The sequence below is a fragment of the Pelecanus crispus genome, chromosome 2 (genome assembly GCF_030463565.1).
Source record: "Pelecanus crispus isolate bPelCri1 chromosome 2, bPelCri1.pri, whole genome shotgun sequence".
Classification (NCBI taxonomy): domain Eukaryota; kingdom Metazoa; phylum Chordata; class Aves; order Pelecaniformes; family Pelecanidae; genus Pelecanus; species Pelecanus crispus.
Window position 1 is genome coordinate 117,414,951 of NC_134644.1, and position 235,361 is coordinate 117,650,311.

A 235,361-nucleotide genomic window follows, 5' to 3' on the forward strand; every position below is an offset into this window, starting at 1 on the left:
GCTAAAGACTGTACTCTGCTGTTCACGCCCTCCTGCCTCCCCCCTCCCCGAGACGGCTCACACTTCACATGAGCAATAATCATGTTAGAAAGGGTTTCCCATTTTTTCTGGAAAAATCCCTGCCCTTGTTCCGGCTCATACATTAGTAAGGCTTGGTTAAATATGTGTTGTTTAATATAGTGCTGGAAAAAGAAAAGTTTTTATGCAGAAGGGGTTGGTGAGAGGGTCACAAGAGAAGCTTGCCCTGGTGCCACAGGAAAGGGGTTATCAGATGGTTCTTCATGTATTAAATCGCTGCTTACAGGAAAAGACGTCTGCATTTCCCCCTTGTGCTCCTGCTTCTCCTCTTGATCCCCCTCACTGGCCAGTGGAGCACATCTGGATCAACTGGGTGGGGGAAGAAGCAGCTTTCAAAAGTCGCTCCCTGTAAGGAGCACCCATTTGCTAACACCCAGCAGGCAATGACCTGCTTTCCCACAGCAAGATATTTCAGAGTGAGTTCTTCTGCCAGGTAAGGCGCTGAGCAGAAGCTGCAGCTAGAGGACACCTCAGTTCTCACGCTGCTGACTTGCAGACTATGCATGGCAGCTCTCTGTTCCCAGCCCTCGGTGGCCCAGAGCAGCTCCTCATGCTCTACCTTGTTCTGCAGCTCTCAGAGAGAAGGTACTAACTCCTTACATGTCTCCTGCTCCTCGCACCCTCCCACGACACAGGTGGCAGCAGTAAAAGCCAAAGCCCAGAGCTGGCAAGTGTAGAAATACCATCCCTTCCAAAGGGAGGCAGAGCTGCTGTTGCTACACCGTGGTGAGAGAGGAGTGCTTATCAAGCCACCCAGCCTTCCTCCAGGCACCCTCTCACCCTGTCCTACCCCCTCGCCTCCCTCCAAAAGCTCTCGGTGATTTTAAAGAGGCCAGAGATGATGTGTCTCTTTTGCATCCTACTGGAGAAATAGCCCAGAACATCAGATGTTATTTAGTGGTTCACAGACTTAAAATAAAATACGTGAGATTTATTTCCATTTTTTTCCCGGTCTGGCAGGGGTAAGTATGAATATGAACAGCCGAATAACACCAGGATCAGTATACTTACCAAGTGATGAGCACCCTGGTTTCTCACTGACGGACACCACGTGCTGAGAAAAGGACCACTGAAAGCCACCATTCTGCAGCATCCTGGGTCGTAGCTGTCAGGCAGAGAAGAGCAAACACCTGTAGCCCTCCATTCACAACCCCTAATCACTGGGTCAGGGGACAGGGAAAGGCCAGTGTCACACTCTCCACAGCCATCTCCAAGCCCTGCATTTCACTGGCTCATAAGCAGTCTTCCTCACATTATTGATGCACTGAAAGCTAACCATTTATACCACTTGGACAACATCCATATCTTCAGATAAATGAGATTTTTGGATGAAGCACAGAGAGAAATGGATACTGGCAGCAACACTGTAGCCGAGCCCCTCTCCCTCCCTCCAGAGGTCTGCCCCTGCTCCACTCTGCAGCCTTGGCAGCTGAAGCCCACTGCTGCCAGGGGCCTTGCTCCTGCAAAGCCCCACCGTGCAGGATGGCACCTTCACCCTCAACTGGGGTGAAGCAGCCAGGTCAGTCCCTTGAAACATGGCACGAAGAGGTTTCTTGAACTCTAATGTTAAATCACACTCAAACGGTGAAAGCTAATCTCCATCTCACTTCTGTTTTGCCTGGTGTGCTTCCAGCTTTGCCCCTGCATCCCACCTCATCTTCCCCCCAGCTCCCAAATGCTACCTCCTAAAGCCTACTAAGAAAGTCAGGCATGGGATTTCATGCAGAATGCTACCACATGGACCCACTGTATGTAACCAGTTAAACTGGCTAGGTGGCTGCTGTAGTCCACAGCTGCTCCAGTTTACGCTCAGAAGCAAGTTGTTATTTGCTTCCTTTTGCACAACACAAGCCTTATCTCTCCGCAGGCATGCAGTAGCATGTCTGCACCCTTTGCACTACCACACTCACGCCTTAGACAGAGTGGGCCAGGTGAGTTCAGTCAAGCTGCAGAGGCTTTTAGCTATGCTGAAATATTGTCTAAGGTGGCAATAGCAGGGTGAATGGGACTGTGAAACTAGCATGGGAACACAGTAATTGTAAGTTTATCCTCACTGATCTCTTTCTTATAAAGCTTATACAAAATCTTCTAATGCTTTTAATTAGATTTTGCTCAGTGTGACTTCAGTACTTTACTCGTAATAATATTCTAACAAAGTTAACTAAGAGCTACAAAATTCAGAGCTGGATTTTTAAAAAATCTTTTTAAACAACAAATGTCTTGTACTGAATGTTGAACAACCTGCCTCGGGATCCAGAATCCAACCTTTCCTCCAACCTGGGTAACAAATACTCATACCCAGAGGGCCATGAACCACCCTTGCAATCCCTTGCTCCAGTGTGGATGTAATAACAGGACCCAACTCTGCCAACCCTCCCAGATGCAAATTTCCAGCATCGTTCTGGGAATTGCAGTGAGCCAAGGATGACCACAATAAGCAGTAGAGAGAGGACCAGGCTGCTTTGGTGAGAGAAGAGATGAGCTACATAGATGTTAACTGTGCTATGCCTGTTCCCCTCCATGCCAGGTGTCTGGCTGGGTGACCAAGCCTGGCTATTGCATTTACTTAGTACTGACAAAAGCAGTAAAGCAGAGCAAGAAGTTTCAGATCTCACCAGTCATTTATAATGCCACTTCTTCATCCGCCCAAGGGTATGTGGTTTCATCTACCAAATAAAACAATTTATTCATGAAAGGGGAGCTCTCTCAGAAAAATTAAATAGAAGTTGCTGTTTAAGGACACACACAAACAAAAGCTTAAGCATGTCACTAGGTGACTGAGACCTCAGCAGGAACTAGGCACCTGCCTGCTATATTTAAGAACCTTCCTGAGCAGAAAGTGATGTGCACATTGATTTTGATGCTTTCCTGGATGGGGATACAAATATCTGAAAGGAAGAAGACCACAAAAAACAGGAGAGGGGAAAAAAAGGTAAGAAAAATAAAAAGTCCAACACCTGTCAAACTAAACAAGTCTGGAATATTACCCAAAAAAATCCCAAAATCCACAACCCAAAACATTAGTACATATAAAGGAGAATCACACAAATTTCAAGACATAGCATCTAGCTGCAAAGGTCCTGTCACCTACTGAGTCAATACAAGATAATGAAAACTGTATTTTCCTGTGATATCTGTGAAGGCAACAGCCAAAGGAGGAAGCATCCAATGCAGCCAAAATCTAAAATTAACACCACTAGTTTAAAATCAAACTGCCACTTTATAGGGTTGCAATATAAAGAACATAGGGTGAGCGTAATTTGAGTGTGGCAGCTTAAAGCCGGAGAGCAAACAGCCCTGCTGCCCTCTGAGCCTGACAAAGGAGATCTGCAGAAATACCACTACAAAAGAAACACCATGACTGACTGTGGGCTTACGGAGGTGTGTGTTGCTATGAGATGGTCCTGGGCTAAAAAGCAGCAGCACCTGTACATAATTTGCAGCTGACAGAATGTTGGAGAACCATAGGTAATGTAAAGGAAATTATATCAAAATTCATAACTACTTTATCATCTCCAAACCTGTCGCTTCAACATGAAGTTACACAAAAGAATAGAACTGTGTTAATACTGGGAATGTAGGAATGTTCCAACTTTCTAGAGACCCAGCACTTCTAGCAACAAGAGGGATAGCAGTGTAGTCTGTCAGTTCTTCAAAGTTACCTGGAGATCAGTTTTAAGTCAAGAAATCTGCTATGGTATATATCTCATAGGCTGCATTCAGCAATAGCTATCTCACATGCACACAAAACTTTCCAATATATCAGCAAAGTTCCTCACTCAGAGAAGCAGCGGTGCATTTCCCAATACTTAACAAAATGCAAAGTAAGAAGAAATGCTAGCAGTAGGAGGCATAAATGGCAGACCATCATTTGTGACCCTGGTATTTTTAATCAGGGTTGTGGTAATATTGACAAAAAACACAGAGGAAGAAAACATTGGACATAAGGGTCAAAATCTGCCTAAAAATTTCTAATGTCATGTAATTGCCTATAGGCTCAGGCAAGGTTTCTGTTGCACGTTTGCTGCTTCTGCCATGGCCCCAGTTCAGAAAATGCACAGACACAAGCAGCACCTAGGCATATTCCACAAACACTGGCAAGTTGGAGAGAAATACAAAAGCAAATCCCCCAAATCCTCATTTTTCATCTGGATTCACTTTAGGGTCTTTCATATCCTGAGATCATCCTTCTCTGAGAATTACATGACTTGCCCTTTACCAGAGCAGTTCACAAATAGTAAATGTGTTTCATAACAGAAAGCTGGAATGGAAGGAAAATAATCACAGTTGGGTCTTGAATTTCTTTTTCATTTTTGATGAAAAATTCAGATTTATTTTTCCAACTCTTTTTTTCTAAATTATGAGGAAAAACACTTCATGTTTTATGATAATTCCACCTTTGGGTCATCAATGTGACATGAGGATAAATCACAACCAGGTAAGTAGGACGCACAAACACCTTATCTGGAACATCTCTAGCCCAAATTAGGAGGAGTAATTTTGCTGAGACAGAAGAGGAACTAATGCAAATTTTCACCAAGTCGCTCAGAAAAATGAGGATTTACACTTTTGTGATGATTTTGCCACTTTTTATTTTCTATGTTGAGCTCTCCTGATGGAGCATGTTCACCCAACTTCCCATCACACTTGGCAGGCCCAGGAGAGTCAAGTAGCCCACATGGGGTTGTGCTAAGAATGTGGGATTTTAGCTGTTTGCCCACTGCACTGTCACACATCAGACATTCTGAAGTGGGAATATCCGCGCTTGTTCATTAGGTAGAAAAAGAGTTTAGCGTGATCTGAGAAAGCATCTGCAATTTTGGATTCCCATCAAAAAAACTGTCATTGTCAACGACTTAGGTGCTTGTGCATTAATCCAGTTTTTATGCAGGTAGCCAGGTTTGCAATCCCAGAGCATGAAGCCTTCTCTCTATCCAAAACAGTGGCAGGGGCAATAGCGATGCCTAATCATAGCCTCCTAGTGATACAGGGACTATCCAAACAGCAAAATGCCCATGCCCATCCTAAACAGCACCAGCCATCAGGTCTGGCTCCAGCAGCTTGAAGAGTCCTGCAATTGGGCTTTAAGCTGTCTGGGGTCTCTCTGCTCACCCTGCCAAGAATGTGAGCATTTTAAGGTAGTGAGCATTTTAAGGTACTTGTGGTAATGCAGTTTTGGGGACGGGGAGCTTCTTGCAAGCCTACTGTCAGACTCACTTCACATGCACTGTTAAAGCCGTCTGAAATAAAATTGAGTGTAGCAGTGATCATAGATGATGAGGTATGTAGCAGAAAGAAAAGTATGACTCTAAGTGCCATATGTATGGGTTACAGTGTGGACAAGTGCATCTTACTTCAGCTGGCTGAAGAGTTTTATATTAAGCCTTTCAGAAAACTTGCAGCACTGTATGCGGGTAATGGTTCAAAATACTCAAGAGTTTATATGCTGTGATATACACTGTGGCATTTTGTGGTAAATATAAACTTTACTAAACACAAGCTGGCAAAACTTTCCATTGTAAATGCAACTTCACTTGTAGAGTTCATAATCACTAATGCTGCCATATTCATCATCAAATTATATGTATCATTCAGCTAAGGAAATGCTAAGGTCATCAACTTGCTGTAGTTAGAAAAGAGGGAAGGGTAAAGAATATCACAGAAAGGTTTCAGAAATCAGCCTTGCCACAGAGAAATGAAATCCTTTCCACCATTCATGTTGCCAGCCAAATGTTTGTGTTTATCTCTTTGTGCCATCCTGGATGCAGGGGACAACCACATCATTGCTGAAGTTGTCCAGGCAGCTCAGCCCAGCTTCATCAAGCAGCCTGACAGAGAGTTGCAGCATTTTCCGAGGAGTACAGGACCATTTCACAGCTCCCTGCAAACAGGCTCAATCGCAGCACTGTCTGCTTTGATCAGACCTCTCTCCCGAAGCATCTGGATGGAGCCTCAGACAAGAGATGCTCAGAAAAGGAGCTGGCTGCTTGCCCTGCTGCAGCTGAAGAATTTGAGTGGGGCGGAGGGGACGGGGGGGATGCGTTATTTCCAGCGGAGGGAGAGATGCAGCCAAAAGATATCCCAGATTTGAAGAAGCTTTATCGGCGTACAGAATCAACATGTTTACTTACAAGGGGAGGTAGGAGAGGCTGGGATAGATTGTCTGGGTTTTGAAAGGTCTTACTCCACCTCCAAATGTAGTGGCTAAATCTAGCCAAATCTAGGCCTAATTTCTTCTCTTGTGCTGTGATAATTCATGGAAATTATGGTAACAGAATCAAACCCAAATCAGGCCCAATTATCTACCAAGGCTGTTCACACTGTGCAGGGACAGAGGGTGCACAGATGGCATGCACAGGGTGCCTGTCAGCCTTTTAAATCCAGTCTGCACAGGTGCAAGCAACACAAGGTACAAAAGAGTTACGAACTGTTTCTAGTATCACAGGCCATTGAGTTATGATGTTATAATAAAACCTGGGGACACAGCAAGCACACGTCAGACTGACCACTGTGTTCCTACCTGAGGGATCAAGCACCAATCTACCTGGGAGACAGAGGTAGGGGGTCAATGTTTTAGGGAGGCTGTAACCCTTGTATTAGCACTCCGTGGAGCAGCCCATTCACTCCCACATCACATAACCTCGGTGCAGTCACATGCAGTTGCAATGGCATTTAGTATGTGCTGAGAGTGGACACTGCCCTGACTGGCATAGACAGGGACCCCTGCACTGCCCTTGGTCAGACCCCACGCTCACGAAGGGCATCTGTGCTGGACCACGTGTACAGGAACAGAAATCTATCCAGTCAGATGTTTTCCTCTCTCATGGAAGCAGTGAGTTGTAGCAACATGTCTCAGCTCTGAGCTAGATCACGTGGAGAAGCAGGATAACATACTCAGCTGCTCCCCCACCTCCTCTGCACAAAAGAGAGCAAATTGTCTATTGTTCTTTATTTCCTTGCACATCATTTTGAAGAAGACTTACAATCACTATGTTGCATGATTTCCAGAATTTAAGCACCCCTAACATTTAGAAATGGCACTGCAGTAATTAGCACAGCCACATCTGTTTGCACAGAAGGTGCAACAAGCTGCAATACTTGCATAAACATGGCCATTACACATACTAAAAGTTCTTCTGAGCTCTGAGAAACCCTAAAACTTGCTGCTTCAGTACTAGTTCACTGCTCAGTAATCACCCAGATTTGTGGTAGCTGAAAGAGCTCATCCCTTTGCTCTCTTTCACTGGTAGCTTCTGTGTTTGCTGCCAAACACTGAATCACCCTACTGCAAACTGCTAAGTCTTTGAGACCATGGGAGTAGAGCAGTCAAGGCCCTGGCTCTCAGTAACTACTCCAGTGCTGTGGAAGAGAAACAGAAATTCCTTCTGCAAAATGAACTACATGTAAGTAGAAAGAAAAATAAACTGACCCTTTGAGCTTTACAGAGCCCAGGAAGCTACCTGTGCAGCCATCCTCACCAAAGACCAAGAGTGAAAACATGTGGAGTCTTTCTGCATCACAGCCACATCCTTAACCAGAGACTTCAACCATGTTCAGTAACACGAACCACCGAACCCTGCCTGACCGGCACACCACAAGGAGCTGGCCGCTGCAGCAACGCTGGCTCTGAGCACCCGCGAGTGGTTATACATACACTCATTTTTCCTGTTGAGCAAAGCCTGGAACGATGAGCCCCAACAGGGGACATGTAGGAAGCAGGTTATGCGGGAAATGGGGTACTGCCTATGACGAAAGGAGGGTTTACCCCCACCCTTGAACCTGGTATTTGCCTAGAAGGAAAACAGGGGCCAGATACAAGAACCTCGGATATTCCCCTTCGTTGCTTTCACATGCACTGTCAGAGATAAACGAGCACAACCCTGCCAGTACCTCAGCCAGAGGTAGGAGCGCCAGCGCTCCAGGTGCCCTCTCCTCCCTGCCGTGCACGTACTGGAGGTAGGAAAGTTGTTCTTGGCAGAAAATCAGTGGGCATCTCTGCCTGCAAAGTTTTTCATTGCAGAAGAGGCGAGAGAGCTCCTGGGAGCCTTAAAGTCATTCAAGATTCTGGTAAACAGCAAACTTTTGCAACACGAGATTTAGTAGCACCTCAGAGAACTTAAAGCAACTCTATTTCTAAATATTTGCTCCACCAAACTCAGTGAAGCTGCTACAGTATTTGCATCCACTGAGAACGGGGCCGAGGTGGATCCAACCTAGGCTGACACAATCCTGCACTGGTATCCCAATCTGGCTGTGATTTGTACCAGTGCCACTTCAGTTGCAGGCAGCAATGGAAGAATTCCTGTCAGGGCATTTTATTGACACAGATGTCTTACATATTTTTATCTCCACTGCAGGAGACAGCACTGGGTTAGGCTCTGTAACCGCACACCAAGTACAGCTGGTCAGCAGAGCAGAGAAAAACCTACCTGTTAGAAAAAGCCAATCTTGCAAGTCCTGTAGTCATCACATGGTGCTCAGGGGGTCTGTGTAAACCTCCAAAACCCAGTCCTTTTTCATGAAGCCTTTGTCTGAGGAACTTGGAAAGGCAGCACAAAAGAGTGAGATAGTCCAGTACTGTTACAGGAAAAAACACATGAGACTAAATGATTTCCAAGACAGCAAAATCTAGAAGACAACCTTGGGTAGATAAATAAATATGTAAAATATTGCCCCAGTAGCTGAGCTTGGGACTCTCAGAAAACCCTCATTTTCTCAGTCTCCTTTTGCTCCTCCTTCCCCTTTGCACTGGCACTCAGCCCCTTGGCCACAGGCTGCCCTGGCTCGGTTAGGGGGCCAGCAGAGCAGGACTGGCCCTTCTGGCGGGGAACAGCAGGAGGGAGAGTTAGTTTTGCACTGGTTTTACTCCCTGATGTAGCTCAGGAGGAGGGAAGCAGTGCAAAGACCCTGTTGGGGGAACAGATGCGGTTAGCCATGAGGGCAGAGCCGCGGCAGCAGGCCTCCCCTTTAGAAACCAGAGAGAACATGTTTCTCTCTTTTGCGTCACTTGCACTTTAACATCACCAGTTCCTGGGTTTTGCTCCTCAGGTTTGCTCCTTATTCTCCTTAGCAGCCATGTCACAAACTCTGACAGGCTTTTAACAGGGCTTGGCTGCACAAGACACTCCTCAGACCTGCAGCTGACACAAGCTAGGCAGCTTTGGCAGGGTCCTGTCCTACCACATCGCCCTTTCCTCTGACATCAATTTTCTTCTCAGGAGCAGGCTGTGTTATAAATTCAAGGAACAGAAGCAGAGAAGGGTTTAGCTATACAAAGCATGGTAGATTGCATAAGGGTCTTGATGTTTTCCAGCCGACACGCCACATAGCAAGGGACTGTTCATGTGTTCACTAGCTGAACAGTGGATGGACATACCCCTCCATCCCTTCTCAGGGCTCTTAAGCTGTGTGAATGAACCACACAAATGCAGAATTCATGTAAATGCCATAAAAAATCAAAAGCTGAGCTGAATCCTCGCCAAGCAAACCAAGTCTGTGCGGCTTTGTTTTGGGGAGGGCATGGAAATGAAAATATAGAAGGGAAGTTTTTCAGAAAAGATTCTCCCAGAAAGTTTTTCACAATTTCCATTTTCGGTGGGGAAGTCACAGCTACTAAAAGGACCTCTATCACACAATCGCAGCATTTGTTTCAAAGCAAAATAGACAAATATTTCCCCCATCAGCATAAATTAATAGCATATATGTCCTGTAAGAAGAGGGTGTGTTTGAGCAGAACAGCATTTTTTTTCATTCATAATAAAGCAGTGGAACATTTTCAAACCTCATGAAAGAGTCTGTTCTGGGTGGGCTCAAGTATTGGACAAAGATTAAGATCCATCTTTGCTACAGCCAAACCTGCATTTGAGGATTTGCATTCTGTGTGTTTTAGTGCCATAATCCACCTCCATCCCTTCCCTCTACATTACAGTTTCCTCCCTTCCAGCTGCACGACATCCCGTCCTCCGCACAGCAGCCGGCAGTCCCTTAGTGCCCTCCAGCTCACTAGGCTTTTACTTGCATGCCTGTACCCAAAGAGGGACAGCTGCTGGCACGGCTGCAAAGTGAGGATTCATGGGCACTTTTTCTGCCCCAAGACTCTTTCTCAAGAAAGCCCTGATGCCAGCACGTTCATGGGGCACCCTGTGTTTGGTACCATGATGGGGCAACTTGCACGCGCCACAGAAGAACCCTGGCACTGCTGGCAGTGGAGGTAGATCAGAGCTTGTGCTGTTACAATGCACAAGCTGCTGACTGCAGCACTTCTGCTGATAAAAGAGCATTCAACCTGTACCCACACATGTGCCAGGATTTACCTTTCAGCAAACAGGTCAGCCCCCACAGCTTACCAAAGCTCAGCCACCTGGAAGACCTAGCAGGGCTGGGGTGGGCATGGACTATCTTCTACCCATCTTTTCTCTTTCCCCTTAACAGAGAAACTTTCTTGACCAAGGATCTTCCCAAACTTGTATATTTGTACAACTCTGATGTGTCGCCCACTTTGCAGGATGTTCAGAGGAAGGCGTTGGCACAGGTAACCTTGTACACCTCCTATGTTCGGGTGCACAAATTAGCCACCTCTACCTCTTTACTGCTTTAGACACTGCACATGAGACATCAATACACCTTTTGTATCACAACAAAACTTTGTGGCTTTCACCACCATGGAAGAGTAGGACGCTCAAGAGGAAGACTCTGGGTACGGTTCCTGATCTAAAGCCCAGTGAAGCAAACAGCCAGCCATCCCCCTTTGCAGGGCCCTTAGAAAGTATAAGACTTTGAAGTTCACTGGGAAGGTTATAAAACTCGGTGGGGAATATGACAAACCGCCAGAAGACTTCCTGTCTGTAGAAAAGGCACTCATTTGGTCATCTCTGCCAGTTCCCACAGCAGCAGCAGCACAGAGGGGAAAAAAGCAGTTACATGGCCAAGCCAAAACCTTGAATTTCATTTCCTACATTGATAAGGCACACCAAAACCTCAGTAACTGATGTCATGCAAAAATCCAGATAAGCAGACTGAAGCCACAGGTGCTGCTGAAGAAAAACAGTGCTCATCTTTAAGATCATATTCACTTTTGGGGGTTAGGGCAGGGGGGTGAAGGAAACAACTAAGCAACAATGAAGGTGGCCAATGCTTTTAAATAATATTTCTAAAAATATGCCAGGTTTTTCAGAGAAACAATACTTAGCAAACAGCTTCTTGGTGAGCTTTTACAACAGCAGCAGAAGGAGAGCCACTGGACTACATCCCACCACCCTCTGGGATGGTGCAGAATGAGAAGTATTGTTGCTCAAGGCAAGGGGTAAGGGAAGGCTTCATAATCTTTTCCTCCCATCTTAACTCACAGCATCAGAGAGCTCCTCACCCACTGCTGCTGATCCTGCACACTGCAAGAGCTCCGAGTCCAGCTGAGTGCTGGTAACTCCTGGATCCCTCCCCAGAAATCTCTTCCTCTAGAAAAACAAGTTATTCAGATTAAAGAGAAGTATTTAGAGAAGCAGCAGGACCCAAGAGATAAAAAGCCGGTCTGCTAACAGGAGACTAGGGGTCCTATTCACACATGCATTTCAGGTACCAGTGCAAAATAATTAGGTTTTCTGAGCAGTCAGTCACATTGGCAAGAACAAAAGCTAGCATAGAAAGTCAAAACTTCCTTGCTGAACTTGGGTAACTTCAGTTTACATTAATTTATAGTTTTTATTTAATTTATGTATGGGTACCTAAGATTTAAAAGCAGATAGAGAGTATTTGAAGGGGCTAAACTACTATGTTTAAGATATTCTTGCTTTCTTTTTGCATATCACAGCCAATCATTTCATTGTCATTAAAGAAAAAGAAACAACCAAGAGTCAGTATATGAAGTTTTTCAAGATGATATAAAAATATTAAAGCAGCAGCATTGTACTGGGTTTGCATAGCATGGTTCTGGTAGCAGGGGGGCCACAGGGGTGGCTTCTGTGAGAAGCTGCTAGGAGCTTCGCCTATGTCCAGTAGGGCCAATGCCAGCCAGCTCCAAGATGGACCCACCACTGGCCAAGGCTGAGAAATCAGTGACAGTGGTAGCGCCTCTGGGATAACATATTTAAGAAGAGGGGGAAAAAAAACAACTCAGCACAAATGGCATCTGGAGTCAGGAGTAAGAATATGTGAGAGGAACAACTCTGCAGACACCAAGGCCAGTGAAGGAGGAGGGGGAGGAGGTGCTCCAGGCACCGGAGCAGAGATTCCCCTGCAGCCCCTGGTGCAGCCCATGGTGAGGCAGCTGTGCCCCTGCAGCCCATGGAGGTCCACGGTGGAGCAGATATCCACCTGCAGCCCGGGGAGGGCCCCACGCTGGAGCAGGTGGATGTGCCCCAAGGAGGCTGTAACCCTGTGGGAAGCCCACGCTGGAGCAGGCTCCTGGCAGGCCCTGTGGAGCTGTGGAGAGAGAGGAGCCCAGGCTGGAGCAGGTTTGCTGGCAAGGCTTGTGACCCTGTGGGGGACCCACGCTGGAGCAGTCTGCTCCCGAAGGACTGCACCCCATGGAAGGACCCACGCTGGAGCAGTTTGTGAAGAACTGCAGCCTGTGGGAAGGACCCCTGTTGGAGAAGTTCGTGGAGGACTGTCTCCCGTGGGAGGGACCCCATGCTGGAGCAGGGGAAGATGGTGAGGAGTCCTCCTCTGAGGAGGAAGGAGCAGCAGAGGCAATGTGTGATGAACTGACTGCAACCCCCAGTCCCTGTCCCCCTGTGCTGCTCGGGGGGAGGAGGTAGAGAAAATCAGGAGTGAAGTTGAGCCCAGGAAGAAGGGAAGGGTGGGGGGAAGGTGTTTTAAGATTTGGTTTTATTTTCTCATTACCCTACTCTGATCTGACTGTTAATAAATTAAATTGATTTCCCCAAGTGGATTCTGTTTTGCCCATGACAGTAATTGCTGAGTGATCTCCCTGTCCTTATCTCAACCCACGAGCTTTTCACTATATTTTCTCTCCCCTGTCCAGTTGAGGAGAGTGATAGAGCGGCTTTGGTGGGCACCTGGCATCCAGCCAGGTTCAACCCACCACAAGTATAAAAGCATTTCTAAGGTTCTGTAGAATTCAAATCAAATCAACTTCAGCAGTTGACAGTGGGATGACATCACTCTGCCATGTTAGGATGCAAAGTGAATGCCATTCTCTGTACACATTACCCTTACAGGGCTGGGAGTCCAACAGCAAGATTTTCATACGTACAAATGCAGCCTCAACCAGCCCTTCCACCCAGCTCTTAACGTCAGGATTAGTTCCTGCTGTTCTTCAAGCAAGCCAACTGAAATACTGAACAGGCATGCTCTTTCAGGCTGTATTCAGTGCACAATAGCTCACACTTAAAAGAAAATTGGTGCCAACAGAAGTAAGTTGGAAGATCAGTGCTTCTGCGGCCCCAAAAAGACCCACCAGAGCTGTCAGCAGGTCAGTGATGCACTAAAGAGTCAAGAAGTAATATTGAGACTAATAATGAAATTAACTTTTGCAAGATTTTCAAAGCATAGAAAAGGTGTCTGGAGCAATCACCTGTGACAGGATGGAAGAGAAATAATCATAGGCCAAGGTCAATGCAAGGAAAAATGACCTTCACTGTGAAATGACACCTTAGCCCAGATAAATTTATTTTCTTGTATGCATGTGAGATATATTAAACAGCCATCCCAAGACCTTAATGGAAAACGTGGTTCCTTGCTTACTGAACCACTGTTGAAAATTAAGCATTCTGACATTTTGCAATTAAAAAATAATAATTTGGGGGGAAAAATTAAGCTAGCTGAAGGCATGGTTTAATTTGTTAGCAACTTCCCAGTGAAAAAACAAAATATATTCTGGCAAGGGGAACAAACAAACCTCTTAAAGGACGTTGTTTCTCAAGTTGTATATTCATGTGTTAAGAATACAGTATCACTACAGCAGGGAGCCGAAAGCAGAATTTCATTAATTTCATGAGTTTATGAAGCAGTTGGTGCCTCTAGAGCCACTCATTTTTCTTTGTGCCATTATCCTTTGTTGCTCAATCACTACTTTTTTTAACTACCTGCTAATAGAGTGTTTAAAAAAAAAAAACAAAACAAAACTCCTAGCGTATGAATAAATGGAAGAGTTTTCAGAAGATGTTAGCTCCCCCTCTGCCTCCTCCTGCAGAAATATTATGTTAAAGAAACCCAGAGCCAGGACTGATGGGAAGCCTCCAGTCCTGGGTAGCTTTGTGGTGGGCCCCCACTGGAGACATCATTCCTACATCTCAGGTCAGAGGAAGGTGGCATTCCCCCATCCCCATCCCTATCCCAGCATTACCCTCTCCAACCCACGGCCAAGCCAGGCAGGATCACCAGTCCACATGGCAGGCTGGCTGCTCAAAACATCCAACAGCCTCAAAAATCCCTTCTGGTAGAGGTCTTCCACTGAGCCAAAGAGTTTCACCACCCCAACGGGGGCCCAGCAGCCACCTCTGCCCTGCCCCACCTCTGTCCCAGTGTGGGTCCCATTGCAGACCCCCCCCACCAGCGCCTCCTCTCCCGCTCTCCTCGTGCAGGGAGGCAGCGAAACAGGAGGAGGCTTGAGCATGGAACAATTGTTTATATCTTTGTGCAGGGGAAATCTGGGATTATTTATGGAAATTCAGATGTTGCTAAATAACAGATGCTCTTCTGAGAAGGAAAACTTCTTTTGTTTTGCCGGGAGGGGGGGGGGGGGGGGGGCGGGTGGGGAAGGGGATTTTTTTTTTTTTTTTAATGCAGTTTAGAAAAGAGCGCTGAATGTTTGCTCCAGAACATAGAGGAACTACATTGAAATAAAACAAATGTTTCTTGGTGCATGCATTTCATATGGTACCTACCATTGCTGGACTTCATGGGCACCCCAGCAAAATATGAGAAAAACAAGATCTCCCTCTTAATTGCCAAAAAGTAAACAAAAATAAACTAGGACTTTATTACCAGTTTGGTCTGTGCCCTGTAGAGAAAACTTGCTCCCTTTTGTTCTATTGGTCTGCTAAGCATGGAAGAAGGGACACGTATATAATAAGCAAAGAATTACAACTACACTGAAATCAAAAACTTCACATTTAAAATTTAAACAATAAAAATGTGGAGTTCAGCAGAAGACGGAAACCCCAGCTAATTCCTGCAGTTCATCCATACTTACTTGACCTCTGCAGGATCAGCACAGCCCTTCTCTAAGTTTGCTGTATGAATACATATAGCACAGCTCTTACTTTGTCTTCTTGTTCATGGTGATGTTTTCAGACAAATGCCTTCCTGTTGGATACCATATTCTACCCTGGACAGCTAAAAAGACTTCCTATTTTACTGATTTTACTGTAAATGTCCTGGGTTTTATGATATTCCTAAAATCTGGCCCCCACAAAAAAACTTCGTGAAGAATGTGCAATTCTCTGATTTTTAACTTCAACCTTTAACTTAAAATTTTTCTTTTTCTTATAAATACAATATATTTGACTAAATTATCTCCTGCTGGAAAGAGTTCACTCAGTTTTTTCCAGGATTTAACAGGGCAGTGGCATGAGTTACCACTGTGACAAACAGCATGCCTAGAGTAAGCATTGTAATGCAATGAAGCTGACCTGTGACAAGTTTTAAGGAATATTTTAGATGCTCAAATCACAAGACTAACTTTTATCAAAAGGGATCCTTTTCTGTATTATTTTGAAAATAAATTTTACAACATGGCCACAAAAATCTATCTATATATCAGTAAGAACACACTGCAAATAAATAACGAAGAATATGAAGAATAAAGAAATGCCTTCATTGCTCTAGAAAGTGTCTGTCTACTAATTGCAAAGTGAAAAGATGTGCCCCTCATTTTGTGTGTAGCATGTTTACCAGAGATGATGACATATCACAGAAGGGTGATGGAGAGAGGGCCAGAGCGCACGTAGCCATGGCTTATGCACTAAGCACTGGGGTAAATATTTAATTCTGTACATTTAGAAAACAAAGAGAGCACACACACTGCGGTGCACAGACCACCATGAGTGCTCTCAGCTCAGCATTCCAGCACCAGGAGGCTGGACGGGGAGGCTGAGGTGGAGGCCCTCTCTCCATCACCCTCCTACCATCTCCTCACAGCAGCTGCAGAAACACTTCATGACAACACCCCACCATCCTCTGGCAGGGGATGCAGACGGCAGCGCTGGTTTAAGGAATGAGGGTAAACACGGACAGCGTGTGTTAAGTGCCCCACAGTCCACAGAAAATCTGGTAGCCACACAGGTCTTTATCATGGAGACTGAAGTTTCAGTCTGGAAAAACTAGATCACAGATTGTCATAGAGCCATTATTTCAGGGTCATCTCTACCCTTTTGAAAACAAAGGGTAGAGATTTCACTAAACAGTAGAGATATTACTAAGTCATTTATGCAAGACTTTTAAAACCTTTAATGAGTAGGCAAGCAATGAAAAAACACATTCATGCTAGCAACTGGACACACTCTTCACCACCATCTACCTTGAAGTACCCAGAAAGAAATAACCAAAGAAATATTTTTGCATGCGTTTTTCAAGATCTCCTTTCAAGGAAGTTTACTTTGGTTTATTTTTTCTATGATTTGAAATTCTACCCATTGCATCACTGCTAAACAAATGCAGAAGTGTACTGTAAAGCAAGAATTAGGTTGTCCCTAGCTCTTCCAGAACAGATAGTATGAGCATACATCAAACCCAAAGGCCAGGACCCACACTGAAACATCTCTTCATCGTATTTATAAGCTAGTAATGCCTGGATCCGATCAGGCTGAAGCAAACAACCAGTTTTAGTGATTCAATAGGTAGATTTTATTAACAGAAATTTCAGGCAACCTTTGAAATAACCCAAAGATTCTCCCTCCACAGCGCAAACGTTTGTGCAAAGCTAAGGATGTTTAAAAGGATGGTGCAGTGTGGATCAACACATGGATCTACTTTGAGGAAACTGTAGCTAATTCCCTCCAACACTTCCAAGTCATTCTTGAGGAGACATGCAGTGGCATCTTTTCTAAACATCTTTTTTGTTTTTAAAATATCTTTGTTGCCAAAATCAGCACTTTTAGTGGAGTATGCATTTAGTGGGTGTTGGTGATTTAGAAGTAGTCAACTAACGAAACCATCAGCCTAGAACTTGGGAGACTCCAGTCTAAACATTCAAGTCTGCTCTGTCACAGATTTCTAGAGTGACAAAATCACATTTAGGACATGTCTACTCTGGGAAATGTGTCCCCAAATCAGCACAGGCACAAATCAGCTCATCTGTACAGTAGGATGTATTCAAGGCTAGCCTATAGTGCCTCCAGACTGAGCCCATTCACTTGCAGCTCCCCTGCCTGCACCCTGAGACACTCACACACACAATCCCTGCCCAGAAGTGGGTGGAAAGCACAGACTGAGCCATAGTGGGGCATTTGGATACCTCCCACCCCACACCAGCATCTCTACTGATTGTCACCTTCTTTCCACACCGTTCTTCCCGCATGGCTGCAGCAGCCACCTCCAGAAGGCTGAGCCATATGACCCTCATTCATTATATCCTTCCCCTTGCCATAGGTCAGTCTGTGCTTAACAGCTTCTGTAGGCATGCCACAAGGTCTGTTTCCAGTCTGTAAATTCACAGCTACTGTGAGAGCAGATGTATTAATGAATGCAAAGCACCAGACCTTATGGCCTGCATAAGGAGCTGTGTAAGGAACAAAGGAGATTTGGGACCCCAGGTGCAATATCAAACCATACTACATGGAGATTACATCTTTTTTCCTATGGTGCTTTTTTCCTGTGAACTTTTTTCTCCAGTGTTGTCAATACAGCAATTTTCACTAGGTACACTTTTAGGGGAAAAAAAAGGCAGAAAAGCAAAAAAGTTCTCACTGAGATGGCTGAACATACAAAAAAAAAAGTTTGTTAGTGAAATTTTTGTAGAGAAAAAAGGAATTATTTTATTGAAAGCCAGGGAGGATGAAGTGCAGGGAAGCGTTTCACTAAGACATCTCTCTGTAGCTCCAGTTTGTAAAAACACCTGGGTCTCTACTAGCTCAGTACAACCACCCAAGCAGGTGGAAACTACCACCCACAGCAGAGCAGCAGTGAGCTGACATGGCAGGACAGGGCTGCAGGAGAGCGTCAGCTGGCACAGGCACCACCGTGCTCCCATCCCTCCCATCGTTCCAAGGGTACAAATCAGATGACAGTAGGAACCAAACAGTGTCAGATGCCGGATTCCCTACAAAGCTGCTCCACCAGGGAAGGAGCTTCAGGACTTGATGGTGGGATCTGCATGGGACCACACAGCAGAAGTAAAAATTGAAAGGAATTTTAAAAAAAGAAGAAAAGCCCACACAACCAATGCCTTTTTCAGACCAAATAAACCCCAACCAATAGGACTGCTATACAGATCTCCCAACACAACACATTAGCATCCTCCATCTAAGCCAGTCGTGCTTTCTCTCTTCATTTTTTTTTTTTTTATAAATCATTATGATCATCACACACCCCATTTAATCATGTACCACAATCATCGTGTCATCACCCCTCATTCTGGCAGTGCGGGACATACCCATGACAAGAGACTGAATTACTCAGACTTCGTTGCTGCGACTACAGAAGAAACACAATAGGGGAGAATTCTGCCCAACATCACCATCTGTAAAAGCTACAGGGCTGCTTTTAAAACAAAATATGAATTCAAGTGATTTCTCAGCTATGTTTCTCAATGTTTCTGCAGAGTGGGTGACATGTAAAGGTACAGGCCTTCATCTCGTAAAGGTGATGGCTTTACAAGGTAGACAATTGAGGAAATAGTATGCGGCTACATCTGTCAAAATAAAAATCAACACACAAAAACAATAGCACAGATTCCCCTCTTCATCCAAAAAAGGCTGAAGCATTAATGCCTCTAAATTTAAACTTTGTCAGAATCCAAAATACACCAGGTTGTTTCTCTGTTTAAGTCAGCAGTTAGCAAGTATTAGGCAAATAAGGACACACACCAAGATAATCAAACTACATCGAGATGGTCAAAGAACTGTTTTCAGGAACGGTTCACATTAAAGTGGGATAATAAAGTATAGTTCATGGGATACACACTTGTTCTGCCTCTTCATTTATGCATCTGAGGTACATCTGGTGCACTAGCTTGAGTTGAAACCTTCAGGATGGCAGGTGTTCTTGAAATATATGTTGGTTGCAGGAAAATAAATAGTACCAGCTCTTGCAGGCATATTTGTTTCTGCTAATATGGAGTGTCCTGGTCCCAGCAAATATGCGCTGATTGTAGTAAACATGTCTTGATTACTAAAAAAAAAAAAAATCTTAAATTAAAGTACAATAGGTACATTAAGAAATCTCTCTTAGTAGCAATGAATTAGGAACATCAAATCCTGCCAGCTCTTACATATGCGCTTCATTGTAAACTCATCAGTAATCCCAAATTAAGCACATGCAGAAGCGTTGAAAGGATTTGGGCCATCAGAGAGTCATCCTCCAAGTACTGACAACCTAAGTAATGTGCTAGCTTCAGCTAGGCTACTCAGAGTTGTAAAATGGACTGCAGGCACGAGGCAACTGCAGCATCAGAGCCCAGTTTAGGACTGGATACTGACACCCTTACAGCTAAGATGTAAGATTACCAAGTGGTGTCCTTGGCACTTACTCAGCAAGCATATAAGTGCATGCATAACTTTAAGACTTCAGATAGTCTTGATCCCATTAAAGCAAACCACAGACTTAATTTTTACACCAGACAAGGTTTCTAGTGAACAAGTACTGCATATCATCTATATACAGAGTAAAGTACTTCTCAACTCGTGAGTGGTAGGGCCTACCTTCAAAGTAAGTGTTTTCCATGTAAATACAAAGCATTATTACAGATCACCATTTTTAATACAGATCATTTTAATAAGCAGCAAGCAAAAAGGTATTGAGTTTAATAGCATGGTAGTACCTTAAACACAGAACAATGAATAGCTCCCATCTCTGCAAGGTTATGGTCTAGACAAGAGCAGAGGCAAGTAAAAACCAAGAATAACTTACAGTGGGAGGAGGAAACAGTTAAAGTAATTGAATTCAGAATTAGATATTATATTTAGATTAGGACATCTAATGAAAAACTGAATTGGATTAGTGGGAAAAATACTTGGATTTAAGATGACATATAATTGGCCTTTTGCTATAAACCTGCCAAATATACTGGCTTGGAAATGGGAATCTCTTAATTGTTCTGAGCTTAAAAACACTCATTAAAAAAATCAAAAGGAGACATTTTAAGAGGTTTTTACTTTTAAACTGTGCATGAGGCAATAGCAGACTACTTTCGTATTCTAGAAGGGTTTCATTTATTGGTTCCCTTCCCTTAAGTCCACTTAAATATTCAAGTATTTGTATGAAGGGTAATGTTTTTATTCAGTACACTGCCACGGGGCTGGTGACATGTGTATCTACTTAGGCCAAGATGACATTTTGTATTGTTACAGGATGAGAAAAACTAAACAGGCACCCTTTAGATCTTTGTCCCTTACTGTGCGAGAAAAATCCCATAAGAGCCATCAAAGCACAATGTGGACTTAAAATAGCAAATTAGTAATCAAAACTATCCAACACATTCATCTTCAAAATGATCGCTGAATGCATGCCCTGCCTCTCCCTGCAGAGGCAGAGGATCAGGGGGCTGATGACGATGGAAGGCTTAAGAACATGAATCGGGTGCAAATTTGTCAAGGAAGTGAGCAAGGGCAGATTACTCAGTCACAGAGACAAGCTCTTCTTTCTCTGCATAAGTTCTTGTATGAGACCATTTCTGAGGAAACCCTACCTGTAGAATTAGGATCATGAAAATAAACATTTGTGGCATTGCATAGCGAAAGGAGGGTTTGCTAGTTGATAGGAACGTAGCATTGCTTAAATGAGTCTTTATCCACAAAAGGTCCATCACATGGGAAACGCCATTTCACTTGTCTGCCACATTTTGCAAATATAGTCTCCAAACAGGATGAGATTTTCAAGAACATTAATGAGTCAGCTGCTCCCACTGTGACACTGGAAAATATATAAAAGTCTTGGTTCCCTATATATTGACAGTCTAGTTCCTGTCAGGGAGAGGGGAATATCAAACATCTTCACAATTGTGTCAGGAAATAAGAACAGGCAGATATCCAAGGATCACAACAGCAGACTCAAGTACCTGGTCCACCTTCTACTTGATTAATAGCAAATTTTCCTCTCTTTTTAACCAGTACTGCCTCAGTACCATTTTTGTACAAAAATGACATCTGTGTATCCCACTGAAGAACAAAATGAGCCGGGAAATGCATCTCCAACCACAGGATAAAAGTGTATTTCCCAGACTAAAGTGCTTATGATCCAGGTTTATAACAAGAAAACCAAAACACGGAATAAATGGAGTGGGAGATCAGAAGCATTTTTAAAGCACGAGACAGACAGATTTTTACTTTCCAATTACCTAGACCCTTCTAGATGATGCCACCTAGGATGTAACAGCTGGGCTTAACCTGCAAGGCAGGTGTGCTCCCTGAACCCTGCTGCCTGACATGTTAGACCAAGGCAGACCAGAGGAAAACATCACAGGTTCCACAGTGCCCTCCTGAGAACCGGCTGCTGGTGGAGAGCAGGCTTCACAGGGGAGAGCAGCAGCATATGAGCCAACAATGAAATGTGCTCAAAGCCAGTGAGTCTGTGATAGAGGTCTGCTTCAAGCACCATTCAGCCTTGCTCAGGATTATACATTCAAGGTAATGGAAGAGCTGCAGACTGACTGATCTGCTCCTCTTGCGAGGCATAATGGGCAAAGTATGCTTGAAGTGTAAGGAAATGCAGAAAATGGAGGCTGACCCTTTGGCAGAGCTAAGATGGGGTTTTAGTTATTTTTTGGGACTGTGGGAGAGCTAAACACATGGCAGTGACAGGCAGAGCACTGCTAAGTCACAAGGAGCCTTGAGCTAATGGGCAGGAACACATGCTTACTGTGTGGAGAAGCTCAGTGATTATCACAGGCAAGACGGTCAGCATGAGAGGCAGGGGTGCAGTAGCAGATTTCAAAAGAATAAAGTGAAAGCAACTTTTTTTTTCCTAAAAATGGTGCTGCATCAACAAGCAACCCACCCCTTTTATAGACAGGTAAGCACCGTTCACACAGATCTGTCAGACTCTGCCTTCTCTACCTCTCCAAGCCCATCATATGTCTAAAGCTTAAGCCAGCTTTAGGCTTCTGTTCACATCACAACTCAAACCCAAGATGTGACTTCTCTGAAAAAATAACAATCCCCACAGCAGGGAGCCACCCACCCCATGACCCATCATGGTTTCCCTAAGGCTCCAAAGCTACTTTCCATCTTACTAAAACCTAGTGGTGTGCACAAGCTCACCCCACCCTTTAGCCCAGGGACTCCCTCTCTAATCGCAGACATCTGGTTATAAAGTATTTGGGCTGCTGCTTTGTACTAAAGTTAACAGGTTTGGTAAAGTACTATTAAAAACACCCGTACCAGTTTGCATGCATTTCTCTCTAAAGCCATTAACTTGAGGCTTTGGTTTTGCTCATAACTTTGCTGTTTGTTTTATATGCTTTCATCTAGAAACCACTCTTCCTGCTCTCACCCAACCCTAAATCTCCACTCTGCTCCTACCTGCTTCCCTAAACCCCAGCTCAGGACATCACTAATCCTTTCCTTCTAATACCCACTTTTTAGGACCTTGCTAGGAAACTAGCCCACGGCACAGCCACTTCCATCCTGTACATAACTCAGCTAATTGAAAGTGGGTTTAAGATCTCTCCAGCCCATAGAGACAGAGAACAGAGAGCATCCCCGCCGAAGCCCGGGCAAGTCCTTGCCAAACATACCATAAGGCGATGTGTTACACTAAATGCATGTCGGACTTTCCTCCCACTGTGGAGCCCACCAGCCCAAGTCACCAGTGTTTCTCTGGAGTCCCACCTGATGGCTTTAGGCAGTTCATGGTATGTCCCTCCAGATGTGCCTACACCATGTGCGGACTGTTTTAGCCCTGTGCAAATAAAACTGCTGACTCCATTAGAAAAGGGGTTATGGTTTCTTTTACTAGGGGAAAAAGAGCCTTAGGAAGTCTTAATAGATACATCACTATAAAGGGAGGGTGAAAGGGGATCAAAGGATTTACTGAATGAATGTGTCATGAGATGTTAAGAAGAGAGCACAACAAGAAGCAAATAACTCACAGAGCTGCTGGCAGTGCCTGCAATGCCCCTCAGCACAGAAATAACCCAGAAAGTGTGAAACAAATCTACAAGGGGCTAGAAGAGAAATACTGCATATCAGTGCACGGGTGGGGAATGGGAAGATGGAAAGGACCATTCTCCTACTAGCCAGCTTTGTGAAATTGTTCTACCACAACCTGGCAACTCACTGTTGGGTCTGGCTGATTGCTACAGTCGAAGTTCCTCCAGAGTTTATGATGAGGCTGCTGTAAACAAATACTTTTCCACTAAAACCCATATAAACAAGCTATCCGCTAACACACTCTCCCTTCCAACAATTGTACACTGTCAAATGGCATGTGAGCTCTGAAAAGTTACTCATATTCAGAAGCAAGCAGCGTTGCTTTGCCTATCCCCTTTCAACTTCATTTTGTGAACTGAAATCAGTTTCACCTACCCCAGGGCAAGTCAGAGCTGACTCAAGCCCAGAGACTTTTGTTCACACACAGGACAATGGCAATTCTCACAACAGGAAGAAAATATCTACAGACACTGGGAATCTAACACAGCAAAAGCAGCACTTTTTACGTTACTAAAAGCTGATCTTTCTGCCATGTAGGAATAGTACTACTTTCATGTAGCTGTTCTACACTATTTACTGATTCTGTTAATAAATGTAGATTTGGAGCCACGTCGTCATCAGACAGAAGCAATATAAGCAATTATGCCTGATGACTCTTAAAATGAAGAAGGCAAATATAGCAGTGTTTCTCTAAACACAAACCTAATTGGGACAGAACAAAAATATATCAGAGAGAAACTTCATCTGGATCTCAAGGTCAAAGCTAGAGTCTGCTGGGTTTTTTCTTGTGCAATATCCCCATACCTGGAGAAGGAACAAAATATTTTCCTGAGCGTTGATACTAAATCTTGAGCAAGTCAGAAGTCCCTGAATAAAAGGCAAATGTTAGAGGACTCTTCTGTCAACTCTATTGTTTAACATATCAATCAGCAATCAAAGTATTGCTAGCCCCCAAACCCTGCTTGCTGTCTCAAGGGAACCAGGAGTGCTCTTCACCGGGGCTTTCTTCAGTTGCTCAAAAAGCTGAAAACAATGCCTTCATCTAACCAAATTGCAAATACTGTGTCATGTGCAGATCAGTCAGAAGATGCCACTTCTTATGTGTGCTTCAACATCAAAATGCATTTTGTACTCAGTCCATATCATGCTTTTCAAGACTATACACTTTCTCTGAGCTCCAACAACTTTTAAGCTAGAATTGATACATATTTAACTAAACCAGCTATGGTCTTAAAATACCTATTTAACTCCAGCAATAGATATCTCAGTGTGGTAATAGAGGTCTATGTTAAAAGCTTTTAATGATTTATAAGACAACAGAGCCGCAATGACTGAGCAAACAGTCCCAAAAGGGACCTTAGGCGATAATCAGGTTCACCTTCTGTCCCTAAGACCCTCTCTGTGCCATTCCTGACTGACGTTTGTCTGAGCTAGCCTTGGTCCAGACTTTATTCTAGTTCCCCAGGCAATTAATTCTAGTACTTCACTGTCCTTTCTGTTAGAAGGTTTTTCTAATATCTAGCCTGCACCTTTTTTGCTGCAGTTTTAAACCCTTTGTAGCTCGCCCCTATTCACCAGAGACCTGGAGAAAAAGTTATTCCTTTCTCTTTTGTACTAGTCACTTAAACATTTCAAAACTGTAATCCTGTCTCCTCTCAGTCTCCATTTCTTTAAGATAAGTAACCACAGTGGTTGAACATTTTTTGTAGTTCCTATATTATAGCAAATTTTTTTTAATTCAGCCATTTTTTTCCCCTTTTTTCTGAACCCCTGTCATTTTTGTTTAGGTGAAATGTCCAAAACCAGACACAGTACTCCAGCTGAATCCTAACCATTTTGGAACAGAGCACAAACTTTCTTCATACATCTTGCAGGCAAAAACTAGTTTACAAATCAAAGTACAAAGTCTGTCTTTTTTGAAAAAAACATGGCAATCACGACTTTCTGTTCAAATTATGACACAAAACAACCCTTAGATAGTTTTCTGCAAGAACTGATATCTAACCAGTTGTTCTTATCCTGTTTGTGTAGCTCTTACTTAACTATACTACCCCGGATTTATCATAGCAACTACTACTATACTACTGAATTAAAAGATAATGAATTCAATCCCATTCCCTCAGGCTATTTCTCTAAGCCCATTCTCCAAGCATCACCTTGGTTAACCCAATCACGCCTTTACATTCCTACCTCCAATCAGAAAAACAGTTCTACAGGCTTATTAATTCAAAAGTAATGGCAGAGATCTCCTAGCCACAAATCACAGTTGTTATGGAGTTTTTGACTACAATAAGGAGTAATTTAAGCCAAACACAAATGAAGAAAAATTAATGAGAAGGAAGATAAGAAACTTATGGGTAGCTGGCCTTTTTCACAGACCCACAATCATGCCAAATGTCTGATAACATAAAACGTGGCATGCTAGGTAAGGAAACAAGATACTAAATGCTCAAGAATAAGTGCCATAGGCACGGACAACAGGGGTGGAAAATCTATCCCTCTCCAGGAAGAATAAGAAGAGAAAAACCCCATCTCTGGATTACAACAAAGAAAAAGTTTTTTTTTTTTTCTAAATGTCTTGCATATTCTAATCATGAAGCAATAAAAATCAGACAATTTAACCCCATAACCTGCTGTCAATATGACCACTCAAGCATGGAGGAATAATCTGGCAACTGATAAAGACAAAGAGATGCGTAGTTTTGTTTATTCCTGAGACAACTGTTCTACCAAATAGCTGCGTGTGGAGGAACAGCAGAATTAAATTATCCAGATGAATGTTCCAGACAATGTCAAACCAAGACAGAGGAACCTAAGATCTGAAAGCCGTAAGAGGATCTTTTTTTAATCATAGCTCAGCTGCCATCTGGAAAACCTTCTGGTACTATCAGCCATGTCAGAAAACCTTGGGACACTTACTGGGCAAAAGCCTGCAATCCCATGACTCTGAATAGGGCCCTTCTCAAACATGGTCACTTGACAGGACATATCTGTGCAGCATAGGGAATGCCTGAAGCTAAAAGCAAAAGTCAGGTCCCATCAGCAGTTTTAAACTAGTTGTTTCACAGGCAGAAAGACTAGCGATACACGATCTTGTCTTTTGAGTCCTCATTGTCCAAATGCAGATGCAAGGTCCACTTGAAACTCTTCTCATCATTGGGGATTTCAAGACATCTTTACCTACAGTACCAGTGCTTATATTCTGGCCTCTGCCTAAGTGTCAATGCTAACATTTCTCTCTCCTCCATCTGTCCAAATTTCCAGAGATGTAAAAGCTTTCTGGTTATTACTGAGTTTTCAAGTTTGGTTGAAACTGGCCAATGGATGGAAAAGAGGGTGGGAATATTAGGGGAACATACAAGAGGATATACAGATCTCCAGACTATGCAGAGAACAATTACTCTGGTTTGATGAGTGCTTTCTGAGCTGTGGCAACCTCAACTGCATTAATATCAGGAAGAAGTTTGCTGAAGGATGTCATCTCCAAGGCTCCACAATCAATGTCTTCCTACTCAGTCCTTCGTTTTTATCATACGAGGTTTGCACAGATTTAGATAGGTGTTAGGCCTTAATTTAATAAATAAATATATGTGTGCATATTGATTATTATAGGAATATTTGATGATGTGGGCCTCTCTAAGTCCCCTCCTAAGACCAGAATGGGATTTTCTATTCCTGTTTCCTGGACTGGGGCATTATTCTGCTTTGTGATTCTGTGTTTATTTTGGTTTTTTATTTTATTTGCCATCTAATTCAAAATAAGACACACTAAGTCTACTTTTTTGGCAAATACCAGACAGAAAACCTTGTCTATAAGAAAAGAGGGAAAATGGTTTGGACAATTAAAGGCCTTTGAACTGCAAAACCTTACCCACTGTTTCAGCACACACTTTGAAGGAAAGAAAGAAATTAAAGACATGGAAGAAAGTGGGAAATTGGGGGTAAAAAGTAAGATGGGTTTACCAAAGGTTGAACTTTTCAGAGTAATAGACTTTCAAATGAGAGAAATGAACCAGTTTTTGTATATCTGGACTTCATTAAAGTTCTTTCTACAGTGTCATATGGGAAAAGACTATGCTGTGGAAAATAGGAATTGAATTCAACAATTGTAAGATGGTAAGAAACTAACTACAGGGAAGGATGTGCTGACAGCAAAACAATTGGTCTGGAGGGGACGTTGTCTTAGTTCTTCAAGAAACTATATATATTCATTCATGCCTCTGGCTTAAAAAGCAATGTCAGAAGGATGGACCTATTAATCAAGAGGACAGCCAGAGTGTCAAAGAGTGGGGTACCTAAAAAGTGTGTGTTGTGCACCACCTGCAATATGCATACTTCAGTAGATGTGTGGCTTTGCATGCCGCTAGAAGCTGCCAATGACTGTAAGGGTAGGTCCACTGGATAACCACCACTACTACTGAAGCTTCTGGCACTTTCTGGTGGCAGGGGACAGGGGGAAAGTAATTCCTAGTTTTTATGTCTGGACATTGAAAAGAACCAGATGACCTTGAGGCATGGAGCTCTGGAAAACAGTTAGCATTCAGCAATGAAAAGCATAAGGCCAGGCAGTTAGAAACCCCGAAGATTTCTTTGTCATAGGCTGGGATTTCATTAGTTTGACGAGGAGCAGAAAAAAGAATGAGTCAATCAGTAACAGAGGGAGCAAGAACCACACCTATGATGTCACTGTGAAAGAAAAATGTGGTCCTGATATATATGGAGGCAAATTTTTTTCCCTATCCAGCAGAAATACAGATTTCATTATACAACACTTCTGTAAAACCACCTCTGTAATATCATACAGTCCCAGTCATGCATGAAAACACATACTAGAACAGGTGTGGATTGCTAGGCTAAGACAATTTGACTTATACACCCTACAATAAGGAGGTTGAAAGCAGATGTAAACGCTATATGTAAAAAACAGCAGGGAATATCAAATGCAGATACTGATAAAAGTTACTTAAGCTGCAAGACAAAATCAGCATAAGAGCAAAAGTTATAAAATAATCATGAATGCATCTAAGCTGTAGATTAGAAGTATTTTTCTAAAAAATAGAGAAACAGTATTCTGACCCTAACCTCAAAACTATGATTATTCATTGCAAGATGCTCTCAGCAACTCAGAAAGTCCATTCTAGTCCAGTACTTTTGTATTCTTCCTAATAAATAGGCATCCTAGCCTCCTACATGCTGAGAAAAAGATAATTAAACCCAGTATGTTATAAAGTTGGCAAATTAGATCGAGTAAGCTGCCAAACAGAGGCCTACCTCTGTCCATTAATATGGACAGAATTGATTTTTTCTTACATGGTACAGTATGTGTAAGGGAGACATGTAATCTATAAAGCTGGTTTGCTGTGTTTCTTGCCAAGAATTTTTCTTGACTTAAGACTTTCAGGCTCAACTATATAATCACTAATCTTTCAAAGTGACTAACTTCAGTCAGTTAGATGCATGCTAGGTCAGCCACCTGAATTCATTTTAAAAAAAATCCACAACACATTGATTCAACATGATCAAGACTCTCTCTGTGAAGCCCCGGTGCTAGGCTGTGCTAGGAGGAATTTTCCACTTTTTAATTTCAGTTTGAATAAATAAATTTAAAATGCCTTTCTATAGTGTCCACATGGTAGTAAATAACAATTTGCAAAAAGAAAAAACATGAAACAACTGAATTCCACAGCACTTTAGATGAAGCCACATGAGTTCATGCTGTATTCTGAACTAAAATTTGTGTTAAAGGACAATTGTATCCAGAAGTTGAAATGTGGAAAAAGTTAAGTGTTTTGTAATAGGGGATTATTCCCGGAAACAATTATCCTACTTTGGTGTCCTATTCATTTAAACAACTTCACTCCTCTTTCAGCGGTCTCTATCTGTTTATTTATAGATCATTCATTTATTAATATTCTTTTCCACCAAGCCAAGAGACATCTTCCCTATAGAGTCAGAGCGGTGTACAGTGCAAGAATAGGACAGACTGAAGATGGCAAAGTATATGTTTTCCAAGAATAAAAGTTCATTTGTTGCAAATGTTTTCCTATCCAGCAAAGGCCAAAAGGAATTACTAGCAAGCTCCTTAGGAGGCCCCACTCCTACAAATAAACACATGGGCTGAAAATGAACCCATATACTAGGGTTCATTTGAGAACTTGGAAAGTGCTGTCATATTATGTGCATGTGCTGGCATCCAGCAAGAGATGACAACTAGTGGAGAGCAGTGTACCTTATTGCTTTTGTAGTGTTTATGGAGCACATGGCACCATACCTCGTTGCTTATATAGCATTTCTGACAGCAAAGTCTGCAGCAGGAAAAACAGCTACTACCACAGGGGAAAAGACTGTATACACCTGTGGGAAGTTCAGATATGACTCGAGAGGAACCAACTATTGCAGCCTTTCAATACTTAAAGGTGTTTATAAGAAAGACGGAGAAGGACTTTTTACCAGGGCCTTTAATGATAGGACAAGGGATAACGGTTTTAAAGTACAAGATGGTCAATTTAGGTTAGCTATTAGGAAGAAATTCTTTACTGAGGGTGGTGAGACCCTGGAACAGGTTGCCCAGAGAAGCTGCAGATACCCCATCCCTGGAAATGTTCAAGGACAGGTTGGATGGGGCTTTGAGCAACCTGATGTAGTGAAAGATGTTCCTGCCCATGGCAGGGGGGTTGGACTAGGTGGTCTTTAAACGTCCATTCTGACCCAAATCATTCTATGAGTTTATGATTCTGTAAGTGTTCAACTGAAACATTCAGGTTTCAAAACTAAGAAGTTGCATACACTTCCACAGATTATATCAGAAAATTGAATTTCTACTACTAAAAAGTAAAGGATGCTTAATAATTCTAAGAGCCTAAGAAGATTAATCCAGAAAGTGAATCTTACTGTAAGTTGTTCTCGTGTCTTTGTTTTTTACAGTTGGGGGGTGGTGTCACTTTTTTCCTAAATTTAAATGGAAAAAAAATATTTCAGCAGAATCCTACTAGTTTAACTGCTATTTCGTTCTCTAGATATTTCCTATTGAATAAAGAGTTCTAGTTTTGCCGTGTAAAAGGATACCAACATTATCCCAGTGAAACACCCCATCGGCAAATATGAAGATCTCGTACTCTCCACAAAGAGTTAATACAACGTATTAACCTTATGAATTAGGGAGGCAGGTGAGAACAATTCTCTAGAAAGAATTGCTTTCTGAGGTCTCTGCCAAGAAGCCCTGAGAAAAGGCATGCTGAAGTTTACCTTTACTTTTTCCCATGGGTGTTTTTGTTGTAAAGTAAAACCCAGTGCTTGCAGAAGTGGCATGTCTGAACTACATACAGATAAGTCACCCTCATTCACAGAAGGGAGCAAAATCTACTGGCTTAGAGACTGTTACAGAGAGCTAATCAAAGTCCCCCAGACCTATGCTCAAATCTGTACTTCAGATTCCCCTCAGTTTGAAGGGTTTCAGACACATTTTGCCAACTAAGGCTTAAACAAAGGACTCCAAGGTCAAAAGGCCCACAGCTTTAATCCTCTTTGAGCCTCTGACCCACCGCATGATTTTGGGCCCAACTTTTAACTTGCTTACACCTCAGTCAGCTCAGCCGGAAAACTAGGTAGGAAAACAGCTTCACTACAAACCAGATGCTCCATCTAAGCCAAATTCCGCTGAAAAATAAGGGAACATACGCTTTCCTTAAAGCAATCACTGCAGTCAATAAAATGTGCTGTGGGGGAATGCAAATATAGTCTCTAGCAGAATATAAATCATAGATTATGATTTGTTAAGAAAAAGAAACAACACAAACAGGACACATACAAAAATGTTAGGTTCCATAGAACAAAGTAAGCACTTAAGTCTGAACTCTGCAAATGTGCATATGTATATATAGCTGTACTCACATGAGGTATTTTGAATTCAGTGGGATTAGTTTTATGCATAAATAAAAGAAAAGCTTGATACATATATTTCCATAAAGTGCGAAAGCAGCGTGTTTTCTGGGCATTGTAAATTTAGATTGTAAATAAGATTTATTCTGTCTTTCCTAGCTGACAGATTCACCAAGCGATGAAGGACCACTAGCAGGAAAATAAATTACATCGCACCTATCTGTAATGTTCAGAGCACAAGTTGCTATATCAAATACAGTGCTAATGTTCCCAAGCACATCATTCTTTCTCACTAGTTTAAAGCACTCAGCCTACTTTTTTTTCTGCTTATTTCATCTCCACATAAGCTTGTGCATCCTTGGCACAGAGACCATTTTCACACACGTCAAGGAAGTCTCTGAGGTATCAAATAAACAGACTCTTCTTAGTGTAGTCTATATTTTACCCAGGTCCACAGAAAAAGCAAAGCCAAATAAAGATTGTGTTTTAAGGGAGTCCATAAGTCTGTGGAAATTCTATTTACTTTGGTGAAACTTTTTATTTTCCCAAAAAGATGGCAAATCAAGGCAAGATGCTACTTTTAATCATCACAAGGTATGGAAATAGTGAAACAAGAAACAGTAACCATTTTAAATTTTGTAGATTTTTTTTCTATCACTTTAGGAAGTCTCTGCAGGAAACAACCCAGTGAACATTAGAAATTGCAAGTTTGTTCTGTAAGACTTAAATCTCCCCTCAAGTCTTGCATTTCTCAGCTAATATTTCAGTGCTGGCCTCATTACCAGTCTTTACTTCCATTAAAGCATAAAGACTATTTACATGTTTCACAAAAAAAAAAAAAAAAAAAAAAGAAGAAGAAAGACTCGATGGGATGTATTCACAAGTAACACAGGACTCCAGTCTTCAGCGCTTTAGTTCTTAAATCCAACAAGGCTGCTGAAGAACCAGTACAACAAAAACAGGAATATCATAGTATTGTCCACCCATACCCCATCTAATATCTATGGTGAATGAAGACTAAAAAGTGGAAAAATGTGATTTGCTTTACACACATAGAAATACACCAGCTTCCTTTGTATAATAATGTGATTTCCCCTCTGTCATCCATAGAGCTTCCTGTTACCAGTGCTCGAAAGGAAAGTCACTAAATTTTAATGCTGTGGGACTTCCTTTGCACAGCTGCACATGCAAATTGGTAAAAATTATTCTAAATAATAGAATTAGGGGGCCACAGAAATAAACGCAATATGCTGGGAAGAGACCATGCAGCTTTTGTAGAAGGAAGTCACAGCACTATGCTGATGTATCTCCTGGAAGGACACAACAAGTGTGGACGAGGGGAGATCAAATAGATCTGTCATTTTGGATTTCCAAAAAGTCTGTCGCCAAAGGCTCTTAAAAAAAATTAGTATCTGAACTGGATAAATAATGTAAGAAAAGACATACTCCCATGGAGTAGTAACGGATTTGAAGGCAGGAAGCACAAGGTAGCAATAAACTACCAGTTTCTCAGTGTCCTTCCAGAGGCTCTGTCTATGCCATTCAGCATAACCACCAGCATTTCCATGCCCCTGTAAAAGGGGATGAGACTGCTGCAGTTTCAAAGATATTCAGAGCAAAGGTGAGGCTGACAGTGAGGAGCTGCACAAGGGTTTCATAAAACTGGCTGAGTGACAGAACAGCAAATGAAATTCAGTGTAAACAAATGCACATAGGCAAAACAAATCCTAATTTAGCCTTTACTATTGCCACTAGGGACAAGATTTTAGGATCGTACTAGATAATTCCATTCACCTAACTGCCCCACAGCCATCAAAAAAGCAAATCTAATGCCAGGATTTGTTAAGTTAGTAGTAGACATCAAAGCAAAACATTGTTATACAATTGCATGAGTCCACGTGCACCTACATGTTGAATACTGAATACAGTTTTCATCCCACCACCACAAAATGGATGTAACAAAGCTAGAAAAGGCCTACAAAAAGTAAATAAGGATGACAAAAAGCATGAAGCAATGTCCATACAAAAAATGATTTAAAAGACTGGGACTGTTCATCTCGGAAAACAGACAAATGATGAAATTACAAGTGGAAAGGATGATATGAGCAAAGACTTCATTATAGCCAATAATATAGGAAATAGAGGCATCCAAAGAAGTTACCAGGTGGTAGTTTCAAAGTAGAGAAAGGGAAGTTATCTTTTAAAGCATTATAAGCTTAACTGGGGAATCACTGTCAGACAGTATTGTGGATGCCAAAGTTTACATTGTTAAAAGACATAATTAGACCAACTTATGGAAGAAAAATCTTTCATGAGCTGTCAGATGTCAAGACACTGGCTCAGGAAACCCCTGAACTACATCTCACTGAAGCTTGAACAGTGTACCAGGGAAATATCATTACAAGCTGTCCGGTAGGTAGCAGCTAGCACTGAAGTCAGACCACTGAGCTATGTGTACACGAGGAATGGCTGTACAGCTCCTGCTCATGGTCTCCCATGGGTCTGCTTCAACACTCAGTCCAGATTAAAACATTCCCCAGTACAGGCAAATATGACATCAGGGCATAGGGAGGTTTGAGACCCTGTTCTGTCACCAGCCAGGCTGGAATTTGCAATGCCAATATCTTATTCAGTGGGAATGGCAAGGATTTTTTGCTCCTTTGGTTGGGCACAGCTCTCGCACCTTTGACTATTTGTTTTATTGCTCTGTGCATCTCTCCACAGCCTTTTTTCCACGGGACCGTGCTGACAGGAACAAAAATGCATTCATTTCGCTGACACCTCCCAAGGGAAAGAATGTCCTAAACAAAATCATTTTCAGCAGCTTTCTGTGTGAAGGGCTGATAAGATGGCTCCCTGGAGAATGCGTGCGTGTGTCCCCTCAGTAGCTGCCTTCCCTCCTGCAGAGCACAACTTGTTGGAATTGCACACACAACCCCAAGGATCGTTTTTGCTCCACCCACGCGCTGCCAGGAGGTTTTTCAGACTTTCAACATGCTGTTTCCAGGGTGACCATTGATCTCAGATTTCAAACATTGCCAGAGCTGCGTATCCTCTCGCTATTCTCTCTTCCTTTTGGAAGAAGACGTCTGTGAGCCCAATTTTGCCGTAAGGAGACTCCATACTACACACATCAGTGGGGCTCTAACAAGCCCATTACCTAACGCCTGGGGGTTCCTCTTGGTCTTGTATCTTATACAGTACATATGCACCAGGGAGCTATAAAACACTACCAGTCTGATGTGCCTTGAGGTAATTGAGTCCTTGATGTTTAATTTCTTCTTGTCCTCGAAAAACCTTACAAATAAGGGGTTAGGTCTCATTCAGGCGATCTAGGTTTTGTGGGGAGGGTCCTTCCAGTATAAGGAAATGTATACTGTTATTAAACCTCTTTCTGCTGCTTCCCAGACCATTACCATTCAGGAAAGCTAAAGAGACTGCAAAGAACAGCCTGCAAGGGAAAACCTAAATTCATTGCATATGCACTTGAAAGACAAGAGACAGGGACCCAGCAAGGTTTCCCGGGGCTCCAGAGGAGAGAAAGGAAGCAAGCAGGACAAACAGACGCAATCATACCACGTGCAGAGACGTCTGCACATGCTCCGCTGCCTCTCCAGATGAGGAGCCTACAGCCCAGGCACTGTATTCCCAGGAAGAGCAAGCCTGCAGTGAACCGGCGCTTTGACCTCCTGCCAGGCATCCCAGCTCCTGCTCCCCACTGAGAACAGGGCAGGATCAGCCATTCAAGAAATCTGTGCCTGGAAAGCAGGGGCAAAATCCAGCCCCAAATGGAGTTCTTCTATGAGGCCAGTAAACACGAATACCCATTGCTTGTCTAGCCCTAAAAGTCAGCATCCTCAAAAGATCCACCTCAAACACATAGTTAAGGACATAAACTCAGGAAGTTCTGCTCATGTATAATACCTTGCTGAAGCCCATCCTAAACACTCTGGAGAGAAGAGACAAAAAGCAGCCTTCTTTACGATTCCCTTTTGAACTAGCTGCGTTATTTCTGGGCTGTACATTAAAACAGATGTCTCACTGATTTCCCAGTCACAAAGAAGTCATTCTTTTCATGTCTTGTGACAGATGTTTCTTCAGATGAACAGCTTCGACTTCAAACAGGATCTTTACCTCATGGAATAACTTTTCCCAAAGTGATTTAAAAATATCTGTTAGCAAACCAAACCCAGCCTCATTGTGTTTCTTAAGCAAAGAGTGAGGAGAAATTGTCTCTTTTCAAAACTGTGCAAAATGTCACTGTCATTTGGCATTTTTGTCCCATACAGCCCTGATCACGATGGAACGTAACAGGTGCCCAATTAAGGAGCATTTACTTATCCTTTTTTTTTTTAATCTCATTATCAGCCCTGAAAGAGTAAGCCCCAGACACATCTATGTTTCATTTCAATCACCTCTCCTTCATTAACAAGAGGAAGTTTAGTGCACTTTCTCAAACAACTTTTGTAGGGTTTGCTTATTTTGTAATCCCTGGAAAAACTTTAGAAAAGGGCGGGGGGGGGGGGGGCGGGGGGGGGCGAATACAGAAGTATAGAAATAACATTTTCTACTTTGAAAGTAAAATGCTGTATGCTGAGGTAAAGGAAAACTGGGGAAATATCTTCATGACTTACCGAAGTGCAAGAAAGGAAGTATTTTATATACCATTTTGGTTTTCAGGTTAGAGAGGGACACAATTCTCAAAAGACTACCTTGGTCTTTTCCTCTTAATCCTTTGCCACACAAATCCTTTGTCCCACTTGAAGTCACTATACAAGGGGAATAAACCTCTCCCATGGGCTACTTAGTTAAACAGAGTCTGGGGTGGGGAGGGAAAGCTTGATTACAGCTTTAATATGGCTCTTGATTTAGCCAGGAGAATTTGTAGTGCCATTCCCTCCAGCAGATCTTTTTTGTCAAGAGATTATATCAAAGGTAAAGGAAAGAGCAGCTAATACTTATTACAATTAATATGGCATGAATAGCTACAAGCACCAATTAACTTCACAGGCTTCTTCTATCTGACCAGAGCACACCTGAGCATCTGCTTCTTCAGAATATGGTTGCAGTAGCTGCTGTTTGCCTGTCAAACAGTACTTTAAAAAGTCTTATACAGGGGACCAAAAATACACTCACAAAGTCACTTTGTTAAATCATCATCAAGCTTGTAAACACCTTTCTCATCAGAAATTTAATTTAGGAGAAGATCCAGGTTTATGATTTAAGGGTAAGGGCAAATATGAGAATTTGAAATGCCAAAGCTCAGTCTCCGGAAGGCGCTCTTGCATGGTTTGTTTACCTTCGTCACAGCTATATCTAATGCCATGCCTTCCTCTGTTTCTCAGATAATACAGCGTAATATAAAATGAAGAGCAGTCTTGGGGACTGGAATTTCACATTGTGAACTCAGGAGTTTCTGCTCATCTGTGCCATTCTGCGTGCGTACTGGTGACCGCTCTGTTTACATACCTGTGTGTATTGTACAAAATTAGGACGTTACTTAACAGAATAAAAGCGTAACTCAAAGGTCAGAACAGCAAGTTTCTCCGCCCCAGAAATCTGAAACACCACAACACATCCAAGAATTTCTCTAGTGAAAAAAATGAGTAATCATCTCAAGCATTTTTAAAAACTTACTCTTGGTTGCAAAAATTCTGTTCAAGCAGCAACCATTTTTAAAAGAAAATGTCAGTCACATAGAAAAAGAGGCATTTTATTCCGTGACCGATCCTTTATCAGCAAGGGTGGCACATATGTCCTTCTGTTTTGCTCTGTCTTATCAAAAGGCCTCATGGCTTCTAGCAGAGCAACATAGCCCTGTACCTGCTTTTTATACGCACAACTATGGCACTCCAGTTCACATACGGGTGTAGCTACAGGATGCTTGCAGCCACACCTCATGACAACAGGGCCACATATACATACGGTGTGTAACATGCGCATATGTCCATGACTGCTTACGTGCAAAGGCATGCATGCAAATACCAGCAGACTTGGAGCTCCAGCAACATGGGCTGCGTTGTCCCTCAATCCACCCCAGCAAACCAGCTATTTTAGGCACTGCAGGGGCACGGGTTATACACGCATACAAAAACAAACATGTGGGGTGACATCCTCTCCACATGAAAAGACGAGTCTGTAATCTCCGTGGGTGTCAATTTAGCATAATCCCCACAGAAAGTTTTAGCTAGCTTTAAAATACAGAGGTGTCATATTTAAGAAGGGCCCATTCATTTCAGGCCCAAATACATAAACATGCCTTGAGTAATAAAGCAAAAAAGGTACTTTTTGCTGATGTGTTGTGGTTTAGGATTTCTGAGGAGGTGAAGTACGGAGCTCAGTTGTTGTTTTCGTTTTCTGAGGGATTTTTATTATTATTAAGTTTTAATCTAGTTTGGCTCAATTGCTATTTTGTAGGTATGTAAATACAGGCAATCCAGTGCCAATAGCTAGAGCAATAATTCTGGTCAAAATGAAACACAGAGCTTTAGGCTATAAACCTAAGACAAAAATCAAAGGATTTAAATGAAATCTGACATGGCAACTCATTAAATTCAAGACTATCCATGATATTTTATTACACATCAGTTAAGTGCATCTTTAAACAAGATGAATGCAAGTTCAGGAAATGAAACAGTCATTGCCTAAATATTTAACATGCTAGAGACAAAGGAAACACACCACTGCTGAACCAGATCAGAGGAATCGTCCCAGCTAGTCCATGGCCTTATCTTCAAGACCTGTCCATATCAGCATCTCCAGAGGCATTTATCACCTTTCTAGAATAAACTCTAAAACCAGTCTTAAGATCGGATGGCTGAACTGAACACAGTATTTCTGAGGAGGCCACATCACCGTGAAGACACCAGAGCATTTAATTGTTTGACATCCTATCTCTTAGGCATTTGACCAATAAGTTTGATTCCAAGTTCTTTTTTTATATGCTGAATGCAAACCTTTCACAATGACACTCAAATACTGATTTTTCAGGATATAAAAACTGCCACACTGGGTAAGAGTCGAAGTCTCAGGCCACAGTCCTGTTTCCAACAACGTCTAGGTGATTCAGTGGAAGACACGCTTGCTGTAGCAAGTAACTGAGATGATCTTCCCTCCTCCCATGCTGGAGATCTTCCTTATCGCTGCTGGTTGGCTTTAGTTTAAGATCTTTTTCTGTGGTGATGGGGTTAATTCCGAGTTCAAAATGTTTCTTCCAAAAGCACGTTACTTTATAGCTTTCCTTGAATTTTATCTGTCATTCACTCAAGTCAGTTAAGTCCATCTGACGTTCTCCCGAGTCACATTCATTGAAATAATTCTGTGCTATTACATGGGGTTTTTTCATCTCCTTTTGCATACCATTAACAAAGAAGGTTAACTTCTATACCAGGATATGAATTCAGCTCCCTTTTTGTAAATATTTTGCTATAATAATATTGGGTTTGGCGGGGTAGTTAGAGGTGCTGACATTCCTGTCTTCTCAAAACACTGTGTTTCTCACACCATGACTGTCTAAACCTTTTGTGGAGGCTTTTTACCAAGATGAACAATTAAATTAAAAGTATCAACTGACTTTCCTTTATCTGTTATTTTATTATGACCCAATTTTAAGTTTATTAATAGACTGCAAAAGCTGTTCCAGTTACATTCAAGTATATCATGATAGTCTTAATCTTTTATTTCATTTTCAATGTTCTTTTTAAGCAAGAAGAATCACTTGATGCAGATGTTGCTGCTCTATAATTACTCATGTCATCTTTTGCCCTTTTAAAAGATACAGATCCAACATAGTAAATAAATTAAAGCAGGTAAATTAAAGCAATAAGAATTTTAAAGTAATGAGACCTTTAGATTCTTAGCTACTGCCTTAAGCATATAATGTTAAGAAACTTCTCTGTGCCTGCATGTGTGTAAATAATTAGGAAGTAGATGAGGGTATAGCAGAGGTTTTTCAAAAATAAGTAGTCTCGTTCCTGGCACTTTGAGAGCTAACATAATGCATGCTGATCTGCACTACAAACAGCCCTACTGTTCATCTCACTGCTTAGACATACATACATTGTATGGCAATTCAAAACAGATTTTCCCAGTCCACAAAATCAAGTCCTCAATCCCCAGAGCATTAAAAGTGGCTAAGAATAGGGAAACCTAAGTAGCTGCCAAAATACCTCTGTGTGGCCACTCTCCTCAACCTCTCCTGCTTTAACAGGCTACACGAAACATGGCTTGTTTCACCATACGTCTCAGGCCAGGGCCACACTTTCCTATCTTCAGAGCTCTGCAAGCTGTCTGTGATGGGTGTGCAGTCTCCTTCTCAGAGGACTCAAGACTGCTACAGAGATTATTTTATCAAAGTTTATCACAGGCAGTGTATTAAAATCATAAAGTTTTCTCAGCGATGCTTTAAAGAAGGGGGAAAAAAAGGACTTAACAAAGCTTACCAGCTGAGGGGAAGATCAAGTCACAAAATGCCTGTGTTAGGACCACAGATGTTTTCCTCTGCTGAATTTAAAGGACCAGTTTCCAGAAAGTACTCCTTGGGAGCAGTATGACAGCCATTATACATGATTGCCATATAGATGAAGCAATATTCCTCATTTCATGAGGAAAATCAGTTGTCACCATTTAACCAGAAAGAAAAAGACTGCTTTTGTGTGGCTCCTCTGCATTAATCTGCATCTGATTGTGAACCCTAAGTTGTCCATCCATACAGAGCAGCCACAGAGCTCCCATTTACCACTGGAAAGCCGATTTGCTGTTTGCTTATACTGTACTGGCCTTGGACCATCATGAGTATGTCTGAGCTGAGACTTGTCTGCCCCTCCGTGCAGCCCATTTTCCACATTTTTATGGCTTGATGCACCTGACACACAACCCAACATAACACATAACCCTGTATGCTCTGGACAGCTTTAAAAACATTGCAGCAGGTGCAAGTCTCCCATGTGTGATAACATCATGCCGTCACACCAAATCCCCTACACAAGAGGTGACTGCCTGGGCCATGGCATGGTCCAAAGAGAAAGCCTAAGCCCTCCACACTTTATCTAGAAGTATGAATGGCACCAGCATTTTCATAAAGCCTCCCAAAGCTGGTAGACCTAAGACAAGGCTACTGGTGAGCCATCTCAGCAGCATTACGCACAGATCAGCAGCCAGTTCTGTAAGACTAAAGCCAAGAAACACAGCCCCACTTTGGGGTGAAAGATTCCTTCAAGTTAGAGATGTTTCTGACAGTCCACCACTCACACTGTGACCCAACACCCTCTTCAGGGCAACAGGGGATCTCAGCACCATTCAAGAAAGGTAAAACCCCTGTTAATATAGAGAGGATGGTGTGAAAAGCCACAGCATGAGTGATGTGAAACATAACCCAGGGCACAGGAGAGGGAAATGGAGCAAAGGCAACTGCTGAGCCTGAGGACTTTTTCAGAGGGCAGTGGCAAAACAATCACATGACTGTAGGAGTTTCTTCCAAAGGACATGCCACCAATGGAATGAGTCCAATATCCATGAGCTCTTTGATCTGAGCTGTGAAAATAAATTATTTACGGGGTTAGACGGTATCTTTGGGAGTTCTAGTAGTATTGTCTTTAAATTTCCTTTAGCTATGCATAACAGATGGGCAACATGTTAGTTTTATTTACAGACAGTCCTTATTCACAGAACAACAGAGATGGAAGAGGAACAGCCTGTTTAGTTTTGATGTGAAGGACTTCTCTTGGAAAAAGTTCTGCTGAGAAGTTATGGGGGACATTTTTTTGAATTGTTTTGCATTATCAGTTTGGACTTAAACATCTATCCCACAGCTCTATTGTTCTCCCCTGGAAACTCTTAATCAAAGTTTAAACATTAATCAAAAAGGAAATAAAACAAAAATTACCTCTAAACTACAGTGAGTTATGTCTTGGCAACTCTACCCTTTTGACCCTCACTTTGATGAATCCAGCCTATTGTGTTGTGTAATGAAGTGCTGGCTTGCACAAGTTATAGCACAGGCTGCCAAGCACTATACTGACCGGTTTGTAGGTGCTTCTACTACCAAAGCCTCTGAGTGTGTATAGACAATGTCATAGATCGATTTAAACCAAACTACTGAATAAAACCAACATCCAGGCAACAATTCCCATTCATCAGACAGAAGTCTGGGAGTGACTTGAGCCTTGTACCATCTCATGAAGATCAATAGCCTCAAATTCTCCTAGATCAATGGGGATGAAAAGTTGCAGAGGTAGTAGTTTTCCTTAAGAATAATTTGTTGGGATCTATGATTAGTAGATCTACTGTTAGTTGATTGTAATCAATTAATACTAATAATCCACTGTTTATACTAACACTACACTCATCTCACTTGTCTTGGCAAGACAAGTAGCAGTTCAGAACGTCTTCCTCCAACCTGTGTAAGGAATCAAAAATCCTTGAGTCTGATTGCCTTTGTGTTAGGTTGTCACACAGAAATCTGTACCAATATCTTCAGCTGCACCCACAAGCAGGGAGAGAAGAACTGACATATTCTGTCTTTCTCTGGCAAACCACCAGACCTATACCTATAATCACAGTTTCATGTACAAAGGAGACCTCAGGTCCTGTGACTTAGGAAACCCAGAACAAACTCCCAGCTCTGCCATTGCTCTGTGGTGGGACTTTACCCATGCCATGTCAATGCTCTGCCATTCTCATCATCTCCGCTTTACCTTGATGTTTTGCACTACACCCACATTGGGTCATGTAGGCAGTAAGACTAATAAAATTCTGTCAAGATCTAGATCTAGCAGTAGGCTGCAATTACCATTGGAAAAGATGCTGTTCTGGTGACATCATTACAGTGTCATCAGAGCTGCCTGAAACAAATACTTCATTGTTTTATTGCATAAACATCCTTCTAGGTCATGTCTGCCTTGATGACTTTGTCTATGCCATCAGAGGATGGAAGATGGCAGAGGTAGCCAAAGTGCGTCAACTCGGCAAACCCACGGTTCCCTGGTTCAACAGCTAACCAAACTGTGTCCACACATCATTGTTGGGGAGCCGGCTCTTTCCCAGAAGGAAAACAGAAAACGTACTGTATCATTGTGGGGCAGCTCCAGCACGCTAAATAGAATCATATACTATCACTTCATAAGCAAAACCTGCTGCTGAGGGGAAAGAAAGGTTATGTTTGCTTTTGAGGTTTTAAAAGCATTTTTTTCTCTTTTTTTTTTTTCCTCTTAACCCAAAGGGATCCAAACCAGAAGTTCCTTCCTGTCTGAAAGAGTTAGGCCTAGGACATTTGTGGCCTGATTCTCCTCTCATCTATATTAAGTCAGACGTACCTCCAGTGAGCTGACAGAGCTACTTCAGCGTAAAACCAGGGTGAGGGAGACAAGAATCTGCACCACGCTAATGAAGTCATAATGGCAGCAGCCCTCCAGAGCAGCGTCAGCATTTTCAAACCAAAAATGATGTTGATCTTTCATCTGGAACACACAGGATTTTGAAGCTCATTCAAGTACTCTGCACCAAAATATTCAATTCCTTTCCAGCATCATTTTATTGCAGTTGATAATACGGGTCTGTAGCCTGTTGAGGCCAAGAAAAATGGCAATGACTTTACCCTCTTTTCTCTGCTTGCCAGCTTTTAACGCAGATTAAAGAGAAGACTAACTAGAATAAGCAACAGTAATGGGTATGGAGCCCTTGCGGGTGCCACAAGGTGTGACATTCTCCAAAGCATCCTGACACTTGGTGACAAGAGGGACTGTTGTGATCACAGCCTATGGCATGCAGACCACAGAAGTCATTCAGAAATTCCTGCTGTCACACCACAACCCTTGGGTGACTTGGAAGGTCTAGATTAGAAGGGTTTGGACACTGGAAATTATTTTGAATATTTGCCTCAAGCAAGGAGAAAGAACTATCATCATATGCCTCAGATCTTTTCCTTTTTAAAGCTAGTTATCTTCACAGAGTCTACAAAAAGAAGAATCTCAGAGGATTCTGTCTGTGATAAATAAATCTCCCTTCTTTGAAGAAAAACAAGTGCAGCCTCCAAGTTTGGTCCCTGTAAGAATTTGAGACCCGGCACAAAATCAGGGTTTCTGGTTCTAGTTAATCCAGTACAGGTAGACTCTGCCATGGGGGATATGTATGTTTTCAGTATACAGTGCTCCTTGTCTGCTCGGTCTTTGCTTTAGCCTTTGAACCTCACTTATAATTCCCAACTTAGCTCTTGACCCTTCTTCACAGACTTCTAATTTGACCTTTGCTAATTTTCTTCCTCCTAATCCTGACCTGCTTGTCTTACATTGCTTAAACCTTACCTCATCTGCTATCCCAGAATCTGCTCTGCAGTTTATAGTCCCTAATCTTGTGGTAAAGCCTCTGAGGACCTCCTCGACCAGACCTTCTGGCTAAGTGCAGCCTATTTTCCAGATTCTAATTGACAGCAGTACCTTCATCCCACCTCCAAACCTGATTCCAGTTTGACTCTTGTCAGGGGTCCTGATTACCCCTATCCTACTGTGTGCATTTTACCTCCCAGGGCAGAGGAACATGACAGAGCAGCTCCTGAGTCATCTGTGATGACTACTAATACCCAGCCTACATTCATTACTAAGCCACCCCATTTCTTCCACATCAGAAATTCTTCCCCTTCTGGAGAGATTTTTTGGGCTGAAATTGTTTGCATTTCTTTTTACATTCCTGTACTTAAGCATTTGAATCCAGCAGAGGCCATGAACTATCAGTAGATATCCTGGACCCACCTTGCACACTCCAAGTAAAAGATGTCTTTTTCTATGTTTTGTTATAAAAAGCATTTCTCACTCTGGCAATGGACATCATCAGCCCAAGGCCGACCACTCAAATGTCCAAGTCCCATGTTACCCTTCCAGTCTCATCATATCTTTTGTGATACTCCCCTGTGTTACCTTACCTCTCCTTCCCACTTCCATCCTGATCTTCATAGTCCAACAAGTGTCTTGACCAAGAGAGGATTCTTATGGGGTTATTGGTCCCATCTTGCACAGCATATGGTCCCCGTCACACAGCTGAATATTTGGCATATCACAATGTGGCTGGACATCAAGCAACCACAAGGGCATTGCCCTTCCTTTTGTCTGCCTCTCTTGAACTGAAGATGACCTGTTCTCCACCTGAACTACTCCTTCTTGAGCAAGAGAGGCCCAACCCCACTGACAAATGCAGCTCTCCTGTCCACACCCTGGCTGGATCTGCTGGCTCTTTCCAGTGGCACTGGGTGGAGAAGGTGGGATGCTTCCTGTCTGCATGCCCAAGATCTTTGGAAGTCTGGGTGCTACAACACACCTAAACAGCTTAAATTAGACAACACTGTAAACTGGGGATGGGACTGATGGAAAAGCGTTGTCCTCTTCCGTACCACCAAACTCAGAATCAGCTCAAAGTTACTCAAGCAAAATTAGCTTTAGCTGCTGTTGGTAAAGTCCTGACTATTCAGAATAAGTTTCCCATACACAGGATACTCAAAAATAGGTGTAAAATGATTCTGACTAATATTAGGAAACCCAATAAGAACAAGGCAGATACTATGCACAGATTCTTCACCAGCCTGCACAAAGATATACCTTCTCAAAGTTGCAGGCAACTTTTAATAAGTTCTAGAGCCTGTACTAGATCCTTCCTTTAATAATCTCCCAATATCTGTGAAGCAGTGTGATCCAGAAAGTTGTTGATCTCTCCAGTAAAGGAAGTAGGGCTGGGTGGATGTTCGTGAACCTAACAGCATGTTCTGTGTTTTTCCTCCTTACCTATAAAAGATATTCAAAGACTGACTTTTTTCTTTCCTTTCTGGGGAAATAATGCAATCTGTATGCACTGGCACACTGATGATCCTTTTACTTTCTCCCTCTCTTCTCTCCTGACAGACTGCACAAGAAACTAAATAGGTGGAGGTTTAACATTTTATTACTTCTATAGCCTTACTCTGAAATGTTTATAAAGAAGGAAATTGACCTCTTCCTGGATACCAATGAACTGTCAACTTCCTCCAGCCAGCTTCTTTGTAACACATGAAAATCCTTGCTCATAGGCAGGCTTATTAGCTTTGCTCCAGCTATAAAAGGGGAGTGAAAACAAAGCAAAGGGGTTGGATGAGGAGTGTGCCTCAAATCCTTCCCTTGAACTCCTCCTCATATTCACCAGAAACAGGTAGGAGCTTGGTATGTGGCACATGTCTTCAGGCTGTGTTCACGCTTCTTGGATTTGGGAAGGATTTGAGCAAGGAGAAGGCAGGCAATGTGTCAGAGCTTCCACCGAAGCAAGGAGGCTTAGACAGGACCCTTCCTGCACATCAAAGTATCCAGAATAAACTGTGCATTGATCCCAAAGATATAAACAAGACATTCTTTAAGTTTCATGCAAGCCCTTGCAATTTCAATTCTTTCCTTCACACATGTATCTGCAAATGCTCTTCACTAAAATATAAATGACCCGATTTTCTGTGTCCCAGCAGGAAACCTGGGACGTCCATTAACAACATCGGAGCTTGCCAATACCCTGAAACCTGTAACATGGGGTAAAGCACCTGGTCTGACAGTTCCCAGGTTAATTTTTATGCCTTTTTTTCCCTCCAATAAACCTGCATGCAACTACATGCTTTTCTCAACAAGTCTCTAGAGAAGAGTTCTGTCCTCTTTACCTTAAGGGAGGGTTTGATTTCAATGGTTTTCCAAGCTGGGCTGGGATCACAAATCAGGCTTGAACTATTGACCCACCTCTTTCAAATTCTGGGAGGTAAGTTAGAGAAATTCATGCCCAATATCAGATGTCTGAGCCAGGTGGGGACTCATAATGGCTGGGCTAGCTCAGATGGTACCTTTAGCAGGATTAGGACACCAAGCCACTCACAGCTTGGACAAAGGAATAGCTGTTTACCAAGAACAGTAAATACACAGCTCCCATGATGTGATTTTGAGTCCTCCTACATGAGAAAAGGACTGAAAAAGCCCCTCCTGCACAGTCAGTTGGCTCAGTGGCCAAAATAGTGTGTAACAGGGGGGTAAATAAAAACCAGGCTTAGTGCAGAAGGTAGGAAGTTAAAATGGATCACATCCCTGGGGGGCAGAGAGATGCCTGAAATTTTCAGGACAGAAGTAGCTGAAGCTTCAAAAGAAAGAAGACAAAAATACCTGTAGAGACAGCCCAGGGGCACAGCACTGCACCCTTGCAAGGACCCAGGGCAAGAGCCCTTTGTGGTATTTATCCTGGTGAGTGGTGGTGGTGGCAATTTTGAGTTTTGATACTGGGAAAAGAGAAGAGCCAGTTGCTGCACAAAGCAGGCTGGCCCTCACCACACTACAGGGAAGAAAGGGCTAACAGAGAAGCCCAGGAGGAAAGGGAGCCGTGGGTCTGAGCTTAGGGCACTGATCACTAACAGCTCAAGGAATCTGCCACACCGCAAGGCTGGCAGTGCCAAAAGACTGAGAAGACAAGTGTGTGACAGGGTCGTGGGCTGATGGTCTGAGATAAATTTGACAGCAGGATGCCATGTTAAGGAGCAGGAGAATTTCAGAGTCATGTAACTCTCTTGCAGGTACAAGAATATTTCTTCCTATCCTCCGTCCGGTCCTCTGGCTTACAACGTGCTCTCCCCCGGCATGAACAGCCCAATGGCTTGTCAGTTCATGCTATCAGCCGAGATAACAATTTGTCATGCACCTTAGCCCTCCTGGCATCAATACATGATTTTGGTTCATTTTCAGAGTACAGAATTTACTGGTGAAAAGTTAGAGCTGCTGCAGCTCCCCTTGTTTCCTGGCAAGGGGAAGAGAGAAGGGAAGATAAAAATACCAAGGAACAGTACAACTGTCAGAAACAGTCTTTCCGTAGCCAGCGGGAGACAACAATCAGCGAGAGGCATTTTACCTCCCCCACTGGGGAAAGAGAACACATTAAAAATGGGCATTTTTCCCTGCATTTTTCATGTATTTTGAGTGGTCCTTCTCTCGTTATCTCACTGTCCTGCTCCAAAGATTTAAGGAGATCATTGAGCGCTTTATGCTGGGTTTGGAATAATGCCAGGAAGGCTGAAGGAAGCTGAGAACAGCCATGTCAGATACCCAAATTTCAGGGCAGTGCTGTTGCCCCCATGTGTCCCCAGAACTGGTTTCCAGTCCTAAAAGACCAGGGATAGAAAAAGGTGGACAGGTCTAAACACATCAGTATAAACTCCCTAGCACATCAACACAGCAACAGGTTGCTACTTATACTCTTTTAGCGCAAGGCTGTTTATACAGAAACAGTAAAATCAATACAAAAGGTAGAATAAAACACCTTGGTTTTTTTTCCCCAGCTGTGACACTTTGATGCAGTTCTACAGCCTGTGGTTTTCCTTCGAACCACACCATTCAGAAAGGCTTCTGCGCACTGCCTTTCCAAACATCTCATCGCAGACATCCTTCAAATATGCAGTCAAACAGAAAAGTCTCAACATTGTTCATGAAACTAGAGTTTAAAACTCTTCTGCCAATCCACTGGCAAACAATTGTATTTAAAAAAAGGAAAAAAAAGAAGTTTCAGTGCACAGGTATTTCAGTTCAGAAAAGCTCTTCCTCCAAAAGCATGAAGTATGGGTAGCTGAGAAAGCATAAGGGAGGCTCAAAACCACTTGAGTGCCTGCCTGGTTTGTGCTGACTTCCTTGGTGCAGCTCGTCCCACCACCTGCTCTGAATTTAGGGCCTGATGCAGCAGTGTACTGAGCAGGCGCTTAATGAGAAGCGTGGTTACTGCCCATTGGCATCAATACACATTGAGTTGCTTGTCACAGGCAGGACCTAAGGAGACAGGAGCTCTTCCCTCGCAGGCACGCTAACCTCACGGGTGGGCTGCCTTGGCTCTCCAGCGTGAAGCCGTGCCTGCCTGAAAGGCTCATTTCTGCCTTTGCCCTCGCTCTCCCACTGCCGATGTTGTTTCAAGTCTTGCACTTGCATTTCCTCTGGTGATCGCGCCCTGACCTTTAACAGGCTCCACAGTTAATTAAGTTTGCTGTAAGTTACTTCATTTCTACGGGGCTTTCATTTTGCCTGTTCTCTTCCTGCCTCCACTGCAGGATACAGCTCTTCAAGGGAGATGAATTCTGTCTTCAGGTGAAAGTCCAGAGGTTTTTTTCATTGACCTAAATTAAGCTTCAGATTTGCATTGACATCAGAATTTAGTCCTAGGACTTTCAAGTCCTGCCAAATTCGTAGAAATGGAGAGCAGCATGCCTAAAAATCTACCTCCAGTCATTAAAGTATTTTAATTAAACAATATTTATAGTACAATTGGACATACGTATGTGTATTTTGAGTTAATATTAATATTTTAAATTATGCAATTAACTGAATTATGAAAATAAATTAAAAGCCTGTACTCAAGGAGTCAGCAAAAGCAGGGACAGAAAGGGTGTCTCCTCTTTTACCTCCTTAAGAAGAGAGCTGAAATTACGTATGTTAATGCTAGAAGGTGATTCTTGAATTAAAATATCACAGGGCCCTCAAAAGAGAATAAAGGGCTTGGTAAGAATGATTAATGTGCTTTTACACAAAGAATGATACTTTTTATATATCTTTGACCTTCTAAGGTCAAAGGGATTATAGGACTGTTTGAAGTTCAGAAGTAGCTGAGCAAGGAAACAAGAGGGCTTTTCATGGGGTGATGAGAAGCTGTGGCTGACATTTCAAGAGCAGAAAGCCTACTTTTATTCACACCTTCTTTATCAGGTAAAGAATGTTTTTGACAGAAGAAAACAAAACAAGCATACAAATGTGCAAAAAATAATCCCATTTCCTCTGCAAGCACACAGACCTAAACTTGAAGTTCAGCAGAACCAGAGTGGTCATCCATGAGGAAGCAGAAAAGAAAGATCCGTCAGAGGCAGGTCACTGAAGGCAGAATAGCATGGCATTATCAGCAGTCAAATTAACATCGCTCACTGCACTTTTGGAAGTTTATTAGGACAGCTGTTCAGATTCTGCAGCAGTCATAGCATATTTTTATCTTAGATTTTTCTGTTTAAACTTTTGAAGAGTACATCTTGTACATTTCTGTGCACAACTCAACGGGTAAGTGAGTATCAGGGCAGTTATCTGAGCATGCAAATAATGGCAAATACAATATGTGTGAACTACAGAAAGGACTACAGCAAAAGGACTCCAGGGTAAATTAAGTTATTTATTCTCAGTGAGCATTTTACTTGCTGAAAAACACTTTTTGCAAGGGGGCAGGGGAAGGATAGGTTAAATTTAATTAACAGTTTTGGCAGTGAGATCTCAGAAGGATGAATGACAGGGCAAAGTGTTTCATTTGATATTTTCAGTATTATTTCCCTTTCTTGTTTCAAAATGGTATTTTTTTACTTTAAAATTGTCCAATTAAAGTTTTTAAAAGAGTTTAAAATCCCACAAAGGAAACTGAATATTTGACTGTGAGTCAACTGAAAGGTTTTGATCAATCTTAAATTATTTTTGGTTTTATAGTACCATTACATATGGGTATGTGGCTTTTAGCTTGAATATTAATATTTTGTTAACATATGCAGTTATATCAAACATAAAGTAAATTATGTGTATCTATTTACTCAGCCACAGTGGTAAATTGTGGAGAAGAGCATTTTCTTCTTTACCCATTCTGAAATACACTGAAATTTTGTATTTTAATGCCACAAGAAAGTCCTGATGTTGAGTCCTTGCAAAACAGGAAAAAATTTTCACTTAAGTCACCACTATAGCAAGACTCTATTCCAGTGTCCTCAATTCAGCTACCAAACCGAAAATTCAGTGGAGATCTTGTATGGAACACTTGGGTCAGGGCTTGCTTCTCCCTTTTCACTTTTGTCTAAATTTTCTGAATTTCTATGGACAAAATTAAACTTCTTCACTTTTCCAAAATTACTTTTCATCTTCTAGCTCTAGCAAAAAAATGGAATGAAAAAAATCTCATTTCTCACTCTCTCCCTTTGCTTACCCTCAAGCTATGAACGCTAGTACTTGACTGTTATTAAGCTTGCTCAACTTACATTAGACTTTCTGAGCATAAGTTGAGGTTGCCAGCAGAAGTTCTCCATCCGCATATACAAAAGCACATATACGAGTACCATTTTCTACAAAAAAGCAGTAAGACTTCTTCTCAAGAAAGAACTCTTAAAACTGAATTGGAAATAACTTGCAAGCCTCCACAGTTTAAAAGATGAGTAACTTCCATGCAGAGCAACTGGCTTGGTCTCAGCCTTTTTCCTTGTCTGCATCAGGTAAACACAGGAAGTTTCCATGTTCATGAAGATTCCACCACAGAGAGGTACAATTCTGGAGAATCCGTTCAATCCTAAACCAGTCCTCTCTTAGCTCATCCTCATCGGTGGACTAGTTTGAAGTGGCTATTTCCCCTTATTCTTCTTTAATATTCTCTCCATAGACACACAAATGCCAAAAGCAACTTCAATATAGCTTATTCAGCCAAGGTCTTAGACCAAGTACAAAACTATAACTAGCGGATATAGTGTCTACCCTATAAAATCTACAATTCAAAGTCCTTCACTGCCCATAGACCACTCTGCTATAGCTCTATTTGTGTTGAGAGAAATGCCATGTATAGTCTTGATTTCTAGAACTTTCTGAAAGAAAAGGTGAATTTCACCTTAAAGGCTTCATTCAGCCCACTGTTTACTCTGGACTCGTACTGTAAATTCACACATGTTCAAGGACATTTTTTATTTGGTGGAATATCTGCCATGTAATACATGTAGCAAAGGACAGACTGGTCAAATTCACCGAATTGTTTTGGCTTGGAGAAAAGTTAAAAAAGCCAGACTCAGGAAAGCATTCGTTGCGGTATCCTTTTAGCTAGTATTATAGCAGCCCAAGACCTCAAGTGGATGTGAGAAAACACCAGTTTCTTTCCTCTGCCAGAGGAGATGTAACCAATAGCCCTCACCTCCCAGAAGTTCACCCGTAATATCAACCCTTTTCATATTCAGGGCAGGGTATCTGTCTCAATCTCCCCTGTTAACTAGTTTCATTAGAAATTAAAGAACTTGAGAAACTACTAAGCTGCACGTTTCCCACCTTTCAGCTGAGCACCCTACCCATTGGGGTGGGGGGTCCCATTTACTTGCTCTAGTTGTCTCAGTTTCTAGAAATCCCATACAGGGTAGAAGAGCTTCAACAGAAGTGACTGAGGGAGCCTCACTAAAACCTGATGGTTTGAATGTTTACTACAGAGAAGGGACTTAAAATTCACTGTTTTCTGATTCAGAGGCTTGGTAGCACAGGAAAATTGAGCTCTATATGTCAGAAGTGGTTAAAGACTACGCCGTGCAAAGAAGGCATGTGTAAACTCACCCTTCGCCTTTACCTAAACAGGGACTGGAGTGAAGGTGCTGCCTTCTGGTCTACTTTTTGTTAAATATTTTTTTAAATCTTCAAGGGAAATAGATACAGGAGAAGGCGTAGGTAGCCTGCAAGTTGGAACACTCCTCTGGGCTCGTTTCTGTGTTCCAATAAATATTTATACAAAGTTGAAAAGTGACAAAACAGAAGAGTTCTCTGGCAATAGGTTAAAAGTGTCCGACTCCTCCTTTTCATTTTCCGGTTTTGTGAATCCATCCCTTCATTTCCTTTGCTTTTCTTGCAAATGCTTGGAAAACGAAATGTTTCATTTTGGGTTGAACAGAATGTTTCATTCAACATCAGATGTAATTTTGGGGAGTTTTCATTCTTCCTTAGGGAGAAAAAAAAATGGAAAAAAAGTCTTGATTCATTTTAATCCAAACCAAAAATCCTGATTTTTTTTTAAGCCAGTCACCAGAGAAAAAAAAATCAATTCTTCACATAGCCTTGATGATATATTCAATCAATTGCAATTGCTAGATCTCACTTGCTCAGCTGCTGTAAGAACTCCAGGCTACAAAAACAAATTGCTGCAACAGGAAAAGGGGTGTGCCAAGCATGTCTAAGTAGAAGACAATATGTTTATTGTAAGACAGGTGAAAAAGGGAAAGGGAAAACAGGAGAGGAGAGGAGAGGAGAGGAGAGGAGAGGAGAGGAGAGGAGAGGAGAGGAGAGGAGAGGAGAGGAGAGGAGAGGAGAGGAGAGGAGAGGAGAGGAGAGGAGAGGAGAGGAGAGGAGAGGAGAGAGAAGAGAGAAGAGAAGAGAAGAGAAGAGAAGAGAAGAGAAGAGAAGAGAAGAGAAGAGAAGAGAAGAGAAGAGAAGAGAAGAGAAGAGAAGAGAAGAGAAGAGAAGAGAAGAGAAGAGAAGAGAAGAGAAGAGAAGAGAAGAGAAGAGAAGAGAAGAGAAGAGAAGAGAAGAGAAGAGAAGAGGAGAAGGGAAAATTGTCCAACGCTGTCTGCAACAAGGTAAGTCCCATTGACAGCCACAGTTATTCTGACTTAGAGAAATGTGAAAAACAAGCAAGTAATGGGCAATTTGGATCTGCTGTTCTTTAACATTAATGAAAAGAATTAAAAAGAAAAACCAGTCCAAACTCCTACACTTCAACACTCCCCTGCACGCAAAACCAGGTGAGCCTACGCCAATTCCTCCCAGCATGTGTGTTGAGACTTGGCTGATGCTGCATTCCACAAATAATTCCTCTTCTCTGTGCCTGCAAGATATTTCAGTGTAGGAATGGGAACACAACCCAACACTTTCAATTAAAATAATTATTCAAAACTGGCAAACTCTGAGATACTCCTATTGTTTCTTCCTTAAGAGGTACCATTTAAACTTTGAAAGATACAGAGGGGAACTTTGTTTATAGATCAAAAGCAGTTCTAAGGAAATCCTGCATCTCACTCGCCTCTCCTGAAGATCACAAAATCCTCCCTAAGATGTCCTTATAAGGGGACATTGTTAATATGTACAGATAAGGATCTTACTGCACATTCAGGAAAACATTCCTAATAAAACATAAACTATATGGCCATATATATTGTGCAGTAAAAGGACTATCATATAAAATTATTGCATTGCTTGCATAGAACAATGCACCATCTCCCTTTCTAATGCTTTAATATTAATTAAACATCTCACCACCTTTTTTACATGCTTTACATTAGTTTCTCTATTAACCAAGTTCCAAAGGAAAATATGAGAGATCATCTGACTTTCTATTTAGACTGAGAAAAACTAGTCAACTTCTGGATTCATGAGAATGGCACATATAAACAAATAGCCTTTTTAATTACAAATAGCTATTAAGTCTCATTTTTTATGCATGATCATTCTCACAGAGAAGCTGGTCTGGTGCTACAAGACTGTGATTTCTAAGCTCCACTGGTTGGTGTGTGTATATGCATTATAGCTTTGCTGAGGCAAGTTCTATTCTTTGACTCTAAATGTCTCCCCTGTGGCTCAACCCTTTCCTGTTGCTTTCATGAAAATGAGAAATAGTCCTTGATCACAAAGTTCCCAGGTTTTTCCTCACATTGACAAAGGAGATTGTTGTTAGCCTGCTGGCAAGTGTTTTGAACTGTACCAAAGAAATGAGATTCAGGTGAATATTCCAATGGATCAGGAAGGGATTTTTTTTAATCCTCGGTAGAAGCATTAAGGACACAGCGATGGGAGCATGTAAGAGAGGCCAAGGACAACTGTACACTAAACACAGCTCTTAGAGCAGTTTCTCAAATTTTTTCCACTCATGACCTCACTTCCCAGTGCACTTCCAGGCTCATGACCCCACTTCTGATTGCAAGCCCTACTCCTGCAGTCAAGTTCCCATCAAGCCACCTCTTAAGGTGCCAAGGTACCATGACCTCTTGTTTGTAAACTCGTGTCCTAAGGGTCTGGTAAGGAGGTAACTCCCTTGTAAGTCCCCCAGCACAGCTGCTGCCAGCAAACCACTGAGTTCTCAGGCTGCCTGCTCATATACTGTATTTGCTCACACCAGAGATGAAGATATTTCCACCCAAGATTTTGTCTTGGAGAATACTGGTCCTGACATTATGCACCCCTGTCCTAAAACTATAGAAATAAGATGCTTAAACCCTCAAAATACGTGTGGGTTGAGATGCCCACACAGTCTCCCCCTGGCCAGCCTGCATCCATGGCCCATGACTGCTCAGAATCAAGAGGACATTTCTGCTGGCCACCCAGACCTCCACATAGGATGCTGCAGGGCTGAGTGCGGCCACAAAGAGGATGTGAAACGACACCTTGCCATGACTCTTTCACAATCACTTCACCCACAATTCACAATGTTCCTTGTGTCACTAATAGGGGGTAGGGGAAACTACACCACCCTGGTAAACCTCCCTTCATTTTTAATCATTCCTCATAAATCTGTTCCTCTGTTCCTGACTTTGTGGCCATTCATCTCTGGCTTCCCTCCATTTTAACACTGAAGTTGGAGATTTTTCAGTCGTATGATCTTTTTCAGAGGCAGTGTTTAAAGGAGAACACACAGCTAATTGCAGAAGAACTATAGACTTGGGTCACAATTTAGGACTGAAACTGATCAGCCTCACACATGCTCTCCTCTTCTGAACTGTCCAAAATCCCACTATGTTTCATTTGTCAGACTGCAGATGGTAGAACCCCACCAGGATCCACGTTCAGTTCTGCATGGACTATCCATACAGGTCAGCTTCAGGTACGTGTGTGCAGGTCCACTAAAGCAACAGAGGGGAAAATGCATTCTACAAAATTATTTTTGGTTTAATAACAAATAATTCCTTACAAGGTGTTGGAACATCTGCCACACACAAAAAAAAATGCCATCTCTGGCTGTGATAACCATATAGGGAACCTTGGATTGAACTGGAACTTTCAGATACATGTTAGTAGTAATGCCACATGACTCCCTCTCTCTGAGCTGTCTTTTTGAATATAGGGAGATCTTGACACCTATGCACAAAAGCACAGAAGCATGGATTGATTTTTTTTTTCCCCCCCTTAATGAACATGCTTGCCAGAACGCAAGCCAGGAAATACCAACTTCCATAGGCACTGCCGCTGTGGGTGGTTTGAGGCTGGTGCACCCATCCCTCTGGGGGAACAGATGTTGCCACTGATTCACTTTGCAAGCATGTGAGTCAAAGTCTACATCTGTGACAACTTACAGTAAAGAATTGTGAGCAGCTGCAGAGCAAAAAGCACAGAGTGAAAAGTCAATCAAGATGTAAGGCAAGATATTGCATCAACCCTGAAAACTGACAAATGGAATCAATTTGATTCAAGCTGTGGCAAATCTACCTGAGCAGAAGAAAGAAAAAGAAAGAAAGAAAAGAGAGACAGACAACAGTTCACTGAGTGCCCCATGCACGATCCACGGTGACTGCTCTCTGATGCCTCACATGCCTCCTCACACATTAAAAACAGCTGGAAGGGGTCTGTACGATACTGCAGGACTTCTGACCACCTTCTGATCCAAGCACTGCAGCCCTCTGCACCTTCTCCCCAGCCCCTCCCTGACCCAGTGAATCACTCAGAGGGTCTGGCTGAAATGCTGCCCCTTGCCATTTGCAGCCACAAAAAGACCCAAAGTGTTCTTCATTGCAATGAAAGTGTTGATGCAAGTCTGCTGGTCAAATTCCATTTTACCATTTATTTTGCCCCTTTGATACGATATTGGCACACTATCAAAACTAGGGAAGTTGCTTCGAATTGGTATGCCCTGCCTACTTCACGCCACGGGCAAGTGCAGTTCAGGTGACAGCAATGTAGCACAGAATTGAAGTTTATTTATTGTTCGTTGTTTGTGGAAGGGGTTGGAATTCTCTAGGTGAAAAGTATTGCCTACATAAAGAAGTAAAGCTACCTCTGTGCCTACATAGAAGAGTGAATACTGGGGGGAAAAAAGAAAAAAAAAAGTTGCAAATATTTGATCAAATTTCTAAACAAATATTTCCCAGCTGGTTTTTGCTCTTTTATATTTGCTTTTTCTGGATATTTATGATATTGGGGTTTACTATCTCCAATGTTTGTAGAAGGCAGAAATACACAAGGTTGCATACCGAGGAAAAACAAATTTGAAATGTGCTTTATCCCCTAACTCTACAAGAAGCAGGATTATATTACTATACTGGTCAGTCACAAAATAGAAACAATTCCGTGAGTCTTAAGTAAACTAAGCCTGTGATGTGAGAACTTTCTCAAACTTACTGGTAGTATCAGTACACCAAAAGATAGTTATCTTTATAATCTTCAAACAACTTACAATGATAATTAACCTAATTTAGTCAAAGTGGGGGTTTTGGCCAGTCAGAGCACTTTTAGCAGTTACCAAGACTATAATTTTGCCAAGGGAAGCAGCATCTTCAAAATTATGTTCTTTATGAATGTTTTGCCTTTCAAACCTGTGTGGTTCAGGGACTTCTTAAATTAAAAAGGAGTGATCTGACTACCTGAATAGTTTCTATTTCTTGTGTGGGTAGGACTTTCCCTACTGCATATGCTACTTGTAGCAGCTTAGTAGTTGCATACTGAGTAGAGATTTTTCACTTTTTTTCTTGAATTCCTGTAACATAGAACTGTCTACAGTGTACAGAGCATTTCTGTACATTTGCACTGCATTTATCCATTGTTTTTATAACTGTTACTGCATTTATAAATTTCATTTAGCAATACTGAACTTCATTTGCTACGAGTAGCTCATTTGCCTAGGTTTCTTAAGGTTCACCAAATTTTTCCCAGTCTTTGTCTTCCTAGCTACTTCTTTCACCTTGACTAACCTGAATTATTTGGGGGGCCATCTGCTGACTTACTGCCTCTGGGCTCACCATCATTTCCAAGTTATTACTGTATACACTAAACATTGGCCCTAATATGGAAACCTGTCAGACCCTGCTCTTAGGATTTTGCTATAATGAAAACTGATAGCTCATGGAAATTGATTCCTTCCCACTTTTTCAGCAATAACAACTCTTTGACATTTAGCCAGTGACTACTTCTTTTTGTAATAGCTGCTGTCAAAGGTCTTTCAAAGTCTAAATAAATTTCACCAACTCATTTTTCTTTATCCACTGACCACTTCATTGACATACTCAAAGAAGTCCAAGAATTTACCCAGCACAATCTCCCACTGCAAAGACCTCTTATAATCTTCCAGATTCATTTTATTTCATTAGTTCAAACTCTTTTGCAAGGTCTGAATGTAAGATTCATGGCCTGAAACTTCCCAAATAATCTCTAAACCAATATAATATTTCTTAAAAAAATAAAGAAACATAAAGAAAACTTTCACACAAAACTTTTTCAAACAAAAGTGTTGAAAGAAAATTTGGGTGAATTGCCCTAAAAATGTTTATTTTCATTCTGGATTTTTTAAAAAATCATCCTATCCTGTTTGTCTTAAAACAAACAACTTCTTGTTTTGGTATTAGTACTGTTCAGCTAGGCTGGTCTAGTCTAAAATGACAGCCTCTAAGCCAATTACCCCTCTAGAGTAAAATCCTTTACGTAGATATTTTCACATAAATACAGGTTCAGTATCAAGGAACCATCAGTAAGGAAAATCAAAGAGTGGGGCTTTTGAAGAAAAGACCAAAACAAGTTGTTGTTATTACACCACTGCATTTATTTCTCATGTGCCTGCACCTTGAATACCCTATGCAGTTTTGCTCCTCTGTCCTCAGAAAGGATGTATTTGAACTGGGGAAGGTTCAGGGAAAGGTCACAGGGATGATCAAAGGTGTGGAACAGCTTCCCAACCAGGAATCACTAAACAGAATAGGCTCGAAACGAAATGACCAAGTGGGGATATGACAGAGGTCCATAAATCACACACGTGTGTCACAGGGGGAGCAAGCTGGGCACAATAGAAGCGCTGTCCCCTCCAGGCAGGAACCGGGGACATAACATGAAGCAAGAAGGTGGCAGGTTGAAAACAAGGGAAAGGCAGTGGCTTTTCACACAACGTGTTATTAAGCTCTGGAGTAATTTGCCTCAGGATGTTGTGGATACCAGCGGTTTCAAAAAGCAACCAGACAAATTCCCAAAACAAAGGTTCACAGGGGACTGCTGCTTTTTATAGATGCAACTTCCAGCTCGGGGGCAGTTTGAGACCCAAATCACTGGCTGGCAGGAGAGCACACCAGGCAAGTACCACTCACTAAGCACTAAGCCCTGTTCTTTTACCTAGACTTCCATGGCTCACCAATATTAGAGAGAGAACCCTAGGTTAGATGGGCGCTTGGTCTGACCAGCCCTGCCATGCTGAAAACTACTTTTAGTGACAGATTTTTGCTAGCATCTCAACCATCTCATATCCAAGTTACCTGCCAACCCTCTTCTTGTGAGAACAACAGCTTGCTTTAGACACCCTTCTTCCAACATTTCTGTCCTTCATCTTTACCACAGAGTAGGACCTTTCTGGAGATGTCTTCTGTGGAGTCATCTGAGGAACATCCCAGCCATTGCTAAGGAACTGCACCCACATTGAAGTCAAGGAGAACTGCACGTGCTGGATGACAGTCTTTGGTATCTACCCTGCAAGGTACAGGAGGTGCGTAAAAAATGGATAAATTAATCCACAGAATACCTGATTCCCCACGCTTTGAACACTTAATCAGCATGACATGTCAGAGCAGAATGACCAAAGGATAGGTTGGGATGAACCTGACCTGTAACTTTAAAGCTGAAGAGAAATATTTCAATTAAACAAAAAAAAAAACCCCACCATAAAATAATACTGCTTTACTGATGTCCTATATAAATGCCTGTATTATATTTCAAGAGCTACATTGGATTATCTTTTCCTCCAGGGTAAAGAAAAGTAATTAAAAAGAAAAAACTTCTTACAGAGAAAACTTCAGATGTTATGGAGGAATTGGGTAAATATATTTGATTGTCAAGATGAACTATGATATTTTCAAGGTTGTCTAACTGTAATTAAAAATTCAGGGCCTGTGAACTTTTTGTCTTGTTTATTTATGTGGAAACATTCCCCCATTTGTTCAAAATAGATCTTTTTAAATTTATTTATACACATTGAAAGCATAAACACTAATGCAGCAACACCAGAACATCCAACAACAACCCTAGTTGCTAAATTTGACAGGGTTGAGCTAAAAATCCTCTGGGCCTACTTAATAAATATTCAGTCTAAAAAGGGTCAGTAACTCTTGTCCTGGACTCATCCCAAACGTCAACCTTCATAAGACTCTCAAAATAGGCCTTCTATGCAAGTGAGACATCCTGCACTAAGAATTGGCTCTGCTGGGAAAGAGAACAGGGCAATGCGGCCTACTTGACATGAAGAACTAAATTTTCTGGGTTTCATTTCTGGAACTGTCACCAAACCATTGTATAATTCAGTCAGCAGGATGGCAGGCATTTTTTCAATTAGAGAGGGGTTTCTTCTATCAAAAAATGTGATTTTTGTAAACAAAAATGTTGATGTTTGCGGTTTTTAAACAATCCCAACCGATTTTTTTTTTATTATATTTTAAAAGCTTGACATTTGCTACTTTAAAAGCACAAGAAAACTCCCGATTCTCTCTCTGTTATCTTTGTTTAAGTTTTTCTCTGTACTGGAAAGAAAAAGGTCATAAAAAGAGATAAAAAATGCAATCAATATTTTTATCTTTCTATACTCAACTCTGGAAAATTGATGAGAGAACAAAGATGTCAACCAAAAATTGTTTAAAATGCAACTTAAATGATGCAATTACTTCCACTTAAATAGGCAAAGTACTGAACCTAAATCTGTCTCACTTCACCCATCATACATACAATGTCCTAGAGCAAAAACAATCAAACAACAACCCTGGCCTCAACTGTAAGTCCATTTCACCTGGACTTCCCTGCAGTCCCAGACTCATGGTGCTCTGCATCCCTCATAACTGTTTCCAAGGGCTGTGCCCCTCGGGATACCACCTAACCCTTGGCCAGTCCTTCCTAATGCTCCTGGCGCCGGTGTAGGCATGATCTCCTCATGCTAAAAAGCGACTGTGCTGAGCAGTGGTTATTTTTTGGGCAGATCAGTTCCCTGCTCAGGGTCACCAGGTGACCAGAGATCAGCTCATGCTGGCCAGAAGAAGCAGCTGCTCTCCCAGATGGGAACAAGCATCCAAAAGCAGAAAATCCAGCTCAGTTCTTTCAATGCCTGTTTGTTAAATGCCTGTAAAATTACAGACCCCACCTCTGGGAAGGCTGGGCTGAACTTCCCGGCTCCCATCGCGAGGGCAGGTTGGTCCTGGCCCCAGGGATGCCGGGGGCCATGCACAGGGGACGGGCAGTCCCCGGCAGGGCTCCGCAGGAGGGTGCCCTGGGGAACTGCCTGTCCCCCACGGACAGGCACAGGTCTGCTCCTTCCACCGTCACATAGCGTGCTGGCCTCCCCGTAGCCCAAAAGCCCTATAAGTAAAGGCAAACCCACCCTTCCATGAGTGGGCAGCTGATGCTGGCCCCTGTAAACGCTCCGTGTGCATGTGCTGCCTGCCCAAGCATGCGTTATGTCAGAAATGGTTATGCTAGAAATTGAGGAAATAATGCACAATGTTAGGAGCTTCCAGAAAGGAAATAGCAGTGTTTACAAATATTTAAGATGAGATTTCACCAGAAATAAACTATGTGGATATGGGATCTTGCTTCATTCCGCATAAAAAGCATGTATATTACACTGTTGGATCCAGTACAGTTAACAAAGACAGGAAATAGACCTCAGTCAAAATTAATTTAAGCTGCTTGACCTACAGAGTACACGCATGAAAATATTGTGTGCCTCATCTTTTCCTGTATGTATGTGATAATGCTTACCTACTCCTTAAGGGTATTATGAAAACGTTTTAATCTGATTGAATTTAATTCAATGCTTTAGTGCCACTTAACCTACAGCTCTGACAGTGAAATGGATGCGTCAGTTCTTTCCACATAGCAGGGCTGTTCACACAGAGCCGTGTCCTCCAGCCACAGGTATAGATGCCCCCCATATATATGAGATTATTGAAGAACATAAGCACATGCAGGAATGGAGCCTAAACTTTGTCTGTGGTGCCTAGCCAATGCATTAGTATTTGCTGGACACTAATACTTGTTATTATTTATTGGTGCTCCTTTTTAATTCTTATTCTTTAATAGCCTGATTTATTTTTCACAGTGGTCCACTATTTCATAGAATAATGTGTCTTTTCTGAAAGGAATCACATGTTAAATTTTTTTTTCTTTGTTTCTTTTTAGTATTGTACCGCTATCTTTTAAAATTCCAAATAAAAGCATTGCTGGAATAAAAGACAGTTAAATTACATCCACATGGATACTAATAAGCAGTCTCTAAAGTCTTAGTCAGTTGCCTAACCAAAACACAAAGCATATGGGAAAGAAGGGGGCCTAAAATTAAAAAACAGCAATTCTGTACTTTGATTGTTTAGTCTGTGTGGCTGAGGGGACATGACCGTAGGGATACAAGGGCAAGAATTGGAAGCCTATGCAATTATTTGGATGTGTAATGACGTTAAAGGACCCCCACCTGCACGTGTAGACCAATATGGTATACATTTAGGTCTCTACTCTTCTAAAAGCTTCTATTCATTTTTGTTTCCTCTATATCTGTACATCTAAAAGGTCCAGGACCTGGTCCAATGTCATTTCATCTGGAGCCTTGCTTGGAAGACTGAATAGACTTACTCCTAGAAGCTTCACTAAGAGCTCAGAGCTGCTTATAAATTATCATCTTTCCAAGGCCCAAATGGAGGGTGCAACAAACAGTGTGCAAAATGACTCACACAGAGTGGAAATAGCTACAAGAGTCGATAAATATAGGCTCAGCCTATAGGCTGCGCCTATTTGAAAAAGGCAAAAGGCACATTGCACTGCCGCCCAGCCTGCTCCACTCTGAAATACCCACAGAACTGGATTCGTCACACTTCCCAGTTTGTGCATTTTACTAAGGGACAATTATATCTGGAAAAATGTGAAATTTTTCACAACAGCAATTTGCTATTTTCCTGCTTTCATTTCTACTCAGGCAGATAGAGAAAAAAAACCTTTCTTTTACAGAGCCCACATTTCTTTGCTCTGACACAGATTCTGGTATGTTGATGAAAAGACAGTGGTTTTCGCTGTCCTCGCCCTGCTCTCAGAACAAGCATTCAAATCTGAGGAAAGCTATCTCATCTGAGGAGAATCCAGAAAGGACTAAGAAATTATGGTGTAACATGAAGTGATCCGATTTCCAGAGGAGAAGCAGACCTCCACCCACTGCGCTATTCAACTACTGCTGATCAGTACATCAGGCAGCCAATCTGTATCAACAGCAGTAAGAAAGTATGGCAATTACAAAGTGTTTTTCCCTGGTAGATCATGAAGTGATTGTCCCAGATGGGTAAATATATCCTCTGCTCACCAGGAAACAGAACTGAACAGAATCTAGAATCATTTCCATCTGAGAAGCAACAATGTCTTGTAGACAAAACAGTACCATGCATCTCAGAAAGCTGGGTACCAAGACCTGACTGCAAGACCTGGGATAAATCATGTAGATTATTTGTTAAATGCCCACTAATTTTGGACACCTCACATGGAGTCATCTTTTTCCATATGTTTAATAAATGTTTTTTAGAGATGCATAGTTCCCTCGTACAAGAGGGACTCTGATCCCCAGATCCCCTGTTTTAGCCCCAGGCCTCTTCACTAGGTTCACAGAGGGCATTTTCTGACAGGTGAGGTGAACTTTTTCTCTTGTCTTTCACACAAGTGGTGAAAAATTAATTATTTCTTGCTGAAGTCTTTGAAAAACATATTTCACTTTAAAGTAGGGACCCAGCTAAGACAGCTCAGAAAATTACGAGCCAGTGCAAACAGTAGATTACCATAGAGAACATTATGCAAACTTAATGACTGCAATTCAGGAGAAGCACTCACTTAAGTTCAATAGATCCTTCAGCTTCAGTTTCTGAATGTATGTGATGATATTATTTAAATTGAAATAATTATAAAAACTTATGTGGGCTAATGTTCATTGAATGCAGATACAGCCTGCAAAATTTTCTTACAATGCCAGGGCCTTTCCAAACAGATGTTTTATTTTAGTTTTACAAAACCATGCTGTTTAATCTTGTGACACAATCTACAGCTTAGACATAAAAGGATTTGTCATAGATAGATATATATATGCATGTATGTGTGTATATATACAAACACACATATGAGCAGACACATGATTAAGATATAGCTTAAGTATTTTAACACTAATATTCATATGCAGAAGAGAAATAGTAACAGGAGAATATAATGTAGTTGGTATGATAAACTGTACCCCATTCTGCTTAGTATTCCTTCAGCTGCAACTATTTACCAAGTGTCCTTCAGCAGCAGACAAACATTTCTTTACAAAAAAGCTTATAAAACTTTACTTGTTAGCACATCTCACTAAGTGTTAACTGTCACCATATCTCTGAGGGTGTTGGTTCCCTGTATCATTATAATAAAATATTTTTTGCTTGTGAGTGTTTTGAATTGTCTCTGCTCTGTCCAAGTGTCTGAGACTGTTTAACTAAATCGTGGTTTCTTCGACTTCAGCAACAAGTGATTGCGCTATTAATTAAAAGCCTTCTGTTACACAAGAGGTCAGGCTGGACCAGTGTTATCATCATAACCCCTCTCTTCGGAGAGAAAAAGGACCCTAAGCTCTTATAACATAAAGTCAAGGTATGAAAAAAGAGTAGAGGTACGAAAGCAGAGGACCATTAGGGGCTTCATCCACTCTTAAATCCATGTTGCATTGCTGTAATACAGGCAAATTTCCTTGAAACTTAGACTGTGGAAATGTGCTTCCATTCCCACTCTTATTATTCATACCTGCTTGGAGGCAAGATGCAAAGCATACATTAAAACATGGGACTTTGAAAATGAACATCAACATCAGGGAGGCATAAAAGTGGGTTAAAGAAACACAGCTGTTCACTTAATGTAAAGGATTAAAATGTTGGCCTTTTTTTCTTTAACATTTGTACAGACAATTTTTTGTTCCATATCAAACGTGACAAATTTTAAATGCAGCCCATCACCACTCATAGAATCATAGAATCATTTAGGTTGCATGCTAAGCCTGAACCATTGTCATTTCTCCTACAACAGAAGTGAACACTTTTAACTGTTAAATACACAAACACCGATACAACAAGAGAGAAATTTGAGGACAGGGACTCTTTCTATTGCAAACAAACACCCCAATAATATTTCTTTGCTATTCCATCATATTAGGCACGATCAAAAAATTCTACAACAGCCTCAGGGAACACTTCGTCCTTTCCTTTTAGTGGGAACAAATCTCCTTCTCTACTTGAAAATTATTTTAGAAGCATTTAATTTGTGGTAATTTAAATTTTTCATGAGTACACCTTTCAATGTGAGATTCTGAAAAGTTTTGCAAGAAATAAGTATGCCTCTGAGATTCATGATTAAGCCAAGGCCCACAGAAATTAAATGAGATAACCAGTATAACGCTAGTTCATGGCTGAGCTAGTGCTGGAACCTGAGAGTCCTGCTTCTGAGTTCTCTGATGTTAGATTGTATGGATTTGAAAAGATAGACATCTTGGACTCCCAGAGGAAAGTGCTCCAGACGAAATAAATCACTGTCAGAAGTGGGTGAGATTCCACTGAAGTCATGCCAGGGGTGAGTTGAGCAATTCATCTTCAAAGAAGTTCATTGCATCTTATCTCCAGGAAGATATTAATGATATTAATGGCACATTTACGCAATGTAAGTTTCAACATGCAAATTATCTTTCTTAAGACATTTCTTTTAGTTGTTTGCACTTGCTTTCAGATTGAACTATAAAAGATTTGTCACTAGCCCTACAACCTATCCCACTTCTGTTGAAACCAAAGTTGAAATTCCCACTGAATTCAATAGGACTCTACTGAACTGTATAAACCTGGACAAAATCTGGAACAACATACTTGGTGGTAGAGGTGTGTTTGCAAATTGAAAAAGCAAGTAAAGGGATAAATATTTTCATCATCATCATCAGGGTTGGTAAAAAGCAGGCTAATTGCCGTCCTTTATTTAAGGACCGCTGTGTATCTCTGTTCCTGGGATACAAGTTATCCTGCCTATCATGCCATAAAGCATTCCCAGTGCTTACACGTAGGACGTTTCACCAGCGAATAAGGAATACATAGCTCTTAGAGCAAACTTCTGTACTGTCAAGGTGCCCAAAACCAAGTATAAGCAAGTAAAAGTAAGTTTGAAGAGCTCACAAATAGCTACAGACTCATCTCAGACAGGAATGAGATGAGTAATAACAGTTTGGTAATGGCCGACCATGAAAGCATATGAGCAATTAAATTGCACTTCTCTCGAGTTCTTGATTTCCCAATCTTGATGTTCAAGGGAGGAGAGAGTCTGTGAGTGGTTGAGCATGTTGCAGAGGGCCCTTTACACTCAGCCATCCCTACTCCTCTTCCCCGTATTCCTCAGAGTTGGTAGCCCATAGGCTACTCTGGCCTGTGGAACCTGTTGTGGCACCATCAGAAGGTTTAGTAGCCATGCTACTGTCTATATTCATAATACACAGTGATAAAAATAACAATAGCTACAGAAAGCTATAATAGCTACAGACAACAGCTACAGAAAGACACTCTGGTTTACACTCCGTGAGTGAAATGTTAGCTCCTATCCACTGCTTGGGTCTCTCTGTGCCCTCCATGGAAAAAAAGAAAATCCGTGGGGCATATCTGGTATCACCTGAGGAATTTGTATGAACTTCACCCCTTCCTTTCCCTTCCAAACAGCTCCATTCATCACAGGCAGCTTGCTCCCATTTCACACACAACGATGCTCAGAAGAAAATTCTGCTCCCCACATGTGCGTCAATGCAGAATCACCGACCGGCCGCTTGCTCTGACAACATTAGCTTCCTCTAGATCTGGGACAGTAGAGACCAAAGTGAAAGCAGAGGCAGCAGCTGTCTGCCCCTTGATTCACAATGGAGGGAACCTCTGCAAAATGCTCCTTTAAAAATATCTCAGGGAGTTTACCACACTTGCATGATGAGCAGACAGCTCTGTGTGTAGACTCCTTCATGTCAATTACTGCCAAATGTACTTTTTCTTTCTGTAACATGATGGGGAACAGTTCAGTAATTAAAGAGCAAGCTGAAGGGGATATTTTTAGTAACTTGATAGCTTTGAGATCACTGAATGATCTGCCAGGAGCAAGCCGCATACACGTGTGGTTATAATTGGAGTAGCTGTGATCATTCCAATGGGAAAAACAGTTCCCTGGGTCGCCCGTACATGGGGTGTTTAAGGGTGTTTATTTGTGTGTGCGCATGTCTGACAGAGGAAGCGCAGTGCGAGGGCCAGCATGCCTTGGCTGCCTTCTCCCTCCATGGTCCACATCTCTGCTCTCTCTTTTCCTCCTCAAGCATCCCACGCGTGCAGCCCCTTACCGCGCAAGGCAATGGAGGTGCGACTATGTCCCTTTGGCCAGGTGTTTGTTATAAACCTCCACAGGTACGTGTTCCTTGCCGGTGTGAGGCTAGGCAGCGTTGCGAAGAGAAGGGGCTGAGAGGAAAGCTGGGGAAGGGGCTGCTGGAGCTCCCAGGGTTGCAGCCGGTGGATGGGATAGGGATAAAGGGCTTTCTGCGCTGCTGTTAATTCCTCCCACAGCAGGAAGAGAAGGTACCTCTATGCGCTGTTCGACACAAGTTAATTGTAACTTTGCCCAGACCAAAAATAAAAGGCAGGAGAGGAGCCGTGAGGTATCCTCCAGACAGAGAGACCATGCGACTGCTCAGCGCAGTTGTCTGTAATAGACAAAGACGCAAGAGGGGACAGAGCAGCTCTGTCTTACTCTGGAAAGTTACTCACTAGCTATTTTCTGGAGCCTAAATAGCATCGGCCCCAGAAAACACAGAGATGTCTTACACCACCCCGGCTGTTATATACCCCTATTTCTTGTACCAAGCACTGAAATGGGAGAGGAAAGAAATGAGCCAGAATTCAGCTTGTTGGTGTCTTCACTTTCCTTCTTCTCTTCTCGTTTTATTACCTACAACTGTAAATTAGCCACTGCTCTGAGAAACTTGGAGCTTCTCTCCAAGAAGCTGCGGGTAATATTTTCTCAGCAGGTAAGCAGTTTTCCTACAGAACCTGGCAGCTTTTAAGTTGCCTAGAGAACACCTTACAGCTGCAGACAGAATCGTCTGGGAAGATTGCAGTTTAATTCAGGCAGTCAGCAAGCTGGCTGGCTGCGTATGGACTTGAAAAGCATGTGTTTGGATAATGCACTATCCAGATGTTTCGAAGACTTTATGCATATAGAAAATAGACATATTTTATACACATATGCATACTGTATATGTACATACACCACCTATACAAATATATGTATGTAACATACGTTTTACGTTGGTAAATAGATGGAAATGATGGAAGGAATTCAAAACTTACTGCAGTTGATTGGGAATACCCTGAGATGATGTATATACACATTGCCCCGTATAGGCTGTGAAGTCTCCTGCCTTGGAGATATTCAAAAGCCATCTGGACACGGTCTTGGGCAACTGGTTCTGGGTGGCCCTGCTTGAGCAGCGGGTTTGGACCAGAGGTCCCTTCCAACCTCAATCATTCTGTGACATATCTTATTTAAAGCCATACTAATGCCATTCTATCCATGGGTGAACTCCCACCCTAAGTTACCATTTATACTGTACATGCATTGCTCTTAGTCCACGACATTATTCGCAGATTTGTACTTTTTTTCCACTGTGGGGGAAACTGAGGCCCTGAGAAACCAAGTGATGTGCACTAGCCTTGCACAACAAGCCAGAGCAGAGGCTTGCCCTTGGCTTCCGTTCCACCCCAGCTGCTGAGACTAGAAATAGTAATTCCCCAAGACTTCTTGCTGCTTATTTTTTTTCCTCTTCCTTATTTTCAAACTACTTGGGAAAACATATGCTTCTATGTTTTTTTGGGGTCAGCTGTGCCCTCAGTGGCCATGATGACACCATGATTATGTCATTGCTTGAAAGTGCGTGGAAGTGATATTCTTTTGCTGAAAGATGCTGGTTAGCCCCCTTTGGGAAGGAGCAGTGATAAAATGTGCTTGTGCTTGAACTTACAAGTGGTTCTGAGAGCCAGGATCCTGAGTCTAAAATTCAGTGTATGTTCTGAACAAGAGTCAGCTTTGTAATGAACGAAGAAAAAAATGCCTGCACATGAGTATGTTTGTCTGCAGACTTCCAAGACTGTGATACCTGCAATTCAAGATAAAGATTGAAAGTGGCTGCTGTAATATCACACTGAGAAATAAGCAACCTTATCATGAGAATCAGACTGGATACAAGCTGGCCAAAGGGCGCCTACAAAAGCCCAGGGGCACTGTGAGACAGGGTCATACTTTCAACTTGTGCTTGGCCATTTGTGTATCTAAGGCACATTACAAGAGACCCATCACCAAATACAAACACTGAACAAAACAACGAAAGAAAATTTCCCACCTGCTCCCTCAGGCCAACACTCAAGGTCCACCCAGTCCAGCTGACCACTCGGGTCAGCTATGGGCAGAAGGGCAGAAGGGCTTCCTCCTCTCCTTGCTGAGGAATGGCTCCCTGGCTCTCTCTTTATAACAGGGCTGAAGACCACAGGCAGTGCTCTGCAAGGGATGAAAATCCCATTTCCCCAAGGATGTTATTAACCTGGAGAAGCATTGGCCCCAAAAGGACTACAAGAAGAATACAAACTAAGAAAGTAGCCTGCAGGTGCATTAGCTGCTACTTGAAACTCTCACACAAGCTTGGCAGGTCACATCAATCCATTTTTCAGTTTGGAAATGAAATCTGCTTCTTTGGATAGCTTATAAAAAATTGCCAGAACTTCCACTTTCTCTGAGAAATTAATAAAAACCAAAGTTTAATTTCACTCTGAGAAAATATAAGTAGCAATGAACACCACCATACGTGTGTGTAAATTTTTCCGGACGTTTTCTTTTGTCTACAGCAATGGAAATTGTCACTAGTCCAACCAGTTGCACAATGCTGCAGAGAAAGAAGATATAGGGGGACACTTTTGCCCAGACTGCAACAGATCTTCAGTCTGCTGGTTTGGTTGTGTGGGGTTGGTGGTTTTTTTTAAGTCACAGCATCAGAAAGCCACTGTGCAAACAACAGAAGGCATAAACAACACTTAGGAAGGCATTTTTACTACACTCATTTTCAGGGTATTTGAGTGGCATGAATGAATGAATGAAAGCAGCACTGGAGAGGGTTAGGATGGCTGCTCGTACATGCACTGGATGAAGAAATACCTTTGGCCCCTGCTTGCCATGCTTCAGATGAATGCCATCAGCGTACAACAAGCACTCGCTGTTCCAGCTGGCCTTTCCAACAACCTCATCCAGGGCCTGATCCAGGTCTCGCCATAGTCAATGGCAAGACCCCCGCTGAGCTCCCTGGGAGCCCGACCCAGCCCTAAAGCTCTGGTTGCAGCAACAGCACCGTGAAATTGTCCGTGCTCGTAGTAAAGTAATTCTACACAGAAAACTTCCTCTTTGGCTCTGAGCAATCAAATCACAAGCACATTTTAAATGCCAGAAACAAGTGGAGAAACAAGGAGGAGAGAGCTTATTTTATGGAAAGCCATTTGCTTTGTTTGAGTTCTTTATGTCTTTCTTTGATTTCTTTGTCTGGGATGACCCAAGCTCTGCAGGGTCTACTCTTCAGGTCATTTTATACCTTTTATACCCAGGGAAAAGAGCCTATCTTGACAACGGCCACAAGACCTTTTCTTCTTCTTATGTTTGGTCTATATTTTCTATGCCTGTTACCAGGTAGCAGAGCTTCAACACATGCCTTTTGTCTTAGGAGACCAAAATAAATTCATTTCCAGAATATACGTCTCAAGACTAGTTATCTACCTAAACAAGGAAGAGAGAAGGATAGAACTCCGTGGTAACCTGCACCACCTCAGAGCCACAGTTTGCAGGTGAGCATTACAACAGGTACATGCTTGAGAAAACCAAACCCAGATTCAGCATCCCTTAAAATAATAATAAAATTCCACTGGCTTCAGTGGCTGTATTGAAGATCAGATCTCTGGTAGGGGAAGGTGAAATATTCTGCACAATATGGGAGCCAAACATCTAGACAAAAATGTTGCTAAAGGTTCTTTCAGTTACTTTTTTTAACAAAGAATAAGAAAAAAATCAGCAGCTTAAGCACCTTATTCTAAAAATGTAAAAACTGATGCAATAACTGATAAACCCTGCTATACCCCATAAACTATAGCATTTTCAGGCCAAATTGAAAGAAGAAACAAACTGATTGCCATTTGTTTTACATCGTAAAACAGTTTAACTTCTCCCTCAAACAGCTGTAGCCAAAATAAGAAGCCACATAGTGCGTATTTGTATGTATCAGACAGGGTCCAGGCTCATCTTGCGGATTCTAACTCAAGCTGGACATGTAGGAAAACTTCTCACCAGATCTTCACTTATTTTGATTAATTTGTCACGGACAACTCACAAGTAGAAATCTGACAGGCGTTTGATTCTTTGTGAATTAGTCACTCCACTCTTTCCTAACAAATCTTTATGTCCTGCTCCTTTGACTTATTCAAGAGAACGTATTGTTGTTTTAAAAACATATATAGCCATTAGCAAATCATATTTGTGGCACTGCCAAAGCATTATCAAGTCGAAGAGTGCTGCCCCATCCCGTTCTTCTCCACAGCATAAAGTGTCCCACATGCTCGCTGCCTCCATTCTTTCCCATCCTCTCTTTTCAGTATCTTTCACCACCAGATTGGCATTGGCGGCCAGCCAACCAACCGGCACTTTAGCTAGTGCTATGCTGACATGCCTAGATCTTTGAAGTGTCACACAACAAGTCCAACAAGTTAGTTTTCTTCCTATTTTAATACTTTTTGCAGAGGGCCCCAGCCACAAAGTACATTTCCCATCAGGTTTTTTTTTTTTTCAAAACAGCTCCTTTCTGTGCAAACTTCTGCTGATGACTTCCTTCTTGAAATGCTTTGACCTCTATGAGATTTTTGAGAATATGGCTGAGAGATGCCTTTGTAAATGATTTTACGTTATACCTATATTAGGTATATACGTTGCCCCAGGAGCCCGAGTTCAGAAAGTCATGGTTGGGTTGGTTAATACAATTTTTAATGAGCACTGATGTGACATGCTGCTTAGATCAAAGTGCAAAGAGCTGTTATTTGTCACTGCTTCCCATTACAGCACATTCTGAACGAGGGCACAGTAATGAAACAAGTAGGACTGGGTATATTTAAAAAAAATATTGTGCATGAGGCTGAAAAAACCCATATCCTTAAAATAACACAAAATAAAAAAGACGAGTAAAAGACAAAGTATAGTCTGTGTTGTTTTTGGCAAGTTCTCCCGTGTCTGAACCCATCGGGTATTGATTTCCTTTTATTTCATTACCACATCTGAAGCTGCACCGATAGTAAATCACAAGCGGAGCCTCATTTACCAAGTTGGCCAATGGAGCAGTAAAATCATTCCCCTTTCCTCTCATGAAAAGCTGTTAGTGATGCTGCCGTGGGGGGCTGTCACTTCCCAGGAGAGAAACTGTGAGCTTCTGGGATAATTGACTTCTGGGATAAATTACTTTTTGCAGGAGATCCTCAGTCTCATCTTTTTGCAGATAATTATGTTGCTTGATCTGGGGATGGTAAATCTGGTTGTGTCTATAGAAAAAGCGTCTCCTTTTGGATGTTGCTGCTTTTATACAATTATACTTCAAAACTGCTAGTCTGTCATTACTGCTCATGGTGATGCTGGCCTACCTTTTACACTCAGGTAAAGAGCAGGTGCCTTATATTAAGCGCCTTCCTACACACCATGTTATCTGAACACCTGCCAAACATGTGCAACTCTTCAAGCTGGCTTCTTCCATCAGGCAGGACCCCTTAGTAATAATCTGGTGCTCATGGCCAACAACAGGGCAATTCGCTGTCCCCCATACGTTGCCTTTTCACTTTTCTTTATATCAGCCGTTTGCATGCCCGGCGTTATCTCACTGATCACCCTGGCAGGAACTTCTCTTAGGAGAGGCAACCATCACACACGGATCTGAAGCACACCATGGGTCCCCAGGACTCAAATGAAGATGCTTGTACTGTATTTGAGTGAACATTGTTGTTTTCCTTGCTCACTGGATCTGTTTCACTTCCTGAACCTGCAGGTAAAGAAAAACTACTTGGGTGTCTTGGCCGCTGTAGGGTTGTTAAAAGCGGCGAAATCAGAAACTTGCCCTGGATTAGTCTTGAAAACAGCCAAGTGGATACACAAGGCTTTTTCCAAATGCACCGCATCTACAGCAAGAATCACCTCCCTTCACACACATACCTGACAAACAGCTCTGTGGCAACTACAGGAATGGGCTGAAGATGAGCAAGCAACATTGGGTAAGGGTATTTTTACAGCCTTACCCAGTGTTACTTGCTCATGTTCATGGACACCTGTTTCTCGAAGGATGTTGCTTTTCTCTGTGCATCTCTCTCCGGGTCACTGCGAGGATATCTGACCACTACAGGTTTGTACAGACCGCCACCAAGCGCTCTGGAAGCCATCCTTCCTGGCTTGAAAAATGTTTGTGTGAAGGTGCAAGCGTAACCCTGAGTATCCAAAGCACCGGAGCTCTAATTCTGACTCACCACTTGTTTCTGTCTCAGTTTCCTCCCTATATAAGTGAGGAAGATTAAATCTATTCTTCCCCCTCACGGGAGTCGGAAGGAATCATCATCATCTGTATTTCTTTTTACGCATGCAGCGTGTAAACACTTTAGCTCAGTTCAAAATGCAGTTACATTGATTTTCTCAAAATTTCCTCCAATTTGTTACACATTCTTTGCCATGAGGCCCTACAGCTGAGCCCACGAGTCCAAACCGAAACTAGGCAACATGATGTCCCCGTCCAGAGGACATTACAAACGAGAGCCTCATGCGTCAACTCAGGCACATGAGTCACCCACATGTACAACATTAAGCGCATGCGTAAAGTGTTTGCATGACCAAGGCCTAAGACTAGAATAAAAAGCAAAACTAATCAACAACAGCCAGGAGGGAAAGCGTGCAGGAGACCGCAGCACCAAAGGCGGCAACCTAGGCATCTGGTTTTTGCTTTTAAAATGCCCGGTTTACGCGGAAAGCCGCAACCAGGCGAAGGTTTCTTGCCGGGGCAAGGGCGCACGCCAACTTTTCTTTCTCTCCAGCTTAGGGGAGCGGCGGCGAAGACCCGCTTCGCACCCCTTGGGAAGCGGCATTCCGGCAGCGGGAGCCGCAGCCCCGCCGGCACCTCCCGCCCCTGCTCGGGCCGCTCGCCCCGCCGCCGCGGAAGGGCCGAGCACCCCCGCGGGCTCCCCCGCGCGTCCTCCAGCCCCCCCCCACGGGCACAGCCCACCCGCCGCCCGACCTCACGCCCCCGGGGCTGCCCGCCGCCCCCCACCGCCCGCTCCTCGCCCTCTCCCGGCCCCGCCGGCCGCCTCCCGCCGCCCCTTCCCCCGCCGTGGGAGCGCTGTCCGGCGGGGCCGCCCCCCTCCCCGCCCCGGGAGGAGTCCCCACCTCCCGACCCCTCCTCCTCCTCCTCCTGCTGGAAGGGGAAATATGAAGCGGAGCCGCCGCTGCGCTCCGCGGAGACGGCGGGGGACGCGGCGGCGGAGCGGCCACCTCCGGGCACCGAGCGGCGGCGGCCGAGCCGGAGCCGGAGCCGGAGCCGGAGCCGGAGCCGGAGCCGGAGCCGGAGCCCGAGCCCTGCCGGGGCGGCAGCGTGCGGGGCGGCAGCCCTGAAGAGCGGGAGCGGCCCCGGAGGGAGGGTCCCCGGCGGGTCCCCGGCGATCCCCGGCCCCGCCAGCCGCCTGCCCTCCAGCGCCGGGCCGTGGGCTGCCCGCGGCGGCGCTGAGGCGCGGGCGGCGCGGCGGGAGGTGGCGGCGGCCGGAGCGAAGGCGCCGGGGAAGGGGCGCTGGCAGGCGGGGAGATGTCCGCCCCGTACGGCAGCCTGATGAGATACCTGTTCCCAGCCCTGCTGCTGCACGGTGAGTGCGGGGCCGGGATGCGGCGGGGGGAGGCTGCCTGGGGGTCCCCACCCGCTGGGCGACTCTGGCTGCGTTGCGAGGGGTCCCGTAAGCTCGCTGGCCGGGGGAGAGGGTCGCGGGTGGGTGCGCTCGCCCGTCGTGGCCGTGGGCGGTGGGTCCCGGCTGCTCGGGCCGGGGGGTCTGGCAGAGGAAAGGGCCGTATGGATGCCGGAGCGGGCAGAGACCTTGTTCGCTCTGCCTGGACCCCCTTGTTAGCGGCACCCCTTCGCAAAACATCTGGGTGCGGCGTAGAGCGGCAGCCAGCCGGTGTAGGTAAAAATCACGCAGAGAGCGTCCCGCTCCGAAGTTTGTGCCGGCGGTGTTACCGTTGCGCGCCTGTAAATGCTTGGATGGAGCAGCTGGTCCAGGCACCTCACCCAAAGATGCTTTCCTCGCCTCCGGGCAAAGGGCTGGCTCTACCAAACTCCGGGGAGCTTGGCTGAGATGTTCCGTGGGACCCACGTTTCACCTGCAAGCGAAGAAGAGGTTTTTGATGTGGAGGTACTCGCTGGGAAGCCTTAGGCAGCAGAGTTTGCCAGCACCGGGTCTTGTACCCAACTAAAACTGTTTTGCTGCAGAGCACGGAGACTCTGGGTGTCATTACACACAGTCCTGCTTTGATGCTCTCTCAGCTTACCCCTGGACTGACATTTCTCTGAAACTGCACGGTAGGCAAAATTTTAGTGGGAAAAGCCAGCGTATTTAAAATTAAACTTAGAAGTTCAGCTGGTAAATCTGTATTTAGGCACTTAAACAGATAACCCATCTTTCCAGAAAGCCGGTGTTCTTCAAGAGCAACTTCTGAAAAGGAGGCTGTTTAATGAGCTGCTTAGGTATGTCTAACATTTGGCAGCCAGATTTGAAAAATCCGGGCGCAATATTGTTCTGAAAAAGTGACTCAACCCACTTGGTTACAGCATCGTTCTAAAGAGTGTTCCTAATTCTGAAGTACTTTGTCGCATCCAGCCTTCTTCAGTTAAATTTCTTAGGACCCCAAGCTTACTCATAAAAAGAGGAATTTAACTGTTACAATGCAAGTGACCTACATGGATTCAGTGTGAGATCGGTGAGCTGGGGTAAGGATTTCAAAGCTGTTCCTGGGGTGGATTTTGTGGAGCAGGGATTCTCTCTCTCTCTGTTTGTACAAGTGCTAAGCACACAGATGGTATTCAATAAATAATAAAGAGCATGGGCTTCTGATTGTGTATTTTGTTTTGAGAAAGAAAGAGCAAGAGACCTTGTTCCCCAGGAGGGGGTTTTATATCCTTCTCACAGCTCAGCTATGAAATCCGGAGAGCATAGAAACATCTTTAGTTGAGCCAGACCTGCCGGAACGCCAGAGGTGTTCTTTAAAACTCTGTGATCTGAGATGTGAAAGTCGAAATGGGAGGTTTGAAGTTAGAGGGTAAAGAGAGGAGGTGTAATTACAGGGTTGGACTCACCGGCTCATCTGCTTGGAATTACAGAGCAGAGCTGAACCCCGGCTGGAGCAGGAAACAAATCAGGGCCAGTGATCAGATCAAAACAGCAGCTGCCAAAAGAGGGTGAAGGAGGAAAATCATCTATTTCTTCCATGTGCAGTTATATTTCAGCAAATAACATAAACCTAAGTTCTTGTAGAAAGATACAACTCGGTGCCTTGTATATAAAGATACATACCTCAGCAACGTAGTAGTGCACGGTGTGGATCTGAGCTTCGAGCATTGGGAAACTACTGCCCTCTTACAAACTTGAAAATGACGTTGGTGGCATATAATGCACTGAAATGTAGCCTGTCTACATGCATTTACCCTGTTAGCTTTAACTAGGCCTAGAGCTTTTCCCTCTGTGCTGCAGAGTCAATAGGAACATCCTTCGGTCAGCGGCTGGCTTGAATTGGTAGTGTGTAAGAATAACCAGCAATCTCAGGGGATCGCAGTGTTAAGCCTCTTTACGGAACGTGATGTTTTCTTTTGCATTTCTATTGCACGTGGCAACTTAAGGGTTAAAAGTGAGTGAGTGTGGGTGGGTGGGTGGTTGAGGATTTTTAGGGTTTAAAGCTTTGTAGCACAAGTTAAAATGTCTGGTAAGGCTAAAGCTTCTTTCAATACATTAAGAAATGCCTACTTTAACATCACTGAATTGAAATTTGGAAAAAACTTGTCTTCATTAATCAAAATAAAACCTGTGCAGTGTCAAAAAAAAAAAAGTAAGGTTTGCAGCTGGAAGTTGTCCATTATCACTGTTTTCTTTGCTTAGACAAAAAAGCCACAGAAGTTTCAGATGTCAAATACTAAGATCATTCAGCTCCAGAAAACCTGATTAATAAGAGCTACATTCAAATGGATTCAAAACAAATTTGGCTAATTTCTTTTGTAAGTGTAAACTATTTTTTACAAATACAGATGCTAAGAAGAAACTAGTATATTTCTGATTACATTACTGTTAGAGTAATGAATTAGAAACTAAGTAAAACAATTTGTTGATAACATCATGGAAATAGTAGTAATAAAGACGATGAAGACAGGACTGCTAGGCTTTTCAGAGCAAAACTGTTTATGCTTTTAAAAGTTCTCTGGCAATATTGCTTACATTAGTTACATAGAAGTGTTTTATTTCAAAACCTGTTCAGGAAAACAATAAGTGTATCAGAAGATACAAATATCCATATCCATAAAATGGACAAATATTGTGCTCCACACTAGAGGAATATATGACCTGTTCCCTCAAGTAAAATACGGCATTTGGAAATCTGATAGACAATAAAGAGAGAAAGAGGGGAAGACACACTGCTCAGCCTAAGACTTGTAGAGTTTGCAGGGAAGGTGTGAAGATGGGCTTCATTTTATTCACAATTTCATCAGTGTAAATTCAATTTCACTCATCTCTGTAGCTTGACTGTGGGCTAACAGTGGTGCGATGTAGGTGTCATGAACAGTAAGGGCAATTTTTGCACTCTGTAGGGTGTCCGTAGGGGTGGGCTGCCAGGCGATAAAGCCCAAAACTAGCCTCAACCACGCTGAAGGCAAATACCTTCAGCTATTCAAGGCAAGGCTAGTATTTTATTACTGACGCAACGCTTTAAGCAGGGCTGATAGAGGGTAGGATTATACCTAGCAAGCTTGTTTAAGCATTGTCTTTGCTCAGACACAAGTCCCATCGGTGTTGGGGGCAGTTCCACCTGAATAAATCCTGGTGCCGAGGTGTGGGTGGAAGACAGGGCGGAGGTCTGCAGGCTGCACGGCAGATGCCTCTGACAGAGTGCAGATGTTTCCTTCAAAGAGGGCAAGACCAAACAACCATCGATTATTAAATTGCACTTACAGCCCAGTGCTGCACCCACTCGTGCCAGTGGCAGAGCTCCTGCTGCCCTAAAGGGAGGTGGGCTCTAACCCTATGGGGCTTCATAAAGAAGCCCATGCTCCTGGCAGTGGCGTTTCACCTTGTGTTGATAGCAGCAGTCATCCCAATTACGAGACGAACTTACCTTAGGAGAGGTTATTGGCTGTGTAGCTGCTTGGTGCTTGGTTCTCTGACCTCTCCCAAGATGGGGCATCGAGTAAGGACCAAGCTGTAGGATAACAGAGGACCTCAGTGCTGGGCCAGTCACCCTCAGAGGAGTTTCTTTTTAGCTGTCCCATCTAAACACACTTTAGATCACTCTTCAGGATCTTCCACGCTCTGAAACATTCATTTCACATCTCTTTGGACGCTGTACCTGGAAACTCTGTATGCACAAGGAAGGCAACAGATCCATGTGAAAGGAAGTCATTGTCCTGCCTGCTTCCATGGCCATAAACCCCAGCTTTCCTTTCCCAACCCTTTTGTTTGTAGTAGCTAATTTAGGTCCCAATCCTGCGAGGACTCTTTGAAGTTTCAAGTGCAGGGAAAACACTGGTAAACACAGACCGCGGCTTGGTAACAGGACATTATATTCTCCATGGCAATTACGTAAGTTTGTGCTGTAGCTAAAAGCCTGTCATGGGCGTTACCTAACACTATCCCACATGAAGAAAGAGTGTAATCCAAATGTCCCTTTATTTAATTGTGCAGGGCAAATGCCCAGATAAGGAGAGCTATAAACTTAATCCAGTCAATTATTCTTTATCTGTTGTAAGGTTTTTCAAATTTCAAACAAGTCCTAACTTGAAAAGAGTTTGCTGCAGAAATAAAGCACGAATGTTAAAATGTTTCAGTCGGAGATGAAGCCATCACATTTTGAGTGTGCACTGGAGGTTGTTTTAATTCGTAATAAAATGGTGCTCTTTGGGATTTACATTGCTATAAATGAAAGCAGAAGTGAAGTGGTTCCTGCTGAGCAATTCCAATCTAAATCCAGTTTTGAATCCTATTTTTAGGTAACAATTGTTCTTCCATTTAACAAAGGGTGAACCTGCTGAACACCTAGTAGTGTTGAGTCTGGTTTGAAGCACTACACTTGGACGTGTTTGAAGCTATGGTTTAGATTCTGGTAGAGGTGTTCATTAAACTGATTAAATCTAAACAGTTTAAGATTTTTAAGATTATTTGAATTACACGTTTGCAGTCTGGCATAGCTGAGAACAGAATTTGATCAGGGTGTTTAGGCACAAATTAAATTGTAAGAATTTGTGTTCAAGCAAAACTCTGCTTATTATCTGTTTTGCAGTTGTACATTATTTGCATACTATTTTTCAGAAAACAGAAACATTTTTTCAAGCAGCTCACAGTTTTTTGCAGAAATATTGGTGGAGAGCTTTGTCACAGCCGCTTTTGAAACACATTTGGGTAACGGGCTGCCAACAGATTGCCCTTTTAAGATTTGTATTTTACTCGCAGCTATGTGCAGAAGTCTTTGAAGAACTTGAAAGTAACCTATCTTCCCTTAACAATTATTTTTATCTTGAATGGTTGTTCCCACATGAGATACAGGTTTATAGGTGAACCTGAGAGCCTGAAGTTCTCTGTCTGGGTGCAGTGCGTGCTCCTATCCACGTCTTAGTGGAGTGGCAGCTGTGCAGACCTCCACTTTCCCACTCAGATGGATGTTGCATCTGCCCCTGTCCAGTGTGATCTGTGAGGGCCTGGGCATGGATCCCCACCTAGCTGTAGCATCTCTTATACTATTTTCAGTTAGTTTGATGCTAAAGCTGTGATTTACACTGCTAGGGCTTGATTATGAAAGAGAAGTTGGATATCAACTCATCAGAAAATGCATTTTTTTTCTTTGTTTTTTCTAGCTGGAATTTCCGATGCATTCTGGAACTTTCCTTTTCCTTCTGGACTTGCTCCTTTGCATAAACAGCCACCGTGGGGTGGGTGATACAATCTTATGACCTCTGGTTGTGGTGTAGCTAAAGCAAAAGCCAACCAGAGGCTTCACAGAATTATTGCTATTAGTCTCATGCAAAGATTTTTTTGTTTGTTTGTTTGAAGTCTCTCACACTTTTGAGTGGTAACATGGTGGATTTTATTTATTTATTTATTTTTAACAAGTGGGTAAGATTCCTTCATAACACACAAAAATTTAAAAGGGAGTCAGTCAGAGAGAGTCTGAGATACTTACATGGCTTGTCGTGGAGGTACTGAAGCCTACTATCTGTCTGTGCTGTAGAGAATAGCAGCCTTGGATCTCTTTGAATGAAAGCAGTGGCTCCAGCTATGTTGCAACTGCATGTAGGCTCCAAAGTGGGCTTTTAAAGAGCCATGAAATTCTTTTCGCAGTTTCATGAAAGCACATTTTAACCTTGAGGCTTCCAGCGATGTCCCATTTAACATGGCCAAATGGATCCTTTAAAATGAGTGACATCATCCCTGGAGGACCTCAGTTTTGCGGAGGACCTCAGTTTTGCAGAACACCTCCTTGTGCACTGCCAAGGGTGGAGCAGGGGGACACTGTGCTGCCTCTGAGCACCTGCTGCGAGGAAAAGCCTAGGAAGATGGTGTTCGGTTTAATGCCCTGTGTGGGAAGCGTATCACCAGTCCTGTGTTTGATCTTAAGAAGGAACTAGGGAAAGTTATGGCACTTCTATATGGTAGCCATATCTACAGGCATATGTCAGTAAATACAAAAGCATTGACATGATTACTCGGTAAGGAAGGCGACTGCTAAATTATTTCCTTGCCCCAGCAACACAAACACAGGTAAAGGTCCTATCACTGCCTTTTAATTTTATACCATAATTAATATTCTGATATTCACGTCTTATTTATGTGATGTTGCCTAGTATGTGTGTGTTTTCTATATCCCTTCCTCTGTCTCTGCAGCCTTTGTTCTGTTCTCATGCCTGTCTTGATTACATAAACTAGTTCCTGCCCTCATTTGTCACAGTTGGATGGATAGAGTCCCAAACAAATGCCCTCTCTGCAGGTACAGATCTCCAGATCTATCAGTGCAAATCTCCCTTCCACCCACTGGTTACAGTTTGTTGTTTGCAAGTTGCAGACAGAACTACATACATGTTACAGGGAGAGCTGGGACCCCCTTGCTTTTGAGCTATATCAAAGAAAAGACACTGTATAATACCACATAAAGTTTGACTCCTTTTCAAAACCCCCTTCTTTTCATTATTTCCTCCAGGGAATAATTGGGAATGTATAATGTGGTTACTGCATTTTCTCCTTTGATGTGTGTACATGCAAGATGGTATCCTCCCACAGAAGGATTTTTGCTTGGAGAAATTAAATGCCCAAGTATGTTTAAATGAACAAATCATTCATTTTTAAGTGTGTCTGTGTTCATGAATCATATGCCATGAGCTAGGCAAAATGCAACTTCTTAAAAGCAAATGGTAAAATAACTATGCCTTGGAAATAGTCACTTGAACCATTTCAGAACCTCCTCTTGATGGCAGATTTCAAATGCTTAACAACTTCAAGTGGAAATGTACATTTTTGAAGACTTTTTCAGTGTGAGATAATTTGTCTGCAGGAGACATCCTGACAGCTGTGTTTCTGTTGAAATTTAGTACTGATGACTACAGCCTCTACTGGGTCCCTTGCAGGAGGTGTCACTTCTGACCCCAAAGATGCTCTGAGCCCATGGACAGGAGCGCTCACTCCATTTCAGAATGAGGTGCTGAAGTCATGTGGGCTTTTTGAGCATGTGGAGACTTAGAGATGGAGAAGTATGTTAGAAGGCAAGCTCTCAGTCACTAGCTGTGATTCATAACAACAAAAATAAATATACTGGTAAGCTTACCTGTACCTGGCTGAACTTGTTCTCCTGGCAGTATGAAGGCCTGTGAGATCTGCCCCATACCCACAAGGTTTCAGATAAATCAAATAAGCCCAAGTTTTTGAGAGTGTCAAGTGCTGCTCCAAGTGAGGTGGGCTGCAGACACAGCACAGAGCTGCTGTGCATGGTTGCTGGCTTCAGCCCAGGAGGCTGTACCGCCCCGTACATAAAGCACTGACCCTGTCTAGTAAATCCTGCCTCTCCAAAGATGTAGTCAGCTCAAGCAGAGAGTCAACCTGCCATGGCTGTATCATTTCTGAAGCAGCCGTGCTGTTTCTGGCTGCAGAACGGGAGTTGTTTGGCGCTAATGTGAGTGACTCCGCTCACTAACGTAGAAATACCTGAGAAGCCTTGACTTCCAGAGACGGAGAAGTATTGACCCTCTGAAAATTAGGCTCCTGTAAGGGCATCTCAGATGGTGTGCTCAAATATCAAAGCATCCCTAGTATTTATTACCCTTTAGAAAGTAAGGCTGTAAATTCTCATTCAGGTGGAAGAATTATTTGTAGCCTGCAACAAAGCTACCAGATTTTCCAGTAAAGACTTTGTGAGGTTGTATTCATTAATCTCATTAAATCATGAGATCATTCGGTGGTGAGCACTGTTTACATTCAAGTATTTATTGTATTCTTTCTGATCATTCTTTACCCTGCCTACTGGATAAGTCCTTGCCTTTGTTTGGCTTAGGAATTGCTATTTTTAAATGGCTGACATGTATTTATATTTTTAGCAATGCCATTTTCCCAGGTGTTACCCAAGTTTCTTCTGGAAGATCTAAAACCTAGCCAACGTAACAAATCACTGACACTATTTTCTTTTTTGCAATAGGAAATGGCAAAGATTTGAAACAGAGTCTACCTAAAGCCAACTAGTACTGATTTTCTCGTAAATCCTGTAGCGATGCTGTGTGCTGCCCAAGCATGTGCCTAAGTGTTAGATGGGGCCTGTGGAAGAAAGTGTAGGATCCTGCGTTAGGTGGCTTGGCACGGTGTAGGGTTGCACCATGTACGGGTGATCCCGAACAGCCCAGTTCCTGAGCCAGGTCAGCCAAGAGAGCACCAAAAAAGATGGGGGTGAATCCTAGACCCTGCCTCTGGGGCCACATGTTAGCGAGACATCCCTTTCCCAAGACAGCCACCCTGACTTCCCAGGCATGCAACCAGCCCCTCCACCCCACCCCATATTCGTTTTCTAGCCCGCTGGTTCTTAAATTCCTTCTGGCAAAGTAATACAGTTTCCAACCCATTATGTAAGGTTCATGTTTTTCACCTCTTAACCTCTATATGTGTGTTTTTCTTTTGATCCATGTTTTCCAACATATCTAAGAGCAGGCCGTGCCTAAAACAGTAAAGACACATTCCTTCTGAAGCTACGTATTCATTTTGTTCAATTAATATTGTGTAGAGAGAGCGCTGGTGGGTTTTGTATGTATACATTACTGGAAACCAAAATTACTGCGTGCTGGAGATAAAATTAGCTTTTGAAATTCCTTTTCCCCTTGAAAATAAAAATAGCAGAATCTGCCTTTAATTGACCACCTCAGTCATCACAGAGGCTTCCTGTGTGCAGAGGCTTTGCTTTTAATATCTCTTTTCCTTTGGCTTTAAAGGGTAGTCCTTATTTGCAAGTTTATTATAGAAGCGTTCAAATTAGAGGTGGGCTGAAACCACAGAGTTTATGTCCAGATCTGGATGCAACTTTCTAAAAGTTCCATAGTTCAGGTTTTTGATTGTCCTGACCAGAGATTACAGAGGTGTCTATAAAATTCAGGTTCAGAGCCACATCTCCTGGGTGTGGAAACACAACACTTTGGTTCAGCCCCTTCTCCCCAGTGTATTTCGTAAAGCAAATTTATGTAGTGGATTATTAGTGGGCTGACAGAGAGGAAGAGCTTCCCCTTTTTTTTTTTTTTTTCAGATGAGAAAAGAAATGTAAACTGTTCTTTCCTAGACACATAACATTGCAAATGAGTGTCATTCAACACAAGATGTTCACAACGTCCTTTTGTGTGCTGAAACCCTTCTCAGCAGGGACTCACGATAATTTACACTTGTCTATCACAGGGCTGGGAGAAGGTTCTGCTCTTCTTCACCCGGACAGCAGGTCCCACCCTCGGTCCTTGGAGAAGAGTGCATGGAGGGCTTTCAAGGAGTCACAGTGTCATCATATGCTGAAACACCTTCACAATGGAGCCCGGATCACTGTGCAGATGCCTCCCAATATTGAGGGACACTGGGTCTCTACTGGGTAAGGAAAGACAAAACAAGATGCTTGAGTGATGTATGTGGAAGAGAAGAGGGGAAGGAAGCAGAGAGGAAAGGATGAATATTCCTGCTTTAAGCAGTGGGGGAAATACTTTCTTTAAGATGGTGATGCTCTAAATTCCAGATGCTTTCTATATGTTTATGCATAAAAGGAGAAGGAACGGCATTATGTACAGTAGAATAGCATTCTATAAAGCTGTCTTGATTAATCGATTTATAGCCTGGATTTTAAACAGCATGCTGTGAAATATCTTTAATTCTCTCTTTGAATAGGAAGGAGCTCAAGTTGCCAAAATGGATGCTTATTCAAACATAACATTGTACTATCTTTGACTACATGCATTCAGTCCATTGAATGGGTCCTTGTTTTCAAAGCATGTGTCTAGCACAGGTTTTATTGCAAAAGAAATTAAGAAGCTGTTTTTCAGCAGTTCTGTTACTCTCTATACATGATGACTTGTAACTGAGCGCGCTATTTTGCTTTCTGTGTCTCAGCAGGCAATATTCATATGCTCGTTTAAAGTGACTTGTAGTAGGAAAGACTGGGGTATTTTAACAGAAAGGAGTGTATTTATGTTAAGCAGTGTGGGTGTGACAAGGGCGTCAAGTTTGAAGGCACAAAAGGACTTCCTACAGGAAGTGGAATTTAACTGCCCTTTACATCTTCAGGGGAAAAAAAAAAAAAGAAAAGAAAAAACCAAAAAACCTGAATATTGCATGGTCCAAATTCAAGCCAAATAGAAGTTTTGCATTAACGGTCAGAAGTTTGCATTAATTGCCACCCCTGTTGAAAGTTTGAGTGGAAAAGCTGAGGACACGATCCTGCACATCCTCTGCAGACCAGAGCTGGTGGAGCTCTGCTGAGAAGCTTCTACAGCAGCATAGAAGCCAGTTCTTTGTACTGTTCTGTGGATGTTTGGCATTTCACTTTCTGATGTTATCAGTCCTTTTGCTAAATCTGCCATGCAAAAGAGAAGAATAGATGTTTAATAAGTTGCTACTTCTTTTCAGAGAAGAATTGAATCACATGGTGGTCCCTAGACAAAAAGGAAAAGCAAAACATGACTCAAAGTATTTAAACCTACAAAGATAAAGCCCTTAGTTAGATATGATCACCATGAAGCAGTATATTAATAACAGCAGGGGAAATTGTTGGTTAATTGGCAGGCCACAGATGCCAAGGTCCTATCTACCCTCATTTATGCCAGAGGGACGTTAGCATCCAAGTGCCTCTGTGGACCCATGCAGGTTTGCTCAGTCTTGTTACCTGTAGGGTACATGATGTGCCACCTTGCTAAAATTTTGTTTCCATCCCTTTCTGTCTTCCCACAGTTGCGAAGTTAGAGCAGGCCCAGAGTTCATCACAAGATCTTACAGGTTCTACCACAATAATACATTTAAGGCCTATCAGTTTTATTACGGTGGCAATCGCTGCACAAACCCTGTCTACACACTAGTTATACGTGGCAAAATACGTCTCCGCCAAGCATCCTGGATCATCCGAGGGGGTACTGAAGCTGATTATCAGCTACGCAACATACAGATCATATGCCACAATGAAGCAATAGCCAAAAAATTAAGTGAGTTGGTGAACCATACATGTCCTGGATTTATACCAGAAGATAGTCCCTGGGAGCAGGATGTGAGCTATGATTTGCTGAGAGAAGAGAATGGCTGTGAATGCACCAAAGCTCTGAATTTTGCCATGCATGAACTCCAACTGATCCGCGTGGAGAAGCAGTACCTGCACCACAATTTAGACCACCTTGTGGAGGAGCTATTTCTTGGAGACATTCACACCGATGCTACTCAGAGGAGGTACTATCGGCCCTCTAGTTACCAACCTCCTCTTCAAAATGCCAAGGTACGTGTGTGTAAATATGCCCTCTTTTTAAGATATTAGTGACAAAGCCCTCAGCTCTTCTGAGTCAGTGCACTAGTGTAACCTAAAATGTAGATGTGGTTCCAAAATAAGAGGTGGATTGCACCTTTACAGATGATGCAGCCCATTAAAGAAAGGTCACAGAGCTTATTTCTTGAGAATAGTAATTCTTCTGTGGTTTATAAGACTGCATGAAATGTGCAAAAAGTAGTCTGATGAACTAAGGTCAATAAAGGCCACTCTGAAGATGGACTCAAAGACTTGTATGCAGAGGTGGAAGTGGTTGGCTGGGACCACAGCTGTAGGCTAGCAGCTGAGAAGAGAGAAAGTTTGATACAGGACTGAAAAAGAACAAGAGAAACAGGCATCAGTGGATGCTTGTGTAGCTGCGGGAGTGCCAGGGAGAGAGGAAATCAAATTGTATCAGCATATGGAAGTTGGGTGATCCATAACCTGAAGAGAAAAATTGGAAATTGGAATGCAGGCACATGAAAGCGGCAGCATGAAGGGAAAAAAAAACTGATGGGCTGTGCAGGTCATGGATCCAGATGCAGGCACACACATTAATGAAATGAAAAACAGGTGAATTTTGAATGGGGCTCTAATTCCATTTGATAATTCAGTTTTCAAAGGGGCCTCAGAGTGCCCTCAGCTTCACTGGGAACTGATCAACCCGCAGTAAGTTAAATAAAAGTCAAACAGGAAGAGTAGACACTGATGGCCTGTAGCAGGAGGGCTGTCTATAGATCTTTCCTGGTGACATTTCAAAGGCGGGCGGCGATTGGAACCACATTGCTGGCTGCCGCTGCTGCCGCTGTGCTCCAGCTGGGCACTGCCGCAGCATCACTTCCAGCTAATGGGTTATCACCATTTTTAATCATCTCGTCGCAACCGATTCAAAAATCAGCTACAGCTTATCAGCAATAGCAGGAAACAACAACAGGGGAAGGCGGAGTTTTGATGAGAAAGCCTTGGCTTTCCCTTCCATTCGAAACTGTCTGCCCTGGGTTGCGTCTGCCTCCTGTGAACATCAAATTTCAATGGTTCAGGACTTTACATGATCTGCCTTTAATCATTTTAATAGCCTGGCCCAGGGATAATTTTAATCCACAGTCATCTGTGTCTCTGTATGAAAGCTGCTGTCACTTCTGTCATTCTTATGCGCTTTTCAAGTGACCAGCGACAAATTTGTGTTTTCTTTTTAAACATGTCTTCCCAAAAGGGAGAGTTTCAGCAGCAGCAGGTGAACGACGGCACGTTCCTCATCAAAATTTTACTTTTCTTTAATTCATTCAGACAAGCACATTGACTTTCTCTTTGCTTATTTGGAAGTGAGGGTTCTTTCCTAAATCTCTTCCTTGCAGGTAGTGGTAGGTACAAATTATCTGACACCAGCTATCTGTTGTATCTGTTCTGGAAAATATGGTAGGTCTTTTTCTGACCATGTGAAACAGAGACAAAATCTTTATTTCATTCACCCTAGCTGATTATTTTTTCTGGTCAAATCTAGCTGTCTTATTATGGGCTGACAGATAACATAGTAAATGCTTACACTTCCACCATGTAGTAATTTCATTACAGTCAGAATGATCGGGTGTACTCTCAACCAGCTTTATAAAAATAAGATTTTTCTCCAGATCTGCTGTAATTTTAGGACACACTGATAACGATTTTCCTGCTAGTCTCTTCTGCTACTGTAGCATCACTTTTCCCCTCTAAAATATAACACCTCTAAAATATAATGCTCAAATTTAAGGGATCAAATCTTGCATAAGAGGTCTCTTTCTTAAGCCACGTTAGCTAAATAAGTGAGAGCACTGAAAGCTCTCATTTACGTTAATGAAGTCCATTATCTCAGGCATGATCCGATCCGTTCTGACCTGAGGGGGTGACATGTCTATGTGGAAGATAAGAGCAGCCTCAGCCTGCCTGCCTGGCTCACCCTGCACGCCGTTATCCCGCAGTCCCACGTGTCTGGATGGGCAGGTCCTGCGCAGCGGTACCCGTGTGCTCTGATCGGGGAGAGCCTGCGGTGTGGCTCCCAGGGGAGGCTTTCATATCATCTATTTACAAGAACTGGGGGAGGGGAGAAGCAAACAAGCCAACTAGTTATCCGTTGGTATTCATGAAGTACAGTACTTCCAAGTAAGATTTTTGGTAGCCAGGTCTTGGCAGAGGCTGAATCTTGAGGCTGAATTTGTGACACTGGAATCCCATTCATAAGAGTACTGTTGGCTACAGAAAGTGCTGCTATTATAGAAAGCACAGGTTAACTCTGAGTACACCAAAATATGTATAGATTCCAGCTCTCCGTGATGAAACTGCTATAGTTTAATAAATGGGGGTCCCAGGTCCTGACTTGCAGGCCACCGCTCTACTCCCAGTTTAGCCAGTTACGACTTCTGGAGAGTTATGATACCTCTGTTTCTCCTCCAACCATTGGCTGCAAGGCCTGCTTGGCTCCCACAATGCGTATATATACATATAAATATATATATTTATATATAGCATGTGGATTGCTGGGACACCAGTCTCAGCTGGAGCCTTCAATGGCAAAAGATGCATAGGTTTAACACAAGTTTGAAGTGTGCAACAGCGCAGCTTCTCTTTGTATTTTTTGGTAGGTTCCTCTTGCTCAGATTTGATGTGAGATTTCCTTTTTCTCAAGAGAAATTGGGCCTGCTGGTACTAGGCTTTTGGCATGATACAAATAACAGTACCCCTAAAAAATGAACCTTTGCCTCAGCTGCCATGAAAGACTTCTGGGTGTTGGTTTGTACCTAACCATGAAGTTCTCTATACCAACAGGTTCGCAAACCGTCTGTCTGACCCACTGCTTGCCAAATGTAGGAAGAATAGTAACAGAGATGCTTTTTTTTTTTTTTTTTAAAGTCCAGGCAAACATACCGCGGAAAGGTTATAACCCTTCTTCTTTGAACTCTTTTCCTTTTCTAATTGTTGCTCCACTGGGACCCAGCTGAAAATGAGTTTAAATGCTAAATTGAGTTTAAAACTACAAGTCACAGACTCCTCTGGAAACTGGACACCATGAATAAATAGAAACGTTAAATCAACTTGTTTTTTTAAGGTTTCTACAGTCATACCAAGAGGTTGTGGAGGCCAGGAAATTGCTTCTGAAGTGAATCAGGTGTATTGTGTGGAATCTTTCATTTAAGGCTTTTTTCATTTCCTTTTTATTTATTTTTATTTTAAACTTATAAAGGCCTGCTTAAAATAAGTTAAGAGGATTCACATTTTGAGTTAAATTTATAGTTAAGCCTCTATATAGAAGAAAGTTCCACCCAGCTCAAGAGTTTACACAGCCTGTAAGTTGGATGTGGTAGTCATATTCATTACTTATGTGGTTGAAATGAGTGGTAATTAAAAGCAAATGATTGCTGGATATGTTAGGAATGCCAAAGCCACATGATCAGGACTTTAAACAAATAGAATTGGACCTTCTCCAGATTCATGCAGCGATTTCACCACAGGATGGTAAATCTAAAGGACTGTCCAAAAACCAGACAGCTTTATGCTGAGCTACAAATCTGAATAAATTCACAGATTACCGTATCTCAAGTGTTCATATAAAATCAGGGAGCTTTTAAAAATATGTAATATGTCATCTCTTAAGACTTTACGAATTCTCTTAGATAACAGCATACCTTAAACAAATTCCTCCTGTAAAATATGTGGAAGTTCCTGAGTGCAGCTGATGAATAGGTCACTGTATAGATTTATCTTAGCAGTCCTCTAGCCTTGCTCAAGATATTCAATTAGGACTTGCTGATGAACGGGGCTGAACATCTTTGATGTCTCTTGACATTGCGAGTTTATGAAGGGATTCAAGCTATTGCACATGCAACTTATTTAGCCAGCATGAGAGAGCACATGGGTGGAAAGGGCAGGACGGGGGAACTGCTTGGCCATCATCGCATGTATTATATAAAATATTCCTGATCAGGACAGCACCAAGGAGTCTGACTGATTGGTCATAAAATCACACCTCATTTACGAATGTGTACAGGGACTTGTACTGTGAAGGAAGGCTTGAATGCAGTATTTGTTTGCTATGCAAAAGGACCGAAGATGTCTTCAGAGATATCTGCTCTAAAACTACAGGAAATGTGTACAACAGGAATACTGGGACACTTATTTTGCATCTAATTGCCTCAGCAATCGTGCTTTGTAAACAAAGAACTTGTGCTATTTCATTGTCTGACAGAGTAACGGGAAAGATCAGAGCAGGGCTGTGATGACCAGTCGTTCCAGTTAGACCATTATTTAGGAATAAGGCTGGAGTGGCCTGGAACATCACAAGAAGCCTAAAATGTGCTAGGATAACCTTCCTTCCGCTTTTGGCATGCTCAAACATTTGCTGGCCACACACTTTCAGTAAACACAATTCCAATGGATTGATTCTCTATTGCAAGTTTATTCGCTGCTGGGAGCTGACTTCCGGCAGCACGTGGCATTTACAGCTAATACAGATTCAACATATGGAGACTAGTGCTTGGGCTTTCCTTTAGCCACGCAGTGAAAGAACGAAGTGTGCAAAGTTTTTTGTGCTTTTTAAAATTTGAGTCTTCATCTCTTTGAAACTCAGTGACTTCACCCATCGGGGAATGCTATATACTTGAGGAGCTCCCAGGGAAACATGAGCATAAGTTAATAAATAGATGCTGAACATGTGAAGCACCTCAGAGAAATATGCAAAACATTATCTCAACCAAAAAGTGTAATTTTGGGGGACAAAACTCCTTTGTTTGCCAGAGTAGTGCCACTAGACTTCTAGATTAAGCCAACATGTGAAGGGTTTCTTTTGTTCATTATTACTTGCAAAAAGACTCTTGGTTAGGGAAATTATGAGAGGAGTGAAAAAAGGACATTCAGAAGACTGTTCAAATAGGTTAATTCCAGGTTTACGGACAGTAACAGTGCGTGTGATGCACTGCAGAGATAAGAAGAAGCAAACAGCTTCTATCTGAGGCTGGCTCTTGCCACGCTCAGCAGCGCTGGTGGCTGTGGCCTCGCAGAAGAGTGCTCCTTTGAAGGTGCCACTCTGCACTTACTGCCTACACCAGCATTAGTGCTAGGCAAGGGCTGAAGCAAAAGGTTGCTTTTCATTCTCTGTGTGAACCTTCAAAAGCTAAGCATTGCTTTTAAAACCCTATTCATCTTTGTTAACTATCACTGTCCGTTCTGCAGCTGCAGTAAAAGCCTGCCCCAACGCAAATACGGTACCACGGATCAAAATTAACTATTTAGCCTAGCAAAATAAAACACGGACCTTTAGATCAACTCAACATATGTGTCTAAACTACTGACACCTTCCTTGTTGTTGGCATCTAACCACAATTGCTCCATCTTTTGTAAGGGGAGGGAGGACTTGCTAGTAATACTGCTACACGGTTCAGAGGACTATATAGGTTGCTTTCTAAAGGCGTAATAAACACATAAGACAGCTTTATTTTGGAATGATCTGTTCCTCAAGATGGACATTCAAGCCGTCCCTTTGGGTTTTCCAGGAATTTTTTTGTTGATACTTTCCAAAATATTCATGTCACCATGAATTAGTACCATTTTAATGGGATAGATGACGTGCATCTGAGAAAAAGGCCAGTTTTCTCTTTGTTATTGTCTTTTGCCCAGGCTAAAGTAGTTTATATCAGAAAAGAACAACCAGAAGACTTCTGCATTTCAAGCCAGTTGTGTTTATTTCAGTTTTATGCAGGGTTGTGCAACAGAATCAACATCATAGATCAGGCAGTTGTGTAATGGTAGTGCCTTTGGATTCCTTCACTATCTTTCCCTTCATGGGAGCAGTTAATAAAAACCATTCCTCAATATCTTAAAATATATGGTACGCATTTGTAGATAAATCTGAACCTATCTCCACTCTCGTTCCTGCTTGCAGCTCCTCTGTTCCTCACCAAAAGAAATCACAAACTGACAACCCTGCAAAGGAGTTACCACTCTCTCCAGCATTTCACTTGCTTCAAGATTTTTAATTAAAGTTTTAAATCTTTGTTATTCTTCATTCCCTTTGGCAGGCTGAATTATAACTGTGTCAACCATGCTTGTCAACTCCCCAGAGCCAGCCTAATGCACATTAGCCAACTCGGCTTTATATGAGGTCATAGAAAGCCTGCAAATTATCACTTTTGTGGTGGAAAGAGATTGTAGCCGTTTGTTAAAGCGTTGTCTTGGTCTGCAGTTACCTAGAGCGGTGGAGGAGCAGAGCTTGATACTATCCTGAGCAATTCATAAAAGTGTCCTTTCTGTGGACTCAGCTCCTTGGCAATGCGAGGCAAAGCCTTCCAACTTTTTTTGTTGAGTTGGAAGCATTTCTTTGAATTGACGTTCTCCTAAGGGTTCCATTTGTACTAGTCCTGGGCGCACTCAGTTACTAACACTAAAACCTGGCACCTGGTTTTCTGGGGTGGTGAGGTTTAAATCATCCTGACCAGGCATGCCTTGTTCCAGTCCCATCTAGCCCTGCCCGTGACACATGGTCGCCAGGTGGGTGTGAGAGATCATTGCTAAGCGCGTCTTTTCTGTCCCCTCTTCTTCAGTACTTTCCCTGATGGTAATATGTGCATTCACATGGCAGGGGCTTCCTACCCCAGCTTTTGGGACTGTCGGACCCTGCAAGATCCCAGGCCACCGGTTAGGTCTGTACTGCACGCACAGTTCTGGCCTGAGCCTGCTCTCGAGGAAGCCTGGCACCAAGTCCCTCACTCACAACTCCCCGCAACGAGGCTGTGCTGGGTGCTAGCCCTTGCTATTGCAATACCATCCGGATGCACCCTGCCTCCTTTTCCAGCCATGAACGAGACCTGCTTCTTGACACGCACAGGTAACCAGTGCAAATGAGGGCTGGCCAAAAGTGGGTTTATATCAGCTGAGATCCTGGCTCTTCCAAACAAGCTCCCCACGCTACAGCCACCTGGGGCGCTCAGACAGCAGCAGAAGAGTGTTGTAGAAATATTACTAATGTCAGTACATGACTTGATAAGGCAGGATATTGCTACAGAAATTTGAAATAAGTGACTTCACCGGCATGGGGTTATTGTGACTGAGCAGGGCGGTGGTTGCAGCAGCCCTTGAGAGACCAGGCCCAGCTGGCAAACGGTGTGGGGGACAGGGAGGGAGGGGTGTACTTAGAGTAGCCACACTGAATATCTGGGTTTGAATAAAAGGTGAAAGTTGAAAGGCCTGAGCCCCAAAGGAGGCCTTACAGAAAGAAGCCACTGCTCTGCCAAGGGCTTGGGGTTGGGTTTTGGTTTGACACCAGCATTGCTGGGGGGAAGAGGAGCGCGAGGAGGAGTCCAGAGGTGGCACAGACGATTGCCAAGAGCGTGTGCTTTTCCATCTCGCTGAGGCAGAGCTGATACTTTAATCTCTTATCCAAGTTAAAGTATAGGAAGCATGCGTCCACTGTGCAGTGGCTCCAGATAAAAAGAGAAGGAAAGATGATTTCTCAAATTACTTTGGGAAACTGCTGTGTAATTTCATGCAAGTTTAAAGACCTTGCAGGTGTAAAACAAACTAATCGGGTTCACAGCTTCTCAGAATTGTCCGCTGAATTGTCAGAATAGCCCGGGTCAGCTCTGAAGAGCAGCAGTCCCACGTCTGCACCAACACCAGGCCTCCTATAACAGGAGTTGCCATATTTTTGGATGGTTTAGGAGCTTACTACACATCGCTAACTTCTATGCTTTGTTCTTCTTTATGTGTCTGGTCTGGTAGAATACCAACTATTTGCTACTATAAAAGATGGCAGAGAGACCCTGTTAGAAAATAATCAAAATTCTCCATTAAAGATATCAAAAAAATCCCCTAAAAATGCTTTTCTCATTTTTTGAAGAGAAACATTTGCTTTTCAGAGAAAAATTGAATACCAGAAAACAAAATTTTGCTTTGTATCTCTCTTCCTCCAGACTGTGTATACTCAGTGAGATATTTTTCCATGTCCTTTTTAAAATAAGAATCTAATGAAAAATTATCACATTAATTTTTCAGTCTGTTCTGCTAAGAATGCACTGCATCTCTCAGACTCTAAGCAGTCTGAGCAATAAATCTTCCCTTAAAAACCAGTAAGTTATAGTTGAGATAATGTTAATTTTCCATTATGTAAATAGCCAAATATCAGACTAGTCATCTACTGTAATTCTACAAGAGAAGGGCTGAGTTAGAATTTGGCAATTCAGACAGTGGTTTAAAATTTTTTGATTGAGATACAGACACATTTTCAGGATATAAAGAACAAACAGATATGGGAGAGAGCAAATAGGTTTGAACAAGGTGTTTAGTTCCCTAAATACAATTTACAGTATACCCTGCAGGCCCTCTCCTTGATATTAAGCATTGATTTCAGCTTCTGCTGGAACCATAAGGAAATGGTAGATTGTCTGTACATTTTGCAAAGAGTTTGGTCCATAGATGTGTTATTCTGTAACAAGAGCATTGAAATGCAAAGGTATTCACAGAAAACTAGAACACCTTCCAAAAAGAGCCTTCTATGTGTTATTCAAAGCTCATTTCGCCATTGCTCGGAGAGCATCCCAGTTGCGTGACAGTTTTTTGGCCTGGGCCATAAAAAACACTATGAATTGATTAGAGGCAAATTAGTCCTAGGCAGCCATAGAATCCCATAGAACTTAAGAGAAAATTAAACTATGCTGAGAGGGTTTATGTTTCTGACTATCCACAGCAATTGGGAAAAAGATCAAGGAACCTCATCCTTGTTTGCTTTTTTTATTAGAAACCTCCCTGCTTGGCTTCGAGAGCTCTCTGGCCCTGTTACCACTTCAGCTGAGGCAGCAGGAGGGAGGGATAAGGAAAAATGCTGGTGGAAATTTTCAGATCACAAACTATTTTCTCCCCGACTACAAGAACTGAGTTTCCAGCCAGAGATTCAGGCTTATTTCAGCCCACATGGCCTCATGGATTAATTCCGAAATTGGCTTTAAAGAAACACCCAGGAGGGCGAGGAGATGGGGCACCATCGATTTGGCATTGCAGAGCTGCAAGGAGGCACCCTTCATGGGAAGGGATCTTCCGGTCATTGGGCAGCAGCCATTTCAGGGGCTGGTCCTTCTAGCAAGACCCCACTCTTAAAAATATTGCATTGTACACCTAGGATAATCAAAACATAGAACAGATGTTCATCCTGTCCACTGCTCATTTTATTGCTTTTTAGTTTATGTCATGCCCAAATGAGCTTTTTATTAGAGAGTACTTAATCGTGTTTGGACTCAAATGTCCTCTGCCTCTGTTCCCTATTTTCTTTGAACATCTGTTTCTAGAAAATAATCTTTCCCTGAGACACATGGAAAGGGAGTGATTTGCAAGGCCTTAGCTAGTGTAATTAAGATCCAAGAGCAGCCGACCTGAAAAAGCAACAGTGAAAAATACAGACAATTTTTAAACATAAATTACTCCATAATTAAGTCCAATTGCCTCATAACAAAACTAGATCATTCTCTCATCCATTACTTGGACAAAAATTGTACTGAGGGAGTTTACATGTGGCATATCATTCCACTAAGCAGTTCATACATCTGTGAAAGATAGTATCACAGCAGAAAAAAAAACCTTTTAAGTAGGCTTAGATTCAAGCGCTGGTCTCAGGGAAACAATGCATTCAGGGTATGTCTGTATGAGGTACCTGAACCAGCCTGTGAAAGGGATACTTCTGCTTCCCTCCTCACTGCTCCAACCTGGCCCTGTCCCACTCCCTGTTTGTTGCAAAAAGTGCCCATTCCCCTCAGCCCCCTCATCCGGGAACATCATCAGTAATTAGAAGGCAGGCAGGCTGGACATTGCTTAGCACTGCAACTGGCCAGACCTTCAGAGCTGCTGCAAAGCCTTTGGAATTAGAAGGGCTGCGCAGAGTTACAGCAGTTCAAGATAGGACCAGAGAGGTGAAAGAGCCAGATGAGCTACAGACAAGTGTTTATACTGCTAAACTTCACTTTGATTTCTGTGAGTTAACTTGGACCTTCCTTGAGTTTGCGCAAGGAGTCACCTCCTCTCACAGTGTAATGGCAGCCAGCGTAGTTGCACTGCAGGAGTTTTATGTTTTGGGAAGTAACTCCTCCTTGTGCCTCGAGACATGAACCCACCCCTGATAAGGAGAAAGGGGCTGCTTGTAGTTATGAATTTTTTTCCACTATGGAGCTCTATGGACCTTCTTCTGCCCACTCTGCTGCTGGCCACAGCCAAGGCACTAAGCAGCCACAGGTGTGACCAGTTTGCACCTTCTACACTCCCAGTATGATCGAGAAGACATCAAACAATGATAATACTCCCTGCCCAGCATCAGAGCCTTGACTCATGATACCCATGGTTTTTAATGTTGTAGAGGAGAGAAGAAACCTAAAATCACTGCTATAAAAATGGCAAAAAGAACATTTATGCTTGATAGTCCTTCCTGGTCAAAAGAAGTAAAAAAAAAAAAAAAAAAGTTGCTGCAAATAGGACTGATTCCAGATCTCCTTCTTGTCCATTCACTAGACCTGAGAAACAACAGAGGAATCCCACAAACAGCCCAGGGTGACCAACAAGGCAACAGGCTGGGGTTCTGTTTGGTTTTCCTCAGATTTTGAACAAGGGCAACAGAAACCACTGGTTCCCAGGTTAAATTGCCTTGGCTCAGAAACTGATTGTGGAGGACAGGCTCCTGAGAGGGAAATGTGAATATAAACCAAACCACCCTGGCTGGCCCATGCTGCTTTGCCAGGATCTCCTCTGGGAGATCTTAAGAGCTTTCAACTTCAATGGAAAAGGGACTGTAGCAGAAATTGTCTCCTACTATTGACCAATTCAGCTTATATAAGCTATGTTTAGTTTTGTAACATTGTCTTTTCCTCGCTTTCTTGTGTCACGTTATGCGAGTGAGGCAATCACAGCAATAAAGTTACTGTCATCAGTGCAGTTTATTAGCCCTTAAAGTGTTAGTGACGCCAGTCTGCCCCATGGCGGGACAGCCGCGCTGGAGAAACGAGCGCTTGATAGACACCAGCATCTTCCACAGAGCAACCCCCCGGCCTGGATCACTGCAGGTGTCCGTGCAAGGCAGCGGCAGCATCTTTTGGATGTTGGTCTCCAGGAAGACAAAGTGTTATTTCTATTACACTTCCAAAATATGTGTTTCTTTGGTGCTTTGCTTGGCAGTGAATGGAATCGCACGCCTCATCTGACAGTCTTCTTGCAGCACCAGCAGCACTGCCGGGGACGGGGCGGATGCTCAGCTTCTGGCATCCCCGTTGACGGCTGGAACTCAAGGGAAACAGGGCGGCTCTGCCGCTGCCCAAGATGTGCCAAGGCAGTCTCCGCCTTTCCCCAGCACCAACTTGTTTCCTACCCATTTATAAGTCATCTGCCCCCCAGCAATCCTGAGCCGCAAACCACCCAGTAAACCAGACCGCTTTCCGGAGAAAATGACTGATGCCCTCTGAAGAGAGCTAGGGATTCAACAGACCGGTTTTGTAAGTCCCGAACAAGCTTGCAGATGAAACCTGGTGAGATTTTATTACAGGCAAGAGGAAGGTGGACACTGGCCTTCTGTCAGATTGTGTTTGAAGGTTTGTTCCAGGAATAGAGCAACATGCATATTTTGTAATAATTATTATTATTTTATTTTTAATCATAACCAGGTCCCTGAAATTTCTGTCTGCTTTCTGACAGCTCAGCGTCTTTATTTAGCCTCCTACCAGTCCTGTCCCAAACGGAAGAGCTGTAATTGTCTGTGTTTCTATGAAATGAGGTTAAGTCACACAGGAAGGTCACACAAGAAATCTAGAGCAAAATAGGAAACATAACTGGATCTTGGTTCCTGTCTTGACCATCAGAAAACCCAAACTGAAACTTGTAATTTCCGAAAATGGCTCAGTTTCACTGTCCTTATGTGTTGTCTGTGCTTCCAGTGTTCAGAAGAACCAGATGTTTTTGCACCAGCCTCTGCTGTCAGTTGCTGCGGCACAAATCTGTGCTAGCTTCACCAGTTGCAGTTAAATTACCCAGTTAAATGTTCTTTGTATTTTCACTAAGATACTAATGGCCCTTGCACCTGCTTGCAGAATTTAGCTGAAAAATGTATCTTAGAATTAATTAACAAGCTCCACAGTGGGAAAGAACTGCATCCACTTTAATAGCATGCTGACACATTGTTCCCAGAAGCCATGTGTTTTGGGGTGGAAAGACTTTTTGGAGGTCTCCAAGTCCAAACTCCTTCCTCCTCAGAGCAGGGCTGTTGGCCAGCACTGGTTCAGATCAACCCGAGTTACATCATGTACAGTTATTTTGCACATAGGCCATTATTCTACATCCCAGGGATGTAGACTAGCAGAATTTTCATTGATTTCACAGACTTTTGGTGTCTATCTGGTCTGGGGTGGGGGCAAATATAAACCCTGTTTAATATGTGTAAAAGAGGTATATTGCAGGAGTAGTGTGTTGAGTCTTTGAAGCTACCTACAGTGATATTATTGGAGAAACTCAGAGCACTAATGAAGGTTGTGTAAAAGTCACCCCTAAAGTGTGCTGTGAGCTGAAGGCAGTGAGCAGAGAAATGCTGACTCCATAGCAATTCATGTAGACTTTAAAGTACAAGCGATGAATATGAGCATTTACATTACAGAGGGAGCTCAGAGAGATCTCAGAAAAGAGGGCTGGAAAGGGGTGCAAAGCAAAAGTATTCATATAAATCTTGATGGCTGCGTGGGGAGCTTCAACTCTTAACTTGATGCACTCTGAATTGCACCTCAGGAAAACAGCTTGCAGCTTGAACAAGGTGGATGTGAATAACCCACCCAGTGCATCCCCCTCTCTCCAGGAAGGATCAAGCCTCCTTGAAAGGTGAAGGGACGAGCCGTCTGTGTGGTCCTAGCCTGCTTACAGCTCAGATCGCAGCCCCTCCACACGTCACCAGCCGACTAGAGATCCCGAGATGTAAACAAACAGCGCATCGCCAACCCAAAACAGGCACCAGTAAAACAGAAAACACTGCTTTTATCTTGCAGGGTGGCATTTATTCTTCTTGATCTTTTTCAAAAATGAAGCGAGCTAAAAAATTAGTTTCATAAACCTTTATTGGTCCATAAATTTTACTTCAAGGTTTAGCAGAGCAGAGACAAATGCTAATGCTGCCGTCTCTCTTGCCATTGAAAAAGTGCAAAATACAGTTTGAAAAGAGAAGAGCTAGGCCAAACTCTTTCGCCAACAAGAGAAGACCTTGCAGAGGCAGAAACAGCCTTAGGAACAACGCACAGGTCTCTGTAGTTTCAGTTTCTGCTGTCAGGAGGTGGAAGCCTCAGTGTGAAATTCTCTCCCCTCCTGCCACAGACTCGGAGCCCACACACCCCTCGTAAGACACCCCCGGTGCCCACGGATGGGGCTGGGGGTACCTGACTGCTTGGGGCTGGTGCTTGGCTCACGGCGATGAGCCGCCGTGGAGCCCGGCAGGCACCACGGACCCCGCTGACCGTGTCTGGCGGCAGCCGGCTGTATCGTACGTTTCACAAGCTTGCGTTAAGGCTCAGAAAAGCTGAAAAAGTTTAAAATAGCTGGTTACTGTTCTCCCAGGCTGCTACCCAACTGAAAAATGTGCTTAGGACACCTGTGTCCATCTACGGTACCGAAAGTTAACAACTAAAAGGAAGACATGCAAAATAAGAGGTCAGCAAATGTACTCGTTTCTAACAGAAGGGTTGCCAAGTCCCTACCATAGTAAATTACCACCTGCCAGCTTCTTGTATGATTTGAAGGATAAAGTCAGCCTTTTCTAGATCCAATAAAAAGCTGAACTAGAATGTTCATTTCAGAGAAATGCAGATGAGGGAATTAATCTCCTAACTCTGCTCCTTCCATGCAGTCTTACACATACAAAACCAAAATGCTGCCATGTTTCAGGTGCTTCAAAGGGTGAGAATCTGCAGGAGAATATTAAAAAGATAAGAAATAACAATGTATTCCTTAAAATGTTGAGCTGGTGTCACTTCAACATGAAATGGACGGCCCGATTCATTGCCCTCTATTGCAGATAATGCCTCACGAGGGTTTCTCTCTGCTTCATTTCAGAACCACGACCGCACGTGCATCGCGTGCCGAATCATCTACCGGTCGGACGAGCATCATCCTCCCATCTTACCCCCCAAGGCAGATCTGACTATAGGGCTGCACGGAGAGTGGGTGAGCCAGCGCTGCGAGGTGCGACCGGAGGTCCTCTTCCTCACTCGGCACTTCATCTTCCATGACAACAACAACACCTGGGAAGGTCACTACTACCACTACTCAGACCCCATCTGCAAGCACCCCACCTTCACCATCTATGCCAAGGGACGCTACAGCCGCGGAGTGCACTCATCCAAAGTGATGGGCGGCACGGAGTTTGTGTTCAAAGGTAGAGTGGCTCGCGACACTGGGGGTGGAGGCGGTCGTGTAGTTACGGACCAGAGCAGAGTTCGCTCATAACGATTTGGTTGCTGATGATTTCGTTCTGTCATTTTCAGGAGTTAGTCATTTCTTGGGAAGTTCTCAGGCGCTGTATGAATGCCCAGCCAAACTATACAGCTGCACAGTATTTCGCACCACTGAAATCAATGCTCATTTGAGGCAGAGATCTTTACGTACAGCACCAGGAAATAAGATTTCGCATCACTAAGTCTTGGAATCCAGTGGCCAGACTTCAAACATCTAAGCAAAGTGTCTGAGATTAGATCTGTGTCCTAAGGCTCCTTCAGTAGAGAGAAAAAAGCACCTGCAGAAGGCATTTCAGGTCGTATGTAGTATAAATCATTTTCTGGTGAAGACAGATACAGCAGCAGCATGTGTCTTTTCATCAGCTTCCAAGGGGCCCTAGAGCAAGTAAGGATGTCCCTAAAGACAGCTCTGATTAATCCCGCCACAGTGACGACTAGATGGATCTAACCAAAACCCCTCGAGTACTTTGGGAAGCAGCACTCAGTGGTGACGCCACCCGGGTCCCTGCGGCTGAGAAGCCGTCCTGCGCAAACAGCCCCACAGCACCCTGCCTAGAAGGAGCTCAGTGGCTTTAACCACTCACACAAGCTAGTATCTCCAAAACACGACGTCCTGCTATGGTGCCAGCCCCAGCAGAGCCTCTGGAAGCCCCAAGCACTCTGTGGGCTCTTCTCCTAAATAAGGAGTTACCATGTGAGAAACATACAGCTTCTTGCATGGCTCCAATTTAGGAAAGCATCTAACTATAAGAAATGATTTACTAATCTGTGATTTTCATAGGGGGCGGGAGATACCCTTGCCTGTCAGAGCTTTTGCTCTTTACAGCTGCGTGCAGCATGTCCCAGCTCAGCTCCTGGGGTAAAATCCAGTTTTTGGCCAAATTTCTGGTTTATTGTATGCCAACTTACCTCACTACAAGGTCACTAATTTGGTTTTGGTAAAACCTTTAGGTTCACTTTCTATAGGTGACCTTTTACACCAACTAGGACAACTAAGGTGAACTGTAGAGCCATTGAGTCGAATATCTGTTTATAAAACCTCAGAATAAAACTCCCAACAGATCTTACTATAAAAAGACATATACGCTGTTAATGACCTGCAGGAGAATTTGGGATTTCAGTGTGTTGGGAGGCATGAGGGCTGGTTATTTGCTTCTGTTTTGGTCAGCATTGATCCATTCAGACCCCCTTTTCTTGCTGTACAGTGTCAAACGCACACCAGGAATAACCTGTATTCAGCTTCCATAGGCTCATTCAATTTGGCTTTTCCCAACTTTAAACTTGGCTGAAAGCTAAAACTTTATGTGCCTTAAGCTCCTTTGAAATACAGGCAACTTGGAACCGCAGAAGCTGCAGCACTTCTACATTTGATACTGCAAGCTGCAGCCACTGTTTAGATACGAGAAAAAGCATCTATCTGTAGTTCAGCAATACTTTGTAATTCATGCAAAAAAGGACAGGTAATATAGGAAGATAATGCAGCTGTGGTACTTTCCAAGATTTCCAATTGGAACTAATTATTTCATTAGCTTTACAGGGTAACCTGTTAGAAAATAGACCAAAAATACATTATAAACAGCCCTACTTATGGATTAAAACATGAGTAAAGTTTTATTGTTTCCTCTTTTAGCTATCTCCTAATATAACCAACCAGGCTTTATCTGTAAAGGATTGTCTGAAATTTATGAACAGCTCTGCTTAATCTCTGACCAAGATATGTTGGCCATCATGTTTTCTTCAACTGAGTGTGGGTGTGCGTGTGTGCTGTGCAAGAAGTAATTACATCAAAGATGTAAAATGGTGCGAATAGATTCGCTGGCCACAGCTGCAATATAAAAAATTGATTTCAGAATGAACACAATTCGGATTTCACAGGTATACCCCAATCTGCACATAGTCTTTGCTTTTGTTTTCGTCCCTCTGCTGATAGCTCCTCTCTTCCTCTCTCACAGTGAATCACATGAAGGTCACTCCCATGGATATATCCACAGCCTCTCTGCTCAACGTCTTCAACGGGAACGAGTGCGGAGCACAGGGGTCCTGGCAAGTTGGGGTTCAGCAAGACGTCACCCACACGAACGGCTGCATCGCGCTCGGCATCCGCCTACCTCACACTGAGTACGAAATCTTCAAAATGGAGCAGGATGCCCGGGGCAGGTACTTGCTGTACAACGGCCAGAGACCGAGCGATGGGTCCAGCCCCGACCGACCAGAGAAGAGGGCCACTTCCTACCAGATGCCTTTAATTCAGTGCGCTTCATCAGTACCCAGATCTGAAGAGTCACCAGAGGAGAATAAAATAAGGCTGTATAGCAGCAGGGCTCCGGAAAAACATCCCAGTGCCCCAGCTTTTGCTTTGGTGGTGTTTATTTGTACTGTGTCATATTGGGACATTCTCAGCTAGAAGTGAAAAAAACTTATTTTTCATGACTACAAAGCCAGGATTCCACCAGACTGGGGGTTGTTTTTCTTCTGAAAGAAAGGGACATTTATTTTCTTGATGCACTTGAATGCCTGAGAACTGTTGTTCTTTTCCTTACTTCCCCCCTCCTCCTCGAATCCCGAACGGCACTCGTTTGATGTTTGTGCTTTGAACTTCGTCCAGTCTGATCCCTGGCCTGACATGACTGCACAAAAGTAATTGCACTTTAGGACTGCAGACTTTTGGGGGGAGGGAGGGGGTCTCCTTTCTTTTTTTTTTTTTTTTTTTAAACTGCTGGGGTGAACATTACGATCCTGCTTCAGTCGTCTCTGCCATCTTACCATTGTGGTACTCTTCTCCCCAACGCTGGGTTTCTCATCAGAATTTATCTCTGGGGAAGGGCTTGGTGTCGTGCCAGTACTGTAATAGCGGCTTCCCCCTCCGATTTCACCGCTCTGATGTAGATATGTATATAAGGAGGAAATCCACAAAGATTTATCTTATCATTATCTCACAGCACCTAACACAAAAAGAAATAGCAAATCAAGAGCCCTCCATTCAGATAGTGCTAAATGGTTGATACCTCTAATTAAAAATATATTCCAAGTAATTTAAGCTATTTTTACAATCATTAAGTTGTAAAAATAACCAGTGGTTTAATATTTTCTCGTTAAATTTCCTTAGCTGTATAACTGCTTCTAGGCCTCCCTTTGTATCTAGCAAATAGTTACAACCCAGCCCCCTTAAAGCTAGACAGAAGGAGCATTCTTCTGTCGGATGCACGCAGTACAGGTAAGTTGCCGATACAAGGCTGCAGGGACTCCTTCCATATGCCTTACATACTCCGCGTGCAATATTCGTGCCTTGGATTTTGCGTCAGCCAGGTGGACAAAGTGAAGAAGCAAGTGGGGTCTAACATGTTCTGCAACCCTATTTCGCAGGGTATTTTTAGTGATGTGGTCTTATGTAGGAACAAGTAAAGGGTTTCAGCAGCAAGCACACCGTGGCCCCTAGTAGAGCAAGAAAGCAGGCAGAAACAGACCCGCATCCATCTGAGAGACTGGGCCAGTCCTTCCACAGGGAGGAGCAAGAGCTGCACAAATGCAGCTGCCCCCTCCCTTTTCTCCTTGCTGGACTGTCCCAACACATACCATGGTTTCACCGAGCTTAAATTTGCATTGGTTTAGGGAGACACTGTTGGGAAGGTGGATAGGCACGGCCCCTCAGAGCATTCTTCAACAAGAGCCTGCCCTGGAAACCCTCAGGTTTCCCCCAGCAGCAAATACATCCTTGCGTGCACTGATGCAAATCAGAGCAGACTCTGGAGGCAGCAGGGGAGATATTTAAGGCCAGCAAGGAGGTACAAGTTCATAGATGAGCCACGCTCCCCTGCTTTAATGGGCAGCGAGCTGAGGGCACAGCTTAACCTTGTGGCATTTGGGCTGTGGCTTTTACTGATATACACACGTGTTTTGGCTTGCAGGAGGAGCAGGAACCTGTGTAAGAAACGTAAGGAGGAAGGTCATAACCTTTCTTCATCAGTATCAGCAGCTTCTAGCTGCCCAGTCCAGTACTACGAGAGAAAAAAGCCTTTAATATGTTATTTTCAGCATCATAAGAAAAGTATGTCTTGAACGAGGGTCTTTCAGCTTTACGTAGGTGAGTCTCTATACTGTCTGCTATAGCAAAAGCATTCTTTAAAGCATAGTGACAGTAGGGACCTTGCTAGCAAAACCAGTAGGAGAAAAGCCATTTGAGTAGCAAATGGCTATGTTCAGGCTCCCTACTTCCTCAAAGTCCATGCCTTTTTGACAATTTTTCCAAGCTGGTATCAGCCTTGGACATGAATTTCCTCAGGTTCACCTAGCTTTGAGACAGCAGGAGGAAGGGGAGAAGGAACAGTAGCATAGACTCGCTGCCAGGTCAGATCACATCTTTCACATTTTTTTCCTCAGACAGATGAAGAATCACAGAAAACTCATTACGAGTCAGGAACAGAGCTCAGGATGGCTCAGTAGTCACCACAGAAAGTGTTCACCCGTCCATCTGATACCAGATCCTCCTTCAGCCTGCTGCAAGGAGCTGAAAGCCAATTCCCCATGATGAATCGAGCCCTGTGAACAACAGCTGCTCTGATCAGCATTCCTTGATGGTTTTCCGCTCCACACAGTCAAACCTACTTGAAGAGTCAGTTCTGGATCAGTTGCTGGTAGGGAAGCACCAGGAGCACAGCTTTAACTAGAGGGTCAAGGAGACATGATGCCTCTGAAAGAGAAACTAGGAACCAGGAAGGAGTTTGATTTTCTCTAGCTAGACTTCAGTTTTTTATTCAGCAAATTTACACCAGCATATCTCCAACTGAGTTACTGAGCTATTACAAGATAATAAACAAGTCCTTTCAAATACTAGCTTTGTTTCCGACTTCCGTTCGAGACACATTGGCATGAGTGAATTCATGTTAGTCTTCATGAGGATGGCTATGGCATGACGCTCCTCAGATCACGAGACAAGCTTCTTCCACCACCATTGACCATTTCCACATTAGGTGGTGTCATCTCTGGAAAAAATACCAACGGCTAGGAGCTGTCAGACCCTGTTCCTTCCCTACGCAAGGGCCACACACAACTCGCTCCCAGCTGAAACCTGCACGTGCTTGTGATGCAGGATTGAAGCCGAGAGCAAAGGAACTGCTCCACAGCACCATGTTCTATACTCATCAGGGCAATGATCTACAGTTTATTAGCGCTTCATGGCTCCTCTGTAAATTGCTTAATGTCAGAAATATTACAGAAGTTTCAAGAGAAAGACCTGTCTAGTCCTTACCTCTTTGAATCGCAGACTTGCAAAGATCTAGGTTTTCCAAGGCTTACCGTTACACTAAATGCAAACGTGACACAATGTACAAATTGTACAAGAACTGCATTTTTCTTCCTGTCACCTAGAGATAGTTATAAAGGAAGCACTTGAAAAAGGCCTTCATCATGCATTGCCAGAAATCTGATTTGGAGCTCCTCTAATTTATTTTTAATGTTGACCAGAAACATAATTCTATGATCTGGGTTCTTAGCATATGCTGCACCAGCTTCCCTCCTTGTGCCTATATATTTTTTCTTTATTTTTCTATTAACCAATAGAAGCCAAGTTGGACAAAGATATAAGTAAGTCTTCAGAGTGCAGAGTTTATTTGCCAATCCGTGTTCTCTGCAAGGCTTCTCCTAGGCTACAGGCACAGAACTAGAGCTAAGCTTCCTTGATCTTTTGGTTTCATCACGCACTAACTTAACTGCTGCACAGCACCATATACATTTGTGACACAATATATTCCATTCATTTTATTGCTCCAACCTGACCTCATATGCTGGCAGCTCTGGCTGCTAAAGAAGTTAAGCCGCAAGCGGTTTAGCAGTGGAAGACGTACAAACTGAGTGATTTGTCCCATACCAAAATGCAAAAGCTTTAAAAAAAATGAAACAATGAAAGTTGGTATGTTCAATAACTGCCAATGTTGCCAGGACAGATGAACCTTTTTCCTTCAGTAATACCCTACTCAAGGAGCCACCTGACAGAAGAAATGGTAACTTGAAGAAATTCTTGGGCAAATTGCTTTAACAGGTTCTATTTAAGAAAAAGGACAAAAGGGATCAGAAAAATCAAAACAAGTGTTCTTGCCCTGTTTCTATATGGTTTACATATTGTGCCTGCTGCCCTGGGATAGAATGTCATTTTTACGAACAGAAGTCCATATTTTAAGATATAATGCCTGTCTTGTTCAAGTTGGAGCATGCTTGCTTAAAGTGCAGGATAAAAAAAAAAGAAAAAAAACCTTTTTATTTTTGTGAAGTTATAGAAGATATTTTTCTTCTCAACTATGTTCCAGATTAAACTGCCAGGGAAGTTTAAGCACTTGTTAAACTATTGATTGAAATAAAAAAGCCTAACTGAAAAATTAAGGTTTTCTTTGTCTCCTATACATGTTAGTTTTCTGTTGTTGGCTTTCTACCTATAAAAAAGGACAGATGTCTCAGAACGCAATAACCAAAAATCCCTCTGTTGAGTAACTTGTGCACAGAAAAGCTCATTTCTTACTATATACACAGAAAACATTTTTGCTTGAGAACACGTCACTTAAAACAGCTCTGATGGATACAGCTGGGATGATTTGGGTTTCACAGCACATCTTCAGGTTCTCTGAATAAAATGGGGGCTGGAAGTGCCCAGCGAGTAATGACAGCATTGGCTTGCAAGGAGAGTATGGTCAGAGCAGCTGTGTCAGGACAAAGGGTGTGGTTCAACAGAGACAAAATATTTTTCAGAAATGAGCTGTAAGCAAGCAAAACAGCATTACTGCTCTCCTATTCCATCTCACTTGCACTAGGGGCTACAACCTGGAGGGGGAACAGGGAGGGATTAGAAAGGACACTTTTCTTAATGAGGAAGAAAAATCTGAAATTAACTGAGAATGGAAAGAAAGCCACAGGATAGCAAAAGCATCTTTTCCTCAGTGCTGTGCAGTTTCACTCCTACTTCACTTGCACAAAGAAAGAGGAGGTGAAATGCAGTCAGTGAGACTTCCACCACCACCATCAAAAGCTTTGGAGCTGACCAATTTCTGAGTTTTCAGAAGTGACTCAGGAGATCCCTGAAAGACAAGCTCGATTTTCGGGAAGAATGCCCTAAATTACAAGGCACTACAAATGCAGTAGCCACAGCCTGTGAAGAAGTGGCCTCCCTTCTACACAAAGTGGTGGGTACAGATGAATTCGGGCATAAACAGATTCTATGTGGCATAATTTACTCACTCCTGACACAACAGGGAAGGCTAGGTAATGAAAGCCAGCACCGCTAATTCTGAATTTTATAGTTTCGTTAATCTTCCATAATTTTCCCTCTTACTATGAGTATTTGCCAAGATTCTTTTCCTCCTAGTGTTCTGCTCTTTAGTGCGATCACTGTTGATTTTTTTTTAATTACTATTTGCTCCCAGCAATAAATAATAGTAAGGAAACGAGGAAACAGAATTTCCACTCCCCTGCTGAATCAGGCAGAACCAAACATGGCTATGAGGACTCAAACCACGAGTACCCTCAAATAGCTCAGGAAATCGTGCCATTGGCCCAAGCAATTATTTATCGGGCACCTTCTTCCCACCCCTTCTTCTTCACAAGTCTGCTCCAGGGTACAGGACCGGTCCATGGGATGGATTCTAACTATGGCGCTACCAAGCCCCGAGGACACTAATTAATTCCTACGTGTCTTCCAGTAACGGGAACTGCACATGATCGCCGCCTCAAAGCAGGCAGACGCGATTCCCGACATCCTTTTCCCATGGGAACCACATCGGCCCTCGTCCGCTGCCTTTTCCAAGAGAGCCTACTGGAAAGTGAGAAAGCGAGCTGCGCAGGATAGGGCTGTCTTCGAGTAAAGAAACGAAAAAAGTTGGGGAAAAAGTTTACACTTGGGAGTTGCGAGGATTTAGATCTTCTAGATGAACTCTGCTGAATTCTGCAATCCCACCCGCAGAAAAAGCCCGGGATCAGACATGTACCTTCACCCGGAGGACAGATGCTTGCTAGACAGGCACATGCACTATGAGTGTCTTTAAATAAATGCCGCACTACTGGATCGCTTTTCTTTTAGCACCAGACAGCAGCCCGAAGGCCCCGAAGATACCCAAAGCAACACCCAGATATCGGCCTCACGAACTGCCCCGTAAGGCACTGCTGGGAACGACCGCGTATCTTCAAGCAAACACAATTCGGAGTTTCGTCGCCACAACCAAGAGACACCCACAAGGATGAGGTGCAAACCCCAACTCTCCAGGCAGGCCGGTGCGGCGGCGGCCCAGGGTTCGGAGCAGGGAGCGGGGGGCACGGTTCGGAGCAGGGGGCCGGGCACCAAAGCCCCCCCCTACACCCAGGGGTCTGGCCCGGGGCGGGCGGGAGCGCTGAGGGCCGGGGAGACATTGCCACCTGGCGGCTAAAATCTGCCCAGCGCCCATGCTCCTGCCAGCTTCCCCCCCAAAATCCCCACGGCAATACGGTTAGGGGAGCGGGGAGACCAAACCCCGGCAAGCTTTACGGTTCAGCAGCCTTCATCGAGAAGAACAAGCGGCAGCGGAGCTCCCCTTAAACAGGGGCAAGGCATGCTTCCCCTTGGTCTGATCACAGCAATTAATTTAGACCGCCGGAGAGGGTTAGGGTCGTAGTAACTGCGGAGCAGAGGAGCGCCAGCAAGGTAAGAGGGTGACACCATCATCCCCGCACGAAAACCAGAAAGGATCATCAGAGCCTGGGTAACTGGGCACGTTAACAGGAAACCCGTACTGGTCCTGAAGCCAGATCCTCTCTCGAGCCCCTCGTTGTAGCATACAGGAAATAAAACATACATCTTGTAAAGATATTTTACCAGTCTTCCCTGAGGATCAGACTAACGCTACCATTTCATTCCGCGTGATGCTCTCTCCTTACCAAAGGAGCGCACCACCCACGGGAGCAGTAGCAATAAAAGGAATGACAGGGAACTACGCTCAGGAGAAATCCCAAGTTACGCTTTCAAGAGTTAAGAAACACCAAAATGAAGCTTTGCCCCTGCAGCCCCTCCTGCATGCCCAGTGCCGTACCATCAGGGCCAAACTTTTTGAACCTATGCAGTATGCACTAAAGGAATCTCTTCTCCATGCTCCATAAGTGATACTGGGGAAATGAGTGCATGGTCTAAGCTGTACCAACCATTTTTCTGCAGGGTTTTAAATTAATACTAGAAGGAAAATACTATTACTAAACTGTAAGATTTGCATTGCTTCAACATATTCTCATCTAAAAACGTATATATAAATGGCAACTGGAAAACATAATGATATATACACAGCTCATATGTAAGTACTTTATTCATGGAATTACCAACATTTTTAATGAGTAGTATCACACGTTCACTAAAACTGTTCAAAGAGCTACATAAAGTCTCAAATACATTGTATGTGCTAAAAAATACTACTACATTTTGACAGACAGTCTAATTTTAAATCTGAGACTATTAGTGGCTCATTCTATTATAAGAACAAGTGCTTTAGCTTCCACAATTCCAGCTGGGACTAGGAGATAATTATCAATGTATAGCTACACAAAAGGGAGCATACAGGCCTTAGCAGCCATCAGGCATGAGACTGGGAAGGATTTCCTATAAGAATAGCTTCATTTCTTTAAATCTAAAAATGCTTTTGGATTGACAGCCGAGATCTTTGCATTTCACGAAAGCAGTAGCAAATGCTTCTGGATGTTGGAAATTCACCTTGTGTCAGCATCCTCCTGCTTAAGCCTCTTGTTTCTCTTTGAAGGTCTCAAATTAACATTTGCAGAGGCTCAGAGTGCATTTAGGAGAGGGTTTTGGATAAGACGGCTCCCATTTGGCAAGAATGAAGTGTTTCTGCACCCAGTCGCTCTGAAAATTAGCAATTTTAAAGTAGCTCAAAAATTAGGGACAATCAAATGAGGAAAATGGATTAGTAGAGGCAACTGAAGCAGTTACAAACATATGATACAATGTAAAGTCCTATAGCAACCCAGTCTGCTGTAACCACCAGTTCGCATACAGGCACCGCAGGTAGGTTTCTGTTCACAGATCAGGCGTAAATATGAATGTACACAGGCACACACCAACAGTTTTGCATAACCCTGTTATTATGCCTGCCCACAGGGGAATTAATGTTTGCGTGGCTCCCCTAACGAGCGGCGCTGCATGCACAGAGCGCCGGAGGAGTCGGGTCATAGAATCATAGAATGCTTTGGGTTGGAAGGGACCTTGGAGAGATCATCGAGCCCAACCCCCCTGCAGTAAGCAAGGGATTGAAGCTGTGAACTTGGCGTTATTAGCACCAGGTTCTAACCAACTGAGCTAACCCGGCTGGTCATGCGTTGCTCTTTCCCCACCGCGCTCTCAGAGCAGCAGCCAAGGAGATCCAGAGGCCCCTGTCCGAATGCTGCCGGCTACCTTGCTGAAAATGTTTACTTTTGATTAGCTGCCTCATTTCTGTGCCTATAGTTCCACAAATGCAACTTTTAAATAGCTCTAGAAGTGGATTTATAAAACCACAATTAGCTTACTTTTTTTAATTACTGGTCTAACAGAAGCTTCGAGGTCAGTAACACCTCCTCTGAAGAGCAGATTCCTTCTCCCACCCATTTGCAATCATTAAATCATTAGTATTTCCGAAGTGCCTGAGCAGAGTACGTTGGAGAAGCAAGGATGCATACATGCAGGGTTATACTGTCTTCCAAATTTTAGCATTTCTTACCCCATTATTTAGCATTTTCTTGCATCACCTCCTTCCTGCCCCCAGACAAATCAAGCTCCTGTCCCACCGCACACCCCTTCCGTGAGCCTACTCCGGTGACAGCTCGAGTTTTCCCCCGCCGTGCCCGCTAACCTGCTCCCGTGTAACACGCTCGTCTCACCCACGCTGCTGACAAGCGCCGGGCCACCGCCGGCGGCTGCCGGGGCGTTTGATCTATGCCCACGCTGACAGCTTGGCAAGCACGCCAGCACCAACTGGTCAAACAGCAGCAAGCAGGACAGGTATCTTTCCAGCTCGCTGCGCAGGCTTGCCCCGGATGGGAGCACCAATTTAAATGTCTTTCATCTCAGCTCTAATTTTCCTGTAATTGGAGGGAGTTGGTATCTGTGAAACGTCAACCTCTCTATCGAATGTGGCTTGAATTAGATTTCAAATTCACACAGGGAGAAGCAGCACAAAGACACTGCAATCACACAAACCTTGCCTCCTTAAGAAGTTACGTTTTTCCACAAATACACTGACCTTCCTTTGCCATTGTAATCTGGTTCCTGTGGAGGCAGGATGAAGAGATAATTTTACCTAATCAAGAAAGCAATCTGCTCTGATTTTCTTGAAGCTGGGATGTGAAATGAGAGGCCCAAGGGCTAAAATATTTCAAGGTACTACACAAGAAAGTGAAGTCTGAAAGCAGTGCCATGAAGTTGAAGGCTGCATTGGAAATCCGAGGTTAGACAATCCTGGGCGTGAATAAAATGAAAATCTTTCTCCTGGCATTCTCCTGTTTACCAGAGCGGTGACTGTGTTTGAGGCTTTACACCCTGAGGTTGGAGAGAAAGCCCTGTTCCTGGAGAACGACACAGCAGTTTCCAGCACGTCTGGGGAGAAGGCAGCACGTACAGACCTCTCTAACAGCCCAGCTGTCCTGGGAAGACACAGCCATCAACAAAGCCACTTCTGAAGCAATTCATCTCACTCTTCTCAGAATCATTTAGGATGGTAGGAAAAGATCAAGTCCAACCAAGTCTAACACTGCCAAGTCCACCACTAAACCATGTCCCTAGTGCCATGACCATCTCTTCCTACCGCACTCCTTTTCTTCACTTGACACAAACCACTCTCCAGTTGCCAAGTGACATGTGGGACAGGTGTCTCATTTATCATTTCAAAATTTTAAACTAACCTGATGTGATTAAGGCAATCAAGGAAAATTAGCCACCACATGAGCTTCCACCTTCTATGAACCACTCACTTCATTATCAAAGCTGCACACTTTAGTACCTCCGATTACAGCTCTAGAGGGTTGTCTGTATTTGACCCAGGGTTCAAGTTTTGTTTTCTGTGGACTTTCCTCCTAAGTCCTTCCAAAATATGGTTCTCTAAACTAGACTGTCCTACATAATGACTTAAAGCAATGCCTCTCAACCATTAAGAAACAGAGCACAATCGTTATAATTCAGATAATTACTAGATTCTCATTATTAGTATTTCTCAAACCAGCCCTCATACCAGTGCAGAGGTGTACTGCAGTCTGCAAAGCAGTAATAACAGCAAAGTGTTTACTTAATTTTGAGTGAAAACACATCAGTGGATTTAACCTCTATAAGAGTCTACTATTGCTGGAGCACCTTTGCTTGCAGGAGTCAAACATGTTTAGGTTTTAAAAAAAAGAAGTCCTCGGCTCTTCTGAAGAAGTGCCTCCAAAAATCAGAGCATAGCTGTCTGTATCATCTGTATTTGGACTACTGCTCCGGTGGGTAGAGCAATATACACCACCAGTAACACAGGTAGTTGTACAGATAATTTAGGACTGTTTGTTTCCTTGTACTTGCAAAGTACAAACAGTACTGGCTCCACAAAATTTTTTTTGTTATACAGACACACTTTTATGTTCTAAGACTACAAACACAACATGCCCAAATGTTTAGCATCTTTTTTTCCCCCCCACCGTCTTTAGGAGAGGTCAGGCATCATAATCCCAGTGAGCACAATCCACTGTTAAACACCTCTCCAACAGCCACATTTTCTGCCTGTTTAACACAGCTTCAGGAACAGACAAGGCAACAGGTGTCTTTAGGAAGGTGCTTTAAAAGCCTATGACAAATTTCCAAGCAACATGAAGCAGCATTTTGGAAACCCAACAAAAAAAAAAAAAGTCTTGAACAAGGCTCAAGGAAGGCTTGATGAGAAACGGGGTGGAGCATGTGCTAGAGAACAGGGGCTGTGTCTAAACCATCCCTTCCCAATCATTTGTCCTAGCACTTGTGCCTCAGTTTCCCCATCACTAAAGCCAGGATAAGCCATCCTTACAAGGCAGACTGAGACACTCACAAAGATTGCTATTTAATTACTATCCACTCTGAGAAAAGCCTAGACACTGATCACCAGTGACAATCTCTCTGAATTCACCTATGCATGTGAACCTACACCACCATTAGTAGAAAGATAAACTTTCAAGAACATCCTGAAATAATTATTCCCAGACTGTGGCAATTCCACGCCCCCGCCACCCCCAACTTGGATGATAAGCAGACTTTTAAAAAAAAAAAAAAAAAAAAACAAAACAAAACAACAAAAAAAACCCCCAACAACCAAAAACCCCACAAACCCCAAAACTACTCACAATGCCTTTTTTCTTATACACAAGTTTTAAAGGTAAGAATTAATAACTGTTTCAGTCATCTTTCAATTAATTTTTCATTTATTTCAAGTGTCTGAGCTCAGACTGCTTAGCTATAATAATAGCTGTCTGTCTCTTGCCTCTGTGCCTGGGTACCATAACACCCTTTAAATCTTTTCTAAAGAAGAAAGAGGGGAAGAGCAGCATTCCACCACTGCCAGCAACAGAAGTAGCTACTGTATAAACAGGGATTCAATACCCTGCCGGCAGTGATATCAACATTGCATAAACTGGTACCAAGCTTTAAGTAAAATGACACTAACATGGTGGGAGATACTTATACCACGGTTTAGTTAAAACAAAATCTTTCATCCCCTACAAATTATATTTCATCCAAATCAGTTCCTAGATCCAGTTCACCATGCAAACACATAAACCCTTGTCCCTGGAAAAGAGGAAGAGGCACTGACCTTAGCATCTAGCAGTAATGAGAAAGCCAAATAAAATACAAGAATCATTTGCTTTGCTTTTGCACAAGACCCCATTTCTACATAGCTGTTTGTCACCTAGAGGGCAAATAAAGGCGACACCACCATCACTACCTCTGCTTACGCAGCCCTATCAGAATCAGGAATTTTTCTTAAACGTACACAACCTGCATTCAAAAACAAAAATGCAACAGACCGACTTAGATCATATACTTGGTTACATTAGTTGAGTACCCCAGAAAAGAAGTTCAGACAGGAAATAAAGAAATCTGTCTCATTTAATCATCATTAGTTTCAGGCCTTCCTACAGGAGCAAAAACCTTTGTGAAAACTGACTCCTGTATTTAGCCTCCCCTCTTGTCCAACATTATAGTGTGCCACCAGACTAAAGCTGCCACAGAAGCTCAGGACCGGCAAAGACAAGAGCCCCCCTGGCAGCAGCGGTCAGTGCTGCAGGCGGATGTGCCTTCCAGGACACACCCCGCAAAGCCATTCAACAGGAACCAGCGTAGAAAGCAAAGCGCTGAACCGTTCACAGCCACACGGCTAAAAAGACAAGCCACGGAACTTCATCCCACCTGTAAACATGAAGAGCAGGGCATTTCAGTATTAGAGTAAATCTTTATTAGGGGTTGCTCTGTAACCGTGCAGCTCTCACTCCATCTTTTGCCACAGACTGAAGCAAGCGTTTGCCCTGGCAAGTCAGCTGAAGCATAAATACCTAGGGACTCCAAGAAGGAAAGAGAAAACCCTTTGTCACAACGACTCCTATAAATCTGACAAAACATCAGCATCCTCAGTGCTGCCTGGATTCAGGCACCTGCTCTTCACTCCAACACTGAATCTTCACCCATGCCAGCTTCATCCTATTTACTAGCAGTACCTAAGAAGCAGGGCAGTTACACCGCCTGCGAGGTGGACTAGATAGATCTATTCACTATCAGCAGTCTACAGAATGTACATAGTCAGGGAGAAGTTCCAAAATAAAAAGGACACTATTACATTTTTAATGGTTTATTAACACTTCAACTTTTAATATCTTTGAAGAAGGCCTGAAAGATAAGCTTTGCTTATTGACTTTGTCTTTTCCGCTTTGGCAAAATGTCACCTTCCACCTCCTCCCTCCACCCTCTCCTCCCAAGAGGATAATGAAGTTTCAAGCTAGTGTTTGGTTGCTTCTTATACATAAATCAGCTTCAGTCATAGCAGCAGAAACATGCAAGCCTGGGCAATAGTGTTTGTCAACAGCTTTTAAAGAATGAGTAGAAGTGCACAAATAACTTGTGCACTGATACAAATAACTTTTTCCTACATGAACTTCATATATATATATGTGTTTTAAGTAGCTTAAATTTGGTGCCCAGAGTTACTACAGAAGCTATATCTTCTATTTAATTAGTCTTCTTTTCCCCCCTGAATCATCATATTACCCTTTTTTAAAGTGCTATATTCATAAAAACTTTAAAATACTACTTTGATACTGTACACTTGTTCCATCTTGCCCTTTTGAGAAATCAGAAGAGCAACCTGCAATGCATATTTACCTGAAGTTACACATTTAGCCTCACATCACTTTCTGGGCATCATTGTCCGATCATATCAGTAGTGGAAAGACTGTATTTCCCTGTGCTTACACACACAAGCAAGCAGGCAGACAAAGCAAGAAGTTCTAACCATTTCAGGAACAAAGACAAACAATTTAATCCATATTACATCATTCACTGAATACAGTTGATCTCATCCAAAGTGACTCCTGAGAGCAAAATAGTTTTAGCATTACATTTTATATACAGCTATGAAGGGATTACTGGAAACCAAGACAGTCTCCTTATACCATTTGTAAGTACACTGGTTATGAGTCTGCTGCACACTTTCACTTTGAAGACATTACTTAAACCATGACCAAGTTTTACCACCACCTGTTTGTTATTTATGAAAAAAGTTATTTAATCTAATTTTATTGTTATTTTTACCTTATTTCTACTGCCAGGTATCAAAACCGAGTCAGCTACATTGAGCAATGACTCCTTTTTCCACTCTCAAGTCCTGAAAGTGCTAGCTACCCTTGAAAACCTCTATACACTCACTATGCTGTAAACATTTTAAGATCTTCCAGAGGAATTTCCCCCCCCCCCCTTCAGTGCAGGAATGACAGCTCTGTCTGAAGCAAACTACATCCTGCACACTATTGCTTTCGTTATTTTCCACATAATCAGTTTGGAACAGGCTATGAAAGTTTGATGCAGCAATGTTCTGTTAGAGGAGAGGAAAAAAAAAACATCAGGAGAATTACACCATTCTGAACCAGCAGAACCAAAATAATCAAGACCTTAACATAGTTTTTCCAATCACTGGATGGAAGGAGACTTGAATGTAGACACTGGAACAAGTAATTGGAAACATCTGTGCTTGCATACTTAAGTGAAAAGATAAGCAGTATTTGCATTTTCTTCATCATCTTCCTTGCACATATGCAAGATTTTATAAAAAAGTTTATCACAGAGAGCAATGACAGAACATGATGTAAATGTAGTTTTCTTTTTTTTAAAAAAAAGCAGTAGAAATCAAAGGCAACCAAGATAACGTACATCTTCTCCAGAACATTTTTCTCAGCTACATAAGGTGTGCATATACCAAGGTCTAACACACTTAGCTGCACCACATCAAGTCAAGCTGTCCAAAAGCATACACAATTTTGCTTACAGGAGTATATCCCTTCCACGATTTTTCAGTTTACAAGTAATTCCCTGTATTGGATTATGCTTAGTCAGAAGTACAGATAATATTTTGTTCAATACTACTGTTTGGTTTTATGACATATTCAGAGATGAGGCAAGACATAAGATTAAGTGCAGGGAAGCATTTCAGACCCCCAAAAATTGCATTATTTTAAAACTTAGCTATACATGGTTAACACAGGTAGATCTGCCAAGAGTTGCATAAAAATTATTTTCATTTTCAAAAGGTGAGCAACTGAGGCTCACTCAGCAAGTATCAACTCTTCTGCATCATGGAATTCACTATGGGTGTCTGAATCATTCAAATTGCAGTTTTGAATATCTGCTAAAACAGAATTACCAACCAAGTAAGTTAGTATATGTGAATTAAGTACCCTTATGAAATCAAAGAATAATGTTGACTCCTGGAAGACACCCAGAAGATCCAAAGATGGAACAGAAGGTTGATTATTACACTCCTGCACAATCCAAGCAAATTGTTAATATACTGAAAACATTCATGTCTGGTATTTGTACCTGCTGAATATCCAAATTATTCTGTCCCAAAACAAGTTTGATAACCATTCTCCCTCTAGCTGAAAGCAGCCAGAAAACAGTTCATTTTTTTAAACTAATGGAATGGAAACCTTCCCCCCCACCCCCCACCCCAAGCTTCAATTACAACAGTCTAAGCCAGAGACTTAAGCAAATGAACTTCAAAATAGCCATGTTACAAGTAGCAAATTACCATGAACAATGAACTTGTTAGGAATCCTGTCTAGAAGTACGACACACACAAACAGGCTACCCAGCAGAAAAATCTGTTAACAATTTTATTTCTTTTGTAACGTTAAATATTATGGGACAGGATTGTGAAGATGATGAACGCTCAACAATGCCTCACAAGGGATAAGAAAGAAATCCTGCCATGATATTAGCAAAGTTAAGGTAAAGAGAAAATTTACACAGTAAGAGGCACCATTTCCCCCAGAATACCTCTTGTCATATTCCTGAATGAGTGGGATTAGCAATCGAATAAATCATTTTTCAAGAGGTAACAGCAACACATAGAATTTTAAAGGATTATTAAAATAACATTTACAAGACTCTGAACAATTTTTGAATTCTTATTAAAACCACAGGAAGAACAATTCTTTATTTATGAATTTTCATAAAGGACTGACTGTGCAATTGACACCTGCTATTGATGACTTAATGTACAATTTTGTCCAGTAGCCGAACAGTTTGTCTTTTCAGATTGTGTTTTCTAACCGTGCGAGATCATTAAAGGCAAAGCCTGTTATGATGCTGTACACAAAAAAGGCCACTTGGGCCATACTACCAACAAAGTGGTAGGTAAACAAATCTTTTTCTGGCCAAGGAAAAAAAAAAAAAATAAAAGAAGAAGAAGCTGCATTTTGCATGCTTCTCTCACTCATTCTTTCTACAAGATGAACTTCCCTAGAAAGAATCCAATGAAAATGGCTGCAATTACAACAAGAAGTGAAGGAAGAGAATTAGAGCCATTATCTCTGAAGGCCAAAGCTGTGGGTGATCCAGATTTGTCCGAGTGCGCTATCTTTCTGAGCCTCACGCCTTCATCCTGAGGGGGAAAAAAACAGAGATGGAAAAAAAAAAATTTATGAACGCATCTCCTTTACAATTGTAAAAACTGAACACAAAGGCCAAATTTACTGGTGAACATTTAAGTAAAGTTAAAAAAGAAAATACATTACATCACACCAAAATCCAACATATGAACATAGCAAACCATAATATTTCAAATAAGGACAGGTAACCCACTATTCTCTCTCCATACTCCAGTTAGGAAAGATTCTGAAATTCTTGCTAGGCACAACAAAGAATCCTGCTTTTACTTACTATGTGTCAGAATTAAATAGCAGTAATTCCTTATTGTTAAGGAGAAACATCTGCTTTGTGTAGTGTTTCTCCAAATGTTCCGGTGTCATCAGAATTACAGATGTGGACACATCATTATTTCACAGTTCTTTAAAAGGCTACCACGGCCAATGAAACCCAAAAGCAAATATATAGAAGAGTCACATAAAGTCACATATTGACTAGTTACAGGATACTGAAATGGCACCTTTACATAAAGGTATTGGAAAGTAGTGTTTGCTTACCTGCTCTGGCTAAACAATTGTTCTTGTTCACTAACAATTTTTGATACAGAATGTTACCGCTTTGGATTTCATTTACTCATTCTTAAAACAATGCACTTTTTAATAAAAGCCACTAATTCGGTATCTCTGATTTAAAGTAACTAAGACCACCTTAAATAGGACCATTTCATTTAAGAAGAAAACTACGTAGCTTCAGTATCTCATACATGACAATCACAAAGTCTCAATCACTGAGAAGTTCAAAATATACAGTATATACAGGACAGTAAAATTGTATTACAAACGAATCTTGACATTCTAACAGCTGTACCGACTTTCTGGAATACATATTTATTGGCCTAATTACAAACCAGACCTTTCAATCAAGAAGAGTGAAGCCACTTCAATATAAACATGGAAGCAGAACTTACTCTCAGGTGCCGATTTTCATCTGTCAGCTTCATCACCTCTGCTTGAAGTCTTTTGCATTCCTCCACTAGCTTCCTTGTTTCAGTATCATTAAGTGAAACACTATGTGTTTTTGGCATCGGTCCATCCTGCTTAGATGTATTCAGTACTGGGGTGGGTTTGCTTGCGTCTATATCATTCTACAAATATTAAGAATGACTTGAGAATTTTACTTACCTAGAGAAAAATCATCCACAGCTTAAAACTGAAACAATCCAGCTGCTAATGTAGTTCAGTGAAGTTTATATTTACAGTAATCTGAACAAAGACTGCCGTTATCAGTTCAATTCTGATTAGCTCAAATATTAAAAAGCAAGAGAAGACTGCACTGTTTACTTTTGGTACTACATGCTACTGAGACAAAAATTAATACTTTAGTTGCTTAACAATGACCCAGCAAGCATCCAAAAGATGGCATAAAATACACCAAACAGCATTTGAACTTGAGGGGAAAAAATAAAAGGAAGAAAGTAATCCTGCATTAGTAGGAAACAAAACAAAGTCAAAAGAAAACAGGTGGTATCACAAACTAATATGAAGTATGTATGGCACAAATATTTTGTACTTATAGCACCTCTTACTGAAGGAAAACAAAAATAATGCACAAACATGGAATTTAAGTCTCTCGGCATCTCTGAAACACACATTACTAATTTTGAATACAAGTGAAAAGTGACAGAAGAAGCTGTGAAAAAGCCAAAAATAAAATTAAAAAAATCTAGTTCCCAAAGCTCTGCTCAAAATACACAGTGATCTTCAGTACACATTAATAATAAAATGGATTCAACTGTATAGCCCAGGTTACCATTTGTAAAAACACAGCATTCATATGGCAATACACTCAGAAACAGCTCATATTCAGATTTAGACTTCTGTATTCCTGCTTGCTTGGCGACACAGCTGTCATTTAGACCATCAGCATACTACAACTTTCATAACCAAAGTAGTCCAAGGCAAGCACTAAATGTAGCAGAAAACCCATCAAAAGGTAAACACATCCATAATAACAAAGCAACTAAAAAAAAGATGCAGGAGTTTCTTTAGTTCCTATGCAAGTAGCAGTTACTCAGTCCACAGCATCTACTCGCATTTTACATTTTTTGCAATGCAGCCATAGATAGCCTATGAGCCAGATCCTGCTACTCCACACAGGTACTCCTAACTGGATTTTAAAAGACCAACATAGGTATATCATGGGTAAGCAAATCAGGATCTGTTGCTTTTTTTAATTGGTTTGCTAGCTGAACTGAATTCCATTAGTAGCACTGAAACTTCACTAGAGACCTAAGACTTATCTCCCTGGAACAAACCTCCTTCTGCTGTTTGACCTCATTGACTGGTTTCTTCATGTCAATCTTCTGGCTACAACTGTAGACATCTGAGGAAAGTTGTTGCTGACTGGAGTGACATACTTGTGTCCTGGTGTAGGTATATCCTGAGGTGGCAGGTGAGGCTTACCCTCAGGACTTGGCAGATTTCTCATTGCCAGGTTAAAGGGATTGACTAAATCAACTGCTACAGCAGGGTTTTGCAACCCTATGCCGCTACTCAGAAAAATACAAATATTATGTATAGTCAATACTATGAAGATACCACATTCAAGAAAGTACAAAAGGATGTAGTTTTGCATAATCCACTACATTTTTCTCACTACATTATACATCTTATAAAATTAAAAACAAGTATTATAATTTTTCTAATATCTAAGATGTATTTTAATAAGAAGGTAAAAAACACAGAAAGTAAACAACTCAGTGCCTTGATAATAAACGCTTAACCTTTACAGTTTTAGCATTTAACACACACTTAGGCAGCTTACACCTGAATAAAAGGCCGCATCTCATAAATTGTCCTTTACCAAAAAAAAAACCCATCCCACTAAAAACATTATACTGACATCACGCCTGAAAAATATCTCCAAAAACTGTATTAAAAGAATGGTTGCAAAGACTGGCCAGCTAGCAGCCTTCACTGAGACCCTTTATGCATGTAAATAATGAAATGGTTTTCACATGCATGGATTTGCTACTTTGCCCCAACATGCCTTACAGACTACTGTAAAAACTGACAGTACTAAAAAGAAAAAGTCAAGGCCATAAAGTGAATAAGGTTGTTTACAGAAATCCTACTTTAGCACTCTAATTCACAATGCTAAAAGCAGCACCAAAAAAAACCAAACCAACCCAAACCCAAAAAAACTCACAAACAACCCAGAATATACAGTAATAAGATTCCATGAATCAGAATTTCAAGTATGAGGGCAAAAAAAAATGTTAATGCATAAGAATTTAGTCATAGTCTGCAAAACTTCTAGGTAACTGACAGTTAACTATTATTCCAAGTATCAGGCAACACAAAACAGACATATTCAGCCTATACACAATGAAACTCATCTCCTACACAACTGGTAATGGGATTTTTTTTTTTTTTTTTAATCTGATTATCTGTCTTTACCACTATCTTAAAAATGCATTTAGGATTCCCAAAGCATGCATTCATGTCTAATCAGTAGTTCCTTTTCTAATTCAGCTGAATTAGAAACAGAATTTTTTAAATTGAAAAGTATTTAATACTTTAAAAAGCAAATGATGCAATTCACTTTTCACTGATTGCACTATTGAAGGCTGGTTTTTTTTTTAAATCTGACAGCAATAAAATGCTAAAGCAAATCAATAATAAAAATAACAAAAGCATAATAATTTTTGGCACTAGTCTCCATTGCTGGAGGTTTTTAAAGCTGCAGTGGGACAGGGTGCTCCCTTTCTAACAAAAGGTTGGACCAGATGTTATTTCAAGGTCCCTTTCAACCTGTGCTGTTTATAATCCCATGAATCCTTGAGCAGTTATATACTGAACACCCCTCCTGTCTAATTTAGTACAAATTCCTACAATCCATTTAATCAACAATCAAATAGGTTTAAAAAAAAATGCAAAACAAATTTCTGTGAGATCCTACCAGTCAGTGTATGACAGTTTCTTACTCTTTTACTTACCAGTTTATCATTTTCATTGGGCATTTCAAACACACATCTCAATTTGGAGTCCATTAACTCATCAGGTTTTGCTTCTTTCCACTAAGACAATAATTAATACAGTTACTTAACATGCCAGACTCGTGCAAACATCTGAACAGTCATAAGCTTGCTCTTAGTACCTGCCTCCTACATAGCTGAATACTGTCCTTATCCTAGCTGCAATTTTCAGATTTGCTTCTGAACAATGTTATTTTGTTCACTTTGACTACTGAGAAATAATGAAAGCTAGAAATGGTTAATTAAGTCTGGAATTGGAAATGAGTAAATTGACTGCAAGGATGGATCCAGAGGTTTGCAGGGGATAGGGAGGGGACAACACAGCGGTTCCTTTAACACACAATGAGGAACAATTACCATCTGAGTTGGTTTAAGAAAAAAGTTTTAGCCCTATTGCTCCTTGGTAAATGTACTCCTTACGTCCCATCTTGGAAGCACCAATTTTAAACAAAAGATTGAAAGATACCTTTTAGTGACTCTATATTTAGTTCCAGAGTAAGTTTCTTCAGTTCTTCATATTTTAGATTTTTAACCATTTCCTGCTTTTACTGCATAATACACTACAATTTGGACCCAGACAATTTTTCAAAGCTCTTTATAAAAAGCCATTTTAAATTCTAACAGTTATCAGTATATTTAAATAATTGTGAAATATGTTGGAATCTCTCTGCTCAACTGACAATTAATTTTGAAGGCATACAATTCATTTAGTTGCCTTAGATCTTTAGGCTCAGAGACTGGTCTGAACTCCGCGGCAATTTTTCCAGCAATAAGTCCTCTGAAGTTACCTTAGAATTGCAGGTGTTACAGACTAGAATATCCAGGCTTTTCATAACATCCTTCCCCCTCCCCACCTTTTTTTTTTTGTTCTTTTTTCAGTGGCATTAGTTGTACAGTAACTTATAAATACAATTACCAATTTTTTGCAACATCTGTTTCCCAGTATTCTATACTTGAGCACACTGGGAAAGCGGTTATTTGAAAGGTATTTCTAAAATGGATTTTTATATCCTCACCAAATAGTTACACTCCACTTACCACACATAACCAAGAGCTACTGGAGTATATTAAAAAAACATAAACCAGACCAACAAGGAAGAGAGATGTTAACTTTCTAGCTACGTGTCTCAAAAGCTTAACAAAATCTAAAAGGTTTTCCACTGTTTCCAGTGAAGAGTGATGCCACAGTAGTCTTTGCCTTCATATAAGGGGACAGAGCCTAAACCTGCAGAGGTCTGGTGGATTTCAGTGATTTATAAGACCTCATCTTTATCCTTTGTTCCCCCTCTCCTCCTCTGCCTTCAGTGAACATTGAACGTACCTGTGTAAACTCAGACATTCCTTAAAACAGTCTCTAGAGACAGAAGACTCTGCATTATTCCCCTCCACCATAATATACACGTTTATAGGATTCCACGTACACCCTAAAGGGCATGTTCTGACAACTGAAGGCTTCCTTCCCATTGCTGCCAGCTTGTAATGTCAGAAACAGGTGTCCTTACTTCTGAACTAGCAAGCACAAACCTAAATATCTTCTTTCTGGATCTTCCATCAGACCAATCCTGCCTAAGAACTGAATCTACAACATGTTCTATTAAAACAGAAAATAAGTCTATCATTTGTACTGTGTTTAGCCACTTGGGTATCTTGTAGAGAGACATATCTTAGTCTACCAAATGTTTCAATTCATTATAATCCCATTCAACATTACAGTTACACACTCTTCAGACTGAATGCACCCGTTTCACACAGCTTCAGCCTTGTTGTTTAAATATATTCTTGATTCCTTCAAATAAAATCTGTTTATCCCCTTCAGATTAGCTGCACATAAGGTACCACACGCCCATATTTTAACACTAAACTGACTTTACCTTAGATCCACTACTATTTCCATTCAATCAGTTCTCTAGGTGAGTTCTAAGAACTGAGCTTGTATTTAATATTAAGAGTCCTGAATCACATATGGAAGTCATACTTGTTCAGAGAAAACCCAATTCTTCTCCAAAAATAAATTGCAAAAACATGATTCCTTTACGCTGAAGCCTGAAATTTTAAGGGGGAGGGGGGAATATACAACAGTCATTTTACCCCATTTTTACTTACCACTGCCTCCATATCTGAAATATTTGGTGGTGCATAGGTTGTTTGTACCATAAACTTGTGTTTACTCTTCTCATTTGGGTCATAGTCAAAAGGCTGCAGCATTACTGTTCAAAAGAAAAAATAAAGCATAAAAATGTGATTCTTCAGCTAATCACTGTAACAAGCATGCTATGCACTTTAGGTGTGCTTCTCACTGAACAGACACTGAAGGTTAAAATGCAAAAGCAGTGTTGCAAATAGAGCAGATATACACTGTAGCAACAGGTATGAGAGAAAAGATCTTTAAAATTTTTCAGAGTCTGGTGTAGCTGACACAATTATTTCTGTAATTACTATAGCTAAAAGACATTTCATATAGAAGTATGAACAAACAGATCCTCTAAAATAGACAAAAAAACCCACCAAGCAGACACCACCCAACTTTTCTTTGGAATAAGCACATTTTATGATTAAGTGAATGCAAAGTTAAAGAATTGTAGCACACATGATGATAGTTATTCAGGGGGGGAACCTACATTAGGTAGACCACCAAGCAGTGGGGCAAATCCCACTGACTTCTAAAGGTATATTAATCTAAGCTGGGAGCAAAACTAGTAAAATACTTCATTCAAACTACGGTTCTTATAGGAGGTAAAGCTTCCTGGGGCTTTAATAATACATTTTTAAAACACTTCCAAATTGAGCTCTTTAGAAAAAAATTTTATAGATATTAGTTACGTAATAACTACACAACACGTTTTACTTAGGTTTTAACATTCTTAACTGTAAGTCCAGTCTAACAGTGAACATTTGGCCAAAGTACTCCAAAATCCAGGTACACACTTTAATTCTATGGCAAGTTTTGGGCCTCCACCACATTTTACCAGCAAAGAAAGAAGGATGGGATCCAAAATCAAATTCCCTGTAAAGGTAGCTTTAAGTGAAACATTAAAATAAAACTCATAATACCCACTCCTTGCGTTTTATCTTATGTATTTTCTCACTGCATTTTCAGCTTTCAATATACTGTAATGCAGATTTAAAAAAAACAAAACAAAAAAAAACACCCACCACACACCCTTCTGGATGAAACCAGATGTTTCTGATACAACATAGTTTGTGCTACAAGTACCAGAGGTAGAGTATGCAAGCAGTTCAGACTTTATGAATGACAGCCTTTTTACTATACTTTCAGCTTTCCAAAGTTGAAAACTTGGTTGGTCAATAACAGAAACTCATGTTTCTAAAGATACTATTCTGAAGTGTGCACAAGCCCAGTGAAAAAAATTACATCACTGACAGTATTTATAGCCTCCATTATTTCTACAGCACTACTTTTAAATGAAAGCTTTAATTACAGAAGCACAGTACCTTCATCCATCCAAGTTGTACAAGGCCATCCAGGAGCAGACTGTATGTTTTTACACCACACAGCGGCTGTCCAGGTGACCCTGGCATCACTATTTGGTATGCGGTTTCTTTAGTTCAAAGGGACTGAAATAACATGATGTCTATAATACAGACCAGGAGATTAGAACTTTTATAGGCTACAGTTGCATATCCAGGGGCATAATATAAGGGTCTGCAGAAATACCTGAATACGCAAGGTTTGTTGTGGTAGTGTTGGGGGACTACTGAAAGCAGAGGGATGGATACACAACCAGCAGAGTCTACCTCCAACCATGCTGTCTGTCTGGAGCAGACCCTGAAACAAACTATCATGTTAGCCCCCTTGTCTCCTTTCAGAGACAATTAGTTGCCTTACTCCAGATGGGAGTACAGGACCACATAAATTGTATTTAAATGTGTGTGTATATGGGTACACTTGCAACCTGGTCTACCAGAGGATGAAGACTCAGGGTGAACTGTAGAGATAAAATTATCTGACAGTGTACATAAACTTGTCTTCCACAGAATGGGAATTCCAGTTCAGTATATCTTTACATAAAATTAAAAGGCATGCCAAAGTAGTTTCAGATAAAGTTTAAAAAAACCTCCAAGAATTACATTTATGGAGTCCTATCAACAGGTATCTGTATATTTACCTATTTTACAGCAATGAAAACGCTATAGCAGAAATACTAATTTAGCTAGAAAAAAACCACACTGTATGCTCTGAACAACCTTCCCATATATTCTAAACCAATTCAGTCTGTAAACTTTGATACTGCTACAGTTTTCAACAATTCAATTATGTTTTCCACAATTCTGAATCTTCACTGGATGTCCAGTTCAACATGCTTCCCCTCACACAGAGAATAAATTCTTCCTGGTAGGATTGAACTGCATTAGTTTATAAAATTAGTTTATAAAAAAAAATTAGTTTATAAAAAAAAAAGTACAGTATCAAAATTACTAACTTGGCCTTTAAGTTGCTTTAAATTTAATGACCCTGCCACCTAACTTTAGGCCTTAAATACTAGTTACAAGTTGCAGGATGGCTATCTCTTCCCCTCCCCCCCCCCCCCCCCCCAAATGTTACATACAGCATAATCAAAGGATAAGTGAATAATCTGAATCAGATATATTTCACAAATAAAGCACATAAAGGAATTGCAGTATTTGACATGCTTTCAAATAATCCTATTTGGAAAGGTTTAAAAGTCAGGTTTCCTTAATCATTGGTCTCACTGTGGTCCAAAACATAACTGATCAAACTAAATGTTTCTTCCAGGTATGGATGCTATAGCAATTTATCTCAGAATTGTTTCATCCGCAGACTACTGAATAGGATGCCGTACTTCAGTTTCCTAAAGCCAAGGAAACAGATGGAGTAACTTGAAAGATAGCAAAGCCAGCTTTCCATCATCAGAGAACTTCTTCACATGCTGGCAGAATCTTTGGATAACTAGTTAACTAAGTTTATGTTCTTTGACCACTCGATAACAGCTGAAAATCTGATTGAATTGAAAAGCAGCAGAAAAAGACAATCCACAAATTCAAAGAGCTCCTCAAGCTCTTCACGGTTTTGAGTAGTCATGGAAAATCTCATGAATATAAGAAGCCCCAGTTTTCAACATGTTCTTGGAATCCCTGAGTAGTCCAGAGATCACTTCTAGGGGAATTGCAACAAGTAATTATGAAAGCAAGCCTCCTGTTAATAGGCCTGGGTTTTCTACCCAGGAGGGCTTTATCTCCACAAAATAAATCTTAAAGGGGTCTGAAAACCAGAAGGAAGAACAGTAACAAGTAATGGTAACAAGCTGTGAAGGAAGAATAGTAACACACTATATTCTGAAAAGAAAAACCAACAACAAGCAATCGTTGTTAACAAGTTAACAACAAGCAATACATGATACGATAATAAACAGTTAATTTAGGGCATCGAGCTAAAGAAAAAGGGGTATTACCAAATTAGTATTTTGGGGAAAAATGTATAAACATGGCTGAAGAAGGTTACCCAGTGATTCCCAACTGAATGATAAACAAAATGCCCACGGACTTCCTTAAAACAACTGTTAAATCACACCTCCAACAATTAATTTAAAAACTGACTTGACTCTGAATCAGCACGATTATTATACAGGCTGAAGAGAGCTAACACTATCTCAACATTTAGTTCTGAACACAGAGTTTCATCCCATTGTATCCTATAGTGATTTCTCTCTGATCAACAATGTGAGAAATCTATTTTTAATTATATGAAAGATGAGTCAGCACTGAAAACATTCAGTTGAGAGATTGATGAGATAAAGTGGGTCACTAGAAAAATTATCTGCGCACTTGGCCTACCAAGTGACCCAAAAGAAATCACATGCTTAAAAACAAAAAGATTAAGCTGACACTTTGGGAAAGAGAACTTAATTCTGAAAAGCACGGTGGAGCCACTATAACTAAACAACTGCACATGAAAGCATCCTGGGGTCACCGTAGCTGAATAACTGCCTGAGAATCCAGTAATACAGAAAAAGGGCTATCAAAGACTCCCTGCTATGCAAACTGAAGAGTCGAGCAGTATGATACTGTTTCCCTTTATTGGTGAACCTGAAGCTGAAGTACTGTTTACAGCTCCAGTATTGCCTCATTTAAAAAAATGAAATATTCAAAGCATTAGAAGGATTATTTGTAACTATGAAAACACACTTTACAATAGGCAAATGGAATACTTCAATCCATTCAATTCCCTGAAGAGAAAGTCCAGCAATACCTTGATCGTCATGTATGACTACCGAATAGGAAAGATCCCCAATACTAGATCAAACACACAGTTAAGACAAAATGGCTGTAAGTCAAAGTTGAAGACAGAAATAAAGCAGGCTTTTGACTACTGAGGATTATCAGGGAGTGTGAGAGGGAGATAGATTGGTGGAGCTGCACCCTACCATCCCTGAGGCCAAGGCAGCAGATGGAGGCTCCACAAGGAGCAGAGGATCCCCTACCCTCTTGCCAGAAAGCAGAAGGAGGGGACCTAAAAGACAGGGGGGAATGGAAACAGGTCCCTGCCCAGGGCAGCAGGCAAATCCCCTCCTGGCCTCCCTCACCTTCCCAGTTGCCCTTACACAAGATATGGGGCTCTGGAAGTTGAGGGCCAGGCAAATGAGGATGTAGGTGAAGGTCCAGCCAGGGGGTTGTGAGGGCGAGTCAGTCAGCCCCACACATTATGACTGCTTCTGTTAAGAAAAGAAGGAGGGTAATTGTCATATGTGATTCCCTCCCATGGGGAACAGAGGGCCCAATATGCCGTCCAGGCCCATCCCACAGGGAAGCGTGATGCCTCCCTGGGGCCTGAGTTAGGGATGATACTAAAGAAACTCCCCGATCTGGTATGGCCCTCTGATTATTACCCGCTGTTGGTTATGCAGGTTGGCAGTGTTGAGGTTGCAGAGAGAAGTCCAAAAGCGATCAAAAGGGACTTCAGGGCACTGGACGACTGGTTGAAGGATCGGGGAGCACAGGCAGTGTTTTCCTCAATCCCATCAGTGTCAGGGAAGAATACTGAAAGGAACATGAAAGCTCAGCTGATTAACAAGTGGCTCAGAGGCTGGTGCCACTGGTGGAATTTGTTTTTTTCGATCATGGGCAGGTTTACACAGCACCGGGCCTGCTGGCAGCAGATGGAGTTCAGCTGTCTCCAAGGGGGAAAAGGATTCTTGCTCATGAGCTGGCGGGACTCATCGAGAGGGCTTTAAACTAGGTACGAAGGGGGAAGGGGATATAACCAGGCTCACTAGAGAGGAGCCCAAGGGTAGCATGGCAACGTTCGGGGTGAAATCAGTAGCCCAGCTCAAGTGCTACACCATCTACACCAATTAATGCAGCATGGGCAACAAACAGGAGGAGCAGGAAGCCATTGTGCAGCAGGATAGCTATGACTTAGTCGCCACCACAGAAACATGGTGGGATGACTCTCATGACTGGAGTGCTGCACTAGATGGCTATCAGCTCTTCAGAAGGGATAGGCAAGGAAGGAGAGATGGTGGGGTGGCTCTGTATGTTATGGAGTGTTTCAGTTCTATAGAGCTCAACAATTATGATGATAAGGTTGAGTGCTTATGGGTAAGGATGAGGGGGAAGGACAAAAAGGCAGACGTCCTGCTGGGAGTCTGCTATAGACCACCCAACCAGGATGAAGAGGTAGATGAAGCATTCCATAAGCGGCTGGCAGAATTCTCATAATCGCTAGCCCTTGTTCTCGTGGGGGACATCAACTTGCCGGACATCTGCTGGAAATACAACACAGCAGAGAGGGAACAGTCTTGGAGGTTCCTGGAGTGTGTGGAAGATAACTTCCTGACGCAGCTGGTAAGTGACCTACCAGGGGAGGTGCCTTGCTTGACCTGCTGTTTACAAACAGAGAAGGACTCATGGGAGATGTCGTGGTCAGAGGCCATCTTGGGCTTAGCAACCCTGATATGATAGAGTTTTCACTTCTTGGCAAAGTAAGGAGGAGGGGCAGCAAAACCACTACGATGCACTTCCAGAGGGCAGACTTTGGCCTGTTCAGGACACTGGTTGGGAAAGTCCCTTGGGAGGCAGTCCTGATGGGCAAAAGGGTCCAGGAAGGCTGGGCATTATTCGAGAAGGAAGTCTTAAAGGTGCAGGAGCAGGCTGTCCCCATGTGCCATAAGACAAACCAGCGGGGAAGACGACCAGCCTGGCTGAACAGGGAGCTTTTGCTGGGACTCAGGGAAAAAAGGAGAGTTTACCACCTTTGGAAGAAGGGGAAGGCAACTCAAGAAGAGTACAGGGATCTCGTCAGGCCATGCAGAGAGGAAATTATAAAGGCAAAAGCCCAGCTAGAACTCAATCTGGCCACTGTTGGAAGAGATAATAAAAAATGTTTCTACAGATACATTAACAACAAAAACAGAGCCAAGAAGAATCTCCATCCTTTACTGGATGCGGGGGAGAACATTGACACCAAGGATGAGGAAAAGACTGAGGTACTTAATGCCTTCTTTGCCTCAGGCTTTAATAGTCAGACCAGTATTCCCCAGGGTATTCAGCCCCCTGAGCTGGAAGACAGGGATGGGGAGCAGAATGAAGCCCTCATAATCCAGGAAGAAGCAGTTAACGACCTGCTACACCACCTGGATGCTCACAAGTCTATGGGGCCAGATGGGATCCACCTGAGAGTACTGAGGGAGCTGGCAGAGGAGCTACCAAGCCACTCTCCATCATCTATCAGCAGTCCTGGTTAGCAGGGGAGGTCCCTGATGACTGGAGGCTTGCCAATGTGACACCCATCTAGAAGAAGGGCCGGAAGGAGGATCCGGGGAACTACAGGCCTGTCAGCCTGACCTCAGTGCCAGGGAAGGTTATGGAGCAGATCATCTTGAGTGAGCTCAACAGGCATGTGCAGGCCAACCAGGGGATCAGGCCCAGCCAGCATGGGTTTGTGAAAGGCAGGTCCTGCTTGACCAACCTGATCTCCTTCTATGACCTGGTGACCCACCTGGTAGATGAAGGAAAGGCTGCGGATGTCATCTACCTGGACTTCAGTAAAGCCTTTGACACCATCTCCCACAGCGTTCTCCTTGGGAAGCTGGCAGCTCATGGCCTAGGAAGGTGTACTCTTCGCTGGGTAAAAAACCTGGCTGGATGGCCAAGCCCAGAGAGTTGCGGTGAATGGAGTTAAATCCAGTTGGTGACCAGTCACAAGCAGCGTTCCCCAGGGCTGTTTGCAGCCAGTCTTGTTTAATATCTTTATCAACAATCTGGATGAGGGGATTGAGTGCACTCTCAGTAAGTTCGCAGATGACACCAAATTGGGTGGCAGTGTCAATCTGCTTGAGGGTAGGATGGCCCTGCACAGGGATCAGGACAGGCTGGATCAATGGGCCGAGGCCAACTGTATGAGGTTTAACAAGGCCAAGTGCCGGGTCCTTCACTTTGGTCACAACAACCCCATGCAACGCTACAGGCTTGGGAAAGAGTGGCTGGAAAGCTGCCTGGCTGAAAAGGACCTGGGGGTGTTGGTTGACAGCCAGCTGAACATGAGTTGGCAGTGTGCCCAGGTGGCCAAGAAGGCCAACAGCATCCTGGCTGGTATCAGGAATAGTGTGGCCAGCAGGACTACGGAAGTGACCATCCCCTTGTACTCAGCACTGGTGAGGCCGCACCTTGAATACTGTATTCAGTTTTGGGCCCCTCACTACAACGAAGACATTGAGGTGCTGGCGTGTGTCCAAAGAAGAGCAACGAAGCTGGTGAAGGGTCTGGAGCACAAATCTTATGAGGAGCGGCTGAGGGAACTGGGGTTGTTTAGCCTGGAGAAGAGGAGGCTGAGGGGAGACCTTATCGCTCTCTACAACTCCCTGAAAGGAGGTTGTAGTGAGGTGGGTGTTGGTGTCTTCTCCCAAGTAGGTAACGATAGGACAAGAGGAAATGGGCTCAAGCTGCATCAGGGGAGGTTTAGATTGGATATTAGGAAAAGTTTCTTCACGGAAAGGGTGGTCAAGCATTGGAACAGGCTGCCCAGAGAGGTGGTGGAGTCCCCATCCCTGGAGATGTTCAAAAAACAGGCAGACGTGGCACTTTGGGACGTGGTTTAGTAGGCATGGTGGTGTTGGGGTGATGGTTGGACTGATGATCTTAGAGCTCCTTTCCAACCTTCATGATTCCTAGTTTTTACTTTCATTAGAAAATACTCCAGCCACCAAGCCAGAAAACATGAAATTATTACTCTACCCTTAATTGGTTTAGTGGTAGACTTGGTAGTGTTAGGTTAATGGTTGGACTGCATGATCTTAAAGGTCTTTTCCAACCTAAACGATTCTATGATTCTACTTGAATCTTGAACCAATTCTCAGTAAAATGATTTTTCATCCACAAGATGCTGGACTGTCCATGTCCAGTAAGCAACACTGAAGTTTTAAAGGGTCACATTCTACAGATCATATTAGATTAGAAAACTGGTGTGTCTCCTACAAGGAAAGCTACTCTAAGGTTTTAATCAATCATAACGTTTTCCTGAGTTATTCCTTGCAACATTTGAACATATCACCTGAAGCTAGCTTCTTTTAAACTTCCCAAAGGGTATTAAAGATATGAATCTGAAAAGGTCTGAGGATTGCTTCATGTTTCCTTTTTGCTTTGCTACAGCTCTCCAAGGGTTTTACAAAAATCAGCTTTCTAGACTCAGGAGATCTAGGAGCTCACACCTGTATTGCCTGTGATGTCTACAACCTGTAAGACCACAGCCTATAAAAAGGGGATTATCCTCTCTCCAGGTTGGGAAATATGGTAGGTCCACAGAAATAAAGTGTTTCTCACCTCTTACAGTCACTGGTTTGATAATCCCCTTTATTCTGGAGATTCCTACCTCAAAATGATTGGGAGAATGACCTACAAAAATCATTTTCCAAATCAGAAGACTGATACCCAGTCTTTTCCCATTTTCTTGAGAATGTCTACTCCCACGATAACTAATACCTGGTCTTCTTGACATTGTACAGTCCAGTATAGGATTAGACCATTACGCATGCATCTATCAAAATTCTGTGGGGACTGTCAGAATGAAGTATGTAAGCCAAACCTACATGGAGTTTCATGGAAAAAAAAGAAAATATCGTCTAGCTTCCAGGCTCACACTCTGCTGAAAAGTAAGGATTCTTTTTTTAATCCCCTCACCCAAAAAACAAAAACAGAATAAGGAGAGAGTGTCTCTATAGTGAAATGTACTAGATTTTTCAAATTTAAGGGCTACAAGCTGTTCCACCTTCCTAAAATACCAGCAAATATAATTTTTTAAAAGCAATTAAATGATTGCCACTTAATATACACTACTGTGATAAATGGAAGAATTATGAAGCAATAGAGTTCAGGGACCAATACTATGGTCAAAACAGCTAGTCTGCAATTGTGAATGATTTTTTTTTTTAAAATGCAACGCACTGTCAAATCTTAACTTTAAACACATCACAACAGCCAACAATGCCCTACTTCAAGACATAAGCATGAATATAGTAGTCTGAAGCAAAGGCACTGTTAATGTCACTGCTCATTTCCAACTTTCTTTTCCTCCTTTCAGAGAGCTGCAGATAAATGTGACAAATGGCAAGCATTTCTGTAGGGAGGATTTTTCATGTATCATTGCTGCTCTACATCAAGTTGACATTGCACTAATGAAGGGGAACAGTTTAATTTTTAAAAAAATCTTTTGAAAAAGCTGACATACTTCAAACAGCCTCTAAGATCAAGCATTAGAGGACTTCATGAAAGGCCTAAAAACAGCTGACCTACAACTGCATGTATTTGTTTTTACCTGAAACAATTACAGACGATCCTGGGTCAATAATTCCACTGTTTGGTCTCACACAGTATCGACGAGGCGCTGTGGTCTTCACTTTGAAGCATACTTTTCTATCGGATGGATTTCGTAGTTTAAGATTTGTAGTTACTACATCTGTAAAGGGACCTGAAAAAATGGTTGTTTTTTTTAAATATGCGTGAATCTCTGGAAAATAAATCTGTTATACAGTACAAATTACTCTTAAAATATAACTTGATAGCAACAAACTTCTAAAAGCAGGTTAAACCATACATTTGTTAAGCACACATACTGTTACATGCAAAGCACGCTCTATCACCTTAGTTATACACATTACAGCAATGAACAAATAACTCTTAAATAGTACGACAGACTCAAGCTGCTGGTGCAAAAAGTTCATATATACATATGATAATAATGCCAAATCATTCTTAACATTTTAAATACCTAGAAGGTAATGGTCATATGCAAAAGTAAATTTTGCTGGATTTTTCTTTAGGAATAGAAGCAACACATACTTTGGAACTCTTTCAAATGTTTAAAGAAAGAAAACACCATGATACCAAAATATACTAACTGCTCTTGAGATGTTGACTTCTGTTGCACTTCTGAGCTCCTATAGACTCAACAGAAACAGATATCAACCTCATCTTTTAAACTCAAAATAGGCAAGAGATGATACTCTGTTTATGTATATACTCTAACTGATCCACAGAAAAGAAGCTGTAGTTGTCATATTTACATATTCAATGCAGTGTATTCTCTAAACTGTGTTTATGTTAAACCATCAGGATAAGAATTACCTCTAAGACTGGACAAGAGGCATAATTTCAATGTCAAGCTGCAAAAGCATGTCTTCCAACAGAGATCACCTCTTTGTGATGCCATACAGCAACAGCACTAAAAGCAAGTAAGGTTCACAGTATTCTGAGCTGTGTTAATCTCCCTTATGCTTGTGTCATCCGAAAGCAAGACTGCACAGGCACTAAAAGAATATAACTTAGAAAATGGAATTTTATACAAAATTTATTCAATAATATTTCATGTGTACATTAACTTTTGAGAACCTTCTTTATCATTCTTTAAAAATTGCACATTAATTTACAACAAAATGATTTTCATCAGTATTGAAAACATGACAATTACTTTTCCATTAAAAAACCACAAAGAAAGCAAACTTTAAATTGGATGAAAAATATGTGATATGAACAAGTGGTAAGGTACAACAAAACCACTAATTGCATGAGACAAAGGAAGTAAATTCTTTTCTGAACACCTTATTCCACAGAGGTGTCTGCACTACTTTCAAGGAAATGGTACTGGCCACTATCAAACATGTTACTACACTAGAGGGCTCACTATCTGACAGATGTCTTTGTTTCTATAACTCACTCTCATTCAAAATCCTTGATCTGGAGAAAGCGCTAAACAGATTCTTGACACAAAACACCAAGACAGAAATCAATACAGGACTAAATCAGGAATTACTGAGAACCAGAATACCGAGATGTAGATGAAGATACACATGAGCTAGGTTTACATTCAATGAGACTCTTCTGAGAAAATAGGAACTAGTATTACTTGTCTGAAGATTCATTTCTAAGCTGGCTTTATATGGTGGACAAAATAGTCACCCTCTCAATCCAAGCAAATCTGACACAGCCCCCAAGAAGATTTACAAAACTACTTCAAAGTTTCCTGCCACTTGCCTCTTAGATGGTTCTTGCAGGATCCAGTTGCATTTACTTAGAGTGTGATCCAAAAATAACTCCCATCACCCATACCACAAGCTGAACTAAAATGCGGCAGCTGAATACTCCCACTAAATCTAAGACTGGTGATACACTAAGAAAATACCATTTATGTTTTCAAGCTACACAAACATTTCTGAGGAAGTTATTCTGGGAGTTTTACTAATAGCCACCTCAGCATTGCCTTTGCAGTGCCCAGCAGCATACAGCACCTTGAATCTGGCTTTCAAAGGTGTGGGTTGCTTTTTTTTAATTGCAGCTCTAGACAATCCTGAGGAGCTCTGCTTCTCAATCTTGTCAACTACTATTACTAAGGAAATCCTGCTCAAAGGAAAAAAAGGCGCAGTCCAGAGGCTCATTTTGAAAGGCACAATCAAGAAAAGGAGCTATACTATTCAAAAATAGCTTATTTCTTGACAAAGAAGCAATGAATTTATAAACTGATGATAAACTGGTTTTTAAACTTTAAAAACAAAGAAAAAAGTTGTTCTGTTTCTTTTGAGACATAAAAGGTCCCCTCATGCCTGCCTTCTCAAAGTGCATAATAATGAGATAGGATTCAAAATACTCTTCAAGTTATTCTGATATTTACTGTCAGTTCTAACACCACAGATAATTAAAAAAAACCCCAAAACTAAAAAACAACCCTCTGCTTTTGTTCCCCAGGTACATGAAGGCAGTGACCTCCTTTGCATTTCCTGGATACTTCCCAAAAAAGAGCCTTTAGCTCAGGGACATTTTTTAGCACCAGACATTTCTTTCAGAGTATACTGGTATCTTCTTCAAGATCTAGAGCACCCTTCTGACAGCTTTACCTTTCACCTGCTTTCTGAAAGCTTTAAAGAAAAAAAAAAAAAGTTGTACAAAGCCTCTCAAGACTCGCAACCATCGGATTTAATAAATAGCTGGTAACAAACTGGTGCACAAAAGGAAAAGACAACTAAATTTCACTGTTCCTGCAGAACCCAGCTATTTTGGTAGTTTAGTGACATACCAACAGACAGCACTGCCCTGAGCATGGACAGGCAGGAGCAGACACAAGGATAGTAAATCAGAAAAAAAATATATATTACCATTCAGAGGAGCTGCACGATCTAAATTAGCATGACATATACTTCAAAAAAGAAGCCATGCAACAGCAGAAGAGGATTCTGGAGTTCTCATTCACACAAACATAAATACTATTACCCTTGGGGGAATGGGGAAATAAAGTATAAGCTGGCACTAACAGCCTGAGTGCAAAAGCCAAAATCACGATGGTTCTTTGAGAAAAACAAGAGAAGTGTCCAGGGGGAGAGGGAGAACAAGGAAGGAGAAACATTTTAGGCCATGCTGCACAGACCACATCTAAACAAGGAAAAGAACAGGCAAAGATGGATACACACATTCTGCATATGCACCAAGATGGACAAATGCATACCAACTTCATCTCAGAAAACATACAGCTACACTAGGACAGCATTATACTCTCAAAAAGAACATCTCGCTGCTTGCGTGACACCCAGGCCAAAGCTCGTTCTTATTTGAGCACTTAAACCTCAGACAGGCTCATGTCTAGCTGTACCCACCACACAAAGTACCTCATGAGTACTCATCTATTGTTGTTTGCCCAATACTTCCATTGTAAACTGCTTAAGACTATCTTTTTTCTTTTATTTGTACAACTTCAGACAATGGACTTCTGGATCTGTAACTAAGGTTTTCAGAAGCTGTGGTAATTTAACTAACAAAATCCTCAAGCTATACTGATGTAACTATGATGCCTAATGACAAGAGATCATTGCTTTATAAATCTGTAGTTTCAATCTAACAACCTCAGGGAGTCAGAGCTACTTTAAAGGGGACAGGGAGTTCAGCAACCCACTTAGTGTAAATTCAAGATACCAATTACACTATCTTCCTAGAATAAAAGTTGTGAGAGTGCCAGGTTATTCCAACTGTTTTGAATGGATCAGTGATAATCCACGCCGAGATTTTTCCTGTCTTTTTTGACTTACGAGGGCCTTAGAAAGGAATGAGACACACCTGCCTAATCACACACAGAAATACTGAAGATCCAAAAACCTTATGTACCGAATTTCTCTTCCAGCAATCTTACAGTGCAGCCACCGCAACATTACTGCTGGGGTAGCCTCTGGCAACTGCACATCTCGGACAACAGCAACTAGAGGGCAGGAAGAAATGACACAGATTCTGCAGAGCCAGTTTCTACTGCTGAAGCACAGTGCCAAGTTTCCCAGCTTGCCACAAGCTTGCCAGTTACACTGCAGTAAAATCAAAATACTATGTAGATAGGACCTGTACAGAGATCTTTTTGATCAATGGGGTCATATTCTCTTCAAATCCAGGTCTCCTTGAGTTCCTCAGCTCCGGAAGTCATCCTTTACTGACTGGGACGGTCAAATGCAAGGGAAAAAATGACCACATGAATATGCCTTTCTCGAGAGGGAAGAAAGGGCTTAGACAAACCTCCCTGGCCTGTGGTACCCCGGGAAAGGTGAGAGGTCGCTGTCAGAATCTCTAGCTGTTGGTAGTACAGAGCGAACATAAAGAACCTCTGAGAAGCAGACAGGTTTGGTTATCATGAAGCTCCATTCAAAATTAGTAAGGCTGTCACAATGTACACAGAGAGCCTGTCACAGAATATAACCTCTACCTAAAATTAGATAAGAAATTATTATTTTATTAAATTACATGAAGTCTTTGATAATTAGAAGGCAGATAACTTGTAGAGTTGTGCAAAAATGAGCATTCATTACTGAACAAATTCAACAGCTTAAGTGTTAAGTATACTGTCCTCTTCAATTTAAGACATTGAACTGTAGCTGTTATAAAAGCTAATATGTAAGCTGACTCTGCCAGAAAGCACTCTATTTCACACACAGAACTAAAGTTTATTCAAGCTGTAAACTGGCACAGTAAAGTGATATATTCAGCCACATCTAAAACCAATGTAAGTACACACAAGAAAGTACACAGACCAGCAAAAGGAATCCAAACTCCTTAAAATGTGTAAGTTACAGTGTTAACTTCAAAAACTATTGGGATTATACGCTTTAAGTAGGATGCTGTTTTCTCACAACTGCTTCATCACCTTTGAAATTCCAAGAGCACTTGAAACATACAGAACACTTCAAGGCACCTTTACCAAAACAAACTCAGGCAGGGTGGTTTTCTTCCAGCACACAATAAAGTCAGGTTGGGCAGGCAAAGAAAAATCACTCACTGCATTTGACAATTTGAGCCCTAACGAATGAGAAAGGAGTAAAAGTCAGCAGGATAAAAACTAGCAGTAATATTATAAAGCCAGCAAGACAAATTTTGAGAACAAGTTAACTGACTTTTATGATAGACCTGACAGGAACAGAGTAAGATCTCCATCAACTCATTCTGCCACAATTAGAAGTAACAACAGAATAAAGAAAGAATAACTTAAATTAATATAGCCCCGTGTATGATGCAATAAAGAATTTTTTAATTAGGACAAAATGTAATTGTTTTTCTTTCCCATCATTTGACATAGCAATCACAGAGTGGTTGAGGTTGGAAGGGACCTCTGGAAGTCATCTGGGCCAACCCCCCTGCTCAAGCAGAGACACCCAGAAACAGTTGCCCAGGACTGTGTCCACATGGCTTTTGAGTATTTCGGAGGATGGAGACTCCACAGCCTCCCTGGACAACCCATGCCAATGCTCGGTCATCCTCACAGTAAAAAAACCTGTTTCCTGATGTTCAGAGGGAACCTCCTGTGTTTCAGGTTGTGCCCATTGCCTCTGGTCCCGTCACTGGGCACCACTGAAAAGAGCCTGGCTCCGTCCTCTTTCCACACTCCCTTCAGGTACTTGTACATGTTGGTAAGATCCCCCCCAAGCCTTCACTTCTCCAGGCTGAGCAGCCCCAGCTCTCCCAGCCTCTCCTCATAGGAGAGATGCTCCAGTCCCTTCATCATCTCTGTGGACATTCCTGGACTCTCTCCACTATGTCCATGTCTCTCTCGTAGTGGGCAGCCCAGAACTGGACCTAGCACTCCAGCTGTGGCCTCACCAGTGCCGAGCAGAGGGGAAAGATCACCTCCCTCGACCTGCTGGCAACACTCCTCCTAACACAGCCCACGATACCATTGGCCACCTTTGCGGCAAGGGCACATTGCTGGCTCATGGTCAACCTGGTGTTCACCAGGACCCTTAGGGCCTTTTCTGCAAAGCCGCCCTCTCTCCGGTCAGACCCCAGCCTGTACTGGCACATGGGGGGTTGCTCCTCCCCAGCTGCAGGACTTCACACTTCCACTTGTTGAACTACATGAGGTTCCTGTCAGCCCACTTCTCCATCTGCCAGCTCCCTCAGCACTGGCAGGTGCATTCCATCAGGGCCCGTGGACTTCGGTATGTCCACTTTACTTAAGTATTCCCCAACTTAATCATCTTCCACCAAGGGCACTGAGCAAATACGTCTAAAAATGAAAAACCAGTGTTCTGTAGCGAGTCAAAACTACCTTGAGTGTCAGATAAGAAAACCAATCTTAAAATACACACAAAGCATTTAATTGCTCCAAATGGAATTTTATACTACTTTCTGAAAAAAAGCATAGGTGACACAGCTGACACAAAAGTGGGAGGAATGTTTTTCACTTCCATAAATTAGTTTTAAGAAATTAATATTCAGACCTCTGTGAAAACAATCTGAAAAGAATCCATAACATGCATTGCCAATGAACACAATTCCCTCCTCTTGAAATAGCAAAACCATGACCATTCAAATACCTTCTTCAACTGGAAGAAAAATTCTGACACTATAACAGATCACCTATATTAAAATTATTCATGGCCTATGAAGCATAACAGCTTCAGTTTCGTGGATTAATACTTCAACATTACAGAATTATAGAGTAGAATCATAGAATCGTTTAGGCTGGAAAAGACCTCTAAGATCATCAAGTCCGTTAACCTAGGACTGCCAAGTCCACCACTAAACCATGTCCCTAAGCACCACATCTACATGTCTTTTAAATACTTAAAATACCGCCAGGGATGGTGACTCAACCACTTCCCTGGGCAGCCTGTTCCAACACTCGACAACCCCTTCAGTGACTAAACTTCCCCCGGTGCAGCTTGAGCCCATTTCCTCTTGTCCTATCGCTAGCTACTTGGGAGAAGACACCAACACCCACCTCACTACAACCTCCTTTCAGGGAGTTGTAGAGAGCGATAAGGTCTCCCCTCAGCCTCCTCTTCTCCAGGCTAAACAACCCCAGTTCCCTCAGCCGCTCCTCATAAGACCTGTGCTCCAGACCCTTCACCAGCCTTGTTGCCCTTCTTTGGACACGCTCCAGCACCTCAATGTCTTTCTTGTAGTGAGGGGCCCAAAACTGAACACAGTATTCAAGGTGCGGCCTCACCAGTGCTGAGTACAGGGCGATGAATAGGTCTCAATGACCAGGAATAAGCAGTGGATGAAGGTGCAAGATTAATAATACCTACAAATAACTATGGCTCTCAGGTAGATATCCTTATATTACAGCAATAATACAGAGTCTTTCACTTCTTATTCTACCCTGGCACTTGAGAAATAGTTATTAGTTTTATCATCAAAACTAAATAAACATTTATCATTTTATCACCAGAACTAAATAAACAAGTAACTTAACCCTTTCTTTTTCCTTTTAAACTTGGTTTGTATTTTTAGAGCTTACAAAAGGTTTCAGTGATGCTGCATGTAAATGTCACAATGCAAAAAAGGCTTTATAAGAAAGCTGACACACCTCATTGTCCACAGCTCCTGAAGGCTGATTCTAGGCTAGCACTGTTTACCATAGGTAACATCAGATTTTATCTGACCTCCTAACAATGACATGCTGTCAGCATCCATGCTGATGATGTATCTGTCAAAGATCTTTCCTTCTAAAAAATGCTGAGACAATGCCCATTTTTTAATCCTAAAAGACCTCATGTTCCTCTGTCAAAGGGGCAAGCAGAGCCTATATATGGCCATACAGCTTACTAGAGATGCTTGAGCATATGCCGGCATGCATGCTTTACTGGGGGCTGGTGTAAGAGAAATGGGAATTGAAACCTTTTGCCTGCCATTCTGACAGAAAAATGACAGGAATACAATACAGTGGCATTTCAAAGCAGACAAAACAAATTTTTTTCTTACATTTTCTTTTTGGATCAAAACTTCATATTCACCTCAGCTTGTTACTGACATGTTGTTAGTGGCCAAAAAAACACAGTAAAAATGCAATAGGCATCTATCTCAAGGGTAAAGTACAGCCACAGATCATTACCACAAATTCTGGTAAAGAGAACATTATCTACTTTATACATTAGATAAAATACAGGCCAAAAGGAGACCGTCCTGCATTTAATGTTAAATATGGACAACGGCTTTTGCCTCAACAACAACAAAAAACAATTAAGATGGTATAACATCAAATAACTTAATCCAAAAATAATGCTTGTATTTAGCTTAAGCTTTAAAATCTAGTAGTCTGAATCCAATTCAGTCATGTATGTCTATTCTTGATATTTTTCCTGTTGAAAGAGTGCCATTACTAAAGCACTGTCATGTTACTAACATGTTTGTTACTCAAATTTAACCTCCACATTGTTGTGAATTCCTTACTTGCAATTTAGCTTTATTTGGTTATGTTGTTATTCTTGCCAAATACACATTAAGAGCATACTAAAATTGGTAGCTCATAATTCTACTAGGATAAAGTCTTAAGAATCTAGTGATTAAGTATTATTCATCCCAAAGCACTCTCACCGTTGAAATAACAAGAGCAGTAGAAATATTTTACTACTGCTAAACATGAACATTTAAACCAGTAAATGATCCCCAAAGTCCGGAAACAACTAAGTAATATGTACAAGCAATCTTTCAGTACAGATGCAATACTGACAATTCAGTTCAGTAAGTAAGTTATAAACCCTTCCTCCTGGAGCAACTATTCTCTTTACTTGCATAAGGTAGGATAACTAATGAATTTGATAACTATAGACGCTCTTAGATTTCAAAGCATACTCGCAGATTTGAACAATAGAACTAAATAAACAAGTAACTTTTCCCTTTCTTTTTCCCTTTAAACTTGCTTTGTATTTTAACCTGCTATAGCTTACAAAAGGTTTCAGTGATGCTGAAAAGCCCAGATCGGCTGTTTAAAATATTCAAATATTTAGCAGCTTAAAATATGTATGCGTCCTCAAGTACAAAATTTCCAATTGGATACACCTTTCTGATCTGAATTGCAACATACAAGATACTCTTCAAACTCTATAGCAGTAATCAGTATACTTGTAATAATCTCAGATGACAGCTGTAGTGGCACATAGAAAAATCAGTCTTTCCACAGAAGACCAGACCAAAAGCTGTTACCTAGTACTTTTCCCAGTGTGCTCCAAGAAATGGGTATCAGAGGCCAGGCTCAAACATTTAACATAACACCAGAGCTCCTGTGGTTTTCACTGGTTTCCTTGCAAGTAGTATACCAACAGTGTAACAAAGTAACTTCAAAAATAAATCAATTTCACACTTTTCCCTGTGTGAACAAAAGCCCAGAAAGTTCTTTTTAAAAAACCCAAACAGTTTCATGTGTTTGACTGTTAGATGGTGTCCAACCTCAGCACATAACACAGAGCCCGGTCTAAACAGGCTTATATATCAGACATTAAAATTTTGTACAGACGGGTCTAGGTAATGCTGGACTACCTCCCAAAGACATGAACAGCTCACTTCAGTTTCAGGCCAACCTTTCATACTCCGGAAGCACAGACCACAGGCCTCCATCTCCCAACTCTCCAAAAGCCAAGTACAGCATATCCTACAGTCACTCAGGAAAACAAACACCTGCTTTAGGTAAAAGTTGCATTCAGTCACAGTCTTGTCACTCAGACAGGATCACAAACTCTGTTCCCTCTTTACCTTCACGTCACAGTACTGAGCTGAGCTAATGCAGCCCATGCTTCCCAGGACCAGTCAGCTCACTTCTATAGAAGCAGCCAGAGTTCTAACTTGAGCTGTAACATGGAACATGTCTAGCAGACATCCAGTAGGCATCCAAATCAAAAACCAAACCGTTTTTACTTTCACTGGGTCTACTAGACTTAGTGGCCATATTAGCATCATACTGTTAACATGTTAAACATGTTAAATCAACATCACACTCCTATGAATTACAATTACTAAGTTTACTTCACATACAGAGCAGCTACTCCTACGTATACGTTTTTTAAATTTATGAACATCCCTTCTTTCAAAGAAAAAAAAACATTAAACACGTATCTCAGTCAAGCTATTCTAATGTCTTGAAATGTGACATCACATCCTGGCTTGTAGCTTAAGTACATAATTAGGTACCATCATTGTCCTACCAAACTTTCAAGAACATTGTAACCTCATGACCTACGAGAAGCCTTCCAAAGTCCACATGAAACAAACCATTTTGTAAGGTGGTACGTGATGAATTTAAAACTACTTTTGCCCACATAATTTTTAGAAGATTGTTTCAGATAGACATGATTCAGATTTGAAATTCAACTCACTTCCAATGATCTAAATACATTCATACCCACTTGATGCCACTTCATTTTTGTACCAACCCTACCCTTTAGCCTACATAGCTTTTCTTTTCCCCAGTGCTTACCTCTTCTGATATATTTATAGATAGCAATCAGATCCCCTTTCAGTCTTCATTTTGCCAAGATAAACAAGCCAAGCTACGATACTTCACTTATGTCAATAACTTTTTCTTTGCACCATTCCCATTTGGGTTCATTTTCTCTGACTAGGTGTTGCCAAGAATGCATTCAGATGAAGCTTCATCAATGCCATAAACCTTGACATTAATACTTCCCTCACTACAAAACTACAGTCTCGTATTTGCCCTGTTTCATGACTCATCACACTCACAATAAACCTGTGATTAAGCACTAGTCTCTAGTTTTACTCCTCCTTCATCAGTTCCAATTAAAATAAGAAAACAGTAGTTCTACTAGCAGCACACATCAAATGCACCTTACATTTTTCCACTAAGCTCTTTTACCTGCAACTTAATTATTAGTTTTGCAGATACCTCTGTATCAGATAATCAATATTCAGATCATGGAATAGACCCTCCTGGAAGATACGTCGAAACATATGGAAGACAGGGAGTTAATTAGAGACAGCCAACATGGCTTCACCATGGGCAAATCCTGCCTGACTAACCTAGTGGCCTTCTACAATGGAGTGACTGCATCAGTGCACAAGGGAGGAGCTATGGATGTCACCTACCTGGACTTCTGTAAGGCCTTTGATTCAGTCCTGCCCAACATTCTTACCTCTACATTGGAGAGATATGGGTTTGACGGATGGACTGTTAGATGGATAAGGAACTGGCGGGGTGGTCATGTCCAAAGTGTTACAGTCAGTGCCTCAATGTCCAAGTGGAAACCAGTAACAAGTGGTGTCCCTCAAGGATCTGTACTGGGACCAATACTATTCAATGTCTTCATCAATGACATAGTGGGATCACATGCACCCTCAGCAAGTTTGCAGATGACACCAAGCTGAGTGGTGATGTTGATTTGCTTGAGGGAAGGGATGCCATCCAGAGGGACCTTGACAGGCTTGAAGGCTGGGCCCATGCAAACTCCATGAGGTTCAACAAAGCCAAGTGCAAGGTCCTGCACCTGGGTCAGGGCAATCCCCAACATCAGTACAGACTGGGGGACGAATGGACTGAGAGCAGCCCTGCGGAGAAGGACTTGGGGGTACTGGTGGATGAAAAGGTGGACATGAGCCGGCAATGTGCGCTTGCAGCCCAGAAAGCCAACCGAATCCTGGGCTGCCTAAATAGCAGTGTGGCCAGCAGGTCGAGGGAGGGGATTGTGCCCCTCTGCTCTGTTCTGGTGAGACCTCACCTGGAGTACTGCGTCCAGCTCTGGGGCCCTCAGCACAACACAGACATGGAACTGTTAGAGTGGGGTCCAGAGGAGGGCCACAAAAAATGGTCAGAGGGCCGGAACACCTCTCCTGTGAAGAAGACAGGAGACCTTATTGAGGCCTTTCAATATATAAAGTGGGCTTATAAGAAAGACAGGGACAGACTCTTTGCCAGGGCCTGTAGTGACAGGACAAGGGGCAATGGAGTTAAACTGAAAGCAGGTAGGTTTAGATCAGACGTAAGGAAGAAATTCTTTACTGTGGTGAGACACTGGGGCAGGTTGTCCAGAGCAGCAGTGGATGCCCCATCCTTGGAAGCATTCACGGTCAGGTTGGATGGGACTTTGAGCAGCCTGATCTAGAGAAAGATGTCCCTGCTGATAGGAGGTGGATTGGACTAGGTGATCTTTAAAGGTCCTTTCCAACCCAAACCACTGTATGATTCTATGAAATAATGTAACGACATCCAGTAAATCCAGTGGTAAGATCAGATTTTGTTTGGGGGATGCACACAGAAGAGATGAAAAAGAAAAAAAAAGAAAAAAACCGCGACAGATAAAGAGAGAAGGTGGTCTCGGATCAGACAGACACATTCTACGTGGGACACTCATGCTGCATTTTATTCCACGTTCCATTTACCTCCATGTCTTTAATTATTCTTTCCTCTAAGGCTTTGCATGCTATCGAGGTCAGACCTATTCAAGCACTGAAGTATCAAATTAAGAATTACTCCAAGTGAGACCACATTTTGACAAACACAGGAGGGAAAAATTCTGATGTGACTATCATCTTAAAATTCAGGTGAACAATTATTTTTCTTTTTCTTTTCTTCCTTGTTCATGTTATTAAAAACCAAACACCTGAAGTCCTACCCCAGGATAATATTTAGCAAACTATCTTAACTCTCGAGACACTGTTCATATAGAAATAAACTGAACTGAAAATATTTATTTTAATTTATATAACCATGTAAAATACTTTCAAACCATAAAATGAAATATGACATCTACATTGCCAAATAATTTACAATGCAATGACATAACTGTACACAATACAAAAACACACTAAGAGGCAAGAGAAGCTAAAGAAGCCAAGATCACTAAGCACAAGATGAAGTCTTACCACCTTAAGAAAAACAAAGTTACTAAAATTCTAACTTGTGTTTCTGCATTTTTATTTTCAGTAATACCACATCAGAAATTATCTTAGTAATTTTGCTGATTTTTTTTTTGTTTTAAGAAATTAGCTTATACACACTTATCTGGCTCATCTGACAATAAAAGTGTTGTAATTTGACAAGTTTCACACTGGAAAATATAATACTTATCTAATTAGTCAGTCATTTTTTTTCCACTTTACACACAGCAAGTTCTCTCCAGCAGCCTTTTCCAACTTGAATTTATGGCTTGTAAGCTGAGCATGTAATAACCCTTTAATGGCTGATGGTCACAAGGATCTGGTTAATAAATATCTCCCAAAAACAAAGTTGGTCAGAAAGTAAAACATATTCACAAACCACAGTCAAGACGAAACAGGAACAATTTGTAATACCACAATGGACAGTCGGTGCACTAAATATTCAGAGCTATTAACTGATGCATAAAACAGCTCCTCTTGTTCATGGTAAGTTTCTACTTTTCAATTTGGCCTTGTACAGTGTTCATGTATAATACAGTATTTTTTACAATATTAATAATGATGTATTACAGTGATCTACAACACTTGCTTAGGCGATCAACAAGCAGAATGAGTAGGCACATTATGCTAATTACAGCGTAAAGGTGCAGATTTTATAGCAAGGTACTGCTGTCTACCTCTATCGTCACAGGAAAATCTTCCATTATTGAATCTTAAAACAAATGGCAAGCTAGAACTGCCAAAATATAATCTAACACCTATAATACACCTGACTTCACAGATCAGTACAACTCCCTTTTTTTTCAGTCAGTTTTAAATGCAGTCTTACACCCTGGTAGGCACATATGTATTAACATAGTATCACCTCATAAGCAACGCAAAGTAAAAAAAAAAAAATTATCTTCCTTTCTCTTCCTCATCACATTCCCACCCATCACTTTGTGTCTCAATTTTCATTAATACCTATCATTAAAAAAATGTAAAATACTAACAAATATTACATTTGAGCCAGGAAACAACAGATAGAAGTACAAGACATATAGGAAGAATAAACAGTTCCAGGAATCCTTCTTGGATTTAAAAAAAAAAACAAAACCAAAACAAGTCAAATGCTACTTGTTGAATACTGAGTCATTCTATGAGATGGTCAATCTCTGTCATCACACAATACTCAGCCAGCAAAAATATTAACTTAAATGGAACCATTTCAAAGTATCAAAAAGCCACAACTGTGTTAGTAATCACTTAAAACCAGTTTTTCCCCTCTGCACTCCCATTGTTTAGTTTCAAAAATGTTCCTGAATGAAAATAACAGAAAATTGACATCCCAACCACCTTTTTTTTTTTTTAACCTATGCTAGAAAGCTAGGACATCACAGATTTGCTGGTACTTTGAATAGAGTGAAAACAGGTGTAAAATTTGACATAATCAAGACACACAAACAAGGCAACAAGGGCAGCAAGATCACATTTGAGGACTTCAAACCCTGCCTACACTAAAAGATATCCTGGGCCAATTCTGGCAACAGACCTTGAGGGCAGGGGATGGATTTAACGTTGAGCTATTTTTACCTTTAAATTCCACCTTCTCGATTTGCAGCAACACATAGCCTGTGGCTTTCAATGTTACCAATAGCAGTGTAAAGACTACAAAATAATCTAGAGCAGTATTTTTGTATTATTTAAAAGGTTGTCAAAATCTGCATTTCAGAATGAGCTGTAATACTTAAGTGAAGTGCTCTTTACCTCACCTGGAAAGAGTCATTTGAACATATACCAGCTGATAGCTGATTTTATACACTAACAATCCTAGATTATGAATCAGATTATTAATCAGAAATTAAACATCATCTGTTATACCGATCTCTCCCAGTAACTCAAACCATCAAAGGGCAAATTTATTGTACATAGACATGCTCAAAAGTTGACTTCAGTCTGCTTACTTGCTGACTTATTTCTAGCCTCGAGGTAACAAGAAAAGTGTGCCTCATTATTTTGAGATGTTTACAAAGGTAACATAAATGGATTTCACACACTTGTAAGCAAGAACTTCAATAAAGGATATAAATTTAGAATATTAATATATTTTTATGTCTGACTATTGCTAGTCAGACACCTCTGAATCACATGAAATTCAAATTCTGAACACTGTCTACTAATCTTCCAAGGCTCATCAAATCAGCTAGTGTTGATTTTCAATTAGGTGTTGCAGAAGCACGTCTTATGACTGATCTAAAGATTTGGCAAAGGTTTAAAAAAAAAGAAAAAAAGGACCATCATCTAAGACCAACTTAAATACACATTACTTACAATTGCAAAACTGGCTTCTTTGACTTAAGGAATAGCAAGCTTCCATAAAAATGCTAGAAATCTTTGAACTGAAAACTTCAAGTGCTGCTATTTAACTACACAACTGTTTAAAAAAAATTATTTAAAAAAAATTTACTCATAAGGAATCAATTCCAGATTACCATAATCTTCAATAAACTAGAGCTACAGACAATGATTATATGCATGAGTCACATGGAAAAGACCCCAGTAAGAAGCAGAAGATATTCCACCTTCCAAATTAGTTGCTTTTAAGTGTCTCATGTTTCAGTTCTTCCTATCCAGTCCTAAACAAACCCAAACAACTTCAGATTTGAGAAGCTAAACAAAATACATTAGACTAAAACACAGAAGAAAGCTAACCTACAGGAGTAATATGGCTGAAGACCTGGATACAAGAACCACAAGGCAAATTCTCAGAGCTCCATATTGAGTCCTTGAAAGTGGTATTAAACAGTGTATCAACTGCCTCAGTTTCATCACTTTTAAGTACAATTTTTCCATTGTCACATTGGCACAACACTCTGAAAAGTACTTATTTGTTTTGTGGTTTTCCTTAGGTATTCCTGATGGTTCCAGAATCCAAAGAAACCTAGCTATCATAGAAGCAGAGGGAATTAACTATGACCCAAAACGCTATTAATGACTGAAATTTCTAGGAATGCAAAGTACTATAAAAACAGGATTCTAATCTTTTGGTCATCAAGGGAAATATGTAACGTGTTAGCCACCATGGGACATGTTCTTTAGACCTCCCCCTGTATTGTATGGAATAAAATTCAGGATAAATGTATTATAGACCTTATTTTTGCTGATCGAGTAAAGTAGATTACCAAAAAAAAAAAAACAAACCAAAAAAAGACAGCTTAATCAGGCAATGATGAATTTAAAGCCTTGTCAACAACTCCTTAATATAAGTCCTATGTACTTTTTCATTTAAATCATTGTTTGCATAGGGGTATACTAACACATTTCACTGTTACCCTAAGGGTGAGCAAATCCATTACAAGTTCCTGAGGCAAGAAAACCAAGAAAATTATTTGTCCAGTTCAGATGTTTAGACTTAAACTGGATCTCTGTTACATACACATCAACAGTATTAAGTCAATAACAATAATAATGGATAACTGTCCCAACAAAATAACTTTCAATAACCAGCTCCACTGAAAAAATAAATTTTTTTTTTAAATGAAGTTGTATTATTTTCCTACACTAAGCTACACTTATTCCAAGTCATACATTCTCTTACTAACCAATTAGTTTTTAAAAGATAACACTCAGAATTCCCTTCTGCCAATATTGTATTCATCAATGCAGTACTTCAGAACTGAATTAGTTTGTGGCCCACAAACCTTTTTAAACACCTCAGAATAATAAGCAGTTCAAAAATATTTATTGAGAGTGCACTCAATGCTCTTTCAATAGATAGCTCTTTCTATAGTATATTACTGTAATAATATAGTAATAGAGAGTGCTTTCCATGGAGTATTAAGACTGCAGTCTCATTATGCTTCAGATTTTGTTTTTGCTTAGTCTGCTCTACAGAAATTTTCCTAATATATGCATTAGCCTAAAACCAAAGTTTACGCCTAAAGAATACATATTTCATGCTCTAAGTACATAAACACACAGCACAATGAAGATCACTGACTGACAATGGCTTCATACAGACAGAATTTCTAATCTAGTGTTTATTCTATGTTCCCTGTATCAATACTTTGTTTCATATCACATAAATACGGCTTACTTCCAGCTTGAAGACAGCTCAACATTTGAAAGCTTTGAATTCGACACAGTAGCTGTTTAATTTAAAAAATAATTTTTTTTTTTTTAGATCATGCATTTTCTTCCAACCTGTTTTTGCAATAAGAATACAATGTATCGAAATCTGAGCGCAGCCAGACCGGGCAGCATTTTACAACCGCCAAACAAAAGTGAAAAAGATAGATTCCTGCTATGGTTTTGAGTCTGTCTATGAATGTGAAATTTAAAAATTTAAGCTACCAAGAAATTAATGTGTGATCAGACAGATTTTGGTTTTTAATTGATTTGATGGATCAATAAAATAAGTATAGTTTGTTAAAAATCGCTTTGATAACCCACACTTAAGCTTTATTTCTAAAAGCCAGGCCAGCCAAAGGTATTTTGGGGGAATACAGTGTTCTTCTCTAATATAAACATTAATTCATTCTAGTTGTCCATTTAAAGATTTTTACAACATCATAAATTCCACTCTGTCCCTCTAAAACAATGAAAAATGAGTCTAATAAAAACGGAAAATAAAATAGAAACATTTACAGGATTAGGCCAGTACGTGTGCTGACACTAGTCACAAAATTTAAAACGTAAGTTCAGATAACATTAATAGCTTTAAAAAAAAAAAAAGATCTAATCTTGCTGATTCTAAATGTGAAACATTTGGAGATTTTTCTCAATGCCCCTTATGGGTATAAAATATAACCACAAGATACTACTGAAAACTACTTGTTCTGTCACGCTTTTCTCCATGCCCTTACCTTTCAAGGATCACTCATCTCTCTAAGAGCCTTCCTTTTCAGAACTACCTAGTTTATTAGGAGAGAAAAACCCCCACATGATAACAGCACTAACTGGGACCTATTTTGACAGAAGCATGTCACGCCGGTCACAGTCATGGGGTCGGCACGCAATACCCAATACACAGAAACTTCCGAAACCCGCACGTTCCTTTCCCTCATTCCCAAGAAAGGAGCGAGCTGCCTGTTTACGTACCGAGAACCTGCCTGGAAAATGACAGCTTGCGGGGGGGAAAGGGCGAGGAGTCATTTGCCGGGCAAGCCGGCCAGGCTGCGGCGGGGAGAGGGAGCGAGCGCCCGCACACCGCCCCCTCGCACACCACCCCAAAGGGATGGTGCAACGCCGCGCCGGCCCCCGCGGGGACAGCGGCGGGGGCCAGGGCCCGGCTCTGACAAGCGCCCACAGCCGGCCCGCAGGGCGCGGGAGCGGGGAAAGGCCAGACATGAGGGCAGCCTCACGAAGCCAGTTTCGTGCCCCGTCCCCCCGCCCAGCCCCGCACCCTCGCAGGGCGGCGAGGCTCCGGTCGCCCGCTTCGGGGCCGCTCCTACCGCTACAGGCAGAGGGAGACCGGCGGCCACGCAGGCCCCCGCGGCCACAGAAGTGACAGGAGAGCGACTCCCGGGCCGGGCCCCGTCCCCTCGCCGGGCCCCGCTACTCCAGCGCCGGGCCTGCCGAGCGGAGCGGTGACACGGCGGCGGCCGCGCCGGCATGGGGCGGGGGGGAACACGCGGGAGCAGGGGGCGGACTGGAGCACCGGCGAGGGCGGGAGGGGAGCCGCCGGCCCCCGAGCGCCGCGCCCGGCAGAGCGGGAGGCGGGCGGGCAGCCGCCGGGGGCCGGGCCGCGGCGCTGCCGGGGCCGCGGACACGCTCCCGAGTCCCCGCGGGATCGCAAGATGGCGGCGGACGAGCCCGTTCACCGGCCTGGCGGCGGCCCCCCCCCCTCCCGCCGCCGACGGACCAGGGCGGGCAGGGCCCGGCACCGCGGCCCGGGGTGGCGGAACGAGGCGCCCGGAGGCGGCTCAGCGCCGAGGCGAAACGGGACACCCCGCCGGGCCGGGCCGTCCCGCTGCCCCCCCTCCCCCGCGCCCGGCTCCCCCTCACCTTTGAATTTGAGGTCGGTGGGCGGATCGAGCACCAGGATCTGCTCGTGCTTTGCCAGAGCCCCGGCGGCCGCCATCTCGCTCGCTCGCTCCGGCGGGAGGAGGAGCGGGGGGAGGAGGCGGAGGCGGGGCGGGAGGGGGCGGCCGGGCGGTGGCGGCGGGGCCACTCCCTGGCGGCGGGCGGGCAGCGGCTGCGGGCGCTGCCGGTGGTTGGAGCGAGACCCCGCGGCCCGGCCCGGCCCGGCTCTCACAGGCAGCCCCCGCTGGAGCCGCCGGGGCAGAGCGGGGAGAAGCGGCACCCCCCCTCCCAAAAAAACCACACGGGCAGAGGCGGCGGGAGCAGCCGGAAGAGGAAGGGCACCGCTGGATCGGCGCCGGCGGCGGCAGGGGGGGAAGCTACGGCTGCCGGCGTGCGGCGCGGCAGGGCGGGCGGGCGGGCGCGGTGCCTGCCGGGAGTTGTAGTCCTTGCGGGGCGCTGAGGCGGGCGCGGGAGGCCTGGGCGGGCTCCCCCCCCCACCAGGGGCTGTGGGGAAGCGCCGCCCTCACGGCCCGCCGGTGGTTTGGCCGAGCCTTCCCTCGAAGCTGGAGGAGGGAGGGCGAGCCGGGGGGGGGGGGGCGCCCTGAGGGGTGATTGGGGAAGGGAGAGGGGCAAATTGGGCAAATAGTTTCCGACTGCCCATGGCCGCTGGCGGCTCTGGCTCGGGTCCGGGCTGCTCAGGGGTGATGCTGGAGGCGCTGGAGCCAGCTCCCGGCTGCTGTCCGGTACCCGGGAGCGGCCCGGCCTAGAGGCAGCGCTGCTGCCCTGGGCGCCCAGGTGGATGGGCCTGGCTCGCAAACAGGCCTGGGAAAAGGGCAAAAACTCCCCTCGAGCGGGAAGGCTGTCGTTGGGTGAAGGCTTAGGAGTATTAACAGGGAGTCGGTGTTGAGAGAGGTTGAGCTCTTGAAAACCTGGTTGAGAAATAAGGAGCATTACTTACCAGTAGGCAGGAACACAGGGTATTTGCCATCCTTCGCACTTGCGCTTTTTGTCAGACACAGCGTTTTCACGGCAGGCCTTTAATACCATTCTTTTAAGTGGATGGTGCATCTTGGGGTATTTGAATACACACACCAATGGCAACGAAACAAGAAAAAAAGCCAAATCATCAAGGTCTGACCCTTGATGATTCCTATGTCCTAAATGTACTTCTGAAGAATCTAGCTGTAAGATATGTAAGTTTGTATTCATGCGAGGTTGGAGTACAGGTGATGGAAATGAAGTCAGAAGGATTAACACATTTACTCTTCTTCTCTTGCAATCTGGTGTAGGTATGCTAAGAGCGTGTATAGGGACATAATAACCCATTTGAAAAATATGTCCTGATAATAAATACATTGAAATGACTTAAATGCTTTACCTTCAGAATCAGCTCATCATAGTAAGACTTGTGGACCACATAATTTCTTTGGTGAATACCTCAGCCCCAACCATGAGGGAAGGGTTTTGAGGCCGTTCGGCAGGGGAGACCCTCTGAGTATTCTAGGTTGAGGCTCTGCCTTGGCTCCAGCAGAGCCTTCACCACCCATTTCGACTGCCTGCCTCTCCTCCAGGCCCGCCACCGTCACGCCTGCCTACTTCAGCATTTTTCTCCATGCCTCTTTTGCCGACAGCAAATACCCATGTGACTTTTAATACCATCAATGACTGAAGAACAAATAAGTGAGAAGTGCTATAGAAAAGTACCTCAGAGCAGTTTTACCTGATTGGAATTGGCTTCAATAGGTTGAGTTACACGGCATATATGTGAAAATGTTGCTAGAGGTCTGCAACTATTCTGGCTGCAGTTTTCCTGCTACAGACTTATTTTATGATGCGCATAAAACAGCATCTTAAATTACATCCTTTATTTACAGTGTAATATTTAAAGTTATCGTCTGGTGGTCTGCTGGGCTTTGTTAGCAAAACCAGTGTTCCACTCTGTTTATGCATTCTTACCCTTGGGATCTGGAAGATAAGCTGGAAGACAGAGGGTTTTTTTCTGTCCTGGTATATATTTTTTCTTCTTCTGTTAACATGGACACTTAGTCTATTAGTTCCACTCTGTTCATGAATCCACCAAAGATTAAGCCACAGTGTACACTTCTCAGAAATTATAATTCAGCTCCAGAATTACCTGGCAATTATGTACTGGAAGAACTTCTGGGTCTCGGTTTGCAAAGAATCAAGACATGGGGAACTGCTGCAAAATACTGAATGCCACAAACGGTTCTGTCTCTTCTCCTTTTAATAGGGTTAAAAAAATAACAGTAAAGAGTACAAATTCAAAAGAAGCTTCCTCTATGCAGATTTAGAAGACAGAAACACCTCTGTTTTCTAATTCTTTTATGCATCTCTTCTATAAGAAAGCCTGGGGCAAATCAGAAGTTAAGATCCTTCCTTAATATGACAACAGGTCTTACAGGTGTTGCCAGCATGATTTTCAGTGCAAACACCTTGTTAGACATTGTTACGCAATAGATATGCCTGACATCAGGGGCCGTGCATGGGTTGGGGGAGGACTGGGTTAATCCCTACTGCCAACACATCAAGAGGCAGTGAATGAAGACAGGGCGCAGCCTCAAGTACCTGTAGCTCACAGAGGGAGCATCGCAGCATCGCTGAGGCTGGAGGGGACCCCAGGAGGGCCGTAGTTCATTTTCCAACTCAAAGCAGGGTCAAAACTGAATTCAGGCCAGGTCACTCAGGGCTTTGGCCTGTGGGGTCATTAAAAACTTGAGGACAGAGATTTCACAGCCTCCCCGGGGCAGCCCGGCTCAGTGCTTGCCTGTCCAGCTTCAATCTGCTCGTTTTGTGTTAGAGCAATGGCAAAGTTAGTACATAAACACTGAGTGGGTGGATTAATGGTAATTACGTGTGAACATGTTTTTTTAATGTCTTTTAGTCTTTGTTGTTGTTTGAACACATTGAGAACCTTAATAATGCATTCATCCGCTTTGTTGCGTTTAGTATCATTTCTGATCTAATGCTTTTATTTCATCCAGACTGATGTCATTTTTTATATTAAACAACACCTGTGCTGTTGGTCAGCAATATCTGGCAACCTTCTCCAACATCTGATTCATTTCATTTTAACACCTCGTAGCACAGTTCAGGAATGAAATCTTCAATCTCTTGCAGTAAATAGAAATCCACTCACTGCTTTCGGTGAGATCATGATGTCATTCCAGAAGTGTCCAGTATATTCATCACTGCTTGCAAAAGGATAACATTTGCTTAATCTGAGGTCAACATTTGTCCTGTGTGTTTGTAGATCTTAATGGTTTTCACACTGTGAATTCAGTATCATTGTTATCTCAGTTTGGAGATGGCTTGATGTTTTTCAAAACTGTTTGCTATTAAATAGTAAGTAAGCTCTCTGTGTACCTGAGAAATAGCAGAGTAGATTCAGTTTCGTAATACTGTTTTCCACTGTTTATTATGCAGGTAGTTTATTCAGTCCCACCAATTCTGAACTTGAAAATGTCTTGCAATAAAAAAATATCACGACCCTCTTTGCAATTTCTTGGTGTTATTAAGACTGTCAGAAAAAGCAACCAAGTGCCACATTACTTGTCATGTTAATGGGAAAATTCTAGATCTCACTCAGTGAAGTATCTCATGCATCCCACACTGCTAAGTTGGTGAATGCTGCAAAACCCAAAGGTACTAAGGTAAGAGTATGTTTTAATTTCTCTTTAAGGAAATTCCTGGCCTTTTGGTGCTGCAGTTTATCTTCTGAAATACAAAACTATTCATACAGCAGGCTCTAGTCATCATTTACTTGACTGTTTATGAGTTCCATATATAATTTTAGGCCCACTTATTTTGTAAATCAAGGTAAAATTTTAGTCCACACTTACTGTTGAAGATTTATGGCATTATTCAAGTGTTGTCACAGACTGGCAAAGTAGATCTTAGTTTAATATCTTCGAGTTTGTTCAACTACAGTGTATTTCTTTACCTAGTGACATTATTATAAAAACATACAATGCTGTTGAATATTCAAGTAGAGAGAACCTAATAACACATAATGGCATTCTGATAAATAGCTATAGCATAGAATTTTTGGTAGTTTTCATATTTTGAACCTGATTCTGTTGTGCTGAACACAAAAATGCCCTACACAATTAGCTTATGTAGGAAAAAGACAAAAATTGTGTCTTCTCTTTGTGGTTTAAAGTAGCATTTAAAGAACTGAATGATTCCTGAGCCAATTTCAAATGTGCTAAAAGCCATTAGTCCTTTGATAAAGGACACAGTTATTAAGGAAATGGATTTTTGAATACTGTTTTCAAGAATTGGTTCTTCCAGTTCATATACATTCATGAGGGATGTAATGAGACAATTTGATATACAAAATATGGAATGTGTATGTGTTGGTTGTTGTTTGCTGGTGTTGCATTTCTAAAAATGCACAAACGCTTTGCTAAAAAGTAGCCAAAACCCAAGTATGCATAGCTAAGTGTACAAACATAAGTATGTAGTTGAAACTCACCTCCAGAAGAGAAAAACTGTCTTAAATAACAGTCTTAACCTGAGAAGTAGTTCTGCAGAAACAGCATGATGATGCATGTGGTCTTTGCATCTCTTTTCCAATCTGATATTCTTGCAAACGACATCATGGTCTTTCACAGTCTCAGTTTGGAGAACTCATCTGGCGACTGGGATTCAAATTCCCCCTTTCATTTGCTCTGCTAATACACATAGCAGGTCTGCAATGCTAATTCTGCCCTCAGCACCTCCTGAGCAGTCCCAGGAAGCCCTCAAATTATATTTTCACATTATGCCTAGGTTCAGTTCTAGGATAAATAGAAGCAACTAATGTCATATTGATGTATGGAAAGACAAGCGTTGTACTGAGACCGTGCATGACACACAAAGTGCTTTCCCTCTACTCAGCACTGACAAGATGTGCACTGAAGTGCTGTGTCCAGTTTTGGGCACTATCCTTCAGGAAATATGTGGGATAATTGAAGGAAGTCCAGAAGAGAGGACCTGTAATGGCTAAGGTCCAGAACAGATTGAAAAACTGAGGTTGTTTAGCCTAAGGAAGACAAGATTGACTCGTGTTCAGTAATAGTCTTTATTAAAAACTATTAAAAACTATTACAGAGAGAAAGAGAATAGTCTGCTCTCACTTAATTTGAATGGGGCAGGAAGGAATGGGTGTAGATCGGAGCAAGAGCTGATTTAGAGCAGATATGAAGACCTTTTTAAGAGTAAGGATAATTAACGAAAAAGATTGCCTGGAAGTGCAATCCATGGAGTCCCAGTCACTGACCTTTAAGTACAGGTTAGACATCTGTTGGGAGATATAAATTTAGCTGATTCTGCCTTGAGATGTGACCTCTGAAGTCCTTTCCAGCCCTATGAGCCTATCATTGTGTAAATTCCAGCATGCTCAAAGATTAAACTGATCATCCACAGTGGAAATGTCCATTCTGCTAAGGTCTGAGCTACAGTCCATTAAAATCAGGGGGAATTTTTCCAGTGACTTTAATAAGCATTGGATCAGGCCCTAATTGAGTGTGTAATTTGGAGCCGCATATGGAATTTGGTCCACAATTCTGTTAATGGTATTTGCAAATGAGAAGAATCCAACTCCTTTTCCCAGGGTACGTTAGTTTGCAATGGTTACAAGAGAAAGTAAACACACGCTGAAGAAGCAGTGCTAGATTTTTATTACAAAATTGAGTAGAATTGACTGAAGACAGACACAAGGAGAAGATCTCTGGGGAATAATTAGCAACTTTTCTCAAGGAAGAACATTTTAGACAGCTATTTTTTACACCAATTAAGCAGGGCCAGACAGAACGAGACAGCAAAAACTATGTTAACAACACTTTAAAAATAAATAGGTATCATGAACGTGAAAATGAAATGTTTGTCTCTGCTGAAAGATCCAATTAGCTGAGAGCCTGAAAATAGGCAGAGCAAAAGAAGGGGAGACATGGAGAAATTCAGGCTGTCAGTGGATTCAATTGGTTGCATAGTGACTGACGAGGAAAGATCCATTCCCCTGTAGTCTGTTACCAATTAACATAAAGATTTTCCTCCACTCTGAATGATCAATTAAATCACAAGCATTTAAGCCAGCTAAAGCTCCGCCTCTGCAATTGCGCACATTTATGCGATCTGGAGGAATACTAATATGCATAAAGTTAAGAGTTTGCAGATTTGCAAAATCACAGCCCCTGTGGGCATCCACAGCCGCTCTGCTTTCATGGGTTGTGCGCATCTCCTGGAAATTCTTTCTATGTTACCCTTGTGTTGTGGCAGGAAACAGGCAAGCGCTCAGAATGCTCCTCTAACAGATGCAGGGAGCTAAGGTTACTAATATGTGGCTAATACACACATGAAAGGTCTTTGCTCTTGATTAATTAATTAGAAGTAAAGACACAAGGTTTCTAGAATCATCTCCCCACTCCAGTTTTTTTGTTGCAGACGTGTTCTGTGGCTGCACACAAGCTTGAACACTCTACCTGAGAGATCATTTATGAAATATTTATTTACTTTGCATTTGGGGAAGAAAAAAAGAAAAAAGTCTGCATAATATTATTGATGGAATCTTTGACTGCCAAATGCTGAATTATTTATAGCTTAATTGTACAAATGATACCCACGAGGACCTGTTAGATTGCCATATGCAATTGATACATTGCACAAAACCCAGGACATGTCTTTTAGACTTTGTTCTGGTACCTCAGTGTGTCACCTTAAAACAGGTATGAACACTTTGCAGAGGCAAAGCTGGAATACCTGGCAGCATTTTTGAAGTTGCAGGGGGTAAAAAGGCCTGCAGAAAGCCCCATGTAGCAAAAGATGCTCTGACCTGAATTACCCCATATGGGATCTTTCCACTCCCAACCCATGTGCGCCCATTGGCCAGCGATCTATCATGCCGTGCACAATTCCCTGATGTTCCCCTTCCCTGTGGGCAGCCTGGTCCCTTCTGCCCTTCAGCAGGTCCCACTTGCGCTATGGGCACCGCAACCCTGTGCAAGGGTCTCCAACTGCAACCATGAATATTCACCCTTTTTCCTCCCCCAACACCAAGCACTAACAGGGAAAGTTAGGAGAGTGCACCCAGTCACCCATCACTTTGGTCCTGTGCCTTTTAATACAGACTTTAACTGTGCAATCACTATTTTAATTCCACAGGTTTCCTGCTTTCAATTCTGCTTTTCAGAGAGAAACACACTATAGTGCATTGAGACTTTTCAGCTCCCACTCCATCACCCCAAAACTACTTCTGTCCTATTTTGCTTCTTTTTTTCCCCTTCCCTCTCTCCTAATCCACATTGCTCCTGTCCCTCTCTTCCCACTGGCTAGCAGACAGACAGGCCAGCAAGCTTCCCCTCCTTTTACCTTCAAATGAGGCAGGTGTTTTTTCTCCTCCTTTGTCCCTAGTATGAGAAAAAGCAATTTAATAGAAATTAATAGCAATTTAATAGAAAACCATAGTCAGCCACAGCAAACCTGCAATGTGATTTCTTTTTCTGTGCCTGGCCATTCCTTGCATTTTTCACTTCCCCAAGTAAGGCAAACAATAGAAATGAGGAAAATGGGAATCTGTAGTGGATCAGAGAGTAGTTTCTATTCATTCACCACCCGCCCTCTCTGGGCAAGCACCAGAGGCTTCAGAGAGTCCCAGCATAGACAGGTAGGGGATAGTATTTCTTCCACATTGAGACTCATCCTATTGCAAAGTTATCAGCAAAGAGCTTATGTTTTCTTCCAGATCACTGATAAAGACATTGAACTGCATTGGCTCCTTTGAAGCTGTGAAATAACCCATTAGAAGAGAGTAGAAACACGCTGATGCAGCTGCTAATTGGTTCTCCGAGCATTTGATACAGGTAAATTGATTTTATGTAGTACTGGGTTTTTTTACCAGCTTGTCATGCAGGGCTACATCAAATGACTTAAAGTAATCCATGTGTATTAAGTCAATACATCTACCTTAAGCAACTGTATTTTAGTCTCGTCTTGTTGCTTGAATGCACCTATTTTCCATTAAAAATATATTGATTAACATTACCTAAGCTACTACCTATGAATTCATTTCTATTTGTTTCCCATATATGTCTTTATTAGTATTTTGCCCAGGGTCTATGTAATGCTTATAATTACCCAGACCCATCACATTTATTCTCTACAGTGTGCCACATTCACTTTTTACCAGTCATCGAAATTTCCCCTGTGCACCAATATTTGTTCAGAATGAATTTGAATGGCTCCAAGAGTATCTCCACCAATTTTTTTCATAATCTTGGGAGCATTCAACCCTGAAGATTTAAATGTGTTTTGCTTTCACTGATGAACATTGTCTTGCACATACAGTGAAAGGGAAAGAATTTCATATCACTTCATTATTGTAACAGAAAAAAATCAGCTTTTCAGAGCAGCTTAGTAAAAACTGTGCTTTCTTATCCAGAAACTAGTCCCCAGGTGAATTCAGTTTCACTCACACCAAAGGCAAAAAAGAAATCATTGCATTTTGCTCTTGTTAGCTATTCAGAGACAATATGATTGTGACAGAAAGAGCTGAGCTGGATTGTGGCTTATGCATCAGTAACAAAACTTTTAACCAAGTTAAAATATTGGATGTTCAATCTTAGGAGTGGTTAAGCCAAAAAGATCACTCTTTAGGCAATTTTCACATTATAAGTTGAGTTTCCAAGTCTGGCATGTAATCTTCAGCAAATCTTAGGAGGCTTGATCTGGATAGCTTTGATGGGTAGCAAATCAGGGAACTGCATCATTACATTTTCACAAAGTCACATTTTAAATCAGAATTAGGCTCTTCCTTGAAAACTGTCATGCATTTGGGAAAGCTTGTATATTCCAGTGACATCACACATGATATTTCCTCACAATTCTTTTTTCCTTTATATTTACTGAAAAGTGAAATGAGGTTTGAAATGTTATGTTTGTCTCTTAAAGGGTGAACTGGATAGAGGTTTCTGAATGACTCATTCGGGCCACTGACTCAATTCTAAGAAATTTCAGTAACAACTCATTATAAAAGACTGGACAAGATGGGAGGCCACATTTTGACTGACCTGACTTCTGGTTGTTTCAGCCTGGATAACACAGATGGATTCATTCTTAAACACAAGCAGAAGTATTTTGCTTCATGGGATGACCATAGCAACATCTATCAATTATCTGACTACTTTTCTAGAAACTAGAACAGTAGAGTTTACCCAAGCTGACCTTAAACAGACTTTTGCACATTTTCAGTTTTTACTGTCTTTGTTGCCTTTGTGTGAGTTGAGCAGCTAATAAAACTCAACACTTCCCTTCATTGTGTTATCAGCAGATACCAGATGACATCTTAAGGAAATATTTGCAGTTGCCTCACAGGAAAAATTAGAAATGCACAAACCCACCCATGAAGCCTATTATTGTGTGAGGCAACACAGAGGTCAGTTCTGATGAAAGTGATGGAGTTGCCATGGAGGCCTGACGATGTGGTAATTCAATGTACACCGAGGCAACCTCAAGCCTCAAGGCCTCAAAGCCCTGACCCAAAATTGCTCTTATTCAATGGCCTCATAGAAGGATGGCAGTTGAAGAGAGGACGGATACCTAAATTGGAGGCATTTACCCTGGTGGGAAAAGGGAGACAATTTGTACTCCATCATAATCAGTCAAAATCTCACTCTCCATAGAGCTGCTCTGAGTACCAAAGATGTAGGTAAATGACAACTGTGACATTATAGTAACAGTTCAGTTTAAAATTGCAGATGACTGAAATTTGACAGAGAATCTTTGTATCACCTCATCACACGCTTCCTATGACATGGTTGTGTATGAAATCAGATAGGTCACCTGGCTTGAAACACAGTTTGCTTACATTTCCAGCATGACCTGAAGATACCAAAAGAAAATCACAAGTTCCTGAACTCTAATTTTCTTGCCTGTGGCTGGCTGGTTTAAAATACACATTGGAATTATCTAATATCCAGGATTTAGTTATGCCTTCAAGCTCCCGCTCAGTGGAAGGAAAATTTCCAGTGCTGGGTGAAAATGGCAGGGAACATAACATCTTTCCTCAAACATCTCAGGAAACGGGGACCTCTCATGGGAATTCTGGCACCGTTTCACTGAAAAAGCTAGCTTTCTTCAAAAGAAGACCTGTCAGAAGGCAGCCTCAATAACTTCAGGCTCTCCTGCACTCCAGGGATGTGCTGAGTCATCTTGCCAAATTTGTAAGTAACCACTTTCGCAGAGCTTTGAAACCCGTAGCTCCCAGACATCTTCACCTCACTGTCACTGATGTGATACAAAACAGGCTTCTCAGACGGAGGGTCTCCTTCTAATCTGGCAGTTGCTTCAGGCCCTGTAATTTTTTAAACTGTGTCTATCACACAAGGAAGGGTGCAATTTTCTGCCGTGGTACGCATCTTTCACTGGTGTGTGATTCGCAGTGAGATGAGGCGAGGTGTCTGAAAGACATGCCCACTGACAGTGATGACTTGATGGCTCAAGTCTTGTGGATTTTCTAAGGCATCAATTTCCCCCTGGGAAAAATAAAATAAAAATCCCTCCATTTTATCTTTCACTGATGGATGTTGTGTTATTGTAAAGCCTTTATACTCCCAGCAGCAAGTACTTAAGTACATATTACATGCTGCAGTTAAATCAGTCAATGCAAATCTACTTGGATACATTTATCACCACCTCATCATTTCTTCCTTAGTCTTCTCTGGAACAATTTCCCGTTTTCTTGCAAAACTACCCATCATTCCAAGACATCGTTCAGCCAGAATCAACCTTCATGGAAAGCTAAACCATGCAGGCAGGGTGGCTATGTAAGTGCACTAGAACGTAATAGCCAAAGCCCTTTGTTCAGGGCTCCAACTCAGTAACTGGTGTGTCATGGACTACATGAATGCGTATCATCTTTTGTTCAGTGGACTTTGTAGTATGTAAACGTAGGCACACCCACAGATAAAGATACGGTATTTTTTACAGGTGGAGTCTAGGCACCTGATGCACTCTTAATCTCATATATGTTTATGCTCGTTTTTTAGCTAGGGTTCTCAAGGAGCAACCGTGTTAATGTGGCTGTGCCGTGAAATGCGTGTATATGCACCCTTTGACGATTTATAATGTGATATCCTTTTCACCCTCAATCCAAATTCTCTATTTCAGACATTGCTTTTGTTCCTTCTCTATCACCTCGATGGGGTTGTGACCCACCACAAAGAGCATCTTCCAGGGTAGGACATCATCATGTTATTTGTCCCTTCTTTTCAGTTCTAAACATTATTTTCCCTCTTCAGAATTTTGTAGTCAATGTGACATTCTGGCTTTGTTCTCATTTCAAGAAACCTATTTCCCCTCCAGAAATTCCACCTCCTAAAAACATTTAAGAAAAAAAAAAAAAAAAGACCATGGTGAAAAACTTATAACCCAACCCCCTCCCCCCCCATTTCCTTCTCTGGTATCTCTGTCACGAGGAAACAAGTTTATCTGTTGGGAGCCCTTTCCTACATCATTATGAGTTCATATTTCCAGCATATCTCAAAAGCCTCCTTTGTATTCAAAACTGCCAAGAAACTGAGTCACCTCCATTAGAAACGTCAGCCGCTAATAAGACTTCTGTCCCTCCTTACTGTGACCGTGGGGAGAACCATTCCGGTGTTGAAGGCTGTGCTGTTGGAGGAGAGCTGGTTAGGTGCCAGCAGGTAGTTCAGGTTGCCACCTTGAAAGCAAATTTTCTCTGAGAACCAGGAATGACTTACAGAGTGTGGTAAAACTCAGAGGACAAATGGTATCTCTAAAGGGAACGGTGCCAGGAAAGCTATTTCATTCTCATTTGGGTTCCTGACTGTCTCAAGAAATAGCACAGAAAATGTAAGTCTTTATTTTGAACATCCTTCTTTCTGAGGGTTCTTATTAGATTCCTGCTACACATTTTATGCTTTTTTGGTAAGTATCTACAGTGCAAAATTGTCCCACATGATGAGTGATGAACACAGACAGGAACTTGGATATTTGGTAGTGATTCCAGGTTTGCTGATGACTTGATTTTTTGCAGAGCTAGAATATTGGAAAGGGATTTTGAAATGCACCGTGTCATGCAGGTTGCATCCATTACTCTTTCTTGCTAAACCTCTGTGAAAACTCCCAACATGTATTTGTCAGCAAAGCAGCCATATTCTTTGAAGATGACAAGAAGCAGGGATTTCTTTTATAAGGTGCTTAACCTACATTTCAACCCTATTAAACAAGCAAAGAGAAACTGTTACTATCCTCTTATTCATATTTTATTTATTTTAAGTCAGTAGCAGCAATGCTATCGCTTGCCCCCCAAGTCATGTTATATTGACAAAGAGGAAAGAACGTGATGTTCATTTTCCTCAAGGGCATCTCTTAGACATGTAAGCTGACTTCCTTATTGACTGGTACTTGTCAATAAGTAATCAGAAGCCTAGGGATTGTCTCTCTCTTAGTCTGTAAAAGATCATTTTCCCAGAGTACTCTACTTGCTGTAGGGGAACAGGGATTTAGTTGTTAGGTATTTATCTTATTTAAACATGTATTTTACTGTCATGGAGAGAGCAGGAATGACACCGACTAGGTAAAATAAATGTGAATGAAATGGACTTCGGGGGAAATGCATTTTTGTTTTCTAAAATTCTCAAAGTGTGGCAATCAGAAAAGTTGAGTGTTTCATCATAAATAAGGTGTCTCTCAAAGAACTTTTGGCAGATGATGGGAAAAATAAAGCTTGGGTTCTCAGGGAGGTTTTCAGAAAGCAAGGTCAGTACTTTTCAAAGGCGGCATATTTTTTTTAAATACTTCAGGGAGTCTCAGGGATAAAAATTATTTTTGGCTGGAGTAATTTAACAGCCAGAAAAAAGAAATCCTTCTCAAGCTGATTAATGTTTAATACCTAACCAGAAGCTTCAAAATTCTTTCCCACCCTAGTGCTAGACTTCCCTACACTAAATAGTGACATCTTATTAAAAACTTGTTAATTGGTGTGACACTAAATGCAAGCTAGTACAGGGCCCTTACACTTCAATTTCTGTCAGTGTACTGTCTTCAAGTTTTCGCAACTATGTTACAAAACAATTTCAGTAACACTTCTACATCGTATCTATTGAAAACACAGTGATTATGAACACTAATATCATGAGCCTGTGCTCATATTCCTACAAAATACACAGCAGTCATAAGTGATAATGCAAACTAATCTGCATCAAGACCCACTCAGCAGTATCAGAAGGGTAAAAATACAGACATTTTGCAATAAGGACTCTTCTTACAGACCGTAATTGAGAGAAGAAACCCATCTGAAATCGATTTTTCAGACATGAAAAAGGCTGTATTATGCTACATTATGCTGTTACTTACTCCTTCTCATCTTAACCTGCTAAATGCAGTCAACCATTGATTTTACAGTTTCTAGTGAAGAGTCTTACTTTTGGACAGTGAGAGAGCATTTATTTCAAGCAATGGAGTTAGCGCTGGTCCAGCTGTTAAAAAATGGATGTAATCAAAAGTGGATCTTATTAATGATCAAGAACCCCATTACCCATGAATGCATCCTGTCGTTGACACTGAGTCTTTAGGGAGTGACCTGCACCAATTAACGGAGGCACTTGTACAAATACTTTTAGCTGCTCTATTGTCCCATGAGTGTTTTAACACTTTTAAGAAAATGACTCTCTAGCCTTGTGTAAAACAACATTGAGGAGGAAAAAAAAAGAAAAAAAAAAAAGAAAAAGAAAAAAAATCTGCAGCTTACTGTTTTCCTTTCAGGGAAGGGAGGCATTTCAAAAACCTGGTAGTAGCCTGAACACTTTCACAGATTGGGTGAGGGGGTGGAGGTATGAAGTAGATACACAGACTATTTCATCAGCCTTGCTGTCCTGATTTCACAACAGGGTTCAGGAGGTCACAGCAGGGTGTCCTATGTTGCTCTTTGCAGAAAGACTGAAGCTGCTGTCATGAAGATTTTGAAGGCCGAAATGTCAAATACTTTTCCTTAAGTACCCCGAGACACAACCATCCAGTCTTCAAAAGCAAAGCAGAGGTTTATTTTCCAGCCAATTGTACAGCTCCCCTCTCATTGCTAAATTCAACTCAAAACTAACCTAAAGCACTACAAGAACACATTCCAAGCCATGTAAAACATCCCATTGACAATGCAAGGACTGATGCATCAAGGGGCACAACTCTCTTTCCACTCTGAAAGGAAAAACAGCGTTCACTTCTGATTTTCCAACACACTGATAGTAGTTAAGAGGGGCTTACTTAGGCTTTCCTTGAATTAAGTACATCACCTTTTATAGTTTATGGTTATGTACCTGGGCTCATTTTTATTTACACATAGCTGGAGGTAAGATACGTAATTTTTCAATGTGATTATAAATGCTTTAAACCAGGGAACAGATCCTGCCAGGTGTCTTCAAGCAGTAACGAAACTCACAACCTATGTAATCCCCTTTGAAATACTGGTTTCTCCTTACATGGATAAATGGTATTCCGTGCTGTTGAGTTACTGTGCTTTTTGTGTACTGGTGTGCGTTGAATTTATCATGGTAGTTAAAAAAGCCTTACTCCAAAAACCTGTTTTTCCTTAAAAAAACCCAACCCTTTATTCATAGTCCTCATAGTTGTGGTAAGAACTTTGAAAATATGAACCAGACAGTGCAAAAAAGCTTCCAGTGAGTTTAAAGACCTCTTGAAACAATAGCACTAAGAGGTATGAAACACTGCATCCTTCTTAAGGGAGTGTTAATTCTTAAGTCCTAAAGACAAGTTTGAGGGAGATAAAGTAGGGGGGAAAAAAAAATGTACCACCAAAATAAATACATACAAAAGAGAAAGTGTCTTATGAGCCATAGTAGTCATGGTTGCTATTCAAAGTAAGTGGTAATTGTAAGCCCACTTTCTACTAACAGCTACTACTCTAAATTTCCAAGCTGATATTGGCCACTCAGGTACCTCTCTTCCAATGGATAAATCAAATAACTTAGCAATGGGATTTTCAGATAATCTTTTTCTGTTTTTTGAAAGTTCACCTGCGCTGCAGGATCCCGCAGGAATACATTCAGTTTCTGCTAAAAGGCCAGCCACACACGTTTGAAGTGGCATTTAAATCCAAGGTAAGCAATCCACAGACTGCAGACAGCCCTTTTTCAAGAGCCAATGACGTGAAAAATGGGACCTATTTTGTTCTGCTTTATTGAAACCAGAGACATCCCCAAATCAGAGGTATTTAAAACATTTATTAGCATTAATCATTGTAGGTTAAATAAACCACAAAACCTACATTTTAGGGAAAAAAATATTATTAGGTATGATACAATTAATATGTAAAACAGAAGGTAAAGTATTAACAGATTGCAGCATCCCATACATGAAGCGAGTGGGTCCAGCCCAGTCAAAGCCCTTATATAAACAAAACAGAGGAATAGTACTTAGCAGGTGATTTTAAACTTAAAATTTATCACTGACTCTGGTTTAAATAATTAAGGGTAGGATAGTAAAATATATCATCACTGTACTGAGAAGGTCTCATTATAGCCAGAGTGCTCACATGTATAACCTATCTAGTCACGCTTATTACCACATGCCATGAAGGATTAGTGAAGATAAGGGATGATAGGTAACTTTTCCAGGTATTGATACAAACCCATGTTACATTGAAGCACTTCAGATAGACCTGCTGTACCATGAACAAAAATAATCTTTTTTTTTCTTTTCTTTTTTTTTTTGAGTATAACTTTATTACTTCTGAGTCCCAATTCTTGGATAATAATGGCATTTCTTAGGTTTCTCAGTCTGCAAGACAAACTTTTTCTATAATATGCCATTTTCATACATAAGAATGGCGAGTCAGCAATTGTACCTGTGTGTATCTCCATCTTCTTGCTACCTTTCATCCGTAACTTTACGTTCACAACGGTGAAATGACCATTAACAAAAAAATGTACTTACAGAATACAATGTGCAGTATATCAGAACCAGACATAGTAAAAAAACACTACATGTCAGCATAACAATGTAAAACTGTACTTTATATACACACACATATGCAGAGCATATATGAAAACTAATTCCTTCATAATCTTGTTTTTAAACTAGTTCATGACAAGCCAGAAAAGCAAGTCACCCACAACTGGACAGTCAGTCTTGAGTCACGGTGCAAACAACTCCACCAAACATCCTTGCCACTGCAGCCTGTGCTTCAGTCCGGCTGCCCGCTCTCTTGAGAAAACCAATCTTGGACAAATCCAGCACCAGCTGGCCAACCTAGAACGGCAGCATTATTATTATTCTTATTATTATTAGAGCAGATCAGCTACCGAGTCAGGTGCTCCTGTACAGTAATTTAACTTTTCACCAGCTGTTAACTACTAAGAGGAATTCTGGTTGCTGCTGAAACTTTTGACTCTGAGTTTGGGGTTTTTTTCTACGTAATTTTCCTGGCTGTTTATGAAGGGTGGTGGTACTTTCCAAGCAACACAGGCAACAAAAGGAAGCAGAAATCATGAATTTTACATTTGAAAATCTCAATTTTTAAAACAAACCGTTCCCCCATTTGAAGAGGCAAGTTAAAGCTGCGCTTTAGCTTTGACAAACAGCAGAGAGGCAACATCATCGCTGAAGGCGAGCCCTGTCTTAAAAAAAATGTGAGCTGCTCTTGCACAGCACAGTGGCCCGTTATTTTTTCACCTGTGACTTCAGAGTTCCTTATTGAAGCTCACTGTAACCCAAATCTCAAGAACTTATAAATCAGAATCCTTATTCATTTAAATCTTTTTCTTGACTAAAAGCAGGATAAGGTGACTTAGATTTGGCCCAACAAATGCAAAAATATCTTTGAGCCTACTTAGCCAGCATTTGAATTTTAAAATCTGCCAGACAGAGATCCATTGTAACAACTTCCAATTTTAAACTGTTTTAACATATAACTCATAAACCTGTTCTGATTCACATACAGCTCAATGGCAGCTGTGAGAGCTGCTGTTCAAAACAATATCTATTCCATACAGATCAGCATCAATTGCCAGTTACTGTATAAATCGGAGTATACAAGGTACTTGCAGATTTGTCTTACAAAACTTTCAGATGTCTCAAGTAGGGTTTGATGAGTTTCGAGATGTCACATTAAAAACAAGAAAGAAATATGCCACAAAGATTTATGAAAGCTTAAAAATCAGTTACGCATAACTATTATATGTTGAACTAAAATTCATGACACCTTTAAAAAAGTGGGTTCAATCTCACCTTGTTTTCTTGGCAACAGGTCTAGCCTTTTACTGGGTTTTATTTAGGCTGAACCACATCTCTCGCAGCACTGGGTCATAGATCCCATAAATGATATCAATCTGTGATGTTGATAAGTTTGGTGTTTCTTTAGCGCTGAAGGCCAGGTTAACCTTTCCCTCCATAGCCAGCTGGAAGAGCCAGGCACCCATGGCAGACTTGCTTGTACTAGGATGGGATGAAATGTTCCCTAAAGCAGCCTGTCTCCCTCCCCAGCTATCAACAATGATGATTGCTGAATTTTCACTTAAATAACCCTGGATTATCTGTAAAATAGTTGCTGCAATGAAGCAGTGACATGGATCATATATCATCACAGCTGACAACTGAAAGTTTACTTGAAATATCCTTTTTCATGGTAGCTGTCTGAGTCTGTGTATTATCCAAGGACATATTTTCAAGTATGAGTGCTTTCAAAGGAGTCTAAAATATCTGAGAAATGGATTACATGTGAAAAAACAATGCAGCTTAGATTCTTAGATAAAATCCGGTGGGACATTTCCCACCTATAACTACTTCAAGACCTCTGAAGACAAAGAAACATTCCTTTTGATTTCATCTGGCTCTGTTTCAAGCCCTAATACTTAGTGCCACTTTATCAAAGCGATCTCACAACCAAGCAGTAAGGTCTGTTTTTTATGCATAAACACGGAAACCCAGCTCTAGCCTGCCTGTTCATGATTTATTGTGGAAAGTTGTTTTTCCCTTTTGTTTGCTTTTCATAAGTCTCCCAACAAATGTGCAATGAGGTTAATTTTCCTCATAAAAGAACAAAATAATGTCATGGAATGCAGGCTGGGCTTTGGTTTTGAAGCCTGCCTTCTTACCCTAGTTCCGATTTCCAATGAAATTTATGAAGATAAATTCATATGTTATCATCTCAGTCACACACATTCATAAAAGATGGAAGTGGAAAAACGCACACAGTTTTACATTATTTCTAGTTCATAACCACCTATTGGATTTTTTTTTTTTCTATGCTGTATCTTCAAGTGCATCAAGCTTCAAAGGTATCATGCAATGGGTCTTCAATACTGCATCCCCATGTGGGTGAGGAGACTACTCCACAAATTCACAGAATCACATTTGTAAAGAAACGCTCTGGTTTGTTTTATTAGATTCCAGCCTTTACCCCCAAATAATATTGTGCTCTCTTAAGCTCTTTTTGTATAGAAATACCATTCTTCTGACTTGAAGACTTCTTGGAGCACTGCAGTGAGACCACAAAGGAGCAGGGCAGTGTGGCATTCTCTTTTAGAAACCAAGGATGTGGCATCTTTGAGCAGAGACAGCTATGGTCTGGGACACAGATTTGGAGGAAACCTGGTAAGTAGTGGAGATTAAGCTTGCATTCATGTTCTTTTTACAATTTCAGTGATTAATGAAGCCTGCACCCTGGAAAGGGAATCAACCCAGGCAAAGCACAGCGGCTGCATCTTCACTTCTTTCTGGAGCAGACTGGGAACTGCATGGGGTCCAGCAGTCTCCTTCATGACAACTCCTTCTTTCACATACACAGCACCTCCTGACACAGATTTTGTCTTCTAGCCTGTAAAAATTGCACTCGCTCGTCCTTTGGATCCATTTTTTTTTTTTTCTAGTTAGCAAATTCAGTCCATTTCTTGCTGATGTTTACTGAAAGTATGAGATGAAGCTACAGATTTAGAAAAATACAGAAGCAGAGTCCAGCTAGAAAGATGGCAGAGAAACTGTAAGCCAAAATTCAGGTTTTATGGGTTTTTTTTTTCACCCTATTATTACAGAGAAAACTCTAAAAAACATGCCAAGTCCACTTTGCAATGTAAGAAGAGAAGTTTTTGCAGCAAATCTAAAATTTATATATAAAAGGATCTTTTTATTAAAAAAAACCCCAAACCAATCATTGGCTTAAACAGAGAATTGGAGTACTTGGACATTGTAATTTTGACAGGATATTAGAGAGGATTTTCCAACTCAGTTTTGCAAAATCCCTCTGAAGTAAAGCTTTCTGCTTCTGGTCCTCGCATTATTGCTCATGGGAAGTATTGCTTTCAAGATAAGGAGCCACATCACTGAGATCGTGAAGTCCTTTCTCGGTGAAAAAAGCAAATGGTGCTGTTTTTCAAGTAAATCTAAAAAGATCAAGTTGGGTCAGCAGCACCGCCTACCCATCTGTGAAGTCTGCTTTCCAAGTTTGATTGCTCCGTTGTTACCATTTTCATGAGGATCTAAGGGTGGAATTTGCTGACCTGAAACACACAAGGAGACAGCAAATTATATTTTCCTGATGTAGTAACAACACATGCAGGTAACAGTTAGGATGATTTAGCTTGCATAAGAATTACATCTGTGAAACCTCACCAGAAAACAACTGTCTCCTGTGTACCTTGAATCTTTTTCCTTGCATCCTGCTTATGAAAGAAGATTTTCACATTTTAAAAAATATATGAAATATGGCTACTGAGAATGCATGAAGTACACTGAAATAGTTATCCATGTATTTAAAAAAAAAATTAACTCACTGAGAACCTTACCACTAAGAAAGAGAAAATTCTCAGCTTTCTCCTAATTCCACTTAAATGTGCATGGTGCTAGCTTAACAAGATCTTGCCTCTCCTAAATCTGCATGGCACTTAGTCCCAGTACACTACAGTTTTACAAAGCCCTGTAACTAAATACATGCTGCCTATACTTGAAAAAGAAAAAAAAAAATTCTATTCTTTTCATTGAATCCCTCCCTCCTTTGAGGGATACCTATGCCTTTCCAGTTGACAGCTTTGATTACTTAACCCCCTCCCCCAACTCTCCTGACTTTTTAATCATCTTATGGGGTGATTATTTTAAGTGTTTGAAAGAATTTCAGCCATCACAGGAGAGCTAGAGATCTCTCCCAGGGGCAGAAGGCACTGCTCCAACTCCCTCCCCCGTGTGCCCTTTTAGTATTGCTGCATCTTTTGTCTAACTGGCTTCCTACTCATGGACAACATACAATGTGCTTAATAATTAGAATTATAAATGGAAGAACAAGATCCTCCCAGGTCCAATCTATCCTCTGACTCTGGTGTGGACCTGGCTTTTCCATTAAAGTGATCACTCCATCAGTATCTTGGAGAGCTTACAGTCAGGGTAACATACTTTCTCATTACCTTGTGGATTTGCTGGAAATTTTTTCTGAAGTTGAATCTACTTTCTATGAATTACTCCTGGTTTTACTATTACCCATGTTAAATAACAAGAGTTAAAATATTTAACATTTGTTTGCTATATGCCACTTTCAGAGAGCATAAAGTTCCTGTGAACAGCTCACCACAATCCAGGTGCCTTTTACAGTTTAGATTTCCCCATCCTTTGCTGCATTTATTCACAGCTCGCTCTTGCCAAATGTTCTATGAATTATGTACCTATGTTGAAGCCTGAGTCCTACAAATTACTTGGGGGGGGGTGGGGGGGGTGGTTGTGGGAGGGCGAGTTAAAAGCATTCAGGTAAAATCCAATCCCAATAAAATCAAACAGCAAACTTTCATCTGTAAAACTTGTCCCTAAATTACCTTTGGTCAAGCCCATCAAAATTTCACCTCTTAGTCAGTTCTGAACAGGTATGTTATACAATGGAAGTCTGACTTCTGAAGTAGATAATCTTGGGTGTTTGTACAACTGAACGATAGGGGAAAAATTCCTCATGTTACTAAGCTAAAGATACTGTATTTAGTCCAACAGAGTGAGCAACAGGTATCTTGAGGGCTGAAGCATGTATAAGTACTGACATTACAATGCTGCACTCTATTTAGGTCACTAAAAATCAACTTCACACCCTGCTTACAAACTTCAAGTCCAAACATAATGTAAGTGCCCTTCAAAAGTAAAATAAAAAGCAGAATGGGTGGTTATAGACACAGTTGTTACATGCATTAGTTCTGTTGGCTTTGTTTGAAGATAAAGAGAATCCACTATTTCTTAAAACGCTACAGAATATGAAGAATGTAATATCTGTGAGAGGCTTTCCAAGAAGGTAATGCTGTCATTGTAGAGACCTGGAGAGAACTTCTGCATTAGGTACCTACTATTTCCAAAGTGCTTTCAACTCAGTCCCAGCTAAAATAAAACCCTGTCGATCTGACACAGAGCACAATGTAGCTAAAATGTTGGAATTTACAGACACAATTTCCATTACATACCATTAAGCAAATACTCGCTAAACATTTTGTTCTTCTAACAGTAAGTTTGGAAGAGGAGAGCTTGTAAACTAGCTTAACTTTCTTTTTAGAAGTCCACCTTAAAGAACTATGTTACCTCTATTTGTTTTTCATGGAGTGTGTCATATTTCTTGTGAGTTTTGGGTCTTTTCTACAATACTCTTGAGGTGTATGCAAAGAAGCAGGCAAGCTTATCTTTGGAGCAAAAACATAGCAGGCTTCAAGGTCAGCAAGCACTTTATCCAGTTCAGACCAGGACACAATATGTCTTTAAGAATCACCTTGATTTCTTTCATTTCTCAAAACAATAAAAACCACACAGATAACAACTCCAGATAATAGAGAGAAAAAAATCTCTAGACATAGCATTTGCTGATTAGTTATTCTGGCCTATGAATTTAAGTTACTGTTTGTCATTTGCCGTTGTTTAAGTTACTGTTTGTCATTAACTAGTCATGTTTTCTGCTGTTTGGATACGGCCCCCAAATTCAATACAAGGAAATAAAGCTTTAAACAGTCTAAAAGTTTTTCAAGGTAGAGAATTTTTTTTTTTCCAGTATGTGAGTTTTCTCTCACTTACTATTTATTACCAGATTTATTAAACCATCAAGTTAAATAATTTTTGTTCTGGTAACAAGACTTACCCCTGCCCAAGCAGCTTTTACCATCTGATGGGTGGTTGACAGCAGTAACTTTCTTGGAGTGTAAAACTCAGTCTAACATCTGAGAACCAGCTCCACAGCAAACAATAGAGTGATTTTTCACCAAGGGTTGGGAGAAGTGGATAAAAAGAACCAGTCAGAAATGTTTGACCAATTGTCTCTCCCTGGGCCTCCTTGACAGCTAGTCTCACAGCAGATGCTGTAACAGGGAAAGGTTTAAGCAGCAGCAGAACACTAAGGATGAGCAGCAAAATGCTGAGCCTGCATCTACACTTCCTGCTTCTAAACCAGCTCAATCACTACTGCTACCTAAAAGCACCGTGATCATCGCATCTTGTCTGTCAGCTCTTGATAAATATGGCATCAATATTGCTGACACCAGCTCAAATATAGCTGGCACTGAGTCAGGATCAACAGAGGTCATACACTGGATTAATTTTAGAAAGCATATACTCATTTAAAATGTATATCTCCCTGGCATACATAGTCTCTGTTCCAGAGCAATAAAAAAATACTCCTGTATTAGATAACCTACAGCGTTGTTAATTCATGCTATTTCTTTCATGCAGTTGATGTCAGAAAGGAGCAGTAGTGCCCTGACATCCAGCCCAGCAATTCTCTTGCTGAAGAAATAAATACGTTAAGACAATTCCGCTTCAAACCAATGGCTGCTCTGTTAAGATAAAGTCAGCTCAAAAGGTCCATGAGAGATTGAAATCTTCTGTTGCTTAACTTAAAGACAACAAACTAGACCACAAATAGAGTCTTTTCTCCATGTTGCAGAGCAGGACACAACCAGCCAGCTTGCCAAAGACCACCAACAGCACATCTTCAGATTCCAGATGAAACGGTCAATTACACAGAGAAAAACAGATGCACATACATTTATCTAAGAATTCTGCAGCTGAACTGGTGAAATGAGGAACTTAGGGATATACTATTACTGAGAAAGTATAAAAGTTCCATATGGTTCCCACTGCTGGTATTTCTATGGAGTGAGATCCGCTCACTGCAATTTAAAAATTAGATTTTGCATCTGTATTCATTAAATATCTGATTATATATTTTGGTTTCATTTCACTAATGTTTAGACCATGTTTCAGAGATTTTGTGCAACAAAACTGTTTGTAAACATGCACCACCTTTGTGCAGATGTCTTGGTTTCCTCCATGATCTCATTCCAGTAAACATGCCATGGTGTCTAAAATAATAAGCGTCACGAGACGGCTCAAATGTAGGGTTACAGAAATTGTTATGGTTCTGAAGTGAACCATCCAGGTTAACAGGTAGGAAGCACTAAATGAACTGCACCTCCTCCTTTCTGGATTGTTTGAGTTAGGCTGAGGCAGTCCAGGATGAAGGTCAGAGTCTTCTCCAATGCCTGATAGAGTTCCAACCCCTGCTATTGAACCTGAGACTTATTAATGTAAAGAGATTAATCAGCACTCCGGGAGCTGTGGTTCTGAGAGTGCCAGAGGCAAAGAGATTGGGAAATGGGAGGGTGGGACAAGAGGTAAACAAAATGGGAAGGGAGAAAAACAAAAACTGGAGCAGGGAGGCAAGAGAGACAACAGGGACTGGGTGACAGCTCTGTGAGCAGAACTTGAAGGCAGGCAAGTGGGGATTGCTCTGCTACAGCTGGAAGCAGGATGCATCATCACAGTAATAACATCTGCTCTCTTTGTTCCTTTTTGAATGTGATGCTCCAGTTATAAGCTGACCTCCATTAGCTCAGAAAAATCAGGCTTGGAGTTGGGCATTTTGGTTTTGTTTGGTTTTTTAACATTAAACTTGTTTCATTATCGGCCTGTACAAGAATGCATGAAAGGCTGGTAACAGCCTTAAAGTTGAGTGTAAGGCAAAAACCCAACTGGTTACCATGCTGACAAAGGGACAAACACAACAGTGCATTGACAGATACTCATTCAGTGCGTAGTGGAAAGGAAAACAGATGTCATGTGATCAACCCGAGCTGGCACATCCGGATGATGAAGTCCCAGTCCAAAAGAAGCACAGTCCTAATATCCAACACAAATACTACAACTCTGCTAAGGGTAAGAGGCAAGACATCACAGTGCTGCACAGTGGCTGTCTGCACATTTGTCCCATCTGTTCTCTGTCTGAAAATCGTGTACAACAATTTTTTTAGGGGACTGAAGGAAGGGGAGATTTTTTTTTAAGTGCAGGATGCGAACTCCATTTCACTTGGCTCCAGAGGAGCAGCCTGACAGCCGCCACAGCATGCTGAGGATGTGACTGCTGTGGCTCACCTGAGAAAAGGGAGACTTCAAGTAGCAGTACAACAGCTATACAATGGCCAGAACATTCTCCTAAAATTGCTGGCTGTCTCACAGCAAGGTGAGCCCCTGCAAAGCATTGTTCTCTATAAACGTCATTAATAAAGCACAGCCATCTGTGAAGGCATGGCAGAATGAAGCAGGTACCTCTTATCCAACAGTTTTGGCATTTGCATACAAGACACCTTCTGTGCCTGTAGGACTTAAGACAGTCACACTTCCTATCCCCCCAAATCCTTTCATCCTTTGAAACCAGTTTCACTAGTATTTTAGAAGTTCCCCATATCTCTCACATGGTTTATAAAGCTTGACCCACTAGTCAGTCTCTAGTTTCTTTTTCTCCCCCATACTTGCAGTGAAGCACATTTCCCCAACTGACAGAGATGACTGCTGTCTACTTCATGTTGTAAGTCTCCATGCAAGGTAGCACATATTTATATTAAAGGATATTGCCTAACTAATCATAATTAAGTTGCAATTATTTTAATACTTCTAATAGCATCTCCATGCAAGAAAAAAGAAAAGTTGTTTTTTTTTTTTTTAAAGCAAAAGCAGAGATTGCTGACACTGAAGTTCTTGCTAGAGGAAACAGCAATAGAAATAAATTTTGCCCATTTAATCAAAATCTGCAGCCCCACCCCCCCAAGATTTAAATATTACATGCATCAAAGTAAACAACAGAAATCCTAATGACTTTAATTACTAAGAGATCCAACCTTGATTTGATGTCCTGCTGTAATTAACTTTGGGCTGTTTTGGTTTATCTACTAGTTTAAGTTGAAGAGCTCTCCTACAGCTGGAGAGAAATCTAGGACCTCACAAGTTTAACTAAGAGTAGTCCAAAGTCCAAAGGCCAGTAACTTTTGCTTCATTTATTAGAATTTGAAAGCAATCCTAGAAATACAGGGAGCATAAACTGTAAAGAATATAATCTCAAATACTTATAAACTAGTGCAATGTTTTTTCATCCTTTCACAGTAGGTGAACACCCCCTACAAAAATTCAGTTATGAGCTTGGGCTGCCTTAAAAATGGCATGTGTGAATTGCTTTGTAACATAAACATACTTGCTTTTCTTAAAACGTCTTTCACAGACCTCTTCACAGTGGTTCACCGATATCCACACATCAGCAGATAACAGGATGAAAAACACCAAACTTGTCTTCCACAAAACTCAAAAATTGTCCATCTGCAATTCCACCCATCCAAGCCCATCTGAGTCAGCGCAAACATCGAATGTCTGCTAGAAAGGATCTGCCCCTTCCAGAGGCAGACATTTCACGCATTCCTCTCTAGTTTGTCCAGTATACAACTGGTTAAACTGTAAACTCTAGGGGTTGGATTTGTTTTAATCCCCCAGTATTTCTAGGAAACAAGTATTTGGGTTACATTAAATATTCAATATATGAGCTGCTGGCAAGGCATCAGAAAATCAATAGCTTCATACATTTATAACTGAGCATTTACCACATGAAAGGTTGTATACTGAGACAGAAACTCTCTGCTCTAATTAGGAAGGCTGGTCTAGGAAGAACATAATTATCTGGATTTTTAAACGTCAGCCTGTCTCTCCTTCTCATAGTACTAGCATCAGTCAGACCGAGCCTGCTAACAACTCTTTACACACTTTATGTAGAGTGATTCTGATACGCTTATTCCTCACTTCCCTCTCACCCTTGGCAGAAGATGCTGAAATGCTCCAATCTTGCCCTTTGGTAGCACACCAATCTCCAACACTTGCCAGACTTCAAAAAAATAATGCATGCCCATCATTTATTTTTTTGTTTAAGCACCAGTTTATTTCATATTTCACTTGGCTAGGTATTCTTCAGCAGCTTACTCATCCCACTGCCCGTTCACCCTTGGACCTACTGATGCAGACTGGTATTAACCTGGGAGGTACAGTCTCGGCTCTATCATTTACAGACGATGGCTTTTATGTAATCTTCTCTTTCCTATCTGGGGCACCTTCACGCTAAGGTAACAGGCAATACACACGCTGAAGAGAAATAGCTGGGCGTGTACTAGATTTGAATAAGGTAACTGAGGCTTATTTGGGTTGTTAAATGAACGGGTGTCTGAAAATTGCAAGGGTGTGATTGCTACTAAATGACAGTATGCTTGGGGCAGCTTGTTTAGTCACTGAAAACCAGCCAGTTTTAATGGGCAAGCTGCCTTCCCAGGCACAAGCAGCGGTCAGTGGACTAAAGCCCCACAACCAAGAAGGGGCAATACAGAACTGGTATGACCCCCTGCACAGGCACAACTTTATACCATATTATACTGCTATCGTATAATACATTCCTGGCATATTTGCTGCTGCTGAAGTATAAACCAGCAACAAGGAGCCGCTGTGCCTATGATTCTTCTAAGGCTGGGAATAACAAATTAGTAACATTTGATCCTTAGACACTCAGCTATTAAAAAAGAACTGCTGGAATGCATGAAAACCCACTATAATCTAAAGCCCTTTTTATGTCAAAAACCTTTCAAGAAAGGCATTGGGAAAAATTCAGCCCAAGTGGGGGATATACAGCTGTACTAAAAATATTCTTTTCTTGTTTACAGAGAAATAAAACAGCCACGTGATGTTTCACAATCGCAGCAAGCCTTCAGTCAGGTGCTGCTAAATGTAACCAGGGCAAGTGTGGTGGCTCGCCATCTGAAATCACAGGGGTGCAACAGACAGCCAGGAGCTGCATCCCATTACGCAGCTCAGTGAAAACTCCAGCGCGGAGAACCCCAACTTTGCTGACTCGTGTGCTCAGTCTGCCTCCTCAGTCTTATTTGCCTGACTACACCGACTGCAGAGCCCCTCTCCTGCCAGATTTGCCCCATCTTCAAAAAAAAAAAATCGGAAACTTTTACTGATTCTAGTCTTTTGTATTTTCTTGAGAAGAATTAAGGACAGTGGATTTGTGTTGAGACTGTTATTAAGACATCCCTCAAAGCAGTCAAATCCTCAAATCCTGAGAAAAGCATTTTTAAAAAATCTTTAAAAAATGGTGTAATAGAATAACCTTAGAAATGAAGTGGTCTGTCTATAATCTCTATAATTCTTCCAAGATTTATCTGGTTGTCAGCAAAACATCCCAGTTCCCCTTTTATTTTCCGCCTTCTTTATATCATTATGTTGAGTAATTTTTTCCCATTATACTATTTCACTCCATTCACAACATTTTCCCTGGAAAAGAGACAGTTGTTTGACACCTTATGAAGGAAAAATTATTATGTTAAAATATCCCCTGGGGAATGAAAAGCATAAGCTAGAAGGAGGTAAATTTTTTAGCTAAACTAAAATGCAGTCCGCCCTTTCTGGAGTATCAATTTCAAGAAGGTTTTTAATGGAGAAATTCTCCACACATGTTGGAATATCCTTCCAAATCCAAGCTGTAAAATAGGCAACACATACAGTCTACCTACAAGATCCAAGGTAAACAGAAGTTGCTGTCTCCCTGTTCAGAGGCTGGGGAGCTGCACCATGCCCTTCTACTGCAGCATAAAGAGAAGGGCACGAACTCTCGGGCAGCGTGGAAGCAAAACTAAAGCTGCAGCATGACTTCTAGGGCACCACAGAAATAAAATTAGTCAACAGGGTAGGAGATACGGCCACAGAGGGACTTCATACACTGAAAAGGCAGAAATGCTGCCAGGCAACTTGGGCATAAACAGACTTTTTTTGAAATTGCACAAAGACTGGAGAGGTGTAAAACATCGGAAAGTTATCCATACCTTCTGCCCAGTCACAATCATACTAATTAATTCTCCTGCTAATTAAGCATTTTTCACTTGGTTTCCACTATATTTCTATAAACATACACTACAAACTCTCTCCTTTCTCTCTGCTGAGTACTTGATAAGGTCATGAGTACATCCACTGACACCAAATATTTCTATATATAGAAATAATTGCCTGTGGAATTAAGTGCACTTGCCTGGGTATCTAGTTCATACTAAACTTAATTTAGCCGATTTTCCTCATCTATTATATCCATTATTAGGGACAGTGTACACTGCCAGCTGCAGCATTGCCTATCAAAAAATGGAAACTAATTATCGAATCACATGGCAAGGATGAATTTCTCCATGAGAACATTCACATCTGCATCTGTCATATGCAGACAATCTAGTAAACTGTCACAAGGAAGAACCTGTTCCTCCAGACAGCCATGTTACACACTCCTCCTTTTTTAAATAAGGTAAAATAAAGATAGAGTATTCTAGGAATATTCATCCTCATTAACCATTTCAAATGCATCCCATGCAAGAGAAGCAAACACTTGAACAGGCCCCATCTCAGGCAAAGTGTGGTAGATAACATGAGCTGATTATGAATATGTGAAATAAAATAAAATAAATAAAATAAAAGACTTCAGGGAAACAAAGTTGAGTTTCTGGACATACTGTCCTCCTAGGCCTCTGCACCCCAAAACAGGATTCAGGGGGAGGAGGAACCACCAGTAGTGGAAGAGGATCAATTCATAGAGCTCTTAAGAAACCTCAACCCATACAAGCCTGAGGATGCAGAGGGAGCAGGCCAATGTCACTGTAAGGCCGTTCTTTATCATGCCTATTGTTTTTGAAAGGTTGTGGAGGGAGGTCCCTTGTGACTGAAGAAAGGTGAATGTTGTATCTGTCTTCAAAAAGGGCAGTAACAAGCCATGGATCTACAGGCTGGTTAGCCTCACTCTGCTTCCTGGGAAAACCACAGAGCAAATCCTCTCAGAAGCTGCTTCTGAGCACATGAAGGTAAAGAAGGTGACCGGGACCAGTCAGCATGGACTTACCAAGGGTAAACCATGTCCAACCAACCTGGTTGCCCTAAATGATAGTATGACTGGGCCTGCGATTGAGGAAGAGCATTGGATGTTGTCTACCTTGACTTAAGCCAGGCTTTCAATACCTTCTCCTACAGTATCCTAGTATATCCAAGTTGGGATGTTGTACGTCTAGATAGGCAGACTGTTAGCTGTGTGAAAAATTGGCTGGATCATCAGACTTAAAGGCCAGTGGTTAACAGTAGTTATCTACCTGTAGGCCAGTTACAAGTGGAGTGCCTTGCTTACTACCTTTTATCAGTGGCCTGAAGGAGGAAAAAATATGCACCCACTTCAACCCTCAGAAGATACCCAGCTCAGAGGTGCATTCAATACCCTTGAGGGCAGGGCTTTAGGCTGGAGGGAGGAATGCACCAACAGGAGTCTTATGTGGTTCAGATGCCAAGCCCTGCTTGTGGAAAGGAAGAGCCCCTGGCTATGAGACAGGCTGGGGACTGGCGGGCTGGGAAGCAGCTCTGCCAAAAAGGACCCAAGGGCAGCAAGGTGAGCACAAGCCAGCAGTGTGCCTGGCAGCAAAGATGGCCAACAGCATCCTAAGTCAAACCAACGGAGCCAAGCTAGTAATCAAGTGAAGTTGTTATCCCCTTCTAGATATGGTCTGACACAAGCTGTGTAATGCATCCAGTTTTGGGCTCCAGGATACAAGAAAAATGTTGACAAACTGGCACAAGTTCAGAGGAAGGCCACCAAGACAGTCAGGGGGCTGGAGCACTGGCCCCGTGAGGAGGGGCTGAGCAAATGGAGCCTGTTCAGCCCGGAGATAAGACGGCTTCGGGGGACTGCAAAGCCGCCCGTCAGTACCTATGGGGAGGGCTGCTAAGAAGACAGCGGCAGGCTCTTTACTGAGGCGCATCCAGGACAATGAGCGACGGTGGCCGTGAACTGAATCAGGAGAGGTTCTGACTTGATACACCGGGGGGGATGCCACTGTGATGACTATTTGAACACTGAACTCAGCTGCCCAGAGAAGTTGTGGAACCTCTGCTCTCAGGCCCAGCCAGACAATGGCTCGAGAAATTCACTATCAAGTCTGCTTTGAGTGGGAAGTTGGACTGAAGGTCTCCTGAGGTCCCTTCCAGCCTGCAAAGTCCTTCCCACTTGCAGCCAGAGACCAAAACTGGAACCCCTAGAAGACAAACTGAACATTTTTTCTGCTCCTTATGAGGAAGGTCAGTCTCATCTTGTTTAAAGACCTGGAGAGAAAATATTTTTTAAATGGATTCCACTGTGATGACTATTTTCTACTTATCATAGCCCTCCAGGCGCATTTCTCAACATTTAAGTTTTTATCAACATGATGATAAGATCAACAGTATTGCCTCTAGAGCAGGCTTGGTCTGAAGCAGAAGATGTGACACAGGGCAGGATTTATATATAGATGTAGAAGGAATAGACTTACCCCATATCTACTATCTACTATGTTTTGCTCTGGTGTATTCAAAGTCAGTCTTAGTTTATATCTGCATAAACAGCAGCCATACTACCGGCCCAGTGGATTTCTTGATGTCCTTGGGAGAGAAGTTTTTAGACCCAAAACAGACAGATATTTTCAGAAGACCTCCAAACCACTCACAATTAATTAAATAAATAAATAAAGGGAGCATTTACTTACTTATTCCTTGAAAAAGTTCTTCAATGTTAACAGCATTCTTTGCACTGGTTTCAACAACAATTGCACCTATAGATTCTGCATATTCTTTGGCATCCTTCATAGGAACCTCCCTAGATAAAAAAAATTACAAATAAAAGAAATAAAATTTAAAAAAAAATCGTTTCATTGCAGGGGTTGGCGGGGGGGGAGGGGAAGACCTCAAACACAGTATAATCAAAAAAGCGTTAGTATGCTCTTCTTCCCTGCAAAAGTAGTACTATCTTTCTTCTTCTTACAACATTTAGATCATCACATTCAAAATATCAACATTTCACCAATGATCGATCTACAGATTTCTTGGACTTGCTGCTGAATCCATGCCTTGAAAAAAGGAAGAGAACTTAATTGACAACTCCATTTGTTTGTTTTTTAAACTTGACCCCAATAAGAAAAGGATTAAAACACCAGGGAAAAGACATACAACTCTGCTGACCGAGGCAGCAACCAGCACTGTCCACACCAAGTGTTCAAACAAGATAGGGTACGACTGCTGTGGAAGAAAACAGTAAGATCATCATATACCTAAGTGTTTGCAAGCAGCAAGAAACCAAGAGAGACTCTGAAAGAAATATGAAAGCCACTGACTCCGAGCACATTGGCAAGAGCAATCTGGAAGTGCCAGATTCACTGGGGGAAGACCACCATCCTGTGCCATGTCACCAAAGTGACACCACTGTAAAATCACTGGTAGAACATCCTCATTTTGTAGCCAATACTTCATATGCCAAAAGCTGGTAAATGCAGTTTACAACATGCAAAATACCTCTGCTTCAGACACAAAGCAAGCCCCACGCTGACCTTGCATCTGCCTGAGCCCGGTGGCAAAGCTGAATCTGCCTGGGTCCACTGCTGTCTGTAACCACCACTATTCCTGATTTTTGAGCAACAGCTCAGAATCAGAGACTGAACACCCTAACAGGCACCCAAGGTACATGTGATCAGAGAAGCACATGTTGAAACACCACGCTGCCAGCAATATTTTTCTTCCAGTTGTTCAACACGTTAACTGGTGTGTTTTGTGTGGCTTTATAGCTGTCTGTTGCACATGCATACTTTGCACCAACTCCTTCACCCCATAGCTCCAATGTACCAATCCAGAGACTCCTAGTCCATTACTTGCTTCTTTGTATTACATGTCTTTTTATTGCGGAAGACACAGGGAAGGCAGCATTCCCCTTACTATTTCTAAATGGCACCTTGGCTTTTATTATGAAAGGTACCACCATCTGCAGATGGCCCCGGAGATAAGAAAAAAGGAACTTAACTATGTAACAACAACAAATTCAAACAATGGTAGTAAAGGAAGAAATTCAAGAGCGCAGGGCTATGTAATGGAGACTTTCAACTTGATGTAATTTAGATGAGAAAGCAAACTTCAGGAATCAAGGAAAACGTAAAACAGCAGCAAGTGACAATATTCCAAGGAAGCATCACAAAACTTCTTAGCCTTCTCTGACAACATTTCTAAAGGAAGCCTATAAACGTCCATAGATATGGGCAATGAGCATCATGCCATCCAGTGCTGTTGACACTGAGAAGGCTGCATACATCAAGTGGAGTTATCATAATCTGCACGTCAACATTGCTAAGATGCTACCTTGTCAAAAAGGAAAAAAGGCTTGACCTCTAAGCCAAGGTATGAATACACACAAGGTGGGGTGAAGAGGGAAGAAGGCAAGAACCATCAGTGGAGTGCTGACAAAGTGTTATTCCAAGGCTATGGGGAAAGGTAGAGGAATACCTATTCTGAAAGATGTCAATTATTTCATTTTATCCTTTCCAAATCATTCTGTTGATTCAATCTCCCTTGAGACTTTCTGAATAATTACTGAGTAAAGAAATACTCTGGATGCATAGAGGGAAGATCCAAGCATGAAATTCTGCTGAACTCTCTTAACCAAGGGTCTGGCAATTTCCAGTGAACACAATTTGTTAAGAAGGTGCACCATGTTTTTAGGGAAGTAAACACTTCTTAGTTGCTGTTATGACTACTGTCTTCTATAATGCTCAAAAACTATTTTGGACGCTTACAATATTTTAACAATTAACAGACGGCTCCTGTCTTTGAAACTACTTTTTAATGACCTGTCAGAAGGACAGGACACATACCAGAAGGAAAAGCCTACTACTATTACTTAAAAGTATGCCAAACACTCAACAGTACTAGAGTTGACAGTACTATAAGAAAGGTGAGGATTTATACTAAACAAAATTGCCTGTCTACCTGTAGAAAATCCTTCAAAGTGGAGAAGAAATTTACTTCAACAGAGTGCCAAAAACTGCTGATAGCCTATTAACAACACTGAGAAAAGCAGCATGACCCCTGAGTGTCCCAAATCCATCTTGGCAGCTCAAAACCAAATTTTAGATGCTAAATGAGGAGGGTAACATGGTCAATGATTATAAGAAATAATGCCAGTCTTTTCCCAGAGGAAAATAAGAAGTTCTTATTGCTTCCATTTATTCCTCCTTACTTTGTCTCCTACAGTCAGAGATGGTAGAATCAAATAAACTTGGACCTGGTCAGCTTTAGTCCTCTTTTGCTTCTATTCACACTGGTCTTAAAAGCAGCTGTCTCTCTAATAGCCAGCAAAACATCTGCCAGAAGTTCTACAAAACCAAAAAGAGATGCCAAAAATGCATATAAACAGCAGCTTGCTCCTGTGTGCTCACATCATCTTATTTTTAAATTCTCTTTGCCCAAAGGCATATATATTTTCTACTCATTGGAAACAATCTGATAAAGTGGTGACACATTTCACCTACTATCATTTTTACTGAAGACATAAAGCAGCCAGAGAATACATACAGCTGCATGTATTGCATAAGCAATCAGATTGTTTGGAAGAACTGTGAAAACATATCACGTACCATATAGTCTGCTCTCTATTTGTCCACCAAAATCCCTTTAACTGGTCATCACTGGATGACTTTAGAAAGAGAAATGGCTGGGGTATGTGGAAGGAATAACAGCATAAAAAAATTCTCAAAACTGTTCATAATTATGAAAAAAAAAAAAAAGGATGACTAAGAGACATTAGCTCACTGAGGAAAATGAGCACCATGCAAATGCCATAACATTTTGTGCATGGAAGAGCTGTACTGGCTGAGCTGGAGCAAGAAACAGATGATCAGTAAACAACGGGTAGCAATTGAGAAGAACGTGGTGGGAAGATCACACTCTGTGAGGAAGTCCAGTATTCTCCCAACACTTCTGTGGTGCAGGTTTTCCTTCATGTCCTCAAGTTAACCTGCCTCCTATGGAACAGCAATTAAAAGCTTGCTGCCATGGCAAATGCTACCAAAAGCAGGGGGAGGGCTGGTTATGGATTCATGTGCTATTAGTGTCATTTGTCACAGTCTCCAAACTTACTACCCTTGATTTAATCAGGCAATTGAATTGCTGGGAACACTTAAGTTTAAATTTAAAGTGATTCTCAGGGCAACTGAAAACTCCAGTTTGTGCTAACTTGTTTTTAGGTTTATTTTTCACAATTGTCCTTTCCTCTGTTTTTTTCTACTTCACATTTGGAAACCTTTAGTTTCATATTATAGGATTCAGCTTCACCACATTGACAAGTATATCACAACATCAAGTAGGAGATGCCAATATACTATCTGTGTCCCCAATTCTTAGCCCAACAGAAACCATGAATCTTTCTAGCATCAGGGCTTGTTCAGGTCTTACAGACAGCAGCAACTCACCATTTTGTGCTGGTTCGTGGCTGACGGGCAGGGAGGAAACAAAAAATCCCCAAACAAAACCAAACCAAACCCAGGTTGGTTTCGGAAGCGCTACATCACTTAAGTTATACGTGTGCTTCACGGCTTTGGTGAACCTGGGCCAGAGTAATGATTATAAAACAACACGGGGATATACTTGAACAACCATGAGAGCCTATGAGGTCCTAAGAGGAAAGCATCAAATATGGCTATTGAGTTTGTACTCATAGTTGAAGCAAGAAATAACAGAGTCATGGACTGACACACAGGATCACTACTGTACAGCAGAATGTGCTTCCACTTCCAGAAAGGATAAATGTGAATCCAAACTAGACCTAACAAGCAGAAGAGTGACTCTAGCATCACTCATCTCAAATAGCACCATCTCAGCTCTTCTGCAGGAGGGTGGATTCAACCCTTCCCTCTTTTACCCAGGAGGTTCTTTGCTTCACACAGGTGACACAAGTTTTACTTGAGGTTATGCTCCTAAAAACAACAAAAATACATTTTCAACACCCACTATTACGGGACAGTTTCAGTTGTTGCAAAGCGCAAAGTACAAGTTCTCAAAGCTGCCCTGTGAATAACATGATACTACCTCAGGCCCACCCTTCTAGCTTTACATTGCTGGTTTTGCTCATCGCTTAATACATTCTGCACATTTTAACATGAATGGAAGGAAAAAGAGGAGACTACTTTTCCGTTCTCAATGATTCAGCAGCTAAAGGGTGTAGATTGTACAAATACAGAGGAAGGGCAGTAAAAGAGAGGTCAAAAAAACCCAAAGTACATAGTTCAAGTTGTGCTGCTGCTGGTGAGGCTGTACATTGGCAGGACCACTGGTGTTAGGAAAGACTCAACACAGCTGAGCAAAACGATATACTACTGTAACAACAAAACAAATTGGTTACCTGAAGGAAGGAAACAATATAGTTACTGCAATCAAAGCAACAACAAAAATGGATGTATTACCTGATATCAGAAAGATCACATTTGTTTCCAGCGATGGCCATTACAATGTTTTCAGGACCATGTTCTTTTAGTTCTTTCACCCATTTCTTCAAAGTATGAAATGAATCCTAAGTCAGAGAAATAACAAATAAGCTAACAGCCTAGTCTCTGTTGATGTATTTGCTTATTTTTCTAAAGTTAGAGGAACACAGCTTTGACAGTATTAATGCAATAATAATTTTACAGATCACAAAACCAGAAGAAGATCGCTCTATCTATGTAATCGGCTTTTCAAACTTCAGGTCATAAGACTTCCTTAAATTAATTCTTGCTTGAACTTGGACACTTTCCCCTCTGCCCCCCACCTCCCCCCAAGCAGCACTGAATGTTTTACTTAAATTTTCCAGTGATGAAGAAACTACCACAGCTCTTTAAGTTCGGCTGGTAGCTAATTTCCTTCACTTTTAATGTAAGCTTCATTTGTCTAATTTCAACTTCTGCCTGGTGGATTACTATCTCAACCACTATCATATTTTTGGTAACATCCAAGAGAGGTTTCAGTGACCTCCTCACCCCCGCATTTCTGAATCTGTGACCTGGTTATCCTCAATTTACTCATTATGAAACCAAAGAGACAGGTGACAATTCATTTGGCTTTTTCCCTCCAACTACAAAATTCAAACACTTTTTGATGCTACCTACCTTTTAATAGCAAATTTTCTATTTCTTTACACTAATGAATTAATAGCATTAAAATCACTTTTGTTCCTAGAGATTCTAATTATAACGCATGGTTGAAATTATTACTGAAACTCAAAGGGAGCTCCCAAATATGTTATACATCATTTTTTCCCCTTCAGAAATGCACATAAGAGTTGTGTCTAAATCATCCATGGCTGTATCAATGTCACTGAAGGGAGAGCACTATCAGTCATTTGGGAAAAAAAGACCCATTCTGCTTTAATGGTCAGCACTGAATATTAAGAATCAGAAAGTGAAATACACGTTGACTTCCTCTCCTATTTCCCCCTCTTTATTCTGTGAGCTGTTCCATATAAGCTTGGAAAAAGGCTGGCAAAACAAAATTCTCTTCTTACAATGCATTACAAGATCAACTGTAAGACATTTAAATTAAAAATAAGTATCAATCCAGCAGGATTCACTCTTCCTCATCTTTTCTTGGCAAATTAGCAAAGGAGAACAGTGCCGCTGCGCAACAGTGGCCAGCATCATCAGCCACAGATCATTACACTAATGCACTGGAGAACCAACCCAGCTCTCTCAACCTAGTAGTAAATAATTCAATTGGCAGGAAAGGAATAAAATGCAAGTGAATTGTCACGACCATCCATCCATTAATGCCGCCTCTAACTCAGCTTTATCAGCAGGAGTTTCTTTCAGAAGCAGTGGAAGAGGCATTCAGCTAGAACCTCCTAGCCTCCTCCACTTGGGAAATGAGCAAGAGCAGTTTAGGATCTGAAAATACAATTTTCGTTCCAAATGAATAATGTTGAGACTTAAGGTCAGAGACTTATTATTTCATTACTGGTTTCAAAGTTAAGACTTGAGCCCCGCAATGCAAACATGAGATTATATGCTTAACTAAAAATAATTAGTTTTAAAATCCGTAATATGCAAACAACTAAATTTCCGTTTCAGTTGATAAAGCAGCTAGCTCCTTTTTGTATAAAAATGAATCCACATAGAGAACATAGGTGGTGATTGGAGGGGCTACTGCAGGATATCATCCTGTCTACTCAGCCAGAGAAAAGGCAAAGAAACTTCTACAAAATGCTGTTTCCAACATTTTGTCTGGACAAAGTTTAAATAACACAGAAGCTAGACTTCATATTTCAGCTTTTAAGGCAGTTGGATGCCTCCATCCAAATCTACCCAAACTACCAAAGCATATAAACCCCACTGACGTGAACAGGAATGAAAATATAAATACTTCTGCAGTTGTGGATTTTACTCTGGCCCAAGCAGAGGTGTTAACACAGGTGAAAAGCGTCCAGAAGGTCTTACCTGTTTGGTGATATCATAAACTATCACAGCTGCTGCTGAACCTCGGTAGTACATTGGAGCCAAGGAATGAAACTGTTAAAACATAGCCCCCCCCCCAAAAAATATCATTAATAAATCAGAATTATCACACTGTCAGGTCACAAAGACTTGCCATGGCAGGACCACTGACTTTTATCCCATAGAGAATGGACATCTTTGGGAGTTACCCATCTCTAATATTCCTTAAATCCCAAGGAAGCAGAGCTCCCTTATCTCCTGCTGTGCTTCATCCTGCTGGATTTACACCATCAGCACTTACTGGTTCAACGCATTGTTTCCATTACAGGACTCTGAGGACAAGTTTTGACATGAAGATCACCTGCATTTGGAGGCCTAACCTGACAGCAATGTTTTGCTTTGTAGTTGGAACAGACTAGATTCAACTATTGGGTTCAATTATTATAAAACATTGCAAATCACATGGATAAAACTAACTTGTCAGAAAACTCTGAACACCTGTCACGTTTAGTTATGCTATACTGTGACAGATATTTTGAAAAACATGGGTTCTTGCAGTTTAAGTTACTCTTAAGCTTTTTGTTTCAAGGGAAACATCCTTAAAAAAAAAACCCAAAACCCAAGCAATAAATATGTTTATTATAACAACAGCTTGCCAATGAACAGCATCATTTTCATAATTTACCATGACTAACCAGCTGATGTAGAATATCAGCTTATAATTACACAGAGACAGGAAGTCAAAAAGCCTTTCTGCTGATTCAACTAAACTTAGTCTTAAGCAAAGCAAAAATAATCTTTCTTGGAAAATACATTTAGTCTCACTGTACTCGCACAGCCATTTTACAAATTTTTATTTGTGAAGTCATCTGCAAAAGCTTCATATAAAGCTGCAGCTAATAACTGAGGTCACCTCCCAAATCAAATGCGTTATTAGGGCAGGGTATGAATCTCACTGCCCAGTGCGTGTGCACGGATCCATGTGTTACGTTGCAAACCTCTGCAGATTTACTGGATGCATCTTCTTCTCAGAACTGTACTTACAGACTGAGCATTTAGACCTAGCAGCCTCCATATTTTGTGCTGTTCCATGTGTGACGTATAAAGCGAGTTATTTGTAATATTGGTTCATTTGCCAGTTTGTAAGCTATTTATCACAGATCACACGCTCCAGCTCAAGGTCAAGACTTTCTCTTAGAACAGTAAGGATGCGCAGCAGCAGTGACAGATGGTCAAGTGCTGAAGTGTTTTGGGGAGCGAGGCAGGTGGGAGAGCTCATTAATAGGAGAAAACAGCAGGAAAGAGGATGAGAAAAGAAAGAGGAATCAGTCAAGAAGTAAGGTCTGAAGAAAAGGGATCAGCCAAGATCCCGAGGGAGTTGACTAGACACATGCTTTCTGGGCTTTTAGCGTGTGGCTTTATTACTTGCATGCTTAGTGCAATAAATGCTTTCCAGAATCTTTAGGCTTCCAGATCACGACAGAAATTTCTAGTGTGCTGTGTTAAAGTACCCTGGAAATCAGGAACCTTAACTGTGGAGGGTAGATCTGACCTTTCATGGTGTATCCACACCCCTCCCAGTCTGTAAACTCCTGGAAAAAACATCCTACACGCATGCTGATTTGGTTTTAATCTTGATTACAAGGTATTAATGAATTTACAAAGAACTTTCAGATAACAGTAATCACATTTCAATCCATGCAGTTAAACTCACATGCTTCAAATTCCTTCAGTGCTGGCCCAGAAAGCACATTGAGAACCTGTATGACATCTTGGGAATTTCTCTCCCTTTTCTTTTGACCAGGTGACGAGAACACTTTCCATAATAGCTGTTACTCTGAGGAGTATTGCCAGTGTTGGGGCCAGAAAGTAAAAATAAAAATAATAATTTAAAAGAAAAAGCAAACAGAAAAGCAGACCTCTCTCACTGGACCCTGGACAAGTACATTTTAATGGAATCAGAATGCAAACTACCATTTTTTGGGTAGGATTAATTTTTAGCTGGATTCCCCAACCAGCCTGTGCATCAGATATGCCTCAGGCTCAGCCAAAAAGAAGGGGTGGGAAAGCATGGCTGAGAAAAGGAGGAAGGAGAAGACCACTAGAAGCCAGATTCGCATTGGTTTATGCCACACAAATAGCTCTGCCCTTGCAGAACTACTTTGTGCACGTCTCTGCTAGTACAGTCTACTGCCACTGTCAGTTTTACTCTTTTTTTCCTACAATAAAAGCAATAATCCTTTCAACTCAGTGCAGGTAAAATGCAGAAACAAAGAAAATTTCTTTTGAAACATTTCAGGAGATTAATTAATCACTTCAACAGCACTTTGCATTTCTGTAACAGAAACGCCAAATGACGTCAAACTATGTTTGACCTGCTCCTTGTGTCAAGAAACAAAAAGGGGCAACCAGAGGCACAGCATGCAGGAGGAATGCAGTTCCTCTGCTACTTAAGACAAAATAATCTACTTAAATATTCCAATTCCTCACCAGCTTGGAAAGAGGGAGGGCAAGATGACACCAAGCTAGGCTTGGAAAGACAAGTGCCTTTGAAGGGCACTCGGGCTCAGTAGTTGTTGTTAACATGTAAGTATGACCTCCCTACTCTACTGAAAATCTATTTACTTGCTCAGCTGACAGGACAGTTATTTCCTCTTTCATGATTCTATATTAATATTTTAGCTAAAAGGCATTTTAAAAGGAGAAAACATTTCATCCATATTTGGGGATGTAGTTTCAGGATTTGGGTTTTTTTAACATCAAGTGATAGATTCCATCTGGCATGTAGGTTTATACTCCTATTTGGATAAACCTGACACTCAAGATTTCATATTTTACATTGGACAAAGTGACCAAAATGGGATTATAATGCATCTTAATGCAATTTCCTACGGTCTGTGAGGAAAAAAAAGTACTTTGAAATTATTTAGTAACAACTGAAAGTACACTAGTAACAACTACTATCAGTCATTACAGTGCAGAATATCAAATAAAACCAAAATTAAATCCCCTTTGTCATTGTTTTGCACAGTCTAATAAACAAACATGATGATACACTACGTCCCAGTCATAAGAAATCACTGTTGTCTACACGAAAACAGGAAGAGTCTTTGCAACACTGAATGACCAAGAGATGTTGAAAAATTGTAACTCTTAAGTTTCATGATCTAATAATAGACTCTTAACAATGTGTTTTATGAGCACAGGTTTTCCAATATCATAAACACACTACGAAAAATATTGTGCAAATAATTACATTTATTTGATGCTTTTTTTCCCCCCCACTTTGTTTTTCTTTTTTTCTTTTAAATCAGCCCCCAAAAGCAAAGTCCTCTTGAACCTTTTTCTAGCCTAATTACCTGGAAAAAGAGAGTCACGCAAAATTAATTAAAGGGATACAAAATACTAACGTGCGCATTTTTCACCTGCCAAGGACCAAATGTGGGACAGACACCCAAAACAAGCGACACACAAAAAAGCAGCTCACAAAGTTAAATCTCACAGGACTACCTTCTGCATTACGAATTACAATGTCTGTAACCTCGATTTTATAGCTCAGTATTTCTGTACCCAGTAATTCCCAAGAAAATTAGGAGAAATGGGAGCGTTAGAGATTTGGCATGAGAACAGCTCTGCTTCTCCAGAAGGGCCACCTAAAAGTCTCGGGCAGCCACCCCCGGCTCTGCCGCATGGACACCCCGGTTGCAACCCCAGCTTGCCGGGGAGTCAGCCCCTCCGTAACCCGCAGCCGACAGCAGAGCTCTGGCAGATGTCACCCCTACCTGCAGCCAGCAGCAGTTCACATTACATTGGGCGAACAGGGAAACGCGGACCCAAAACAGTCGTCTATCAGCTCCAACCATCACAAGTAACCACGCTCCTAACCCATTTCAAAAGGTGATCAAAGTCCAGACTAAAATCACCCATTTTTTTCCATGCGACTCCTACAAGGATCATGTTATTTTGACAATTAATAAAATTCTGAATTCCTAAATTATTTGCAATTTACTTGCACCTTGAGTTACTAAAATTCAAGCATTGATGCTTGCCTTCAGCTGAAATATGTAGTAAGTACTGGTGCAATGCTAACTGAGTTCAGAGCACCTTTGTACTCGTGCTCCTCCGCCAAGATGTCCACTTTGCGGTTCATCATCTCTGCCACTAAGGAAGAAGTAGTGAGGCCACATGCATGTTATGAAATTTCCTCTGAAAGCAGGTCCCCTTTTTCTCTCCGGATCCAACTAGAAACTGCTCAACCTTTGCAGCTGTACAGCCCTGCAGCATAGAGGACAAGTTCAGTCGTAAGCGGTGCAAATGCAAGTTCAGTATAACCGGAGTTGCTCTCGTTGATTCCAGGAGTATTTTGGGATTCTGCAACCCCTGATCTGGCCATCTCACTGAAGTCAACAGCAGCTTTGCCCTTGCAGAGGGCAGACAAATGGAACCAACAAGCCATTAAGGAATCTACCACCAATTTAAAAGCTCTCTAATATTTTGCTTTCTGTTTCCTGTGCATCTTATCATGGTGTATTGGTTTTGCGTGGCAAGGCTTTGGTAGTGGCGAGGCTGCAGGGGTGGCTTCTGTGAGAAGCTACTAGAAGCTTCCACTATGTCCAGCAGAGCCAATGCCAGCCGGCTCCAAGATGGACCCGCCAATGGCCAAGGCTGAGCCCATCAGCAATGGTGGTGGTGCCTCTGGGATAACATATTTCTGCAGGGGGAAAAAAAAACCCACTGGGACACAAACTGCAGCTGGAGAGAGGAGTGAGCATATGTGAGAGGAACGACTCTGCAGACACCAAGGTCAGTGCAGAAGGAGGGGGAGGAGGTGCTCCAGGCACCGGAGCAGAGATTCCCCTGCAGCCCCTGGTGCAGCCCATGGTGAGGCAGCTGTGCCCCTGCAGCACATGGAGGTCCACGGTGGAGCAGATATCCACCTGCAGCCCGGGGAGGGCCCCACGCCGGAGCAGGTGGATGTGCCCAAAGGAGGCTGTGACCCCATGGGAAGCCAGCGCTGGAGCAGGCTCCTGGCAGGACCCATTGACCTGAGAGAGGAGCCCACGCTGGAGCAGGTTTGCTGGCAGGGCTTGTGACCCCGTGGGGGACCCACGCTGGAGCAGTCTGCTCCTGAAAGACTGCACCCCATGGAAGGGACCCACATTGGAGCAGTTCGTGAAGAACTGCAGCCCATGGGAAGGACCCACATTGGAGAAGTTCATGGAGGACTGTGTCCCGTGGGAGGGACCCCACGCTGGAGCAGGGGAAGAGTGTGAGGAGTCCTCCCCTGAGGAGGAAGGAGCGGCAGAGGCAATGTGTGATGAACTGACCACAACCCCCATTCCCTGTCCCCCTGTGCTGCTCAGGGGGAGGAGGTAGAGAAAATCAGGAGTGAAGCTGAGCCCAGGAAGAAGGGAAGGGTGGGGGGAAGGCGTTTTAAAATTTAGTTTTTATTTCTCACTTTCCTACTCTGATTTGACTAGTAATAAATTAAGCTAATTTTCCCCAAGTCGAGTCTGTTTTGCCTGTGACGGAAATTGCCGAGTGATCTTTCCCTGTCCTTATCTTGACCCACGAGCTTTTCATTATGTTTTCTCTCCCCTGTCCAGTTCAGGAGGGGAGTGATGGAGCAGCTTTGGTGGGCACCTGGCATCCAGCCAGGGTCAACCCACCACACACGGAGGGGCATATTTGGTCGTAAGTAATGCTTTTCACATTTCCTCTGTACTAATAGTACAGAATGGGGAAGAAGAAAAAAACCCACAGAGTAACCATATCACAATACTTAGAAGGGAAAAACAAATTCAAGGGAACACAACATAAATCACACCCAAGCTGTGGTAGTGAAAGTCTTTTAACCATGTCTTATGTAATACTGGTTTAGAAAGCAAAACAGAGGCCAAGTAAATACATAAAGAAAAAACTACCACTCCTGCCTATTTATATAGAGGCTGACAAATGGTGCTGAAGACAGTCTGGATTCATTCAATCTGCCACACACACCAGGGAACACTAATTCATGCCTGCAGCTTTTTGCACTGTCCTGCAGTGCTACACCCCAGCGCTGGCTTACTGCCACAGCAGGGTTGTCTCTTCCAAACTCCACAGCCAAGAGGAAAAAAAACAAAAACAACCACCCCCATCCCTCTATTAGGTTGCTTTTACCATCCTAGACTGTAAAGAACATCATTTGTTCTTGCTGCAAAAGGATTATAATTCTGCCTACAAGCATGGCCGGAAAGGGTAAGGATGCACAGAGTAAGCAGAACCAGACCAGTACACAGCGAGCGTTACGCACCTTCTCACGTCAAGGGCTGAATTCAGCTAAGATTTTTCCACATGGTGCCTTTTCAAGCACCTGCAGGTGCATAGCAGCACAAGATTTGCTTCCTGACAGCTGTAATCATTTGACTAGATTTCATTCCCATTCTTGAGAAGCTGCTCTCTGACTATGGACGTTGCATCTGAGTGGCCAAGACCAAACCACTTGGCTCCTCTCAAGGTCAGAAATCTTTACCCTTTCTTTATTCGGGTGCCATTAATGGTAAGGACAGCCACGGCTTCTGGCTCTCTGCTAGCTGCTTACGTGTGTGGGCAGTGACATAGCTCTGCAACTTCCTTCCCCTTCCTATTACACACACTCACCTTTCTAGACTAGGACCTTCACGCACCTTGGTCCCCTTGCTCAGCAGTCCATTCCCAGCCCCTCTCTGCAGGTGATTTTGGGTGTCCTGCTTCTCTTGTCCTTGGCCCTTCCTGCCACACCAACCCCCAAAACCCCTTCAGTCCTGTCCTCAAACCCACCTGAAGCACATTCCTCCTCACGCTTTGGCCTCTGTTCCTGCAACCCAAACTGCTGAGGTTCATCTGATGAAGAGCATGGTAGACCAGTGCCAGAAACACGTGACTACCAGCCTGTTTAGGAGAGCTGCCTTAACCGCTTCCATGGATCAGATAAGCACCCATGGGGGAAGAGCCAGAGGTTGCCTCCACTGCGTCTGCGTTGCACGGGCTCATTGAAGCGGTCCGTGCACCATGAACAGTACCTATTCTACAGCTTGGGAGCCTCTACTTGCCCGAGTCTGGGCATTTACATGCCCTGTTCCTGTTATCTTTGAGGCAGCCACTGCCAAACAGAAAATCAGGGTGTGGAGAGAAGCAAAGGCAAAAACCAGAAGCGTCAAACAGATTACCCTGACACATAAGCTTCTCGCACAAGAAGCGGCACAGGGGGGGGATACAAGATTTCTGACATTCTCAGCTGGCAAAGAGCAAATGGAAAAATGTTATGCATGAAAGCCACTATCAGATACCATTTAGCATTTTATAACCTTGAGTAGTCTTTCCCTATGTGATTGAAGGCTGAGATTCCAGTTCTCAGGATCCGTGAGATGAATAAATCAGGGAAGATCTGTCTCTGACTTACAGGTATTTTTTGCTAGTTAAATTGAAGAAGATACATATATAAAAGAATGAGTATTTTTCTCAAATATGTAAGAATTCTTAAAGTGAAGAAGGAAAATTTCCAACATTTTAGGATAATCTTTTGAAGATATTTTAAATAAGCAGAAAACAAACTTTTGCAACATCACAGAAATGACCTGTGCTCAGCCCTTCTGAAGTTTACAGTCATTAAACAAAGGATGCAAGAGACCCTACATGTAAGCCATGGCTCACTGTCAAGCTACACACGCTACAAGTTTGTTGAAGCTTAAGAAAAAACACATCCACATGCATCCAAAAATGATTTACCATGCTTTACGCTCAATCTAAAAATAGTAAAAAAACCATATTCACTTACTAGCTCTAACGCCACTTGTGCTCTCACAAGCGCACATACTACCAAATCACCTGTTGACCTTTGCAGCATGCAAGCAGTAGCTCACTGCAGGGAGGTCCTTGCACCACATGCAAGGAACCACCTCCACACTGACTGAGGGGTGGGCTGCCATCACAGTCACCTATATAAAACTGAGCAAAATTCAGGCCACGTCTTGACTGCAGAAGTAATTCAAGTCATTGGTAGTTGGTGTCAACTCCTCTCAGGACAGTCCGGTTTCAGAGGAAGCACCCATAAGCTCACTGATTAGGTTGCTCAGCTTAGGTGAAACGTCCCAGTCAAGACTGCAGCAAGGACTAGTCCTCCGCTCAAGGAGCATTTTCACCCCCTACCTTGTGACACTGTCTCTGAATCACCAGGACAACTACTGTCACTCAGAAAAGAGGGGGCTATAAAGCACTGTAGATATCTCATCAGTCAGCCTTTTCCAGGAAATGGAACAGTTTTTTAAAAAAAAAGCACCCATAACTCAGGGTAATTCCTATCAAGGTTTAAATTCGGCTCAAGTAATTGAGGCTCCTTCTATTAAACAAAATTAAAAATCCCAGAGTTTAAATTTAAAAAGGACAGAGATAAATTTTCCTGCCCTAGAAATATGGCCCTCAGGCTCCCTAACTATTTGCTACAATATTCCTCAGCTGGCAAAATGGAAAGCTGGCAGCCGCCCAAGGTATTCAGACAAAGCATTGTAATTAGAAGCTACTTAGGGCACCATGAAGCAAAATATATGCTAATAAAAACATCATTAACTAACTTGTGAAGAGGCTCTTCTTAGGGGAGGGAATCTTTGCTAACAATAACATAATTGTCATGCATTTAAGTCCTGAAGTCCATGGCAACAATTTAAAGCTGATGGGGAAAAAGTGAGATAGGGAAAAAAAGTGACATTTGGAAAATAGTTGGGTGGAGGGAAAGTGACTCTAAGAAACAGAATAAAGTGAGCTTGTCTGATAGCACACCAACACAAAGCAACTGGGTCTGCAGAGACCAGTACTTAGGCACAGAAAAGCACGGGGATTTTGTTAAGTGTGCCACCAGTTTAAGGTTCTCCCTACCCAAAAAAGGGAAAAGAAAAAAATAAGATAAAAGGATTAAGAAGCTCTCTCCTTTTGTAATCAAGCATAATGTGAATTTTCTACAGTGAGAGCTGCTGGAGAGCCATGTACCCCTCTCCAGGGTCTCCTCTGGGAAGCATGCTGAGCATTTGCTCCCACCAAGGCTATGACAGAAACACTTTTGATCTCCCATCTTCCACTGCATTACTGTCATTCTGCAAAAATGATGTTTGCTTGTTATTTCCCAAAAAATGGCAATTCTGGTTCCTTCTCTACTCTGCCTACAATTCTGAGTTTCCTGACACAAAAGAAATAAAATATTGTATCCATCATCCATATTAATCAGAGGTTATCTGTCCTCCATGACCAGCCTCTGACTGGCTGGCCCATATATTAAGGTTCTTCAACTAACTCAGGTGTTCCGACAAGCTTTTAAACCCAACAATGACCAGCATCTCCGAAGGCTTGCAACGTCGTAAGTGGCTATCTGAAAGTTGATTTAATGCCTCAAGGGGGTGCTGAGTGCTTCCAGCTGGCTTCTCTGAGCACCCAGGACACGGCGCCTTTTCAGAAGCAGCCACATGAATTTCCAGTTTCTCCCAGCTGACTGAAGGCAGCCAGGAGGCAAACTGGTTCTCACAAAGTATTGCTTAAATAAGGGCTTGCGACTAAGATATTTAAGAGTGGTTTCTCCATGCTCTCCAAGCTGGCAGTTTCCCAGTTTGCTGCCCAGAGAAACTCACGAAAAAGGAGAAACTCATGAACGAGGAGCACAGAAGTGCTGCTGCTGTTGTTTCTGCCTGCCCGCTCTACCATGGTTAAGGTTTGAGCTTAACTTTCATGGCGTAAGTAAGGCTTCAGTTAAATCTCACCCGGGGCTCTTCTGCTGTGAAGGCTCCACATCCGCACATAGACACAGCAACAGCTGGCACAGCTGGGGGAAGCACAGAGCGCCCTGACTCCAGAATAAGCACATGCAAGTCCTATGCTTGACCTTGCATTTAGGAGAACGAAGCCAAACGAAGGCAATGTTGAAAGAGCAGGAAGTCCTAAACACTGCTATCAGCAGTATAGACAATAGGGTCATTGACGAAACTTCCAGACTTTAGCAGTGGAACACAAAGCCTCAACAAAATTTGCAAAGAACAAGGGAAGGACAACAGCCCTCAAAGCCAGAAACACCACTCGGAAGACATTTATTAGTATACCGTGAAAAACAGCAATAGGCCCAGAGGTTGGGGGGTAGGCTGGAAGCTTTGGGTCATTACTGTTGTTCAGAGGATAACGAGAAAGAAATGAACAGGGGGAGACATTTGTCCTTGAATAGCAGATCAGAGGAGCAACACAAGACAAAGTAACCAAAAACCCAGATACAAATTAAAGTGAGTAAGCTATTGAGAAGCATCGTGTGTGTTAAGCTGTAAAATGGGGATGTTCTACGACAGAGAATGACCTGGAACAGCATGGACCTCACCTTGGGAAACTTGTCTGCCTCAGTAGCTAGCACTCAACATCCATCAACTTTGTTTACTGTATCACCCCAGTTTCCTAGAGTCCTAGTGAAGGATTGGGAATACACTGTGCAAACACAGAAGATGGTCCCTGGCCTAAAGAGGTTATAATTCATGATTACACATGAAAACCTGTAACATAACTTATCTGTAATAGATTCTGAGCAATTTAACAAGGTTTGTGGTGGTCACTGCTCATCATTGTTGGACACAAAAAAAAAAAAAAAAGAAAGCAGATGTCTGAAAAATGACAAGCTTAAAAAACAAAATTAAGAGGAAACATAAGGGACCAGATGGGAAGGATGGATTTCATGTCCAAGAGTCAGAGAGTCAGAGCTCAGTCACAGATTTCCTGCCTCAAATGAGGCACCGTTTAGTTCAGTAAATACGACTTTATTAATATTCACCTACTTTAAAAAAAAGCTTTGAGAGTCTTAAGACTATGTGGGAAAATAGATTAGTGCTTACATCTAAATGTCAAGAACCAAGTTTTGCATGCTAAAGAGCTAAAAGGAAAAAAAAAAAAAGCAGAGTGGGGCAGAGGAGGGAAGAGAGAGAGAATAAGCAAGGAAACTCAAACCATGGGAAAGAAAACTGAACCTCTGCTACCTCTTGCAATAATTATTCAGTTATCAGCTCCAGACCATGCAGAAATGGAACAAACAAGATTCAAGGGAAGGAATTATGCTATACTTCAAATATGTTTTTCAAGATCCGTTTTCCCATCATAAATAACATACGGAATTGCTAAGAGTCAACAGATTTCATCAGGGCCACTTTACATCATGCTGCGCATTGTAAATAAAAGCACAAGCATTTCCTGCACTTAACAGCAAAAATCTTCATTGCCCACAATTCACATACAAGGTATGGAGAACACAGTGGGATGTATCAGGGCTTGACATTACAGCCTGCATAAGCATCTCATTTTACCCCAACTTAACATAAGCATAGCTACATTTCTCTATAAACAGGAACAGTGCAATTTCACAAGAAAGTCTGAAGATATTTTAAAACGTGTGTGTGGGTTTTTCCATTTCTTTCAAACTTCTCAAGATAAATGTGGGCATACATTAAGAGAACTCTACAGTTCTACAGCCTATTACTGCACACTACTGCCATTGAGGCTATTAAAGGAAACAAATGACCAACCAGGCTTACATACAGTCAATATGAACTAATGCCCACAAACTCCATTATGGCTTTTTTGAAAAGCTGAAGGAAAAGCTATTTAATTTGAGCAATTCACTTCACACACTTGAAAAATCAAGATGAAAACCCTAAGTGGTTCAGGCTGCCGGTGCTAATTTCCAAAATACTAACAGCAGACATAACCCATGCCCATATTCAATGTCCCAACTCAGGACAACCCCAGAATCACCACCTAAGCTCAGACCACCCGCCAGCCCACGTGCTGGAAGTCAAGTGCTTTCCAATGAAAGCTGCCACATGTAAACCTGATGAAACCAGAGGGGAGCTGGAAACTGCTTGGGCACTGCCCGAGCTGTCTTGAGGGAAGTGGCTGACAATTCACACCAGGCTTTTTTTTTTTTTTTTAGGTAAGTGGCATGGGCAGCCTGCCTCTGCATTTTCCGACCTGTGCAATGGGAACCTACATACTTGGTGACTGCTGACCACCTGCTTCGCAGAGCCTTGCAAAGATTCAGTAGGTTTATACTTACAAAGTCTTCTGAAGATGAAAGGTTTAGAAAAAGTATGCCAACACATTAAAAGGGATGGAGATAACGAAGACATACTGCAAAGTAATACTCACCCGTTCCTGACCAGCAGTGTCCCAGATCAGAAATTTATGAAGTTCATTCCCACAAGGCACAGTTTTAGTCATGAAGGATGCTCTGAAAAGAAGGAAGTAGCAGAAATTTGTAACATGACCGACACTCTGAATATGCAGCCTATTGACCTTAGCCAGTTCTGCTAGGTTAGACTGCATATGGGGAAACTCCAAAACCTTGGTAAAATGCCTACAGAAGTGAAAGTCTCCCTTTTCTCAGATAAAAGAAGAGAAAAGCCTCTGGGGTTCAGAGGGCATTTGTGCATGGACCCAGGAACACAAATGCTCCTGCTGCTCACATGTAGCTTCTGCTGCTAGCTAGCTCCATCTTCTCAGTGATACGGACCTGAGAAAGAGGCATTAGCCAGCATCACACCAGGTAACAAATGTGCAACTTCTCAGTTAAACCTAGGAGACTGGATCACCAGGGAACAGAAAAGTCACCTGCTGGAATGCACGTGGTAAACAGATGGAAAAAAGTTCTTCTCCCTCTCAACTCAAATGAAGAAATCTTCGGGGCTTCTTGTATTTTTTTGTAGGAAATGCGATTTGTCTATGTTTTCAGTGTGATTTTTCTTCTTCTCTTAGGAAAGAGGGTTACAAATTTATAGGCTTTTTCTATATTACAGCATTTCAATTGAAAGCTGGCTAGGAGAGACCGCCAAACTGTGGTAGACTTTTTTTTCCCCCCACCCTATCTGGACGCTGCTGAACAATTTCTGTTGTGGTAACTTTTTTCCTGGCTCATAAAGATGCATTTGATACAATGCACTGTCATTACAAAAGCACCAAAATTACATCAAATGACATATGACTGATCAAAACATTTCCTGAGAATGATATACCAGAGTTCTCTACAGCCATCTGCAAATTGCTCAAATTTAACAATGCTGCATTGCTTATAAAAATATTAAGTAAGGCAAAAAAAGGCAGCATTTTCTTTAGCTCTTTTCATCAGGGTGTGTGGTTTCAGCTGTCACTCTCCTTCTCAAAGCATTAAGCAACACTTTACAGCTTCAAAACCAGGAACTTCAGAGCCACAGCAGCTACTGTGGATTGCAAGGATTGTATATTTAAAACATTCGATTAATTTGGAAGAAAATAAAAATAAAACCCTTATCTATATAGACAAGTAATATCACCTGCGTGCAAGCTAGCTTCCTCATTTTAATCCTCAAATAGAAAGAAATTTTCCCTCTGTTATCAGAACTATGAAAATTAAAGGGATTTTTTTTTTCCATTTGAGCAGGACACATTTACTTTACAACAACAGCTACCTGGGGAAAAAGGCTGCTGATAATTTAGAAGCAAAGAACCACTCAAGTTCCCATCAATTCCTTCACTGCAAAAAAGTGTCCTTCAATCAGTAATGTTTTTCATTACATGCTTCCTTTTTCTCTGTCCATTTTTCTCTATTCATTACATTTAGGAGACCAAAATTGTCCTGGAACTTCACTTGCAACTTCCAGCTGAGACTCCTTCATGCATCAAAAGGCAGAGCTTTGGAAGATATCATCTAACCCTCTGAACAACACAAAGCAATCAATACCAATCCTTCACAAACAATTTAAAACAGCTCTAACACACAAGCCAAATCAGCCCTTCCCACCCAAATTATTCATTTGTGAACATTATATATTAGCTTCCTTTCCGATAAGAGATCAAGAATTTTCAAAATTTTCCACGTAACGTTGGGACTTGACAGATTTGTCCTTAAGATTAAAAGAAAAAAAATTTGGAATTATAATCAACTACAGGACTAATAGGCTTCTGATGGTCTGACACGCGGAAGCCTGGCAGTTTTTAAAGAAGAACAACTGTGAATTAATTATACTTAGTTTAAATTGCATGGTCCCTGTTTTGAGAAAGGCAGGATAATGTAACATGTCCTAAACCTAGATGAAAGGATGTCCGCATCTGGGAACAAACATTGTCCATGTTCCAGCCCAGCCTGGCAGGACACACAACGTAGGTGCGTAAAGGGCTCCCCATGGCTCTCCTGCCATTACTCAGCCATGGGGTGTCCTGGCAATTCTGCAGATCACGGCCTCTTTGGGTTGTGGGGTTTTGGTTCTTTAAGCCGCAAGGATCAGATCTGATATCTCATTGACCAGTGGGAACTAAAGTGATTTTAATCTTAAGGTCCTACGACCAAAACACAATGTAAAGTGGGAAGCTCTTGACAAGACAAAAAGAGAAGGACACCAGCCGAGTAAGACATCTAAGAACCTCTTGGTGCAAGACAGGTGAAGAAAAACAAAACAGAACAGCTAGAAGTCATGGCTATGCCCAACACAAGTCAATACAGCGTGGTTCTGGACAGGCCCAGGGAGATGATTTCAAGAGACACCATTCACAGGAGGAGAATGGCAGAGCTCTGTCAGCCTCTCCATAACAGATTACGCTGCAATATAGATAAGTTGAGGCCCCCTCTGTTATTTCCAGAAAAGGGAGAGCAGAGCAGACCTGGTTTGGGGCAGCCCCAGACTCTCTGAACAGGCAGCATGAGCTGAAAGCCATTAAAGGAGACAAGGGGTTCAGTGAGATTGATAAACTGGAGAAAAAAAGATATACAGCATTCAGAGCCTTGAAAGTAAGGAAAAGAAAGTTGCTCAGCAGAGGGCAGCAAGTTAAAAAACACATAGAAGAAAAAAGATATTATGCGTGGTACTTACCCAATAGTAGGACTAATATTGTGATCAAAGTGGTCCTGGACAAATCGACAAACGATGCTCGACTTCCCAACCCCAGTATCCTGACAATAAAGGAAAGAATGACAGTGAGTTCAGGAGACCCTAGATAGCAATACTTCACTTGAAGAAATAGTCAAATATTAATTTGTGAAATTAAATCCTTTCTAGTGGCAAGTGGGGCAGGTTAAACATTTCAAAAGAAAAGTGAGCACATGGATTATCCTTTTCAAATGTCAGCACTGTGAATGGAGCTGCCTGGTCCCCTTCCCAACACTCCTTTCTCTCCAAGCCTTGTATTTTTTTGGGTGGATTTTATATTCCCATTTCATGGACTGCAGTACTTCAAGCATAACCGTCTACTTGTACAAGAAAATCCTGTGCTTTCAAACACATGGTGCATTACCCAACAAAACCAGAGAAACAATTTTATCTAGACCTGTTGCAACAGCAGCCCAAGCATACTTCCAAAACAGATTACTAACCTTTTAGTATACTGACAGCACTAACTTAGTAGAACGAACCTTTCCATGGCAAGGCAAACAAGCCTGCTTGGTGGAAACTTTGCAGAGGCCTCAGATGGTTTTGAAAAGCCAGGAATCCAGAGTTGGATACCCAGAGATGTGCAGCTATCCCTGTGCAGATTGTGTTACTGGACTGCGGTGAAACAGCATTAGTTTAAATGCAACGCAACTTGCTCTCTACACTGCAATGGGGCAGGCTGCTTCCATTTGCAGGAACAGCCTTTTTTTTACCCACCTGCCCCCCCCAGATCAGTAAGGAAAAATAACAGCAGTACAGTACTAGAATAAAATTCAAAACAAACGATGGGGTGGGGTGGGGAGGGAAGAAAAGCTTGACATTACTCAGAAATACTATTTTAGGCATTTAAGATATGAACAACTTCCCCTAAAAGCTGCATTTCTCAGTGTGTCTTTGCTATTCCATGAAGCCTTGGGTGATAGGTAGAAAAACATAAATTATACAGAGAATTATCAAGGAAGAGGAATAGCAATATCACTATGTCTCCCACAGAATTGCAAAGAGCCTCCTTAGAGACAAAAAGGATGCCAGGAAATCGATCCTGACCTTTCCAAGACATTAACAATGACAGCCCAGGGTCCAATCTAACTCATTAAAAAGTCAATGGAAAGTTTTCTATTAATTTCATTGGAAGTGATTGCAGAACTACCAGATTGCACCTGGTAGTTCTATTTGTATCCACATTTTAAAACACTTGACTAATTTACATAAACTTCTCAAAAAGTGCCAAGAGAATAGTTTGTTGAGAGCACTACACACATAACTACATATTAAAAAAAGAAAAGCCCGTGCCTTTCCTGTAATCAATTTTGCAATATTTATCTTCTTTTTGAATATGAAAAAGAATGCCTGTAGTTAAGATTTCCTTTCACCATGTTTAAATGAAACTGTATCGCCACTGCAAGTGAAGTCTTTATAGACAGCACTTACTAGAAAACCATCATTTAAACTCTCATATTTAATTCAAAGCTGCCCTTAGTCAGCTTAAAAGCCATAATAAATGCTCATGCTACACAGATGGCTGTTTATCTACTGTGTTCAATCAATAGGAAAAAAAGATCAAAGAGAGGAGCAGTGTTTAAAACCAGCCCCATAGCCTTTGATCAATAGCAGCAACACATCCTGTTGCTATTCCCAAATTTTGCCTTCATTATTAATTCCAGCTGACATCTCTGTATAATTACTAGACCAGGTTGGCGGAACACATGTAAAAAAAAAAAAAAAAAAAAGAAGGGTCCTCTGTGCTGAAACTGAGGATCTAATTATTATTCCAGATTTTAAATGTTGTGGAGAAACCAGAACTACCAAACACCCGCTGGGTGCGAGGACTTGTATTTCCCTTTTGCGGGGACAGAGTTTCTGCCACCGTGTTTGAAACTAGACATTGACTCCTGTGACCTGATGATGCTTTAGTTTCGTGTACTTCCCTGAGCCCCCTTGACGGGTCACCCAGAAGGGCAACTGCAATCACAGCTCCTGAGCAAGAGGAGCCTGGTCTCTGGCAGGGATGTGACATCCACAAGTGCAGAGTAAAGCTTAGGTCATTTTCCTGGAAACTCCTACCTCTTAATCTTGCAGTTCATGGATCTTACTAATGTTTCATGCTAACACTAAATGAACTTCAAAAGTTTCTATTGCCCTTGCATCTCTCGCAACAAGCGCGGCTAAACTTAAGCCCGTGCCAGGCACAGTGATAGCCCTCAAATAGCTTAAAAGCATTCTTAACACTTTGCTCCTGGGGTTGCTTGGACTACCAAGAGGGCTAAATTTACCCCTGGTGTAACTCCAGTAAAACCAATGGACTCGGACGACAAATGAACCTGTCTTTGAGACGACCGCTGTGCAGCCAGTGGCCAGTGCTTTCCAGGAGCCGGGCAATTTATTGCACCCTGGGGTTCAGTTGAAACAAGGATTCCCAGCTTCTCTTTTGTTGCCTGGAGGGTACAAACGGCTGGCTACCAGAGTATAATTAGAACATGGAGGGGAAGGAAGTAAAAAAGAAAAAGCTTCCTACTTAAGGCAGTGGTTATCATTCCATCACAGGATTTAAAACTACTTAGTTTTCAGTCCATGTTACTGTACTCGCACCCATCAAACAAGATGCTCGCCTGCCTGAAAGCAAAGCAAATCATGGCGCATCAACATTATACAACAACTTGAAAACTTAGTAGACATCTTTTACTGCTAATCAGACCTCATCTCTTACTGACAATAGGGAACTACCTTTCAGGTCGATCTCGCAGAAGTCAAGGAAAGCATGGCTGCTTCAAGGAAGTAGACAAAGCACTCACTTCTCGGCAATGCATTGAAATTAAACCTCCTTGCTAAGGCCGTACAAAGCTTTCCTGCTACCACCTGCTTCGTCCTTTCCTATATGGTCTTCCTCTGCATAGATCCATTTTTCTAACATTTGATGGGGATGACCATCCTGGCTTTGCTCCTTTTTCTTCAAAGGTTTATAACAGACTCCTCAAGCCACATGCCTGGGTAACATTCAGGCATGCAGATGAGTTATTTTTTCAGTTCTCAAAGTTCTGCTTTTTGCCAGCTTTTTACACCCTCTAATCTGTTTTTCTTTTTTGTCTTACTCCATTTTGGTGCACATATAACATCAAACATACACCAAGGAATAATATTTTGGCTTATGTAAAAGGTCACAGTGGTACTGAGCTGAGAGGACTGGACAAGTTTCAGAAACTGAGAACATATCCTCAGGAGTCATGTCACACTTTAAGGAACAGATCCTGCAGTTCTTCAGAAAAATCCTTATCCATGGGAAATCAGAGAGTTTCACCACTATACTAATTGACTCATTATGATCAAGAGCATACCACCCCATGAAAGGAGTAGCAAGAAAGGAATAAATATAAAAGAATTATTCTGAATCAAGGTGTTCATGATGCATTTGATGAGTCACTCATGGGACCAACGGCATGTTTTGCTTTTCTCTTTTCTTCTTCGTAAGCCTTGTGGCACACTTACAAAATATCAGTTATAAACTGCATTGTACCAAGATAAGCAAGAGGGGTGGAGTGGGGTGGGGAGGAATGAAAGGATTAGAAATGTAATCCACAGTAAGTGAACTGCTATTAGTTCACCAGAAGAAGTAGCTACAGCTGTAGGATCTCCCACTGGTCATCCAAAACAGATATGGAAATCTGAAGCCATGTCAGATGTTTCTGATAAAAACAAGGAACCAATGCAAGCATGACCAGTTCCTAATTTTTACCCTTTAACCCTGAAAAGACATTCTCTATTCCTCTAAAATCCTTTACCCACAGATTTAGGCATGAGGATTTTAAGAGCACTAGAACAGAGAGCAGCATGCCACAAAAAACAGTGTTTCTACCCACACTCCTGCTCACGGAGAACGACCCCACTTGGCTCCTCTGGGCCCACTTTACTGTAAAGGAGATGAGACTGTTATTTCAAGCCAGCAGAATTACAGGATGATGGCAACTAATTTGCAGGCAAACAACAATTGAGCTGCTGATTTCTTCTGGCTGATTTGCAGAAGCATAGAGGAAGATTAAAAAAAAAAAAAAAAAGGCAGAAGTTCAATATGAGCAATAAATTAAAAAAGAAAACCATTCTCCCATTACAAATAGGCAGCACACGCACTGTTCCAGATGTGTGCATTCTGGCAGAAAAAAAGGATGCAGAAAAATTTAGCTTTTTAATTTAAATCTGGATGCCTCATTTATACCTTTGCAAAACCATAGGGCTCCATCCTCCAAGCACTTTTTCAAACTGAATGGTGCTATACTACCCTGTAAATAAATCTCTGATTAGGACGTTAGTCTTTAGTCTTGATATTACAATAGCTTTTAATAGATTCAGATGGGTCAAGTCCTATTACGCTGAGCAAACTAAATGCTTCATGTAAATTCTTTTTACATCTGAAATGGAATAAATGTCGAATTCACAAAAAAGTCCACACATATCGTGACTGATGACTAAACAGCAGCCCTATAATTATGCACACTGCTGCAACAGCTATTTTATTCTTGACTACGCAGAATCTTTCTGTGCTATGTTAACACAGAGGGCTTTGTAAACATATGTAAAATTAGATAAACCATGCAAAAATCCTTTTATGACTGTAGGATTTTGGAAACACAAATAAAACAAGAATACGAGACTGCATTTCACACAAGGAAATGGCACACTAAGAACTAACATACTGAAGAAACCGCCTTCTGTCCTCCCACTTGCAAAGTAAGAAAAAAAAGAACATCTGGCTTGTAACCGCCACAGATCTCATGACTAACTTCCCATTTCAGCTTTAAAAGAAGGTTGAGATACCCTGGAGACGGGTGCCACAAAAATCTGCATTCAGGAGTAAAGGAGAACTAATCTCTATAAAATAGGGATCCAACACATGGCTCCTTCGGAAGAATGGAAGTTTTCCCATCAGCTTGGACAACGCCAAGATTCAATCCACGGTACTTCAATTTGTATAAATTTTTTACAAATTAATCATGCCTGTCCCTCCAAAGCATTTCTCGTAATAGCCAAGATTTACTGAGACATGATCTACAGGCAGAGGTCTCATTAAAACTGACTGGGTTTAACACGCGTTTGCCTTGCGTATCGGAAGAATGATCATACCCTAACAACCTGGAAGGTATTAATACCAAGTGCTCCAGAAAAGCAGGTAAAGCCAGTATTATTTCAACAATAATATGAGAAACGCTTTGAAGTGACAACGCTGCATCCTTTCCCACAAGCAAGAAACCAACCCCATGGCTGACACAGCTTCCACCGACCTCGGCAGGACTCCCCTGCACCTCACAGTGGGAATGCATCTGCCCCTCAGAGCCTCTTTGTGCCGGGGCTCCCCAAAAGCTTACCTGCTAACCACCCTAACTGCTAAGGCACCACGAGCCTTTGACACCTCAACCCTTCCTCTGAGGATCCCTGATCAAGAGAAAAACAGCGCGACCGATGCAGTCAGAGCTGATTTAGGGTAACCCCCAGGCAGCCTCCCGTGGCATAGTTTCTTCATCATGCACATAGCTGGAATTACAAACCCGGGTTGTAGGCAGAATGCAACACCGCAGCCCACCAGCAAGCTATTCTGAAGCTTTCTCAAGACAGGTAACGTCAAGAGGTGCAGTAAGCGCACACACCAGAAACAACCGTGGTCAAATCTGGCCCACCAGTGGTCTTCTCAGTGCACCTCCCGGTGAGATAACGCTGCCTTGTGTCATCTTTCAGACACGGCGGGGGGGAGGCTCGATCAAACATACAGAACAAGGGTACAGTCAAAAAGCTGCCCCACTCTCCTGGAAGAGGATCTGCTCAGAGAGGAAGCTGGCTGTTCCCGATGACTGAGAGAAGCAACAATTCCTGGCTCCCTGTCACATATTCATGCCACCGGACAAACTTCTTGGCTGGTTCATTACTAACTGAAAAATAACAGAAGAGCCAGTTTATGCTCAAGACTTCCCAAGCTAAATTCTCCTCTTTGTTACACCGATTTGACTCCTGCCAGTGCTGCGGCAGATAGGAAGGAGAGGTCCTTGCCTTGCCCAGTGCAGAACTTCCATTGCTGAAGTAATTAAGATGTACAGATGAAAACATCTGAGTTGGTATGAAGTTGCCAAAAAGGAGAAAACTGTCCTTTATCATCAACACATTTGATATCTTACATACAAAAAAAAAAAAAAAAAAGCATTCAAAATCTCTGCAACTGGCCAGGCAAATCTGAGGTAGAAAGACACGGTTTAAACTTTAGGGGAAGAAAAATAATCAATGAGTCTCTCAAAAAATGCAGATGCAGAGACCTTTCATTCTAGTAGCTCTGTAAAGTGCAGCTGGTTTTGACTTGGCAGTTCAGCCTCTGCACATTAAAATAGCCGTTCTTTCCACTGTCAGAATTGGCCACGCTTTAGTTTTTGATTTACAGCTGAACCCCCCTGGCCCATTCCCATTATCCTCAGCAGGACTTTGATAGAATTTGAAAATTCACAGCAGTGTAATCACATTGCAGCACTGCTAGATGGTTAGCATTTTATTAGCTATCATCAAACAAATCGCTAGGCCTGCACTGTGAAGTATCGCTGGGCTTTTGCAGAAATGTATGCTCAGCTCTGGTCAAGCCTGGTATCTCGGAGGAATGTCACCCCTCGGGCAAGGTCTGGCACGCAGCACTGAGATATCCAACCTGCATCTTCGATGCTTTCGGAAATGCCACTCTTTAACCCAAAGGCACGAGATGTGATAAGGCCAAGTACAGGATTACAGCTGTCTTTTAAATTCCATTTGGAGGTAAAAAAGCAACGAGCTGAACAACAAAATAAATCTTTGCAATTTGCAGCCTGCTTTAGTCCTCTATGCCTGCCATTAACATTTTAATCATTACTCAGACGATCAGATGCAGGCAGCATTGCAATACTTTCCATGTCTCACTAATCCAGTTACAGCTGCTCTGGAAGGCTGTGGCAGGCGGCTTGAAGAGCATGTGAAACTGGCTTTGGATTTTTATCAACCGTATGAACATACAAGGAAGAGTTATGCACAGCAGACTCCCGATAACGGTTTCCAAGGGCAGTATTTTAATCCAAGAATCACTCTACCCAATATACTTTTGCCAGCCTTAAACACATCCTTCGTCCTTCCCTTGTATTTGAGTATCACTTACTTGTCTGAAGACACTGCGGTAAGGAGAAATAACCTTCCAGGAGACCCGGGTTCAGAGACACCCCTGGGACTGAACTGAATCTGCCAAGTGTGAGGTTTGTCCCAGGGAAAATGCAGCCATGCACTGTGGAGTGGAGTCTAGGAAGAACTGCAAATAGCTTCTCGCCGTATTCAGTTTTTCCATCTGCAAGACGTATCAAGTGGGCAAATCCCACCACCGCACAAGCGCACAGATGAAAATACAAGAGCCGCCCTTGGACTGACACATGGTCCCTCAGACGCTTCACCAACGCAAAACTGCCCGAGGCTTCCGCCTGAACCAGAGGGGTGCAGGCTGAGGTGCTCTGAAGCCTCACTTCTGCGGTCAAAAGAACATTATTATTCGTATCTTATTCAGAACACAAATAATTTTTGTAAATTCCAATTTTTGCCATAGCCCTGTGCAATGAAAAATAGATTATTTCCCCGGTGAGCAACATGATTCTCAGGGACCATCCTTTTCCTGTTGATTTGCTGGGATCCCCCTTCCAGAGCTACAGAACTGGCCCAGGGGCATGCCTGCTTCCCAACTCCCAGCCAGGCCCTCTACCAATCCAGCGGTCTGTTGTGTTTTTCCTCCCTACCCCATCACCACCACCTTTAATTGTTTGACTTTATTCATTACCTCTGGTACTCCGAAAAGCTTGTACAAGCTTGGCAATGTACTTCCGCAACAAGAGCTCCAAACGACATCAGACACGGCCTTATGCCACCAGTGATGCACAAGAAGCTTCTGCAAAGGTCTGGGGCGTACTCAGTTGCACAGCAAATTTTTGAAAGGGATGAACTGGAACCAGAGTTGGCCTCCAGGACTGTCCACGTGCTATCATGCACTCTCCCAGGTGAAGGGTACTCGCCGGATGAATAGTAACGCTCCCACTGAATAGTGGAACCGAGTTCCCTGAGATCCCAGCACAAACACACAGATCTCGATGCAACTGTGTTTTTAGGGGGAGGATTATTCTGCAGTGCCCTACTTCAGCAGGAACCCCCACAGTTCTTCTGGTCATCTGTCCATGTGTGAACCTTACAAGACCATCCCTGTCTGCATTTCTGTTTGTTGCATGCCCTTCTTTAAACTCACAATACGTGGTAGCATTTTAAGTTGGTGGGTATATTACTCCCATACAGTTAGGATGGTCTGTGCCAATTCTCCCACAGTAAGACTCCCTACACAATTTCTAATCGCTAGTGTAATTTCAGGCCAACGCTGGTGTTGTGGAGCGTGAATTAGCTACAGAATAAGGCTTTTTCCTCTGGTGCACATTAGAATTAGATTAACTCTAATTCCCTCTACACATAGGAAGTGCACCGCTTGTTCTGAGAGACATTTTTCTACCCCCAACCAGGTCAGCCCTGCTTTGTTAGAATACAATCCTTCCTCCTAGTGTTGCAAGGACTGCATTTGGCACAGGAATTCTTGGCTCCATCATTCTCTAGCCGCTAAATGAAAATAATGATTACTTGATTTTACCTTATAACAGCATTATGAGGATTTAAATCAGTGATAGTTGCAAAGTGTTCAGACAGGACAGTGTCAAAGAACCATTTAAGTGCCTTGAGCACCTTTAAGTGCTGAGTTCAGTTGTTTGGTATTTATACGTCTCTTCAGTACCACTTGTATATTCCTAATGGCTATTTTAGAACAGAAAAATATCTGCTGGCCAGGGCTTAATGCTATATGGCCTCTGAATGCATAAAGTACCATCTGATCCCTTCTCTAGATTTCTTTTCCTTTTGTCCACATCAGTTAGCAGAACGTGTACAGTGACTGCTCATCTGCTTCACCTCAGAGCTGGATGCGTCCGCAGCCTTGTCCACCTCTCCCGTTCCCCAACGGCCACTGAAGCCAAATGCCTGCTGCCAGGTTTTGGCTCCCTTGCCAGTTGTGATTACTCAGCCTGTGGCTTCCTTTCACATGCATCCTGCACACATCCTCCTGGGGAATTAAACTTGGGCACGCACAGCTGCTCTGCTATCTGTCGTACTTGGAGCCAGGGAACACAGTCCTACTTGTCCTGCCATTTTGTAGGCTTCTCCGGAGTTACTAAGTTTGTCCGTATTCACTGTGACAGGTCCATTGCTCTCCACCAGATCCCAGCCCACTAATCTTTTGGAGACAAGAAACCCCAATGCCCAAGTTTTGAATACACCTTCTTTAATACTTTGCTGCATCCTTCATAGACCAAAAAAAAGAGTATTTCCGGCCTTTCCCCACCCCTGGACTGCAATATTAGTTACAATCTCTCCATCTATCTACTTTTGCCAGAGATATGCCCAGAGACCCCAAGCAACACCATGGCCTCACCAAACTACAAAGTACAAAAGCAAGCACAGATGGCCAAAAGCACTTTATCACCCTATCAAAGCGATGTGCCTGGCCAGAGATGAGAGAGGCTGAAGAGCAGCTAATGTCTGTATAGTAGCTAATGTTAACAATAAATTCACTTTCCTAGAGACATTCACATCTTTGTATATGTAATATATAAAACCAAAGTCTCTTCTAGTGTTTCCAAGATACTTGGCATTATCCTGCTATCGTAACTAGGACTCCAATCTCAAGCTCTTCATGCTGAGTTGAAGGCATGGAGAGTCACAGCTGCAGCCTGAAGAACTTCAAGATGAGTGGACCAGCCATACCTTTCCTCCTCTTTCTTCCCCAAACACTTGGATTTGAAATGGATTCGCCCAAAGTGCTTTCTCTCATCTGGCAGCTAGTAGGCATGCCACTAACTTCAGCTGAAGATTTGACTCCAGGTGTGGAAAGGTTTCTCCAAATGTGGGGATTCAAGAGAAGGAACGTTATCACCTTGAAAGAAGGCAAGACGGTTCTGGAAAGATGACCTCGTCAGAAAGGGAGCTATCTTTCCTTCGTACATAGTCCAGTGACTGACATGGCATTAAATCAGTAGTAAGGAACAAATCCTTGTTTTACACTGCACTAGCAGTGGGCGGCAGGATTAGCGGTCCGTTAAACTACCTACTACCCAAGAAATCACAAAGTGGCCCACGTGGCTGCTGTACATTTACTCACCCAGCGCTTACAAACCGTGTTGCTCTTCCTTGACCTGCCAACTCTTTTTTGTGTGTAAAGTTGGCAGGGGAATTACAAAGCAATTTTTATTTATGAGACAGGGGGCTGCAGCGGGAAAGGGAGAACAAAGAAGCTTCCTTGGAAGCTATTCTTTAAAATAACTCCAATAGAATAAAAATAAAGAAATAAAACCATAAGGCAAAACAGAAATGCAACTGATGTAGAAAACATAGCCTGCGGGTCAGTAATACAGCTACCTCAGTTCCTTTCTCTGCAACGTGACTCAAGAACAGCAACACTGTAGAATACATTAAAAAATAACAACAACAAATTAACACTGCAGCCAACCTAGCCGCAGAAAGCCCAACTTAGCAATTTTTAAAGCTCATCTACTTTGGTCAAAAAAAACCCCAAACCCATACTCTAGTTCAAAAATATATGTTTAATCATTGCATCTTACAGTACAAAGTGCAAGCTAACCACACTGCCATGCTAGCGTGAGTGTGGACAGCAAAGATAACAGCCTTCAATCATTATTATTTAGAAAATGCTTCCGGACATCAAATTTCCAGCTAATTCTGTGTCTTTTCTTACACATTTCCTTCCCGTCTGCATACAAGTTATCAAATTCAGAGCTGTAGCTGAACTGCTGAGAGAAATGGAGGATTTTAAATTGAAATCAAAGAGCAGAATTTCAATCAACCAATTTCTTATGCCCTTGACAGCATGTGGTATGGATGGCTATGGAGGAAGAAGTGCTTAGCCTGGTGAAAAGGAAGACAGGAACTTGGTGTTTATTTGCATTCCTTCATCTCAAATTGTGGCTTTTGGGGGCATTAGCTATTTGCTTAAGATGCTGAACTCCTTGTTTTGAACAGCCTCTACAGTTTCAAGTAAGAGCATGATCTCTATAGAAAGCAGCTGCAAATAAGGTGGTATCAATCTAGCTGACTAACAAGATGAGAGGATGAAAGGAGGAACAAGAGGAGCACCTTTCAAGGAGCAATCTCTCACACACACAAAATCTCCTTTGGAGTAGCACCACATGCCAACAAATGAGCAAAAAACCCTCCCACTGGATGGCGGGGGGGGAGGGCAACAGTGGAAAGCCTAAGGACATCCTTAGTGAGACTTGTTCGTGCTTTATACTACAGTAAAGCGGCTTTTGAGTACAACAGCGTGGTCACAAGCTGTGTAGAAGCAGTCTAGCCTTTTAGGGACCTCAACATTGAACAAGGCACTGGCTGATTAAGTCACAGGGAACAACTTTGCTTCAAAAAAAATGGACTTGAGACTGAACACACAGCGAGAAGCGAGACCCCTCGCTACCTGACACAGCTGCCCACCAAAGCAAGCTCCATCACAAAACCCATAAAACCCTTCTACAAGAGCTGGACTGTGCTGCAATGCAAAGGAGGGCATTTAATTGGGAAATAGCACCACCTGGTGACTCCTGGTACTAAGAGAGAAGGAAATGGTCAACTTGGCCATACTGGGACAGGAGGAAATGAGAAAGGATCACTGGCTAAATTGCTCAAGTGAGTTGGGAACCAAGAGCCTGGGTAAGGAGGGAAAGGCAACTGCATGATGGAGTTACAAGAACAAGACAAGTGGGACAGACAGAGATGGAAAGAAGAAGAGTGCCTGAGCACCTTCCCTTGGAAACATGGGCATCTCCCACTACTGTACCACCTCAGGAGCCCTGCGTGACAACGAGTGGTGTGAACGTAGCAAAGGCAGCTGCAAAGGGATGCCCATATCCCCACATAAATCACTGTATTAATGTACCATGAAAGGACAAACCCACCCAAGCCTGCAAAGTATCAACAATGTTGTACGCCCCAGAGGGACTTTTATTTTGTTGTTAATTTTTAGGAGATCTGTAGCTGTGGAACCTTATAGACTCACTACCGCCCAAACAAGAATCATGAAGAATCATGCCGCTATTTGCCTTCTACTGATCTTTGGTTCATAGGATCCTCTTGACCAAGACATAACACAGACCAGCAGGTAAACCTACCCTGCCAGATACCCTGTAAGTGATAAGAAAGCGTATTACCTCACACTCCATGGTGTGCTCTCTCATCTCTTCACTCCCACCGCCCCAGTTCACCTTAACAACCTCTCCCTGTTACTGGCTGATTCCCAGCTGAGCATCACCAGATACTTAAGTATGATCACTTCCATGTTCACCACTTCATTTTTCCAGTGAGGAGGAGAAACGAGAGCCCCTGTTTACCATGGGAAAATTCCTACTGAGGTGCCACACATGGGTGGTGGTCACCACTCATCATCCCCCCCTCCCCACCCCCCAACAAAGCAGGAACTGAGAGCAAACTTGGCAAATCTCTTCAGCATGTGAAACCTCAACAGGGAGGAGCTAAATAAAGCCGAAGTAAAACAGAAAAACTGCAAGTCCCGCTTTAATGCCCATGGAATTTCACCAAGAGCAATATCTGATTTTGGTAACTCAAATGGTCAGAGTTTATTTTCCGGACAAACTTAGGAGACCTTATAACATCTGCACCCTGCCATCATTTTCCTACCCACTCTATCTCAAAATATACGTGCAGTCACAAAAATCCACTTGATGTATTACTCTTCATACAGATAAATTCTTATTTAAAATACAGTAAAAAACTGTGTGAATAACATCTGCTTAGGAACTCTGATAATTGGTCCTGAACTTGAAAAATTAAGTAAAGGATAAGTGTTAAGGAAGTAACTTACAAGTCACTGTACCTCACACTGTCAATGATAATGAGTATTGATTGCAGCAGCTGTTATCTCTATAGGCCATATGCACACACACCAGCATAACAATCTCGTTAAATATCATCCATCATCATTGTGCAATGCAGTGATCAGAGAAACTAAATTCAATTTTCAGACTAAATACACAAATAACCTGAGGCTTTCATAGTTCAGTAAACACATTAGGCAACAGCATCCTGACAAATGTTGTTTTTTAGTACAGTTTGGCAGAAAAAAGTTGGATAAACAACTCTGTGTTATTCTTTCCAAACCAAATTCTTTTTTTAAGTGAACCTTCCCCACACATATTTGTAGCAGCTGAAACTTTCAAAATAATTGTATGACGAGGCAATAATCTTTGACCTGAACTGCCGTTCAACACAAGTTTCTGTTCATACTCCAGCACCCTGTCTCTTCCGTTGTCAAATCCTGTCATTAGGGGCCATAATTTCAAAATAGAGACTTGTTAGTGTCACTTACTAAATAGGAAGAAAAAAAGATTTGATATACCTGTCCCCACACAGAAGGTAATCAAAATCTTCCAGCCAGTCTAGAACTGATAATCCAACCCAAACATTATAGTTTCATATTATGGATTGCCTGCAAATCCCAACAAAGTAATTTTCTTTTATTAAATGAAGGCAGTGGCTCTTACGCAATGAACTATATGCATATCAACTAGGTACAGCATTGAGGAGATGGCTCTCGGTGTTCAGTGTACTATTTCAGTAATATAAAAACTGTCCAGCGGTTGCGTGAAAAATTTCTAAGAGGGATGAATTACCTTCAAATTTGCCCATCCAAGCTCAGCAAGCAACTCAATTCAATGTTCAGACTTTCCCCTCCCAATTTGTAACTACCTCACCTGCTATTTATAACTGCATTTCATACCAAAGAGGAAGAACATAAATTATGAGTGCCAACTGAAACACCAGTTGAAAACTTCAGTCCTGGAGAAAAGAAAGCCCAATCCCTTCTCTCTAGCAGCAATGGGCAACAAAGAAGGAGGAGGCAGAGTTTCAGGGGACAGCTATATAAAGACATTTCCCCTAACAAATGGCAAGCAGCCTCATGGCCCTGGATCTTTGCTCCCAATTAGCGGAGCCCTAGTATAGGTATGTCACCTACCAACAACCAGAGGCAAACAACTCTTCCTTGCCTCTCCGCTGGCCAAAGGCAGCCAGACACCAGCATCCTCGAGCAGTTCAGGAAAAAACCATGCAGGTGGGACAGGGGCTAAGGATTTTGTGAGTGGTCTTATCGCCACAAAACTCTGCCTCTGCTTACCAGTTCCTTTATAGCCAATAGAACAACATGTAAAATCAGCACTCTCTGGATGACCATCGAAGGTCTGACGCAGTCTCCTTTTAGCAGCAGCCTAAAGGTCAGCCAGCTGCTAACAGCATCTTCTTTACTCAGGCTGCCCTTACAACTTGCCAGCCCACCCGCAGCCTTTGGAAACCTGTTTTCATTACCCTTCCAGACACATCACAAAATGTGCCTTCCCCCGGGGCATCAGGGGATGGGGGTGAGTTGAGATTTACTGGAATTTGCCATAATTTGTTATCTACAGTTAAATGTAGATAATGTACATCTACATGGACATTAAATGCCATCAAGGAGAGGTCTAAAATCCTTGAAACCGGGGGTTTTCATTTCCTGAATTGATATGCAGGACTGGGAATGCACAATCAGAGGTTTTTGTACACCTAAACCCGTGTTAGAAAATTTTTCACCAAACCATCATGATTTATTAACTTAGATTAATAGTGATTTAATGTTCATTTCACCTATTGCCTGGATCTGAAGTTCTCCCTAACACAGTAACCACCACCATTTATTTTAAACAGCATCATATAAGGACCCAGCTGGTGCTTTCCCCTCTGTCACCCATGGAGGTAAACAGAAGAGGTAACAGCAAGCACAGTATAGTAAAACCCAGGGCTGAGGTTTTTTATCTGCGGATTTACTGTGTTCTGCCGTGAACTTACTGAGAGTAAAGCTATCTGCACCGAACAGGCTCATAAAAGGAAGACATTATCAGCACAAGGCCGTACCCCTTAAGCAGCTGACTTGAATGTTTTCACCTCCTGTTGATTTCAGCAGGAATGAAACTCAGCAGCTCCTAAAGCTGGTACCACTAGTGCCAGGGAATTCCACTTTTTAGGAAAAGCCCTTTAAATGAGCAGGAACAGATTTTGTTGCTGTTACTGTTAAGACACATTTCACTCTCCACCACAAAAATAACTAGGAAATAAGTATCTAACTTACAACTGACTCTCAGAAGAAAGTTTTGATTCACCTGGCCAATTTTTCTCATCTTCACTCAGACACAGGGATCCAGAAATGGTCAAAAGCATAGGGACTTTGCAAATCTCAATTGAAAACACGCTGGGAGCATTTCAAATGGCAACGTTAAACCATGAAGCTTAGTACATTTAAGGACATCTCCTCAAGGGACAAGAATAGCTGGGCTAGAAGAAGAGCCAATTTGATCGTTCCCTCCAAATCAGGAAGAGACAGAGCCACACAGACGGTGCTGAGGAGTCCCGCTCAGGACAGGCTGTTTGGGTGCCGAACACGCTTCTTCTGTGTTGCAGCCTGAGTGCTTAGGACGGTGTGGGACTGAGTCCAAAGCTCCTGCAGACCCCAGACACGGCAGAATGACACAGGGATTTTGGACAACTCAAGTGGCCCATGCGATCCTACCAGATCTCCCTTTCAGTTACCAGATCTGAAACACAGTGCTCTTCGCTGGTCAAAAGATACAGCTTCATTTAATGGAATGTAAACAACAATTCTGCAGGTTCAGCTGGACAAAAGTGTTTTGAAACATAAATGAAACAACACTAGGACAAAGTTACAGCTTTAAAAGAAAAAAAAAAAAGGAAACTGAAGGCTAAAACCAAGGGAGAGGTGGTGGGTTTTTTTTCACTCTGCCTTACTATTTTGTATATATTAGTCCCTTCACTGGTTTGCTCTGTGTGGTTTTGTGTTTTCTTATTCTCAGCTTCTCCTTCCCTTGCTCCTGCTCTGACTTTACCCCACACGTTCCTCATTCCCTCCCACCAGTCCCCCACAATGCTCCTCTAATGCTTTCCCTCGGTCTCTCGGTTTTGTTCCTCCACTTCCTCCTCCTCCATTAGTCTCTTTCTTTATCACTTTGTTCTTCTAAATCTCCTCTACATGGACTTTTACACCCCTTTTCCTACTAGTCATCACTTAAACTATTCCTGAAAAACTTTTTAGGCTGTAGGGCTGCCACTGTCCTTCAGACAAACTTTAAATTTGGAGTTGTCCTACAGGTGCCAAAGGTTCATCCTCTCTCTCTCTTTCTCCACACCAGCCTAAAGGAGAAAGCAAACCTAGCCACAAACTCTGGATCAACTTAATCACCTGGTCAAATAAAGCACCATCTCCAAAGAGCCTACCAGATGCTGAAAACCAAGCACAGGTGAAACTGAGCTACTTTATCTGCTTTTAATGTTAAATGACATGAATCACTCAAGAGCTGTGTCATCTCAAATACTTAATTTATATAAACTTTTTATCTTTGTCCTCCACACAGCACTCCGTTCAGCTGTGTATTAAAGTATATGCTGAGCTTTAAGCTTGGGATTCAATTTAGCCCGTTCAGCAAAGGCTGAACAATGCGCCCCGATACATCACTGAAGCGGGATTGCCCCAATGCTTAGAATTAAACACATGCTTAAGGACACTATTCAAATTAGGGCTTCAGTAACATGATCTTAAATCAGCATTTATGTTATCTGGTTTTATACAACTGCCATTTTTGTCACATAAAACGTGCTCCAACTGTCTGTCTAATGCCTAGGCATGCATTTATTCTTTTCAAGTACATCCTGCAGGAAAAAAATAAAAGAAGAATATGCAAGAGGTGAGAAGGGAATATCAAAGGACGGAACAATTGACTCCGAAGACTATTCACACAAACTGCACTCTGCTGCTGGAGTCATAACAGCTGAAGATATTAAATGTGGGGGACAATGTTTAATTCCTTCATTGACATTCAAGCAAACTAAGACCAAAACAAAGTCCAACTTTCCTTGAATTTTCCACAAGAGCAGTATTATCCAAAAAAAGAAAAATGCTGGCCTAAGGGATAACATAAGAGAAAACCTTGTTTGTGGCACACTCAAGAGCTGAATATACTAAAAGTAAGACTGTTTGTATAGTATTGCAAAGGTTGAAGTCAGCATGGATTATGCACCATGAAGGACTTCTGGCCTGAATGTGGTTGGAAGCTTCCTGTTCATATCAGCTTTAACAAAATATATTGCAAGTGTTGATTTTATGATTCTTAAAATAGACCCACTTATATTTAGTATGCTAAGGAAAAAAAAAGAGGAAAAAAAAAAAAGATATAATAGACTTCCTATCCAGTAAGGGAATCTGTTCTTTCTCATTTCCCAAAGCCCTCCAGGAATTAACCAGCTGCCAGTTTTATCCAGCCACAAAGTGGAAGTGTGCCCTTACAGACTGGTAGTGGTGTATGTCAGTCAGAGGTGTTTTTTTAAATTAACAAAGACTGTCTTAAGCAAACAAACATAGTATTTGCTTCCACAGACTGCAGAAGCTGCTTGAGATTAAAACTGTGACTGCGCATGGACAAACGCCTCGAATTTTTCAGTTGTAATAAGCTTCTAACTCCAAAACTATGAACCATAGTGATAATGTACCTCCTCCCCTTTAAATCAAGTAGTTAAAAATTAATTAAAGTCCCAAGAGCCAAACTGAGCTTTGGTGTGACTCCACACTGCATTCAAGGGAGTCCTCCTGGGGATGCTTTTCACATCAGTCTTTGGGAAGCCCAGTGATCCTTACTACAGCTTCTCTGTGTTGGCACATACCAGGTGTTGACCAAACACCTAAGGATTCCCAGCATCAGCTTCACAAGCAAGAAATGGGCACATCTGGAGAACACGCATGGCAATCCTGGAGACAAGGTACCAGCTACTGGTTACAAGCAAGAGCTTGTTACAAGATCGAGCAGGTTAAAGATACTCCACTGCCCACTGTGTCTCACTGGTCACCAGTGAGCATGGAAGGACATGCAAATGGCTTCAGACACATCCCATCAGTCAGAAGCACAGCTTTGCTGATGAACCATTAGATCCTACTGACACTTACTAAGTTTTGTTTGCTGCAGAATTAAATGGGCCAAAACAATTTAATTTTTCAAAATTAAAACCACTTTAGGAACCTCTTTAACTCACTTTGGTTCTGTAGACAGGCTTTAAAGCAAAGGAAAATCTGCCTCAGAGAGTCCCTAACTGTAGGTGAATTCCTGCAAGAAGCTGATACTTATCATTTTAAAAGATTGCCCTTACAGTTTTTTATAGTCCCCTGCAGATGTGCCTGGCAGAGGCTGACCGGTCCAACCGGGATACCCGATGACGTCTGCAGCATCCTGTCGCTCTGATGACAAAGAAGGAAACAATAACTCGGGGTCACAAAGCATTTGGTAGCTGGATTTCATACACATGTACTTCCACATGTTGCCCAAGTAAGAACTTAGTCTGTCCAAAACAAAAAGCGCACATTGGTAACTGCTCTACCCTCTCCTCCAAGAAATATAAAAACCACACACTAACCAGCATTTATGTTTAAAAATAGCCAGGCAAAAATAAAAAGCGTTTGTTCCACTGCCTGTTGTTCAGCTTTCACAAGCAGCCCTGCGAGGCTGAAGACCGTAAATCAAACCACTGGCATTTGCTTACACAAGGCTGTGCTCCGAGCCGGCCTCCCATCCACCTCCGCTGGCGGCTTCCTAAAGCTTGGATTTGTCTTCTTGCTGTGGTGTTCAAAACTGCAAGCGTTCACGGGAAGGGTGTACAAAGATGTTTCAGAAGAAAATTGAAACGTCTGCCTTTCCTGGCGTATTACAAGTTAAGTTGAGAAGGAATTTAAGAAATGCCCATTCACCTTGACCCTTACGCCATTACCCAGTCTCTACAAGGTAGGTAGGGAGAAGAAAAACATCTCCGTGAGAATAAAAACATCTTTTATTCTCATTTACTTCAGAAGTGTGTGCCCTGCGGCAGCTCTCACGCACCGTCCGGCGAGGGGCTGCAGGGTTATACTCACACGAGCTGCCCGTAGGCTGCGAACGCAAGTTAGTGGGGGGCGTGACAAGCCCCCACAAGGAGCAGAGCACTGAAGGCTTGCTCTGCCCTGTCCAAAAAGTGTGGGATGATCTAACCCATCGGTGTGATTAGCACTGGATGGAGGTAGGAGGGTTTGGGTTTTTTTTTAATAATCTATAATGCAGCCAATTATCCAAAGGAAGCGGAGGAGGAAAAAAAAAAACAAAACAGCTTACATCTGCTGTCAAGTTTCATGGGCCCAGCATTCAGAAATACCAGGCCATGTAAACTAGAAGGAGAAGACCAGGCTGAACACTCGCTCGCAGTGGCTTTCAAAGGGAAAGCCCATCAGAGCAAGAAACTCCCGGAGAGATAGGAAGTGGCGAGCACTCCTTCTCCTCCCCCCGCAGCAGGAGGCAGGGCCGCTGCCCCGCCTGCCCAAGGACGAGCTGTCCCCACCTGTGTCCCCATGCCAGCCCTGCAGGAAGCTCCAGGGAGGCCAGGGCGACCCACAGACGGCAGCTTCGGCCACGGCCGGGGGGCTGCGCGCTGCCCTACAGCCCTCTGTGCCAGCTGCCGTGGGGTCTGGCTCACCCACGGGGCTGCAGGGCCGGCGGGGAGCAGCTGAAGCCACAACCGAATAGGAAGCACTCGGCTAGTAGCCTGCGGGCCAGCATCCACGGCACGGGCGAGGAAGCCGAGGAGCAGAAGCGGGAATGGATGCTTACTGAACTGACACGCACCGCCAGCTCTGGAGACAGCAAATGATCGCTGCCCTGAAAATGAGATCCTTGGTGCTCCCAGCTTTGCAGGTGGAGCTCCATGAAAGAATAAGACCAACCCTGAGAAAGACTGAAACGCCCGATGGGCACACCACCTAATTCAGCCAGGGCAAATGCGTTTGTTCCCTTTGATGTCAGGATCCAGTAGACCAGACCAGACAAACCCACCCAATTTCCCACCACCTCTCCCGACCCTTTTGGAGGGTACCTCTGGGTATCCATCCATGTGTTGGTGTCGTGGTTTAGCCCCAGCCAGCAACTAAGCACCACGCAGCCGCTCGCTCACTCCCCCTACCCCGATGGGATGGGGGAGAGAATCGGAGGAGTAAGAGTGAGAAACACTCCTGGGTTGAGATAAGAACAGTTTAATAATTGAAATAAAGTAAAATAGTAATGCTAATAGTAACAGTATAATAATGATAATAATAATAATGATACACGAAGCAAGTGATGCACAATGCAATTGCTCACCACCCGCCGACCGATACCCAGACAGTTCCCGAGCAGCGATCGCTGCTCCCCGGCCAACGCCCCCCAGTTTCTATACTGAGCATGACGTCATATGGTATGGAATAGCCCTTTGGGCAGTTTGGATCAACTATTCTGGCTGTGCCCCCTCCCAGTTTCTTGTGCGCCTGGCAGAGCATGGGAAGCTGAAAAAGTCCTTGACTAGCATAAGCAGTACTCAGCAACAACTAAAAACATCAGCATGTTATCAACATTCTTCTCCTACTAAATCCAAAACCCAGCACTATGCCTGCTGCTAGGAAGAAAATTAACTCCATCCCAGCCAAAACCAGGACAGTTGGGCATTCAGCTGGCCCCAAAAAGCAGCTTGAGGAAAACATGAGCAGAGGAAGCCCGAAACCTCCAGATGGAGGTGGAGATGATGGCAAGGCAGCCAAACCGCAACTCCAAACTACAGCCCCACCATCAACGGAGGCTGACGAGCCACCGAAGCTGAGGAGAAACAAGTCGCCCTGCGCTCAACAGCTTGTTTTCCGAGGCAGCACCCGAACTGTGGGGAAGGTGGGGTCAACAGTCCAAACCTGCTAAAGCCAGCTGTGTTGCATTTCAATGCACCCCTCCGTCTTCCCCCGCAAAACCAAGGCGTAGGAAACGAAGAGAACGGTGCCTGCCCTGATCTCATCTGAACGGGGACGCAGCCAGGAAATACGTGATCAACAGCAGTCCCTGGAGGGTCTAACAGCCCCGAAGACTGGGCAAATGGCACTTGGAAGAAGGAGCAGAAGGGAGGCAAAAGAAAAGGTGGGTGTTTGAGAGCAACCGGAGCAGAGCTGGGGCTCCAGCCTCCCTGTAAACGCTTCTCTCAACAAGGAGTTAGCCTGAGAAATTTTAGAAAGAATACGTCTATCCAGCCTGCACACTTGCTGCCTGCAGCACCCACGTACCCAGCTCGGACACAACCCAACATCAGCAAAATTTACTGGCACTGTAATTTATAAACACTGCTGCCTGCAAAAGCCCTGCAGGTTCAGAGGCCGTCGCCCACGGCCAGCTCAGCTAATGCCTATTTTGCCACTTCCTTGAACTGCACTCTAACTGCAACACACCCTATCAATAAGGCAAATGATCACCTTAGAAACAAGCCGTACCATCGACCAGAGTCTCGGAAAACATACTTTCCATGTAAATAAAAACCAGCCTTTTAATATGGCTTGACTTAAGCCAGTTAAAAGGAAATGCCTGATGAGAATGAGAGGGTTTTTCTTTTCCCCACACACTTCTTGCATGCAGAGTTCCTGGTTGCTTCACATAGTCTGCCTCAGCACTATTTCACAGAGTGGGGCTAAAACTGCATTTATGCATGTTAAAAAAAAAAAAATGGAGTTTATTACCAATTTAACTTCCTTATTTTGGTAGAAAGAAAGAATTACTGTAACAAGAGTTTCACAATTTTTCAGCCAATACTAAGAAATGAAAAAGAGAGACTGAAGCAAGGGGCTGGGGAAACAAAAAAAAAAAAAAAAAAAAAAAAAAGGAACACTATGAACAAAAGAAATAAATACAATTTGAGAGACAGTAAAACTAGAGCCTGCATATGATTTCTGGATGATAGCCGCAGCATGGGTCTCATTCAACAGGCAAGTTCTAAGCAGCAGCTGTGACCTGAGAGCTGGTTATCAGTGGATAAGAGCCGATCACGTGCAGCAACAGGCACCAGTCACAGAATACTCTTTTGGTGCCCAGTTGATTAGTAGCAACAAGCTTCCCCTTCAGTGGTTTTGCAGCTACTGAAAGCAAAACCCACTTCAAGTCCTGCCTTCTGCTGCTTCAGAAATCCAGGTTGGTTGTGCTGCTGGAAACGAAAGCAGAATGTGGCCTCTGCGCTCACCTTTTCCTAGAAGGATGTTCCAGTCATAATCCAGTCTACTCACTTTTCTAAGCAGTCCCACCCAAAACTTTTGGAAGATATGAATAAACAAAAAAGTTTTGTAGATAGGCCAGGCAAGCAGTAAGGCCAAGGTCAATATGAAATGCTGAATGCTGTTAAATTCTGACAAAATTTTTACCTACGTATTTAATGTCTACATTGCAAAAATCTGATTTAGTCATTTAAACATTTTATAAATTAATAGGAAAAGGGTAGATTAGGCTTCTGAAAATACTTACTGACACAAGAGAAAAGGCATTTCTTGCTTGCTATGTAACTGGATTTTTATGCAATATTTTCCCCCCAAAACCAAAATGACCACAGTCTCAGTCTTCTTCAGTATCCTGGTAGACTGTTCTTTTGAACAGCAAAGCAGGGCAATGGAGTATGGAAATGCACGCGTAAGTGCAAACTTCAGAGTATTCTTCACCAAGGAAGAATACCAATAATACCATTTCCCAAGGAAATGAGGCATATGTAGTCACGCTACCGTGTGTCTGGCTGTCTGCCTTTCAGTTCCCTGTGGACTTAAAATCGTTGTCGAGTTTTACACGTGATTTGATGTTTCACTACAATGCAAAGAAATAAGCGGCTGGGAGAGAGACACAGATGAGGGCTCCTTTGATGGAAAGGCTGTGACAATGGACATTTCACACCAGTGAGTCCACAAGACAGACAGCCATGCAAAGTTATGATTCGAAAATTTCTCTCATGATAGAGCTACTTGTTTACATAATAAAACATGAATAAATAAGGTGATGATGAACCATTAACACGGGGAAGAAAAAAAAAAAAACATTGCTTGTCAATCTCTGTTCTTCTCTCAGACCGGTATTTTGTGGACAAAATTTTAGAAGGCATACACTTACTTCATCAGTACAATTTTCTTCTTTTTGTGACCACCTTTGTCGTCTGCGCTACTTTGGTCCCTCTTGTTCTGTTTTAGGCTACAGCACTGCAGCTGTTGATGCATGCACAGTTTCTGCACCTGTGTAGTGTTACTGTCTTCAGTAGGATGCTCACTTTAACATGTAGACCCCCTTGCACATATCCAGTGAGAAGAAAGGTCCTTAACTGGTACAACCCATCCAGGGGTTCATTTTTGTTTTAACAGCAGTGCTCCTATTTGGGTTGAGACATCTAGGCACTAAAAGCATTAATAATGACAAACATTTTAGAGTCAGAAGAGAAATAAAATTGTTGTCTTTTATAAACACCAACGCAAACTAAAAGATTCTCAGTCATACGTGTTCAGTATAATAGCTACTTAGAGAAGAAGAGCGGTTACTTAAGCTTTGCACTGAAAAGTCTGATGCATGCATACAGTCTGCTACAGGAATTTGTTCTCCATCCAGCAGAATCCAGAGCTTTACATTATCACGACTTGAAGAAAACTGGAGATATTTTCTCCTTAAGAAAACTATTATCATATTCCCAATTACTTGAATAGTGTTCGAATATCAAACAATTCTGAGCTCAATTCCACAGCCTGCACATGCAGATGCTGCACGCTGAGGTGCATGACATCGTCAAAGGTAATAAACTGTTCTCCATACCTAGCAATTGGGATTCAGTTGTGGAGAATCTTCTGAAGAAATATCCTTTTCCTCCACTGATGAAATGTCACTCCTTTTACAAATGTAGGCTTACCAAATTCAGACAGTATGTTCAGACTACACGCTAGCAGAACACATGCCAGCAAGTGACTTCTTATGAGCAAGAAAATGGAAACACAAACAGGAGGGTGAAGAAATGAAGTCTCAGGCAAGAAAGATGTAGGCACTATGTTTGGGAAAAACTTTCTACAGTAAGAGCAGTTAAGCTCTGGGACATAACCCTGGGGAGAAGATAAACCTTCTTTGTGAGTTTTTTAGGAACAGGTGAGACAAACGTATGTCAGGAAAGCTGTAAGAGGAGCTTTAGGGCCAAGGGATGACCTCTGAGCCTCTTCCAATCCTAACTCTTTTGGTCCTATGATGAACAGTCACAACATAAAAATGTAATAAACAACAACAAAAGGAAAGGAGTAATGGAGGTCACTTTGGATGGTAAGTTAGCTAGCCACCTCCCAAAGTCTCTCTGAAGGGCCGTCAAAGTTTCCTCAGGAAGTGACAAAGACAAGAAACTTTGCCTTAGTCCTAAACCTGGCAATCTCTTCTGCGGTTGCCACACACAATTATGTCAGGACTTGGCAGAGAGTTGTAAATCGCTCCTCCAGCCCGCATAAAGAAAATGTCGGGAGCCAAGGCACATGGCACTCAGCAGCCACAGCCAGATTAGGAAACCTGGCAGCTGCACGCCCGGCCGCATTTCAGCACTGAAGCATGGCTCAGGAACACACCAGCCCCCCTCCGCGCCCCTCTCCTTCACCCCCTCAAGAGGGTGCCCACTCAGGACAGAAACATCGTGCAAGTCAAACAGGAGCTGCATTTCATCTCAGTGCATAAACTGAGCTGCGGCTAAAACTTGCTCAGCCCCAGAAGCAGGTGGCCTCTAACACAGGGACAACTGCTGTGAACAAGCAACCGGCTGGACCGAGAGACCAGGAAGAGGTCGGGGTGACAAGACAGGACCCGGAGCAGATGCTCAAGTGTTTGCACTTACCAAGATGAACACCTTCCATGCAGATACCTCACCGCCCAGCAGCGTTAATTTACTAGGGGAAGCAGTTTAGAAGCAGGCTTGAGGCCACTTGCATGGCAACGTACTCAAAGAGAACTATTAAAATTATACCTGCCCAGCTCTTACCCCTAAGGCTGTGAGGCACTGAACAATTAGGCAGGCATCCTGTTCCTGCCAGCCCACCAGCAAGCTGGAACCATCTCTCCCCAAAGAGCCCTGCCTTCTCAAATTCATGAATAACAAAGCTCCGCCATCAACGAAGCCCGCCTTCCAAACTGACTCACACCTAGCCCAGAGCTGCCCCAGATTTCCTCTCTGTCGTCTTCTTGCTGGCGTCTCCTTCGACGTCTGCAAACCCCCCCTTGTTGTGCACTACGCCAGGCTGCTCCAAAGCGCTCCCGTCACGCCCACAGAGAGGTTTAAAAACCCCAAGATACTCTGGAGGAGGAGGAAGTGAAACGCAGATACCCAAATCCCAGTTTTGTTAGATTTACACGAAAAATTACAGGCCAGGTTCCCTCCTGGCAAAGCGGGGTTACATCCAGGAGCTGGTAACTTACTCCCCATCTCTCCTGCAATGGCTCCAGGCCAAACACTGGCCCTGGAGTACTGTGCTAGCTTATGGGGCTGGCAGCGCGGAGCACAGCCCTGGTTTCTCTATTCCCCTCTCTCCTCACCCTCCCATCTAGACCCTCTACAGCCAAACGGGGCTTCAGGGCTTGGGGAGAAGCTGGCTTTGCAAACGTTGCGCCAGCTGCAGTTTTTCCTCACTGGGGAATTCCAAGCTGGCAGAAACAGCCCAAGCCGGGGCCCTTTGCACAGCTGAGGGCCACAGAGCGTCAGTGATCCTCCTGTCCAATTTAGAGGTGCAGCCTAGGGCTTTGTGCAGAAGTGGAGAGAGATACGGGTTTACAAACTGATTAAATCCCTATTTCTATCAAGGATAGGAACTCATCTGGGGACTTGGACATGCCAGACTTGACTGATTATCAGGGGATCTACTAGATACCATACAGATTAACCTACCACGTCCAGGACCTACTGAAAAGACCATTGTCAAGATTCCTTTTGGTAGATCTGCAAACTTATTTTTGAGTTGCCACCTAGCTTTCAAGCAGCTCAGAAGATTAATGCCTGCACTTGCTCACAAGGACAGGTACGGAGTTTCCCTGTTTTGGAAATCTGTCTGAACTTCCTGAAGAATGAAGGATTCCTCTCTTTTGGGAAAACAGTGTCAACCTCCATGGCAAATGAGATGTCTATGATCAGAAGTAGATGCTTTTCTAGGATTATGCCCTATTAAAACTCAGGAAGGAACATACCACTAACTAGTAAGCGACTCTAACTACAGACACTTACATGTTCCTAAGCATTCCCACTGCCACCCTATCATTTTAATGAATCTACAGAGTAATTGCATACTCCTACTACCACAGAGCTGCTTTATAGGTTTCTTTTCCTGTCCTAAAAGAAGTAAACAATTGCCTTGCAAAACCTCCAGTACATTTTAACGTTACAAAACAGCAATAAATAATGGGCAAGAGGAATGCCATTCCACAAGACACTTCATCTCTATAAAATTACAGCATTTTCTGCTGGGGAAGAAGAAAATAAAGACACATCCGCATATTCTACCACAGACGCCTCACGTTTGTATAAACCGCATTTACTTTGTCTCTGTGCCATTTTAGAAGTCGAAAGCAGGAATTCTAACTGAGAAAGGAGGAACAGCCACTGCCAAATACTTTGGGTTGAACTCTCCAATGCCCTGGCACCACGTCCTGGCACTTACTCCAGGGCAAGTTACCCCCTCCTGCTGGGGTAAGTGTCAACACAAATCAGAGAGAACTGGCACGTCTGTATTTGTTTGGTTTTTTTAATGTTCAACTCATTTGTACCGAATGAAAGAGAATTCACTCGTGCAGCTTTTCTGAATGTTTATGGAGATACGGACCTAAAAGCAGCCTAACTCACACCTGATAATTCGAGATGTTCGGTTTTTAGAAAAAAACCCAACTAAGTAGTGATGCTCCGCTAGCAAGTGTCAGGAGAGGTGGCCCTGTTCGCCCAGGGGGTTTGTAGCAACTCGGTGAGGGCGTTTTGCTGCCAAGTCCCCTGCGTGCAGGGCAGAGAGGGGGCAGGCGGAGCCAAACTGCAGAGCTAAGCACATTGCTGCTCCAGATGTGAAACGCGCACGCGGCTTCGCCAAAAAGCAAAAGAACTGAAAAAGCAATGGCAGAAAGGACGCCCCTGGTACGGAGCCGAGCGAAAGCAGCTCTGAATAAACCCCGGCGAGGAATGAAGCAAAGCACCGACACAGCACGTAGGTGACAGGGGGCCGAGGCGCCCCGAAATCGTGCCGCCGCCGCCTCCCCCCCGTTTCGCTTCCCCCCATTGTTGCGGGGCTCGGCGGAGCCCGCGCTGCCGGCGGCAAGCCCTGAGAGCCTGCCGCGGGGATGGCGGGCACCAAAACCCGCCCGGACGCTTTTGGGGGGCTCCGGCAGCGGAGGGAGACCCGCCGCGGGGCCACCGCCGCCCCCCGCCCCCGGGGGGGAGCCGGCTGTCCGGCGGCGACGCCCCCCCCCCCCCCCCCACTTGGGAAGCGCTGGGGGGGGGGGCACCCCCCAAAGAGAGCTCCTCACCCCCCCACCCCAACCCGTGACGCCCTTCTCACTTTTAAAAAGTTCAGAAACAAGACAAGAAACAAAATAAAACACCAAAGCCTCCCCCCGGAGGCCGGTGCGCCGCTGCCAAGTCTCGGCGTGGAGGAATTCACCGCGGCCGAGCCCCCCCCGCCCGGGACGGGGAGACGCGGCGCCCCCCGGGAGGGAAGTAAGGGGCGGGGGGGGGGGGGGGGAGTGTTCCCCTTTTTAGCGAGCACCCCATCTCCCTCACAGCCCCTACCAGCGCGGTGGGAAAGAAAGGGAAGAAGCGACCCCCCCCCCCCCCCCGCTCCCCTCTACTCACTCCAAGCAGACACACTTTCAGCTCGCGTATCGCCATCATCTGCCCGGGGCCCGGCCGCTCCGCATCCCCCGCCGCCGCCGCCGCTCCGCACTGCCCCGCCGCGGCACGGCACAGCCCCCCCGTCCCGCCCGGGGCCGCCCCCGCCGCTCCGCACTGCCCCGCCGCGGCACGGCACAGCCCCCCCGTCCCGCCCGGGGCCGCCCCCGCCGCTCCGCACTGCCCCGCCGCGGCACGGCACAGCCCCCCCGTCCCGTCCCGTCCCGTCCCGCCGCCCGGGGCCGCCCCCGCCGCCGCCGGTCACATGCGTGCGGCCCCGGCCCCGCCTCGCCGCCCCCCGGCTCTGCCTGCCCGGGGTGCCGGGTCCCCTCCGCCGGAGAGGGGGGGCGGCGTGGGGGGAGAGGCGCACACGCACACGGGTGGTTTCTGGGCTGGGAGGAGCGGATCTGCGGGGTGCTGCGCCCTGCGGCGGGCTGGGGAGCGGGGAGATCCGCTGTAAATATTTGCTGTTGTGAGGAAAAAAAAAAATTAACTCGGTGAGAGACGGCATCCTGCATGGGGCTGCACATATGCTTAGTCCTACACACCATGTGCTGGTCTAGATGCAGGATTTGGACTGCTTCGGTTGCGAACGATCTGAATCCATCTACTTTTTTTTTTTTTTTTTTTCTTTTTTCCTGTTAGTTTGACTTACTACGTGCGGAAAACATTTAAAAGAGTAGCTCCGTTTTTACCCAATCCTAGCCATGCATTTTGCATTAAAACGGTCAGCTCCGGGTTGATAGCAGGGCTGCACCCCACTCATCAAAAAGTTACGCTATATACTAATGCTAATGCTAATGCAGCTCATGTTAGGACCAGTCCACCAAAATCAACGAGGGGGGCTCATAACCGCTCCGCTCTCGGTAGCCAAAGTCCTAGAATTTATGGAGAAGAGTTGCGTGCTATAACCCTGGGAAAGCAGAAGAGCATCGTCTGTCAGGTACTTTTAAGTCATAGTCTCAGTTCTGTTTACTTTTTTATTATAATTTTTTCTCTAATTTGTCAGGTAGAATTGCTAAAGGGAAAAAAAAAAAAATCTTGATTAGTCATTGTGAGATTACTGCCACGTCATTAGGAGCTTCCTGGCAATAAACTGTTCTGGCATTCATTATGTCACTAATTAGTTCCACATTGGGTCCTACGCTCACACTGATAGGCTGGAAGAAGATGTTTGCACTCTTCCAGAGCTCCCGAATCCTAGGCCAAGGAAATGCTTGGAACAAAGCAGTTGTTATCCCCAAGGAGGAAAACACAAAGCATTTCTAGTGGAGTATCACAGCCTGTCAGGAGAGAGACTATCAAAAGAGAGATACCAAAGGAGAGGCTCATCAGACATGCTTGTGGTTTAATTAAGCTTTTCTTTTTTTAGGAGAATTTAGCAAAGAGAAACAAAACACAGCAGGTTTTCAGAAAACCAAGACAGAATATTGCTAGGATTCTGTCTGTTCATTGTCTTTCCACAAGAATGCATTATACAATGAAGTCTTTCAATAAGCAAACAGAATACTAACATAGAACAATTGCAGTTTGCACTCATAGCCCAGCTAATTTAATGCAGCCCGACACTTCAGCCAGTAATTAATTCTACAAATCGACAGGAGATATGAATTTTTAAGGTTTTATACCATCTTGCTTCATCCTTTGCTTCTCTAACTTTGATTCAGACTTTTCCACTGTTGAGAGACTGAGATTCACAGTGTTATGGTTCAGGATCACCTTTCCATAAATTCTTCTCTTTTTTTGTCACATCTTTAAACATTTCCGTGTCTTTCATGTATCTTATTGGTCATCTATCCCTTTCCTTTGGTCCAGATTTTATAATTCTTGAAGTTTGAGAATATTTCCTTATTGTGACACGTGCCACGTTATACCAGCTGACTTAATTTCAGCAAGAAAGACTTGAATTACATTAGATTCTAATCTAATCGACATTAGATTGTGGATTACAGAAAGAGACTGGTAAGTGGCACACTATGTTCAAAGCTGTCACAAGCACAGCTTGAGGGCTTGTCTATAGGTGCGCTCAGATTAAGCTACAATGATGTAATGACAGTGTCCACAGAGGAGCAGATTAATGCACTTTACTATATATGCATTGACTCTGAGGCTTTAACCGGGGCGCCTTGACTTTCCAAAGCCTCTCA

The 235,361-nt window shown here is 42.4% G+C and overlaps 3 protein-coding genes across 3 annotated transcripts; 1 reads left to right on the plus strand and 2 right to left on the minus strand.

Annotated features, from left to right (window-relative positions):
- Positions 1-74,105: 74,105 nt before the first annotated feature.
- On the plus strand, positions 74,106-102,433 carry APCDD1 (APC down-regulated 1). The gene is made up of 5 exons (XM_075706067.1): positions 74,106-74,163; positions 83,461-83,644; positions 84,994-85,525; positions 99,629-99,950; positions 101,982-102,433. Exons 1-5 carry the CDS (start codon positions 74,106-74,108, stop codon positions 102,431-102,433), a joined length of 1,548 nt encoding a protein of 515 aa, XP_075562182.1.
- A 13,543-nt stretch (positions 102,434-115,976) lies between these two features.
- On the minus strand, positions 115,977-152,850 carry VAPA (VAMP associated protein A). The gene is made up of 6 exons (XM_075705188.1): positions 152,775-152,850; positions 133,975-134,127; positions 124,290-124,393; positions 122,148-122,228; positions 119,118-119,294; positions 115,977-118,166 (listed from the first exon to the last, which is right to left on the minus strand). The coding sequence occupies exons 1-6, from the start codon at positions 152,848-152,850 to the stop codon at positions 118,008-118,010; spliced, it is 750 nt and encodes a 249-aa protein (XP_075561303.1). The 3' UTR covers positions 115,977-118,007.
- Positions 152,851-172,220: 19,370 nt separating this feature from the next.
- RAB31 (RAB31, member RAS oncogene family) lies at positions 172,221-233,744 on the minus strand. Its single transcript, XM_075705049.1, has 8 exons — positions 233,591-233,744; positions 233,179-233,243; positions 205,276-205,355; positions 202,583-202,664; positions 190,409-190,480; positions 188,405-188,511; positions 183,671-183,780; positions 172,221-172,318 (listed from the first exon to the last, which is right to left on the minus strand). Exons 1-8 carry the CDS (start codon positions 233,742-233,744, stop codon positions 172,221-172,223), a joined length of 768 nt encoding a protein of 255 aa, XP_075561164.1.
- Between the last annotated feature and the right edge of the window lie 1,617 nt (positions 233,745-235,361).

Excerpts from the sequence above, each read along its gene's own strand:
- VAPA (XM_075705188.1), bottom strand. The coding sequence starts at position 152,850 with ATGGCGGCCGCCGGGGCTCTGGCAAAGCACGAGCAGATCCTGGTGCTC. Across the intron at positions 124,394-133,974 it reads ATCGTCTGTAATTGTTTCAG|TAATGCTGCAGCCTTTTGAC; the intron begins GTAAAAACAAAT and ends TCTTTTGAACAG. Across the intron at positions 122,229-124,289 it reads TTTCAGATATGGAGGCAGTG|TGGAAAGAAGCAAAACCTGA; the intron begins GTAAGTAAAAAT and ends TTATTGTCTTAG.
- RAB31 (XM_075705049.1), bottom strand. The coding sequence starts at position 233,744 with ATGTGCAGCCCCATGCAGGATGCCGTCTCTCACCGAGTTAATTTTTTT. Across the intron at positions 190,481-202,582 it reads ACACTGCTGGTCAGGAACGG|TTTCATTCCTTGGCTCCAAT; the intron begins GTGAGTATTACT and ends ATGTTTTAACAG. Across the intron at positions 172,319-183,670 it reads AGAACTTTTTCAAGGAATAA|GTCAGCAAATTCCACCCTTA; the intron begins GTAAGTAAATGC and ends TGTGTGTTTCAG.
- APCDD1 (XM_075706067.1), top strand. The coding sequence starts at position 74,106 with ATGTCCGCCCCGTACGGCAGCCTGATGAGATACCTGTTCCCAGCCCTG. Across the intron at positions 83,645-84,993 it reads GGACACTGGGTCTCTACTGG|TTGCGAAGTTAGAGCAGGCC; the intron begins GTAAGGAAAGAC and ends GTCTTCCCACAG. Across the intron at positions 99,951-101,981 it reads CACGGAGTTTGTGTTCAAAG|TGAATCACATGAAGGTCACT; the intron begins GTAGAGTGGCTC and ends CCTCTCTCACAG.